This window comes from Gopherus evgoodei, chromosome 7 (assembly GCF_007399415.2).
Source record: "Gopherus evgoodei ecotype Sinaloan lineage chromosome 7, rGopEvg1_v1.p, whole genome shotgun sequence".
In the NCBI taxonomy this organism is placed as follows: domain Eukaryota; kingdom Metazoa; phylum Chordata; order Testudines; family Testudinidae; genus Gopherus; species Gopherus evgoodei.
The window spans coordinates 75,876,507-76,095,024 of NC_044328.1; the positions used below are offsets into that span (position 1 = coordinate 75,876,507).

Consider the following 218,518-nt stretch of genomic DNA (forward strand, 5'->3'; position numbering starts at 1 on the left):
TCAGGGAGCCACCGCGGCAGCCCGGGCGCCCCCAGGGTCAGTGCGCCGCCGCGGCAGCCCAGCAGCCCGGGGAGCCCCCAGGGTCAGGGAGTCGCTGCGGCAGCCCAGGGTGCCCCCAGGGTCAGGGAGCCGCTGTGGCAGCCCAGGGCGCCCCCGGGGTCAGGGAGCTGCTGTGGCAGCCCAGCAGCCCAGGGTGCCCCCGGGGTCAGGGTGCCGCCGAGGCAGTTGGCAGCCCAGGGCGCCCCCGGGGTCAGCGCGCCGCCGCGGCCGTCCAGAGGTTCGGGCTGACAGCGGCTGCACTGACCTAGGGGAATCCCTGAGCTGCAGGCAGAGGCTCAGAATCCCTCTCCCTCCCAGAGCAGGGGCTCCAGCCTCTGCAATTTTTCTCGTTGCCGGCGGGGGCGCCGGCGGCTGGGCAGAGCTGCACAGCTCTGCTTAGGGCACGTGACAGGGGCCCTGCGACAGCGGCGCAACACCAGGGCTTCGCTTCTGGAGGAAAGCGGCTGTTGCCCCCTGGCTCAGCCTCCACATCAGCCCCAGCGAGGGGCACGGAGAAGAAAAGAGCCTCAGCAGTGGTCTGGTGGAGCGGAGGAAGAAAGAGGACCCCAACGCTCATGCGTTGGACAAGGTAAGCAAGTGCCTCCCCAGAGGTCGGCCTCAGGTGCCTGTGCTCCTGCCCCCTTGGTCCTTGGCTAGTCCCTGCTCCTGCTCCCCTTGTGCCTGGATGGCTGGAGAGAACAGCAGCCTGCAGAGCTGAGTTGCCCCAGTGCCCCTGTGCTCCCAGGCACCCCCCTGACCCCATCCCCCCCACAGCCCTGACCCCCAGCTCCGAGCCTAGTCCTTCTGAGCTGGAAAGCCCCTCGACCTCATCCTCCCACAGCCCTTGCCCCCAGCTCCGAGCCCAGTCCCTCTGAGCTGGAAACCCCCTCGACCCCATCCCCCCCACAGCCCTGACCCCCAGGTCCGAGCCCAGTCCCTCTGAGCTGGAAACCCCCTGACCTCATACCCCCAACAACCCTGACCCCTAGGTCTGAGCCCAGCCCCTCTGAGCAGGACACCCCCCTGACCCTATCTCCCCACATCCCTGAGCCCAGCCCCTGTGAGCTGGGCACCCCTGAACCCAGAGCCCCGCTCCCCACCCAGCTGTGGGCAACAACAGCACCACCCCCAGGCAATGACAGCCCATTGGTACCAACTATCACAATCACCCAGCAACTGTCCATTATGTAATTGCAAATGTATACATACCATTACAGCTTTTAATGTTTTTAAATAATGTATTTAGTTTATTTTCAAATTATTACAAATTAATTTTTGAATGTATTTCTATTTCACTAGTTATTTTTTTACATTTCCTAATACATGTTACTATAGTATTGCAAATGTTTTATGGAAGGGGCCCCCGATTTTGCTTTGCCCAAGGACCCCTGAGACCTCTGGGCGGCCCAGTCTGAGTTTTAAGCCCTGCTGCTGTGTTTTGCCTGCAACAGGAAGGCCTAAGCCTGTGAGTGACCCCCATAGCAGCTGGCTGAAGAAGTGCTTGGGGGAATCATGCAGAAGGAGCATGATATTTGTTTGAGTTCTCTCCTCATGGAGGCTGTGCTCCAGTTGGTGCAGGACAGCAGTCTCAGCAGGACTCTAGGCCCAGCACCTTGCCTCAGTTTGTAGATTTGTAGTGCACCCATCACCGGGCTCAGTCTGGCACCGCTACCTCTCACCAGTGCCCAAGAAGCAGTCAAAAAAGTTGGATCGACTGGTTAGGTTAGTTGTCATGCTGTTGCTTGGCCAGTGTAGAGACCACTGAATGCATAGTATTCCTCTATGATAATCTGTCCTGAGCAAAATTGGCATGTTATGAGGTAGTGCCTGTGAGGGACAGGTGTCTGTTTATGTATCCAGCCATCATGTCTTAGGTCTTCTTGGGGGGGAGCTTTTCCATCCTGCTTTCATTGGTGACATCTGTGATGCTCTGGTAGACATCTATGAAGACAATACTCTGACAGGATCATCTGGCAATACATCATGAGTTGATGCAAAGGCTCTTACAAAAGCCATTTCTAGTTTCAAGTTTCTTGTTTCTCTTGTTTTATGGTATGACATATTGTTTGAGATCAACATAACTAGCAAACAACTTCAGGCAAAAGAATTTGATATATATGATGCCATTAATCAACTTGGAGAAACCAAGAAGTTTCTTGTGGGCCGCAGAAGTGACGCAGCCTTTGAGAAAACATTGGTAGATGCAGGTGAACTTGCGGAGGAGTTGGATGTACCGGCACTTTTTGAACCAGATCCAATCCGTATTAGAAAGAAGAGGAAGCAGTTCACATATGAAGCAGATGACAAACCTATTTATGATCCGAAAGAAAAATTCAAAGTGAACTTTTACTTTGCAGTCATTGACACAGCAATACATTTGGTTGAAGAAAGATTCACATTGATGCAGCAAATTAGTTCAGTATTTGGCTTCATATATGATGTTTACAGTTTGCAAAATAAAACACCAAAGCAAATTATGGAACATTGCTTGAATCTGGAGAAAGCTTTGCAACATGGTGAATCCAAAGATATTGATGTCTTTGACTTGTGCAGTGAATTGCAAGCTATTGCAAGACGAGTCCAAAGGAGTTCATCACCGCAAGATGTATTGAACTTCATATGGGAAAATAAGCTGACAGTGTCCCTAACACAGTTATTGCTCTTCGCATCCTCTTGTCTCTCCCAGTTTCTGTGGCCAGTGGTGAGCGAAGCTTCTCGAAGCTCAAGTTGATAAAAACATATGTGTGAAATCAATGTTGCAACAAAGACTTGTTGGACTACCTACCTTGTCAATAGAACATGACATTGTTCACAGCATTGACTTGGAGGAACTTGTTTCTAAATTTGCTAAACTTAAAGTGCGGAAACATAAATTCTAAATTATAACATGTTACTCTGTGACCGTGTATTGTGTATAATGTATGTGATTTTTTTGTGGGGGAGGGGGTGCAAGATGGAAGTTTCGCCTAGGGCACAAAATATCCTTGCACCGGCCCTGCCCACACTCCCTTATGGCCATGCTGTGGGAAGCTGGAGGGAGAGTTTTCCCACGCTCCCTTACGGCCATGCTGCGGGAGTAGAGGGAGGGAGAGTTTTCCCACGCTCCCTTGCGGCCACGCTGTGGAAGCAGCGGGAAGGAGAGTTTTCCCACGCTCCCATACGGCCATGCTGCGGGAACTGGAGGGAGAGTTTTCTCACGCTCCCTTACGGCCATGCTGCGGGAGCTGGAGGGAGAGTTTTCTCACGCTCCCTTACGGCCATGCTGCGGGAGCAGCGGGAAGGAGAGTTTTCCCACGCTCCCTTGCGGCCATGCTGCGGGAGTAGCGGGAGGGAGAGTTTTCCCACGCTCCCTTAGCCTCCAGTCGTGGGGTGGCGCGCGGTGCATGTCGGTCCCGAGGCGGACTGTCCCCTCGCTGTGGGGCGCTCGGAGTCTCGCCTGACGCCATGTTCCTTTGGGCCGTTGCCGCCTGGGGCCTCTAGCTGCCGCAGCCGGTAGAGCCGCAGTCGCCGGCCGGGAGCAGAGCGCGGCCGCGCCCCGTCATGTCCGTCAAGGAGGGGAGCAAGGGGCCGCCGCCCGCTCACGGCACCAGCGACCGGGCCGTTAAGGGTGAGTCCCGTCAGCGCCGCGACAGGGCTGCGGGGCGTGGGGCGGGTGTGTGCGAGGGGTGCGGGCCTGAGGGGCTGTGTGTGATGGGGGGTTGAGAGAAGGGCTGTGTATGTGGGGGCGGGGGGCCAGGCATCAGTGTGTGGGTGCACCCAGCACACCCCCGTGTGTATGGTGGGGTGTATCGATAGAGACTACTCTGCGCACTGTAACAGGCTCCTCTCTGTGTGTGTGCACCGTCTCCTCCACATGAGAGTCTTGCAATGGTCTTTCGCTGTCTAAACAGTCAGTCCCTTCTCTCCAGCGTGCACCCTGACAGAACGGAGGAGGAGGGAGCAGGGAGCAGTTGCCTCTTTTGCTATTGGTCACTGCTTTCAAGTTTCTAATTCTGATGGATTAGTGGCCAAAGTGCTGCAGGATGTGTATACCCTTTATTCAGGGTGCAACAGGTCTGTTCTTTTAGTATTTTTACCAAAAAAACCTCCTCTATAACAGCATTGTTTTAAAATAGTAGCAACACGCATAAATTGTGGATTTTCAGGAAAAGACTGAGTGACTTATTAGAACTTTTCCAACTTCAGTTTGCATGAATCATATAGAACAAGATTTTTATTTCATGTTCTTGTATGTTTGATAATTAAACTGTATTTAGCTGTGGTGAGGTTATTTATTTGAAGTGGCTAATTCTTTTGAGCTTGTACAGTTTCTATGTAATTTAAGAGTTGCTGTTGTATGCAGCAATTTGTTTTGAACACTGGCATTCTTAGAAACACATTGTCTAAAATATGCTTTGAAAGCAACTACAGCCCTGAACATTCAAATTTTACATAATGGGGACACTTGAGAAATTAAAGGGACATATTTGTTTTCAAAGCATTGGACTCCCGTAGTACATTTTGTAACTCAGAGTGTTTTCCAGAGTGTTTACTTACAATAAGGTGGTATTGATTTTCAGTTGCTTAACCTATTGATTTGTTTGAACAATTGCAAAAAATAAAAGTGTAAAATACTACAAATGAGCATTCTGCCCTGTCAGTGGCTCTCAGTGCTGTTATCACAGTGTTGTAATAATGCATAGTGTGGAGGCTTGTAATATTTTTTACACTTTGCAATTTGTTGCAAGAAATAATTAGGATAGGCCATTCAGACAGTACAGGAGAACTAACAGTGAGTGGTTATTTCAAACTGCACTGGAAAACTTGCTGATTTCCAAACTCTCTAACAGTTCATGTTAATCATAACCCATGCAGTTAGCTATTCCAAACTCCAAGACAAGACTGTTATTTTATAATACTTACAGAATTGTGTGCTGGGGGCGCAATCTGTTTTTGATCCTGTCTGTGTTGCATATAGAACCACTGTAAGTGTAACCAGGCTTTGATAGCTTCTTGATAGTAATTTGATAGCAGTTACATCTAATGTGGTTAACTGCCCACCTAGGAGCATTTTCCTGGTCCAACCATATGTTAATTCTGTTGGCTTGTCCACAGCAACAATGCTGCACAGTTATGTTGTGTCAGTGTCTTCTGGAGAAAATGTGGACAGTTAACCCATACTATCTCTGCTGCTCGTATGAGGGGCAGAGAATTGTGGGCTTTTTTTAACAAGGTGCAATGTGGTTTGGGATACTCTTATAGCAGAGAGCTGGAAGGTAAGATCATTGGCTACAGTAGATGCCAAGTGATCCCATCTATAGAACAGGACCATGTTAAAACCTAATTCGGACCTGACAGTCATGTTACAAAGCAGGGCCGAAATGTGCTACCACCTACATAAGATGTGTTGACCATGCTTTGTTTGACATGAACTGTACACAATCACTTGTACTACAAAGTGGTTACAAAACTGGTGACATTCTGTGGTGTAGATGGGTCCTCTGATGATGTATTTTCCTCCCTGCTTCCCCTACCAAGTCAACATGGCATACTGTTTTAGTGAGAATTGTTAGACTACTACTATTGAACAATTCCTAGTATTAGACATTAAGACCAGGTACATTTGAAACCAAGGTAGATCAGCAACTATGTTTAAATAGTTCTGTCTGCTGTGTAAACTTCTACCATGACTGTGAACCTCCTTACCAACCTCGCTTATTTTTTAAAGTGAACCAAAATACTTCTTTTTCTTATCAGTAATGTTTATCCAAATCATTGAAGTCACTAGTGAAAACTCTCAAAACTCTTTTGCAGGGCACAGTTTGTACATATGGTATTTCCTCCAAACAATTAAATTCACAGCAGAATAAAAGCATGCACTAGAAAAGTTTCCTTCGCTTCCTGGATGCCTCATCTGTTCCCAGATGAAATTAAGTATGGGATACCAGGTTACAGTCCCTCTCAGCTGATCCATTCTGTTTCATGCACCTTAGATCCTCAGAACAATAACAGTATTTTGAAACAGCAGAACTAAGCCATGAGGTGCTTCTAAAATCAGTGTTGGTCCATGTTCAGCTTTTCAGGTTCTGAAAGTATTGTTATTCTGGGGAGGGAAGTGTGCCCAGGACCTCACAGGTGCTTTTGGATGTTACGAAGCAGCAAGGACCTAGCACAGTTGAGCTCATACACATTTTTGCAGATAAGTTCTCATGTATATTGAAGTTTAACTGTGTAGAATATTGTGCACAGATATTTGTGCACTGAAAACAATTCAATGTATATAGTTATATAAACAACGTTTTTAAGATGATAGGCCTCAGCACATGCAAGTGTGTGTGTAGGGTTGATAATATAAATGTTAACATTGCTACAGTAAGTAACATTAAAAATAGAAAAAACAAACACCAAGAACACCCTCACCATGGAATAGCATAGAAATAGCAATGCGACTTATGTAAAGATTTGAAAATTCTTACAGTTAACGGTTCGCAAAAAATTTAGATACGAAAATTAACATAAGATTTCAACGGTAACCTTAATTCTGACTATCCCAAAACATAGCTGCCAAGAATCGGAATACTTCAATTTTTCTTGTAGGATAGTTGCTAAGAAGAAAATTTAAGCCATTTGTTTTAACACAGAATACACTAATTTATTTATAGTAACTATAAATGTCTTGCACCAGAAAACTTCAGAGTTTGGTGTGCACACATCTGATTGCAGAATACTAAATTATACAGACTTTACACACAACAGTTCACAGCCACATTTCTCAAACGGGGGTCTGCAGACCCCTATGGATCTGCGAGAATACTGCAGGGAGTTTGTTGGCCCCACTGATCAGTTTCTCCCACTTCCTCCTTCAGCTCCTCCTCCTCCCTCTCAGTGCCTCTTGCCTGCCTGAAAACAGCTATCGGGCAGTGTGCAGGAGGTTCTGGGAGGGAGAAGGAGTGGGGAGGGGGCGGAATCATGTCCAGAACCACCAGCCCTCCATATCAACTCCTTCCCCTCCCACCCAGTGCCTCCTGCATGCCGGGGGACAGCTGTTCAGCGGCGTACAGGAGGCACTGGGAGGTAGGGGAGGGAGTGGACACGGGGCACACTGGGGGTAGAGGACAGAAAGAAGAGAGGCAGGGGTGAAGCAGAGTAGGGGCAGGAAGAGGTGGGTCGGGGTTGGGACCTTGGGGGAGGGAGTGGAGTGGGGGTGGGATCTGGGGCTGAGCAGGAGGCTTGGGGTCCATGAAACATTTAAAATATAAATGGGGGTCCTCAGGTTGCTAAAGTTTGAGAACTGGTGGTTTACAGAGTACGTATGTAATTTTTGACAGTAAATCTTCAGTGTTAAGGCTATGATATCTCAGGCCAGGTCTACACTACAAACCTATATCAGTATAACTATTTGCTCAAAGGTGTGAAAAATTCATACCCCCGAGCAACATAGTTATACCTAACCCTCTGTCCGGACAGCACTGTGTCAATGGGAGAGCTTCTGCACCTGACATAATTACCGCCTCTCAGGGAGGTGGATTAACTATGCCGATGGAAGAAGCTCTCCCATAGCATAACTCTCCCATCAGCATCTTCACTAAAGACAGCCTTAAGAGTGTGTCTGCGCTACAGCAGCAGAGCTGCCACTATACCACTGTAGCATAGTCGCTGCAGCTACAGAGGGGTTTTTCTGTTGTTGTAGTAAATCCTTGAGAGGCAGTAGCAAGATTGGTGGAAGAATTCTTTCGTTGACCTTGGGGTGTTTATACCAGGGCTTAGTTCAGCCTAACTGCATCTGGCAAAGGTGTGAATTTTTCACACTCCTGAGTGATGTAGCCTGCTCAACCTCAGTTTTAGGTGTAGATCAGGCCTAAGTTAGTTATTATCATTTGTTGCTGACAGATACCCTAACTGGCATGGACACAGGTTTTTTTTCTTCAGAATGATGCTATGAGCTGTGCCTTCAGGTAGTCCATAGCATGATATTATCACGTGATTCTTTAAAAAGAAAACAAAAAAATGGTTTAAACATGGCTGTTACTAGCATAGTTTGAACTGTAGTGTGGGCACAGCCTTTGTTTTTATCGCTTGGGAAAAACTGCAAAATGAGGTAGTAAATAGGGAGCGAAGGAGATTGGAGATAATTCATTCTGCTGGTAATAGTGTGTCTTGTCAGCTGTGGACAAAAAGTGCTCTCTTAAGAAAAAGTGATTAAAATATTGTATTATCAGTTATTCAGATTTTCCAATAAGAGAGGAAAAAAATTGGGGCATGACCCACATTTTAAAAACTGTTGACTTCCATATTTAGCCATTGTGAGAACACTTTCCTGCTTAGACAGACTTCTGATATGAACATTGTACTTGAGAAATATTTTACGCCTAATTAAAACATTTATGTTTTCTTGTAATGTTGGTTGTATATGTCCAGCATATACAATCTGAATATAGTGAAGTTAAATCAAGGATTGGATTGGTCTGGCATACTATCACAAATCTGTGGCATACCATCACAGGTTGCTGAGTACTTTTATTCTAGTAGTGAGCAAACTCAATTTTTTTCCCCTTTAATGGTTTAGTTAACTTGAATGTGAGTGACTTGGTCATAGGGTATTTCCTGTGAATTAATGATCCACTGGGACATTCAAAGGCCTGAGGTGAAGTTGTGGCATTAAATACCCAAGAACTGTCCTATGTCAAGGTTTTTATTACTATATCTTATTAATAACGAGAACAACCTCGATCATAAGCCATTTCTTTTATATGCCGACCCCCCCAAGATTAATAAGTAAAAATGGAAAATTTTTATGACCCTGTTCATAAGTCAACCCTATAATTCAGGAGTCAGCAAACTTTGGCTCCCGGGCCATCAGGATAAGCTGCTGATGGGCCAAGATGGTTTGTTTATCTAGAGCGTCCGCAGGCATAGAGGTAAACCTAAGTAAACAAAGTGCCCTGGTGTGTCAGATGTTTACCCTGACGTGTCTGGAGAGCAACTGGTGGGGACATTTTTTTGGGGGGAGAAGCTGGGGGTCAGGGAAGTAACTCCTGTGACCACCTCGACATGACCCCACCCCTAGTCCAGGACCCCCACACTCTCCCCTTCCCATCCCTTCCTACCTTATCTGGGGAGGATGTCTCTGGCCTGGCTGGAGTGGCTCCTGCAGGCTGGGCGGCATGGCTGCAGCCTGCTCTGTGGGGTGGGGCTTAGCGGCATGGCTGCAGCCTGCCAGCCCTGGAGCTGCAGCTGCTTCAGAGGCTGGGGGGAGAGCAGTGTGCCCAGAAGCAGAGAGACTCTTGCCCCACCTCTTCCCTTCTGGTGCTACTGCCTCTCCTTGCTCCCTCTCTTGGCGGGAGGGGCTGTGTCCCACCTCACCCGTTCATAAGCAGAACCCCTTCTCTCGTGCTTCCCTTTTTTACTAAAAAAAAATTCGGCTTATGAACGAGTGTATACGGTAGCCGTTTTCTGCTGAATGGAGAAAAATGCAATCTTTCTGCAGTGTCCCCATTCAGCTTCAGTCAGTGACATTGAATGTCCCTGCATGGTACTGTACTGTGTGGTTCAGAAGTTGCAACATCATGTTGTGTCAAAATTATGATTAAATATAACTTGAGTTCTCTTATTTTCCTTGTTTGCCAGTAACATTTAACACTTTTCTGGTGCTTTTTACAGGTGTTTGTGATAAAAGTAATTGATTTGTACTCTTATAACAGTTCAGACAAACTTTGGGTTCACAGATCATCCACAGATTTTGAATTTGTTAGTGTATTATGTCCTATATTGAGGAGAAGCCACTGTTTAACAACTTTCTGACCATACTCATTTCACCAGCAGAAAGGGAAAAAGTGCTTGTGTGCTCAGATTACCATGATAGAATTCTGAGTCCATATGGATATGTGTTCACTGCAGTTATGATGGGCATCTGGGTCAGCCTATACTTTCACTCTCCCAACAACCCCCATCATTTCTGCACCCTTCTTCCCCCCTCCCCCCCCCCAATCTTTCCCCCTTGGCTTAGTTTTTAAATTTATATCATCTCACTCTGTTTTGGGCAATCACCTGCATACAGCAAAGCATATGCAAGTTTTCTCTTGACTCCCCCGAAAAGACTGCTTGTCCTCAGTAGTTTCCCGAATCCTGAGAAAGCACTAGTGGCACTTAGGCTTCTTTGCTGTCAGCCAAAGGAGCAAGTTGATACAGTAACTCTGCTCATTCCCTCTCCAAATTTCTTCTCCTCTTGTATGTGGAGGCAAGCGGTTCTTTCAAACTCTGCTTATATATAGACTTTTGTGTTTCCAGCTGTCCTTTAAAATATTTTTAAATAGTGCAGTGTGTTTTATTTCAGAATGAGAAGGTAAAGCAAATGCTTGTTTTATGAAAGTAATGTAACTTTTAAAATTTTGCCATGATCAAAGTCATGCTGCAGTTAAGAGTGTGCGATGTGGAAACTTGTATCCTTAAAACACATTTTGTTCTTATAAGGGGCTTTTCAAAACTTTCAATTAAAATAATAAGGTAGTAGATTGTTTGTCAATACACTTTAAAATAGATATTGAAAAATTTAGGGAAACCGTAAGGCTCCTGAAGTAGGCTACACCTGCAAGGAAGCTGCACTGCTGTGAAGGAAGCTGTTGCACAGTTCAAGAAAGTTCTGATGGGTTTAAACTAAGTGTTAAAGGTCCACAGGATCTAAACAGCTTTATTTATGCATGCACTGGAATACACAAGGTTGCCCCAAGCGACAAGTATTTACAAAAATGGCAACTTGGAAAAAGGGCAGATTCTACAGATGTTGAATTGCAGAGCCCATGAATCCTTAATTGAGATGAATAAGGTAGTTCACACCTTTTAGAACTATTGAATTAGGCTCTCTAGATCTGTGTGTGCTCAGTTCATGTTTTCAGGGTTATGTCTGAAACCATAAGGGCTAGGGCATGTCTACAGTACAAAGTTAAGTGGACGTAAGGCAGCTTACGTTAACCTAACAATGGCTTTGTCTACACTACTACTTTATTGTTGGCAAAATTTTTGTCACTCGGGGTGTGAAAAAAACAGTTTCCTGACCCACAAAAGTGCTGGTGTGGATGGCGCTATGTCGGCAGGAGACGCTCTTTCACCGACATAGCTACTGCTGCTCGTTGGGGTGGTTTAATTATGCTGGTGGGAAAGCTATCTTCTGCCAGCATAGAATGGCTACATGGGAGACCTTACAGTGGCGCAGTTGCAGTGGGTACAGCTGTAGACATAGCCAAAGTAAGTACCTGCTACTGTGTTTCTTCTGCTGCTGTACCTTAGCCGATACGCTCACCTAGTAAATCCACCTCGAAGAGAGGCTTAGGTTGATGTCGTTTGGGTGACAGTGTCTGTGTAGAAACTGCCTTATTTGAATAGCTGTTGAATGTCAGGGTGGCTGTCAGCTGGAACCATGAAATTGACAAGAACATTAATTTCACATTGGTAGGGTCCCTGTTTTGAAATTGGGGAGGCAGGGGGAGGAGGCGATCCAGTTGTGAGCAGTAGTGACAGCTGGAACCTCTCTGCCCAGAGCTGAGAGCCTGAGCTGTGGGCTCCTCGCATAAGGGTTGCACCAGTAAAACCTTTGTTGTTGTTGTTTGGTTGATGACATGCATGTGTCTTAGCATCAGAATATCACTGAGTTCGTTTGGTATTTCTCTCATTTGAGTAGCACACATCTTCATTGGTGGAGTTAAGTTAGTGCCCACTGAAACAAATACAGCTTCACAGTGAAAGAAGTTCTCCCACTGCAATTCCACACTCTACTGCTTTCTTCAGCATACATTTCTCTGGTAACCTTTTTGCCCTTCACTGGCCAGGCTTTTATAATTATATGTCCTATCCTAACAGTGGACATTCTTTTCTCTACAGGTTCTTATACTGCATGAGTGCTGTACTACATTCCCCTGATCCTCATCCAGATTGACAGGGAGCATTTTGGAAATTGCAGGAGCAAATAAAGATTGATGGGACAGACCAAAAGGAATGCTTAGTGTTTATTCCACAGTCCCACAATTTCCTTGAATGCCAACAAGTATTCTGCAATACACTGTGAAAATTACTCGTATGATAGTCAGTCTGCAGGTGATATACCTACTGACAGGGCACCATGCTTTAATCAATGCAGCATACTGCTGTAAGGGTACAAGTATTGTGACTTGCACTGGGTCAGGTGCCACATTGTGAACACACATTGCCAAAATAGATGCTTCAGTTACACTATGCTATACCAGAACAAGTTGTGAGTGTAGACAAGCCCTTGGGATATCAAGCTTTCAAGGATATGTATGAAACTATAAGAATGAGTTAGCTGAGATTCTGGAGCACAATGCTGTAGCAGGGATTGAATTCCATGGCAAGTATCATGAAATGCACAGGGTCCTGGTTATGGATATGAATAGCCAGTTTTGTTTCCCTGATTATATTGTAAGGTCTTTGGACCAGGGAATGACTTCCTGGTGTATGTACAGTGCCTAACACAATGGAATTCTGATACCTCATTGAAGCCCCTAGCCTCTACTGAAGTACAGATAAATAATAGTCCCTTATCTCTCCTGCCTGCAAGTGCATGTGCATCTGGGAAACAGTATTTATAAAAGGAGAGGAAAAAATTGTTGGTGCTCATTGGTAGCACGTTACTTGTTTGCAGGACCACAATGATTTAATTTTGAATCAACACACTTTTAATCTTTCAAACAATAGAAGAGATACCAAAACGATATTTCAGAATAAGTTTATTAGTCATTGACTCTGGTGTACATCAGTTTATTGCTTCAAAAATGCTGTCCATGCTAATTGTAAATCATGATTTGGATACTGTTTATTAATACATTAATTTCCTTAACCTTTGGACACCATCTGTGTCATTTGTATTAGTGTGTATGTGCTATTTTAGAGATTCATCTCCAAATGCCTTCTGCTGCTGCTGGAGACAGAAGAAAGGAATCCTTCAGTGACCAATACCATGTTATTTCCTCAGGGTAATTCCTCTTAAAGTCTACAAAGACTATGAAACATCCTTTAGATTTCTGAGTAATCTTATGAAATGTCTGCACCTGCGTCTGGCCCATGTCAGCTGACTAGGTCTGCAAGGCTGTAAAATTGTGGTATAGATATTTGGGCTTGGGCTGGAACCTGGACTTTGGGACACTTTCCCATCATGGTGTCCCAGAGTTTGGGCACCAACCTGAGCCTGAATTCTACACAGCAATTTTACAAGCCCCATAGCCTGAGCACTGTGAGCCCAAGTCAGCTGACATGGGCCAGTTGCTAGCGTTTAATTGCAGTGGAGACATACCTCTAGAGTAGAGGTTCTCAAACTGTGGTCCGAGAGCTCCATTCAGGTGGTCCGTGGATAGTTCCCACTAAGGTGTGCGCCTGGGTGGCTGCACACGAAAGAAGGAAGAGCCCACACACCTAATTAGTGGAGCCGCGCAGGCGTTGCTCCACTAATTAGGTGCCTGGACCCTGGAGAAGACACCCGTGTAAAGTGAGGTGGAGGCCTTGGGAGGAATAAGGGATAGATGGGAGGGGGCAGTGAGATGAGAAGAGGGGATGAGGGGAATGTGGGACATGCAGGGCTTTGGCGGCCAGAGAAAGAGGTGACATTCCCCGGGCCTGCGGTTGCCGGGAAGAGACGGCCCTACTTCCCAACCTCAGCTATGTGGCTGCTATGGTGGGGGGAGAGGGAGAGAACCCACTCCTTCCCAGACCCAGCTCAGGGGCTGCCGTGGTGCGGGAGAGAGGGCACATCCATCGCATTAGAAAGGTAAAACAACTGATATTAAAATATGAGTTGTGTGCTTTTATTTATAGAACTAAAAAAGTTAATTTTTTTTTATATATATATATCCCTTTTATCCAAAGCGCTTTACAATAGTCAGCTAATGGTACAAACAACATTTGGAAATATCATTACGTGGTCCGCCGAGACCGTCAGCAATTTTCAAGTGGTCTACGAAAAAAAAAGTTGGAGAACCACTGCTCTAGAGCACATCCTGCTGCATTCCTGTTTTCTTGGGCCATTACATGCTATTATTTTTTCATCAAAGCTTAGATTAAACCCATTAGTTTGCAGCAACTACATACGCCCTTCAAAATCATCGTCTATAGCCTATTTAATGACAATATTACTTAGTTATTTCTTTAATAATATGAACAATATTATGACTTGATTGCTAAGGCAAAATTGAAAATACACCATACAATGAACCAAGAATCTTTGTTCCATTTTTAATCTCACGTAGTGATGCATTTTAGATATTACAATCATATGTTCTTCTTTAGTCTCTGAAGTGTTAACTTTTTAAAGTAAAACAATTTATGCTCTCTAATCAATAGGAAAATGGATGTAATGATAAGCAAATATGAGAACTGAAAATCAGGTGGCCACCTTAAAAAATAAAACATAATCAAAACCCACACAAAGGCATATTCTGTCTAGAAACAGAATATAAATACAATTAAGAGTTTACTATATTGAGTGACATTAATCAACCCTGCCCAGAGCATAACAGTAAATATGACAGAGTTTGAGCATGAGAGTTAACACTTCAGTCCCAGCACATCCGTACCTCATTAAACTGTGTGGGAATTAGCAGGGACGGGTTAAGGGAGTTCCCTAGCTTGTGGTTTTCTGTCATGTTAGATTGCCGTTCCTACGAGGACAGCTGACTTACTTACCAGATTGGTAGTCGGGTCACCAATGTTGTTAGATATTCGGCTGGGTATGTATGTTCTCCCTGTGTTCTGTCCCAGCTCTGTGCAGACAGTTGGCACAGCAGATCTCGAGTGAACCGCCCAATGACCATAAGATCCGTTAAGGTATGAAGGCACCCAGCCAGGTTTATTGTCAACGAAGCACGGTGATAGTACTTGGTAGATTCTATGACGATACTAACACGTGTGTGCCTGTGACAATGGACGCAGTTCAGTCAGTGGCTGGACTTTCCATGGCCGCCTAGGCTGACCAAAGATACTTCCTCTGAGATGCATCATTATACTCTTAATACAAACAAGTTAGTACCTCCTCTGACATAGTTAGTTATTGCTCCCTGATGTGGCTTGTTATCACCTTGTACATGTTGTTTTGATCAGAACATCTGTATTACGTACTGTCATCCTGACCTTATCTTTTAGGAGGGATCAGTGTGTTCCTGTTATCATTGGGGAATGTTTTTGTACCATCCTTGATTTAGGGATGTTCTGGTACCACTTGATACGGGGATGTGTTTGCATGAGTACTCTGTTCTTAGCATTTTTTAGGAATGTATATTTCTGCAATATCAGCCCTGTTCTTGCCAGGTTGTGTGAGCAGGTCTTGCCTCATACCAGGCCTCTGATACAAGGGCTTATGTCTCAGGCTCTCTTCCTACTAGAAGAACCACTGCTCTAGAGGACCAAGTGGACAATGGACTGAGACTCAGGAGACCTGGCTTCTAATCCCAGTTCTGCTACTGGTTTGCTGGATAACTTTGGGGAAGGCACTTCACCACTCTGTTCCTCAGCTTCCCATCTGTAACATGGGAATAATAATGCCCCGATCTCTCAGTGCAGTGAAGATAAATTCATTGAAGTTTGTGAGCTACTCAGATTCTGTGGTGATGTGTGCCACAGAGAAGTGCATGAGGGAATCAGTAACGGTTTTGGAGCAGGGTTTAATACTCTGCAGTAAATAAGGCTTAGGGCCACGCACTGGACAAGGGGAATAAAACAAAATATTAAATATTCACTAAGGGAGCACTGTCCATCCTGTGTGTTGAATAAGGCGAAGGTCCTGTAGGGGGGAAGTAGGATGTGATCATGGAACCTTTTAAAGACTGTATGATGCATATGCAAAAAGAGGTATGAATCAAGTTTGCACAGACACCTTGAATTCTGGCATTTCCTAACTTTTGAGTGCTTGGCTTTGCAACCTTAATAATGTTTTTTTAAAGTAGTTTGTGTGTATGTAAAGTATATATAAAAATAACTTTTATGGTGAGAATGATGGGATTGAGCCAAAACATTTGTATTCAGATTACTTATTCTTATTTCCCTCTATAAAGGATATTCTCCTTTACTCACAAAAGTAGCGTCTGATGTTCTGTTACGGCATTTCATAAGAATTGTGGTCTTTTTGTCACTTTTAGTATAATTTTAATATGTTTTATTTAGTCATTTTACTCAACAAATGTTAATTTTGTGAAAGATGAGCAAAAAACAAATAAATGCACAGTCATATTTTCCTTTATAAAATGACAGGTAAAAATCAAGTTAATAACCCCTAATTTAGGTCATGAGCAAGATGCCTTCAAGAGAAGATCCTTGCCACACTCTTGATAAGCTAGTCAGAATTCCCACATTTAAATAGATTTTTCTAAAAAGTTTCATTTCTCATCTGAACAGTTGACTTCTATTTACAAAATCAGTTTAAACAACTATCTTGTGCTGAACTAAAAGGAAACTTTGTAAAGTGATTTTTCATTGCTAAAATATATTAACTGTATTGAATTTTGAACAGTGTGATTTTTCTTCTTGCAAAGGAAATCTAATTACCCATATTCTAAAAGAAACAGACATGAAAAGCAAAACAAAGCATTTATGGCTATGTTAGGTCATTTCACAAAAAATAGTGCTAAATTTGGTACAGCTGCTTAAAGCAAGATTTTCAGAGTCCTTCTGTTTTTGAGTCTTTAATGAAGAAAAAAATCATTGGTTTTCTAAAAGCAAAAAAAAGCAAGTTCAGCATCAAATGCAATTTCATTTCAGTTAGGAGATTCATACATTATTTCTGCATCAATTATTCCATTGATTCACCTCTTTTCTCATCACATAAAACTTACAGAAATGCAGTGATGTGCTGCTACTGATCTAAAAACTGAGTTAACGGAAACTGACTCAAGGAATGTTTTTATAGAGTTTTAAGTATTTTGTTTTGGAATAGAAATCTTAACTTTTGAGGGTAAACAAATACACAATATCTGTAATTAGGGCCCTACCAAATTCAGGGTCCATTTTGGTCAATTTTGTGGTCATGGGATTTTTAAATAATAAATTTCATGATTTGAGCTTTTTAAATCTGAAATTTCACAGTGTTGTAATTGTAGGTGTCCTGACCCAAAAAGGAGGGGGGGGGGATATGTGGGCGGGGGTCCCAAGGATATTGTAGTGGGGGTTGTGGTACTGCTACACTTACTTCTGCACTGCTGCTGGTGGAGGTGCTGCCTTCAGAGCTGGGCAGCCGGAAAGTGTCGGCTGCTGGCTGGGAGCCCAGGTCTGAAGGCAGAGTCCCTAACAGCAGCAGCAAGGATGACATGGTATCATAGAATCGTACGACTGGAAGGCTTGAGAGATCATCTAGTCCAATCCCCTGCACTCACGGCAGAACTAAGTATTATCTAGACCAGTGGTCCCCAACCTTTTCAGTGTGGCGGGCGCCTGATGACTAGCTGCCCAGGAGTGTGGCTGCCGGGCAAGCAGCTGCCGAAATGCCACCGAGAAGCGGCAACGCCAACAGGCATCACTGCCGAAATGCTGCTGAGACGTAGTGTCATCAAGAGCCATCACCACCAAAAATCAGCGGCATTTCGGCGGCAGCACTTCTTGACATTGCTGCTTCTTGGCGGCATTTTGGCAGCCGCTTTTCCTGCGGCCAGTAGGCGGGCTCACATAAATGCCACGGCAGGCGCCATGGTGCCCACGGGGACCGTATCGGGGACCCCTGATCTAGACCATTCCTGACAGGTGTTTGTCTAACCCACTCTTAAAAATCTCCAATGATGGAGATTCCACAACTTCCCTAGGCAATTTATTCCAGTGCTTAACCACCCTGACAGGAAGTTTTTCCTAATGTCCAGCCTAAACCTCCCTTGCTGCAATTTTAGTCCGTTGCTTCTTGTCCTATCCTCGGAGGTTAATAAGAACAATTCTTCTCCCTCTTCCTTGTAACAACTTTTTATGTACTTGAGAACTGTTATCATGTGCCCTCTCAGTCTTCTCTTTTCCAGACCAAACGAACTCATTTTTTTTCAATCTTTCCTCAGAGAGCATGTTTTCTAGACCTTTAATCATTTTTGTTGCTCTTCTCTGGACTTTCTCCAATTTGTTCACTTCTTTCCTGAAACATGGTGCGCACAACTGGACACAGTACTCCAATTGAGGCCTAATCAGGGCAGAGTAGAACTGAAGAATTACTTCTTGTGTCTTGCTTACAACATTCCTACTAATACATCCCTGAATGATTACTTTTTTTTGCAATAGAGTTACAGTGTTGATTCATATTTAGCTTGTGGTCCACTATGACCCCCAGGTCCCTTTCCACATTACTCCTTCCTCGGTAGTCATTTCCTATTTTGTATGTGTGCAACTGATTTTTCCTTCCTAAGTGGAGTACTTTGCATTTGTCCATATTGAATTTCATCCTATTTACTTCAGATCATTTCTCCAAATTGTCCAGATAATTTTGAGTTATTATCCTATCCTCCAAAGCACTTGCAACCCCTCCCAGCTCGGTATCGTCCACAGACTTTATAAGTGTACTCTCTGTGCCATTATCTAAATCATTGATGAAGATATTGAACAGAACCAGACCCAGAACTGATCCCTGTGGCACCCCACTCGTTATGCCCTTCCAACATGACTGTGAACCACTGATAACTGCTCTCTGGGAATGGTTTTCCAACCATTTATGCACCCACTGTATAGTAGCTCCATCTAGGTTGCATTTCCCTAGTTTGTTTATGAGAAGGTCATGTGAGACGTATCAAAAGCTTTACTAAAGTCCAGATCTACCATGTCTACTGCTTTCCCCATATTCACAAGGCTTGTTAGCTTTCTTTGACAGGTTATCAGGTTGGTTTGACGTGATTTGTTCTTTACAAATCCATGCTGACTGTTACTTATCACCTTATTATCTTCTAGATGTTTGCAAATTGATTGCTTTATTATTTTCTCCATTATCTTTCCAGGTACAGAAATTAATCGGGCTGGTCTGTATTTCCGCGGGTTGTCCTTATTTCCCCTTTTATAGATTGAAAAAGGACAAATACAGTGCCAGTCTTTGTTCCTTCCCTATTTTAGCCTCTGATCCTACCTCATTTTCACTGGCATTCACTGTTAGATATCCAATTACCACCAACCTTGAAACCAAACCAAACAAGTCATTAAGTACCTCTGCCATTTCCACATTTTCTGTTGTTGTTCCCCCCCATTGAGTAATGGGTCTGCCCTGTCCTTGGTCTGCCTCTTGCTTCTAATGTATTTGTAGAATGTTTCCTTATTACCCTTTATGTCTCTAGCTAGTTTGAGCTCGTTTTGTGCCTTGGCCTTTCAAATTTTGTGCCTATATACTTGAGTTATTTGTTTATATTCATCCTTTGTAATTTGACCTAGTTTCCACTTTTTGTAGGACTCTTTGAGTTTCAGATTATTGAAGATCTCCTGGTTAATGTCCTCTTGCTATGCTTCATATCTTTCCTACGCAGTGGGATAGTTTGCTCTTGTGCCCTTAATAATGTCTCTTTGGCCACGTCCAGACTAGGAATTAAAATCGATTTTAGATACGCAACTTCAGCTACGAGAATAACGTAGCTGAAGTCGAATTTCTAAAATCGAGGTACTCACCAGTCTGGACGGCGCTGCATCGATGTCCGCGGCTCTCCGTGTCGATTCCGGAACTCCGTTCGGATTGATGGAGTTCCGGAATCGATGTAAGCGCGCTCGGGGATCGATACACCGCGTCCAGACTAGACGCGACATATCGATCCCCGAGCAATCGATTTTAACCCGCCGATGCCGCGGGTTAGTCTGGACGAGGGCTTTGAAAAACTGCAAACTGTCTTTAATTGTTTTTCTCCTTAGACTTGCTTCCCATGGGATCTTACCTGCCAACTCCCTGAGTTTGCTAAAGTCTGCCTTCCTGAAATACATTGTCTTTATTTTGCTGTTCTCTCTCCTACCATTCCTTAAAATCATGAACTCTACCATTTCATGATCACTTTCACCCAAACTGCCTTCCACTTTCAGAATCTCATCCAGTTCCTCCCTATTTGTCAAAATTAAATCTAGAACAGCCCCAGTAGCTTTCTCCACCTTCTGAAATTAAAAATTGTCTCCAGTATATTACAAGAACTTGTTAGATAATCTGTGCCTTGCTGTGTTATTTTCCCAACATGTCTGGCTAGTTGAAGTCCCCCATTACCATCAAGTCCTGTGCTATGGATGATTTTGTTAGTTGCTTAAAAAAAGCATCATCCACCTCTTCTTCCTGGTTAGGTGGTCTGTAGTAGACCCTTAGCATGACATCATCCTTGTTTTTTACTCCTTTTAGCCTTACTCAGAGACTTTCAACAAATCTGTCTCCTATTTCCAGCTTGACTTCAGTCCAAGTGTATACATTTTTAATGCATAAGGCAACACCTCCCTTTCCCCCCGACTGTTCTTCCTGAGCAAGCTGTACCCTTCTGTACCAATATTCCAATCATGTGTATTATCCCACCAGGTCAATTTATGTTGTAGCTGTATTTATTTTCTGGCATTTCGAGTTCTTCCTGCTTATTCCCACACTTCTCACATTAGTATACAGACATCTTAAGATACTGATTTGATTCTTTCCCTCCACCCCTATTCTGTCTTATCTCTCCTTTATCCCTGCTATAACAGCCCATGCTCGTCCAAATTCCTACCCTTCTCTCAGGTCTCCATGTTTTTAACTTACCTGTGTGGGCTTTGGTTACCTGCCCCCTTCAAACCTAGTTTTAAAGCCCTCCTCACAAGATTAGCCAGCCTAGATCCAAATATGCTCTTCCCCTTCCTCGATAGGTGGACCCCATCTCTGCTTAGCAGTCCTTCCTGGAACAGCATCCTGTGGTCAAGGAAGCCAAAGCCCTCATGGTGACACCATCCTCGCAGCCAAGCATGCGCCTCCAGGATCCATCTGGGCCCCTACCCTTGACCGGAAGGATTGAAGAGAACACCACCTGTGTTCCAGACTCCGTCACGCTTACTTCCAGAGCCCTGTAGTCACTTGTGATCTACTGAGAGTCATACCTCACAGTATCATTAGTGCCCACATGGATGAGTAAAGTGGGGTAGTAGTAAGAGGGCCAGATGATCCTTGACAATCCCTCCATAACATCTCGGATATGGGCCTCTGGCAGGCAGCATGCCGCCTGGGATGCCATGTCAGGGTGACAGATGGGTGCCTCCATCCCATTCAGAAGAGAGTCACCAACCACCACTTCCCTACGTTTTCTCCTGGGAGAGGTGGCTGCAGTCTTCCCAGTCTTGGGGTTACATGGCTTCTCCTCCTCTACTTTCGGGGGTGATTCCTCATCGCTTGTTGCCAGGGCAGCATAGCAGTTTTCTATCACCATGGTGGGTGGGTTGGAAGTAGGGGTGAAGCACTGCCTGATGCCAGAAGTAACCAGCAGGCAGTGTCTTCCCTGTGACAGAACCATACCCTCTTCCCCCAGTGATGTGACAGCAGTCCTCTGTAGCTGGATAGCTTCCTCAGCCTTGCATGTGTCCATATGAATGCTCTCAAGGAATTCCTCATGGGCCTGGATGCTCCTCAGCCTAGCAACCTCCTCCTGTAGCTCTCCCATTTGCTTCCTGAGAGATTCCACCAGCAGGCATCTTTCACACTGGATGGTCCCCCGAACCTGGCTTTCTGTGAGTGGGAAATGTAGCCCACAATCTTTGCAAATCCAAACCAGGACCTAGGTAGAGGCATCCATGGTTAGGTTGTCTGTCTGGATACAGGCACAGGTGGAAGAGACAGGAGCAGCGTTGGCACTGGCGATGCAGCCCTTCCTCACCATAGCTGTTATATTATGACTCCCTCCCACAAATTCCCTCTCAAACTCCCCTGGTTGCTAGTATGGTATTGCCACCCTTACTTCTGCACTGCGGAAGCTGGGCACTCAGTAAGCAGCCACACTGTTACCAATAAAACAACAAGGTTTGGCCCATTAGTTCCATCAAAGTCCATCTAGCAGTTATTTTGGCCTTTCACCGTCCAACTGATGATTGTTCTTGTTTTTCCAGTTCTGTGTCAATATGTTTTTCGAAGGGTCTGGAAAGGTTGTGCCCTCAGGTAGATGATCCTTCTCTTGGGACTTGAACCTTGTTTTGACAAGACTAATGGGTCCTCCCTTTGAGCCCTTAGCTACCCTGTTCCTTGTTGCATCTCTCAATGAAGGTGGCCTTCATAGTGGCAATCACTCATCCAGGAGAGTAGGTGAATTACACGCTGTAATGTATGGACTTCCATACGTTGTCTTCTACAAGGACACGGTTTATCTATTCCCCCATCCAAAGTTTCTTACAAAAATGGTATGTCTCTTTTCCATTTGAGTCGGGCAACATATCTATTTTATTTATTTACAGATCCTCAAGCCCATAAGGACAAGGAGAGATTACGCACTTTCGGTGTCAGGAGGATGTTTGGTTCTGTCCAAATAGAATTCTAACAGTGTAGATTGTCCTCCAAATTATTTGTTGCAGTTGCAGACAGGATGAAGGGATTCTGTCTCTTCTCAGAAGATCTCATGTTGGATATTCTCCTGTATATGCTTGCGTTACAACTTGGCCAATGTAGCTATACCAAGCAGAGTAATAGCACATTCAAGAAGATCTCGTGTGGTCTTGGTGGTCTTCCTAGCTCAAGTGCCTATCCTGATCATTTGTAAAGCTGCAACATGGTCTTCAGAGCATACGTTTGTCCCATATCACACCATCTCTCAGCAATCTTGAGATGATGCCAGGTTCGGATGTGTGATTCTCCAATCCTTATTAAGGTTCCGATCCAACCTCCAGATAGAATTACCTGTGAGTCACCTGCAGAGGAATGAACATTTGCAATTATTTGAAGAAACGGTTATTGTTTCCGTACATGTTCAAGATGTGTAGCATGTGTGCATTCCATGATACGCACCCTTGTTCTCCTCTATATTGGAGTCTTTCTGGTAAGAAGATGATGTGGGGTGGGGTTTGAGTTGGGGGTGGCTCTGCCTTTTACCATTGCACAACAGTGTGAGGCAGTAGCGGGCATATGCACTGCCCCCATGTGTACTACTGAGAGAAAATCTCCTACAACAGTACACTGGATGCACACACACCTGAAGTGGAATGGACGTGTGCAACACATTTCGAGCAACAACAGTTACAGAACAGGTTAATAGCCATTTCTTATTTTTTAGTCCCCATTCTGCCTGTTTGTCTGTATTTACTTGATTTGTCCTTTGTCTGCTTGTTCATTTTGGAATCACTTTCTAAAAATGCATATAGAAAATCATGTTGACTAAAAATTTCAATACTGATATATTTTAGGGATCAAATTAGTTATTCTTTCTGATCACTAGTTCAGATCCAGTGCTTGGAAGAGTTTACTGATCCTGAAAGTAGTTTTTGTCTTCGTGCCAAAGTTATTCTAGCTCAGGCAAGCCATAAGGTGATGGTCCTGTACAATCCTATTTTTCTGACTATTTTGTTTTTTTCTATTTTTTGAGATATTTTTGTATTGACTTATTATATGAGAACATAAAAAATTGAAAAAGTTAAATAATGTACTGCTGGGATATGTTTCCAAATACCACATGCTTTGTAGGGTCTCCAGTAGAATTATGCAGTTTTACAACTCATCAGAGCTGCACAACCAGATAATACAAAACCAAACAACACTACATAGACGTAACACATTAGGATTGGAGTTACAGTAGAAAAATAGGAAAAAACATAAATAGGAAAAGGAGGGTAGGAAGGGACTTGGGAGGGGAGGGAAAGAAGGAGTTATAGCAGCTTATATCTAAGAGTTTAGAGTGGAAAGTTTCTGTTGTGTGGGCTTGGCAAAAAAATACATTCTCTGTTTGATCCAGCTGGCTGAGAGAATTGTAGCTGCTGGCTGGGAGCTCAGCTCTGAAGGCAGTGCCACTGCTAGCAGCAGCGCAGAAGTAGGGATGACATGGTATGGTATTTCCACTGTTACTTCTCTGTTGTGGCCTTCAGAACTGGGTCCTCAGCCAGCAGCTGCCACTATCTCTAAAGGCCGCAGTGCAGAAGTAAGGGTGGCATGGTATGGCACCCTTTGCACGGCTGCTGGCGGGGTACTGCCTTCAGAGCTGGGCACCCAGCCAGCAGCCACCGCTCTCCAGCCACCCAGTTCTGAAGGCAGTGCCGCTGCCAACAGTAGGTGCAGAAGTAATTGGGGCAATACGATGACCTCCCTACAATAATCTTAGGATTCCCCCCACCCCGTGACCCGCTTTTGTGTTGGGACCCCCAGTTTGAGAAATGCTGGTCTTCCCCCGGGGAATCTGTATAATATAGGGTAAAAGTACACAAAAGACCAGATTTCACGGGGGAGACCCTGTTTTCACGGCCGTGAATTTGGTAGAGCCCTAACTTGGAATGTAGGATGCCTTCGTACAGCTGCCCTAAATTAAATTAAATTGCCCTAGACCTTGAAATGGTTGTTTGAACCCCTCTGAGCTGCTTGAGTCGCTTGCATGTGCGCCCTCTGGGTTCCACCTAGATTGTAAGTATTCTGGATTTCTAGTTTAACCCCTTCAGGGACTACATGGCAGGGAAAGCAAGGAACACAGGCATAACAAAGGATTTTCTTAACCATGTCGATTTTACTTTTAAATCACTCAGAGTTACAGATCTTTGAAAATAACACAAGTCCTGAAATATACTATTCCTTAGTCTGAGCTCACTTTTTCTGTGAGCCTGAGGTTCCGCAGCATTTCAAGCTGGGCAGAGTCCGTCCTGTCCTCTCTTCCTTGCAAGTCATAAGAATATAAGAACGACCATACCAAAGGTCCATCTGGCCCAGTATGCTGTCTTCCAACAGTGGTCAATGCCAGGTGCTTCATAGGGAATGAACAGAACAGATAATCATCAAGTGATCCATCCCCTGTTGCCCATTCCCAGCTTCTGGCAAATAGAGGCTAGGGACATGTTCCCTGTCCATCCTGGCTAATAGCCATTGATGGACCTATCCTCCATGAATTTATCTAGTACTTTTTTGAACCCTGTTATAGTCTTGGCCTTCACAACATCCTCTGGCAAAGAATTCCACAGGTTGACTGTGTATTGTGCAAAGAAATATTTCCTTTTTGTTTACTTTCAATCTGTTGCCTATTAATTTCATTGGGTGACTCCTAGTTCTTGTGTTATGAGAAGGAGTAAATAACGTCCTTATTTCTTTCTCACACCTGTCATGATTTTTTAGGCCTCTAGCATATCCCCCCTTAGCTGTCTTTTTTCCAAGCTGAAAAGTCCCAGTCTTATTAATTGCTCCTCATACAGAAGCTATTTCATATCCCATATAATTTTTCTTGCCCCTTTCTGTACATTTTCCAACTCCAATGTATCTTTGAGATGGGATGACCACATCTGTACACAGTGTTCAAGATGTGGGCGTGGCATGGATTTATATAGAGGCAAGATGATATTTTCTGTCTTCTTATCTGTCCCTTTCTTAATGATTCCCAACATTGTTTGCTTTTTTCATTGTTGCTGCACATTGAGTGGATGTTTTCAGAGAACTATCCACAATGACTCCAAGATCTTTCTTGAGTGTTAACAGCTAATTTACCTGTATAGTTTTATATTTATATTTCACTTTATATGTATAGTTGGGGTTATGTTTTCCAATGTGCATTACTTTGCATTTATCAACGTTGAATTTCACCTGCCATTTAGTTATCCAGTCACCCAGTTTTGTGAGATCCCTTTGTAACTCCTTGCAGTCTGCTTTGGACTTAATTATCTTGAGTAGTTTTATATAATCTGCAAATTTTGCCACCCAACTGTTTACCTCTTTTTCCAGATCATTTATGAATATGTTGAACAGTACTGGTCCCAGTACAGACCTTTGGGGAACACTACTATTTACCTCTCTCCATTCTGAAAATTGACCATTTATTTCTACCCTTTGTTTCATATCTTTTTAACCAGTTACTAATGCATGAGAGCACCTTCCCCCTTATCCCCTGACCGTTTACTTTGCTTAAGAGCCTTTGGTGAGGGATCTTGTCAAAATCTGAAAATCTAGGTAAAAGATTCCCCTTGTCCACATGCTTGTTGACTCCCTCAAAGAATTCTAGTAAATTGGTGAGGCGTGATTTCCATTTACAAAAACCATGTTGGCTCTTCCCCAACAAATCATGTTCATCTATGTGTCTGGTAATTTTGTTCTTTATTATCGTTTCAGCCAATTTGCCTGGTACTGAAGTTAGGCTTACTGGCTTATAATTGCTGGCATCACCTCTGGATCCTTTTTAAAAAAAATTGGTGTCACATAAGATACTCTTCAGTCATCTAGTACAGAAGCTGATTTAAACTATAGATTACATGCCACAGTTAGTAGTTCTATAATTTTACATTTGAGTTCCTTCAGAACTCTTGGATGACTACTGTGTGATCCTGGTGACTTATTACTGATTAGTTCATCAATTTGTTCCACAACCTCCTCTAATGACACCTCAGTCTAAGACAGTTCCTCAGATTTGTCACCTAAAAAGAATGGCTCAGGTTTGGGAATCTCCCTCACATCCTCAGTCTTGAAGACCAATGCAAAGAATTCATTTCATTTTTCTGCAATGGCCTTATCGTCCTTGAGTGCTTCTTGATCAGACAGTTGCCCCACTGGTTTTGAAGCAGGCTTCCTGCTTCTGATATACTTAAAAATTTTTTTTGCTATTACTTTTTGAATCTTTGGCTAGCTGTTCTTCAAATTCTTTTTTGCCCTTCCTAAGGTGTGCTCCTTACGTCCTTGTGTGGAGGTGGTCAGGACCCTGCCCCTACATTAGTCCTCCATCTCTTTGACGTGCTGTCATGTTGAGAAGCTTCAGCCTCACCAGTCATGCTTGTCTGTTTTTGTGGGCCCCTCTAGAGAGACCATTGCTCCATGGGGGTGCGCCAGTAATTGACACAATCTAAATTGATGTCCTCACATTGCTGTTTGGTGGTTTAGGGATAGTCCTTCAGTGAAGTGTCAAACACCTTTCTCAGGCACTGCTGCTGTCTGGGCATGTCCAGACTTGTGCAGTTACAGTGTCCAGTATTTCCATAGATAGTACATGACTGAATTAATAATTTGATGTAGACATATCCCACTGTGTCACAGTGATATCAAAATGTGTAAATGTAAAAAACACATTTGGTAAATGTTATCCCACTTTGCATGGAAGCTATAGTTCAGTTCTGCTCTGTTTACATCCAGTGTATTTTTAAAGAAACTAATTGTTACTAATATTGATATTCCTCGCCTCTTTAAATTTTAGCTGTCCCTTTTCCACCAACACATCGCTTGACATCTGAAGAAGTGTTTGATATAGATGGAAAACCTCGGGTTGACATTTTGAAGAACCACTTAGTAAAAGAAGGTCGGGTAGATGAAGAAATTGCACTTAGAATCATCAATGAGGGTGCTGCAATTCTACGAAGAGAGAAAACAATGATAGAAGTTGAAGCTCCAATTACAGGTAATACCTTTAATTTATTTCTTTGATGCTTAAAGTAAAAATTTCACATCATTTTAATTAGAAGGCCTTTTCTTGGAGGGAAAATAAATGTAAAGAAATCTTTATCATAACAATCATATTGAACTTTCCCTCAGAACTGCTTTTGTATCGTTCTCCTTGAGTTCTCAACATAATGTTGAATCAAAAAATGATGTGGAAGAAAGGAAGGAATAAAACATGTTTGGGAAAAGCAGTAGGACTGTTAATACAATGTCAACAGGCAAAGCAGTTTTTGTAATCATTATAACAATAATAAATGTTACTAAAAGATGTAATAATCCAGAAGAGAAAAATGAGCTTCAAAGAGAAGATTGGAATTGCAGTCTAAAATTTGTGGAATGATGCTAGAGCATCCATTTGCTGAAACAAATATTTTGAACAGGAGTTGTGAATGAGGAATATTCATGATTGTTTTGCCCTAAGAATCCAAGTTTTCATGTAAAATGTGGTGATCTCTCGGTAGTCTTAACTCAAACAGGTTGAGACCAACCTGATAAAACTGTTGTGTATAATTTAGTACAATAGATAGGACCTGATCCAGTTGGAAAGTTTGAAATGACTTTTGTTTTTGAAAAGATACTGTAATGCTTTCAGGCTCTGACCCAGTCACAGACCATATTTGGCTTGGATAAAGATACTTTAATCTTTTAAACTTTTTTATTTTTAAAGCACAAGTAACCAGATAGAAAATATACTATTTACATTATATAGCTGCCATTCAGAGTGAATACAAATTGATTATTTATGGGATTTTTTTCAGACATTTTTAACGTTTAAATTAAATACATTTTTCTTTTAAAAATAAACCTGTTGATGATTTCAAATTCAATTTAACCTATGTTTAGGTCAAACTTATTATACTCTTATTAAACCATTACAATTAAATTAAAAAAATAATTTAGTAGTACATGTTTGCTGCCAATCTATTGAACTAGTGGAAGTCATTGACTAATTACTTGGAACCAGAGTTTGTTGAATTGTTAAACCAGCTTTTAATAGCAGTCACCTCTTCTGCAGGTATAGAGAGAATACTGTCTTCATTTCAGTTTATTCAACTGGTTCACTTCAATGAATAGCTCATTCAGAGTTGAGAAACCAATTGGGAATTGAAAAAAAAAGCAGGAGAGCTTGTCTTCCTCTCCCAATCTATCAATAAAAATGAAGTAGGAGGAGATTGACAAACTTGGTGACCAGAAATAATCAGTTCAATTCACTAATTGCTGGTAAAACTTCCTTTGTTTAAAAAATCAGTTAGTTTTACATGTAAAATATGTTTTGATAAGCTTTTTTGAACTATAAAAATAATAAATGGGATTTTTTTTTGTTTTTTGCTGACAAGTAGGAAATACCAAATTTAGTGTAAAGGCTATGTTTAGTGTTTACCAGCCAAGAAGAATTAACCTTTCTTTAGGAAAATATGTTGTATCTCTGTAGTTAGTTTATAAATTTGTCATATTTTCCATAAATAAGAGACTTCTTGTTCATTTAAACAGTATTTTTGTTTCAGTGTGTGGTGATATTCATGGCCAGTTCTTCGATCTAATGAAGCTGTTTGAAGTTGGAGGATCACCAGCTAATACAAGATACCTCTTCCTTGGTGACTATGTAGACAGAGGCTATTTTAGTATAGAGGTAACTGTATACATTAATTTGTTCTGTCCTAAACGTTACTGTAAGAAAACATTTTTTATCTTCTTGTAAAATACACAGTTCTTCTGACCTCTGAATGTGAATTCTTCCTTGCCATGCTTCATCCCATCCCAAAGACCTGTTGACCAAGAGATACTGACTAGTGCCTCAGCCTGCCCTTTTGGAACTTTTGACTATAACAGCGTTTAAAAGAGAACTGGATAAATTTATGGAGTTTAAGTCCATTAATGGCAATTAGCCAGGATGGGTAAGGAATGGTTTCCCGAGACTGTGTTTGTCAGAGGGTGGAGATGGATGGCAGGAGAGAGATCACTTGATCATTACCTGTTAGATTCACTCCCTCTGGGGCACTTGGCATTGGCCACTGTCGGTAGACAGGATACTGGGCTAGATGGACTTTTGGTCTGACCCAGTACGGCTGTTCTTATGTAACCAGGAGCTCTACTGATTTTCCTGCCTTCCCATAGCCATCTTTGCAGAGGATGGACTGTAGGGCATCTGTAGCGTTCACAATCTATGCTGCTCTATTAACATGTAGCCAGGGGCACTAAGTATGTTGTATGTATCCTGTTGATTCTGAAATTAGAACATAAGAACATAATTCTTTCAAGTTTCATTGGTCCAGGAGTTTGGAAGTTTTGGAGAATTGGTCCAGAAAGAGTTGGATGGTAGATTAAATTTAGAATTTAACTTGACAGTGTCTTTAAATTTTAAAGTTAATTTAAAAAAAAAATTGACATACATTAAGTTGTGAATATATTTGTGAGCATTGCTTTTTAAGTAGTCCTGTGCTAGGGCATGATGCATGCTATTTTGTAGTGTTTTAAAATTGTAATGTTTCAGAAGCAGTACGCATATGTGTACCATTCAGGTGTGTGCACAGAGCTGTTTTGCTTTGTTAGGTATAATAAGCAAAAGATAATACAGTGATGCCTCAGAAATCAACATATAAAGAAAAGCTAAAATGAAAGACGCTCCCCACAGCATTCCTTGAATCTTCATGACCTGTTTTGGTTGATTACAGAAATACTTCTGCGTATAATGTAAACATTGTTCTTGACAGATGTGAAGGCTGTATTTGCATCCTTGCAGAACATCTGGAAACAATGTATCTTAAAACATTGGACCTTATTCAAGCTTTACAACTACAAGAGCTATGAAATGCTTTGGAGATGGGACTATATTCAGTATTTAATAAAAGCAGACTCATTTTATCCCCATAGGCATTGGGGACTATTTTTCTTATTAATATGCTTGTGATATTAGCTAGTATAATCTTTAAAAAAACACTCAGTAGTTCATAAAAAGACTTTCCTTTTTCCCATAGAATGACTTGCCTGATTCATTGCTGTACAGAGTGGCTGCTAATGGATCAGCACAGTTCATAGTTGGGTATTTGACTGGAGCAGGATTGCTGCAAGAGCATGGGAGGGCTATGCTTTGTGGACCTATGCAAAGGATGGAAAAATATATTAAAATCACCTCCACCTCTGAAATTCCTGTGGTAGTCTGTTGGTTATCCAACAGCTTATATCCAGTTTGATCTGGGTCTTTTAAAAAATGTTATGTTTTTGATCACTTTTAAATCTCTTAGCTTGTTGTGTCTGTAATCTTTGGTAAATAAAATGTTCAGTCCCTGATAGAAAAATGCTTGGTCTTTATTTTAATTTTGTGCTCAGAGACCTATTCTCAAAGACTTCATTTTGAAGCATGTGTATTTCAGTAACTCATAGACTTAAGGTCAGAAGAACTCTTTCGAGTGTGAAAATAAAACCTTAGCCTAGAGCAGGAATACATAGTCCTTAGAATCATAGAAGAGTAGGGTTGGAAGAGACCTCAGGAGGTCATCTAGTCCAACCTCCTGCTCAAAGCAGGACCAATACCAATTAAATCATCCCAGCCAAGGTTTTGTCAAGCCGGGCCTTAAAAACCTCTAAGGATGGAGATTCCACCACCTCGCTAGGTAACCCATTCCAGTGCTTCATCACTCTCCTAGTGAAATAATGTTTCCTAATATCCAACCTAGACCTCCCCCACTGAAACTTGAGACCATTGCTTCTTGTTCTGTCATGTGCTACCACCGAGAACAGCCTAGCTCCATCCTTTTGGAACCCTCCCTTCAGGTAGTTGAAGGCTGCTATCAAATCCCCCCCCCCCTTCACTTCTGCAGACGAAACAAGCCCAGTTCCCTCAGCCTCTCCTCATAAGTCATGTGCCCTAGCCCCCTAATAATTTTTGTTGCCCTCCGCTGGACTCTCTTGAGTTTGTCCACATCCCTTCTGTAGTAGGGGACCAAAAACTGGGCACAATACTCCAGGTGTGGCCTCATCAGTGTCTAATAGAGGGGAGTAATCACTTCCCTCAATCTGTTGGCAGTTGCTCCTACTAATACAGTCCAATATGCCGTTGGCCTTCTTGGCAACAAGGGCACACTGCTGATTCGTAACCAGCTTCTTGTCCACTGTAATGCCCAGGTCTTTTTTTGCAGAACTGTCGCTTAGCCAGTCAATCCCCAGCCTGTAGCGGTGCATGGGATTCTTCCTTCCTAAGTGCAAGACTCTGCACTTGTCCTTGTTGAACCTCATCAGATCTCTTTTGGCCCAATCCTCCAATTTGTCTAGATCACTCTGGACCCTATCCCTACCCTCCAGGATATCTACCTCTCCCCCCCAGCTTAGTGTCATCTGCGAACTTGCTGAAGGTGCAATTAATCCCATCATCCAGATCATTAATAAAGATGTTGAACAAAACCGGCCCAAGGGCTGACCCTTGGGGCACTCCGCTTGACACCAGCTGCCAACTAGAGATCGAGCCATTGATCACTACCTGTTGAGCCTGACAATCTAGGTGTCTTTCTATCCACCTAACCCATTTGAGTGCTGCAATAGCACTGTCATAAACAGATAGTTAAGGGTTAATGCCTCTTTTACCTGTAAAGGGTTAAGAAGTTCACCTAGCCTAGCTGACACCTGACCAGAGGAACCAATGAGGGAACAAGATGTTTCAAAAGGAAGGAGGGAAGTTTTCTTTTGTTTAGAGTTTCAGTTTCAGCCGGAGTGAAAAAGATCAAGGAACCAGCCTCTTATCAGAGTAGTAAGTTTTAGAAAGGGATAAATAGGTTTGTTTATTTTCTTTGTAACTTATCTTGGTACCATTAAGGGTATTATCAAATTTGGGTATTCTTGTGTGTATTAAAGTTTTTGCCCAGGGGAACATCCTCTGTGTTTTTGAATCTGTTGTCTGTGAGAGTAGCTGGTATGCTAATCTCTCCCAGAGGGTTTTCTTTTACCTTTCTTTTCTTTAATAAAAGCCTTTTTTTCTTAATTCTTGATTGATTTTTCCTTGTTTTTTAAATCCAAGGGGGTTAGATCTGAATCCTCCAGGAGTTGGTGGGAGAAAGGAAGGGAGATGGTTAATTTCTCTTTGTAAGATCCAAGGGGTTTGGATCTGTGTTCACCAGGAAATTGGGGAAGTTTCTCGAGGCTACCCAAGGAAGGGAGTGCTTGTGAATGGTGGCAGTGATACCAGATCTAAGCTGGTAATTAAGCTTAGAAGTGTCCATGCAGGTCCCCACATATGTACCCTAAAGTTCAGAGTAGGGAAGGAACCTTGACAAGCACTCAGACAGGAGCCTGAAGGCAGAACCCACTTTATACAGTATAGACAGATGGCCCTAACTTTTAATATCGAAGGGCGAGTCCTGTGAAAGCTAATGGTTCAAGCATAAAGGTAATCCAAGCTATTGGATCAAGATGAAGTTGACCTGTAAATTATCTCTACTGCACTTCCATATTAAAAATAAGGTGGCATTAAGAGTTTTGTGAGTCATACTGGGCCACCCCGCACTTATTTTAAAACAAAAAAAGGTAGAAAAGCAGAAAAGGTACTACTACAACAATTGTGTGTTATTGAAAGGGACTTTTTTGGTTTTGTACATACTGTCTGCTGTATAGGGAAATGTATTTTTACTACTGCATGAATTGACATTAAAGTGCAAATTTCCAATGGCTTGGTTAAATAACTCCTAAATGCATATAAATGACTAAAGAATCAAAAGGAAGCTACCGTTTTGCCAGTCTCTTCTCTTACTAATATTTATTTGCTCATTTAATGTACAAATTTACTTAGTGAATAATATTTACTTTTTAAATTTGTAAAAGTCTTTAGCCTCTAAGCTTATCTGTTGATTAGTACGTCCTTTGTTACAAACTGTCAGTATTTCCTTTTGTTAGTACTTCCTTTGTTGCAAACTGGACTGCTGGCTGGGAAGCATTAATAAAGTGTTAATATTCTTTGAAATACAGTAGAACAACTTATAGCTATGGAAATATTGAAAGACTGGCAGGTAGTTTTGTTTAATATACATCTTTCTTTCTGTTAAGGGTTGTTCTGCTGTCAGATATTTGAATTAATCTTTGGGTTCTTTCTTTAGGTTAAAGTATTTTGGAATATATTTTACAGTAAATGTATCTTTTAAAAAAATTTGAAGTATCCTTTTTATGTGTGAATACACGCTTGCTTTTCCCCAAAAAACTGTTTTTGTTTTTGTTTTTAAATAGGAGATTAGAGCGAATGATAGATTTAGACTTGTTCTTAGTCTTTAAAAGAAAAAAATCAAATAAAAATAGCCTCTACATCAGGTTGGTGTAGTTTGAAATTTATTTTTTCCTCTATGCTCGGTCTAAAAAGTGCATTAGAATAATAAACAAACTGTAAGCCCCAGATTGTCAGCGTTCTTGTTTTAGGTAGTAATGGATCTTAAATTAAAGGAGTTTTTCCCCCAATGGTCTTCTGAAAATAGAGGGAGTACCGTATATACTCATTCATAAGCTGAACATTTTTGGTAAAAAAAGTGACACATCAAAGAGCGGGGGTCGGCTTATAAAAGGATCTACAGCAAAATTTGATGATTTTAAACTCTCTGACAGAGGTCGGCAATCTATGGCACACGAGCTGATTTACCGTGGCATGCCGCTGCCAGCCAGGGTACCGGCCGCCTGCCGCGCTCAGCCTGCTGTCAGCCTGGATGGACAGAACCCCAGACCGGTAGCGGGCTGAGCCGTTCAGCCTGCTACTGGCCTGGGGTCCCAGCCGCCACTTTGTTCAGCCTGCTGCCAGTCTGGGGTTCCATCCGCCATCCCCTGTAAATGTAAAATGTATTATTGGCATGTGAAACCCTAAAATACTGTGAATAAATGAAGACTTGGCACACCACTTCTGAAAGGTTCCTGACCCTGCTCTATGGAATCATTGAATTGAATATCTAATACATTGTCGTTTTGTTTACCTGGAGCATCTGCAGGCATGGATCCCCTCAGCTCCCTGTGGCCGCGGTTCGCCGCTCCCATTGGCTGGAAACAGCGAACGACGACCACAGGGAGCTGAGGGGCTCCATGCCTGCAGACGCTCCAAGTAAACAAAATGTCCTGACCTGCCAGCGGCTTACCCTGATGGGCTGGGAGCCAAAATTTTCCAACCCCTGAAGTATAGGGTCGGCTTATGAAAGGGTCGTACAGTTTTTGCTATTTTTACCTATCCATTTTGGGGGATCGGCTTATAAACGAACGGGCTAATGAACGAGTATATACGGTATGTTTCTTCCTGTAATTGCATGGTAAAATAAAAGCTCATTACTGTGATGTCACTGTATACTAAGTCTGATAATTGAATAAGAATTAATTCCAACTTTGCTAAATCACTAATGTTTATTAACAAATTGTTTTTAAAAATAAAAAGAGCAGAATAATCTCTAGGTGTTCTAGATATAGCTGTTTTAAATGTAAGCTTTTTTCTGTCATTGCTTCAGTTTTTACCAAAAAACCGCAACAAAACTCTGTTACTCTGCCAAATAATCTCTAGAATCTTTACTTTGAGGTCAGATTATATGAACAATAGATGTCTCCACAGATAAACTAAATGTCAGTATCTTTTTATTAGTGAACATCCAATGAAGTACGTATTTTTCCTGAGGCCTGTTTTTAACTGTTTTTTGAGGAAAGTAAAAACTTGCTTGCTGAATTTGTCATCTGAATCAGGAGAGCAATGTTATGAAATTATCCTCACTGTCAATATTTGAAATAGTACCTTGAGTGGCACATGTTTGAAGCCATTATTAATGTTCTTTTACTTTGTAAGGGAACAGTGTTTTTGTTGTTAGCAACTTTTCTATAAAAATTATTGTAATTAATTTGTTTTATCATTGGATACCTTTGTTTTTGAACAGTGTGTGTTATACTTATGGGTCTTGAAGATTCTGTATCCAAATACATTATTTCTTTTGAGAGGCAACCATGAATGTAGACACCTCACGGAATATTTTACCTTTAAGCAAGAATGTAAGTACCGTACAGGAATATAGTATTGGGTTACTACCAAACTAGTATTTTCCATTCTGTGTTACAATTATCTCTTGAGAAAAATATCTGAAAATGCTGTTAAGGGACTGCTCCTGCAAACATTCTCCTGCATAGTTATGTTGACTTAAATGGAACTACGAGCAAATATAAGCGTGGAGGGAGCAAGTGTGTGCAGAACTGGACTCTGTAAAAGTACATCTTATAGTCTATTTGTATATTCTATCCAGGCAGCTTTTAAAATCTTTTGAGGTTTAATTTTTATGGAAATATATGTGGAAAATCAGCACAAAAATCTTTGGCCTTGTCACTAAAAGATCTGAAACTCACCATTTATACCTTATTATTTTACATAGTAGACTGTACTGCATGATTTTAAATTATTTTCACTTTTCAGGATTATTTAACACTTTTAAAAATAGTTATAACCAGGGTGAATTTGATTTAGATCAAATTAATTTAAGTCATGATTTAGATCAAATTGATTTAAATCACTAGTTAGGAAGACTCGATTTAATCATGGATTTCTACATAAAAGTGCATTCTTGTTGGTTGTTATAACCTTAATACATATTCTTCATAGCTCAGAAATAGATGTAGGTTTCATTTTTAGAAGATACACACTATACATTTTTTAAATGATTTATTTTGAAAACTTTTCAGATTAGTTTTACAGCTATATCAGAAAATGAATGATTGTTTGGTTATTTCATTTATCAAAGGTGATTGAAGCAGTTCACCTCCCAATGACTTCATAAATATCTATCTCCAATTCAGCTGGTTAATCATCAGTATCTGGAGGATCTTCATGCCATGCTGTATTAGGAGGAGAATACCACCAGATAGACATTTAAATTGTTTTATTTAACTAAAACAGCAATGTTATATATTCTGGATTTTTTCTTCAACAAACATAATATTTTAACAAAATAAGCATATTCATTTTTGAATTTAAATATTCAAGTTTTTTTAAAATCAGGTTTGTTTTTGTTAAAATTGTTTTAAACTAAAATAGTTAAATGAAATATTTAAAAAAAAATAAATCAACTAGGTTAGTCACATCAACATGAGAAACTTAAAATATTGGCTTCTGCAGCTCAGTCATCTTCACCTTCATTTTCCTTTTTGTTCATAATCTGGAAAAGAAAAACAAGCTTTCCTGCTTTTTCAGGTCCCAAACGATTTCTCAATTTGGAACTGAAGTCTTTGACTAGGAAGTGCATCAAATGAGCACTGCAACCATATGTTAGTAGCTTAGCACTCTCTTCTAAATAATTTCTTGTCATCTTGGATACATTTGCAGCATTGTCTGTGACCAAGCTGCATACTAGACATTTTAATTTTTCCCCACAGTTTGTTATAGCTTTTACTGCTACTTGTAAATATTCTGTTGTGTGTGCATTTCCTGATGTATCAGTTGTTTCTGTAAGGAAGACATTCCCTTCTTCTATAGTCACACAAGCACATACAGGATCATCGTGGACATTGCTTCACCCATCAAGACTCAAGTTAACAATTTTACGCTCTAGACCTTTTGCACACCACTCGATTTCTCTTTCATACACTTTATCCAGCAATTTGCCTGCGACATCTGCGCTGTTGGGTGAACTGTAGCCTGGTCTTAATGACTGAACCATATAAATGAAATGTGGGTTCGCAATCATACGGAAAGGAGAGTTTGTTTCATAAACAGACGGGGCAGTTTTTTCATCAATTACCTCTTTTTTTTGTAATCTGCTGGTTCTTCTTTGAGTGATTGTTCATTCATTCCAATTAGGTGTGCGTGCACTGCGAGCATGGATGTCGGAAACTTCTTCCCTTAGTAACTCCTGTCGAGATGCAGGGGAGCCCCCTAGAGAGGTGCCCTTATGACGGTGTATATAGCACCCTCCTGGCCTGACCCCCCTTTGGTTCCTTCTTACCATCCGTGGTGGCGTTGGAACGTTCTCTCTCGCTCGAGAGTGATCCCTTAGCCTTTTAGTCTTCTAGTTAGAGTTGTTTTTAGATAGTTATCAGTTAGTTAAATACCAATTTATTCAGGTGTCTGGAAGCTAGTTCCAGCACCAGTCTTGGTCTGGGGAGGATGCTGCAAGCCCAGGGTTTCAAAGCTTGTGCCACGTGCTGCAAGTCTGTGCTCAATAGCGACCCCCATGACTCCTGTGTCTGGTGTCTAGGAGAGGCTCATCAGGCAGAGTGCTGCAAAATCTGCAAGGTCTTCAAACTGCACACTAAGAAAGAAAGACTTTCACCTTAAGCAGTTGCTCATGGAGGCTGCGTTACAACCACCAGCCTCAGACCGACCGGCACCAGGCCTGGCTTGCTTGGTGCAAAGTGCCCTGGCAACGCAAATCGCCAACACCGAGACGAGATGACCAACCTCGGCACTGGCTGACCTCTCCAGCACCAACTAAGCGTCACAAGAAAGGAGAAAGAGGGTGCTCTCCCCAAAGAGCTGCCAAGGCACTCAGAGAGGCTCCCGGCACACAAAGACAGGTTGCGGGCCCGAGCCAAGAACTGGCACTGTCAACTCCTGCGCCACAGGCCCTGTTGAGTCCAGTACCCAGCGAGTTCAGTGCCGATGAATGTCTGGAGGAGGTCCTGAAGCACCCCTCCACGCCTGACACTTTCGAGGCAGCGCAAGACCTCATTGAGCTATTGGCGCCACATCACCTCCCGTGCAGGGAGAAGCCTCCGGCACCGCCTAAGAGGGTGTAGTCCAGAGGGAAGCTGGCAGTGGTGCGCTGCTCAAAGTCACCGTCTCAGCACTGCTCACTCCCATTCGAGTTTGGCGTCCCGCTACTCCCCAGTACCTGGAACCCAATGCAAGATTATGGCACTGGAGGCAAATGTACCCGCGGGCGACTACATGCCAGTCCACGACACCATCAGTCACCCGGCACTGGAGCGCAGTACTAGCAATCTCACCGGCACTGAGTGAGAGGCACTGATCCCAGTCCCAAGACTCCCCAGTACCTTTCGTGGTCCCGGTCAGCCAGGCACCGCTCCCCGGCTCGCACCTCGTGGCACCATACAGCCACTCAACATTCGGCACCACCCTGGTCCTCTCCGTTTGGCATCCTCCAGCTCCAAGGCCAACTCCGGTCGCTCCAGCTATAGCAGACATCAACCTGCGGCCAGCAGAGTGTCCCACTCAGCATGGCAACCACAGTGGCCTCCTCTGGGTCAGTGGCCTTTCTGGACCCCATGGGCCTACTATCAGCAACAGGGCATCATCTCCAGAACCTCCAGGTCTGGGCACTCCATGCGATGCCATTCCAAGTTGCTACACAGGCGATCCTTAATAGACGTAACTTCAACTCTTCGACAACCGTGTCCAAGTTTAAGGATTGCTTGCCTCAGGACTTGCACTCAGAGTTGCTGTGTTAATCGAGAAAGGAAAAGTGGTGGTTAAGACTTTGCTACAAGCCTCCCTCGATTCAGCTGCCACTGCGGCAAGAACCATTGCTTCGGGGGCAATTATGTGACGCTCAGCGTGGCTCCAGGTGTCAGGCCTCCCTCCAGAGGTCCAGAACACCTTCCAGAGGCTTGGGCCTTTTCTCGGAGCAAACAGACTCCAGGCTGCATGGCCTTAAGGACTCTAAGGCCACCCTGAAGTCACTAGGGATGCATACGCCTTCAACCCAGAGAAAGCCCTTCAGGCCTCAGCCTCCGCAGCAGAGGCAGTATCAACGCCGCTCCAGGCAGGAGCCATATTGAAGATGTGGCAGAAACAACAGGTGTAGACAGCAGAATAACATGCCTAACAAAGGCCAGAATAAACCCCAGCCCGGAAACAAGGTTTTTGAAGACGCGCTCAAGGACAGTATACCAACCCAGTATCCGGATCCATCCCCTCTGCTTTTAAACTGGCTATCCCACTTTTACCATGCGTGGTCCCGTATAATATCGTACGGCTGGGTCCTACACATGGTACAGGTGGGATACTCCCTTCAGTTCTCCTCCCTCCCACCCACTTTCCCCATCCCTCTTCAGGGACCCTCTCATGAGCAACTCCTTATGCAGGAGGTCTGTTTGCTCCTTGAGATAGGGGCAGTGGAGGAGGTTCTACAGGAGCTAAGGGGAAAGTGGTTTTATTCCCGTTACTTCCAATCCCCAAGGCAAAGGTGGTTCTCTGACCCATTTTAGACCTTCGCGGACTTCGCAAATTTATGGTTAAACTCCAGTTCCGCATAGTCTCCCTAAGCACTGTAATCCCATCACTGGATCCGGAAGATTGGTATGCTGCCCTTGACATGAAGAATGCCTATTTCCACGTAACCATCCATCCGGCGCACTGCCGCTTTCTCCGCTTTGTCATAAATCAACATCACTACCAGTTCATGGTTCTCCCGTTCGGCCTGTCCACAGCTCCCTGAGTGTTCACGAAATGCATGGTGGTCTCAGCAGGTCATATCACGTGCACTAGTGGTCAGTCAGATTGAACATCATACAGTCAGTCTTCCAAAGGTGGGGTTATCCCCAAGTTGACCTCTTTGTCACCAAGAGCAACACACAGTGCCCTCAGTTCTGCTCATTCCAAAACCACAGTCCAGGCTCGATTGCCGACGTGTTCCTAATATCGTGGGGCAAGGGGCTGAAGTATGCCTTCCCTCCTATCCCGCTGGTGCACCAGGTCCTTCTCAGAATTCGCAGGGACAGGGCAACGGTAATCATGATTGCCCTATCCTGGCTGTGGCAGCATTGGTACATGACCCCTCCTAAAGCTGTCCTAGAAACCCCGATAGCCCTGCCCCTCTACCCGGATCTGATCACGCAGGATCACGGATGCCTTCTCCACCCGAACCTTCAGTCTCTGCATCTCATGGCTTGGAAACTCCGTGGCTAAATCCCATGGAGAGCCAGTGCTCTCAATCAGTGAGACAGATTCTCCTCGGCAGTAGGAAACTTTCCACTAGAACTATCTATCTGGCAAAGAGGAAAAGGTTTTCCTGCTGGTGTGAACCCAAGTGCCTTCAACCACTCCAGGTTCCTATCCCAGTTATTTTGGACTACCTCCTACACCTTAAGCAACAGGGTCTGTCCCTTTCATCCATCCGAGTGCACCTGGTGGCCATGTCAGCTTTCCATCCAGGGGAGTCTGGGCGCTTTTTGTTTTCAAATCCCATGTTCAGGTAATTCCTCAAAGGGCCAGAGAGGGTCTTCCCATATTCTCGCCCACCAGTTCCAACCTGGAATCTGAACCTGGTCCTCTCCAAACTCATTAGACCTCCGTTTGAGCCCCTGGCCACTTCTTCCGTCCTCTACTTTTCTTGGAAGGTGGCATTCCTGGTGGCCATTAGATTGGCAAGGAGGATGTCCAAGATGAGAGCTCTCACTTCCAAACCTTACATGGTGTTTCATAAGGACAAGGTGCAGCTTATACTGCACACCAAATTCCTTCCGAAGGTAGTCTCCCAATTCCAAATGGGACAGGACATTTGCCTGCTGGTGTTCTTTCCAAAACCCCATATAAGCCTGAGACACCGCAGCCTACACACTCTGGATGTCCGAAAAGCCTTAGCGTTCTACATAAAGAGCACAAAACCTTTCCACAAATCAACCCAATTGTTCGTTGCCACAGCCGATAGAATGCATGGCCTTCCAGTCTCTGCACAACGCATATCTTCCTGCTTCACAGACCGCATTAGCACATGCTATGAGATGGCCAAGGTCTCATCCCTAGCGATTGCGGCCCATTTGACCAGAGCACAGGCATCTTCGACTGCCTTTCTGGCTCAGGTCCCTATCCAGGAGATCTGCAAGGCAACCACCTGGTCCTCAGTGCACACGTTTACAGCTCACTGTGCTGTCAACCAACTGGCCAGAGATGATGCGGCGGTCGGCAGAGCTGTTCTTCAGTCAATCATTCCATGACTCCTACCCTCCTCCAGTGATAAGCATGCAAGTCACCTTATTGGAATGGACGTGAACAATCAGTCGAAGAAGAAAAGACAGTTACTTACCTCTCGTAACTATTCTTCAAGATGTGTTGTTCACGTCCATTGCAATACCCACGCCCCTTCCCCTCTGTCTGAACCAATGGCAAGAAGGAACTGAGGTAGGTCGGGCTGGCAGAGTACTACATACACCGCCATAGGGGGCTCCCCTGCTGTCCTGACAGGAGCTGCTAAGGGGTAAAGTTTCCGACGTCCATGCACATGGTGCGCACACACCTAATTGTAATGGACGTGTACAACACAGCTCGAAGAACAATAGTTACGAGAGGTAAGTAACCATCTTTTCTTATCAGAAACTTATCTATGGTTGTTTCTGGATGATGCAGATTATATTTTCTTTTTGCTACAGGTGATACTATAGCTATGTGATGTAAATGATGTGACTGAAATACTGTTATTTTCAGATAACTCTGAAACTATATAAAATAATGGTGATCTTGAAGGTGGATAGTCTTCAGAATCCTGTATGTTGAGGATGGACTCTCCTAAACAAAATAAATCAGTGCAGTTATTTAATTATTACCATACTGCTCATTTAGTATTGCTCATTGCATTCACTGACACTCAGTACTACTTTAAAGGTGAAGTTGTAAAAGGAAGATCTGTCTATTTGAGCTATTTATTTTTTATCACAACTGCATCTAAAATGATATTTTTTTTCACATCTCTAGTACCATAGAGTAACAATTATATTTTTTGCTCAAACATGAGAATTCAAGAATAGTCCAGAAGGAAGATAGGTAGTCCTTAAGAAAGAAGTATGAAATAAAAAAGGATACCAACCTGAAGATTCTGCATGTCAGACATGTTCCTTTCATCATCTTCAATGCAGCTTCCTCCTGAGAAGGAAAACTTCTCATAATGTTGTTTCATTTGGGCAACCTTGCATTTCTTTATTGCGCTGTTTGCATTTTGCACGCATGCCTGTCTTACCCACAGGTAGAGGAACTTCATTAAAATATTCCCTAACTGGTCTCTTACGGCCTGCGTACACAAATTTGCAGAGGGACAATAGGGTTGAGGTCTGTTACTTCTCACCTCTCTATATTTATTTATCTAAAACCATTTTTGCTGTTAACAAGCATGTTATCTCTGGAGACACAAATCCACAGTTTACGAACTGCAAAACTAAGCATCTCTGATGCTATCTTCTAGACTGAGCACTGAGTCTCATGGGTAGATATAAATTATTTAGGTTAATCTTTCTACAGAAGTCCCTGGAACCCCATAAGATTCGGTCCCTGATCCATGAACTATTGGAATTCATTTACAAAACTTCTTAAAACTTACATGAATATATTGTCTCATACTATAGAATTAGACTTTATAATCCCTATTCCATGAAGAGAGATCTTTGAGCAATAATGTATCTTAATTAAAACTATCTTTAGATAGGTTTTTCCCTCAAAAAGCATTTTATCAAAAAAAATCCGATTTAAATAAAAACAGTGCAATTTTTAATTTTTTTAAAAATATCATTGATTTTTATCCACCCTGGTTATAAAACTTTGTCCATATTTTATATTTGAGGAGGAAGAAGGAAGTATAAGTTTAAAGTTTTGGAAAGGAATTTTTCTCGAATCAGCTCTGCCTATATCTTGATTTTTAAGCTTATTAAAATGTGCCATTTTTCTATTTTTAGTATTTGCCATATAAAAATGTTTTTAAATTTGAAAGCACCAATAAAGCAGTTTCTTCATGTTGTGTAAGTCTTAATGATTTGTTTTTTCTTCTCCACAGGTAAAATTAAGTATTCAGAGAGAGTCTATGATGCTTGTATGGAAGCTTTTGATTGCCTCCCTCTTGCTGCACTTTTAAACCAACAGTTTCTTTGTGTTCATGGTGGACTTTCACCAGAAATAAACACACTAGATGACATTAAGAGAGTGAGTATGTTTGCGTATTTCTTAAAAAGTGGGGATGAGGGATTTGTGAGACTCCTTTCAAATGTCACTCTTTGAAAATGTCAGTGTATTAGTTTCTAGTTTTTACTCTTTTAAGCACAAAACAGGATCCAGACACTTGGATTGAGGGGCAGCGTTTTTATTATTAATTTTTTTTGTTGCAAAGAAGATAGAGAGGCTGAGGGAACTGGGCTTGTATAGTCTTCAGAAGAGAAGAATGAGGGGAGATTTGATAGGAGCCTTCAGCTACCTGAAACGGGGTTCCAAAGAGGATGGAGCTAGGCTGTTCTCGGTGGCAGATGACAGAATAAGAAGCAATGGTCTCAAGTTACACTGAAGTAGGTCTAAACTGTATATTAGGAAAAACTGTTTCACTGGGGGAGGAGGTGAAGCACTGGAATGGGTTACTTAGGGAGGTGGTGGAATCTCCATCCTTAAAGATTTTTAAGGCCCAGTTTGACAAAGCCCTGGCTGGGATAATTTAGTTGGGGTTGGTCCTGTTTTGAGCAGGGGGTTGGACTAGATGACCTCTTGAGGTCTCTTCCAACCCTAATCTTCTATGATTCTATGAGTAATCATGGATTTTATTATATCAAACACAGACATAATTGCAGTTAAACAACTTAGTTTCTAGAGTAATGTAATAGCACCAAGAAATTTAGAGTTTTGTCTTTAATTTATGCACACGCTTTAAGTTCTTTACTGGAGAAGGGCTAGAATTCTTAGCACTTTGCATGATTGAGCACCTAAAAGCTAAGAGTTGCCTTAAAAATCAATTGCTGTATTAAAGATCAAGTTTAATTTATCTCTCTAAACTTAAAGATGAAAAGTCTTTTGGTTCTCGTTAGCTATTATTTATATCGAAGAAAACAAGTTTGTTGTGTTAGTTTGACATCTTGATGTAGAATTATATTTTAAATACTTTTAATTTTTTTATAAAGTTATATCATTTGGCATTTGTTTACTGTCATTATCTAACATATTGCCTCTAGCTTTTGGCAAAACTTTAATAATGGGTTTATGTATGAAAGAAATTTTAGAAATCCACTTGACCATTTTGATCTAACTGTCTTGAGTTTATTCAGAAAAGCAAAATTCATATTGAGAACCAGAAATACTTGGTAAAAGCAGAGTTCAGTTTTAAAGTAAGATAGCTCTCGCTAAATATAGCTATACCATGTGAAGAATGTACAAATGAATCACTCTGTAGTTTGTGTTTTCTTGTCATAAGAGACTTCTTTTGAAATGTCAGTGTCATTTTAATTTGAAAACTTGTGTGTTGCTATCTTGATAGTGTGGATATGTGTTTTTTTTTCTCAAAAACACCCTTGGACTTTTAAAGTATGATGTAGTAGTACAACAGTATGATGTAGTAGTACAACAATCTGAGTTACTCTGATGGAAAATTGGTAAAGTATTTGTTTGCCTACCAACTTCTTGAAGTGGTCCTATTCATGTGGAAAGTGCTGTAGTTATATCAGTAAGTAAGGAGGATGAAAATATGTTTTTAAAGAATTATGTGCTATTAAATATTTAGTGTATTCCATTAAAATGAAATAACTGATACAAGTGTTAACGGTATCAAGCCTTCTGTCTGATAACCCCTACTGGTTTGTCAATGGTTTTACCTCGCATGGAATGTTGATGTCAGGTGGTGGTGATCCTATCATACATAAATTTTTAATCTTCTATTGCTTTCTCTTTGAATATTTCTCTTCAGTTTGCAGTTAACTGACCTTTTTTTCATCTGATATCTTGACTGTAGCATTTGGTTTCTCCTTCACAAGAGTGGTATTGATTATTTCAAGTTTTTGCAATATTATCATAAAGTCTGAGGTCAGAAGCATTTTATGCTTGGACTTAAACTTTCTAATTTCAAACTAGTCAACTTGGAATAAAAAAAAATCAGTTTCTGAGGAACCAGTAAGATGCCATTATCTGGTGGAAAATCCATCACTGCTTCTACCAGGTCATCTGCAAGTAATAAAGGGCCTAAAAGGAGATCTTCCTTTACTCCGTGCTGGCAGGTCTTCTTTTAAAAGGGGAGGGAAGGAAGAATCATGTGACTGGAGACAAGCCAAGTGCATGAAAAATGAAAAACCAAGTCAATCATGGTTCCTAAAAAATTCCTAGGTCTACTTTTTTGTCACTTATGAGTTGTGTGATACCTTAGGATAAATTGATAACATTTTGTTGATCCTGTTGGGAAAACTGGACTTTGGAGGTCACAGACAAAAGAAAAACTTAAGGATGATGGCCTGTACCAAAGCTTATGTCTTGTTGTACAAAGGTGATGGTAGCTATAATGGACAACACTCATTCAGATACCTTAGGAAATACTGAAAGTGAGGCAGGTTCTGTCTCTAGAAGTTTGAGATGATTTTCAAAAAGAGAGCCCATCAATTTATTTTTAAAAATAAAATTCTTGTTGGAGAAACTGCTTGTCTGTCCTGTCACCAAATGGCGCAGAAGCCCTTCCACCGCTGGAGCAGAGATAAGTGCGAATGACTCGGAACTAGGAGAAAATGAGTTCTAAACTCACTTTTTTGCTAATTGATGTTTACAATATTGTACTCTTTACAACTGTTGTTGTTAAGCACTTCCTCATACCCCCTCTAAGATGTTACACAAGGTGAGACTAGAACCCAGCTCTCTAATACAGCAGAGATAAGTACCATCCACTTAGCCCCACTGCCTCTGAGAACCTGCCACATCTTTGTCCTTTTCTATGCTGTCTACTATGGGGCTACTTGTGTATACATAACTAAGGCTGCAAATCTGTCACAGAAGTCAGCGATTCCGTGACTTTCGAGGACCTCAGTGACTTCTGCAGCTGGCAGTTGCAACTGACTCCAGGGCTGCCCAAGCAGCTCAGGCGGCCCGGGGACCAGCTGCAACCCCCCTCCAAAGCAGCGGTTCCCGGCTGCCCCCCGCCAGCAGTGGAGGGAGTCTCTGGCTGCCCCTCCCTCCAGTCGCAGGCCAGGGCTGCCTGCTGCAGTCCCGCCTCCCGCCAGCTGCAACTGCTGCAGTCCTGGGCCGATGGGGCTGCCTCCCACCAGCTGCGGCTGCCATGGTCCTGGGCTGGCGGGGCTGTCTCCACCCATCAGCTGTCCTCGGCTGGCCCCCCAGCACCAGCGGGTGCCCCAGAGGCCGTCTTCCAGAGCAGCCAGCTACATTCCCTGGAACCTCCCAGAACACCAAAGATTTAGTCAGGAGTATATAGTACAAGTCATGGACAACTCACAGGGCTGTGAATTTTTGTTTATTGCCTGTGAGCTATCCATGACTTTTACTAAAAATGCCCATGACTAAATCTTAGTCTTACACATAACCATTGTTTCATTGTGTTGTGCATCCATCCTCCTTTAGTGTCTGGTTCACAGGGGATAATAGGCTTCTCTTCCTGATAGCTAATACAGTTAGTCCTGTAACTTTTCACTGTGGTCACTGGAAATGTAACAGAGCCACTAAATTAAGTGTTTCCAAATGGGTCAGAAAGGACATCTCTGAAGCGTCTTAAAGAAAAGGTAAGAAGCCTTCTCCAAAAATGGTCACGGCCCATTCCATGAGGTCCACAGCAATGTTATGGCAGAGCAATAAAGCTTTGTATGAAAAAAAAAAATCTGCAGAGACCCTAGGTGGTCATCTCTTCTTTCCTTTATTAAACTGTCCAATGTGGATATTTTTCTTCAGATGCTGTATTTGGTTGTCTGGTCATGGCTGGTAGTTCTTCTTAATTCCCTTTTATTCCACTCTTTCTGTGCTGCTACTGCTTACTAATTCCCAGTGGTGTCTTCAAATTGGTAGATGTAGTGTGCCTGAGAAAAGGACAATTTTGTTCCTTCTTTTTAAATTTACGTACTCATAACATACACATCCGTCAGTCTGGAGGATCCCTCACCTCTTCTGACAGTTATCTTCATTGTTCTCAATTGTATGTTCAAATCTTCCTCTTGTTTTTTTGGCATGCATCTGCCTTATAGAGAAGAGGAAACATGCTTCTATAGAGCTTACCCCTCTCATGTGGTGGGTAGCATTTACTTTGTAATGCTTTGGCATTGGATGATGTGTATACTGTACAGGTGACAAGCAAAACTGACCAATATAATATTTAAATCAACTTTGTGTTTGTTTTTTAAACAGCTAGATAGATTCAAAGAGCCTCCTGCATTTGGACCAATGTGTGACTTATTATGGTCAGATCCCTCAGAAGATTTTGGAAATGAAAAATCACAAGAACACTTCAGTCATAATACAGTCAGAGGATGCTCTTATTTTTATAGGTAAAAAGAAATCTAGGATTTAATTGACATTTTAGTACTAAGAGTTACACTTTACTAAAAAAATAAATATTTTACTCATAGTAGTTTTCATTTCACAGTTATCCAGCAGTTTGTGAATTTTTGCAAAATAATAATTTGTTGTCGATAATTAGAGCTCATGAAGCACAAGATGCAGGGTAAGTGTTTTATGTCCTTACAGAAATTATTCAACAATACAAAATAATCATTTATTACTTTCTGATGCAAATTAAGCTGTTTGTTTTACAGCTATAGAATGTACAGAAAAAGCCAAACTACAGGGTTCCCATCATTAATAACAATTTTTTCGGCACCTAATTACTTGGATGTCTACAATAATAAAGGTAAGAATTTAGTGCTAGGTAAGAATTTAGTGCTATATTAAATTAAAACTTCTTTCCAAAAAAAAAAAAAAAGTCTAACAGTAACACCATAGAAAATCACCATGCAAAGTCAGTTTTGTGTGGTGTTACTGGTAGAGTGAAAAAAATCCAAGCCTTTTAAGTCAAACTAATACAATATGTAAAACACATATGGGCATAATTACTTGAATGTGTAAAATGAACTGATGATCTCTCATATTGATGACATCCAGAAATGATAAAACAAAGTGTGCTTTTCATTTTTAGAAATACCCTCTGTGACATTACCCAGGGTGCAATCTGCACTGACTGATAGCTCCATCCCCTCAATTCTCCAACCTGGGGTGCCTTTTATACTGCTTTGCTATGAGAGCAACCACTCCTGCTTTGCCTACACCCAACCTCCAGCATGTAAATCACTCGCAGCTATATTATATGAGTGCTATAGCCAGCCAGCCATGAATTATGCAGCAGGGCAACACCAGCAAACTCCCAGTCCCAGATTTTCCCCCAGAGGGGTGCGTCTTGTAACGCTCAGCCCCTCCTGGACAATACAAGATCATATAAAGTCCGTCATTTCATTAATAGAAAATGATCTGCACAAATGTTACCTCAAATGAAGTTTCCCAAACCCTTCAATCCAAACACACACTGGTTTAGATAAAACAATAAAACAAGTTCATTAACTACAGAAAGAGAGGTTTTAAGTGACTGCAAATAATGAGGCATAAAAGTCATAACTGGTTACAAGTAAATAAAAGGTAAAATGTAACTGATACCTAATTTAACAAGCCAAGTGAATTCAAAGCATAAAGTTCTCTCTCATCGTATGTTCTAGCAGTTTTACTGGTTGAATCTTTCAGCCAGGATCCTTCCCCAGTCCAATGATGCTGATTTTATTCTTAAACTGTTGTCGATGCCATGAATAGAAATGGAGAGATGATTTGGGGCATCTATTCCCCATTTTTATCTTTTCTTCCTCTTTGAGAATTATCTCCAGCTGGGATTCAGGAGACAGTCTGTGGGATGGGAACTTCCAACTGTTTCTTTGCCAAGTTGTAAATTTCTCACTCTCATGCTTTTTCCTGCTAAAGAATGGCCACTTAACCAGGTGATAGTCCATTTGATTCTTTTGACATCTGGCTGAGGCATCAGTTTGTCTTTTGTTTTTGAGAAGCCAGTTTGTGCCAGATTTCTAAACGTGGAATATGTTGGAATATATGGAATAGCAGGTTTATAACTTTATATACAGTGTTGCCGCACACATTTTACCAGGACAATAATGATCAGCAAATTGAGTTTTCAAATGATACCTCATAATGCATACTTCGTATAAAATCCATTATAGTTTTGTAAAAATATTGAACATAAGGTTCTTCTTTGAGCAATGTCTTTGTGGCTGCTACACTTCAGGTGTTGGTGTGTCCTGGAGCCATCAGTCAGAGATTTATGGTAGCAGTGTCCACACTTACTCAGTAGATGTCTTGCAGTGCTGTTGGCATCTCATTTAGCGTGCACACGACCCGATCCCTCCAGTTCTTTCCCAACCGTCCTCGACCTGAGACGGAGCTCTGTGGCAGTGTTCACAGTTCTTCACAAAAAAAATTAGAAATAGTATAATTCAGATAGACAGCAAGTTTTTTATAATAATTAGTTTTGCTTAGATAGCTAGTAGTTTTTTAAAAAAAAAAAGAAAAAGGTTTTCTCCTGGTTTCCCCTTCCCCATAGTTTCTTCACAGCAGGGAACATTCAACTGTTGAATGCTGCCTGGCTCCCCAGGGTTCAAAAGATGCTGCTTATGTCATGAAGCGATGCCAGTTTCTGATGGACACTCATTATGTGTCCAATGTCTCGGTGAGGCGCACATCCCACAAAAGTGCAGCACCATAATAATTTAAAAGTGAGAGTCAGGCGCAACCGGGATCACCGCTTGAAACTGATCTTAATGGGGAAATCTCTCCAAACGGAGACAGAAGAACAGACCTCCTCCTTTCCAGGCACCCCAACTTCAGCAAAAGAGGACTTGCCATCCTCTAAAAGATTGAGGAAGAGAACACCAACTTCGCTGCAGAGAGTACCATAGGAAAAAAAGGCAGTCTCCTGCCAGGTCGCTACTCCGATGCCAACAACCACAATGCTGAACACCTTTGATGTTCTGGGTACCTCTAGCACTGCCCGTATTGGGACCTCTGCCAAGCCCCACCGCAAGAAGACAGAGTTGAGGCATAAAAATAGACATGTCTCCTCCATGGCACCGACCTCACTGGCGAGGGACACTGTGCTGAGACTCTTCCCAGGAACCGTGCCTCCACTTCCTGCACCAATGGTGCAGTCAGCACCAATGGGAAAATCCAAAATGGCACCACCCATGCTAGTCAAACAATCACAAAAATTATCAGCTCCAACTGCTATATACCATTCCCTTTTACTTCCTGCCCTCTTCAGGGACTCTTCTCAGGAGCACCTGCTATGACAAGAAATAGATAATCTTCTACAGTTGGGTGCCATAGAACAGGTCCCTCACAACACAGAGGAAGGAATTTTACTCCCATTACTTTCTTGACTCAGAAGAACAGGTGATGGAGGTCCATCTTAGACCTCGCAAAACTCAACAAGTTTGTACGAACCCAAAAATTCAAGATGATCACATTGGGCACAATACTACCAGTGCAGCAAAAGGGGGACAGGTTTTCTTCAGCCCTTGACCTTCAAGATGATTATTTTCATATTGCCATACAACCCATTCACAGAAGATTCCTGCAATTCACAGTGGAAAACTATCACTTCCAATACAGAGCACTACCGTTCAACCTCTCCACCACACAAAGAGATGTGTTTTTTTGAAAACCCTTGTGGTAGTAGCAGCACATTTACACAAATGAGGGAAAATGATTTTCCTATACTTAGATAATTGTCTCCTCAAGAGCTCGACTCCAACAATAAGCAATATAAATCATCCAGAAGACAGCTCCACTCTTCAGGAATCTAGGGTTGCAGATAAATGAACACAAATCAACCCTCATTCTTGTACAACAACTGGAATTCATTGGAGGCACACCTCGACGCCATAGAGGCCAAAGCATCGTTGCCTCTTAGGAGATTCACAACAATGACCAACCTTATATCGATAATCAGCAGCAGCCCCCCCAAAACTCGCACATATGGGACTGCAAATATTAGGTCACATAGCAGCCATAACATTTGTGGTAGGACACTCAAGACTGTATATGCGCTACCTATAGAGCTGATTGAACTCAATATACATACCCAGCAAGCACAGCCTGCATAAACGACCAACAGTACCGCCAAAAGTCTTGGATTCTCCACACTGGTGGACAAGACTAGAAACTGTATGCGTGGGCATCCCCTTTCAGTAGGACCCTCCCCCAATGATAATTATCACAGATACATCACTGATAGGCTGGGTCTCCCACATGAACCAACACACAGTTCAAGGCAAATGGTCTGCCGAGAAGACCTGCTTACACATCAGTCTACTCGAGCTATGCGTGGTACACAATACCTGCAGACATTTCCTGTCACTGATAAAGAACAAATCAATTTGCATAATGACTGACAACATTGCTTGCATGTTTTGCATCAATTGCCAAGGAAGAGCCCGATCACACTCACTAAGTGCCGAAGCCATGAAACTGTGGGAACTGGTGCATTCACCACAAATAAACATCTGAACCTCCTACCTTTCAGAGTTCGACAACAGACACATTAAGCAGACATTTCTCATGGGAGCACAAATGGAAAATGAACAATGTAGTCCTGCAATCTGTTTTCCAGTGATTCCCCCCATCAACTTGTTTGCATCCCCAACAAACCACAAATGCCCATTATTTTGCTCGAGAGCAGAAATGGGATCCCGATCACTGGGCGATGCCTTCCTCATCCCATGGGATGCAACACTCATGTATGTATTCCCACCGATCCCTTTGATCACACAAGTAATACACAAGATACGAATACAAAAGGCTACAGTCACCCGGATAGTCCTGACATGGGCCAGACAGGCCATGTTCTTATCCTTACCCAATGCACATGGTGATATCGCCCCATGAGTGCTCCTTCTTCGGATAGACCTTCTGTCACAGAACAACAGTTTCACTGTTCACTCAAATCTGGCGAAACTCCACCTGAAAGCATGGTTCCATTATGGTGAGTTAGCTTGTTTGAAACAGGTCAAACACATATTACTAAACAGCGGGAGATCAACTATGCCGTAAAACTTACCCTTAAAAATTGAAAAGATTCTCCTCATGATGTCAAGAAAAACAGTTGACTGCCACTACAGCACCACTACTGCTAGTGCTGGACTACATGTTGGAGTTGAAACGCTTGGGTCTTGCAACAAACTCGGTCAAAGTGCATCTCATGGCCATTACAGCATTCAACCAATTATTAAATGCTTTCTCACTGGTCTACAGAACATTTACCCAGAGATTCACCAACCCACTCCAGCATTGGATCTAAACTTGGTATTGAAGTGCATCACCAGGCCACCATTTGAACCTTTAGCCACCTGTTCCTTACAGCATCTGTCCATGAAAGTGGCATATTTTGGTTGCTATCACTTATGCCAGATGAGTAAGTGAGATGGGGCCCTTTTGGCCGATCCTCCCTACACAATATTCTTCAAGGACAAGATCACGTTATGACCCCACCCAAAGTTCCTACCAAAAATATCATCACCCTTTCATATAAACCAACCAATTCACCTTCCCATGGTTTACCATAAACCACACAGGAATCCAAACGAAACCATTGTGCATATATTAGATGTTAGACACACCTTAGCATTCTAGTTAGATAGAACAAAGCCTTTCCGAAAGTCCCCTAGACTTTGTGTCCATGACCGAACATTCAAAAATAAGTGTTATATCCACTTAGGGTATGGCTACACTTGAAATTTCAAAGCGCTGCTGCGGCAGCGCTTTGAAGTGTGTGTGTGGTCGGAGCACGAGCGCTGGGAGAGAGCTCTCCCAGTGCTGCACATAAACCACATCCTCTATGGGTGTAGCTTGCAGTGCTGGGAGCCGCGCTCCCAGTACTGCGGCACTGATTACACTGAGGCTTTACAGCGCTGTATCTTGCAGCGCACAGGGGGGTGTTTTTTCACACCCCTGAGCGCGAAAGTTGCAGCGCTGTAAAGTGCCAGTGTAGCCAAGGCCTTAGACACTATCTAAATGGATCTCCACCTGTATTCAACAGTGTTACCCAAACACACAATACAGAACCTCCAAAGGACATCAGATCCCATTCCACACACTCTATATCGACCTCAATAGCATTTCTAAACAATGTGCCTATAATAGACATATATAGAGCAGCTACCTGGGCCTCTGCCCATACATTTACCGATCATTATGCAATCATTCAAGGCCTGATGCCATAAATGGTCTAACTGTACTCGCCTCTACAATACAAGCGAACCCAAAGTCCCTCCTAACCTCTGAGGGGCACTGCTCTACAGTCACCTGAAGTGGAGCACCCACAGGAACATCACTCAAAGAAGAGAAGGGTACACACTTTGTGCAGTAACTGAGGTTCTTCAAGATATGTTCCCCTGTGCGTGCTCCACTACCCATCCTCTTCCCCTCTACTTTGGAGTTGGCAGTAAGGATTTTACAGTAGAGAAGGAACTGGAGGGATTGGGCTGTGCGCACACTAGATAAAGCACCAGCAGCACTATGAGACATCTACTGCGCATGTATGACCTGCACGGACACTGCTGCTGTAAATCTCTGATACCTGAAATGGAGCACCCACAGGAGAACACATCTTGAAGAACTTCATTTACTGTATAAAGTGAGTAACCCTCTCATACAGACTCTTACGCTCATTGAGTGATTTCTAAACAGGCTGGGATGCTCTGTGCTCTGAGCAGTTCACAATGTAAATACAAGCTGAGAAATAGAGGTTAGGGGCCGAGGAACAGTAGTAGGCAATTTTTATACAAGTCAGCTCAATTTGCGGCAAGCCACAGAAGTAAGCTTTTAAATGTGGACAGGGAAGAGACCATGCAGATGAGCTGTGGGATGTAGTACCATATATAGGGGGCTGTGTGGAAGGAGGCATGGAAATTATTGTGGGAGAAGCTAAAACAGCGGGACAAAGTTGGAGGCAGGTGGAGAGCAGCCTGAGACTTGACAAGGCATTGTAAGTAATGAGGGGACAGAGTTAGGCAAACAGGGTTGGCTTTAGGCATCGCGGGGCCCGATTGGAAGAAGCTGCCACCGAAGTCCCACTGCTGTCTGCAGCGGCAGCTCTGTCACTACTGCGGAGGAAGGTGCCGCCGCTGAAGACAGCAGCAACGATTGAGCTGCCGACTATGACAGTGCCGGGACTTTGGTGGCAGCTCAATTGGCTGCTGATGCCTTTGGCGGCATTTCAGTGGAGGGACCCTCCTCCGCGGTAGCAATTGAGCTGCTGCTGAAGACAGTGGCAGGACTTCGGCGGCAGCTCCATCGGGATGTTGCAGGGCCCTCCTAGGGGCGCGGGGCCTGATTCCGGAGAATCGGCTGAATCGGCCTAAAGCCGGCCCTGTAGGCAAAGCTTTGAAGGTGATGAAAAGAAACTGAAATTTGATTGTGAATGTGTAGCCAGTAGTCTGTTGATTAAAATGTGGGATAATAAAAAATCTGGAGCCAGTTATACTGTTGTTTTGAGTTGGATGTTTGTGACAATACCTGCAATGGCACTTTTAGTAGTTTTTCCTCTCTGTGTCCATTGTTAAGTTAAGTGTCAGTGCAATGTTGTATTCTCCTTAAAACGTACCTCTTTTAAATTGCAACATAAAGTGATTTCTCATATAACAAAGCTCTCTGTTCGAAATATGTTCCACTGTAATCATGAGTAAAGGATCATAGAGTGTCTCTTGCATGTATTTTTACATAAGGTGTAATATAACTGTAAATGTGGGAAAAGATAATTGAATCTCCCTGATGATTTTGTTTTTATTATACTTAGTGTTAAGGATAAAAATTCTTGCCTTAATTTCTAAATGTTGTTTTGCAGCTGCTGTGTTAAAATATGAAAATAATGTGATGAATATTCGACAGTTCAATTGTTCTCCGCATCCTTATTGGTTACCAAATTTTATGGATGTCTTTACGTGGTCATTGCCATTTGTTGGAGAAAAAGGTAGAAACTATGCTGTACAAGCAAACTGCATAAAGTCTTTGTGTTTTGTGTGGGTGTTGCAGGTTTATATTTACATGAGAGAAATTAAGTGTATGATTTCTCTTAAGGAACTATGTTAATCATTGCCACCTACTCCTTTGGTTGTCTCAGTAGGGTACAGACTTGTGAACACTTGCCCCAAAAGATCTTTTGCAAGGTTTTGTAACTCCCCATGTGAAAGTGCTGTAACATGTCCATAAAGGATGGTGATCTGGGACATGAGGTAGTCTACAGCTGTGGGTTCTCTGTTCCCCCTGCTTTTGGATGAGGTAGCTTGATTTTTGTCTGATGGAGCAGAGGAGGGAATGGAGAGGTTTAGAAGAGATGATGGCATTTGTCTGCATAGTCTAATGAAAATCCCCTTCCTTCTAAAGTATCTCTCTGAATCAACACACAGTTTCAATAAAACTGTTTCCACTCTACAGAATAATTTGTTACACTTTCCTAATCTTAATGATGTAGCATTCTTAAATATTGTCTAATTCTGATGGATGTTCTTTTAACATTCTACAATGCCCAGAAGATTTACCTTTGATGAAGGGCAATTTATATATAATTGTTCTCCTAAAATACAATTTAATAGATATCCCCATTCTACCTCCCTCCCTCCAGAGATGGTAATTTTAAATTTAGGACAATTGGGCTCCAGGTAGGTTTAAGTAAAAAGCAAAGCAGTCATGGTTGAACATTAGGTTGTCCTATTTAAAATCCTACCAATATATGCTGTCGGAGAAAAACTCAGTTCTCACTTTTTGGTTGGGTGCAGCAAAGTCAGATACTTTATTTCTCAAGCAATTGCATAGTGGGAGAGAGTGCGCTAGGACACAGGGTTTCCCCCTCCTAGGTAGGTATCTCTACAGGTAAACAATTACAGCAAGCATTTATACTTTTTATTACATACAATAATAAGCAACAGCTGCATTTTGTTTATACATAGGTCATCTTTATCTTATTTTTCTCACTTCTATTTAGACTATAGTCTACATTCCATATTTAACACAAGGTCACAAGAACTTCTCACGCAGTTCTTTCCCATTCGCCTCACACAATCCTTGCTTCTACAAATCTCGCGTTATTAGGGTTAGCCTGACTCTTGCTAACAGAGACTGTCATGCATTGAAATCCCCTTCAAATCCCTGTCAATTCTTGCTCTACTTCCACAATGCTATAGTATCTTGGTGAAAGGATTGTAGAAAGCTCTTCAAACGTATCTGAAAAGTACTCTTGAGACCAATTGCATAAACGCAGGACTCTAGATTTGGGTTAATATTACCTTCTGAGAGAAATTACAGTCAGATAGTTTAGGCTTGTTTTAAAATATGCTCAGTGTATGTAGCAAATTACTTTATGGATTTCAAATAAAAGAAAGAATAAGTGTTGGAAAGAGTTTTCTGTTCATATGTAATTACGTGATGAAATCTAAATGTCAAGACTCATTAGTTTATATAGTGATCTTTTGGACAATTGATTATTAAGTACAATAAATGTATAATTCTTATTTATACAGTTTGTAGGACACGTAAGTGGTGACAGCTGCTCATGAAGATGTAGATTATTTTTAACTTTTCAGTGTTTATTTGGGATATTACTTGATTTTGCTTACTTGGGCTGGTAATTAGAGAAGCTTGCTGTTAAGCGAGAATTTTTTTGTTCAGCCAGCATATGCTTACTGCTGCAACCACAGTGCAAGTTAGTAAAGGCCCTTGTATTTTCTTTCTGTTGGCTTTCAGAAATGCACAAACTTTGACATTTTAACCAAAGGTTAAATCTGGCTTTGCCAGTTGGAAGACATTTACGGCAAAATCCATTTTAAATTATCATAGTGTTTGTGAAAAAACAAAGGCAGTATGGTCCATTGCCTTTCTATTCAGGTAGATAAATTTTATGTACTTGTAAAATTGAGTTTCATTTCGGACCATAATTAAAGTTGAGAAAATTCCAAAATATAAATTATCTCCATTGTACTGTTGACTGATCATTCTGAATTCTTGATATAGAAAAAACACTGTTTAAAGCAGCATTTTTAATTTAAAATCTTTTTAAATATTACATTTGAAAAGCCATATACTTGGTTTTGGCTGGCTGATTTTGCTTTTGGGGCTGTCCGTTCTTCAGTCAGGAGACCCAGAACAGGATCACTTCTGGGGTTCTTACTCACAGGCTTTGTTACCCAGGGTTTTCAAAACCCAGAGGAGTGAGAACTTAACTGTTTCTGTCCAGGCAGTGTCAGGAATAAATCAGTGGGGACACAGCTCCTCCATCTGATAAATGTTTGATACAAACAAATACTTTTATCTATAACTACTCTTTATTAGGTCTCAAGCGCATGCGCACACACACACGCTATAGCAGTTCGTTCAGAGCATACTAAACTTTTATATTCATCAAAATCTGAGGTGGTTTTGAGGAATCAACAGGCTTCTGAGGGCCCGCCTTCCCTCCAGCTGCTGAGGAGTTTTGGTGTCCTCAGACTACTTCCAAATGAATTCTTTTGCCTTATCTTTTATAGCTAACTTAAAAAAAGCACATAACTCATAGTGACTCCTAATGGATCACCGTAGTAAGCCCTGATGGATAACCAATTCTCCTAGTTTCAGCAAACTACTCATTTCTTATCAAAGCATTTCTAGTCATAACAACAATAAAATTTGTCTCAGGCACCTAAAACCAAGGTTGGCTGTCCTGACATTCCTTCTATTTTGATTACCAGAACTGCAGACATGGAGCTGCCTGGCCTTGCTCCTGGGCCTAAAATTATTCTTAGCTACGTGATGTTTGATTTTCAGCTAGCTGTGACTGACCACACAAAATAGCTGACAGCTCCAGTACTGTCACATTCGGGAGTAACATGCAGGAATGTCAAATTCTGGGTTACAGCTTTGTAGAGAAGGATCCTGTAATAGTTGTGCAATACTTGAGCCCTGCTGCTTGTCCATCTGTTTTAATGTAACCAATGGCATTTTTAAAAAAAAGCTAAACTCTCCCCAATCCGGATATTTCAAAGTGTTCGTGTGCTTCTAAATAATGCATAGAAAATGTCTCTCTCCCCATACATGCACTCACTTATGCATACCTCATCATTGATGTGTAAGGATATACAGAGAAGGGTATGAGAATTTAATGAGGTTTATGATAACTTTAAAAAAATTACATGAGGAGTGGTAGCACATCTTTGTGTTGAATTGTAGAGGATTTTTGGGTGAGGCAATGTCTTTTTATAAAATGTGTAAACATTGGGCTCTCTGAATATTTTAAAAATGTAATAATGGGAAACCTTGATGCAGAAAATCAAACTTTCTTTATCAGTTTTTAACTCTGACTCTTGCCTTAAATTATTAGCTGAGGATTTTGCATATTTATTAAGTGTAATGTTGTTTAAATTTACTTTTAAAATCTGTCAGAGGAGTTCACGTCTGTTGTCTCACAAGAACAGAATATGGAAGTTATGGACTATGAGGCCTTGTCATTTCAAGGACTTCTGTTGTATGAGAGTATAATATATCTTATGTTACACAGTGCCAATACATTGTAGGCACTTCGCAAATAACAGTAAATAATGCTGTATTCTTCTTCGAGTGATTGTTCATGTCCATTCCAAGCAGGTGTGTGCGCGCCGCATGCACGACAGCTGGAAGATTTTCCCGTAGCAGCGTTCATAGAGTCAGCCCTGGCACCCCCTGGAGTGGCGCCTCCATGGTGCCCTATATAGGGGCCCGCTGACCTCCTTTATTTTACAATTTATAATTTTATAATTGTAATTACAGCCCCTCAGTTCCTTCTTACTGCAGGTGACGGCTAGCTGTAACTTTGCTCGCTCTTGCAGCAAGCCTAGTAGTGTCCCTATTGAAAGTTGATAGTTTTTGCGTAAGTTCATTAGTGTTAGTTGTAGATAGTTAATAGTTGTTGGGGAGCTTGCCCCCAACGTGATCATCGTCCTGTCCTGGGGCATGCCCAGGTCCCCAGGGTTTAAACTCTGCACAGACTGCAGGAAGTTTATGCTAAAGGATGTCCTGCACTCTTCCTGCTTGAGGTGCCTCGGAGAAGGTCACCAAGGAGACCGCTGCACTATCTGCAAGTCCATCCCAGGACTCTTAAGGACAGAGAGCAAAGACTTAGAGTGCTCCTGATGAAAGAGGCCTTGCAGCCGCACCCGGCACCCAGTGCCTCTTCCATGGTGCGCAGTGCTCTGGCACCGTTAGCAAGAGAGGAGGCTCAGTCTGAGAACTCTTAAGTCCCAGCACTGGAGAGAATCAGGACGTAGAAAACCAGCCTCCATGCAGCACCAATCACCATCTCCGATGCCCGCGAAAAAGAAGAGGCAGGTGAGAGGCCAATCCCCCCACCAAGACCTTAAAAGGCCGGCAGCATCCACAAGTGTGGGACAAGCCGTGCCACAACCACACCCTCCAACAGTCCCGTTGGCTCCTGCCCCCGTGCGGGAGCAATCGAGTCCAGACTGGTCTAGGTCCCCAGACCTCAGCAAGGATGTGCACCTCCCTTCTACACCAGAGGCGTTTGAGCCAGCCTTAGACTTATTAAGCCTCCTGGCACCCACTTCCCCGCTCCGGAGGGAAGAGCTGCCAGGACGGCCTGACCCTCGATCCAATCAAGGGGCAAGCCGGTCATGATGATGCCACAGGCCCCGCCCTGCCCCGCTCCGGCGGTACCGGTGCAAAGGGAGCGTTCCCCGGCCTCATGGCACCACTCACCAGTGACAGTGGGTACTTCCTCTCCTCAGTCTTCATATTCAGAGACCTCGGAGACAGAGGTGGAATCCCATCACTCCAGTAGATCAAGGAGCAGGAGATCGGCTTTGCAGACAAGCCAACAACCTTATCTGCTGCCGTCGCAGCCACCCTCCCAGTGGCCGTTATGGACTCCCTGGGCTTACCATCAGACTCTGGGATAGGTGCATGGTCCGCGCTCCAGGTCTGCATCGGTTTCTTCAATGTCAGTGGCTCCAACGCAGATGCCTCCACCACCGACACCTCCGTCTGACAGGAGTGTGCCACAACAGACTCCTGCACCGCCTAGTCAGACACCGGCACCGATGGGGGCCATGTCTTCAATGCCACAGGCGCCGCTCAGCACACCTCATCGTTCAGTGTCGACCCTGGTACCAGTCGTGGTGCCGCATCTTACATCCGCACCAACTACGCTACCTGAATACCGTGTGCCGCAGACCCCTGCAGAGGCCGATGGTAGTGAGGGCTGTCCTCTGCAAGCGATCTCCTCTTCCTCGCCCAACGAGGCGCTCGTGGGAACTTCAGCGGCACCGGCCCTAGAGGACAACTGAGTGCTTCTACAGCTACTTAAAAGGGCTGCACAAAGCCTATTGATCCAGGTGAAGGAGGTCGAGGTGGATGTAGACACAATAGTGGACATCCTGGCTCACTCGAGCCCATCTCCAGTTGCCCTACCATTGATCAAAAGGATAGCTGACATGTCCTGCACCCTTTGGCAGTCACCAACTTCTTTGGCCCCTACAGCCAAAAAGACAGAGAGGCGCTACTTTGTACCCTCTAAAACTCCAGGAGCAAAGAGCTGCCAGAGATTTTCCCTGCTACAGAGAAATATTCCAGCAGAGGGGAAAGGCTCTGGTAGAGGGGAGGCAGTGGGGAAAGGCTCCAGCAACTCCCCGCTGCTAAGCGTTTCCCTGTTGCTAGGGCAGAAGGAAGGCACCTTTCACTAACGTGTAGCTATACACTGCAGTGTGGGTGCAGCCTGATTTTTGCTGCTGAATGTACGCACTGCTTCTAGCATTGTACAGTGTAGACGTAGCCTTTGTTTGCTAAGTAGTCAGCAAAGCATCGTGAAATTGTTTGATTTAGCTTGGCCCCATACGATAGTACAGTAATAAGTGCTAGAGAGATCCCTAAGATGATTTGTCATTTTATTAATATATAGGGTATTCCAAATTCATGTGAAATGTTCCCCATTTACTTTAAAGATTATTGGAAAATCTGGCTTAAACTTTTTTTCTCCTCTGTGTGCCTTCACTAAATACTTTGAAAGATTCACAGTTTTTTCTTGTCATCTATACACTTGTATGGAATTACAAGGTACCTTCCTAAAAGAGTAACCTAATTGGAGCAGATTCACAGCTTTTTGCATTAAGGACACTCTTTTTGAGCACATGAAAGGTGTGGGGTGGGCCATCATGCTTTTTAATAGGGCAAGGCGTTTTTGCATGTAGTGTTTGTTTATTTTTTAGTTGATATAAATATTATGTTGGCATTTATCCATGTCACAAATGTAAATAATATTTTTAAATGTTGGGTTCCATTTCACCCACTGGTTTTCTCTCTCATTCCTTCCCTGTTGCACCATGTTATGGTTAATCGGGGAGACTGGAAATCTCATCCTCCAAAGGCTGCATTTAGAGCCACTTTTTTTTTTTTTAATGACACTAGCTAACTGTTCAAAATTTAGTCTGAATTGATCAGCTTTTGTACAAATGCAGCTTAGAGTTTATTGGTTTTTCATCAGATTCAAGACTGCTTGAATGTAGAAATATCATTACTTTTGAAAGGAGATCCTTTCTAAAAAGACCTAATTCTGGACCATGGGTGTGGGAAAAGAGGGAAATCTGTGATGCTATTCCAGCACTCTGTCTTTGGACAGTGCTGTTACTTTAGGATCATATTTTGTGTTTCATCCCATGAATATACACATTATGAAAAGTGTCTGGGAGAGTAGATTGCTGAGCAGCTGAAAAAATACATATTAGGGGGTGAAATTCTGTCAGCCATACATACATAAGTGCAGACAATTTGTTACACCTCACATATGAATTAATATATGTAGCAGTGTATAGTCAGTTAATTCATTATCATTCTTTTCAACACAGTAACAGAAATGTTGGTGAATGTTCTGAGCATTTGCTCTGATGATGAATTAATGACAGAGGGAGAAGATCAATTTGACGGTAAGGTCACCTTTGTATCTGAAGTATTATATTGTCATGGAAACGTTTCTATAGTAGTGGTTGAGACTTTGACCAGTTGTATTATATGTTGGAAAAATTTTTATTGTCTTTAGAATTTTTTCTTTTCTTTAGATAGTATTTTTATATTTGTAATATAATATCTTGTTAAATAATATTATTTAGTGTACTGTTCAACAGAATATCTTCAAAAATTCCTAGAACTTACTTTACCGGAAGAATAGAGTTGATTTGATACTATACTTGGATAAATACCCTTCTTGATGCTGTCTCTGTTTTGGGGGCTTCAGAATTTAATCTTCATTTATTATATTAAAAACAGTAACAAAGAAATTGTACTGTAGTAAAAAGCTGTATTTTCAGGTCTTGAGGGTTTTGATTATCTGTATGAGCTACCTGAACTTTTCTGGCATTTATGTTGTTGCCAGAAATGTGAAAATTAAAAATACAACCTTAGGTCCTGAGCATTTATTGAGTATGCTCCCTCTTTAGTACAGTAGTTGAACTATTTCCTAATTTTGATTGTTTTTATATTTTTATCTCTCCTCCTTTATAAGTTTCTTTGCTTGGTCTATTCTATCTTCTCTTCATAAATTTTCCAAATACTTGACAAATTTTGCTTGCTTATCAGAATTGTAAAATGTATCCAACATTTTCCACTTTTTATTCAACTAATTTAAGTGTAGCAATTTTTCATTTCTTTCACTTTTCTTTTCCAAATTCATTCTTTATTAGTACTGCCAGATAAAATATCTTGGGTTTTTTTAATTTATCTCACTCACTTTTTTTCTCCATCGTTCACTTCTTTTTTTCCTGCACTCTCTGTCTGAAGTACAACTCTCGTATGTCAATAAAAAAGGTACAGACCAGACAGAATAGTAATGTCTTGAAATATGACTTCATAGATTCATAGTATGAATGTTAATAGTACAGAATACGTTTATATACTGGTGTGTGTGTGTGTGTGTGTAGAATTTTTGTTTCACTATCAGTCTGTTAAAAATATTTATAAAGATTTGTATTTGTGTAATCAGAAGTCCTATTCCAAGATATTTGTCTTTCTGTGCATGAAAATATTTCTCCTTTCTTCCATTCCTCTTTTTAAAAGAATGAAATTCTATAATCTCTTTCTAATATTTTATCTTTGGACCTGCATGTGTAGGGAGCATTCACTTTGTCTTGTTCTTTATAATGATTTTTAGTGTGAACATTCTACTTCAAAATTGTGCATGAAATATGTTTAGAAAATGTGCCAAAACCTTGTTTGTATGGTATGTTTAGCATCTTCTAATTAGTTTTAGATGGAAAAAAGTAATATGTACGCTGTGCAGTTTTACAGAGGTGTTGATATCATAGTTGAAAATGGATCTATTAACTTAAATCTAGAGTAGTGTAGACACTTTTTGTTCAGAAAAAATTTTCTGATTGTGTGATCATTTGGTCAACAAAATATTTGAAGTCCGTACAGATTCTGTCATTCGAAGGAAATATTTTTAATAATAATGAACACATCAGTTTCATGTGATATTTATAATGGTTATGTGAATCTCTTGGAGAATAATAATAATTGCTGAATGTGTTTCAGATTAATAATTGTATTGCACTTGGCTTGTGGAAGGTGTGGAGTATATAATTTGGCATTCGAAGTTCACCCTCTGCCTTTTGGCTTGCTTTGCTGGAACGCAACATATAGCTATATCTCCATGTACGCAGTGTGGATGATTTCTTCCCCAGATGACTGAATATTCAGAGGAGACTTTTGAAGTGTCCAGGCTTTAAGGGTGTTGATTGGTCTCTGGCTGATCTCTCCATCTGAGCGTCAGCAGGAGAGAGAAAAATTATCTGTGGGGCCTTCCTTCTGTCTACAGTAAACTAAACCAAAATAAATGGTAGGGATGAGGAGAGAGCTCCTGCGCTGTAGCAGATCAAAAGGAGGCAGCGATGGTCCTCCTTTTCTACTACAAAGCCTCCTTCCTAATTTTTGTTTACATTTATATCTTTCCCCACCAGTGTGTCTCCCTCTTTTGTGGAACATGCAGCATTTATTCCAGTCCTTTGGTAATGGTAATTCCTGCAAGTGGTGCAAATTTACAAGCGAGAATAGATAGTCCCTAGAATTGGGAAGTAAAGGAGTCCTCACATATTCCAGCTGACTCTGCAACTGTCTGACACTGAACTCTTTGGTTTTGTTTTGAATTTTTGTGTGTATGTCTCTGTCTGTCTCTTTGTGTGTGTGTTGTTTTGGAAGCCTATGCAGAAAGGCTGTCTACCCTTGGTTAGTAGAGTCTGCCAAAGAATCAGTACCAGAACAGTAACCTTTTGTGTCTTGTACATATCAGCTGCTGCTATGTTGTGCTGGTAGGGCTTAATTGATTCAGGTGTCAGTGAAGAATTTAGTAATAGAAAAGCCATGAGAATGAAATGTGATAGTTGTGAAAGCTACAATTTCAGTAGTTTTGATGATAACAAGATTAACTTGAGGTTTTTTTCTTTTTGTGGATGAGGCATTGGTTTTACTGGCCCCTTTAGATGAGCAAGGCCAGTTTTATAATCAGCACACACTTAAATGTTTTGAGTGTTGGACTTCTCTTAGGAGAGTTGTTGAATTTACAGAGTTGTACTGAATTAATGCATTTTTATAGAATTGTGGCCCTCTCTTCATGAGCTTGAGACTTTTTTTTATTCCATTGAAAGTAGGTACAGCTGCAGCACGAAAAGAAATAATCAGAAACAAAATACGTGCAATTGGCAAGATGGCAAGAGTCTTCTCTGTTCTGAGGTAATTACACATTCTTTCTCTCCTCAGTAACCCTGTTATATTGGAGGAGAAAAATCTAATCCAGGCCACTGGATGTGAAGTGTTCTTCATGTAGATCCATTAGGAATAGCTTAGTTAAAATTCTGGCTTCACAAGTTGTTCTAAAAGCTTGCTAATGCTGGGGTATTTGGAGAGAAAATATTTTTATTTTGAAGGTTACCTTTGAGACCTAGAAAAAGTAGAGCATGTCTCTTTTTAATCAAACAGCTAATCACTGTGTCCTAATTACAGATGTCTGTCTGTCTGTCTGTACCTTATGAACAGATATTGAAATGATAGTTGTATAACAAAGGGGATTGGGGCTGGTTAGGAAAATGTCAAGAAGCTCAGGATTATTCTGTTACAGATTTTAACACTGTACACTTCTGTAGCTGCCTAGGGTTCAGGCATAATCAATTTTACTCCAAAATGTGTTTTTGCCCAAAAAACAACATAGATCAAATAGGTATTATTTTTCAAACTTGACTCCCTACCTCCCTCTCTCTCTCCCTCGCCGCCCCCCCTCCCCATTTACAGAATCTTTGGGCCAGACTTTGAGCCACTTGATCCCACTGATGAGCAGTTACTCTTAAGGGTAGTTTAATTAAAGCCAATAAGACCACTCATGTAAAAAAAGGGAAAGCAGTCTGACCCATAATTATTTTGCATATGTGTTAAGTTCTAGACAGAGGAAAAGACTAGTATCTAGCGGATAATTTCTTCCCTAGGTTGGAAAGTTTGCCCATAGTTAATCCTTTGAAGTTTGAGCTGTGTTAAATCTTGACATGGATAAAATATAGCAAAAATGTTTCCTTATTTTATTTCAATTCTTATTTAAGTGGCTTTATAGTTTAAAAAAAAAAAAGTCATTGCTTTTCTTCCACCATAGGGAGGAGAGTGAAAGTGTGCTGACACTCAAGGGTTTGACTCCCACTGGAATGTTACCTAGTGGAGTGTTGGCCGGAGGACGACAGACTCTGCAAAGTGGTAATGATGTTATGCAACTTGCTGTGCCTCAGATGGACTGGGCCACATCTCACTCTTTTGCTAACACTACACATAATGCATGCAGGGAATTTCTAATGCTTTTCAGTTCTTGTCTTAGTGGCTGAGATAAGCATAGTGTTATATGTTAATCAGGCAATGTGAAATGGATACCTAACCAGGGTATAAAACTAAAAGCAAATATTTAGTAGTGTTAGATCAATATTGTCAGTCTGAGCTTCCTTAATTTAAAAATTTTCAGGTGGCACAAATGTCTCAGATGTGGGGTGACGTATAGAGCTGATAATGGAATTTAGAGTTATCTGGTAATTACATTACAGAAGTGCAATGTAATTCTTCATTTTTACTTGTCCACTTTTCATTTAAACAGTTTTTTTACAGATATGTTACTAGTTTTAATTGGTAAATGTCAAATACTTTTTTAATGCTAGTATTAACAAACAGATGCAGGCTGCTGAGCTTCATTTTTCATTTCATTGACAGATTGAAATGTGCTGCGTTTTGTACCTGGTAATTAATGCCAAAGTTGTTCTCTATGTTGTTTGTCAAATGTTCTATGTATAATTGACTTCCCTGAATTGTCCTTGTAACATACTGTTTCCTTCCTCTGCAGATGTAGCTGCTTTCTTAGATCTGTCTGTCTCTCTCTAGGTATAGCTGTATGTCTGTATAAGTGTTAAAATTAAACCTCTTTCCCAGATACTTGTCTGTCTCTTGATGTAGAAGCAATGGTGTAGCACCTTGTTTTTGAGGCTTGCTGCATTTGCTGCTGCACATTGTCTGTGCATTTTGAAGATTAATGTAATTGAAAATATTCAGTAATTGTTATAAAATCAGTTGAGAATAAAGGGATTGAATATAAATCTTGTAAATAAGTCAAAATCAAAGGGTGTTTATTAAGTGTGCATATATTTTTGCATGAAAATAAAAAGAACTCTACACAAAATATACCTGTAATCTGGTTCATTGAATATTTTTGTAAAAGTTGATTTTTGTTTGTTTGTTTGTTTAAACATGGAATCAACTTTTCAGAAGACCATAACAGATTAACTAGGCATAGGAGAAATGTTATGAAACTCTTACAAAATGTGTCAAAAGGATGAAGTCCAAATTTATGTTAATTGTGGTAGATAATTAAAATATCAGGTTGGAAACCGGACTTCACACGTGCAGCACTCTTAAGCATAAATTACTTGAATGCATTCCAACTTTCTGTCTTGGGCATTTGTATAGTACCAAACACTATCCGAGCACTGATTTCTAGCAGTATTGAAATATTTTAATATATGAACAGAAACACATTTTTACACAATCTGTTTTCCTAGAGTAGCTGCTTTTTGTCATTTTGAAATTTAAATACTTATAAAGAAAAATTTAGAAATTTCAAATCAGATGTTTTAAAACCATTTACTGAACTTTCAATTAATTTAACAGAGCTCTTCTTTAATAGTTTTGAAATATGAAAGTCACATTTTTAAAAACTTTTTGATGGGTTCATGATGTCTACAAGTTAAGTTTCTATGTTCTATTTATGTATGTGATTGTTTTGTGAATGTTGTCAATAACTAATGGTGTCTGTTCCTCAGTCCATCCAAAGCATTCCAGAAGAATACATTGTAGTTTCAGTTTGTATTTTTGTTGTTTAGTGAGATACTTCGTTGGTTTGGTTTTTTTATTGTCTGTGCTCTAATTTCCTCTCCCTCATTTCCCAGTTTTTCTTCATATTGCATTATAAACACCAGAGAGAGGATCAAACTGACTAGAAAAACATGTTTTGTTAACATAACACATGCAGCATATTACCACTAGAGGAGACAGCTGGACATTTGTAAAGTATGAAACGGTGGGGGGAGATTGGGGGGAGGGGGTGTTTTTTCCACTGACTCCAGAATGCTTTATTGCGGTATTCCTTGATACACTGAATCAATACATTAGCTATTTCATTCTTGTTTCACTGTTTCAAAATAATCCAATTGTTAACTTTTCTTAAAATATAATTTAGTTCTTACTGATCAACATGCACCAATTTATTTAGATTTTTCTCTTGTACTATGTATTCATCTTTTAAACAGAACCTATTAAAGATTTTAAATATAAATACAACACAGTTTCCAAGCTAAAAAAGGAAAAGTTCTGAAGTAATGCAACTATAATACAACCTCACTAATTTACACTTTGTTAAATCATCGCACAATTGGTGAACTCTGCACTTCTTGGCAAATATTTAGTAGCCAATGCTATAGTGAGGTTCACGTTGAAAAGATTTCATTATTTTTAAAAAATACTGTATATTTACCAGTATAGAATAAAATGTCATAAATAATTACAGCTAAACTACATTTTAGAAAATAAATTATCAGAGCCTGTTTTGTGATGTATAATCCTTGCTTTTCTATTGTTTTTGTTCCCTTGCTAGTTCACAAAATTCAGTAATGATCAGTGGGTTTCCCAGTCGCTAATGCTAATTAGCGAAGCTCTCTTATGTAGATAATTGGAAAAATCATCTGTTTGCATCTGTATGCGTTGTCAAGGCTCAATCTGCTTCCACTGTGTAGTTTTTATTTTAGTGGGGTTGTATGTGGTTGAAGTGTGTCATAAACAGATAGCTAAGGGTTAATGTCTCTTTCACCTGAAACACCTGACCAGAGAACCAATCAGGAAACCGGATTTTTTCAACTTTGGGTGGAGGGAATTGTGTGTCTGAGTCTTTTGTCTGCCTGCCTGCTGTCTCTGAGCTTTGGAGAAGTAGTTCTATTTTCTAATCTTCTGTTTCTAAGTGTAAGGACAAAGAGATCAGATAGTAAGTTATATGGTTTCTTTTCTTTGGTATTTGCATGAATATAAGTGCTGGAGTGCTTTGATTTGTATTCTTTTTGAATAAGGCTGTTTATTCAATATTCTTTTAAGCAATTAGCCCTGTGTTGTATCATCTTATACAGAGAGAACATTTGTATGTATTTTTCTTTCTTTTTTATATAAAGCTTTCTTTTAAGACCTGTTGGAGTTTTCTTTACTTCAGGGAAATTAAGTCTGTATTCACCAGGGAATTGGTGGGAGGAAGAAATCAGGGGGTAGAGCTGTGTGTGGGTTGTATTGGCTAGCCTGATTTTGCATTCCCTCTGGGGAAATAGGGAAGTACTTTTTGTTTCCAGGATTGGAAACGGAGAGGGCAAGTTACTCTGTTTGGATTCACAGAGCTTGTGTCTGTGTATCTCTCCAGGAGCATCTGGAGGGGGGAAGGGAAAAAGGATTATTTCCCTTTGTTGTGAGACTCAAGGGATTTGGGTCTTGGGGTCCCCAGGGAAGGTTTTTCAGGGGGACCAGAGTGCCCCAAAACACTCTAATTTTTTGGGTGGTGGCAGCAAGTACCAGGTCCAAGCTGGTAACTAAGCTTGGAGGTTTTCATGCTAACCCCCATATTTTGGACGCTAAGGTCCAAATCTGGGACTAAGGTTATGACATGAAAACCTCCAAGCTTAGTTACCAGCTTGGACCTGGTACTTGCTGCCACCACCCAAAAAATTAGAGTGTTTTGGACTGCTTTCCTCTGGGCGTCTTTTTTGGGAAAGGGCCCAGAATATCCACAGCTACTCGCTGAAATGGGACCTCAATTATGGGGAGTGGTTGGAGAGGGGCCTTGACCTGGTCTTGAGGCTTACCCACTCTTTGGCATACCTCACAAGACCGGACATACTTGGCAACATCCTTGCCCATCCCCTCCCAGTGGAAAGACTTCCCCAACCGGTCCTTGGTTCGGTTTACCCCAGCATGGCCACTGGGATGATCATGGGCTAAGCTTAAGAGCTTCCCCCGGTACTTAGTTGGAACCACCAACTGTTTTTGCGGCTGCCATTCTTCCCGGTGTCCGCCAGAAAGAATTTCCTTGTATAAAAGTCCTTGGTCTATAACAAACCGGGATCGATTAGAAGAGCTGAGAGGCGGTGGGGTGCTCCGTGCCGCCGCCCACGCTTTCTGAAGGCTGTCATCTGCTTCCTGCTCAGTCTGGAACTGTTCCCTTGAGGCTGGGGTCACCAGTTCTTCCTCAGACTGTGGACTTGGGCTTGGTCCCTCTGGAAGCGATGTAGGTGATGGGGTTGTTTCCGTTGCTGGTGAACCGCTCTCCGCTGGTGCACCTGAGGGTATTTCAGGCTCTGGCTGAGCCTTTTGGGTATGGCTGTCTTGTGCTTCTGCCAGTTTTGGCTCGCTGGCGCCCTCTGGCGTTGAGTTTGAAGATGTGGTTGCACTTGCTGGTTGCTGTTCCAGTTCCGGGCCTGGGACTGGAGATGCTGTGGCTGTTTCAGTGGTAAGCATGGAATCCGGGTTCACTACCTCTGTTTGGGTCTTTGGTAACACAGACGGGGCCTCTGTGGACGGCTCAGGAACAGGAATGGGTCTGGAAGCTTGCCTGGTTTGGCTACGGGTAACCATTCCCACTCTCTTGGCCCGCCTCACCTGGTTGGCCAAGTCTTCCCCCAGTAGCATGGGGATAGGATAATTGTCATAGACTGCAAAAGTCCACATTCCTGACCAGCCTTTGTACTGGACAGGCAGTTGAGCTGTAGGCAAGTCTACAGCTTGTGACATGAAGGGGTAAATTGTCACTTGGGCCTTTGGGTTGATGAATTTGGGGTCAACGAAGGATTGGTGGATAGCTGACACTTGTGCCCCCGTGTCTCTCCACGCAGTAACCTTCTTTCCGCCCACTCTCAAATTTTCCCTTCGCTCCACGGGTATTTGAGAGGCATCTGGGCCTGGGGATCTTTGGTGTGATGGAGGTGTAATGAATTGCACTCGCATGGTGTTCTTGGGACAGTTGGCCTTGATATGTCCCAGTTCATTACACTTAAAGCATCTTCCATCTGATGGGTCACTGGGCCGAGGTGAGTTACTGGAGACTGGTGAGGTTGAAGGGTAGGGTATGTGTGGCTTTACTTGGGTGGAATGTGGGGTCTTTGGCTGTCCTCGGTTGTAGGGTTTATGATCTGTGTGCCCCCTGTGGTAATCGTTCCCCTTGACAGTAGCTTTCTTGCTTTCTGCCAGTTCCATCCATTTGGCTCCAATCTCCCCCGCCTCAGCGATATCTTTGGGATTTTTATCTTGTATGTACCGTGTGATGTCTTCAGGAACACCATCCAAGAACTGCTCCATTTGTATGAGGAGGTTCAGTTCTTCCAAGGTTTGAATGTTGTTTCCTGTTAGCCAGGCCTCATAGTTTTTTGCAATGTAGTAGGCGTGTTTGGGAAATGACACCTCTGGTTTCCACTTTTGGGTTCTGAAACGCCGACGGGCATGATCTGGCGTTATCCCCATCCTGTATCTGGCCTTGGTTTGAAAAAGTTTATAGTCATTCATTTGCCGCTTAGGCATTTCAGCTGCCACCTCTGCTAAAGGACCACTGAGGTGTGGCCTTAATTCTACCATGTACTGGTCTTCGGGGATGCTGTACCCAAGACAGGCTCTTTCAAAATTTTCCAAGAAGGCCTCGGTGTCATCACCTGCCTTGTAGGTGGGAAATTTTCTGTGCTGTGGAGCAATAATTGGCGCCGGGTTGTTAGGGTTGGCTGGCACATGCTGCCCAGCTTTTGCCAACTCCAGTTCATGTTTTCTCTGTTTTTCCTTCTCTTCATTTTCTTTTTCCATTTGTTTTTGTTGTTTTTCCATTTCTTTTTGGTGTTTTTCCATGTCTCGGCGGTGGGCCGCCTCATCTTCTGCTTGTTTCCTTCGGTAGGCCACCTCTTCTTCTTCTAGTTTTCTTTTGTGTGCTGCCTCTTGGGCTGCCTGTTCTCTTTGGAAGGCTGCCAGTTTCATGTTTTCTTCCTTTCTTTTATCTCCATCTCTTTTTGTTTTATTTCTAGTTCCTGTTTGTGTTTTTCCATCTCTCGCCTGTGTTCAGCTTCTTTGAATTGGTCTTCGGCCTCCATTTTTGTCCTGGTAGACATGGTTCCTGTTTTCTTGTGTTGGGGTGCCCTCCGGTGTTTCTCTTTTGAACTGCAGGCTCTGTTGCCTCCTGAAGTCTGCCTAGCAACAGTGCCTTTAGCTAATCTTCAATGTTAAGTAAACCTGAAAAACCACTTTATTTGCATGCATATAAGTGCTGGTACTTGCCTCCTAATGGGAGGGCTATTGCATGACAAAAGACCCTCAACAGTCTCTTAATGGCTTCTCGCTTAACATGCAAACCACAAACTGCTAGAGAGAGCAGAAAAAAAAATTCTCTCTGGTTCCCTTTTAAAACCAAACTGTTTCTCTCTGCTAAAAAGCCCTTAGCAGAGAAAAGAAAAATATAATATTCTTACTGGCTTCTGGATTCTGTCTAGATCCCACCGCTGCTACACCATGTCATAACCTTAGTCCCAGATTTGGACCTTAGCGTCCAAAATATGGGGGTTAGCATGAAAACCTCCAAGCTTAGTTACCAGCTTGGACCTGGTACTTGCTGCCACCACCCAAAAAATTAGAGTGTTTTGGGGCACTCTGGTCCCCCTGAAAAACCTTCCCTGGGGACCCCAAGACCCAAATCCCTTGAGTCTCACAACAAAGGGAAATAATCCTTTTTCCCTTCCCCCCTCCAGATGCTCCTGGAGAGATACACAGACACAAGCTCTGTGAATCCAAACAGAGTAACTTGCCCTCTCCGTTTCCAATCCTGGAAACAAAAAGTACTTCCCTATTTCCCCAGAGGGAATGCAAAATCAGGCTAGCCAATACAACCCACACACAGCTCTACCCCCTGATTTCTTCCTCCCACCAATTCCCTGGTGAATACAGACTTAATTTCCCTGAAGTAAAGAAAACTCCAACAGGTCTTAAAAGAAAGCTTTATATAAAAAAGAAAGAAAAATACATACAAATGTTCTCTCTGTATAAGATGATACAACACAGGGCTAATTGCTTAAAAGAATATTGAATAAACAGCCTTATTCAAAAAGAATACAAATCAAAGCACTCCAGCACTTATATTCATGCAAATACCAAAGAAAAGAAACCATATAACTTACTATCTGATCTCTTTGTCCTTACACTTAGAAACAGAAGATTAGAAAATAGAACTACTTCTCCAAAGCTCAGAGACAGCAGGCAGGCAGACAAAAGACTCAGACACACAATTCCCTCCACCCAAAGTTGAAAAAATCCGGTTTCCTGATTGGTTCTCTGGTCAGGTGTTTCAGGTGAAAGAGACATTAACCCTTAGCTATCTGTTTATGACAAAGTGATTTTGGCCGAAACTTTTTTTAGGAGAATAGATAGTCTATCCAGATATATTTGTAAAATTAATATTTACTTTAAGTACAAACACAGATATAAATAAACGAAATTAAACGTTTTTAATTGGAGCTTCAGAAATGTAATTTGGACCCAACTTCAGATTTTTGGCAAGAAATACCTACAGTCAGAACTGTTTCGTTTTGAGATCAAACAAAAAATGGGCACAACAGTCCTTAAAGGGACAATAAACTCTGTACTAAGTTATTAGAAGAGACTATGATGTTAAAAAACAAAAACAAACAGATGATATTAGTACCCTGTCAGTGTACAGCCATACCTGAAATAATTTGTTCAGGGTTGGCCACTGGGGGAAGAGCCGATTGTCTGGGATAGAATGCAGCATAGGGCACCTAAAATGATACCCAGTCTAAAGTATCTAATTTGTGAGGAAGGGTTAAATAAACTGATTCCCTTTGCAAAATAAGAGATCACAGTGTAACAACATAAATTCTAAGCATCACGTAAAGGGGTATAGTCAATAGACATATATTTATTGCTGATAAGAGCAGAGGAGACAACCTGAAAATTAGAGTAAATGGGGAATACCAGCATAACTGTATTACACAAAAGGAAGTGAGCATATTAACCACTTGAGAAACACCTGCATTCATTTCTGGAGGAGGGATTGAAAGAAATTCAAGGTTGTTGGTACTGAGATACATTTTTAAAAGGGAAGGTATATTGGGCAATATTGCCTTTGTTCGTAACAATTTTTATTTGATGTGGAGTTAAGCATTTAATAGTATAATGCTTACATGAGCAAATTCAGGCAACTTTATTTCACTTGTGCTTCATTACTTTAATTATGCTGTAAGATATAACTTTTCTAGTGCCGTTGATTCAGCGCAGTGAAATTGTCACCATTTATTTGAATTAGGGCTGTCAATTAACTGCTGTTAACATCTGTGATTAACACACAGTGCAATTAAGACGTTCATATTTTTAACACACGTTAATCGCAAACCCTCTGGGCGGGAGGGCAGCATGAGCTGCTCTGAGACACCTGTTTGGTCAGGCGCAGTAACACAAGCCACCACCAGAGGGTGGGAAGAGAAGAGGCCACAGAAAGTAAGGTAGTTCTCATCCCTGTGTTTTTAAAGTAAAAACAGGATGGTCAGGGGCTCACTGGAGTGCTCCCACACACACCCACAGGGCTCACTGGAACCACTCTCCTCATGCCTCCCAGGGTTGGGGCTAACTCCCCCCATCCACTCTGTGCCACCCACAGCTGGGGCTGACATCCCCCCCCACCCCCATGCTGCCCAAGGCTGGGACTGATCCCCACCCTGAGCTCAGGGGCAGACCCCCCAACCCAGTGCCGTCCACAGCTGAGGCTGACTCCTCCTGTGAGTCACATGCTATCTGTGGCTTGGGCTGACCCTCCCACGCCAAAGTCCCGTTCCACTCAGGGCTGAGGCTGACCCTACCAACCCAAGCCCCATGCCTCCCCCAGTGGAGGCTGATTTTCCCTGTCCCACCCTGAGCTCTGCATCTCCCCTGCCTGAGATTAATCTCCCTCCTGAGCTCTGCACCTCCCCCGGCTGAGGCTGACACCCCCTCACCCCTAGCTCCGTGCCTCCATCAGTTGAGGCTGATTTTCCCCTCCTACCCAGCCCCCCGAGCTCTGCATCACCCAGGGGTCAGCTCTGAAGCCAACACTGCCTGCCAGCAGCAAATTTCTCCCAATTTCCTGCTGGGGGGCTTTGCTGCCTTCAGCTGATCCCTAGGCAGCAGCCACCTCTCTCTACTCTGCCTTGCAGCTGGGACAAATACCCGTTTTGGTGAAGAAGTAGGGACAACCAGGACAGAGCATAAAAAAGAGGATTCTCCTGGCCAAAACAGGACATAACGTCACCCTAGCCAGCCCGACCCCTGTTGTTCCCAGCTGGCCCCTCACTCCAGGGACCAACCTCCCTCCGTCGTGCCCATTTGCCGCAAGCCAGCTGCTCATTCCAAGGGTACCCCCCTGGGGAGCTCAGCCTCCCTGCACCAGCTTCTCCTCCCCTGCCGTATGAGTCCCTGAGGTAAAATCCATCTTCCCTGAAGGGAGCCCACCTAGCTCAGTAAAAGAAGGCGAGCCCAGTACCAGAAACCAACTTTCCAGAAGCAGCAGCAAAACACCTCCCTCATTCTCCTCCTGCACAAGTTATTGCTCACTTCCCCCTGCCCGTGTCCTCCCCCAACACTGAATGCTTGTTTGTCTGAGTAATTGGCTGAACAAGAAGTAGGCCTGAGTGGACTTGTAGGCTCTCAAGTTTTATTCTATTGTTAAGTGCAGTTATTCTTTTTTACATAATTCTACATTTGTAAGTTCAACTTTCATGATAAAGAGATTGCACTGCAATACTTCAATGAGGTGAATTGAAATTTCTTTCTTTACAGTGCAGATGTTTGTAATAAATATAAAGTGAGCAGTGTACACTTTGTATTCGGTGTTGTAATTGAAATCATTATACACCTCTACCCCAATATAACACAAATTTGGATATAAGCAGTGCTCCAGGGCGGGGCAGACCTGTGCACTCTGGCAGATCAAAGCAAGTTCAATATAACGTGGTAAGATTTTTGGCTCCCGAGGACAGCGTTATATCGGGTAGAGGTGTATTTGAAAATGTAGAAAACATCCAAAAATATTTAAATAAATGGTATTCTATTATTGTTTAATAGCACGATCAATCGTGATTAATTTAATTGCTTGACAGCACAAATTTGAATGGGAGTTAGCATTCTGATTAACTGAGGTCCTAATTCAGCAAGAAACTTAAGCACATGGCCAACTTTTAGCTTGTGAGTCGTCCCAGTGAAATCAATTGGACTGATCAAGTACTTTGGTGATCTTAGCCCTTAGATACCACTCTGATCATTACTTAGAGGAATGGGAAGATACTTTTTTATTGGCCTAGAGGTTGCATCAACACTGACTTTTTATCAAGAGGAGAATCTTAGAACTGCAAAAGATATAAAATATAATGCCGCCTGTCCTTGAATGTTCCCACTTAGAATCCCCAGTGAAGCTAACTGAGAATTTTGCTTCAGTAAGGATTTCAGAGTTGGACCTATTAATATGCCGTGGGTCTTTTGCTAGGTGTGTCAGGGTTTATTAAGGATTTCACTTGTAACTTAGCCCTGGTCTACACTTGGCAGGGGAAATTGATCTAAGTTATGCAACTTCAGCTATGTGAGTAATGTAGCTGAGGTCAACGTACTTAGATCTACTCAATGCAGTATCTTCACTGCGGTGAGTCGACTGCTGACACGCCCTTGTCAACTCCGCCTGCGTTTCTCAGCTTGGTGGAGTACAGGAGTGATGGGACAGTGCCCGGGGGTCGCTTTATGGCGTCTAAACGCTATAAATCGACACCCGCTGGATCGATTGCTGCCCGCTGATCCGGCGGGTAGTATAGATATACCCTTAGACTCTGAGTAAAAATTTTATAATTTGTTTTTATTGTGTTTGTGTTTTAAAAGCAATTATATTTTTTCTGTCAGTTTGTTCCTTTATGCTCAGTGTAACAAACTGCCTTTCTTATTTCAAGTCAATTATATATATCCTGAGATCTTTCTGGAATAACGGGGAAGTAGAATCTGTACATTTGACAAAACTACATAATTTACAGAGGCGAAGCAGTATCCATGATCTTTTAAGAAAAAGATTGAAAACAAAGGCCCCATGGGTAACAAGAATGATGAAGAGAGGTTTAGTGGTGTATTGATGTAGCAAACTGGCAGAATAAAAAAATAAGAAGGAATTTTATGTTTGGTTAGCTTTTGAGATATTCCTGAAAGTAATTTAATTTTTGCTGTTTGGGAACATATTTTTTTATCATAAACATGGAAGATAACCATTCACACAAGTGGGGATTTGACCTAATTCTGAAATATCTTCTCTTTCCATTTGAGGACAGGAAGCTTTTTGTAACTCTGAATATAAAGGTTGTAAAAGTACTGTATTATGCATACAGATATTAATACAGATGACTGTTTTATAAGACACATTTTCCAAAGCAACACTGTAGAAATTGTAATTATTTGTACAACACTGTGATTTTAAATCATAATGTAGGTAATTAGGGATGGTCTAGACAGTATTTGGTCCTGCCATGAGGGCAGGGGACTGAACTCGATGACCTCTCGAGGTCCCTTCCAGTCCTAGAGTCTATGAGTAATGTATATATTTATTTTCTATTTGCTTTCTTATTCAAATTATACTTCACTAATTTAAAGAATTCTGAAAATCTGTTCTGATCGAATCACAAATTAATCATTTCTGTCTTGCTTCCCCAAGATTTACTTTAATACCTATTCCATTCCAATTCCTTTTTTGTTAAGAATCAGTTTAGCAAACAAGTTGTTAGCACTGTGTAAACCATCTGTTGAATGGAGAAACGTCTTAAACTTCTGGGTGCCGCATTTCAGGAAAAATGTAGACAAATTGGAGAAAGTCCAGAGAAGAGCAATAAAAATGATTAAAGGTCTAGAAAATATGACCTCTGAGGAAAGATTGAAAAAAGTGGGTTTGTTTAGTCTGGAGAAGAGAAGACTGAGACGGGACATAAGAGTTCTCAAGTACATAAAAGGTTGTTACAAAGAGGAGGGAGCAAAAATGTTTTTCTTAACCTCTGAGGAAAGGACTAGAAGTAATGACCTTAAATTGCAGCCAGGGTGATTTAGGTTGGACATTAGGAATAACTTCCTAACTGTCAGGGTGGTTAAGACTAGAATAAATTGGCTAGGGAGATTGTGGGGTCTCTATCACTGGGGATTTTTAAGAGCAGAGTGGACGAACACTTGTCAGGGATGGTCTAGATAATACTTAGTCCTGCCTTGAGTGCAGGGGACTGGACTAGATGACCTCATGAGGTCCTTTCCAGCTCTATGATTCTAAATGACTGTTTTGGAGGTAAGATTGATGGAAGGGAGATGCACAGAATTACTTACGATCATTAGTGAAATTTACTCAGTTTTTCACTAAAGATTTAGTAATAAGTGGTTTATACAGCAAGGCTGTACTAAAAAAAGATGGCTATGGTCTTGGTAGTCTTATTAGACCTAATAATTTTGCATTAGGGCAGACAACTTTGTAGGTTGTACAGTCATATTTTGTGTAAAATATGAACTTGGAGAATCCTTAAATATAAAAAGTTACAGCTGTTTACACAGCTACTTAACTTTAGAAACACTAACGAGTCAATCAGGGCTATGTCTACACTACGGACCTAGCTGTGCGGCTGTATGGTCTCCTATGTAGTTGCTCTGTGCTGATGGGAGAGAGCATAATTAATGCCATGATAAGTGGCGGTAGCTGTGTTGGCAAGAGAGCGTCTCCTGCCAACATAGCACTGTCCACACCAGCACTTCTGTTGGTGAAACTCATGTCGATCAGGGAGGTAGTTTTTTCATACCCTTTACCGACAAAAGTGCTAGTGTAAACATAGCATAGATCTTTGAAATGTTGACATTGTAAATTCATCCATTCATCAAAGTATTTGAATGTTTGTGTCCAAAGCTCCTCCAACTATAAAGATCTTGGTTTACTTCCCTAAACGTGAGCTGCTGTTTGGCAGTTTGTAAATGTGACCTCTTAGATTTTGTTCGTATGCTCTAATATCTGAATTTCGTTTCATGAATTCAATTTGAATCACAATATCGCTTTTTTGCTCAGAATTCAATGCTAAAATTCAAGTACTGAGTTCAGCTTCTGAGTGCAAAAGGTGTGTGCAAGGACCATTGTGTCAGACATCAAATAAAAAGATAAAATGTGCTTGTACTAAATTGGCATTTTGTCTTACTAATAAAACAGATAGTCTTAACTTTTCTCCTTTATAACATCTTTCTTGGTACCATAAAGTCCAATAAAGTGCTATGGACCTTCAAAGAGTTTGTAGAACCTAGTTGAAACCAAAATATGCCCCTAACCTTTACAGTATTTAGGGTTATATGTTAATTTTACATAAAGAAATAATCAACCAGTTATATACGATTAGGTAGATTAATTTGCATTATATGACTGTTGCATTTGATAAACTGTCACTTGAGATAGGAGTCACTTCACTTCAGTTTAAAAAAAAAGTCTTAACCTGCACTGTAAAATATTTGCAATCAGATCTGGGCTAGGGTGATATATTAAATTGATCATTGTCTTTTCTGCTATGCGATATTACACTCTTCATCTTTCTCATTCATTTTGCATGCATCTGCTCACTTCTGTACAGCCACAGTAGAGGCAATTGAGGCTGAAAAAGGTATGATCAGAGTCTTTGTCAGTGGCAGAGATGTGTGGTGTCTGGGCGGGAATTCAAAAGTATTCTGTGTGCATGTGTCTTACATTCAATTTGCACAACCAGAGATGTATTGATTCATGCTTTTTACATGTAACATTCATTTCTTGCCTTAGGATAATAACTTCCTTTAATAATGTTTCAGAGAAATCATTTTGTTTTTCCCCAGTTTCTTTACAAAATGTGCAATAGTTTTTTGCTTTTTATTTGTGTAAAGCATGTTGTGATATGTGGTTTGTGTCTTGATGACTTTAAAAAGTGGTAGTGTTGAATTTTGTTTTTTCTGAATTAAACTGCAAATATGTTTTGAGTGGGGGGGGTTATTTGTGCATGTTTCTTTTGATAAAGCTTATTTTTAGTGGCTTGAAACCTAATCTTTTCATCACTTTCCATAATACATCTGGTAGTGCAAGACCTATCATTACAGTGTTCCTATTTTTACTATGTGATTTTGAGGGTAGTTTGCTGACCAAATTTGTTTACACACCTGACAATGAAAGGCATAGCAAAATACAGGGGTTGCCAGTGCTGCTGTACCAAATATGTTGCTGTACAGGGACCCTTTGTTAATGTTACAACTCCATACAATTTGAGTGTATGTAAATAAAAGCCTTTTACATATACATTTTGATTTCCTAGATCACAATGTTAAATGAAGTGAATGACAGCAGCATAGCACTTGGGAGACCCTCCTTAGTATGTTTTTTAAATTTGGTCGCAAAACACCATTTAATGATTATTTTGTTTATATTATGGAAATCAGATATCCGAAAATGTTACCAAGAGCCAACTTCTGTTCCATTATAATCAGTGGATACTGCGCGCACACATAAGAGAAAATTTTGTTCCTAAGACTTCAAGCTTTTCATATGGTCAGCCATTTTTACATCTAAATGCAGCTGAGTAAGAGGGCATTTCCAGTTTTATTTAAAATAATGTGTAGAAGAGTAATATCTAGTTTCCTGTTTAAAGCAATGCCCAACTGATGACTTCTAAGACTGTGGTCGTTGTCCATTTCAACCATCCACATGATTAGAACAGAGTTAGAGCCATGTTCTGCAGTTTTGTCTGCATGAAAACTGCAGGATCAGGACGTTGATTTGTATGCAAAATCTGAAGGCTTTTTTTTTTTTTTTTTTTTTTTTTAACACTTGTGCTGCTTTGCCTACACTGCACTTGCTGATCTGCTTATTGACATTCCATTGAAGTGATCGGGATGTTAAGATGAGCCTGATACACACAGCAGCAAAGCAGTTGTTAGCACTGATCACACAAGGAGTGCTCAGCAGCAAAGTAGGTTTAAGCCACCTTGATTCTTACCTGAAAAATGTTTGCCATATACTATTTTGATTGTCGGTTGAAATCATGATTGCCATTGAACATTTCAGGAAAGCACATTAGATAAGCTTTTACTAATTCAGTTGTAGAGCCATGAAAGTTCCTTTGGCTAATTTCTTAGCTGTCTTTTAAAATCATTTTATTAGAAAAAGTATATACTTTCAACTTATTTTTCTGTTACTGACCTATGAAATTTGCATTTTGTTAAGCAATACGAGGATTTTCTCCGCAACATAAAATCTGCAGTTTTGAAGAAGCAAAAGGTTTGGATAGGATCAATGAGAGAATGCCACCAAGAAAAGATGCTCTTCAGCAAGATGGTATTAATTCTGTAAACACAACAAATGCCAATGGAAACAATGGAACTGGCAACAACAATGTACAGTGACCATACCAACTTCTGGTTTACTCATATGTCTTGCCTGAGAATTCTAGAGTACTGCTTTTTGACATGACAACAGATGAAATAGCCGGGGATCAGTCAAACTGGCTTCTTAATATGATGTGGAAAACATAACTTGATCCCACTGAAGACAAACCATCATGCTTTTGAGGCAACAGCCCCTCTCTATAAGTGATGACGGAACATCTGTGAGCATGCTTCATATATTTACAGAAATTCCAACATTGCTGGCTGAATACTGAGGAGAGCTATGGGGAAATGGTTGGGCTGTTATCAGTAAAGCATATCTAGACTAGCATTTTATGCTTATCGTAGTCAACACTTTAAGTTTACAAAATGGGATTTTCTTTTCAGCAGAGCTAATTTTTGTTTATTTTTTTTTCAATCAGACTTTCAAATACAACCCTAAGAGCTACTATTTATTAATGGACATTGGTTTCATGAAGTGTCTTTAAAAACATAGATTAGAATAGTCTTAAAAAAATCTGAGGCTGCAAAAACTGTGTGTTAAATAAATGGAAAAAATGCCAAAAATCTCAGTTTGTCATTCTGTAAAATGCTGACCTCAGGTGTACTCCTTAGATGTTGCTAATTCTGTATTATATTCACTCTATTTTTTAGTTAAAGCTTATCAGAAGATTTCTGTGTAGGAATGTTTATTACTTGAACACAGATTTTAAAATATTTAATGTAGAAACTTTTATGCCCAGCTTTTGAGACTCTCCCCATATCTTGAATTTAAAATATATATAATATATATATATATATATATATATATATATATATATATATATATATATATATATATATATAAATTTTAGAAGTCTGAAAAACAATGCAATTGTTAATTTTAAGGTACTTTTAATTGAACTTTGTACATTATGTTAAAGTACATTTTGATTCATATCAAGTCTGTAAAGCTTGGCATTGTATTTTGTGTATGCATGTTTTCATTTTGCAGATATTTAATATATAGACCTCTGATGTACAGGAACAACATCTATAGGTTATATAGATGTTATGGGTACTTTTATTTTATTGTGAGTATTAAAGTTGCTTAAATAGCTAATAATCACTGGGCAGGCTGAATAGCTGCAAACTTATTATTATTTTTCTTAATTCTGTAAAGGAAACCGAAAATGTTATTGAAATATTTATTCAGCACATAAGCAATTGTTCTGTTCAGTTGTTAAAGCATTAGTGAAAGTGTAAAATCGAGACTGCATGTTTTTTTAGCTACAGGACTGCTTGGTTAAACTAAAAATTGAAACCATATGCTGATTTGTTCACACATAATGAACTGTACTGTTTGCCACTGTACTTTGTTATATATTTTGACATTTGCTACCTACCTTTCTTATCCCCTGGAACACAACTTGAAACTTAAGTCACTAGAGTTCATCTCCCTTTCTGTTTGCCATAAAGTACAATCTGTAGAAACCCCTGTCTAAGTTGAACATTTTATGCATGTTCTGAACTATTCAAGTATTTTATAAACAGTAGCACACAATAAATTTTGTGCATGGGGTGCTGCTTCTAACATCGTGTTTTTGTTTTATTATTTTGAACAGTATTTTTCTAAATCATTTTAAATTGGCAGAAAAATGGGTATAGTGTAAATGGTCACTTAGTTTGGCTTTAAAGCAATATAATTGAAGCCTAAATTGTCATCTTGAATTTCGGCTTCCATTTATTTTGCTAATTTTCATTTAGTGAGTTCTTGCAAATAAAAGACTTCAGAATTTTTCTCGACATTATATTTGACATCCAATGATGATTTGTACAAACCTACAAGGAAGGTCAATATTAGGGTTCACTCAAGTTTTTTTTTTTAAAAAGCTGTTCATTATTGATGCCTTTTTGTATTTGCTCAATGGTTGTGAATGACCATTTGTGATGTCAAGTAAGGTGGCTTATCTGAGAGTCAATAGCTGATAATATGATATGGTTGAATCTTGTTTGGGTTGAAGGTTAAATGAGAAAATCTACTAAAAAAGACTATGTAGTATATTCTGAACTGTAAACCTATTTTTGTTTTACTTTATTTTAGATGCAGAGTAACTGGAAATAGTGATGAACAATCTGAACACAGAAGACCAAGTGACAAACAAAGGTAAGTGTTATCAGACATAATTCATGGGCTATATAGTCTCTGATATGTGACACTGGGACAGAGCAAAATTTGCACCAGTATCATAAATGTGTAAATAGGGACCTGTCAATTTCACGGAGTCATCCTTACCAGGAACACTTTCACTGACCTAAGAGAGGCAGTGTGGGGAGCTGAGAGCCTGGGCTTCTCATGCCTGTTCCCCAAGCTATTAAATTGTCAAGGCTACCCAGTTCCTGGCAAGTACGAGGTCCCTCAGGCTTCTCACCCCAACCTTGGAGGTGGGGGAGGGGGTGAAGCGTTCTTGACAATTGCATGGCAGGAAACATGAAATTGACAAGACAGCAGATGTAAGGAACAGTGTCTACACAAATACTGCCTTGTCCCCAACTACACCACCACGGGAGACGTACAGCTTATATCAGTGGGAGGATGGCTGTAGTATAGACCAACTCTAGGTTTCCCAAAAAGTGACACATGCGAATGCTTTTTCACTAGTTGGTGTCTGCACACTTTAAAGGGGAACAGTCAAGTTAAATCACTTAACATGTTACTAAGAACTTAAGATTTTCTTCTTACCATTTTGCTAATGCTTCTACTTTGAGCATTCCATGGTTCTGGCCATGGAAAAGGAAATATAGTTTGCCTTTTAATACACAGCTTTGGGTTTAAACATTCTCTTGCAGTATTTTACATTTGTTTAAGGCTACCCAATAATGGCTTATTAAATAGCCTGTCTAGTAATTTACCACATGAATATTCATTCATCTGAATAACATTTGGGAAGATCCCATCAGTAAGTCAAGTCCCTTTATCTGTTTGTTTTTCATTTGGCACCATAAAATTAGGTTACAGAGTGCACTTATCATTCCAGGCCAAACAATATCAAGTCATGACTCATTCAAGCAGGCCAGCAATATTAGTTCATTTCTGATTACTTCCACTCTACAATATTTGCTGTGCACACACTTAAACCATTAATACTTGGACTCAATTAGGTTATATCATCATGGAAACTGGTTCTGTAACAGAAATAAACTGAAGTAGTCCACCTTTCTTAGCCTTGTTTTAATTTGTATAGACGTAGGTGAGGTTATGATGCACTGTGCCTTGTCACCCTAAAATGTAACACCACCACTAGCTGTCACCTTCAGCTCCCAACTAAAACCTCTCCAGCACATCATCAGAGATCTACAACCTATCTTGAAGGGCAATCCCTCACTCACAGATCTTGGGAGGCCCACAACCTGAAGCAAATACTCCCCAACAAAAACACTAATCCAGGAACCTATCCTTGCAACAAAGCCTGTTGCCAACTCTGTCCACATATCTATTGAGGGGACACCATCATAGGGTGGCTGATATGATTAGGTCCTATCAGAGGCTCATTCACCTGCATATCTGCCAAGGTGATATATGCCATCATGGGCCAGCAATGCCTCTCTGCCATGTACATTGGCCAAACTGGACAGTCTCTATGCGAAAGGATAAATGGACACAAATCAGACGTCAAGAATTATAAGATTCAAAAACCAGTCAGCAAATACTTCAACCTCCCTCGTCACTTGATTACAGACCTCAGAGTTCCAATACTCCAACAAAAACCTGCAGAATTGGAATTAATTTGCAAACTGTACACCATTAAATTAGGCTTGAATGTATATGACCCATCAACTCAGTCTTTAAAGTAAAACCTATTTCCCCATGCAAATTTTCCCCCTACTGTTACTCACACCTTCTTGTCAACTGTTTAATCAGGATGGCCCACTTCCAACAGTTTTTTTTTTCTCCTGCTAATAGCTCACCTTAACAGATTACTCTTGTTATAGTTAGTATGGCAACACCCATTTTTTTCATGGCCTCTGTGTATATATATTTTCCACTGCATGCATCTGATGAAGGGAGTTTTAGTCCATGAAAGCTTATCCTCAGATAAATTTTAGTCTCTCAGGTGCCACAAGTACTCCTCCTCCTTTTTGCTGATACAGACCAACACAGCTACCACTCTAAAATGTCAAAGTGGTGTTGAGATCTGCTATGTTGCTGTTTTGAATAATTGGCTAAGCAATTTAGTACTAAAGATTCTGTTGAGACAAGTGTCCCAGGACTATTTTAGTGAAAGGGTTTCATTCCTACAGACCTTTCAAGAAGTGCCATTGAAGTCAGTGGAACTACTCAGCTGAGCAAGGGCTGCAGAATCTTTGCAGAGAAATGATTTGTACTATAATGGTTGTTTGAAGGAAGTAATTTAACATGGCATCTCAGCTGTATTTTCAATGGGTCAAAAATGACATTGACACTTCAGGTAAATGACAGTAGATACATCTTATTTTTATATAGTAAAGTATAAATGTGCTCTAAATTAAGGCAACCATATGTGCAAAATAAAAACTCTTAAATCATTCATAATTAAGAAGGCATATTTGGTTATGCAATATTGAAAATCATTCTTTGTTACATGCAAGGCTAGTTATTTGTCTCCCTAATTACATGTCCTTCACTTTGTTAAAATGTAAATCTTTTCTATTGACCAACGATTGCCAGCAGCAACTTCCTGTAGTCACCACTTGTGTCACTTGATATCATTGTAGCCAAAGTCTTCTGGTACATCTGCGTGAACAGCTGCTTGATCTGTACAAGATCAATCTGTGTCAAAAGAAAGAGATAAGCATAAAACACTCAACAAGCAATCTGTGTCCAGTATGGGATAATTCAGTAGTGGAGTAAGAGTCCACTTGCAATGAACCCAGACAAAACATCCATTCATTCCCTGTACCCCATAGCAGCCCAGACAATGCATGGAGAAAGGAAAAAGATGCACACACTCAAGATCTGTCAAAGCTGCACCCAGCCTCCTGGCCCTCTCTGAGGTTAGATGACACTTTGGAGTCTTGCTATTGCCAACACTTCTGTAAATTGGTGAAGGCGGCTGCTTCGGCCTCTGGGAGCAAACAGACTGAAAGGCCCTCAAGTTCTCCAGTCCACTTCAACAGGAAAAGCACACCAGGGTCCCTTCCCACTGCTTCTAGATTGGTAAGTCACTTTAAAAAGCAAGAAGCAGCAGAGTCTTACAGTGAAATACTCCTACTTTTCCCCTCTAATTGCATATCAGTGGATGAGACATGCAGGGTTAAGCCACCACATCTCAACAGCCAGCCTGGGGTTCCTGATAGAGAGAATCCTCTCTAAAAGACAAAAATAACAGGAATCAAAAAGCATCTCATCCCACATGAGTGCTAGCTCCACCCCCACAAGTGGGGAAACCTCTGCTTCCGCACGTAAAATTCAGAAACAGTGAGATAAGCTCCTTAACAACAGTCTGTATTTGAAACCATTAGGAGGAAGGAGGCAGCCACCACCAAATGAGCAAGCTCAATCATTTCCTCCAACCAAACTTCGAAGAACTTACATAGAAGTGGTAAATTGATGATAAATGGAAAAGTACTAGGAGATGCAGAATTTTGCAGAAGTGAACATTGTGTGCACAGAATTTCTTTTCCCTCACAGAAATAGGCTGCAGTGCTGCTGGCCGCCAGTAGTGGTCACTGGACCCAGCAGAGCGCAGCTCACAAATAGAAGACAAGGTGAGGGAGAGGGAACTGGAGGGTTTCCAGCATGCCCTGAAGTAAGGAGGCAACGGAGTGTAAGAATATCCCAGCATCAGGTTGTTTCTCCCTCTGGATCCCATGCACTCTGTGGTATTGGGAGGAGGGGTTGTGAGTGTCTGGCCTCCCGGCTGGGCAGTATAGATGGAGCAGAGAAACAGGAACTGGATTGTCATAGGGGTTTCTTTAAATTTTCTACTCCTGGGGGAATTTTTATATTGTATTGTCTGTATTGTTACTGACAGACAGGTATTTTGAAATAAGTTACCAAAATTTTTAAACTGCTTCCTCCTCATTTTTTGGAAAGGAGGAGGAAGATTCTTACCTCACTGCGAGTGACTATAATTCTGACAAGTGTAGAATCATCTGTGCCAGCTCCTTTCATGGAATAGTAAAGTCTCTCAGCAAAAAAGGCCGGGCGATTTAGAGCACATTGCACTACAAGAAAGTGTAGTTACTGGGTTATTTCAAATAATGCATACTGCAGTCACTATTCACATGGTTGTATTTGGCAGAATTAAATAGTTGATATAGGAGATGGCAGGGCCAGCTTTAGGCCAATTCCACCAATTCCCCCGAATTGGGCCCCACACCCAGTGAGATTCTCTTCCCTGGCGAGAGGCGCCTTTTTAAATTTTTACTCACCTGGCAGCGCTCCGGGTCTTCAGCGGTGGGTCCTTCACTTGCTCTGGGTCTTCGGCAGCACCCTGGCAGCGGGTCCTTCAGTGCCACCAAAGATCTGCAGCAAGTGGAGGACCCGCTGCCGAAGACCCGGAGCGCCATCCGGTGAGTACAAGCCCCATGTGGTTTTTTTTTCCCACTTTTTTTTTTTTTTTTTTTTTTTTTAATATAGTCATCTCTGCCGGGGCCCCGTCTAAACTGTTCGAATTGGGCCCTGCACTTTCTAAAGCTGGCCCTGGGAGATGGTATACATGGTATTTGGAAACAGTTCCTCTTATTACTTTGTAATTCTTCCTCAAGCCAGACCCATGCTGGTCACAGTTCAGCAATTATTTGTGTGTTGGTTAAATTCTTTTATGTGCATCATCACATTTCTTTGAGGTTTGGAAACCTGACTGTTGTGTTACTGAATCTTTCAGCTTAGGCCTTACTGTCCACTGGTAAAATAATTTCATAACCACAAGACGTGTTTAAGCTTCACTAAGCGTGGATACTTTTTTACACAGCTTCGAACACAGGTTAGTAGCCCAACCATAGCTAGTTGGCCACATCATGGCTGAAATGTTACACAATGAAGACAGCCCTTTTTGACAATTAGAGAAGCCTTAATTCAATAACAAAAATCATTTAAGGAGACACTTCATTTTAAAAAACAAACTATGGGGAGTGGCTGGAGAGGGGCCTTGACCTGGTCTTGGGGTTTTCCCACTCTTTTGGCACACCTCACAAGACTGGACATACTTGGCAACGTCCTTGCCCATCCCCTCCCAGTGGAAGGACTTCCCCAACCAGTCCTTGGTTCTGTTCACCCCAGCATGGCCACTGGGATGACCATGGGCTAAGCTTAAGAGCTTTTCCCTGTGCTTAGTTAGAACCACCAACTGTTTTTGCGGATGCCAGTCTTCCTGGCGTCCACCAGAGTCTGCTTGCATAAAAGTCCTTGTTCTACAACAAACCGGGATCGATTAGAAGAGCTGAGAGGCGGTGGGGTGCTCCGTGCTGCCGCCCAAGCTTTCTGAAGGCTGTCATCTGCTTCCTGCTCAGTCTGGAACTGTTCCCTTGAGGCTGGGGACTTGGGCTTGGTCCCTCTGGAAGCGATGTAGGTGATGGGGTTGTTTCCGTTGCTGGTGAACCGCTCTCCGCTGGTGCACCAGGGGGTATTTTAGGCTCTGGCTGAGCCTCTTGGGTGTGGTTGTCTGCTGCTTCTGCCAGTTCAGGCTCGCTGGCGCCCTCTGGCGTTGGGGTTGAAGATGGATTTGCAAGCACTGTCGTCAGTGCTGGCAACAGTTCTGGTGCTGGCTGTTTTTCCAGTTCCTGGTCTGGGACTGGAGTCACTGTGGCTGTTTCAGTTGTTGGCATGGGATCCGGGTCCACTACCTCTGTCTGGGTCTCTGGTAACACAGACGGGGCCCCTGTGGACAGCTCAGGAACAGGAATGGGTCTGGAAGCTTGCCTGGTTTGGCTACGTGTAACCGTTCCCACTCTCTTGGCCCGCTTCACCTGGTTGGCCAAATCTTCCCCCAGTAGCATGGGGATGGAATAATTGTCATAGACTGCAAAAGTCCACATTCCTGACCAGCCTTTGTACTGGACAGGCAGTTCAGCTGTAGGCAAGTCTACAGCTCGTTACATGAAGGGGTAAATTGTTACTTGGGCCTTTGGGTTGATGAATTTGGGGTCAACGAAGGATTGGTGGATAGCTGACGCTTGTGCCCCCATGTCTCTTCACGCAGTAACCTTCTTTCCGCCCACTCTCAAAATTTCCCTTTGCTCCAAGGGTATTTGAGAGGCATCTGGGCCTGGGGATCTTTGGTGTGATGGTGGTGTAATGAACTGCACTCGGTTGGGGTTCTTTGGGCAGCTGGCCTTTATATGTCCCAGTTCATTACACTTGAAGCATCTTCCAGCTGACTGGTCACTGGGTCGAGGTGGGTTACTGGAGACTGGTGAGGTGGAAGAATAGGGCGTCTGTGGCTTTCCTTGGGTTGTAGGTGGGGTCTTTGGCTGCCCTCAGTTGTAGGGTTTATTGTCGGTGGTGCCCCCTGGGGTATTCACTCCCCTTGACAGTAGGTTTTTTCTTTTCTGCCACTTCCATCCATTTGTCTCCAATCTCCAACGCCTCGATTACCGTTTTGGGCTTCCCATCTAGGATGTACCTTTCTATTTCCTCAGGAACACCATCTAAGAACTGCTCCATTTGTATCAGGTGGTGCAGCTCGTCCAGATTGTTAACCTTTGTTCCTGATATCCAGGCTTCATAATTCTTTGCAATGTGGTAGGCGTGTCGGGGGAATGACACATCTGGTTTCCATTTTAGGGCTCTGAACCGCTGACCGGCATGTTCAGGTGTTATCCCCATTCTGTATCTGGCCTTGGTTTGAAAAAGTTTATGATCATTCATCTTCTCCTTAGGCATTTCAGCCGCCACCTCTGCTAAGGGTCCACTGAGCAGTGGCCTCAGTTCTACCGTGTACTGGTCTTCAGAGATGCTGTACCCAAGGCAGGCTCTTTCAAAATTTTCTAAGAAGGCCTCAGTGTCATCACCTGCCTTGTAGGTGGGAAATTTCTTGTGCTGTGGAATCATTATTGGCGAAGGGTTGTTAGGATTGGCTGGGTTCTGTTGCTTAGCCTTTTCTAATTCCAGGGCCTGCCGGTTGGTTTCCCTCAGGCATTCCAACTCTCTCCTGTGGGTAGCCTCTTTTTCTCTTTCCCTTAGCTCCATCTCTTTTTGTTTTATTTCTAGTTCTTGTAATTTTTTTTCCATATCTCGCTTGTGCTCTGCGTCTTTGATTTGTGCCTCTGCCTCCATTTTTGCCTTAGAAGTCATGGTTCCTGTTTTCTTGTGTTGGGGTGCCCTCTGCTGGTTTACTGTCGGAATTACTGTTCCTCTGATGCCTGCTCTGTTGCTAAGCAACAGAGTCTTTCTAACAAGCCTTCCCGAATAAAACTAGAACAAAAGGAAAACCTTCATTTGCATGTGTGTTCTGCTGGTGTAGTTGACTCACAGCTGGAATTCTATTGTCTAACAAAAGACCCCTGTTAAACTTAATGGCCCTTGCCTGAGGCCATTTCTATGCACAGCCAGACAGAGCAAGGGAAAAAAAATTCTCTGGCTGTAGGTTTCAAAAAACAAACCCTTCTCTCTGCTTACAAGCAGCTAACAGAGAAAAGAAAATGAATAATTTTACTGGCTTTTGGATTCTACTCTTTCCCACATGCTGCACACCATGTCAAGTATATAATTCCGAATTCTGGACCTTAGCATCCAAAATATGGGTACTAGCATGAATTCCTCTAAGCTTAATTACCAGCTTAGGGCTGATATGCTGCCACCAATCAGGAATTTTTAGGGCCTGATACCCTCTGGTCCCCCCAAAACCTTCCCAGGGGACCCCAAGACCCAGATTCCTTGAGTCTCACAACAAAGGGAAATAAGCCATTCTTCCTCCCAGCTCCTTCCCGCCCTGGGAACACTAGGAGATCGCCTGATTCAACTTTTTGAATCACCACACGGAGAGGAGTGTTACCTTCCCCCTCACCCAGAGGCAATACAAGTTGCGTGAATATAACACAAAGAGAAAATTTATCCTTCCCTTCTCCCCACCAATTCCATTGAACCTTAACTAGGAGAAAAAAAATTAAACCTTTTACTTTTTCTTTCTTATTAAAAGTTTTGCTTTTAAGACCTGTTTATCTCTGCACTTTAGATGGTAAAAAGTTACAGGGTCTTTCAGCTTATAAACAATAGAAAGAAACTTTCTCCAGCAGAAACACAATTTAAGCTGCTTCCAGCAAGTACACATATGTAAACGAAAAAAAAAATTAAAAGACTATGACCGCCTTTTCTTACTCACAATTCTGAATAGATAAGAGACTGTAGCAGGGAGATTGGCAGAAACCTGGTTGCATCTCTAGTCCCGTCCAGGACCCAGAGAGAACAAAGGCAAACCCAAAACCCACAAACAAAGGCTTCCCTCCACAAGATTTGAAAGTATCTTGTCTCCTGATTGGTCCTCTGGTCAGGTGTTTGCAGGTCACTGTTTGTTAACCCTTTATAGGTGAAAGAGACATTAACCCTTAGCTATCTGTTTATGACAAGCTACCACTTTAAAACCTATTTAAAAGTGACACCTGCTCTTGAAAACACTTTAGTCTTCTGTTAAGAAGAATTGTTTAGAGTAGATCTGAGCATTGTGATACAAATTAACATTAAGTACAATGTTCAGTAAACCTGTTCGATGAAGATACAAAGTTAATTCAGAATGAGGGGAACTGAAAAGAGTTAAATATGCCTTAATTGGATTTAGTTTGGAGAAAGCCAGCTTGTTTCAAGTTGAGCTCACTGTACTTGAATTATAATCAAAATAAAAGTTCAACTTCTAGTCAGGACTTCGAATACTTCTATTTTGGCAAGTTCTGGGGGTAATAATATAGAAAGCGAATACCTCAAGTCATTTCAAAACACTTATGACAAGTCACAGATTGCCAAGTTCCATTGTCTCTTATCTAGCTCTTAGGGCTGTCAAACGATTAAAAACATAATTGTGATTAGTTGCTGTTTTAATCCCAGTGTTAAATAATAGAATACCAATTTAAATGTATTATAAAAAATTTTTTATGTTTTTTTACATTTTCAAATATTGATTTCAATTACAACACAGAATACTAAATGTACACTGCTCACTTTATGTTGTCTACTAATAATAATTGCACAATAGTATTTTTAAAAGCAGCAAAAAATCCTGTGGCACCTTATAGACTGACAGACGTTTTGGAGCATGAGCTTTCGTGGCTGAATACCCACTTCGTCAGATGCATGTGATGAAGTGGGTATTCACCCACGAAAGCTCATGCTCCAAAACGTCTGTCAGTCTATAAGGTGTCACAGGATTCTTTGCTGCTTTTACAGATCCAGACTAACACGGCTACCCCTCTGATATTATTGTGTGATTAATCATGACTTTTTAAATCTACTTGATTTGTTTTGCATTAATTGCATGTATTAACTGTGATTGACAGCCCTACTAGCTTTACCTCTCCAATTAGTCATAAATACCCTCTTTAAAAGAAAGAAAAGTCTCTTACCGATGGTCTTCAAGCCATTTTCTACATTTCCAGAAAACTCCCGGCCAATGCTGCTTAACAGATCACGATTGGCAATCTGCACATAAAAGTTAAAGGGATTAGGAGGGTTTGTTTTTTTAAAACGTGAGAATGGAGCCAAATTCAGTTCTGGCATATGCAGACCAAACTCATTTGAAGTTAATGACATTTCACCTGTTCTTACCTCAGGGCTGAACTTAGTTCATAATCTTTAATAGACAAATGTCTACCTTAGAATATGTTTCAACTGTAGCTTTTAGCTGGGGGAAACTTCTAGTTGCCAGAATCATGTTAAAGCAAGACTCATCCGTTCCAAGTTTCCCTTCACCAGCTTGGTAGAGGCGCTGAGCATCTTCCTGAGCTTTTTGGTAGTTCACTGATTGATTCTCATCCCGATTGCCCTGCAAGTGAAGACATTAGGTGCTCCATCAGTAACACAACATTTTCTGTTCCTTACCACATCTTACAGCCTTGCCAAATGGTTGTCATCTTCAAACAGTAAACTAGAATTGGTAAAGGACTCTTATGACAGCTGTTTCCCAATAAGCCTCACTTGTTTTTGGAGGCAGGACTGGATTGTCCACCAGTTAAATGAGGGGACCAGGAGTCAACTCCAAGCCTATCACCCAGCTCTGTCACAGACAAGCTGTGTGACCCCTGAATCTTTTTTGTACTCCTTTGTAAAAGGAGAACAATTCTTACCTTTATTCACCTTTGCTGCAGAGGTGAGAGCCTCAATTATTTGTAAAGTGCTTTGAGATCCTCAGATGAAAAGTCCTATAGAAGTACCAAGTACTATGCATATTGTAATGCATGGACAGTGCTACAAATCTGTCCGCTCAGACAGTGAGCTCATGACTGTTCTACAATAGTTCTTTGAAAAGGAGCAAGGCTACGGCATATTGGAATTCTGAATTCAAGAGTACTTCAGGCTCTTCAGTTATTAGAAATGGAAGACAAAGTATACTCACTGTATCCTGAAAGGAAGTAGGTATTAAATGCCTTCTAGTTGCCTCTGATGGACAGACAGACACAGTCTGTTGTCAGTTTCCTGCCACATCAACTTAACAGCTGTGCTTTTAAGTAGCAGTTTGAAAATATGCCTTTCCATTTACAGTGATTTCTTGTAAGCTGAACATAGTAAGATAGCCTGACACTCTTACTCTGCAGAGTACAACTTAAAAACCTTAAATCATCTGGGTCAACAGCTCTGTAAGTTGAAATTATCTCATGTTTTTAGCCCCTGTGGCTTCCTGATACTTAAATTAAACAGAAAACAAGGGCTAAGTTTTCACTTAATTTTTTTGTTTCTAGCTCTGCTGGTTGCAAAGAGCCTTCTGAACGTGAACGAATGCATTGTTTTACTGAGTATGCACGCAGCCTGAAATAATAGCAATAAAAGGCACGATCCGATTCCATTCTTCACAGGATGGTGTTGACTCTTGAAGCATAATGACTGACTGAGAAAAGATCTGAGGTAGATTTTTAGCACCAACAGAACACACATTAATATCTAATTTTAGGCAGTGTGGTGGGGGTACCAGCAAAAGGTAATTTCTGAAGATGCGATTTCCAAACTACTTTTTTATGCCTTAAATGAACTAACATCTATATAAGTTATATAATGTGCAGATGACCACTAGCTATCAGAATGTGTTGGATATATCAAAATAATAAAAACTCACCATTACAAGCTTCTCTGGAATTTGCCTTTTTGACTTTACAGAGGCAGGCAATAAAAATCCCCAGAAAATATTTGTGGTAATTAATGCCACAGCTCTCACACAGGTTGATACACTCAAGAGAACCTCAAAGTAGAAATGTCATGGAAGTTTAAGTAACTGTAAAATGGTGAGGCTCAAAAAGAAAGGCATTTACAGTCAGAAGAGGTGGGGAGAGATGTCACAGTATTTAAGACTTTATGGAACTACAAATGAAACAAGGGAAACACCACTTCCATCAACTAAATGAGAGAATGCATTCCCCACATTTTCATGTCCCACAAAATGCAGCTCTGCTCAGAATACAGGCTACCACAGAACATGGCTCCTGGTTTACAGCCAATTGGGGGGTCAGATATATGCCAGATTTTATAACTTGTAGTGCTTCACCATGTTTAAAATCTATTTTAAAAGGATATGGAGGCTAACAACACTGAAAAACTGGACAGTATAACAGTCCCATACATAGATGACATACTATAGGCAGGCTCCATGATCCAGCTGAGTTCAAGGGTAGCTGCACTATCTGCATAGAACAGTTCGATCTGAGAAGGGGAAGACGAGTGGGGAACTAAAGGAGGGGAAGTGAATTTTGAGCTGAATGTCCTGCTTAGCATATGCCCATGGATTCTCGCAAGTCTTCTATATATTAAGACATCTATTGTGTTAGGAGACAGGTTTCTGAAACTCAGGTTTCAGCACTTGATTCCCACTATGTGTTAAACCATGGTTTGGTCTTACACGGTAAGAGGGACTGCACCCTCCTGGAACCACGTTCTTGAATGATGGTAAAAGTCCCCGGGCTCCAGCATAGTTCTGGAGTACTGTTACACCATGGTGTGTTCCCATCTAGACTGCAAGGCCAAACTGATTTAAATGTGTTTTTTGGGATGGCTACAGTGCTGTAGCTGGATCACTCAACTCAGTAGGGATTCCTGGGTAGACAGGATGAGACCATATGTTGTCATTCTCCTATAAAGACATAGACCAGTGCCACATAACTTCTTACAGAAGCAGGCTCTGATTAGGTATACACATTTTGATGATCTCTCAGTCATACTCTTCAAGCTATAAAAACAGGTGATTTTTTTAAAAAACAATGTTTGTTTACTGTAAGCATCTGATACGGAGCTATAACTCCACTCACCAGTATGTTCTGTAATAAATGCATGAAATGTATGCAGCAAGAGGTCCTTAACCTTTGGTTTACCAAAAAATTCACCAGTCAAAAAAATGCCCTACGGCTCACCTGGCACATAGATATAAGTAATCGTTCAAAGTGTCCTGAGGTATCTGCTCTGATATCCTGTTCAATGTCTCTTCCAAATTCTGTTTTGTAAGTCCTGACTATGTCTCGAATTTCCTGGTTCGTCCTTGTACAAAGAATCTCAATCAACACTCTCTCCTGAGTGCCAGCTCCCTATAGGCAGAGAAGGAGAAAATATTGCTGCAACAAAGCACACTTACCCTTCTTTACAATTTTCTGTGACACTCTAAAACCAACTGTTACAATCAGTCATTTATTACATTTTGAAACTGTTTTAGTATTATCTAAATTGTAAAAGCAGCATTTGTCCCTCCTTTCTGAAAATTCTAAATCCTCTCTGATCTCATTACTTAAAATGTAAGGTATGGGGTTGGTTTTATTTTGTTTTTTAAACAACTGGAGTGTTGAGAAACTACTAACAGAGGGCATGAACAATGAGCTGAGGCATAGCCAGTTAGAGAAAAGGAAAATTTTAGAAAGGAAATAAAGATACTTAAACATAAAAATGTAGGGCTGCAAGGGACCTTGAGATGTAATCTAGTCCCATCCCCCTCTGCTGAGGCAGAACCAAGTAAACCTATACCACCCTGACAATTGTTTGTCTAATCTATTCTTAAAACTCTCCAGTGATGGGATTCCACATCCTTCCTTAGAAGCCTATTCTAGTGCTTAACTAGCCTTAAAAGTTGGAAGGTTTTTCTTAATATCTACCTAAATTTCCCTTGCTGCAGATTAAGCCTGTTACTTTTGTCCTAAAATTTGACTACCTTATTTTATATTGTGAACTAACAACTCCCTTCTAATAGCAGTTTGAAACAAAGTAATGATTTATCAAAGCACTATTAGAAAAATAATGTATCTGGATCCTATTCTGCTCAGTTTACAAGTAGTTCTTCATTCCAAATTTAGCCTCTCCTCCTATATCTGGCATAAGCGAGAGCTTCATTAATACACCCCTTTTTAATATATACCAAAAAAAATCATACAGCAAATTGTGCTGCGCCAGGCCTTCCTGTCACGGTTACCCTTATAATCCTTCTGCCTTTTAAAAAAAATAAATAAAGACTGTAATCACTTCAAGGCAGGGGCCATCTCCTGTTGTTTTTAGGGAGCTTATCACAATGGGGGGGGGGGGGGATGGGGTCTGATCTAACTGGAATATGTAGGCCCTGCTGTAGTATAAATAAGAGTAAGTCAAGGATGTCTTACACCTGCTCTAAAGGAGGTCTTAGTGAATCGTACCCCATATTCTGTAGAAATTTGTAGCTTTTGAAACCTCATCAGTATAAAAACATTTTATATGTACACACAATTGACATTTTTACCATTCATTCATAGACATGATGTACTTAATTATTTCTGCCAACCCACTGTTCACTCATGGGCTATGTGGGTTCTGATACTAGTTTCCAGTAGAGCCCACAATGTGCTAGCCATGGGGTCGGCAACCTTTGGGAAATGGTGTGCCAAGTCTTCATTAATTTAAAGTTTTACATGCCAGTAAAAGGTTTCGCATGCCAGATTTGTCAGGAATTACTAAAACTGCAAAACTGTCATGTCCCGTAACATAGGAGGTGTCTAATTTAGTGTTTTATTCATGATAAAATTATACCTTCATTGCATGACGTAAACTCCAGGCATCATAATAGGTAGGTGGCATGAACAAGGCTAATATCAGTTCTTCCATGTTTCCACTTAGTTCAGACTTCAGATCTTTAATTAAATCCTGTCCAGTTACAAATATAAGTATGAGGTTAGAGTACAAATATGTAGTACATGAACAGTGTGGTAATTAGGAAGGGGCTGAAGAGGCAGTATCCAGATCTTCAGATTTGCTAGAGGTTATAGGCTTGGGTTAGGGTTCAGATGATCACTCTAGGCATTAATACTGTTTATTAGACTGCTGTAAACTACTAAGCAATCTTTGCAAGATTTCAGACCAAAAAAGCAGAAGTCTCACAATATTAGTTGATTTTTCAAGATTTCCATTATTTTAGCTAATGAAAAGGTTGTGGCATCCACTGTTTCTGAGAGAACCAGAAAATAGGCCCATTTGAATTTTAGATCCAGAATTCAAACATAAGCCCTCCTCCCACAAAATTCAAAAGAGGTTTGGATTAAAGGTTCTGCTTTGGCCAATCTCTAACTGTTGTGACAAAGTTCCTCCTCTACCTTGGTGGGTCCTGTGCTTATTTGGCAGATTTGCTCACCTCAGTGATCTTCCCCACAGTCTGGGTCAACTCCTGTGTCTGATCAGGAGTTGGGAAGCTTTGGGGGGGACCCGGGCCTGCCCTCTACTCCAGGTTCCACCCCAGGGCCCTGTGGATTGCAGCTGTCTATAGTGCCTCTTGTAACAGCTGCATGACAGTTACAACTCCCTGGGCTACTTCCCCATGGCCTCCTCCAAACACCTTCTTTATCCTCACCACAGGACCTTCCTCCTGGTGTCTGATAACGCTTGTACTCCTTAGTCCTCCAGCAGCACAGCCTCTCAGTCTCAGCTGCTTGTGCCTCTTGCTCCCAGCTCCTCACACGCACTTCCTCTCCTCTGGCTTCCCCCTCCCTGACTGCAGTGAGCTCCTTTTTAAACCCAGGTGTCCTGATTACTCTAGTGCAGCCCCTGCTCTGGTGACTCAGGGAACAGAAAACTACTCATCCAGTGACCAGTATATTTGCCCTCTACCAGACTCCTGTACCCCAGTGGCCTGGGTCTGTTACACTGTATATTTTGATTATGTACTAAAAATACGCAAGTCAAGGTATATCACATCCACCACTTTCCCCATATCCACAGAGCACAAAGTTTTAAAACATACTGACTACAACTACTTTCCCCTCCTGAATTAATTAGTATCAGAGGGGTAGCCATGTTAGTCTGTATTCACAAAAACAAGGATACCGGTGGCACCTTAAAGACTAATAGATGCATCTGAAAAAGTGGGTTTTTTACCCATGAAAGCTTATGCCTAAATAAATCTGTTAGTCTTTATGGAGCCAGCAGACTTCTCATTGAATTAACTAGGTTTCATTCATTGATAGCTGTGGGGTCATAATTGTTCTAATTCTCCAACTGCCCACAGAATCTTTTAGGAAAAACAGGGTAGGTAAAATCTTAATCTCAACCATAAGACATGTAGAAAACATGTATTTTATTTTAAGGAAAAAACACACATTTGGGCCTTCTTTATGTATCAAAAGACAAAAAAGGGCACTGATCCAATTTTCTTTTCCTGGGCATGTCATCTTTTAAAGTTTTCTACACACGGAGGCCTAGCTGTTTCAGACTATGCTGCTGCAACACCTGCCTCCAAATTGTGATCAACAGGGATGCTGTTGCTGACAAAGCATGATACCTAGCAGTCATGTGACAGACTCATACCTAGGGACCTCCCCACCACCAGACTTGAGGGCACATAACAAAAATGAAGATAGATCTCCTTTCTTTCTCTCAGAATGGCATAGCAACATGACCCAGGAGAGCTAATCTTTTCGAAGTCCTGTCCATACTGCTAGCTTCTCCCACACTCTTTAGTCTCAGTTGGGGGGGGGGGGAGGCGGGGCAAGTTTCTCACTTAGTGTAGCTACAGCACCTAGGCACAACAGGGTTTCAGTCTTGGTTGTGGCTTCTAGGCACTGCCAGAGCACAGAAAAGACGGTTACTCACCTTTGTAACTGTTGTTCTTCGAGATGTGTTGCTCACATCCATTCCAGTTAGGTGTGCGCGCCGCGCGTGCACGTTCGTCGGAAACTTTTTACCCTAGCAACTCCAGTGGGCCGGCAGGTCGCCCCCTGGAGTGGCGCCGCCATGGCGCTCCATATATACCCCTGCCGGCCCACCCGCTCCTCAGTTCCTTCTTGCCGGCTACTCCGACAGTGGGGAAGGAGGGCGGGTGTGGAATGGATGTGAGCAACACATCTCGAAGAACAACAGTTACAAAGGTGAGTAACCGTCTTTTCTTCTTCGAGTGATTGCTCACATCCATTCCAGTTAGGTGAATCCCAAGCCATACCTAGGCGGTGGGGTCGGAGTGAGAAGTTGCGGCATGGAGCACTGCAGATCCGAAGGCCGCGTCCTCTCTTGACTGCTGGACCAGGGCGTAGTGGGAAGCAAAGGTGTGGACCGATGACCAGGTCGCTGCCCGCCAGATTTCCTGGATGGGCACACGGGCGAGGAAAGCCAGCGACGACGCCTGCGCCCTGGTAGAGTGCGCAGTCACACGGCCCGTAGGAACATGGGCCAGCTCATAGCAGGTCCTGATACAGGAAGTAACCCATGAGGATAACCTCTGTGAGGAGATAGGAAGCCCCTTCATGCGGTCCGCTACTGCCACGAAAAGTTGGGGGGATTTGCGGAACGGTTTGGTCCTCTCCACATAGAACGCGAGAGCCCTACGGACATCAAGCGAGTGGAGCTGCTGCTCCCTGCCTGAAGAGTGAGGTTTCAGGAAAAAAACCGGGAGGAATATCTCTTGGTTGATGTGGAAGGTCGAGACTACCTTGGGGAGAAAGGCAGGGTGTGGTCTCAGCTGTACCTTATCTTTGTGGAAGACTGTATACGGGGGGTCTACCACAAGAGCCCGGAGTTCCGACACCCGCCTAGCTGAGGTGATAGCAACTAAAAAGGCAGTCTTCCAAGAGAGATAAAGTAGGGAGCAAGTAGCTAACGGCTCGAAGGGGGGCCCCATGAGCCGAGACAACACCAGGTTAAGATCCCATGTTGGAGCAGGGAGTCGGACGTTAGGGTATAAACGTTCCAGCCCCTTAAGGAATCTAGACACCGTCGGGTGAGAAAAAACGGAGCGGCCATCCCCACCCGGGTGAAAGGTGGAGATATCGTCGTTGCGGGTCCACCTGGAAGCTATCGCCAGACCCTTTTGTTTGAGGGACCAAACATAGTCTAAGATATTGGCCACCGAAACTTCCATAGGGCGGAGACCTTTCTCCACGCACCAACAGGAGAACCGCTTCCACTTGGCCGAGTATGTCGCTCTCGTGGAAGGCTTCCTGCTGCCCAAAAGCACCTCCCGTACCGGTGTGGAGTAGCGCAGTTCAGAACCGGTCAGCCACGCAGGAACCACGCCGCTAGGTGCAGCGACTGCAGGTCCGGGTGACAGAGAGACCCGTTCTCCTGGGTAATCAGGTCCGGGTGAAGGGGCAGGGGAATTGGGTTGGCTATGGCCAGGTCCAGCAGCATGGGGTACCAATGTTGCCTGGGCCACGCCGGGGCTACCATGATCACGCGAGCCCTGTCCCTGCGCACCTTCAGAAGGACCCTGTGGACCAGAGGGAAAGGGGGAAACGCGTAGTACAAGTGGGTCGTCCATGGAATAAGGAAGGCATCCGCTATAGACCCAGGCTCCCTGCCCTGAAAGGAGCAAAACGCCTGGCACTTCTTGTTCCCCCCGGACGCGAAGAGGTCCACACGGGGATAACCCCACCTCTGGAAGATGGAGAGGGCGACGTCCGGGCGAAGGGACCACTCGTGCGATAGGAAGGATCTGCTCAGGCGATCCGCCAGCGTGTTCCGTACTCCGGGGAGGAAGGAAGCCGTGAGGTGAATGGAGTGGGCTACACAAAAGTCCCAGAGTTGCATCGCCTCGTGACATAGGGGAGAGGATCTGGTGCCGCCCTGCTTGTTGATATAGTACATGGTCGTCGTGTTGTCGGTAAACACCGCGACACAACGACCTTGAAGCTGGTGACAGAATGTTTGACAAGCAAGGCGGACCGCTCTCAACTCCCACATGTTGATGTGCAACCTCACCTCCTGCAGGGACCACAGGCCCTGTGTTCTCAGGGTTCCCAGGTGGGCCCCCCAGCCAAGATCTGAGGCATCCGTTGTCAGGGACACCGAGGGCTGAGGCGGGTGGAAGGGGAGCCCCGCACATACTACCGACTGGTTCAGCCACCAGTCGAGAGAATCTAACACCCCCTGGGGGATTGTGATCAGCATGTCCAGCAGCTGCCTTGCCGGCCGGTAATGTTTGATGAGCCACAACTGGAGGGGCCTCATGCGGAGCCGAGCATAACCGGTCACAAACGTGCATGCTGCCATATGGCCTAACAGGGTTAGACATGTCCGTATGGATGTTAAGGGGGCTGCCCGCAATCAATGAACGATCGCCGACAATGCCTGGAACCTCGGCAACGGCAGAAGAGCCCTGGCGACGGTGGCGTCCAGGACGGCCCCGATGAACTCCACCCTCTGCGTGGGGATCAGGGTGGACTTGTCCATGTTGATCATGAGGCCCAAGGTAGCAAACAGGCCGGTGATCACACGGACGTGGCTGCAAACCTGCAGTTCCGACGTGCCCCGAATTAACCAATCGTCTAGGTAAGGGAACACGTGGATACGACTGCGCCGAAGATGTGCCACAACGACTGCCATGCATTTTGTAAAGACCCTCGGGGCCGTGGAAAGGCCAAATGGGAGGACTGCAAATTGGTAGTGAAGGGGGCCCACCACAAAACAAAGGAACTGTCTGTGGTGTGGCCAAATGGCAATGTGAAAATAAGCGTCCTGCATGTCGAGGGCGGCGTACCAGTCTCCCGGATCCAGGGATGGGATAATGGTCCCCAGGGATACCATGCGGAACTTCAACTTCACCAGGTATTTGTTGAGCTCTCGCAGGTCGAGGATAGGCCTGAGGCCTCCCTTGGCCTTAGGGATCAGAAAGTAGCGGGAATAAAACCCCTTGCCTCTCTCGTTTTCCGGAACCACCTCTATAGCTCCTTTGTCGAGGAGCGTCCGTACCTGTCGAAGGAATTGCTCGTGAGAGGGGTCCCTGAAGAGGGACGAGGAAGGGGGGCGGGAAGGAGGAAACGATGTAAATTGCAGGCGGTATCCCGTCTGCACCGTACGCAAGACCCAGCGGTCTGATGTCATTTGGGTCCACGCCGGAAGGAAAAACGAAAGGCGGTTGGAAAACGGGGGAGAAGGATCTGTGGGGGAAACTGTTACTGCACCCTCGGGCGCACCTTCAAAATGAAGGCTTGGGTCCAGGCGGGGGCTTAGAGGAGCTTTGATTCTGCCCCCCTTGGTTCCCCGAATACCTACGCCTTCCATTCCTGCCACGGCGCCTATTGAGGTCCTGCCGTTGGCGGAACTGGGGGTATGGCCTGCGCTGCTGTTGCTGCTGTGGCCGGAAGGGTCTGCGTTGCGTTCCCGGCATGTGCATCCCTAGGGAGCGCATAATGACCCGATTGTCCTTGAGACTCTTAAGTCTTGGGTCTGTCTTTTCCGAAAACAGGCCCTGGCCTTCAAAGGGGAGGTCCTGGATGGTATGTTGGAGCTCCGGTGGAAGGCCAGAGACCTGCAGCCAGGAGATACGGCGCATCGTTACCCCCGAGGCGAGGGTGCGGGCAGCCGAGTCTGCAGCGTCCAACGAAGCTTGCAACGATGTTTGTGCAACCTTCTTGCCCTCGTCTAGAATGGCCGCAAATTCCTGGCGGGCGTCTTGTGGCAGCAGCTCTTTAAATTTGTCCGCTGCCACCCATGAGTTGAACGCGTACCTACTGCGCAGGGCTTGTTGGTTCGAACCCCTGAGCTGCAGGGCCCCAGCCGAGTAGACTTTGCGTCCAAGGAGGTCTATACGCCTGGCCTCCCTGGATTTGGGGGCTGGAGCTTCCTGTCCATGACGCTCCCTGTCATTCACCGATTGCACCACCAGGGAACCCGGTGTCGGGTGGACATGGAGGTACTCGTAGCCTTTGGAGGGGGCCATGTACTTCCTCTCGACACCTCTCGCCGTAGGGGGGATGGAGGCCGGTGACTGCCAGATTGTGTTGGCGTTGGCCTGGATCGTCCTAATGAAGGGTAGGGCGACCCTGGTGGGAGCATCCGACGAGAGGATGGTGACAATCGGATCCTCGATCTCAGAGACCTCCTCGGCTTGTAGGCTCAGATTCTGAGCTACTCGCCTAAGGTGGTCTTGGTGCGCCCTGAGATCCAGCGGTGGGGGGCTACTGGAGGAGGTGCCAGCCACCGCTTCATCAGGGGAGGAGGATGAGGAGACCCCCGGCAAGAGAGTGTCCAATGGGGGGTCCCCCTCGGTCCTCGCCTCTGTCTCAGGAGCCAGAGCGGAGTCTTGCTGCTTGGACCCTTCCTCTCCATCCGGGGAGGGAGGGGGGCGAGACAACGAGGCTTCCGGCACCCTGTGCTCCGCTGTCGCAGGCCTAACAGGAAGCTGTTGGGGGCCCTGGGCTTGATGGTATGCCCATGGGGTCCAAAACCCCCACTGCTGCGGGCCCTGGTCCTGTTGCGGCGGGTCTTGGAAAAGCGCCGCCTGCCAGTCGGTGCCCAACGCGTACCCGCTGTCTGTCTGCGAAGACACCGCCGGCTGCCTAGAAGGCCACGGCGGGGCCGACCCTGACTGGTAAGGGTCTGCTCGAGTCGGCACCGAAGGTCTTCTCGGTGCCGGGGATCGGTACCGGGAGTCATAGCGGTGCCGGGATCGGGACCGGGTTCTGTCTCGGTGCCGGGATCTGGACCGGTACCGGCCGCCGCTTCGGTGCCGGGATCGGGACCGGGACCTGCCACCGACGCGGTGCCGGGAGGTCGACCGGGACCGGGACCTGCTACCAGCTCGGTGCCGGGAGGTCGACCGGTGCGGAGAGTGACGGCGAGACTGGCTCCTGGAGTCACGGTGCCGGTATCGGCGGCTGGAGTCCGACCGCGACCGTCTGGAGGTCGATCGGTGCCGCGAGTGCGACCGGTACCACCGAGGGGAGTGGTGCCGGGACTGCGAGCGGCGGTGAGATCTTGATCTGCCGTGGCGTTGGGACCGGGATCGCGAGCGCGAGTCCCGAGACGGTGCCGACATCATGGGCTTGCCTCTAGATGCGACCCGCACCGGAGGTACCAGGGGTGGCGGCTGAGTAGGCTCCGTTAGGGCAATAAGGTCCCGTGCCGAGGCGAAGGTCTCCGGCGTGGATGGGACCAATAGCTCAACCCCAGATCTTATGGGGGAGCTCGGCGGCACCGGACTCGACGGACCTGTTGGGCCCGGAGTCGACGGTGCCGGCAGCGCCGCGGCCGATGCCGAGGCCGGGCGCTCCAGTCGGGTCTGCCTGGCTGGAGTAGCAGACGCTGTCTCGGCTCTGCACCCGGTGCCGGAGAAGGTCGGTGCCGGGGAGTCTTCCCGGTGCCGGTGCGATCCAGTGCCGGCGCCGAGATCACGGCCTGCGAAGCCGCCGGGTCAAGTGCCGCCTCCATAAGGAGAGTCCTGAGTCTTTGGTCTCTCTCCTTTTTTGTCCTGGGCTTGAAAGCCTTGCAGATGCGGCACTTGTCCGATCTATGCGATTCCCCCAGGCACTTCAGGCACTCGTCGTGGGGGTCGCTGGTAGGCATAGGCTTCCTACAGGCCGCACACTGCTTGAAGCCCGGCGAACCAGGCATGAGCCCGGTGCCGGAAAGGGCTACAGCCCCCGGCGAATAACTATCTACAACACTATTTACACCTAATTACTTACTAACTACACTTAACGATCTAACTAACAACTATAACAATAACGAGAGTTAACAAGGAGAGCTAGGGACGTGGAGGACAGCTATGCCGCGCTCCACAGTTCCAACGACCGACACAGCGGTAAGAAGGAACTGAGGAGCGGGTGGGCCGGCAGGGGTATATATGGAGCGCCATGGCGGCGCCACTCCAGGGGGCGACCTGCCGGCCCACTGGAGTTGCTAGGGTAAAAAGTTTCCGACGAACGTGCACGTGCGGCGCGCACACCTAACTGGAATGGATGTGAGCAATCACTCGTCTTAAAAGAACATTTTTATAGATATAACATGGATATTCCTATTTTTAAATTACAAATATTTCAAGCAATAATATTTCTGGCTAGATTTTCCTGAGAGACATTGGCATGAAGGTAATATTTTAGCAGTTACAATACTTGCCCATTTTTAGGATCTAAACTCTCTTCAAAAGTTCCAGTGTGGTTTCTTTTTCCCCACCATCCCCCAAAGCTTTTGTTCTCATCTTTCCCCGGAGACACTATCACTAAAATAATATTATGGAGTTAGGTGTCATGTGATGCAGCACAGTAGCTAAATGAGTTCTCAGCAGACTCCTGAAGAATTCCACATTTCAAGTTCCACGCTTCCTTTTTTGAGTGCAAAAATCAGAGCAAGTGGCAAGAATGTCTAAACTTCTTTGATCACCAGAAAAGGCCAACTCCACCAAAGCAGATATGGAAACTTTGCACCCTGTTTCCTGGAACTGAAAGAAGATGGGTCATGACGAACAAATTAGCTGCCAGGAGTGTGCAAAATGGAGAGAGCAGAGTTTAATTAATAGATAGATAGATAGATAGATAGATACGTATTTACCACTTGTTCAGTGACAAGGTGCACTACCACAACTGTATCAGACTGGTCTTATAATCAGGACACAGTGCAAAGGTTAGTCACAAACTAAATGTTTTATTATTTTATTTCATTTCATCTCCTGTCCTCAGAGCTGAAATTTTCTTTTAAAATGTTATCTAAATCTAACCATAGTTCTCCAATGAAGCTTAGAGTGTAGACTATGTTAATTACTTCACTTGGTTTACTCATATTAAAGTTGAAATGAATATAGTCTTAACACTTGTTTGAATGTAACAGTTTTACAGAGTTTGCTTATACCATAAATTACTGTGTATAACTCAGATCCTGTTCCACCTATAGTAGGTTATATTCCATGGTCAATTCCTGAAGTCTTTATATGTGGCAAAACTCTATGTACTTCAATAGCAGTTTTGCCTGAGTAAGGAGTTTAGACCCCAGTCTCTCTAACTGCATGTAAATAGTTTGTCTTCCATAGAACACTCTACATTGATTCTTGTTGAATGTTGCACCATTGGTTTCCGAGTGTCTTTCCAATTAATCAAGATCCCATCCCATATGTTAATATTACCTGTCAAAGTATTTCTGATGTCTTCCACCTAGGTATAGTTTGAATTTCATTATGTTCTGCCCTTCAAATAATTAACAAAAATAAAGGAAACTTAATGTTTGGTCCTGGAAAGACACTGCTTGAAAAAATTCCACCAATTGTCAGGGCTGTACTGAAGTTCTAGGAGCTACTGGTAGAACAAGGAATGTAGCTAAGTGTACACAGAAATTTTAAAAACAAAAATCAGGCGCACTGTACCTGGGACTAAAATACCATTACACACAACCAGGTTTGCTAGTGTTATTGTATCACTGCCAATTTCTTTATTGGTTAGAAGAGTAACCAATGAACATACCTTGCCATACATAGTCTTGAAAGCTGCCTTGATTTTTTGCCTTTGATCATTGGAGCGATTGGACACAACATTAATGATAGCCTGCTCATCCGTTCCTAGGAAATAAAAAGGCAATTTCTTACAAGAAAGTATAAACATAATCCTCCAAAACTGTTCATTTTACAATTTTAGAGTTTTAACAAATACAGTGCATATTTTTATACATACATATACAAAAAATAAAAAATGTTGGCCAATATATATGCTTAACATGTACAGTTTTCAAAAACACCAACTGAGAATTAGGAGTCTGAAAACTTTTAACCCAAGATCTATACAAGAAAAGAAAAGAAAAATGCCTTTAACTTTTTGGCTAATAAACATGAACCCTGTAGTAATCACTAAATAAAGATCTTGTCTTACCAAATCCCTTCATAGCCTTGCGCAGTATTTCTGCATCCCTCCCAGCATCAAAGTTAGGCGCAGCTCGAATTGTGCCCTGAGTACTTTGAGTCATTGCTGCAGGCTAAGAATGAACAAATTATGCATTACCAGCCAATTTACACAATGCAAAGTACTAATTTAATGTAGTGTTAAACTTTACAGTTAATATTTCAGAGAGAGATGCAAGGAACTTGTCTTAAGTTTTACCACACACTCCCTGAGAGAGGAACAACCTCTTAACAGAGTTAGGAAGGCATTTTATCGCAATGAACAGTCTTGATCCACTAATGCCAAATTAACACTGTTTTGCACAGTTGCATTGCTGAGGATGTATTCTGGATGCAAACTCAGTGACTATTTAGAACAGAACTGATCTTTCCAGCACATATTGCTGATCTCTAGGGAGCATTCTGGATGTAGCACTTTCACTGAAATCACTGGGCTTTCCAAACAGACCATATGCAGAATACTGAAGAAAGCTGCTGTGTAGGTAAAAGAAGACTGTAACTCTCCTTTTTGCATAGACAGAGTTTCCAAAAGCAAGCTATTAGAGGGCAGATCCTTTCACAAGTACAGAGTCTAAGTAGCTGGCCTGTGCACTGGGGATTCTGCAGGGGCTTAATGGAAAGGAATCCTCCTCTCAAAGCACATTGCATCTGTGCTACTGATTCCCTTCTCTGGCCACGTTAACCACCATTCAATCCACAGAATGGTGGATCCACTACCCCTGTTCCAGTCCTTCCCTGGCCCACTCCAATTTGTCCCAAAGCACACTGGTAGTCTAAACAGAGCTGTGCGCCATGCTGTGCAGTCCCCACACATGCTTCCGCTGCACAAGACAAATGATTGCACCAATTCCACTGCATCTTTGCACCACTATGCTCACATGGGTGGGAAATACACAAGGTATCTGCCGCTATCAAAGGAAAATCATGGCTTCTTGCAGACACCACCACTCCCTCTGTGGAGAAAAGTGGTTCAGGACTATTTAGAAAAGCTGGGTGAGCACAAGTCCATGGGGCCAGATGCACTACATCCAAGGGTGCTAAAGGAGTTGGCACATGTGATTGCAGAGCCATTGGCCATTATCTTTGAAAACTCATGGCGATCGGGGGAGGTCCCGGATGACTGGAAAAAGGCCAATGTAGAGCCCATCTTTAAAAAAGGGAAGAAAGAGGATCCGGGGAACTACAGGCCAGGCAGCCTCACCTCAGTCCCTGGAAAAATCATGGAGCAGATTCTCAAGGAATCAATTCTGAAGCACTTAGAGGAGAGGAAAGTGATCAGGAACAGTCAGCATGGATTCACCAAGGGCAAGTCATGCCTGACTAACCTAATTGCCTTCTAACTGACTCTGTGGATATGGGGAAAGCAGTGGATGTGTTATTCCTTGACTTTAGCAAAGCTTTTAATATGGTCTCCCACAGTATTCTTGCTGGCAAGTTAAAGAAATATGGGCTGGATGAATGGACTATAAGGTGGATAGAAAGCTGGCTAGATCGTTGGGCTCAACAGGTAGTGATCAATGGCTTCAGGTCTAGTTGGCAGCCGGTATCAAGTGGAATGCCCCAAGGGTTGGCCTTGGAGCCGGTTTTGTTCAATATCTTCATTAATGATCTGGAGGATGGCGTGGACTGCACCCTCAGCAAGTTTGCAGATTACATTAAATTGGGAGGAGTGGTACATATGCTGGAGGGTAGGGATAGGATACAGAGGGACCTAGACAAATTAGAGGATTGGGCCAAAAGAAATCTGATGAGGTTCAACAAGGACAAGTGCAGGGTCCTGCACTTAGGACAGAAGAATCCCATGCACTGCTACAGACTAGGGACCGAATGGCTAGGCAGCAGTTCTGCAGAAAATGACCTAGGAATTACAGTGGACGAGAAGCTGGATATAAGTCAACAGTGTGCCCTTGTTGCCAAGAAGGCTAACGGCATTTTGGGCTGTATAAGTAGGGATCTACTGGCAATGCCAAGAGACGTGATCATTCCCCTCTATTGGACATTGGTGAGGCCTCATCTGGAGTACTGTGTCCAGTTTTGGGCCCCACACTACAAGAAGGATGTGGAATAATTGGACAGAGTCCAGCAGAGGGCAGCAAAAATTATTAGGGGGCTGGAGCACATGACATGAGGAGAAGCTGAGGGAACTGGGATTGTTTAGTCTGCAGAAGAGAAGAATGAGGGGGGATTTGATAGCTGCTTTCAACTACCTGAAAGGGGGTTCCAAAAAGGATGGATCTAGACTGTTCTCAGTGATACCAGATGACAGAACAAGGAGTAATGGTCTCAAGTTGCAGTGGAGGTGGTTTAGGTTGGATATTAAGAAAAACTTTTTCACTAGGAGAGTGGTGAAGCACTGGAATGGGTTACCTAGGGAGGTGGTGGAATCTCCTTCCTTAGAGGTTTTTAAGGTCAGGATGGACAAAGCCCTGACTGGGATGATTTAGTTGGGGATTGGTCGTGCTTTGAGCAAGGGGTAGGACTAGATGATCTCCTGAGGTCCCTTCCAACCCTGATATTCTATGATTCTATTATTACAATTTACTGTAAAAGTGTGAAGCTTCCTGACAAAATATCCAACTTCTTTCAAAAATACTGACTATAAAATATGCTAACTTTGCATTCTTTGAAAGAGTGGCTAATTATGATAAATGGTGCCGGGTATGATCAGACACCTAGTGATCCATGCTAGTAAAGAACCCAAGTCCGCCTATAGGATTGGTTTGTTCTTTACGTTTTACATGCAGTACTAAGGAAACTTCAAGGGTTTCTGTGGTGTTACAGTCAGTGTACCTTAATTGTTATGAAGGAATAATCTCAGCATGTAGAGCCCTGCATGCATGCTACCTGAAAATATACACGGGCATCTGTTTCGGTTGCATGGAACTGTGCCCTACTAAGTATCTATCTGTGGGATTTACTAAGCAATATGTTTATATGGCACTTGTAATAAAAACAATCCAAAGGAAACCAGCTTAATTGTTACTATCTCTGGTGCACAACTAACATACACAGGTCTCTTAAATAAGCAGGCAGTTTTTAATGTATACAGTAGTCAACTGAGCATCCTTAGAAACTTATGTAATCAAGCAGCTAAAACAAAATGGGTGAACGTCACAAAGGCGCTCTGCCCCCATAATAGCTCTAAATAGGGATTCAAGTGTGGAAAAACACACGTGACATGACTGCATAGTGGAGGGGGAAAGAGAGATGGAGTCTCCATATCCTATGCATGTCAAGAGAGAACACTCCACACCTGCTTTGATTTTGGTGATAAGGATAGTGTCCACTGGATCTATACTTACATGGATCCAGTGACTGGGAACCTCTGCATAGGGTGCAGTGATCCTTCCTACAGGCTATAGGCCTGAGTATTGGCCCCCAAGAGAGCAGAGCTACAGCCCTGCAGCTAGCCTCTGGCTTGGGGTGAGTAACTTTCATACTTTCACACCCCCATCCCAGACTTTATGCAAGATAATGTCTTTACAGAGGAATCAGGAATTGCATTATCGGTGCTTGCTTTGATGTACTTCTGGCCTTAATCTTTCTTAATATTTTTTAATCTGCAGTTAGAATAGTATGTTGCCGATGGTGACCAGATGACAAGAACAAAATATCGGGATACATGCGGGAGAGGGAGGCCACAGCTGAAGCAAAAAAAACAAAAAAAAAAACGGAGTGCAAACTATCGGGACAAATGGCCTCCCGACCATACATCGGTCAGGACACAGAACAAAAACTAATTATCGGGACAGCCCCAATTTTATCAGGACGTCCAGACACCTTAATGTTGCCAGTTTGCATTGTAAGCAATATGTCATCTAAACAAACATCTCTGGCCTTAAAAATAAAGTCAGAGAGCCTATAACCCTCAAACACATATATAAAATGATTGACACATCTGGTTGAGTCTAATATTAAAGTGTGGGTGCATCCAAAGTAAACCATCATTTTGCAGCATCTTAAAAAAAGCTTCCAAACTAAAAGAAAGTTATATGGTAAGTGAAAAATCAAAGGGAAACGATTGTGAAGTAATACCTATATTATAACTATATTCCACTGTCCTCCCTATTCTAGTCTGGGTGTATTTTCAATTAGTGTGTTTCATGTTATTTTCCATAGTCCTTTGGGGCACAGATTAATGAAGAAATTTGTCATATATTATTCTCATGCTGCTAGAAAGATGTTTTGAGACTCCATGCTGCTTACATCATTTACTTTGCATTATGCTCCAAACCACCTTTAACAAAATGATGGTCCAGATGTTTCAGTACAAAAGCATACAGACTTGGGACTAAACACTTATTGTGTCAAAAGGCAGCTACTAGTCTTATTGTGTTTTTTCATGCACACAGGTTCAATTAATCAGATTTTTAAAGAATGTTGTTTTCCAAATAATTCTTTAAAATTCTGTTCTTATCAGTAGGATTTGATAGTTCATTCTAAATTCTCAGGGAAAGAGGAAAGCCTCACATGCAGTTAAAAATTCATTATGATGTAACTCCTAAACTTTTCCTTGATTTATTTTCAAAGGCTGTTGGAAAACCTGAAAAGGATTCAGAAAAGAGTGACTAAAATTAGAGGTCTGGATAATGTGGCTTACATAAAAGACTTATGAAGCTCTATCTATTTAGCTGCTCAAAGAGAAAATTATGAGGTGACTCAATCACCGTCTATAAGTACCTATATGGGGAAAAGATTCTGATAGAAGAGGACTCTACTCTAGTAAAGGCATAACAAGAACAAATGATGGGAAACTGAAACTAGATAAATTAAAGTGAAACGAAAGTGCAGATTTCTAAATTAAGGTACTTAATCACTGGAACAGCTTACCAAGAGATGTAGTGGTTTCCATCACTTGAAGTCTTTAAATCTATATTGGATGTCTTTCTAATTATGTTCTAGCTCTACCACAAACTATGGGCTTGATGAAGGAATTAATGGACAAAACTCTGTATCCTGTGTTACACAGGTCAAACGAGATGTCCATAAGGGTTTCTTCTTCTGGCCTTAAAATCTGTGAACATTTATAATCTTATTGTTCAGAGCTTCATTAAATATTAGCATGGTACAGAATTTACAGTCAGATTATAAATCTGGTCATTAAATTGCCAATGCTTTGTTTTTCTGTTCTAAATATTACCATATAACCTAAGAGTCAGTTGTCTGAATAATGTTATGTATGTAACCATGTCCAACCACATGGACATGGTTATATACATAACATTCCCCTCATTCTCATTTGTTGTGTCATGTTTATAATCTAGTTTGTAAATTCTTCAGGGCAGGTACTTTATCTAACAATCTGTTCTGCGAGACACCACGTACACCTTTGGTCTTGGTACAAATAAGCTAGAAAAGAGGTTTTTAAAATTGCATTAAAGCATGGGTTTGATTGTAGTCACTTGCTAAAGGCATAAAGCCACTTCTAGTTTCAAAGTCATCCATCCCTCCAGGATGGCAGATATGGCCTGCTCACTAATCGATGACACTTAGTACCACTGCAAAAAGACAGCTACTGTCAAAACCTGGCTTAAAGATTATTTGGGTACCTATTTCATATTACATATACATATACATATTCATATACATACACACACACCCTCTACCCCGACATAATGTGGTCCTCGGGAGCCAAAAAATCTGACCGTGTTATAGGTGAGGCTGTGTTATATCAGGGTGGGGAGAGGAACCGCTCCCCGCCCCAGCTCACCTCCGCTCTGCCTCCACCTCCTCCCTGAGCATGCCACTGCCACTCTGCTTCTCCCTCCCAGGCTTGCTGCGCCAATCAGCTGTTTGCCCAGCAAGTCTGGAAGGGGGAGGAGAGAAGCAGAGCGGCAGTGGCACGCTCAAGGGAGGAGGCAGAGATGAGCTGGAGCGGTTCTTCTGTGCCACCCTGTTACTTGCTGAGGCCCTCCCTGGGGCTCCCCCACCCCAGCTCACCTCCGTTCTGCCTCCTCCCATGAGTGTGCCGCAGCTCTGCTTCTCTCCCTTCCCTCCCAGGCTTGCTGTACCAATCAGCTGTTTGGCCCAGCAAGCCTGGAAGGGGGGGAGAGAAGCTGAGCTGAGCAGCGTGCTCGTGGGAGGAGGCGGTGGAGTGGAGATGAGCAGTTCCTCTGCACACACACCCCTTACTTGCTGCTGCTGCTGCCGCCCCCCTGCCCCAGCTCACCTCCACTTCCCACGAGTGTGCCGCAGCTCCGCTTCTCCTCCCTCTCAGGCTTGCCGTGCCAACAGCTGATTGGCGCAGCAAGCCTGGGAGGGAGAAGAAGCGGATCTGTGGCACACTTGTGGGAGGAGGTGAAGCGGAGGTGAGCTGGGGTGAGGGGGCCCCGGGGAGGGCCACAGCAAATAACGGGCAGGCGCAGAGGAACCACTTGTGGTAAAAGGAATTTGGATATAATGAAGTAAAGCAGCCCCGTCCCCTGGAGTGCTGCTTTACTGTGTTATATCCGAATTCACGTTATATCGGACCGCATTATATTGAGGTAGAGGTATAGTATTTTGTATATGGCTTAGACAAGCTTTGTTTAACTCCTGTTATAATAGACATCAAATCTCTTTTCTATCCCTCTCTTCAATTTAAGTATTAAAATCTTTATTAAAAAAATAAGCACCTGCTTTATATTGCTGAAATTCTATTTATGACAAACTGCTGTTGTGCATATCACGTGGAACATCAAAGCAAATTGCACCACAGGTTTACCTTAAAAAGGTGTAGATTTTTTAAATTATTATAAGTAGTAAGTTAAAAAACACTTCTTAAGTACTGTTTTTAGAATTTTGAAACATACCATTCCAATTATTTTTATGTTAGGATTATTATTGCTTTTTGAAAACACTTAATGGAAAAAACTGTTTACTGCACTAGGTTTCTGATAGAAATAAATTTTAAAAAAAGAGGCTCAAACTAAGTGATCGATAATAAGGTCAACTTAAACAGCAGGTGTAGCTAAATTTGCATTTTGTTTTCCCACAAATTACCACAATCTGTCTGTTTTTTGTTTTTGTTTTTTGCCCACCCAATTCTGCCTGCTATTATGACAGTGGATCCTGCAGGACTCTATCGCAGACTATCTTTTGTACAAGTTTTTTTCCTTCCCCTGCATTGCGTATAACAACAACACTATAAATTATTTCAATTGCCCAGCTGTGCTATATTGTATTATTGGCAGTGCAAATGGTAAACCCATGAACAAAAAGGTGTTTTTCCATTGAAGGAAAGTTAGCTATTTTCAAGACTGTTTGACAAAGTAGAACAAATTTATACCTCTCATACCAGCCAAACTTTCCCCAAAAGGTGTATTAGTTAAACTGATTACAAGTAACTGATGTGATAGCGGATTTTGACACATTCTGTAACTGGAAATAAGAAGCCATTCATTTTGAAAACTTTCAGTCAAATTCTCATCACAGTGAAGTCAGTGGCAACACTGACCAAGATTGGACCTTTATACCCAAAAAAAGGGAAGGTCAAGCATGTGCTATTCAAAAATAGAATTAGACACATACTGCAGTATTTGGTAACATAATAATACTCAGGATTGCAAAGCGAATCTGCTTTACATGTTTCCGACACACTCAATGCGTTTGAGTATACAGGACTGTATCCTCTCATAACAGTTCTTCTGATATCATATTGCACATAACACAAAGGGTTATTACTGAACAGACTGTAACATTGCCTGCAGAATTACTGCCAACATCTCCCCTTCTCTGCCCACCACCCACCCATCCAGAACTATTGTAAAGAGACAGTCATTTTCCCCATTAAAACTGCAATGTAGTGCTCAGTTTTATTATGAAAGTAGTATAATTCATACCTGACTAGGCATTGAGGAAGGTACTTGTCCACCAGGGTATCCCACTTAAAAGGAAAATTTTAAAACAAAGCAAAAGAAAAAGGTACAGAGTTAATATTGTACAATGTATCATCTTATTTCATAATGCATCATATTACACATCACCTTTGCATACATAATCTCTGTTTTCACGCACGAAGTTGCCTATGATACTCAGCAAACTGCAGGTCTTGTGGAAACCATGGGAATGACTAGCAATAGCCAATAAGCCACAGGAGTGGCTCAAGTACACACACTGGTAAGAAAGCATTAAGAGTGCTAAGTAATTTTACTAGTGCTGTAGGAGCTAGTGAAATCTCTCCCTTCTAACCCCTGCTCCCTATGATAAAAGCCAGGAAACCCAGAGCTAAGGAACAACCTGTGTCCTAAAGGAGCTCAGCAGTTCAGTATTAAAGATATTCTAATTACTACAGCTGACTAGAGTGAAGAGTAAAGGGGTTGGACTATATGACCTCCTGAGGTCCCTTTCGACCCTGATATTCTATGATAGTTGCTTAGCTGGCAACTGAAAATCCTTAAAATGTCCTTGATACACATCATTTGCATTCACTGGGTTGCCTTTAAGCACCTGCCTACCCTCCTTTAAAACTTCCCCCTACTCCTAAGTGCTTAGTTCAGTGTGGGCATAGAGATTTACTCTTACTGTTGAGCACTGTACATATTTCTCAGGGCTATGCAGAAGCCTCTCCATACAGGCACTGATCACTAGTGCACTCTGGTTTTCCCAATTCATCAATGGCCTTCAGGATCAAGCAGCAACAGCATCCCAAACACTATATGAAAATAAACAGCAACAGGAAGTGTGCCTTTTCTGATATATGTAGTATTTATTTAGATTTGAGTTCTCCTGTCAATCCGTCATTGGTCTTAGAAATCATCAGGAGTTGTCTGTCCTTCATAAGAACATACATAGCATCCAACTGCAATAGCTAGGAACAACAGAGGGAGCTGAGGGCATAATTTCAGTTTCTTAACCTGAAATTCCTTGGTGCAACTCTTAAGTATATGACTTTTTTGGTATCTGACTAGGATGGCACACACAGGCACACGCACACTTCAATTACCTACCTGGTATTTGTGCTGGTCCACCTCCCACATAGCTTTGAGATGAAGGTTGAGGATAACCACCAAAGCTAGATCCATTAGTGGGGACACCAAATCCAGGACCTGTAGGAGCTAGAGGGGAAAAAAGGAGTAAAAAAAATAGAGGTTTTTTTGGTAATTTAAATTTTAGTTGATTTATAATAAAAACAGAGTAGGATGTTGTGTAATGCAACTGTAACTAAAAATCTTTGGACACAGACAACAATATCCTAGTAATTTATACAAAGATTTGAAAAGCTACCACCATGCCTCATGAGTTCAGACACCAGATTGGAATAAAAGTGGTAACATTTCTGATTTACCTTCATCTCCTTCAGAAATAAGTCTGTGTAGCTTTCGGGTTGGATTTATTTAGGTGAAGTGTATTGAGAAACACATTTGGTTTTTTCCTTTGGAATAATATTAGACTTGGGAAAACAAATGTATGTTTACTTCATAAAGCTTGCGGTTTGACCTTTGGGAATTGTCAGACAAAAGCAATAACACTAGTTTGTGGGTGCAGGGGAAAAGGGCTTTCCTGAGAATTCTGTTTGGTTATTCAAAAACTGATGTGTCAGAGTTTGGCTCTGGAGAGAAGCAGAGCAGGAAACAAGAAATAATAAATGTACACCTAGCACATGTGGTCTAGGTAAACAATGCAAATTGACAGCTAGTGCAGATGAGAATTATTATTTTTTAAATGGGAATGAGGTAGAAAAGGAGCATGAACAACAACATACATTCAGTGCTTAGAGCCTTACCATCAAATATAACAAAACTTCTGAATCCACAGCAATAATCCTAAAGCCCTTTCCCTAATGAAATGTATAATATTAGAATACATTTTTTTCACACATCTATATAGTCTCTTTGATTAGAGCTGTGACAAAGTTCCTCCTCTACTTTGGTGGGTCCTGCGCTTATTAGCAGATTTGCTCACCTCAGTGATCTTCCCCACAGTCTGAATCAGCTACTTCTGTGTCTGATCAGGAGTTGGGAGGCTAGGGGGGAACCTGGGCCCGCCCTCTACTCCGGTTTCCAGCCCAGGGCCCTGTGGATTGCAGCTGTCTATAGTGCCTCTTGTAATAGCTACAACTTCCTAGGCTACTTCCCCATGGCCTCCTCCAAACACCTTCTTTATCCTCACCACAGAACCTTCCTCCTGGTGTCTGATAATGCTTGTACTCCTTAGTCCTCCAGCAGCACACTCTCTCCCTCTCAGCTCCTTGCGCCTCTTGCTCCCAGCTCCTCACATGCACTTCCTCTCCTCTGGCTCCTTCCCACCTGACTGCAGTGAGCTCCTTTTTAAACCCAGGTGCCCTGATTAGCCTGCCTTGATTGGCTGCAGGTGTTCTAATCAGCCTGTCTGTCTTAACTGATTCTAGCAGGTTCCTGATTACTCTAGTGCAGCCCCTGCTCTGGTCACTCAGGGAACAGAAAACTACTCATCCAGTGACCAGTATATTTGCCCTTTACCAGACTCCTGTATCCCACTGGTCTGGGTCTGTCACAGAGCATAAAGCATTTGATAGCTATTAATTAAATGAGACTCAATAGCATAATTACTTACCCATTATCTGAAATGGAGGCACAAAAAGATTAAGCAATTTGACCATGGTCACACAGCATGTCAATGGCATAACTGGAAATATGCCTCCTGCCTCTTCACCAAATGCTGGAGCCACCATATAGGCTGCATTTCAGAGTCGGGAGCCAATTCCAAGGACAGACCACCAGAACCGACAGCTGAAAGACCTTCATGTGCTTTCAGAATTTTGGTTTTCTATCATACCTGGTTTCTATCAGGAACTCGTTTAAATTAATTTTCTGATTTTTCCCCTTCCAATGTTCTCACCTCACCATGCTCTCTAATAGCTGCTCTTTGGCTCCTTCCACAGCTCTCCTCTGCCTTTTCTCTTTGAGCACAAACACTCACTCTCTCCCTCTCCCCCTCCTCCCACCTACCCTCCCTATTCTCCTGTTCCCACCAAGTTCCACCTCTGCCCTGCTGCCAACAAAACCCAGCTTGCTGATCGTGACTGGACTGGTGACAAACTCTGCCTATTCCTCTTCTTCATCCCTTCCTCTAACCTCAATTAAAAACAAAACAAACCTACTCATTTGTTTGTATTCCTATCCCCTACCCTTTTGGATCATTAGATTGTAAACCCTTCAGGACACTGGTTGCTTCTTTCCACATCTGTATAATGCCCAGCACCTTGGTGCTATTGTAATATTAATATTGCGTACTCCACAGAACCGAGCCGAGTGCCAGTCTCCTGCAATAACCACTAGACAAAGCTTCTTTTATTTTTTGTATTTTCTGAACCAAATACAGGGACTGATTATGATGGAAATAACCTGTGAACAGGGTTCTTGAATATTACCTCCGGGATAAGATGGCATCCCCCCAGGTTGGGGAGCTCCAGGGTAGCCCCCCCCAGGTTGGGGAGCTCCAGGGTAGCCCCCCCCAGGTTGGGGAGCTCCAGGGTAGCTTCCAGGTGCAGGGTATCCTGCAGCTCCTGGGAACCCACCACTCGGTGGCGCTGCAGGATATGCACCACCTCCCACAGGAGGGAAGCCTCCAGGAACAGATGGATAGGGATATTGACCAGCAGGTGGATAAACAGACTCTTGTCCTGTAGGCTGAAAACAGAAAATGGAGAAAATACTTGTGTATCTGCTAGAGACAGACAAGGGAATAAACACTCTCTCTCTCTCTCTAGCTACCAAAGTATGCACAACTTAATTAACAATAAAGTCTGACTTAACAAAGAAGAGAAATTCAAAAATCTGCATTGATGAACTTGCTTTAACTCTTGTTACTGGGTTAAAAAAAAAAAAGAAACAGTACTGTTCTGGACACATCAAAATGTATTTGCCTTGTCAAGTGTGAGCCTGATCTTTAACACACTAACAGCAAGACCAGCAGTAAATGAAATACAGGTCTTGAAACAAGCACATTCAAAATTGAGTAGGGTCTCTCAGGGAAGTTCCTATGGGTTAATAGCCATGCATGAGATCTCAGAAATATGCAATCCAAGAGTTACTGAAACTATATAAACCAAACTGGTTCATTGTAAATCAGTTCTGGACAGGTGCCACTCCCAAACACAGCCCACACATTATGCACAGTTCATACTCACCACTTCCTGGGATTCGGTTTTATTAACAGAAATTAACAATACAACAAAATTCTATTCAAACCTTCTCAGGCTTGGCTGCTCCCAAGATTCCTACCTCTGGACGGCTCAGCTCACACATTAGATTCTTCCTGCCCAGAAAGCCACTCCCACCTCCCTTATATTTACTTCAGAGAGTCAGCAAAATACACTTAAGCCTTTCCCAGCAGAAGCAAAACCTGCTAGCAAAGTGGGGTATTTAGGAAAACACTGTCAGTATGACTTCATGACTTCAAGGCCTGTTGGAACAACACAGAGGCCACACACCTCACCTTGAAGTAATTGTAATGTAAATTTCTAGCTGACAAACCTAACACTAACAGTGCAACTAATTTTAGGCAAAATAGCAATCATTTCACATTTTAAAATATTTTAATCCTAGCAAAGCAATAAATCCACAATGAATAAGCTGCAATATTTCAGTACAAACTCAAATTAAGATCTTCCAATCAAGAAGATCTTATTCCAATAAGATCTTCCAATCAAGTGTGTTTCTGGGATTGAACTTTAGCATTTCAGAATCCAGTGCAGCACTTTTGCTCATGAAAATAGAGGTTTGTAACAGACAAGGCTGATAAAGCCCTTAACTATAGCTGCACAAAGGGTGCCACTAGAATTGTTAGGACACATTCTGAAGATATTAGCAGATCACTGTACATAAACGATAAATGCAGCTGTGTTGTATGCACAGTATTTGAGTTTGCTGCATATGAATTATTTTTATCACGTCACAGTTCTCAAACTAGCTTAAATTTTCCAGTGCAGCTCATCCACCCACAGGCTTCTAGATTTGTTTTTGATCCTCTTCTGCTGGATTTAAGTTTGTTTTGAAGCTTTTCAGAAATGAAGACCATATAACATTCAAGGCTGCACTGTTAATCTCTATTTCCTAGGCTGTCATGAGCTATGTTTTGAAGAACGGTGACAAGACTTTTGAAATCAGTGGAATGATTAATGATACCTGAATTCAAAATTTATCTGAAAATCTTTATTGATCAAAATACATGTTACAAATGAAGTGTTTTCACAATCTAAATTTGACATACAGTATGCACTTGTAGAGTACATGTGATGGGTCTAGCAATAATGCTAGGTAAAAAGTCTTCAGTAAAGTTGGGAATGCTACTGCAAAAATTCTCTTACTCTCTTCCTTTTTTGTTACTGATGCCCAACTCCTTATATGCCATATATAAGTCATCAGGAATTTCCAATTTAATATTATTTTAAAGGGACAAATCCACTTTAAAAAAAAATCACACTTCTGTCTGAAAACTTTTTGCATTATAATATAATAAACTGTTATAGTAAATGCCTAACATTACTATAACTGAAAGAGTAGAGAAAAGGTATTTGCTTCTTTCAGATGTGTTTTATTTGTCCATCTTGACAGCACTTTGGATATAGTCAGTTTCATGGTTTCCCCTGTTTGTATTAATCTTTCACACAGAAAGTGGGTAAAGAAAACACATTTAAAAAAAATAATATATGTGATTGACAAGACAAGGCAGAAAGCTTAATGACAGGTGTAGTATCTGAAAATACTTTCAACTCATTTTTTGAATTTGACCAGATTTCAAGCTGTGTACTTTTAAAGTACCAACATAACTTTTCATACTATGAATGTTTACCAACAATAAACCCTCAGTTAGAGATTTTTCCTTAAAAAAAGCAGGGTCTGGTTTTCAGATGTCCTGCACAATTTCAACTTCAGTTGGAATTGCTGGTGCTCAGCACCTCTGGGAAAAAAAGTTTGGTTCTGTTTGTTAAATGGAGATTTGATCTAACAGCATTCAGCTACTCTTCCACTTCTTAACTCGAGACAGAGGCTGCTGGTAGTATTAATGGCTGGGCTCAGAGGGAGAGGATGCGGGTATCTGAGCTGGGGGGCCCCACAGCTGGGCTCAGCGGGGAGAAAGTGTGGGTATCTGGGCTGCAGCTAAGCTGTGGGAGCGAAGGGGGTTGGGTGTGTTGGCTGGGGGGGGAGCAGTTTTAGGTGTCTGGCCCCCTAGCTGGGCTCTGGGGAGGGGAGAATGGTGCGGAGAAACAGGAACTGGGTTGTCACTGGGGTTTCTTTAACTCTCTACTCCTGGGGGAGTTTGTGGGTGTGTGTCTGTATTGCTGATAGATATTCTGAAATAAATTACCTAAATAATTGAAACTGGTGTGATTATGTAGTATTATTTTGACAAATAAAATTTGCAGAATTTTAAAATATTGTGGGCAGAATTTTTAATTTTTTGGTGCAGAATGCCCCCAAGAGTATTCAGTGGAATCTTAGATCATCCACTCATGAGTTGCAAAGGGAATGAAGTCCCACAGCCAAACGGCCAAAGGACAAGACAAATTAGCCAAACTGCTCCGTATCCTCAGCAAAAGACAAGTCCTCATGGTGTATGAGCAAGAAGCTAGATTTTCAAATATGTTCATTACCCACAGCTCTCACTGAAATTAATGAGAGCTGCAGTTTGCTCAGCACCTCTGAAAAATCAGGCCACAGACCTACAGGGTATTACAGCTGAACCTGAACCACGACCAGATGTGTGAACTCCAGCAAAGACTGATCTAGATTCAAATATCATCTGTATAATAGGCTGAAGCAAAACCCCAGATCAGAAGATCCTTGAACTCTATATACATGGGGAGTGAGTAACAAAGTTTGGATTCAAATGTAGAGCCAAACTACTGAATAAATACTGCTCTCATGACAAGAGGCACAAGACTATCCAGGAAAACAAAGAAAAATCAAGAGAACTGACAAGAACAAAACAAAAAGAATCACCAAAACTGAGCCAAGCTTCTCTCAGCCTAGCATATAACAAAAGAACTGTCTCTTTGGAGACCAGGAAATGCCCTCAATGCACATTACAGGAACATGCTTTGTTACCTCAATGGACAGGAAAGAATTCTTTACTGCATTAGATTATCTGCACTCGAGCTCATGAACATCTTGAGGGATGATGCTAGAGACTGTAAATCTAAAAATAATATCCTGCATGAAAGTAATGACTATGGGCATGGCTACACTTGCAGATGTAAAGCACAGAGTTAAACCAGCCTTTGGAAACCACAGCAGGGAAAACGCTGCTGTATGTTTACACTGTCAGCTGCAAGTGGACTAGCGTGGCCACATTAGCAGCTCTTGCAACGCCACAAAGAGCAGTGCATTGTGGTAGCTATCCCGGTGTGCAAGTGGCTGCAACATGCTTTTCAAATGGGGGGGTGGAGTGTGACAGGGAGTGTACTGGGTGTATGTGGGGGGAGAAACTGTGTTTTGGGGGGCAGTGTGTCAGCATGCTGCCTTGTAAGTTCAGACAGCAGCAGACCCCCCCTTCCTCCCGCCTCTCTCTCTCACGCACACTCACAACAACAGCATTCCACAGTAACGGCTTGCTTTGTCCTGGAGCAGATAAGAATGCTGGCTGTCAGAAACGGAGCTTTGAAAGGAATATCTGCACGCCCGCAGCTGAGTTCACAACAATAACAAGAGTGGCCACTTGACTTCAAGGGATTATGGGACATTTCCGGAGGCCAGTCACAGCGCAGTAATGCAACACGCTGTCCCACACTGACGCCTGGGTGTTTCAGCCAGGGTGCAGCAAGCTTTATGCTTCTCGTGGAAGTGGATTATCAGTAGCGCTCCAGCTGCAGAGTCCAGGCACTCTAAGTGCCTTGCCAGTGTGGACACCTCAGGAGTTAGAGCACATTAAAACAGCCCCAGGGGCCCTAACTTGCAAGTGTAGCCAAGCCCTAATATTCCCTCAGCACATGGCATGACAGAGGAGAAAGTCACAAGAGTGTGGCCTATACTGCAAGTACAAGGCATTTAAAAAACAGGACATACTTACAGGGTATCCAGGGAAAGCAGGATAGCCTGAAGGAGGATAGCCTGGGTATGACATTCTGAAAAAAAAGAAAAAAACAACAACATTTTCAGTGACAAGCTTTTGGATTTAAAGTACAGTGGCGTGAATTAGTTGTTTGTGTGCTGAGTACCCATTATCTTGCTTAGGTGCGGAGGTCCGCACACAGCATACTGACATGTATGAATTTTACTTGTCAGCTACTTTTATTTTTTTTTAAACTTTTCATTTCAGAACTTTTCAGACATGTGAAACTAATGAGGCAGTTACAAAGGGAAAACCACATATCAATCATGCCACTCAGTGCCAGTTTTGTTTCATTCTGTAAGGGTCTGGTCCGGTGAGAGGCTGAGTACCCCCATTTCTCATTGCACTTAACTCCTATTGAAGTTAAGGGCATTCCGCACCTTCCAAGATCAGGAGCATCCTATTTTATTTATGGAAATTAAAAATGGTTTATGAGGCTATCATTTTCATAACTAACTAAATAAAAACAAGTTTCAATATAATCTTCTAGCACAGAAATAAGCATCTATTTCACACACTGCACTCAGCGAGCAAAAATAACAGAGATCACGAGCAGGATTCCATTTTTTAAACCCCACAGCATCACTATTTTGCATTGTTTCTCACAAATGATAAATCTTTACTACTGCAACTGAAAGGGCAACAGAGACGGCTCCATATCAAAACAGAAGAGATTGATTCCTTAAACCCAAGACGATAAAATATGTTTTTTGTTTAAAAAAATAGTCAGGATAGTTACCTAAACCTGCCAGCAAATCAGAGTTATTAACTGTACATTTATTCAGATCTCCTGTGTGGTATTATTTCAATGTTCATTAACCGCCTCTCAGCTAGCTGCAATCTGTAAAAAATTTGCAAAACCTTATCCTCACCAGATTTCCACTGAAGTAAACATGGCCATTTGTAAGAAATATCATGGCCTTTAAAACTTCTAGTATGATGAACATCACAAAATTACATTGCTGTCTTGAGCCATTAACAAACCAACCAAAACAGGTAAGTGCTGCATGAAAAAGGTTTTCAAAAATCTAAGTTTCAACCTGAAAGCAAATATTTACTAATGAGTAGAAAATACTGAAAATGGAGGTTTATAGCAAATGTTTCCAGACTCATTATTACAATGCAAATAACTACCCAGAAGTCAGGCAAAAACTGAATACGTAGGTTTTATGAAGGTGGGGTGAATTTCACCCCTACATTCTCAATATAGAATATTCTACAGTCTACAGAATTCTCTAATAGAATATTAAGAAAATAAGAACATATGAACGGCCATACTGGGTCAGACCAAAGGTCCATCTAGCCCAGTGTCCTATCTTCCAACAGTGGCCAATGCCAGGTGTCCCAGAGGGAATGAACAGAACAGTTAAACATCAAGTGATCCACCCCGTCGCCCATTCTTAGCTTCTGGCAAACTGAGGCTAGGGACATCATCCCTATTCATCCTGGCTAATAGCCATTGATGGACCTATCCTTCATGAACTTATCTAGTTCTTTTTTGAACACTGTTATAGTCTTAGCCTTCACAATATCATCTGGCAAGGAGTTCCACAGGTTGACTGTGCATTGTGTGAAAAAATATTTCCTTTTGTTTGTTTTAAACCTGCTGCCTATTAATTTCATTTGGTGACCCCTAGTTCTTGCGTTATGAGTAGTAAATAACACTTTATTTACTCTCTCCATACCAGTCATGATTTTATAGACCTCTATCATATCCCCTTTAGTCATCTCCTTTCCAAGCTGAAGCACCCAATCTTAATACTTTCTCTTCATACGGAAGCCATTCCATATCCCTAATCATTTTTGTTGCCTTTTTCTGAACATTTTCCTAGTCCAATATATCTTTTTTACATCTGCACACAACATTCAAGATGCGAGTGTACCATGGATTTCTACAGAAGCAGTATATTATTTCTGTCTTATTATCCATCCCTTTCCTAATGGTTCCCAACAGTCTGTTCACTTTTTTGACTGCTGCTGCACATTGAGTTGATGTTTTCAAAGAACTAGCCACAATGACTCCAAGATCTCTTTCTTGAGTGGTAATGGCTAATTTAGATCCCATCATTTTATATATATAGTTGGGATTATGTTTTCCAATGTGCATTTCTTTGCATTTATCAACATTGAATTTCATTTGCCATTTTGTTGCCCAGTCACCTCAGAAAGCCCCATCCATATGCCACATTGGCTGTCATCTTTTGATTCTCTTCCCACTCAGCACTCATCTCCTCCACTATTTTCTCCTTAGTTCCCTTCCAAAAAAATAATTCCCTTCTTTAATTATAAATGGTATCCGCACTAGGGAATAAGATTGATAGGAGTGGGAAACAATCAGCCAACCTGTTTCGGGGCAGTTAAATACGGAGTTCTAAGGATAGCTCCAATCAAAGTAGAGGGATATTCATAAACGCAAGTTACTGAAAGACCATCCGAGCACTCCAACTGTACAGTTTTTAGCAAAATGGTATTCTCATTCGCTCACGCACAGTGGAGGAAATTGCATAAGTTAGAAAAAAGTGCTGTTATGGTCAATAACTGCCCAGCATTCCTAATTATTCACTGGCCAAGACAACTTACTTCTGGGGAAATTCTGCACCACTGCACACATGCAGAATTCATATCTAGCACACAATTTTTTTCCCCCACAGAAAATACATTCTGCCCAAGAAGTGCTGCAATCCCACCTTTCACCCACCAGAGACCACTGTGGTGCTAGAATAGCCAGCAGCTGGCTGCATTCACAGTACCCTGATTGTGGAGCCAGGTTAGGACAGACAGAATTGGGCACACGGGGCTGCTGAGGCGTCATAGACTGGGGTTCAGAAGTGCTAGTAAGGGGGACAGACTGGGGCATGAGATCAGGAGCTAGTGGGGTGACAGCACTGAGTCGGGTTGAATATGAGTGGGGATGTAGGGCCACTTGGGATTGGGGGAGGTGGGCTTCAGGGACACATGGGAACAGGGCAGATGGGCCAACTGAATGGGAGAGCCTTGGGGTCAGCCAGGGCCTGCATAGGGGATGCTCTCCAACTCCCTAATAATCCCTCCATCCCCCCCAAAAAAATACTTCTCCCACTCATATCCAACAACCCTCCAAGTTCACTCCCAGGATCCTTCCCTCTCCCTCAGCTCCTCCATTACCCTGACTCCCTCCAGTCTTTGCACTGCTTCTGAAGGCTGTGCGAAATACATTTCTGTATCGTAGTTTAAATGAATTACTTGAAGTTCTGTATTAATATGCCTAGTAAGGAATCTATTTGCCAAAACCAAAAATTCCTGAAACTCTTTTTTTGTCTGTATTGTTACAGACTTACTTGCTGACAGGTATTTTGAAATAAATTACCAAAATAATTGAAACTAGCATGATTATATTGTGTTACTTTGACAAATAAAATATGCAGAATTTTTATCTAAGAACAGCCATACTGGGTCTGACAGTGGTCAATGCCAGGTGTTTCAGAGGGAATGAGCAGAACGGGTAATCATCAAGTGATCCAGCCTCTGTCACCCATTTCCAGCTTCTGACAAACAACGGCTAGGGACACTTCAGAGCATGGTTTTGCATCCCTGCCCATCTTGGCTAATAGCCATTGGTGGACCTAGCCTTCATGAACTTGTCTATTTCTTATTTTACCAAAATTTTAAAATATTGTGCACAGAATTTTTAAATGTTTTGGCACAGAATTCCCCCAAGAGTAAAAACTCAATTTTAGCATAACATACCAGATAGTAAAACTTAATGTTTAACAGGAATCTTTCATTTTTACTGACCATCAACTACACAGAAAGTAGCAAGCATTTACAAAGTTAACTTTCTGATTTTTTGGTTTCTGCTTTAAATTCAAGTGCTAAAACAAGAACAGTATAGGATTACACATACTCAGGGCTTGTCTACATCAGAAAGTTGCAGCGCTGGTGAGGGAGTTACAGCGCTGCAACTTTGAAGGTGTACACATCTGCAGGGCATCACCAGCGCTGCAACTCCCTGTTTGCAGCGCTGGCCGTACTCCCGTTTTGTCTCGGGTGTAGAGGATCCAGCGCTGGTGATCCAGCGCTGGTAATCCAATGTAGACACTTACCAGCGCTTTTCTTGACCTCCGTGGAAGGAGGAAGCCTCTGGTAATCAAGCTGGTCTCCTTTCCCGGTTTGCTCTCTCGTTCCCGGAACCCCGAGCAAGCAGGTCTCCTTCCCTGCGGTTTGCAGGGTGGTTCGGGGAACGCGAATGCAAACCGCGGCGAAGCTGGTCTCCTTTCCCGGTTTGCTCTCTCGTTCCCGGAACCCCGAGCAAGCAGGTCTCCTTCCCTGCGGTTTGCAGGGTGGCTCGGGGAACGCGAGAGCAAACCGCGGCGAAGCTGGTCTCCTTTCCCGGTTTGCTCTCTCGTTCCCGGAACCCCGAGCAAGCAGGTCTCCTTCCCTGCGGTTTGCAGGGTGGCTCGGGGAACGCGAGAGCAAACCGCGGCGAAGCTGGTCTCCTTTCCCGGTTTGCTCTCGCGTTCCCGGAACCCCGAGCAAGCAGGTCTCCTTCCCTGTGGTTTGCAGGGTTGTTCGGGGAACGCGAGAGCAAACCGCGGCGAAGCTGGTCTCCTTTCCCGGTTTGCTCTCGCGTTCCCGGAACCCCCCTTGAAGCCGCCCAACAGCGCTGCAGTGTGGCCACATCTAACACCACTTGCAGCGCTGGTTGCTGTAAGTGTGGCCACTCTGCAGCGCTGGCCCTATACAGCTGTACTAATACAGCTGTAACAACCAGCGCTGCAAAATTTTAGATGTAGACATGGCCTCAGTCTCTCACTGGTATGTCATACTGTTAGCACTATGATGTGACAACTACAGAAGTAAAGCAACCTAATTAGTGTCTGTGCCAATGAGAAGCAACAGAAGGCTTTAGGAGATGTATCAAGTTGATCAAAGTAAATATGATAAATTAAGGGGAAGCATCCCTAATGCAGCATGCATGAGGTATTTTACATTTTCAGACTTGTGCTTTAATGTTTAACCACATACATTACAAATTATTACTTATTTCTACCAAAGAAACAGTGGATTTTTTTTCTCTCTTTTTCGCTGAATATAGTAAATTTAGTCTAATTTCAATTAAAAAGGAACTTATTGTGATATTATATGATTAAAGTATGACCACACAGATCATTGTTGCTACCACTGCTATACAATTGCAACAGTCTTGTACAAATTATGTCATGTAAGGTGTCAATGGAAAAGTTATGGATTTTCTGAATAGGATTATCCTGTTTGTATGCATATATCATTTTTGTATCTGAAGATATGAATATTGACTACATACCTGATTTCAAATGCGTTTTCTCCTGGGGTAACCCCCACAAGCTAGTTTACATCTAGTCTAGCCTGCACATCTTGAATGGTCTATTCAAGTTGATGGCCCATTAACAAACACAATGGGCCACAGAAGATGATTATCCTTGCATGGTGGGCCATCCCACGGGTGCCTTAGCCAAAATATGGGTAATGGCTCTTGCTATGATTCATCAAAGCATTCAAGGGAACGTGACTGGCTCATATGATCCTGGACTCCATGTTGTACCTGTACTTTTCCACAAACTAAGACTGAGAGCATCCTCTCCACATGGGAGAAAGTATAAAAGACCCTGGAAGCATCTTTAGAAAGGCAAAGGCACAAAATGAGCTCAAACTAGCTATGGGAATAAAGGGAAACAAGAAGACTTTTTATCAATACATTAGAAGCAAGAGGAAGACCAAGGACAGGGTAGGCCCACTGCTCAGTGAGAAGGGAGAAACAGTAACAGGAAACTTGGAAATGGCAGAGATGCTTAATGATTTCTTTGTTTCAGTCTTCACTGAGAAGTCTGAAGGAATGTCTAACATAGTGAATGCTTATGGGAAGGGGGTAGGTTTAGAAGATAAATAAAAAAAGAGCAAGTTAAAAATCACTTAGAAAAGTTAGATGCCTGCAAGTCACCAGGGCCTGATGAAATGCATCCTAGAATACTCAAGGAGTTAATAGAGGAGGTATCTGAGCCTCTAGCTATTATCTTTGGAAAGTCATGGGAGACGGGAGAGATTCCAGAAGACTGGAAAAGGGCAAATATAGTGCCCATCTATAAAAAGGGAAATAAAAACAACCCAGGAAACTACAGACCAGTTAGTTTAACTTCTGTGCCAGGGAAGATAATGGAGCAAGTAATTAAATCATCTGCAAACCCTTGGAAGGTGGTAAGGTGATAAGGACTAGCCAGCATGGATTTGTAAAGAACAAATCGTGTCAAACCAATCTGATAGCTTTCTTTGATAGGATAACGAGCCTTGTGGATAAGGGAGGAGCGGTGGATGTGGTATACCTAGACTTTAGTAAGGCATTTGATACGGTCTCGCATGATATCCTTATCGATAAACTATGCAAATACAATTTAGATGGGGCTACTATAAAGTGGGTGCATAATTGGCTGGATAACCGTACTCAGAGAGTAGTTATTAATGGCTCCCAATCCTGCTGGAAAGGTATAACAAGTGGGGTTCCGCAGGGGTCTGTTTTGGGACTGGCTCTGTTCAATATCTTCATCAACGACTTAGATGTTGGCACAGAAAGTACGCTTATTAACTTTGCAGACGATACCAAACTGGGAGGGATTGCAACTGCTTTGGAGGACAGGGTCAAAATTCAAAATGATCTGGACAAATTGGAGAAATGGTCTGAGGTAAACCGGATGAAGTTCAATAAAGACAAATGCAAAGTGTTCCACTTAGGAACAAACAATCAGTTTCACACATACAAAATGGGAAGAGATTGTCTAGGAAGGAGTATGGCAGAAAGAGATCTAGGGGTCATAGTGGACCACAAGCTAAAGATGAGTCAACAGTGTGATACTGTTGCAAAAAAAAGCAAACGTGATTCTGGGATGCATTAACAGGTGTGCTGTAAACAAGACACGAGAAGTCATTCTTCCGCTCTACTCTGCGCTGGTTAGGCCTCAACTGGAGTATTGTGTCCAGTTCTGGGCACCGCATTTCAAGAAAGATGTGGAGAAATTGGAGAGGGTCCAGAGAAGAGCAACAAGAATGATTAAAGGTCTTGAGAACATGACCTATGAAGGAAGGCTGAAAGAATTGGGTTTATTTAGTTTGGAAAAGAGAAGACAGAGGGGACATGATAGCAGTTTTCAGGTATCTAAAAGGGTGTCATCAGGAGGAGGGAGAAAACTTGTTCACCTTAGCCTCTAATGATAGAACAAGAAGCAATGGGCTTAAACTGCAGCAAGGGAGATTTAGGTTGGACATTAGGAAAAAGTTCTTAACTGTTTACTGGAATAAATTGCCTAGGGAGGTTGTGGAATCTCCATCTCTGGAGATATTTAAGAGTAGGTTAGATAAATGTTTATCAGGGATGGTCTAGACAGTATTTGGTCCTGCCATGAGGGCAGGGGACTGGACTCGATGATCTCTCGAGGTCCCTTCCAGTCCTAGAGTCTATGAATCTATGAATCTCCTTTTTGCTTCTTTCCTGCTCTGACCTCTGGACTATGGACTTACCCTAAAAGGAGCATTACAATCAATGGATTCAAGACCTTCCAAATCTTTTGTAAATTACCAGAGACAATACAAGCCATCAGTTTATTCCATCTAGGGTTGCCAGAACCCTAGATGGAATACCAGAACACTCGGTTGAAAAGGGACCCTGGTGGCTCCAATCAGCACTGCTGACCAGGCTGTTAAAAGTCTGGTTGGCGGCGCAACGGGGCTGGCAGGCTCCCTGCCTGGCTCCACGCAGCTCCCAGGAAGCAGTCAGCATGTCTGGCTCTTAGGCAGAGGGGCGGCCAGGGAGGAGTCTGCTGTAGACCACCAGACTAGGGGGATGAGGTGGATGAGGCTTTCTGCCAGCAACTAAAAGAAGTTACTAGACTGCAAGCCCTGATTCTCACTGGGGACGTCAATCACCCCGATATCTGCTGGGAGAGCAATACAGCAGTGCACAGACAATCCAGGAAGCTTTTGGAAAGCACAGGGGACAATTTCTTGATGCAAGTGCTGGAGGAACCAACTAGGGGCAGAGCTCTTCTTGACCAGCTGCTCACAAACAGGGAAGAATTAGTAGGGGAAGCAAAAGTGGATGGGAACCTGGGAGGCAGTGACCATAAGATGGTTGAGTTCAGGATCCTGACACAAGGAAGAAAGGAGAGCAACAGAATACGGACCCTGGACTTCAGAAAAGCAAACTCTGAGTCCCTCAGGGAACTGATGGGCAGGATCCCCTCAGAGAATAACATGAGGGGGAAAGGAGTCCATGAGAGCTGGCTGTATTTTAAAGAATCCTTATTGAGGTTGCAGGAACAAACCATCCCAATGGGTAAAAAGAATAGTAAACATGGCAGGTGACCAGCTTGGCTTAACAGTGAAATCCTTGCTGATCTTAAACACAAAAAGGAAGCTTACAAGAAGTGGAAGATTGGACAAATGACATGGGAGGAATATAAAAATATTGCTCAGGCATGCAGGAGTGAAATCAGGAAGGTCAAAATCACACTTGGAGTTGCAGCTAGCAAGGGATGTTAAGAGTAACAAGAAGGGTTTCTTCAGGTATACTAGCCACAAGAAGAAAGTCAAGGAAAATGTGGGCCCCTTACTGAATGAGGGAGGCAACCTAGTGACAAAGGATATGGAAAAAGCTAATGTACTCAATGCTTTTTTTGCCTCTATCTTCACGAACAAGGTCAGCTCCAAGACTACTGCACTGGGCAGCACAGTATGAGGAGGTGGTGAGCAGCTCTCTGCGGAGAAAGAAGTGGTTCAGGACTATTTAGAAAAGCTGGATGAACACAAATCCATGGGGCCGGATGCACTGCCGGATCTGGAGTACTTTGTCTGGTTTTGGGCCCCATGCTACAAGAAGGATGTGGAAAGATTGGAAAGTCCAGCAGAGGCCAACAAAAAATGATTAGGGGGCTGGAGCACATGACTTATGAGGAGAGGCTGAGGGAACTGGGATTGTTTAGTCTGCAGAAGAGAAGAATGAGGAGGGATTTGATAGCTGCTTTCAACTACCTGAAAGGGGGTTCCAAACAATATGGCTCTAGACTATTCTCAGTGGTACCAGATGACAGAACAAGGAGTAATGGTCTCAAGTTGCAGTGGGGGAGGTTTAGGTTGGAAATTAGGAAAAACTTTTTCACTAAGAGGGTGATGAAGCACTGGAATGGGTTACCTAGAGAGGTGACGGAATCTCCTTCCTTAGAGCTTTTTAAGGTCAGGCTTGACGAAGCCCTTGCTGGGATGATTTAGCTGGGGATTGGTCATACTTTGAGCAGGGGGTTGGACTAGATGACCTCTTGAGGTCCCTTCCAACTCTGATATTCTATGATCCGCGGAACACTCTATCCACGTCTCCGCCTAGGAGCTGGAGGAACATGTTGCCGCTTCCCGGGAGCTGCCTGAGGTCAGCATTGCCCAGACCCCACACCCCGAACCCGCTCCTGCAGCCTCACCACCTGCCCCAGCTCGGAACCCCCTCCTACACCCCAAACTCCTCATCCCCAGCCCCGCACTCCCAGCCAGAGCCCTCACTTCCTCCTGCACCCCTACTCCCTGCCCTATCCCCGTGAAAATGAGCAAGTGAGTAAAAGTGAGGGAGAGCAAGCAATGGAGGGAGGGGGGATGGAATGAGCAGGGGCGGGGCCTTGAAGAAGAGGGAGGGCAGGGCAAGGCAAGGCAAGGGTGTTCGGTTTTCTGCACTTAGAAAGTTGGCAACTCTAATTCCAGCACTGCTACAAACCTATTCCAAGAACTTTGCAATTAGTGTACGTATTTGATTCCTTTGACCATTTTAACTCTCTCCTCTTTCTTTTCTCTTATAAATAAACCTTTAGATATTAGACACTAAAGGATTGGTAACAGCATGATTATTGGGTAAGATCTGAGTTATATATTGGCCTGGCTACATGTCTCATCTCTTCGGATTAGAAGAACCTTTTGTTTGATTAAATTGGTTTTAAATAGCCACTCATCATTAAGTCTAGTGTCTGGGTGGTGAAACAAGGGCTGGCAAACTGCATTTTTGACTTCTTGCTAACCAGAGTGGCGAGACAGAAGTTTACTTTTTTTACTGGAGTGGTACATCTTATGGAAGAATAATGATCAGTTGGGGGTTGAGTCGGCCTTCTTTTCTCAGTCGTTTGTCCTGAATCTGGCATGCTCAGCTGTGACCCATTGAGGCACGGTGACACTTGTCAAACTCAAAAATTTCCTCTATTAAGTACAATTTAATTTTAATTTTAAAATTTTGGGTTTGAATCATTGTCTTCAGATATTTATGCCATTTACACTTTGCATATAACTCCATTTGACAGTAATAAGACCAGTCAGTTTCACAATGGTTGCTTAAAGGGGCCCCTAGTGTCTGAAAGTGATTTACCTATCATTACTCAACAAAAATTACTAAAACTGAATGAAAAAAATATTTTCAGCTTGTCTACTTTGTTTAATTTCATTAGTAAATTACAGCCCTAAGTAGGAAGCTTGCCACTCTAAGGGGACTGGAACAGGTTTATAAAACCAAGGATCCTGTTGGTATAGTTTCCATAACATAATTTTAAAAATATCAGATTTAAAATGTATGATAGAATTTGAGCCATACCACAGTCCTGCCTGGACTGCAAAATCAACTGTTGGAGGATCTGGTTGCAACACAGTTGTTTCCCCAACAGTTAAAACAGTTTAATTTTTTAGAGCAAATGAGATCCAACAATCCTTTAACTAGGTCTTGAAACATGCTAAAAACATTGACATAAAATTTCATTTTTCATAATTTAAGATTTTAGTACCAGACAAGAAAACTAAACAAATGTTTTAACCTACATGTTTCCCTTTGATTTGTTAGTGAAAGCAGAGGAGTGAAAATAGATACCTTCACATGAGGGAGGGCAGGAACAGGAAGAAATTTCAAACTTCTAATATTCAAATAAAACAGGCCAGTTGCTCAAATTGTATAAGTCTTTGATTAGCAAGTTAACTGCCATCTTATGCTTGTGGACTACCTGTGACACTGCTTAACATATGCAATAGAGCTGTCTCTATTGTTACCTTTTTTAAACTTTCCTCCCTTGCCTTTGTCTATTTATTTGCCTGTTTTGTATTGTCTAAATTGTAGACTATGCGCTCTCTGGTGCAGGGATTGTATTTGTAGCATGGACTGTATTTGTGTTGTAGAAATTTTCATGAGGCTCTAATCCCTATTTGGGGTCCTTGGGCACCATCGCCAGAGAAAATTTTTTTTGTATTTTCTTCATCTGTTAAAATTTTAAAAAAAAAATCATTTTCTTCAATTTGAAAATAAAGAATGTATGATTTAAAAATTATGTAAATAGCTTGCACAGAGGCCATAGTTTCAATAGTAACGCCCATATTACAACTAGAACTGGATTGAAGACTAATCCTCAGCTATGGTTCAAACACTGTAGTAACCAGTTTTCAAAAGTTAATGTAACCTGGCAGGAACATTTATTGAAATAGTTTTGAGCATGTGCAGATGCTTTCCAGGAGAGAAATTAAATCACTTGCATAATATGGGACTAAATACTTGTTAAACATTAGCCAGATACATGTCCACAGCACATAAACTCACTTATCTCTGAATGCCTTAGAGCAGCTTGCTGCCTTCCTAAACTGTGTCAGGAAGATCTCACAGACCAGTCCTTGAGAAACACTGCCTACTAGAGTATCCCAAAGCAAAACTGAGACTTCGCCCTTTCTTAAGGAAGTTTCACATCACAAAACTGAAAACAGATTTGATCAACAGAAACCTCTCTTTTTTTTTTAAATGTAGTTTTAGTTCCATGATTTTTCTTAAAAGCAGTTTGTGATGCATGAAATGGATGCCCTCTGAAGCGCTTTCACTGAAACATTATTCAGATATACTTGTAATCCATCCCTGTGCCCCCAGTGACTCAGCAAATAATGCTCATGAGTTTCAAAACTCTTGAATTATGGATCCTCTTTTCTGTTCAAAAGTGAAACTGCCTTTATTTTTCACTCCATGCATCTGATGAAGCGGGTTTTAGCTCACAAAAGCTTATGCCCAAGTAAATTTGTTAGTCTCTAAGGTGCCATAAAGACTCCTCGTTGGGTTTTGTTTTTTTTTAAAGAAACCTACAGTTATTCTATAATTATACAATATGAATGAATCGGCTGGAGGAGAGACACAAACAAGAGCCTGAAAAATATATTTGCACTAGAGAATGACTAGGAAGGTGTTCCTGGTAAAAGAAGGTGTCTAAATCATCTTTCATTTTAAAAAAAGTTTCTATCCTCACAATTACAAGGACAGTCTTTCAAATGCAGAGCTGTCTTCTCTAGTCTGCAGACCACTCTAGAGTCAGCCTCCCTTTTTGGTTATAGCTTCCCCAAAGAGCAGTAGAACACGACTGATAAGATGTGGTAAGTTTCATTATCGTTATTCAGAACACTGTGGACAACTGTGAAATAAGAATTCTGTCAGTTTCACTTATCAGAGGGGTAGCCATGTTAGTCTGGATCTGTAAAAGCAGCAAAGAGTCCTGTGGCACCTTATAGACTAACAGACGTTTTGGAGCATGAGCTTTCGTGGGTGAATACCCACTTCGTCAGATGCATGTAGTGGAAATTTCCAGAGGCAGGTATATATATGCAGGCAAGCTAGAGATAATGAGGTAGTTCAATCAGGGAGGATGAGGCCCTGTTCTACTCTCTACTCAGACCCTATGCCACCAGCACTCCCAGCTATCTCCGTGACACCACTGATTTCCTGAGGAAACGACAATGCATTGGTGACCTTCCAGAAAACACCATCCTAGCCACCATGGATGTAGAGGCTCTCTACACGAACATCCCACACACAGATGGAATACAAGCTGTCAGGAACAGTATCCCTGATGATGCTACAGCACAACTGGCTGCTGAGCTCTGTGCCTTTATCCTCACACACAACTATTTCAAATTTGATGACAATATATATCTCCAGATCAGCGGCACAGCTATGGGCACCCGCATAGCCCCACAATATGCCAATATTTTTATGGCCGACCTGGAACAACGCTTCCTCAGCTCTCGTCCACTCACGCCCCTTCTCTACCTATGCTACATTGATGACATCTTCATTATCTGGACCCATGGGAAGGAGTCTCTGGAAAAATTCCACCATGATTTCAACAGCTTCCACCCCACCATCAACCTCATCCTGGACCAATCTACACGGGAGGTCCACTTCCTAGACACCACAGTGCAAATAAGTGATGGTCACATTACTACCACCCTATACCGAAAACCTACTGACCGCTATGTCTACCTTCATGCCTCCAGCTTCCATCCCGGGCACATCACACGATCCATTGTCTACAGCCAAGCACTGAGGTACAACCGCATCTGCTCTAACCCCTCAGAAAGAGACTAACACCTACAAAATCTCCACCAAGCATTCTCAAAACTGCAATACTCACATGAGGAAATAAGGAAACAGATCAACAGAGCCAGACGTGTACCCAGAAGCCTCCTACTGCAAGAGAAACCCAAGAAAGAAACCAACAGGACTCCACTGGCCATCACATACAGTCCCCAGCTAAAACATCTCCAACACATCATCAGGGACCTACAACCTTCAGTGAGAGTGCCAATGCCCAAGATGATGGGGTGTCCAGGATTTCCGGGTTTGTGGATCTACTACCCAAGTCGCTACGGAAAAGGATAAACGGACACAAATCAGATATTAGGAATGGCAATATACAAAAACCTGTAGGAGAACACTTCAACCTCTCTGGCCACACTATAGCAGACCTTAAGGTGGCCATCCTGCAGCAAAAAAAACTTCAGGACCAGACTTCAAAGAGAAACTGCTGAGCTTCAGTTCATCTGCAAATTTGACACCATCAGCTCAGGATTAAACAAAGACTGTGAATGGCTTGCCAATTACAGATCCAGTTTCTCCTCCCTTGGTTTTCACACCTCAGGTGCTAGAACAGGGCCTCATCCTCCCTGATTGAACTACCTCATTATCTCTAGCTTGCCTGCATATATATACCTGCCCCTGGAAATTTCCACTACATGCATCTGACGAAGTGGGTATTCACCCATGAAAGCTCATGCTCCAAAACATCTGTTAGTTTATAAGGTGCCACAGGACTCTTTGTCAGTTTCACTATGTCCCTGTTTGGAAAAATAAGAGCAATAGGGGAAGCACTGAAGTTGTTGGCACTGGACTTCAACAGTGGCCCTCTCTCAGGACTTGTCTTTCATAAGGGCCTAGGACTAGTAAAAAATATTGTAAATCAGAGGCACCACTGCAGAGCTCTTGTCATAAACAGATAGTAGGAGTTAACAGAACAGAAGTACTTTATATTTCTTTTGCCTGTAAAGGGTTAACAAGATCAGTGCACCTGGCTGTCACCTGACCAGAGGACCAATCAGGGGACAGGATACTTTCAAATCTTGAGGGAGGGAAGTTTTTGTGTGTGCTGTTAGATTTTAGTGGTTGTTCTCTCTGGGGGCTCAGAGGGACCAGACGTGCAACCAGGTTTCTCTCCAATCTCTCCAATACAGGCTCTTATAAGTTCAGAATAGTGAGTACTAGGTAGATAAAGCGAGTTAGGCTTATGTTTGTTTTCTTTATTTGCAAATGTGTATTTGGCAGGAAGGAGTTCAAATTTGTATTTTGCTGAAAGGATTTTAATTTGTACTTGTATACTTAGGCTGGGAAGGTATTCCCAGTGTCTATAGCTGAAAGACCCTGTAACATATTCCATCTTAAATTTACAAAGATAATTTTTACTGTTTTTTCTTTCTTTAATTCAAAGCTTTTCTTGTTTAAAAACCTGATGTTTTTTTATTCTGGTGAGACCCCAGGGGACAGGGTCTGGATCCACCAGGGAATCTGTGGGGAGAAAGGAGGGAAGAGGGAGAGAGAGGTTAATTTTTCTCTGTGTAAGGATTACTTTCTCTCTCAGGGAGAGTCTGGGAGGGGAAGAGAGAAGGAGGGAGGAAGGTGAATTTTCCTCTCTGTTTTAAGATTCAAGGAGTTTGAATCACAGTGATCTTCCAGGGTAACCCAGGGAGGGGAAGCCTGGGAGAGGCAACAGTGAGAGAAAGGATTTACTTTCCTTGTGTTAAGATCCAGAGGGTCTGGGTCTTGGGGGTTCCCGGGCAAGGTTTTGGGGGGACCAGAGTGTACCAGGCACTGGAATTCCTGGTTGGCGGCAGCGCTACAAGTACTAAGCTGGTAACTGAGCTTAGAGGAATTCAGGCTGGTACCCCATCTTTTGGACACTAAGGTTCAGAGTGGGGAATTATACCATGACAGCTCTCAACTGCCACTTTCCTAGAAAGTGTAACTCAAAAAGCTACCCACAAACTTTAGTTTTCTACTTATGTATTAACAGCCCTTTGTCTGCACTTCCTACAACCTCCAAAGGTCTCCTCCTTAGCAAAAGTGGCAGGAAAGGGGTGTGGACAGCAAAGCAAAAACATATTAAAAATCTAACAGAGCATGTACAAAGTTGTAGGTGATTCCTTTTACTGGGTTAAATAATTTCAGGAAAGGGAAAAGCATTTACACATTTTTGATTTCTCATCCCTCTCCAAGGGTCACTACAAGGAGAGCCAACAAAGGGAGCGAATGTGGCTCAAGCGTAGAGAGCACCTGTAATCACCTCATTACATTGTCCTTCCCACATTTTAATTACACTTTTCAGTATTTTTTTTAAAAATGGAGAGACCTCATTTTCTAGATAGGTATTAGAAAAAGGATCTGAGAAGCTGAGGAAAATCAGAACCAGCCTTTCACATACAGGATCCCCATACAGTGTCTACACTGCAAGTAGGCATCCATGGCATGATGATGGGCCCATGCCATCGGACTCCAATTTGTGTGGGGATCAGGTTGTTTCCTTGCTGTGTAGGCTTCTGGCTCGGAGCCCAACCTCTGGCACTCTCCCATCTCGCAGGGTCCTAGAGCCTGCCTACCAGACTCAGCAAATGTCTACACAGCCATTAAAAAGCCAGAGGACATGGCATGGGTCAGCTGCAGTTGCCAAGGTGCAGTGTAGACATACTCAAACAAGACTTTGTCTCCATTAGAAAGTTGTACCACTTTAACTATATTGGCATACAAGTGGTACAAGCTCCTAGCCTGGACTAAATCAGTATAAAGGTGCTATGGGAAGGGAAATAAACTATACCAATGCAACTGCATCCACAGTAGGGGGTGTCGTTGGTATAACTAGGCTTGGAAGGATTACATTTTTACTGGTAAATAGCAATAACTGTGAATGTCACTGTACACACAGCAAGCCAAAGGAAAACATTTCCATCAATAATCGTTTTACAAATAGGCAACATAAGAAAAATGCTGCTTTAGAAACTGATTTAAGGATATTCACGTTATACATTTTCACACGTGATGCTGACAAATTGTGATTTAACAGTTATAAAGCTTTCACTTTGGAAATCAACATCAACCGTCAGTCAATGTGTCAGCCCCGCTTTGCCCGTAATTCCCCACCACGCAGAAAACGTAAGTCAATAAAAATGTTTATAAAAAGCTTAAAAATAAACATCCCCCAGAATTATTCCCGAGCTCCCCGACGGACTCCAGCCCGAGCCCAGGCGCGATTCTAGCCGAGTGCGGACCCCGGGGCCGCCAGGCTCAGGGCAGGTGGGCGAGGGAGCCGCGCCCCTGTCCCTTCCGGAGGGCAGGCAGGAGCTGGGCGGGACTGAGCTGCCCGCCCCCCGTGTTGGGAGGCAAAGGGGCCCGCGCTGGCGCCCCGCCGAGCTGGCCTGGCGCCAAACCCCTCACGTTTCCAGGGGGCTGCCCAGAGCGCGGGCGGCCTAGAACACCGCGGTTACACGCCCGGGCCTGCCCGGCGCTGGGGCGGCCCTGCCCGGGGAACGCAAAGCCCCGAAGCGCTACTGGGAAGGGAGGAGCCGCACCCGCGCCCCCCACTCACCTGAGCCGTCAATTTGCTGCCTCCGCACTCGCAAAATGGAGCCTGTAGGGCCGGGCCGCCCCCCCCCCCCCCGCCCGTTCCCCGGGACCCGCCCCGAGGCAGCGCAAACTCCTGGCCGCGCCGCGGAGGGAGGAGGCGGGCGAGCCGCGTCCCCTGCTCGGGTTCTGCCTATTGACGCGTAGAGCCGCGGGACAGGGCGATGGGGCTTAGCGGGGCTCGCCTCGCAGCGCGCTCAGTTCCCGGCCCCGCGCGGCTGGTGTCGCTGTGGCCTGGGCACATCGCCCAGCCCCCTCGGCCCGGGTAGCTGCGGCCCTAGAGACCCCCCCGTATAGCAGTATGGGGGCCTGCCGGGGGGGCTATTGCAGCTGGTACCCAGCAGGAGAGGCCTCCCAGTTCTAACTAATCCAGCTCCCCCCACCCCCATTCCAGGACAGGTAGGGAGACAGTCAAGGAAAGAAGCGGTGGGCACCTTTGGTGCATGGGAGCGACTCTCGCCTTGGCACGGCTATGTGCGTGGGGGCTTGTAACATGTAGGGTGACCAGACAGCGAGTGCGAAAAATCGGGTAGGGGGTAATAAGAGCTTATATAAAAAACTCAAAATCGGGACATCTGGTCACCAAGCATTTGGCAGCCTTCCCCTAGGAAATACAGAGAGAACCGCCCCCAAAGCAGCAGCCGGTGTGAGCCGGATACAAGCTAGCTGGAGCCTGGGGAACAGGGAGCACAGCACTAGCTTGCAGTCACAGCTGCAGAGGCACTTCTTAGAGGATGAGTTAGCTGACTAGGGGCTTGTCTACATCAGAAAGTTGCAGCACTGGTGAGGGAGTTACAGCGCTGCAACTTAGGAGGTGTACACATCTGCAGGGCACCACCAGCGCTGCAACTCCCTGTTTGCAGCGCTGGCCGTACTCCCGTTTTGCCTCGGGTGTAGAGGATCCAGCGCTGGTGATCCAGCGCTGGTAATCAAGTATAGACACTTACCAGCGCTTTTCTTGACCTCCGTGGAATAAGCAGGTATCCCAGCATACCTGAGGAAGCCTCTGGTAATCAAACTGGTCTCCTTCCCCAGCTTGCTCTCGCGTTCCCCGAACCCCGAGCAAGCAGGTCTCCTTCCCTGAGGTTTGCTGGGTCGTTCCGGGAACGCGAGAGCAAACCGCGGCGAAGCTGGTCTCCTTCCCCAGTTTGCTCTCGCGTTCCCCGAACAAGCAGGTCTCCTTCCCTACGGTTTGCAGGGTGGTTCGGGGAACGCGAGAGCAAACCGCGGTGAAGCTGGTCTCCTTCCCCAGCTTGCTCTCTCGTTCCCCGAACCCCCGAGCAAGCAGGTCTCCTTCCCTACAGTTTGCAGGGTGGTTCGGGGAACGCGAGAGCAAACCGCGGCGAAGTTGGTCTCCTTGCCCGGTTTGCTCTCGCGTTCCCCGAACAAGCAGGTCTCCTTCCCTGCGGTTTGCAGGGTGGTTCGCGGAACGCGAGAGCAAACCGCGGCGAAGTTGGTCTCCTTTCCCGGTTTGCTCTCTCGTTCCCCGAACCCCCGAGCAAGCAGGTCTCCTTCCCTGCGGTTTGCAGGGTGGTTCGGGGAACGCGAGAGCAAACCGCGGCGAAGCTGGTCTCCTTTCCCGGTTTGCTCTCGCGTTCCCCGAATCCCCCTTGAAGCCGCCCAACAGCGCTGCAGTGTGGCCACATCTAACACCACTTGCAGCGCTGGTTGCTGTAAGTGTGGCCACTCTGCAGCGCTGGCCCTATACAGCTGTACTAATAAAGCTGTAACAACCAGCGCTGCAAAATTTTAGATGTAGACATGGCCTAGGTTTCATTAGCAACTCAGCAAGCAGAGTGTGCTCCAGCTCAGGGGGAGCACTAGGACTGTCTACCGGAAAGAAGGGGGGAGTCTCATTTTCCAGGAATGTCCCATGACTCGATGGAAGCTTATCCCAAAGCGTAAGGCACCAAGCAACCCTGCTTAGGAGGGTGCTCATGTCCCAACAAGTAGTGTAGCTGAACCAACACAGCTTGCGACGTTTAGTTACATCAGCGTAAATCAAGGGAAATTCCATTGTACCTCAGGGAGTTACTCCAAATTTATATCTGTGTAATCAAAATCAAAATCTGGCCAACAATGTGGTTAAACATCAAATTTATTCAGATTAGTAATCCAAAAGAAAACATTCCTACGATCAGTTATTGACGAGCTATTTTTCATAATCTACAAGTGCTTGCCTTCTGTACAAAGTGTACATAGTGGTTTTTTACTCCTTCTTTTGGAGTGTTTACTGAACCCCTAGCATAGATTTCAAGGCTAGAAGAGACCACTGTGATCATTTGGTTTGACCTCCTGTATAACACAGACCAGAAATTTTACACAAACTAATTCCTTTTGAACTAGGGCATCTCTGGAGAAAAAAAAATCTAATCCTGATTTTAAGAATTGCCAGTGATAATCTACCCAGTCCTCAGTAAATTTTTCCAGTGCTAATTAACCTCACTTTTAAAGTCATGCTAGGAACAGTTTGACTACTATATTTTTATTCTACCCCATTTACCTTGTGACCCATTATACATAGTTAAAGGGCAGTAACCAGCGAAGTTTAGTTTAATAGGGATCCACCCTTGATAACATAATAGCTACTCTATTACATTAAATAAAGAAGAATCAAGGAGAAACTGATATAATAATTATACAAACAAGCTAGCTGTTTGGCAGCCATGTAAATTCATTTAAGTCACCTGTTGAGAAAAACAAACACTACAATCCATCTCAGGCTACGTCCAGACTACCCGCCTTATCGGTGGGTTAAAATCGATTGCTCGGGGATTGATATATCGCGTCTCATCTAGACGTGATATATCGATCCCCGAGCGCGCTTATATCGATTCCGGAACTCCATCAATCCCAACAGAGTTCCGGAATCGACAGGGAGAGCCGCGAACATCGATCCCGCGCGGTGAGGACGGGTGAGTAATCCGATCTTAGATATTCTACTTCAGCTACGTTATTCATGTAGCTGAAGTTGCGTATCTAAGATCGATTTCCCCCCTGTAGTATGGACCAGCCCTCAGTGGGAAGCCAGATGCAACCGCAGCCACTAAGCTATTTCTCTTTTAGCACTACTTAGTACAGGCAGCTGAAAGCCTTTCCCCTACCTATTTTCAGCTCACAGATATGGTAAATTACCAAAGCAAGTGTCTGGTAGCAGGTAAAGAATCAAAACTGATTCAAGCCTTCCCTGGTCGTAGGTGACCATCCCCTCTCTCACCAATGACCTGCACAGGCTTATGAATGACTACATATTATACATATGTAGCACATTTACCTCTGTCTCTCCTTCCTGTGAATCCATATGCCTGGAAACCCCTCCTTGAATAGGTCTGTACCTACTTCCACAGTCTTCAAACTCACTTCTTCCAAGAGGATTATCAACTCCAAATCATGCTCCTAAAATAGTATGAAGGAAACAAACATCTTAAAAAGTTTCAACATAAAAATAAATCAATGCTACCTCAAGCTTAACAGATCACTTTGTTGTTTTGTTGCATTCTATCCTTCATCTCTGTGTTGTCTGTTTAGACTGCAAACTCCACAGGGCAGAGACCTTGTGCTTTACAGACATCTGAAAAGGATAAAAAGGAAATATTTTTTCCACACCACATAACTAGACTACCTGCACATCATCACAGGATATCTTTGAGTGCAGATTCAAAAAAGGATTGACACTTATATGGGTAACAATATCTAGAATTGTGGGTTTTAAGACGGAACCATTGTGATCTAGTCTGTCCTCCCGCGTAAACACAGGTCATAAGACTTCCATGAAATATAGTAGTTAATGCTAACAACAATCTGGAAAGGATATTAAGCCTCATGCTCCCAGGCTTCAAGTCAGTCTCTAGCTCTTAGAGATTAGGAGAAGACAATGAAGGCAAAAATATCCCACATCTACCTATGGCAGGGTTCTTACACCTTCCTCTGGATCACATGATAGTGGACATCATTGGAGACAGGATACTGGACTGGATAGGAGTTTCATCAAGATGAGTTTACCTAGCAGACTGTGAGTGCTTTGAGAAAGCAATAGCCAGAGCAAGATGGTAAGTGGCATGGGTACATATTGTATAAAGAAAACAAGATTTGGCAGGAAGATTTGCTAACAAGACTGTAGTAGAACAAGTTCACCTTCATTGGAAGGTATATTTACTCACCGTACCTTGTTGACTTCCTCCTTCTGAGAGATAACCCTTCTTCCAACATTACTATCAACAGCACACTGGAAGCAAAATTATATTGTTTCAATAGCATAGCATCACTCTCTCGCTCTCCCTCCCCTACCCCCTTGAGTAGTGGAATTTCCCCTGATGTCAACAAGAGTTGTAACAGGATTGAGGGCTGTATATATGGACCTAAATAACTCGTGCTATTTGTAGTGCTCTTCACCTGAAGTTCTGAAAGTATTTTACAAAAGATAATTATCCAAATTTATCAGAGGGGGGAAAACCAAAAACACAGAGCTTATGTGAAGGCCACCCAGCAAGTCAATAGCAAAGCTAGGCACAGATGCTAGGACTCCTGGCTGCCAGTCCTGTGCACTAGCCCTTACACCTCATTGTCTTCCCTTGTGTAATACAAAGTATAATACAAAACGTCTTCCCAAAGTGTAATACAAAATGTAAGTGACGAGGCAGCAATCCTGCTTGGTTTTAACATGTTACATTTCAGTCAGTGTACAACTGCTGTCAACCACTCTTCCCTACTTTGTGACAGCAATAATTCTGGTCATCTTTGAACTCTCAGATCAAAGTACAAAAAGCCAGCAGCTATATCACTGAACTAAGTCTAAAATATCTAGTATAAAAAACTCCTTGCTGCACCACCTTGTGACCAGAGTAATTAAAATGCAGGTAGTCAAGCTTGGCTAAATCTAGTTAACCGTCCATGCATGTAAGGAGAAGCCAGTTCAGTTCAGCTGATAAGTAGAAAGGACACAGTGTGTTTGTTTAGCGGCAGAGTGAGAGCCACTACCCACTGAGTCATGTTCTTAGGAATCCTCCCACACAATGCTAGTGAATAGCAAACTACAGCTAGAGGATTTGTAGGTGGATTGCATCCATTATTTCTCTGACTCTGCTGGGTGGAGCCACACTAAAAATAAAAGCCTCACCTTTTCTGTGAACAACACAATACATGGAGCAGGTCTGGTTCTGCTGTGCTATTTAGACAGGAGCATGTCAAGACACAGCTCAAGCTTACATTAAGTACAACTGTTCATATTTTTACTGGGTTTTTTTCAGTTGTCCATTTGTTTTCACACACATGACGTCCAGCACTAACAATGATTATCTAATCACAAGCACACCAGTTTTTTTCAGACAGCTCATTGAGATATGTGGCTTTTTGCACATGGCCCATTGCACATTTATAGGTCAAAGTTATTTCACATCTCACCTGCTTTATAGCTGAAACATGACTGCTCTGCGCAGCAGCTAGCTGCAGGGAGCAGAAGAAAGCCAGACATGAGGGTACTTTGCTTTAAACTAACAAAAAATCCAGCAACAAAACACTCTTCCCTTCCTTTAAAAAGATCTCTATTGACCTGATTTTCAGAGGTGACAAGCAACCTCAATGGCAAATATTTAGAAACTGGGGCTGTCAATTAATCGCAGTTAACTCACGTGATTAATTCAAAAATTAATTATGATTTAAAAAATTAATCACGATTAATCACAGTTTGAATTTCACTGTTAATAATAGAATATCAATTTAAATGTATTAAATATTTTGGGGTGTTTTTCTACATTTTCAAATATATTGACTTCAATTACAATACAAAGTGTACAGTGTTTACTTTATATCATTCTTTTTTATTACAAATATTTGCACTATAAAAATGATAGATGAAAGTATTTTTCAATTCACTTCATACAAGTACTGTAGTGCAATCTCTTTATAGTGCAAGTGCAATTTACAAATGTAGATTTTTTTTTGTTACATAACTGTCCTCTGAAATGGTGTCCAAAGCACAAGGGGCATACAAATGTTTGGCATATCTGGCACATAAATACCTTGCAATGCCGGTTAGAAAAGTGCCTTGCAAACACCTGTTCTCACTTTCAGGTGACATTGTAAACAAGAAGCGGGCAGCATATATGTATATGTAAATAAACTTGTTTGTTTTCGCAATTGTCTGAACAAGAAGTAGGACTGAGTGGACTTGTAGGCTCTAAAGTTTTACACTGTTATATTTTTGAGTAGCTTTTTTGTACATAATTCTACATTTGTAAGTTCAACTTTCATGATAAAGAGATTGCACTACAGTACTTGTATTAGGTGAACTGAAATACTATTTTGGTTTTTATTACAGTGCAAATATTTGTAATTAAAAATTAATATAAAGTAAGCACTGTACACTTTGTTATATTGATTTCAATTACAATACAGTGTATGTAGAAAACATCCAAAATATTTAAATAAATGGCATTCTATTGTTTAACTGCGCAATTAATCTTTTTAATTGTGTGATTAATCATGATTATTTTTTAATCATTTGCCAGCCTTATTAGAAACTGAAGAATTTGATCAGACCCAGATTAATCAAAAGGGTTTCTGAAGGAGCCCTATTGGGACTAGTGTTTAATGTGTTAATGATTGAAAAAAGAAATAAAAGGTAGCAAGATCAGACAGGATTTAGGGGAATTGTGAAAGAAGTGTATGAGGAAAACTGTACTAGGCCTCTAAGGCACAGGCCAGAGCCTACAGGGTGGGGATAATCAAGGAAGTCCATTCCCACCTAGGGGCTGAGCCATGTAAATAGAAACAGGCCAGGGTCCATAGAGCAAGACAGCAGAGTAGAAGCCAGGTAGGCAGGCTGCTGAGGTGGAGTTTTCTCTCTTAAGCATCAGGAGACAAGCCAAACCTGAATCTCAGACTTGGGTTTGTGGACATTGTTTAGGAACTCTGGCCTGATAAACTATTTTATTGTAATGATTCCTATCCTGACATTTTATTAATTTGGCTAATATGGGTTGGTGTCTCCTTGGCCTGGTCAGTTAAAGTGAATTTATGGTTCAGTTGGGGAAATTAAGGTGGAGCACACCTGCAGTGCCATACTGGGCTGCAGTGGGGCACACAGGGGCTGCCCCCACCTTTACATGAATCAATACTAGAAAAAAAAAGTGAAACTCTGAAGAAACCTAACATCACAACGGCAGTTTAAGTTACGCGTTGATGAATACAATGTAAAGTATGTTGATAGGAATAAGATGACTTGCTCAGATATATTGCTAGAATTTGAACTCTGACATTTAGCTGCAGTTTTTTTTATAGATACCAAATACAGATTTAGTTCATAAAACTTTCTCTCACTTCAGATTTTGAGGAAAATATTTACTTTATTTTTAATTCAAACCTACATTAGCTTATGCTCAATATGTGAGAAACATTTTATAATTTGTAAAAGTTTCAATAGAAATAATGCTTGTCTTAATAGTGCCAGCAGATTAGGCACCTCTGGTAAGCAAGTTAGATGGCAGCTAAGAATGTGACAAGTCATTGCAACTGTTTGCCTGATTTTATAATTGGTCTCACCATTTGAAGTACAGCCATATAGACAGGCAAGTTTTAACATGAGCCTCTATTTTTACTTTGTTTAAGCACACACATCTAGAAGTAGCATAGTCTTCAAATTTTTCCTCAATTTTTTATTCTAATCTCACATGAGCAGTCATCAGCACTACAGTTGCTTTGAGCGATGTAGCAAAAGGCCACTCCACAGTGGTCATGCAAAAATCTGATAAGCAATATATTAAGCAAATAGTCAGGGAGCACCTTCTGATTAGAATAACCAACTCTGCCAAGCATCACTCAAAGAACTACAGTCAGTGGTGGATTTAGAGTTAGTGGGGCCCTGTGCTCAGCTTCATTTTGGGGGCCCCTTTTTGGGACCCACCAAGAAAAAGAACATTGTCTTCTTTCTCCCCAACCTGTTTTTCATTTTTTTTTCCTTCATCCTCCTCCTATAAGTAATAGGAAGTAAATGAAAGTAAAGTGAGGTACCTTGATTGTTTTTGTACTCTTATTTTTCCACAGACCACTTGAAAAATTGCTGAGGGTCTCGGCGGACCACTTAATGATCTTTCCAAATATTGTTTGTACCATTAACTATTGTAAAGCACTTTGGATAAGAGCACTTCATAAAAACATGTAAAAAAATGTTGAGGTGCAGGGTCTGGCCAGGACTTAGGGTGTGGGAGGGGGCTCAGGACTGGGGGTGAAGGGGCTGGGAGGAAGTTAGGGTGCAGGAGCAGGCTGGGGGTTGGGATGCAGGGTCTGGCTAGGAGTTAGGGTGCAGGAGGAGGCTCAGGGTTGGGGTATGGAGTGCTTACCTGGGCCATCTCCCATTTGGTGTGAGGGGTACAGGTGGGAATGTGGGGGCTAGGGGTGCAGGAGCTCCCATTTGGTGCTCAGAGTGGGGGTGAGGATGTGTGGGGATGCAGGAGTCAGGGAGGGCAGGGGGCTGGGCGTATGTGAGGGGGGATGCAGGAGTCAGTGCAGGGGGCTGGGGCTGCTCCCAGCCCTGTGCCCCACCCCAGTCCCCTGCCATGAGTGGCTCCCACCAAGGGGCTGGGGGGGGGTATGTGAAGGGGGAGTGCAAGGCCCCACCTTTACTCTGCCCTGCCCCAATTCCACCCTGTTTCCCAAGGCCCCATCCCCGCTTCTTCTCCACCTCCTCCCCCTGAGCGTACTGCATCCCCACCCCTAAAGCCACCTGAGCACAGGCAAACAGCTGTTTGGTGGTGGGGGAAGCACTGGGAGGGAGGGGAAGGGGCAGGGGCAGGGGCGGGAATGTGGCATGCTCAGGGAAGGAGGGGGGGAGCATGGCTGCTGGTGGGGGTGGAGCCTGCAGCAGGAGCCCTAGGAGCTGTCAGGACCAAGCTTTTGCCCCAGCCTCTGCCAAGCCCTGGGGTCCCCTGTTGTTGAGGGGCCCTGTGCCAGGGTTCCCTGTGTTTTACTGTAAATCCGCCTCTGACAACAGTAGAACAGAGTACAGAAAAGTAATCAACATCAGTTCTCTTGAGACAGAATTTGCATGGCCCTATGCACACCGCAGCACATTTCTGCTGTAGAAGCTTTGAGCTGCTAGAAAGTGCTGGAGTTTCATTACTAACCCCCAGCCTGCAATTAAAGAAAACACACATTATCCTTGTTATATACTAAAGATCCACAGCAATTGCTAATTCTGATAAATCAGTACAGACCATGTTTGGTGTGAACACAAAGCAATGCCAGTCTTTTTTCAGTTTCCCAGTGCACTGGCTCTAAAAGAGGTTCACAAGCAGTCTTGAACTTCAAGGATTTAAAAACAGCAGACACAGTAGCACCTGCACCCTTGCTGAATAGCAGATTGCCAAGAGTTATCATGCACGGACTCTGCAGAGACAATAGGGCTAACAAATGCTTTTAATATTGATTTGTACTAGAAGGGGCTGCTTCAATCACAAGCTGTTGCTTTAGCAAAGATTGACTCATTGGAATATATGCCTGGGAGGAACCTGGTCACAGGCAGCCAGAAGGTGAAATATTTTACACACACCTTCAGCTCTCTGCCAAGCACACAGTATACCCGGGGGGGAATAGATTGTTACATACAGTTGATACTAGATATGACAATGAGTTCTCATTTCAACATGGTTAAATACCTGCAGGAGAACAGGTGCTCAACTGTCATGTGTTCAGAGAGTCTTCATGGCAACACAGTAGCCAGAAAGATCAGCTCTGACCAAGACAGAATTTATGAGAATAGCAGTTCAAGTATTGACAGCCCATCTCTGGGTACATCTAGACTACAAAAAAAATAATATGGCAGCATGTCTTAGGGTATGTCTACACTGCAATTACAAACAGGAAGCTGGTTTGTGCCTGCTGTCTTGGGCTAAGCGGCTGTTAAATTGCAGTGTAGATGTTTGGGCTTGGGCTGTAGCCTGAGCTCTGGCACCCTCCCACTATGCAGGGTCTTAGACTCTGGGCTCCAGCCTAAACCCAAATGTCTACACCCTTAAACAGCCACCTTTGTCTGAATCAGCTGGAATGGACCAGTCCCAGCTGTTTAACTGCAGTGTAGACATTCCCTCAGAGCCCAGGTCAATTGACTGGACTCATGGTGCTCACACTACAGGGCTAAAAATAACAATGTAGACTTTCCTGCTCAGGATCTGAGACCCACTCTGCTCACTGGGATTCAGAATCCAGGCGCCAGCCCAAACCCTACTATTTTTAGGCCCATAGCATGACCTCATTTCAGCTAACCTGGACTCCGACTAACTTCCTGCTCAGGTGAAAGTGGATGTGCGCGTGTATGTGAAAAGTCTACAGTTCCCTGTGAAATGAATTATCTTAAAGTCCGTTACAACATGTTTAGAGAACTTTCTGGGTACCCAAGTGAAGCAGTCAGTTACAGCTGTCCATGCACCCTTAATAGGGCCTTCAAAGGAGAAAAAGGGCTCAATTTTTTTTTTTTTTTTTTAAAAACACACATTAGACATACACATCTCATCTATTGTGAAAGATTCTGAGGGGATGGGAGAACTAGAGTTATGGCATTACAAGAGAATAGAAGTTGAGCATTTAAAGAAGGGCTTAGCTTGGACAATTTAAAAGCTGTTTCTTGTTAATCCTTATCTATCATTGAATATCAGGGTTGGAAGGGATCTTAAAAGCTATCCCTCCCCTATTTAGGGACTATTGTATTTGCATTTGGATCAAAAGATTTCTTTGTTAAAGGAAAATACTTACCTGAGCTACTTGCACAGCCAGGGAAGTCCAAGACCCTACATGCCTCATGTTTCCAAGGTTTGCAGGTAGGGAGGTTGTTTGTTTTAAAACAAGCAGAATTTTTTTTTAAAGGGAGAGAGCGTGACCCGTTGTACCTTAAAGTAGCACCCTGGAACCCCCATATTCACCACTATCATATAATTGTGTTTTGTACAAAGTATGCCATGTAAGGTATCATTTTAAAAGTCTTGATTTGTTGAACATTAATATCCTCTTTGATTGTATGTGCTATCATTGTATGTGGAGTTATGAAGCATTGCTATATGTGTTACTGAAATACATTGTGAGGCTGGGAAACACCCATGGTCAACCTTTCAATTGCAGCAAAGGACCAGCCAGTTATGTGCTGATGGCCCATTAAAGGGAATCCACTCTCCCAACAGCCATCCCAAAAACTTCTCAGAGTGCACAGGCATAGGCAACGGAGACTGCTTGACTAATGCGGACTGCCCCTAACCCCCATGTTACAGGAAGGATCTTCACAGCTGGAAGAAAATATAAGAGAAGGGCAGTGATGTCATCACTTGGCCTCTTTCCCCCTCCCTCCTCCAACTCAGCACCTGGAGGACAAAGACTTTGAAGTAGGGAAGGGCAGTCCCAGGCTGGAAATGGAGTCCAGTTTGTGTATTGAGAATCTGTAACCTGCTTATACCATCTGTCAGGGTGAGACATTGTTTGATTCAAATCCTGCTTAGTTTGTAGAACTTAGCAAATTTATTTTTGTTTCTTAAATTACCAACTCTGATCTCTATGGCTGCTATTTATAATTACAGAAAAATAAATTTGAAGTGAATAAACCTATTTTATGTTTTACCTAAAACGGTGTCTTTTGGCTGATGTGCTTGGGAAATCTCAGCTCAGTTTACAAAGGCTAGGACGTGTCCATTCCACACAGAGAATGGTGAATTACTTAATGACGTAAACTGGCCAGGCTTCTGACCAGTGTAAGACAGTACAGTTCTGACAAGCTAGGGGAAATTGGCTGGAGCCTCCCTCTTGATGGTTCACGAATGGCTGGGAGATAATTCATGTAATACAGTTGCAGGCAGAACTACAAGGTCTCAATGCATGGATGAGATGATGGTGTAGGGAGGAGGGGGTTAGGTTTTTAGGAACTGAGGAAACTTTTGGGAAAGGGTGAAGTCTGTCTAAACCAAAATGGAACCAGATTGCTGGCACTTAAAATTACAAAAATTGTAGAGCTGAGGGAAAGCTGACAGGTGTGGAGGAACACATGCTTCAGCCAGAGACATTCCTTAGGGGAGGATCTATTAATGGAGATTCTCTGTGTCCTAGTAAGGAGGAGAGGATGGACAATGATAAAATACAGATAGGGATCTGATGAGAAACAGTCAACTGAAAAAAAAAAAAAAAAAAAAAGAGTCCTATCATTTAATTGCAGACAGCTAAGAAGTGACAACTTTTTAAAGTGCTTATATACAAAACCTAAAATTCTAAATAATAAGATGGATATTGATATAATAGACATTACAGAAACTTGGTGGAATGAGGATAATAAATGGGAAGCAGTAATATCAGGCTACAAAATATTTCAGAAGGAACAAAACAGGTCGTGCTGGTGAGGGAGTGGCACTATATGTGAAAAAGCATAAAATCAAATGAAGTAAAAATCTTAAATGAACCAAACTGTACCACAGAATCTCTAAGGATAGTAATTCCATACTCTGATAAGAATATAGTAGTAGGGATATATTACCAACCACTTGACGGGGATGGTGATAAGTGACTATGAAATGCTCAGGGAGATTAGAGGCTATAAAAATAAAAAAAAACCTCAATAATAATGCAGGATTTCAACTATCCTCATATTGACTGGGAACATGTCACTTCAGGACAGGATGCAGAGAAAGTTTCTGACACCTTAAATGACTGCTTCTTTGAGCAGCTAGTCCTGGAACCCAGAAGAGGAGAGGCAATTCTTGATTTAGTCCTAAGTGGAGCACAGGATCTGTTCAAAGAGGTGAATATAGCTAGTAATAGTGACCATAATATAATTAAGATTAACGTTCTCGTGGCAGGGAAAACACCATAGCAGCCCAACATAGTAGCATTTAATTTCAGAAAGGGGGATTACACAAAAATAAAGAAGTTAATGAAACAGAAATTTAAAAAAAGATACAGTACCAAAAGAGAAATACCTGCAAGCTATATGGAAACTTTTTAAAGACACCTTACTAGATGCTCAACTTAAATTTATACCCCAATTTAAAAAAAACATAGTAAGAGAACCCAAAAAGTGCCACTGTGGCTAAACAAAGTAAAAGAAGCAGCTAGAGGAAAGAAGGCATCTTTTAAAATGTAGAAGTTAAATCCTAGTGAGGAAAATAGAAAGGAGCACAAACTCTGGCAAGTAAAGTGTAAAAATATAATTAGGAAGGGCAAAAAAGAATCTGAAGAACAGCTAGCCAAAGACTCAGAAAGTAATTGCAAGAAAATGTTTTAAGTACATCAGAAATGGTAAGCCTAACAACCACCCACTGGACGATCGAGATGCTCAAGGAGCACTCAAGGACAATAAGGCCATTGCAGAGAAATTAGATGAATTCTTTGCATTGGTTTTCACAGCTAAAGGATGTGAAGGAGATTCCCAAACCTGAGCCATTCTTTTTAGATGACAAATCTGAGGAACTGTCCCAGATTGAGGTGTCATTAGAGGTGGTTTTGGAACAAATTGATAAATTAAACAGTAATACATCACCAGGACCACATGGTATTCACCCAAGAGTTCTGAAGAACTCAAATGTGAAATTGCAGAACTATGGTTTGTAACCTATCATTTAAATCAGCTTCTGTACTGGATGACTGGAGGATAGCTATTGTGATACCAATTTTTTAAAAAGGCTCCAGAAGTGATCCCAGCAATTACAGAGGTTGGTAAGCCTGACTTCAGTACTGGGCAAATTGGCTGAAACTACAGAAAACAGAATTAGACACCTAGATGAACACAATTTGTTGGGGAAGAGTGAAGATGGTTTTTGTAAAGGGAAAATCATGCGTCACCAATCTACTATAATTCTTTGAGAGGGTCAACAAGCATGTGGGCAAGGGGGATCTAGAGGATATAGTGTATTTATATTTTCAGAAAGCCTTTGACAAGGTACCTCACCAAAGACTCTTAAGAAAATAAGCTGTCGTGGGATAAGAGCGAAGGTCCTCTCATGGATTGATAACTGGTTAAAGACATAAAACAAAAGCTAGTTGTGACAGGTTGCCCTCCTTCCGGGGTGCTACTTGATGTACTGGAGTACTGCTAAGCCTGTTTGTTCCCCCTTACACAGTCCTTCTGAGCTAGGCCCTCAAGTCTCCTCCAGCACACACACAGGTAGGGACACACCCAGCTGCAGAAAGACAGACACTGAAATCAGTTCTGCATGGGAAGACTCAGCTCAGGGATTGCCCAGCACTTAAGTGCACACCCCCTCTGGAATGCAAACCCAAAACTCTTATTGTCTTGCACTGCAGAGAATGGAACAAAGTAAGCTCATAGCATTCGCTCCCTCAATATGGAAGAAGATATGCACAGCTTTCCCCATCCTCCCAGTTATGAGTTCCAGAAACTGGTTTCAGAGAGGAGAAAAACATGTTTATTAACTACAAAAGATTGATTTTAAGTGATTATAAGAGATGGCAAACAGATCAAAGCAGATTACCTAGCAAATGAAGCACACACCAAGCTAAGCTTAATATACTAAATAAACTGGTTACAAGTAATAATTTCCCACCCTAAATGTTGTTTTAGGCAGATTGCAGTTTCTTGAAGGCAAGCCACTCTTGCTTGCAGCTTAAATCTTCAGATATTTATTTCACAGGCCAGATACCTTCTCAGCCTGGGCTCAGCTCTTCTCTGCTCCTTAAAGTATGTCTTCACTAGCTACGTTAAAGCACTGCCAGGAGAGTGCTTTAACGTTGCTGTGCAGTCACAGAATAGCACTGGGAGAGCTCTATCCCAGCGCTATCAAAAAAACAAAAAAACCCACCACACACACACACACACACACACACCACTTTCATGAGGGGTCTAGCTACCAGTGCTGGGAGCAAGGCTCCCAGCCTTGGCGCACTGTCTACATTGGCACTTTACAGAGCTCTGATGGGCCTCCAGAAGTGTCCCACAATGCCTATTCTAGCCACTCTGGTCATCACTTTGAACTCTACTGCCCTGCCCTCAGGTGACCAAGCATCAGACCCACCCTTTAAATTCTCTGGGAATTTTTAAAATCCCCTGGGAATTTTTAAAATCCCCTTCCTGTTTGCTCAGCAAAGCGTGGAGTGCTCTCAGCAAATCCTTCCAGGTGACCATGCCTCCATGTGCCAGGCAATCCCCAGTATGGAACAATGGCAAGGTGCTGGAGCTCACGAGTGTTTGGGGGGGGGGAAGGAAGCTGTCCAGTCCCAACTGTTCTCCAGCTGTAGGAATTACAACACCTTCAGGCAGATATCAAGGGACATGATGGAGAGGGGCCATGACCGGGACGCACTGCAGTGCAGTGTTAAAGTGAAGGAGCTGTGGAACACCTACTTCAAAGCCTGCAAGGCAAACCGCTGCTCTGGTGCTGCCCTCGCGACCTGCCGTTTCTACAGAGAGCTGGACGCAATACTTAGGGGTGACCCCACCTCCACTCTGAAGACCACCATGGACACTTCTCCTGCCTTGTTGAACTGGGCTGTGGAGTAAAGCGGGAGCAAAGGTGTTGAGGAGGAGGAGGAGGGAGACAGCCCAACATCCCTAGATGCATGCAGCCAGGAGCTGTTTTCAAGCCAGAAAGAAGGTAGCCAGTTGCAGCAGATGGTGCTTGGGGAAGAACAAACACCAGAGGAGGTGCCTGGTAAGCTGCTTTTCTTTGGGAAGGAAGTTAGTCAGTGCAGGCTCTTCGGGCGAGGAGTGTTAGGGCTGCATGCATGCCTAGATGCAGAATGGGGCATCGACGTGCTCTCTCACATCATGGTAAACAGCCTCAGTGATCTCTTCAAAGGTTTCAGCCAGAACTTGGGCAATGTGCTTGCACAGGCTTCCTGGAGCCCACTGTGGTCCTTGTCCCAGTTAGGCTAACTTGTCCATGCCAGTGTGCAGTGATGGGCATGGGAGACCATTGCTGCACACAGGCAAGCTGCATATGGGCCAGAGTGGAAGCTGCATTGTAGAAGATAACCCTCCCTTGCTTCACAGGTCACCGTCAACAGCAAGATATCTGCCAGGCCAAAAACTCATGCTGTGGAAAATGTGGGGACAGTGTTCAGTACGGGGGCCCCCTGCAGCTGTTGGCTCTCCCCAGGGCACAGAACCTCAGAGGACAGTATGGATGTAAAACAGTCAGTCCCCCTTGCCCCTTTGTTTACTCACCATTTTGGGGCTCCTGTGGGTTATGCGCACTCGCTTTGGGACAGGTTTTTTCCTGCTATTGTGTAGACTGTGCTTGCCTTTAAGTACAGCCAAATCATTGCTCTGTCTGGTGTCAACAATGCTGCCTCTTAAGTGTTGCAGTTTGGTTTTACAGATGCAAGCTTAGGATCCCAGCCATCTTTGTTATCAATGGCTGAAAGACTCCAAAGAATCAGGAAGTGGCCACGTAGAAGCCAAGACAACATGCTGCATGAAGTAATGCAGCAGTCCCTTAATGAAAATCAGAAAGTGCAGGAGTGGCAGGCGAGTGAAAGGAGGGTCCACTAGCAGAATGTGGATCACCAGCACCAAAGCACAGAGCAGTCATTCTGCACCAACTCAGGCTGTTGCTGAACCACTCCTTGCTGCCGTAAAGGCTCCCTGTGTAGGGTTTCATGAGCCACGGTATTAAAGGATAAGCAGGGTCTCCAAGGATCACAATGGGCATTTTGACTTCCCCTATGGTGATCTTCCAGTCTGGGAAGAAAGGCCTGGCTTGCAGCTTCCTCAACAGGCCAGTGTTCCAAAAGATGTGTGCATCATGCACCTTTCTGGGCCAGCCTGCGTTAATGTCAATGAAACACCCACAGTGATCCACAAGCGCCGGGAGAACCATAGAGGAATACCCCTTCCAATTTATGTACTCTGAGGCTAGGTGGGCTGGTGCCAAAAATTGGAAGATGGGATGCATATATCGCCCCTCTGCAGTTAGGGAAATCCATTTGTGCAAAGCCAGCCACAATGTCATGCACATTACCCAGAGCCATGGTTCTTCTGAGCAGGATGCAATTAATGGCCCTGCAAACTTGCATCAACACTATTCCAATGTTCGACTTTCCCACTCCAAACTGGTTAGCAACCGATCAGTAGCTGTCTGGAGTTGCCAGCTTCCAGACTGCAATAGCCACCTGCAGGCAGCTCTCAACTTGTGTCCTTGAGCCACAGTGTGGGGGCAAGCTCAGCACACAGTCCCATGAAAACTGCTCTTCTCATGCAAAAGTTCTGCAGCCATTGCTCATCATCCCAGACTTTCATGACGATGTGATCCCACCACCCAGCGCTTGTTGCGAGAGCCTAAAAGCAGTGTTCCACTGTAGTGAGCATGTCCGTGAATGCCACAAACAATCTCGTGTTGTAAGCATTATGCGAGTCAACATCATCGTCGGACTCCTCACTGTCAGTTTGAAGCTCAAGGAGTAATTCGATTGCCATTCATGACGTGCTGGCAAGACCCATCAGCATATTCCTCAGCAGTTCAGGATCCATTCCCACAGACCGAAAGGGAAGACAGCACAGTACAAAAAATGCTGAAAGATGGCACCAAATGTGCCCAGAATCACAGGGATTGCTGGAATGCGAAGCCATGCATCACAAGGCAATGGGACAGGACCCAGAATGCCCCCCCGCCGCCCTCTTCCTACAAGCCACAGCGCCAGAATTGGAAGAGGTGCTGCACTGCTCCCATTGCCACTGCAAGTGCCACAAATGTGGCCACGCCAGTGTGCTTGCAGCTGGCAGTGTAAACACACTGCAGCGCTTTCCCTACTGTGCTCTCCGAGGGCTGGTTTAACTCATCGCGCGCTACATCTGAAAGCGTATCCATGCCTCAAGTTTTGTTTGAAGAAATTTCAACTGTCCAGACATCTAAGCATGCGTTCTGCACATTTTACAAGTTCTGCAAGTATCACTACCTCTCCTCTGCTTCCTAGGAGTTGTGTAAATTTTCTTTCTAGATGCACAGTGAAGGAGGCAAAAGTCTAACTAATTATCACTACATTTGTGGTAATGCATGGCTTTATTTGAACAGAAGATCAACAGCCACACAAAAAGTGCCATTCTGAAATTGGTTAGAAAATATGGACAGAAAATCCATCACTAGAAAAACCAAGGAGTAGAGTTTAGGAAAAAGTTACCGAGTAACCTACAAAAAAAGCCGAGTATAAGCATGAATGGAACTGCTGGATAATTAATTTTCCATCTCCACTTAATGATATGGCATTAAGTTCTATGGCCAGCTGTCCCCATACATTATTTGGGCTCTCTTCTCTAGGAACTCCACTCAGCAATACAGCCTCTCACTGGTAAGGGTCTCCTCTCACCCCCTGCACCACATGAATACAGCCCACAAAGGCAGTTGCTTTTAATATGTAATTAGCCAATCCTACATCCAGTTTTAAGGTGTCTATTACCATTCTAAAATTTTGAAGTGCATGTATACTGTAGTTATCTCAAAGTGTTACTACTTTCTTACCTTTTCATTTTGAGAATGCTGCATTTTAATTGTGTTGTGTATAGTGCTCCATTTATGAAAAACTGTTGGTTTTAGTTATTTCAACCTGTAAAGCACTATCGGAGAAATCAAGCTTATTTCAGCATTGTTATATATCACAGTGAAGTGCAAAAAGGAAAAAAAAAGGATCCTTTTTTTGCTTCATGATGATTAAAAAAAGGTTTAAAAGGTTCCCCCCCTCCCCACCAGCTTGTTTTCTTACATTAGAAATTCAGGTTATCTTGGGAGATTATGGTGATTGGAGAACTAGTAAAACTGTAACATCACAAGAGCTAAAAGTGTGCACCTTGAGCAAACAAGAGGGAAAATGGATTTTTGTTCAGATTTGTAAAAAACTTGGCTTTGGTTTTAAAATTTAACTTCAGTAACTAACACACTTTGGAATAAGGAAGCCTTTGTTACAGATTCAACATTCATCCATCTTATGTTTTTAATTAAGATGTCAGAGCACAACAAAAATCCTGGAGACCATTCAGCAATCCTCTACCAAAACAATGACCTTCTACAGGCCTTTGTCAAGTATACAGAAGCAGAGAGGACAAGACCAGTTTAAAAATTCTTTACAGGCCGCCTTTAAAAGCCAGATTTGTAATTTGCATCCCATTTCAGAATTTGTATCTGACAAATCTAACACAGATGGAGTCAATGCAACACTAGCTTCAATGTTCCTCTTGAACTACATTTACATTCTAATGCAATAAAATGACAAATGTATTTTTTGGCAGAAGTCTCATTAGACAAGCCGTTCCCAGCACACCTAAACAGCCCTGCAGAGGAAACATTATTGGTTGACCCTAGAGAAAAGTCAGGTTTGCAATCAGATGCAAATCAGACAGCATTACAGTTCCTCCAACTGAAAGTCTGTTGGGCATTGAAATAGAATTTCTAGGGAACATGAGAAGTTTCCAATTTACAGAATCTAGTCAGCATTATAATCTTAGGACTAACAAAAGGAAGAAGCCCATGCAATGCTCCTCTTGCTCATTTTAACTTCAAAAATTCATACTGGAGTCTTCTTTGAATCACATGCGGTGTGCTAATTTTTAGCAATGACCAGGCAAGTAAGGCATTTGCTCAATGACAGGTCTGACTTCAGAACTTTTCAGCTGTCAGTTCAGTTACCAGCATCACTTCTCACCTCATTTCAATTCCTAATGCCTACTTTGTTTCTGAACACCTGTTTCCATCACCCTGAATTCTTCCCCAAATGCACAGTAGCAGTGTGATTCAACAGACAGCTGACTTGCAGCTGATTGTACCACTCCTGCTCACATTCTGGTGCCAGAGAAAAGCTACTGTATGGAAACAGTCAACAGCATCTAGCACAATGGGGTCTTGGTCCATGACGAGGGCTCCCAGATACCCCAGTAACAAAACAATAGACATATAGGCTGATCATTCTGAAGACCTGTACGAAGAGTGTTTTCCCTGACCAACTGCCCTCTGGTAACCATGAAGGCACAAATGCAGAACTGAAGGAAGGTAGAGTGATTGACCACATAGGAATCTATAGAACTTGGTGCACTCCTATGTGCTCTACAGTTCTCTCCTGAGATCTATTATTGTTTTTAAAAGATACCACAACCATATATTGAGGAAGACGACTCACCTAGGATGCAAAGTCACTCTTATTAGTGGAATGGAACTTTTATTTAGAATCAATAATCCTCACAATACAATGGAGTTGTGTTTGTTATATAAATGGGTAACCTGGGACAGCAGCTCATGAGCCCTAAAGAGTAGCCTCAATTCCATTTTCAATAATGGGCTCACACCCAGTTTTGATTCAATATCTGAACCACAGTGGAAGGGTTTTTTGGGGCAGAGGTGGGAATCAGAGGGATATTGGGGAATATTGAATCATTTAGGCAATTACATTAATGTCCAACTAAATTCAGTAGCAGAACAGACTGTAGTGAGAGTAGCTCTGCTGTATTTTCAGGCTCTCAAGTGAGAGAAGGCAGTGAGTCCATCATAAGCTCAGAAGTTTTTCATTGAGAGCAATCTGTGACTGAGTGAGATTTGCCAAGTAGGTCACCATCAGCAGGTCCTGAGAAAGAGAAATGGACAGCAGTTAGACTGATTAGGAGAATCAAAGAGAAGAGAGAAAGTGATGTCGTCAGATAGATGCGAATTTGTGTCATTAAAGCAATTTACAAACAGTGCAGTTGCCAAACACCATTCTTCAGAGTGACACTATTGGTTTTACAACTTAATTTCCACCTCACTCACCAATGTGGAATACCTTGCATTCATGTAATACTCAGAATTTACAGTGCTTTTTATCTATAGTCCTCAGAGCACTGCAAGCATTATCCTCATTTCACAGATAGAGAGGAGAAGGCATATAGTGATTAAGTGACTTGGACAAAGTCACACAAGTCACTGAAAATCAGGAATATAAATTGATAAATCCTGATTCCTAATCCAAGTGAGAAGTAGCAACTTTCATCTTAAGAATCCCAAACCACCTTACACAGAAGTGATTCTCTTTATCCAGCAATGAACTGAAGTAGTTGTTTAAACGACACACACCACCACTACACAAGGCATTAGGACAGAAAGTGAATGCTCCACTCAATCAAAACTGCAGGGGGAAATGAAGGGAAACCATGTAACTACCAATATTTGATTTTAGCCAGAACACGGGGGTCGACAACCCTATCCTTAGGGAAAGTGATTGGGGCCTTTGTTGGTATAGCACCTTCAGCAGCCCCTGCACCCCTTCAAGGCAATGCCTGGGGGAATACTGGGTCAAAACCAACTCTGAGGAAATGCTCCTACTGAATCAACACCACCACCTTCTGCAGCAACTAGCTGATCCCTGGATGTCTCCCATCCAACTGCTGAACTAGCCTGATCCTGCTTATAACGCTTGCCACTTTTACAGAGGGTCTCAAAGTGCCTTACAGACATTACACTTGAGAGCTGGGTGTTCTAATTTATAGGTGGGCAGACTGAGGAATAGAAATCGTGACTCTCTCCACTTATCACAAGATGATGAACTGGGAACAGAATCTGGGCTCAGTCCCGTGCTCTAAGCAATGGATCCACTCAGCTTAGCTTGTTAGAGCTGACGGGCTCACAACAAAGTGGTACTGATGTAGGTTTATCATGGGCAACGTAGACATCACAGAAATAGTCTCTTAAAAAAATCTGAAGCCTAAGGTTACCAGACAAAAATATTAGGAATCTCACCTTTTATCCCAGTTGCCAGTTATCTTTGAAGTCCAGACTGCAGTAAGTTCTGGCTATTTACACAGTTATCTTAAATATTTCATGTCTCAAAACAATCTAATAGCTTTCAGGTTATTCACATAATTCCTAGCAAGTTTAAGAAGGATTCCCTTGCCTTTAATTATTGAAAAGGCTGCCTTGAGAAGTTCCCTCATCTCCTCCCAGGTAGCTTTGCCCTCCTATTTCCAATTTTTGGTTGCTAGTTAACAGTTTCTCTAGTCACCAGCCTGATTTTGCCTTTTTTGGCCCTCTCTCTTTACGAGGCTCATTCCCTCAGCCTAACCTGACAAGTTACTAAGAATCCTTATTTACATCATATACTCAGCCATGAAGAACGTGATTGTTGGAGACTGTGAAAGGACATCTTCCACGATGTAGACCGAAATTCCCTTCTCTCTTGATGGATAGAAATTCCATGCTTGAATAATAAAGAGTACAGCAACAGGAATATACTACCGACCACCTGAGTAGAATGGTGTAGGTGATGGAAACACTTGGCAATTAGAAACACTATGAAGACAGAAAACCCAATAATAATGGGGATTTCAACTCTCCCCGTATTGACTGGATGTGTCATCTCAGGATGGGATGCAAAGATGAAATCTCTAGACACCATTAGTTACTGCTTCTTGGAGCAGCTAGTCCTGGAACCCACAAGAGAGGCAATTGCTGATTTAGTCCTAAGGGGAGAACAGGGTCTGGTCCAGGTGGTGAACACAACTGAACCTTTCAGCAATAACGACCATAATGCAATTAAATTTAACATCCCTGTAGGGAGAAAAAATTCCAAAGAAACCCACTGCGATAGCATTTAACTTCAAAAAGAGGAACTAAACAAAAATGTGAAAGCTATTTAAATAGAAGTCAAAATGAACAGTCACAAGACTGACATGCCTGCAAGTTGTATAGGAACTATTTAAGAATATAAATAGATGCTCAAACTAAATGTATACCCCAAATAAAAAAAAACACAGTAAGAGGACCAAAAAATGCCACAATGGCTTAATAAGAGTGCAAAAGAGGCTGTTAGAGACAAAAAGACATACTTTAAAAAATAAAAGTCAAATCCTACTGAGAAAATAGGAAGGGGCATAAACTCTAGCAAGTCAGGTGTAAAAGGATAACATGGCAGACTAAAAAAGAATTTGAAAAGCAACTAGCGAAAGAAACAGAAAAATAAATTGCAAGTACATCAGAAACATGAAGCCTGCCAAACCACCAGTGGGGCTACTGGACAATTGAGGGGCTAAAGGATCAATCAAGGAAGACAAAGTCCATCGCGGAGAAGCTAAATGAATTCTTTGCATCAGTCTTTACTGCAGAAGATGTAAGGGAGATTCCCACGAGCCATTCTTTTTAGGAGACAAATCTGATGTACTGTCCCAGATGGATGTGTCAATAAAGGTGGTTTTTGGAACAAAGTAATACATTAAACAGTGATATGTCACCAGGACCAGATGGGATTCACCCACGAACTCTGAAGAAACTCAAATATGAAATTACTGAATTACTAACTGTGGTATGTAACCTACTGCATCAATCAGCCTCTGTACCAGATGAGTGGAGGACAACTAACGTAAAGCTGATTTTTAGGAAAGGCCCCACAGGTGATCCTGACAGTCACAGGCCAGTAAGTCTAACTTTAGTACCAGGCAAATTGGTTGAAATTATAGTAAAAACAGAATTCTAAGACACACAGATGAACACAATATGTTGGAGAAAAGAGTCAACACTGCTTTTGTAAAGGGAAACCATGCCTCACCAATCTATTAGAATTCATTGAGGGTGTCAACAAACACGTGTGATCCAGTTGATATAGTGTACTTGTACTATCAGAAAGTCTTTGACACAGTTCCGCACCAAAGGCTGTTAAGTAAGGAGTTATAGGATAAAAATGAACATTCTTTTGGAACAGTAACTCATTAAAAGACAGGAAACAAAGGGTAGGAATAAATGGTCAGTTTTCACTATGAATACAGATGACTAACAGGGTCCCTGAAGGTTCTGTACTGGGACAAGAACTATTCAATGTAGTTATAAGTGTTCTGGAAAAGGGGGAGTGGGGGGACGGACAGTGAGGTGGCAAACTTTGCTGACAATACAAAATTACTCCATATAGTGAAGTCCAAAGCTGACTGTGAAGAGTTACAAAAGGATCTCACAAAACTGGGTGACTGGGTGTAGCGAGGCGGTGTGGCTCCCCCCCCCCAGCCCCGTCAATCACCCCCCAGGGCGGAACCGCTGGGAGGAAGTCCCGCCCCTCAAAGGGTCAGGCGGCGACCCGGAAGGATAAAAGCCAGGCCCTACCCCTCAGTCAGGGCTCGGCCGCCGGCAGGAGCAGACGTGCCTGCTGACCCTCATCACCGGGAAACCGCTGAAGGCCGAGGCCAGTACGACGAGGAGCTGCCGGAGCTGCCCCGCAGTCGCTACAACGAGGAGCTGCCGGAGCTGCCCCGCAGTCGCTACAACGAGGAGCTGCCGGAGCTGCCCCGCAGTCGCTACAACGAGGAGCTGCCGGAGCTGCCCCATCCCTACTATGGCCCCGAGGAGCCACCAGACCAGACCTGGTCCTCCGTCCCGGAGGTATTCCCGGACCTGCCGCCCTGCCCTAACTGGGAGGAACCCATGGTGCCGGACGACCCTGCGGACCAGGTAGGAACCAGGGGGGAGGCTGGAAGTAGCCCGGGGACAGCTGACTATAGTCAGGCTGCAGAAGGCCCTGCGCCTATGTCAGTGTGTTTCAGTCAGGACCCCCCCCACTGACCGCCACTAGCGACGTCAGCCGCCACTAGGGCCCCGGGCTGGAACGCAGAGGAGTGGGTGGGCCTGCGTTCCCCCTGCCACCCGTAATCGGGTGGCAGACTCCCCCCGCCCCTATTGACTTTGCCACTGCTCTGCCCTGCCCTAAGGGGCCTGAACCGATAAACCGCTACTGTGTTTGTTGGTGCCCCGCCCGACCCAAGGGCTGGACCCCTATTATTTAACTGTGTCGCTGTTCGGTCCCACACACAGGGCCCGAACCGCCAGAGCAGACTGCGGTCCCGAGGGCAGAGGCCCTCTGATGACGAGACGAGGCCGGTGTGGCTCCCCTCCTCCCCAGGGAGGGTTGAGCCCTGGCACCCCCTCGTCCACACTGGGCAACAAAATGGTAGATGAAATTCAACGCTGAAAAGTGCAAAGTAATGCACATTGGAAAACAATCCCAACTGTACATACTAAATGATGGGTCTAAATGGGTAATTCTCTGAAAATGTCCACTCAATGTGCAGCGGCAGTCAAAAAAGCAAACAATGTTGGGAATCATTAAGAAATGGATAGATAAGATGACAGAAAATATCATATTGCCTCTATATAAATCCATGATATGCCCACATCTTGAATACTGCATGCAAGTCTGGTTACCCCATCTCAAAAAAAGAATTGGGCAACAAAAATTAGGGTTATGGAACGGCTGCCATACGAGGAGAGATTAATAAAACGGGGACTCTTCACCTTGGAAAAGATGACTAAGGGGGGATATGACAGAGGTCTATAAAATCATGACTGGTATGGAGAAAGTAAATAAGGAAGTGTTATTTACTCCTCATAACACAAGAACTAGGGGTCACCAAAGGAAATTAATAAGCAGCAGGTTTAAAACAAACAAAAGGGAGTATTTTTTCACACAACACTCAGTCAACCTGTGGAACCCCTTGCCAGAGGATATTGTGAAGGCCAAGACTATAACAGGGTTAAAAAAAACTAGATAAGTTCATGGAGGATAGGTCCATCAATGGCTTTAGCTGGGATGGTGTCCCTAGCCTCTGTCTGCCAGAAGCTGGGAATGGGAGAAAGGGGATGGATCACTTGATTACCTGTTCATTCCTTCTGGGTTACCTGGCATTGGCCAGTATGGGAAGACAGGATACTGGGCTAGATGGACCTTTGGTCTGATCCAGTACGCCCGGTCTTATGAAAGCTTGGTTAATGCTTCCTACTGTTATTCTGTGCGCGGGGGGCGACGCGCAGGGTAGTGGTGTACTGGCAGATCTCAGTCTCTCTCTATTTAATTGTGAAACCAGGCTGACAGATGAGAGAGGGGTCTGTCCTTTTTTCCCCCCATCTCCCATAACCCAGACAGGTAAGCAATAGATCTGCTGTGGATCCCCAGTGGATCCCAGAGAGATTCCTCATGAGGAGAGAAATTTCCAGTATTCATGAAACACTCAGAAGAACTGAGTAACAGGACTCACGTTAATATTGCTGTTCAGCATTGTCTCAAAGTCCTCCGGTGAAATCTTTGGCACTTGGTTAATAAGATCCATCAGGAAGCGCCCAACAGTGTTGTCAGCAGCCACTTTACCAGACTAACCATAAAAATAAAGACATTTTACAATGAGCAAGATACAAGAAACTTACTGCACAGAACAGGGAGAGATGAGACATACAAATGCAGGGACGGCTCTCATCCTCTCCTGTATGAGCTGGATTAGATTAATAGATTCTTTGGGATCATCTGGTTTTATCTCTTGTGTAACACAGGCCATAGAATTTCCCCCAAATAATTCCTAGAGCATATCATTTATACAAACATCCAATCTTGATTTAAAAATTGTTAGTGATGGAGAATCCATCATGACCCGTGGTAAACTGTTCCAATGGTTACTCACTGTTAAAAATGTGTGCCTTATTTCTGGTCTGAATTTGTCTAGCTTCAACTTCCAGCTGTTGGAGTGTGTTACAGCTCTCTTGGCTAAATGGAAGAGCCTATTATTAAATGTTTGTTCCAATGTAGGTATTTATAGATTAATCAAATCATCCCCCAGGACTTAAGCAGCTCAGTTTATGTAGCTTAACAAAGGGAAGGTTATCACTACAAGACATGTTTTCTAATCCTTTATTCACGGCTCTTCTCTAAAGATTCTCCAATTTATCAACATCTTTCTTGAATTGTAGGCACCAGAACTGGACACAGTATTCCAACAGTGCCAAATACAGAGGTAAAATAACCCTCTACTCCTACTTAAGATTCCCCTGCTAATGCATCCCAGAATCATATTTGCTCCTTTAGCCACAGCATATCACAGACATTAGCCTTACCAGCACATCCTCTGCATACTGAAGCACTGTGCTCAGGGTATCCTGGATCCGGGCTGATGCTGCCCCCACCTGCTGCAAGTCACTGGACAAGCCAATCACTCGATTGGGACTCAAACAGGTTTTCATGATAAGATCAACTGTGAGGAGAGAGATGCTGAGAAACTGGCTGGCACAAGGTCAGCTTTAACCACCAACCACTTCCCAGAGATTTCTAGGATGATAGCTGCTTCAGCAAAACAGGAAATGCTTTTCCAGTGCTGCCTTTACTACTAATGTAATGCTGGCATTTACACAGGGATATGTATTACTTCTATGCCACTGTGCAATGCAGAAATTAGTGCTTTTTGTGCAGAATTTCCTTCCCCCCCAGAGATGGACTGCAGTGCTGCTGGCTGCGACTAGGGGCTGCTGGACGTGGCAGAGCACAGCTTGCACATAGAAGATATTGTCAGAGGGATGGGGAGAGAGCTACTGGGATCCAGGCAACTGCAGTTCCAAGCATGCTCTGAGGGAAGGAGGCAGTGATCCGCAGGAAACTCCACACAAACCTGGCACTGAGCATCAAGCTCTTTCCCCCTCTGGATCCCTGGGCTCTGAGGGGTAGGGGGGTTGATGTCTGGGCCTAGGAGGTGGGAAGGAGGAAGAGAGAGACGGGTGACATGGCTGGTTTATGGTGGCAGGGGGATTCAGGTGTATTGGCTTGTGGTGGGCACATGGCTGGGTTCTGGGAGGGAAAGGCTGTGGCTGTCCATACCCCCAGCTGGGCTGTGGGGAGGAGGGGGCAGAGAAACAGGAACTCGGTTGTATAGTAGTTGGGTTTTTTTTTAAACTCTCTACTCCTAACAGAATTTGTGTCTCTGTATTGTCAGAGACATACTTGCTGACAGGTATTTTTAAATAAATCACCAAAATAATTAACTGGTGTGATTATGTAGTGTTCTTTTTGACAAATAAGACTTGCAGAATTTTTATTTTTTGGCGCAGAATTCCTCCAGTAGTAATTTATTAGCTACACGGGGGAGCAACGGAGGACCCAGGCACATGTTCCATTGACCTTAATGGAGAATGCGGGTGCTCAGAACATCTAAGAATCAGAGCACTTAATGCCTAAACATGAAACTGTAGGCACCCAAGTTTGAAAGTTTTGGACTCCATCCTGAGAAGCATCAGATTACTATGTGGTCTGAAAAAGAATGAGGGGTTCCAGACATTTTGCTCAGCCTTCTTTTCCCAGGTCCAAGCAATAACAATGCACCCTCCTGGCACCTAGTACAGTTACAGCCTCATTGTGCAACTCATACACTCCAAGAAGTCCCAATGACATCTTCAGCATGTCCCTTACTCATTTTCACATCCAGTAATCAGAAATTTGTTAAGTTGGCCTCATGATACATGCAGTCTCACTTTAGTAGGGGCAGCTTAAGGGACACTAATACTTTGAAATTGAGTTCCCAAGAGTTAATAGCAAAGCCCTTTTTTGGTGGTTTTACAGTCACATTTTCCAGTTCTGTATGTTTCTCTCTCGCAGGTTGCTGGGAGAGACTCTCACAAATTGGAAACTGACTACATCAGCGGTCCCCAAACTTTTTACGTTGCACGCCCCCTTACCTCTGTCCATGCCCCGGATCCTCAATGCTGGGCTAAGGGGGCTGGCAGCTGGGCTAAGGGGGCTGGCAATAGAGCTGGGTGATGCTCCGTCCTCACCCACCAGGGGAGCTTGCCTGGGCCCCAGGTGGGCCCCCCCCAAATGTTCCTCTGCACCCCACAGTTTGGGGACCTCTGGACTACACAGAGTGCTGTCAAATAGATTGACTTTTTGAAATAATTCTCCAAACTCTGATATACAATCTCAGGAATTCCCTGTTGTCTCATGTCAATTCTGATTGAAACAGAAGTCACATAAAACATGCGAAGTACTAGGCATGTATGTAATCAAGGCTGACTGCCTGATGAAAAAAGACCACTGCTGACCCATGGATGAGAGCCCCTCTCCCCCCGCCCATGTGTCTTTAATGTCAGGAACAGACATCTTTGCCTTTGTCTCTCCCATTTTGTCTATAATCTCTTTGCATCTTTACAGTGGTTTTGTGGCCTGACCTTTTGGTACTTGGTTGTTTCTCTTCTCCACCCTCCCAGATCCTATTTTCTAATCCATTCACAATCCTCCATCGTACCCCACAGCTCACTGCTCTGCATTTACTCCACAACTCCTACATCTGTGCCACTCTGCCCCCAAAATGCTGGGCCACTTCGACTTTCACCAATCCCCAGAACCCTGTCTGACCACCATTTCATCAGCACTGAACAGCAACAAGAAATCCTCTAATATGGGGAGCACGGAAACAAAGAGGATGAGGTACTGAGCACTAAGGGAAAGACTTCTGTAAGCAGCACTCAGGTATGCAAGCTAGGGATGCAGATCCCCGCGATCCCCAGATACACAAATCAAGCACCCAAATATCTGGTTAGGACCAACAAGAAGAACAAGCCAGCTTACCTCCTATCCGCTCAGTGTCATAGTAAACATACTTCACTGTCAGAGGTGTGAACATCACCCCCATGGTCTTACCAGGGACCCCCATCGGAGCACTAGAAAAAGACAAGATTTACATAACATAGTATAAGTAATAGCCAACACAGATGTGTCAACAAATAATGCCAAACCAATTTCACATCCTTCTTTGACAGGGTTACTGGCCTACTGGGTATGGGGGCAGCAGTAGACATGGTATGACATTCCCATAAAGAATATAGGGAAATGTGGTCTAGATGAAATGACTATCAACTGGCTGCACAACTGGTTGAAAAACCCTATTCAAAGAGTAATTATCAATGATTCACTCTCAAACTGGAAGTGCATGTCTAGTGGGGTCCCGCAGGGGTCAGTCCTGGCCTAGTACTGCATAGTATTTTCATTCATGACTTGGATACGTATAAAATTTTCAAATGACATCAAACCAGGAGGGACTGCAAGCACTTTGGAAGACAGAATTAGAATTCAAGAAGATCTAGATAAATTGGACCATAATGAATATGATGAAAATCAATAAAGACAAGTGCAAAGTACTTCACTTAGGAAGGAAAAATCAAACACATACAAAATGGGAAACAACTGGCTAGACTGTACTGCAGAAAAGGATAGTGAAGCACAAACTGAATATGAGCCACCAACGTGATACAGTTGTGAAAAAGGATAATATTCTGGGGTGTATTAACAGGAGTGTCGTATGCAAGACATGGGAGATAACTGTTCTGCCACACCCTGCAATGGTGAGGCTGCAGCAGGAGTACTGCAGCCAGTTTTGGGTTCCACACTAAGAAAGAGATGGATAAATTGGAAAATCCAGAGAAGAGCAACAAAAATGATCAAAGGTTTGAAATCTTTACTTATGAGGAAAGGTTAAAAAACTGGGTATGATTAGTCCTGAGAAAAGACAACTGGAGGGAGAACCTGATAAGTCTTCAGGTACGTTAAGGGCTGTGATCATTCTCCATGTCTATTGAAGGTAGGACAAGTAGTAATGTGCTTAATCTGCAGCAAGGGAGAGTTAGATTAGGAGAAAATTTCTAACTATTGGGATAGTTAAGTATTGGAATAGGCTTCCAAGGGAAGCTCTGGAATCCTCATAATTGGATGATCTACATCAAGGATTCTCAAACTTCAATGCACTCCGACCCCTTCCAACAACAAAAAACCCCATGACTTCAGGAAGCGAGACTGAAGCCTTAGCCTGCCGGAGCCCCATCACCCCGACCGAGGAACGGGCAAAGTCCAAGTCCCACTGTCCTGGGCTGGACTGAGGAAAGAACAGGAAAGAGTGAAGAGTCTAAAAGCCCAAGGGCTTCAGCCCCAGGCAGGGGCCTGTAACCTGAGCCCTACTGCTCAGGTATTTGGGCTTCAGCCCTGAGGGAGTGTGGTGGCTTGGGCTTTAGCTTCGGCCCCAGGTGACAGGGCTTCAGCTTTGGCCCTGAGTCTGAGCAAGTCTAAACACCAACTCTGGCAACCCAATTAAAATGGGGTCACAACCCACTTTGGGGCCCTGACCCACAGTTTGAGAACAGCTGATCTAGGTATACGTGCTCCTGCCACAGTGCAAGGGGATGGACTAGGACGACATCTCAAGGTCCTTCCAGTCCTACATTTCTTTGCTCTGCAGACAAACCTATTCAAAAGAAGGGGACAGTAACCCTTTATCTGGTTTGCCTCCCCTTCACTGAAGCAGAAGAGACTGAGCAGGTTACTCATTCTCACCAAGAACTGCATTCACACTTCTGGGGAGCTGTAATAGTAGTTACACAGTTGTTGGTCCAGAGAAATTCTAGCGATTCCCATGGGTTCTCTTTAGCACTCAAAACTTATTACATTTGTCACCTTTATATATATATATAAAGTTTTCAATGGGGAAAGTCAAGCATTCAGATAATCAAAAGGAAATTACAGAAGTGCCATTCATACTAACTGTTCATCTGTGGAGGTCAAGCCATTCTCAAAACTTATTAAGTCTCAACACACCTGTTAATTGTGACAAGTACTAATACAATTGTATAGATGGGAAAACCAGAATCTCAGAGATTAAATCACTTGAGCACAGTCAAAAGACACAGCTGGGAACAGAATCAAAAGACCTGGTTCACTGCCTCTGTTCTAGCCAGTAGACAACATTGCCCCTAATTAGGACAATCAAGTAATTAAATCCCTCCCTACCCTAGTCTGTCCCTTTTTGATAATCCCACTGGAGATCCTCCTTTCCAAAGCATGATCCATCTCCCCAAAGTACCTGACATAGGCTTTAATGCTCATGCGCCCATTCTGGAGACTGGTGTCCACAGTGAGGTGGATTGGATTGTGTGCTTCCCGGCTATAATACTCATGGATCAGGACAGAGTGCTCTGTAATGTCATGGCCCGTAGCATACCTTAGAAAACACAACATAAGAACATGAGACCTGGGAATCCAACACTTCACATCTCAGAAATACTGGGATACTTGCCATTGAGCAGTGATATGCCCACAACTCTGCTCTGAACACATGATCAATTTGTAGCAGGATGTGAAGGGGAAAAGTTTGAGTACCATCTGCTCAGGACATCATTGCACTTTGCTATCAGATACATGAATTTAGATGTGCTTATCATTAGGCTTTGAACTGCTCTCTGATTAGAAGTAATTCAAAGCACACTATAGGAAAATAAGCTCTTAGGTAAAGAGCTACAACCCAATTCCTCCATAAACTGGATCAGAACTAAAAATACAGAACTACTTTAATCCAGCTGCTTTAACTGTCCTGCAGTTATTATTTCTGAAACATAATTAACTTAAATTCATTGCAGCTTGGCCCTCACTGAGGTATATAAACCGTTGGCCTCCACAACAGCCTTCAGAAGAGAAGAGGAGTCAGGGTTTGCATTAATTTCTTCAGGAATAAAATAAAGCTGGTTCACAGAACCTCAGAAGAGACGTAATGAGGTTCTCCACACTCCATCCCTGAGAGGTCTATGAAGTGCAGTTTCCTACATCACTTAACCTGATTTTCCAACAATCACTTGAGAGAAGACTCGAGTATCAGAAAATATTGCCCCACTACATACGCTTTATTCCCTTTCCATGATATCTAATCTCAGCTTAAACAATATATCCCATTTCCTGAGGTTTATATTCTATATCCCCAGCTGTCAATTCAGCAAACTATGTTGTTTATTCAAGTCTATAATGCAGTGTACCGTATTTCAAGGTGCATAATGGTGCCACATAACTGCTAAGCACAGGTTGCATGTTGCAGTAGTGAAGATGACTTACCACCCCAAAATGATTTCACTAGGGGAAACCTTCTTGTGCAGTTCATACATATTCTTGGCAAATTCCATATCGACAGCCACCTGAAAACCACAACAAAGCAGCATGAGGCAATCAGTTGCAAGAGTGCTTAAATTCTAGCAGCAGGCAGTGAAATGAAAGGTACTTGTTGTCAATTAGACTTCAGAGAAGAATTCTCCCTTAGTAGTTACCAGCCCACTGCAAGCAGAATGAGTGCTTCTTTGCCCTCCTTACACTTGGACAATGTGGGAGGATTTCACCAAAACACCCTGCCAACATACATCATGTCTAGACTCTTCTAATCTTACACCTCACTCAAAGGGTAGTGAATTCTAGAGCCACATGTGTTAGACTCAGACGGATCCAGGACTTCTAGAATACCAAAGGCAAAAGGTGAAACATGCAGGAAAGGAGTGCAAACATCAGCATGATGAGATTGTTCTCACTCATGCAACTATCCTAATAGCCAAGTAAGCTAGCCCACTAATGCTCAGCATCTTCCACCGGAGGACTGCAGAGTGCTTCACTGTCATGCCATTTAGTCTCCCAGCTCTCCTCTGTGCTAGGATGGACACGCTCAGGGAGCAGAGGCCGAGGGCATCACCCACCTCATCTTCAGACTCATTGTGTGGGACCGAGAAACAATTGGTGACTTCCACTGAGAGCTTGTCCACAGTGCCTGCAGAGAAGAGAGCGAGACTGAGGGGAGGTGCTGGGCGGACTTAAGCACCCCAGGCCCTTCCCTGAGATACCACCCATGTGTGAAGCGCAGGCTCCCCTTACAGCGAGGGCCAAGGTGGAACCCAGGCGAGCGAGGGCCTGGATCAGTCAAGGGAAGCCTGGAAACCGACACTGAGCCCTGACACCGAGCCGGGGGGGGGGGGGGGGGAGCCAGGCCCCGCTGACCCCGGGGGAGTGGAGGCGGTGGAGGACAGCCGGGGACTCTTACCTAGCAGGGTCCCGATAACCCGAGCCGCGCCCTCGTTGCGCCGCTCGAAGCTGTCCACGATGGAGGCCAGTATGACCGGGTGCAGCCGGACCACGCGGCCGCCGGGGAAGGGGCCAGGCAGCGCCGCGGAGACCAGCGGGCCCGGGGCTGCCCCAGGGGGAGGCACAGGCGGCGCTGGGGTCGCCGCCACTGGCGGTGCGGCTGCTGGGCTTGGGGCTGCCGGGACGGGAGATGGGGACGGTGATAGGACCTGAACTACCGCCGCCATTTTGCAAAGAGAAGAGCGAGACCACCCACGCCAGCAATAATAGGGTGAGCCGTGCACCTGTTACAAATCCTGCCTTCTCATTGGATGGAATATGAGTACAGCCCTCCTCCTTCGCCTATTAACCAACCCGGAGAGGGCAGGGGAAGACCGAGCTCGCGGAGTGGGTGATGTCGTATCTAGGTCACCTCATCATTGGCTGATATTAATCATAGTTCCCGCCCCCTGAGTCTCCACAAGACTTCCCATTGGCTAGAGGTGACCCACCACTTCAGCATCCACAAGCTCATCTATTGGCTTGGCAATGGCTGTATCTGATGCTGGGCCGGAGGGGTTAGGGCAAAGGGTCTCTCCAGTTTGGGGGGAGGGTGTAGCCTCCTTTGCTGCCCCTACCCCGCTGCTGTCACTGGCATGATACAGTGATCATCACCGTGGTAACAAGTGCCTGACCCTCTTGTTGACTGTATCTCCCCTGTGAGGTGGGGATGGCCGCCTGGCTGTCCGCCCCATGTGGCCATCCTGCAGCAGGGGGCAGAGAGAGGGAGGCCCAGATACTTGACAGTTGCTCATGTCAATGGGCATTTGGAGCCTAAAGGCCTGTGAGGAGAGGTGCCTAAGTGACTTGCCCCAGCTCACCTGAAGTCTGTTGTAGAACAGGAAATTGGACTCAGGTCACTCTGTATCACAGGCTTGTGCCCTAGCCATTAGACTTCTCTTTTTTGCTGTCTGGCCAGATGGAAATACAGAACAGCTAATGATCAGTGTTGTACCACAGGGCTTTCTAGTATCATCACTTTCGGTGCTTGCTCTGGAATTGGCAGTGAAGCCCATTCACCCTTCTAGCCTTGTTTCATGTTATTTTTCTTTATAATCCCCTTTCATGACTGAGTCCTTACGCCCATGTCATGTAAACTTGAGTTCTGCAATGATGGGGTATTTTCCCAATTTGCAGAGTGATCTTCTCCCCCTTCTTCTTACTGGGAGTAGTGTCTGTAGTTGCCCCATGGCCTATGGTAAAAATGTACCCATCTATGGCAAGTAAAATAAAATATTACATTTTTTTATTTATCCTGTCTGGCAGTAATTTTTATCTGGTTAATTCTATGGGCCTGTGACTGAATATTAGAATATTATTATTATTATTATTTTATTATATTAATTGACTGTTGCCCCTTGTGACCTGAATGCTTAGTAAATATTTGGGGCCTTGCAGGTGGTTTCCATTAGGGAGAGAAATTGATGAAAGGGTCAGATATTTCTTTGATGCAGAGAATGTACACAAAGTCCTGTTTCCCTAAACCACAGAGATAATTTCCTTGCTCACAGTTTCAAGCCTGCCTTCCCAGCATGCCCTCTTCCCAGAAAGGTTTCTCTTGGCTTTCTCTCAGGGCTATTCTACTAGTGTTTCTTGTGCCGTCACACACACAAAATCAAATCAGGCCCCAGCCCTTGTGTTTGTTATTAGTCAGAGAAACCTCCTGGCCTGCATGGCCCAATTTCTGCCCAGACCTTGTATGTGGTCTAGTCCTTCCACTGTTTCAGTTATCACTAAAGAATGGGTCATTTAATTGTTCCTTCATTTAGCCCCAGTGGGAGGTGGCTAACGTCCATCAGCTTCAATTAAGTTTGCAATTGCCCCTAAGAGCCTCCTGACCCCCGAGGACACCATCCAGGAAATCCTGCAGGACGCCGCCAGGATCGACGTTTCCCTGCTGGCTCCGTGGCAGAAAATCGATGCCCTCAACACGTTCCTGATCCCCCGCATCGCCTTCGTCCTGAGAGGATCCGCCGTGGCAAAGGTGCCCCTCAACAAGGCGGACAACGTCATCCGGCAACTGGTGAAGAAGTGGCTGTCCCTGCCCGAGAGAGCAAGCAACGAGCTGGTCTATATCGCTCACCGGCACGGTGGCGCCAACGTCCCCCGCATGGGAGACCTCTGCGATATCGCGGTCGTCACACACGCCTTTCGCCTCCTGACGTGCCCAGACGCCGTGGTAAAGAACGTCGCGATGACCGCCCTGCGCTCCGCCACCGCAAAGCGAATCGACAGAGCTGCCTCTGGCCAAGATATGGCCACCTTCCTGAGCGGCTCCATGGACGGTGACTTCGCCCGAGACAGAGGCGACATAGCCTCACTGTGGACCCGTGCCCGCAATGCCACGCGCCGACTGGGGAAATGACTAGGCTGCCGCTGGGTATGGAGCGAGGACCGACGGGAGCTGGGAGTCCTGATACCGCGGACCGAGACGGAGGACACCGTCATCAGCCCTGGAGCCAGAGGCACGCTGGAGAGGTCACTGAAGGCCGCCGTACGCGCGCTGTACTTGGGCACGCTGAAGAAAAAACCAGACCAGGGCAAGGTTTTCGAGGTCACCAGCAAGTGGGACTCCAGCAACCACTTCCTCCACTCAGGCAGCTTCATCCGCTTCGCTGACTGGCGCTTCATACACCGCGCCAGACTAAACTGCGTCCCGCTCAACGGAGCCGTCCGCCACGGGAACCGAGACAAGCGCTGCAGGAAGTGCGGCTACGCCATGGAGACCCTGCCCCACGTCCTGTGCAGCTGCAAGCCCCACGCCAGAGCCTGGCAGCTGCGTCACAACGCCATCCAGGACCATCTGGTAAAGGCCATCGCTCCGCACCTGGGAGAAAAAGTCACCAACCGCACCGTCCCTGGCACCGACAGCCCACTGCGCCCAGACATCGTCGTCACGGACGAGGCTCAAAAAAAGATCATCCTCGTTGATGTGACGGTTACTTTCGCGAACAGGACCCTGGCCTTCCGCGAGGCCCGAGCCCGAAAGCTCGAAAAATACACCCCCTTGGCGGACACTCTGCGGTCAAAGGGCTACGAGGTCTATACCGATGCCCTGATTGTTGGGGCCCTGGGCGCCTGGGACCCTTGTAATGAACGCGTGCTTCGGGCCTGTGGGGTAGGCCGTCGCTACGCGCAGCTCATGAGACGCCTGATGGTCTCGGACACTATCAGATGGTCCAGAGACATCTACACGGAGCACGTCACCGGTCACCGCCAATACCAGGAGTAAGCGGGCGTGACTCCGTGCTCCCGAAGGGGGGAGGAGATTTTCACACTCCCCCGTTGGACTCTATCCCCTGAGCCCTGAACCCACCAAACCAAACTCCACTATGTGAGGGTCGCCCTATCCTCATCACCCAGCTCGCTCCTTTATTCCCACGACTGTCTGTAACCTATTTGTATGAGCGATGTACCCTCACTGCCTCCCGACTGTATCTTGATCTCACCCACCGTTCACCCCGCATTGGGGACATGACAGACTGTATATGGTATATGCTGCCCAATACCAAAATACTGACCCCTCCCCCATAGTCTGTATGATATCCCCAATGAAACAATAACTGATGCTTTAAACTCTCTGTATCGTTTATTTTCAAATATTCACTAATAACATGCTCAATGACTCACCCCAATGTAAAAAGAATCAAGCACTTCCCTGCTTTTGCATCACATTAAAGTGACTCTCTTTAATTACCAGAGTAACATAGCATTAACACTCCCTCTGGGAAAGCATAGGTAATGCTGCAGTGAAAATCCAGATGCTGTCTAAAAAGTTAATGACTTAATTCTATGCCAAATTGATATCAAAATATATCTTCCCTAATGTTAGAGTAGTGATGAATCTCATTATCAGGTAATCAAAAACAAAAACAAACAAACCAGAACCACACAGGAGAACATATGGTCTCTAGTCACTATGTAGAAATATATAAACCCAAGCTAAAACGAGTGACTTCAGAGATGAACTTTTAGTGGGGAAAAACAAAGAAACGTCCATATGCTATCTCGCATTTTCACAGAGAGAACAGGCTGAATTTTCACACTCAGAAATGGTTGAAGTGAGGAAAGGATTGGAGAAAACAGAATGGATTTTGAACATTAAAAAACAGAAAGAAAACAAGGTAGTAATTAGCTCCCAGCTCACTAAGTGAGTTAATAGCCAAGTGTTGTGGTACTGCTACCCTTACTTCTGTGCTGCTGCTTGCGGTGGCACTGCCTTCAGAGCTGAGCAGCTGAAAAGTGGCCAGGAGCCCAGCCCTGAAGGCAGAGCTGCCACCCCCAGCAGCACAGAAGTAAGGATAGCATAGCCACCTTTACTTCTGTGCTGCTGCCTGCAAAGCTGGGACCTCAGTTAGCAACTGCCACAGTCTGGCCGCTCAGCCCTGAAGGCATCAGCGCAGAAGTAAGAGTGGCATAGTATGATTTTGCTACCCTTATTTCTGTGCTGCTGGTAGCAGGGAGCTGCCTTCAGAGCTGGGTGCTCAGCAAACAGTCACTGCTCTCCGGCTGCTCAGCTCTGAAGTCAGCACAGAAGTAAGGGTGGCAATACCATGACAGCCCTAAAATAACCTTGTGACCCCCCCTGCAACTCCCTTTTGGGTCAGGACCCCCAATTTGAGAAACTCTGGTCTCCCCTATGAAATCTGTTTAGGGTAAAAGCACACAAAAGACCAGATTTCATAGTCCATAATGCATTTTTCATGGCCATGAATTTGTTAGCATCCTAATCATTGCCATCAAGTGTGGTATATCCTACAGGGTAGAAGAATAATCAAATAGGTGAGAGGTGTTTGCAGCCTGGCTCCCTACTAACTCTTCAGGCTGAAGAAACAAGAGAGATGCAGGGTCATAAAATAACAAAATAGGATTCAACTTGGAAAAATGAAAGTATCTGGGGGCAAGTAATCTGAATCAATGATATTCAGCACAAGGGAGAAGAGTGGGAAGTCTGAAAGAGATTGAAGCAACCTTCAAGAATGGAAGAGAAAGCTTCAGTTTAGAATGGGAAGAGCAGAAGTGGTGGCCGATCAGGGATAATTGCTTGAGCCTCAGGAAGCTTCAGCTGTTAGAATATTTTAGTAAGGCATCAAGTTTTAGTGCACTGAGTATTTTTTGATATATGAAGTACAGGAGTAGGTTAGTATTTTGACTTTGGTGATAAAGCTCATTAAACAATTTAAATAGTCTCCATGAGACAGGGTGCACTTGCCCTGCACTGGACAACGAAGGGTTAACTCCATACTCTGGACAGAGGAAACCTTGGCCCTGCTGAGCATGTGCCTACTGGAGCGCCGTATAAAAGGGAGTAAGCCAGCTCAGTCAGAATGGATTACTGAGAAGAGAGGATGCAGATTGCAGGTGCCTGTCTGAGAACTGCTAGAGCCATAGACTATAGTAGCCTGGGCAGATACCTGGCCACCTGCAGACATCCAGGAGGCACTGGAACTGTTGGGAGCTCTGGAGACCCAGGAGACTTGTGGACCATGCCACTTGAAGACAGGGTAGAAAGTAGCCCAGGGGGATTAGCCATTGATCCAGTTGTAGGAACAGGAACTAACTCAGCATGTTTTGGTTGTCTCCCTGCAGACCCAGTGAAGAGTACATTTACCCCTAGCAGGGCCCTGGGATAGGACCTGGTGGAGTAGGAGGGCCTGGGTTCCCCTACCCTTGCCACCTTCCATCCTCTGCAGCCCTGTGAGGCAGAGAGACATATTGACTCAGCCATGGGGCTATAATGCTCTCCTCCTGTCCCAAAGGTGAGCTGGAGTGTACTTGCCACATGATACTCTATGATGAAGTGGAGATTTTCCCTTATGTTGTATGTAAGGTTTACTATTTTGCATGAATACTGTGTGCCTCAGTTTCCCTGTATGCTGCACCCATATCTTGGTGGTGGGAATTTGTGTGTGTGACTTTAGCTGAGACCCTCTTGGGCAGGTGAAGCAGCTCCAGCTGCCTGCATGTATGCTATGGCCAGTGCCCTTCATAACCTGGGACCCAGTAGGGGGATGCGACCAGGTGACTCTTTGTCCAGGAAGTGAGACCAAGATAAGGGGGAGAAGCAATGGGGATGTCTGAGGTCAGGTTGCTGGAAGCCTGCTTGAGAGGACTAGAAGAGGGGGAGTCCCGGTCATCTGGCCTGGGACTCCCCAGTAGGGACTTGACTGAGAGTCACTGATTTCTGTGCTAACAAGTTCTGTTCTATTGTGTTCCTGTTGCCTTATAAACTATGACCCCCCTGCCATTTTGCCAGCTCAGAATCACTGCTGACTGCAGAATTGGGGTGCACAGCCCTTTGGCTTCCCCAGGAGCCTTGCCTGGGTGGACTTGCTGCAGGAAGTGCACAGTGAGAAAAGGGATCCTGAATGCTCCAAGGTCAGACCCAGGAAAGTTGAAGCTGTGTAGTCTTCTTGCCCTGCTGATAGTATGCTTAGAGATAGGAGGCATGCTCCCCAGGAGTCCTGACTGGCTTCATATGGAGTAGTTCTAGAGCATTGCCTGGTGACTCCATGACAACTGGTGGCAGTGGTGGGATAAACTGGACAGAGCATTCTGCAGTAAGTGACTGGGGAGCAGTAAAACAAAGGGGGGGATTAGTGAGAGACAGGCATGCTGAAGGCTCAGAGAGATGCAGTTCCAGGAGGTGGAAGAGCCTTGACTGAACCCTGAGAAAGAGTAGCCCCCCAAGAAGGGCTGTTGCACTTAAGAGGTTTCTCCCAGGGACCACAGGGAGCTGAGAGAGCACCAGCCTGTGAGTCCATGACTACTTTGGAACAGCGAAGTGATGGCCTATAATCATCTCCATAAGAAAGACATTGTAGCATTTTGCAGTGAGAGAGAGGGCTGTGCATTGAAAAGCTCACCAAGGCAGAGCTGATTGCTCAGTTGGAAGTGGATGATCACTCTAAGGAGTTGATTTCTGACCCAGCTGGGAGCCCCTGGAGTCCTCAAGACCCCTGTCCCTGACCAGCAGGGGGTCTTCACTGGGTTCCCTGTTAGTAGATCTGAGAAGGATGGAATTGGAGCTGAGATTGAAGGAGTCAGAGGAGCATGAAAGACAGGGAGGGCATGAAGCACAACAGCAGGAGAGACCGCAGCAGCATGAACTGGCAATGCCTGAGCTGAGAGGCAGAAGGACCTGTCTGGGGTGCATGGGGATGGACCTTGGGGTGCCAGTTCCACAGGGAACCTCAACACTAAATTGCTGCCCCAGGTTAAGGATGGGCGGAAGATATGGATGTCTGTCTCATGGCCTTTGGAAAAGCTTGCAGTTGGAACCAGGCAGACCCTGTGGAAGGCTCTAGTGTCTAGCCCATAGAGCTTGTAGATGAGCAAAGTCAACCCTGTGGCACCTCCTGCTGGCTACTTTGGGGAATTAGCTCATTCCAGCTCCAGAGCACCCTCTGCAGGCCAGTGATCCACCTGTCCCGTGGCCACCCCCCACCCATGTCCCTGCCTGGACCCAGTGCCCTTTTACATGGGGCACTGCCATCTGGCAGTAACCCCTTTCTCTCAAGGTCTCCCATCCCAGGGAACCCCCACCCTTTATCCCCACCTTGCCTCAATATATGGGTACTGCCAGTCATTGTCTAGCCCAACGCCCTGGGGCAGACTGTAGTATCGGCCTACTCATCACTGGCAAGGAGGATTTGGACCTGCTGCCTTGGCCTACCCCTGGGCTGCCCTCTGCAACCCCTAGTATCCCTTGGCCTCCTGCTAGGCCACAGCCTGAGGCTTTCCAGGCTGGAGCTCACCAGCCTTCCCCAGCCCTACTTCACTCTAGGTACCTTGTCTCCAGCTCCCTACAGCCAGGCCCATCTCTCTATAGCTAGAGAGAGACCATTTGGGTTTCTGACTCCCAGCCTCTTATAGGGGCCAGCTGTGGCCTGACTGGGGTGTGGCCCAGCTGCAGCCACTTCCCAATCAGCTCAGCTTAGTAGCTCCCTGTCATAAACAAATAAGTAAGAGTTAATAGAACAGAAGTACTTCATATCTCTTTTGCCTGTAAAGGGTTAACAAGATCAGTGAGCCAGGCTGTCACCTGACCAGAGGACCAATCAGGGGACAGGATACATTCAAATCTTGAAGGAGGGGAGTTTGTGTGTGCGCTGTTAGAATTGGGTTGTTGTTCACTCTGGGGACTCAGAGGGGCCAGACGTGCAACCAGGTTTCTCTCCAATCTCTCCGATACAGGCTCTTATAAGTTCAGAATAGTGAGTACTAGGTAGATAATGCGAGTTAGGCTTATATTTGTTTTCTTAATTTGCTAATGTGTATTTGGCTGGGAGGAGTTCAAACTTATATTTTGCTGAAAGGATTTTAATTTGTACTTGAATACTTAGGCTGGGAGGGTATTCCCAGTGTCTATAGCAGAAAGACCATGTACCTATTCCATTTTTAATTTACAAAGATAATTTTTACTGTTTTTTCTCTCTTTAATTAAAAGTTTCTTGTTTAAGAACCTGATTTATTTTTTTTTTTTTAATTCTGGTGTGAGACCCCAGGGGACGGGGTCTGGATTCACCAGGGAACTGGTGGGGAGAAAGAAGGGAAGGGGGAGAGAGAGGCTAATTTCTCTGTGTTAGGATTACTTTCTCTCTCAGGGAGAGTCTGGGAGGGGGAGAGAGAAGGAGAGGGGAAGGTGGATTTTCCTCTCGGTTTTAAGATTCAAGGAGTTTGAATCACAGTGATCTTCCAGGGTAACCCAGGGAGGGGAAGCCTGGGAGAGGCAACGGTGAGAGAAAGGGTTTACTTTCCTTGTGTTAAGATCCAGAGGGTCTGGGTCTTGGGGTTCCCTGGGCAAGGTCTTGGGGGGACCAGAGTGTACCAGGCACTGGAATTCCTGGTTGGTGGCAGCGGTACATGTTCTAAGCTGGTAATTGAGCTTAGAGGAATTCATGCTGGTACCCCATCCTTTGGATGCTAAGGTTCAGGAGGGGGAATTATACCATGACATCCCAACCACAACCTTCCCCCAGGGCTGTTTTAAGCCCTTCAGGACAAGATCTATTGGGTGTCTGGGACCCTTCAGGGCAAGACCTTTTTGTATGAAACATATTCCAGTCACATTATATTCACTCATTAGCATATTTTTATAAAATCATGTAGACTGCAACATCACACAAGCAGGAGGGTTGGATCCCTGACCCCCAAGTTATTTATCCTGGCTCCGGGAGCAGAGTGGGGGCTGTTACCGGCTCCTGCAAACCCGGCAGTTTATCCTTGAATTTTTTTTTCTCCACTCCCCTAGGTCCAAGCCCTAGCACCTGTCTCTTAAGGAGGCCTCTTAACTGCTTTTGACTCCAAACCCTGTTGTACCAAATTCTCCTTAACTTCTCCTGAGAGCAGGGTAAGCACCCTGCTACAGAGCTGCTTATCCCCCGCTGTGCGCCAGAGGCTGGTCCTGGCGGAAGCCACCAGGGTCGGAGACCTCCTGGACTACGACCGGGGAGGCTGGCTGGATCCCCTGACGCTCGCTCACCGCATGAGGCTCTCCAGACCTTGCACTCCCCGGCGCGTACTCCAGGAGGTGGAGGCCGCTTTGCCGCCCGCTGCTCGGGCCTATCTCGACCGGGTCCTGTGGGAGGGCACGCCCCGCCCACCCCCCACCCCAAGCCCTCCGGACCTTTTCATCGGGCCCCTGCCCCGTAGGCCCGACCTGCCCCCCCGTCCCTTCTCCGCAAGCTGGCTGCACGACCTGCAGCCGGTCCATTTCCAAACCGCGCCAAGGAAACAGCTCTACATGCTCGTGCTCCACACCCTTCACTTCCTCACCCTCGTGTCCCGCCCTGATACGAAGTGGCGGGACCTCCTGCCACCTCTGGAGGGTGAGGAGCCCCGGTGGGCCAGCCTCTACTCCACCCTGGTCCCACAGCCCACTGGGGATATCAGTTGGCGGCTCCTCCATGGGGCCGTGAGCACGGGCGTGTACTTGGCGCGGTTTACCCCTGTCCCGGACACCTGCCCCTTCTGCGGCGTGAGGGAGACCCTGGCGCACGTGTACTTAGAGTGCGCCAGGTTGCAGCCCCTACACCGGCTCCTCACAGCCATCCTCTTACGTTTTTGGTTACACTTTTCCCCTCACCTCCTTTTGTATGCACTCCCTATCCGTGGCCCCACGAAGTCCCGGGACCTCCTGGTCAACCTCCTCCTCGCCCTAGCGAAAAAGGCCATCCACGCGACCAGGGAGGGGAGGTTGGCCGATGGAGACTCCGGTGACTGTGGGGCTTGCTTCCGCTCCATGGTCCGATCACGCACCCGGGCGGAGTTCCTCTGGGCGGCGTCCACTGGCTCCCTTGACGCCTTCGAGGAGCAGTGGGCGCTGTCCGGGGTTCTCTGCTCGGTGTCCCCGTTAGGTTCCCTCCTTCTGACCCTTTGACCTCACTCCTGTCCCTGTTCTTTTATTAGTTGTCCCCCGCACTCAGTGGGTTCTGTGGTCCTGTGGTTCCTCCCCTTAGGCTGGGGGAGGATCCTTTAGCAGTACTTCCCAGACACCCAATAGGTACAGAGCTGTTTATCCCCCGCTGTGCGCCAGAGGCTGGTCCTGGCGGAAGCCACCAGGGTCGGAGACCTCCTGGACTACGACCGGGGAGGCTGGCTGGATCCCCTGACGCTCGCTCACCGCATGGGGCTCTCCAGACCTTGCACTCCCCGGCGCGTACTCCAGGAGGTGGAGGCCGCTTTGCCGCCCGCTGCTCGGGCCTATCTCGACCGGGTCCTGTGGGAGGGCACGCCCCGCCCACCCCCCACCCCAAGCCCTCCGGACCTTTTCATCGGGCCCCTGCCCCGTAGGCCCGACCTGCCCCCCCGTCCCTTCTCCGCAAGCCGGCTGCACGACCTGCAGCCGGTCCGTTTCCAAACCGCGCCGAGGACACAGCTCTACACGCTCGTGCTCCACACCCTTCACTTCCTCACCCTCGTGTCCCGCCCTGATACGAAGTGGCGGGACCTCCTGCCACCTCTGGAGGGTGAGGAGCCCCGGTGGGCCAGCCTCTACTCCACCCTGGTCCCACGGCCCACTGGGGATATCAGTTGGCGGCTCCTCCATGGGGCCGTGAGCACGGGCGTGTACTTGGCGCGGTTTACCCCTGTCCCGGACACCTGCCCCTTCTGCGGCGTGAGGGAGACCCTGGCGCACGTGTACTTAGAGTGCGCCAGGTTGCAGCCCCTACACCGGCTCCTCACAGCCATCCTCTTACGTTTTTGGTTACACTTTTCCCCTCACCTCCTTTTGTATGCACTCCCTATCCGTGGCCCCACGAAGTCCCGGGACCTCCTGGTCAACCTCCTCCTCGCCCTAGCGAAAAAGGCCATCCACGCGACCAGGGAGGGGAGGTTGGCCGATGGAGACTCCGGTGACTGTGGGGCTTGCTTCCGCTCCATGGTCCGATCACGCACCCGGGCGGAGTTCCTCTGGGCGGCGTCCACTGGCTCCCTTGACGCCTTCGAGGAGCAGTGGGCGCTGTCCGGGGTTCTCTGCTCGGTGTCCCCGTTAGGTTCCCTCCTTCTGACCCTTTGACCTCACTCCTGTCCCTGTTCTTTTATTAGTTGTCCCCCGCACTCAGTGGGTTCTGTGGTCCTGTGGTTCCTCCCCTTAGGCTGGGGGAGGATCCTTTAGCAGTACTTCCCAGACACCCAATAGGTACAGAGCTGTTTATCCCCCGCTGTGCGCCAGAGGCTGGTCCTGGCGGAAGCCACCAGGGTCGGAGACCTCCTGGACTACGACCGGGGAGGCTGGCTGGATCCCCTGACGCTCGCTCACCGCATGGGGCTCTCCAGACCTTGCACTCCCCGGCGCGTACTCCAGGAGGTGGAGGCCGCTTTGCCGCCCGCTGCTCGGGCCTACCTCGACCGGGTCCTGCAGGAGGGCATGCCCCGCCCACCCCCCACCCCAAGCCCTCTAGACCTTTTCATCGGGCCTCTGCCCCGTAGGCCTGACCGGCCCCCCCCGTCCCTTCTCCGCAAGCCGGCTGCACGACCTGCAGCCGGTCCGTTTCCAAACCGCGCCGAGGAAACAGCTCTACACGCTCGTGCTCCACACCCTTCCCTTCCTCACCCTCGTGTCCCGCCCTGATACGAAGTGGCGGGACCTCCTGCCACCTCTGGAGGGTGAGGAGCCCCGGTGGGCCAGCCTCTACTCCACCCTGGTCCCACGGCCCACTGGGGATATCAGTTGGCGGCTCCTCCATGGGGCCGTGAGCACGGGCGTGTACTTGGCGCGGTTTACCCCTGTCCCGGACACCTGCCCCTTCTGCGGTGTGAGGGAGACCCTGGCGCATGTTTACTTAGAGTGCGCCAGGTTGCAGCCCCTACACCGGCTCCTCACAGCCATCCTCTTACGTTTCTGGTTACACTTTTCCCCTCACCTCCTTTTGTATGCACTCCCTGTCCGTGGCCCCATGAAGTCCCGGGACCTCCTGGTTAACCTCCTCCTCGCTCCGGCGAAAAAGGCCATCCACGTGACCAGGGAGGGGAGGTTGGCCGATGGAGACTCCGGTGACTGTGGGGCTTGCTTCCGCTCCATGGTCCGATCATGCATCCGGGCGGAGTTCCTCTGGGCGGCGTCCACTGGCTCCCTTGATGCCTTCGAGGAGCAGTGGGCGCTGTCCGGGGTTCTCTGCTCGGTGTCCCCGTTAGGTTCCCTCCTTCTGACCCTTTGACCTCACTCCTGTCCCTGTTCTTTTATTAGTTGTCCCCAGCACTCAGTGGGTTCTGTGGCCCTGTGGTTCCTCCCCTTAGGCTGGGGGAGGCTCCTTTAGCAGTGGGCGGGCTTCGCCCGCCCGCTTCCCAGACACCCAATAGGTACAGAGCTGTTTAGCCAGATGGGCGGTGTGGCAGATTGGCTCTCACTCCTGGCTCCAGCATATATGTCTGCATGTACTCTCCTAGGCTCAGGCTCCTTGGCTCCCAGTGGGAGCGGAAGGTGGCAGTCAATGGGGAGATGTTCCTGGGGTGGTGAGATCCTGGGACCAAGAACTGTTGTGGGACCCAGGTGGTGCAGGGGTCGTGTGACCTGGGTGAAGGTCCCAGGGATGAAGCCAGTTTCCCTGCCTATGTGTCAGATCCCTGTGCAGACACCAGAGGGGTCATGCTGGCAGGTAGTTGGGGTTCTCCAAGATATTGGCTGTGACCTTCTGTTGTGGGATGACTGTGTTTCTTTGGGACAGGATCTAGGCCCTAATCCTGTAATGGCCAAGGATTTGAATTCGGGGAACCAATTGGCCAATACTGAAGTAGTCAGTGAAAATGCAAATGACCTGGCTGGCAGGGAGGAGGAGTTGCTAAGCTCAGATGCCCTGCCTGTCTGTAACCAGACCCCTGGAGCTGAGTGGGACAGAGATACTCCCCTGCACACAGGAGAGGTGGCTCACACTAGCTCTGATGCTGTGAGCAAAGCAGTGGGCTCGCTGCCTGCCCTCAATGAGCCCAGGTGGATCACACACCCCCAGCTGAGTGTGGGGAACCACAGCCAGGGTGGGACAGCTGCCAACCAGGGCTGCCTTGTCCAAAGGTGCAAAAGGCCCAGGAAAAGCTCACTGAGTTTATGGGTCTGGACAGGGAAAACCTAGCCAGGGCCCAGGGGAGGCAGCAGGTCTGGCACAACTGCTCAGCCTATGGCACTGGGGACCAGGTGAGGGCTCTCATCCCGGTGAGGAAGAATAAGCTGCCTGGGATGGGCCCCTCAAGGTCATCAAGCAGCTGAATGAGGAGAACAATGTGGTGGAATTGCCCAACCAGGCTCACAACCACCAAGGGGGCCATGTCAACATGGTACTAGCCAGCCTGGTGCCTGCTTCATGCCTGGGCCTGACAAGATCCTAGACAAGTTGGGGGAGAGGTGGGGACTTGGTATGCCATGACCAGGGATCTCACCGAAGGCTTCTGGCAGATGCCTTTGGATCCAGATATCAGGTTGAAACCTGCTTTTTTCACCCCTTGGGGCTGTAAAAATCTCTGGTTCTACCTTTTGGCCTCAAGGAGGCACTGGTCATCTGGCAGCACCAGGTGGATCAGTTACTGAGGGGGATGGAGAATTTTACTCCAGTGTACATTGATATTTGTGTAGTTAGCCAGACCTAGGAGGACCATGTGTCCCAAGTGAAGAGGGGGCTGGGTTGCCTCCAGGATGCAGGGCTGACTGTAAAAGCTGGCAAGTGCAAAGTGGGAATGTCAGGTGTTGTACCTGGGCCCAAGGTAGCAAGTGGCTGCCTAAAGCCAGAGCTGACCAAGGTGGAGGTGATCAGAGACTGGCCTGCTCCCCAGACTAAGGCCGTGGCTACACTCAAAACTTCAAAGTGCTCCTGCGGCAGCATTTTGAAGTGTGAGTGTGGTCGCGGTGCCAGTGCTGGGAGAGAGCTCTCCCAGCGCTGCAGGTACTCCACCCCCATTAGGGAATTAGTTTACAGTGCTGGGAGCACAGCTCTCAGTGCTGGGGCACTGTTTACACTGGCGCTTTACAGCGCTGTAACTTGCTGCGCTCAGGGGGGTGTTTTTTCACATCCCTGAGCGAGAAAGTTGCAGCACTGTAAAGCACCAGTGTAGCCATAGCCTGAAAAACAAGCCTGTTGTAGGAGCAGCAGTGATCTGTATGCTATGTATAACCTGTATGCTCAAAAGATCTGTTGCACCTTCCCCCCTCCCCTCCCTTGTCTTCTTTCCTGTGAAGTGGCTTTCTCCTCCCACTTCCTCCTGGAATGCTTGTGGGATGAATTGGCTGCTTGAGCAGCTGGAAAATCTGAAGAGCTCCCAGGTAGACAAGGTGTCTGGCACTCTGATTAGGCAGCGATCACACGCCCAATGCATGGATACTGTGCGAGGTGGAGTGTGACCAACCAGACTCGGGCAAGTCTCTCTAGTCGCAGCCCATGAGGAGCAGACCCTTAAAAGGGGAAGGGGCCATGAGCTCAGCAGTGCACTCACAAGATTGTATCTTCCATGAAGGCCCTTTGCCCGGACCATCTGGCCAGTGGTTCTCCGTGTTGCATTCCATCATGCCTCAGGAAGACTTACCTTCATCGCATTGTCCACCACTGCGCTGTGGGATGCTTACCTTGAAAGATCCTGACATCTCCAGTGCCATGCCTGTCCTGGGAGCGTGAGTATGTGAGTGTGAACCCCCTCCTTTCCCCTTTCTTTTGAGCTTAGTTTTCAGTATAATAAACATGCTGCTTTCTGTCAAACTCTGGTGGGTCATTAGTCCTCCCTAAGCTTACTAGCTGGCCCAATTTCAGGTAACAAAGCCCAGGCCTTTATTGGGCTGGTGGGGCACTAACAGAAGTTTGTGCCCCACTTTAGCTCTGTGTCAGCTCCCATCACAGAGCTATGCAAGAAGGGTGAGCCAGACAAGCTGGTCTGGACGAGGGCAGTACCAGAGGGCTCTCTGAATGCTGAAGGAGGATCTGGTCAAGGGCCCAGTACTAAGAAACCCAGACTTTGACAAGCCCTTTATGGTGTTCATTGATTTACTCCTTCCCCTCCCACCAGGGCTGGGCGTGGTGCTGATGTACACTGATCAAAGGGGGAGAAAAACCCCATCATGTATCTGAGCAGGAAGCTGCTGCCCCAGGAACAGAGCAATACAGCTGTAGAGAAGGAATGCCTGGCCTGGTCTTGGGGTGGTCTCTTACAAAGCTGGAGCCAGATCTATTTGGGTGCCACTTCACTGTGTACACTGATCACTTGCCCTGCTGTAGCACTTTGCCCCTGCCCTGAGTGCCAGCTCCACAGCTCCCATTGGCTGGTAGCTGCAGGAGTGATGCCTGTGTGTGTGCACAGCCCCCTGGCCCCTCCACCTAGGAGCCAGGCATGCTGGCTGCTCCTGGGAGCTGCATGAGGTAAGTGCTGCCTAGCTGAAGCCTGCACCCCAAACCCCATCCTGCACCCCAAGCCCCTGCCCCAGCCCAGTGAAAGTGAGTGAGGGTGAGGGAGAGCAAGCGACTGAGGGGGGATGGCGTGGGGCAGGGATGAGGCAAGGATGTTCGTGTTTGGTGTGACTAGAAAGTTGGCTACCCTAGTTCTGAAAGAGTTGCTGTCTGGAACCATCACAGCCAGCTTGAACTCTTGTTGTTGAGCAGAATGGAGAGTTTCAGCCTTGCTGTCTAGGCAACACACACTCAGGTCCTGAAAGTAGGATCAGCTGCATGGGCTTCTTTATAAAGTTTACTTCTCTAAAGACCAGGGGCGGCTCCAGGCCCCAGCACGCCAAGCTTGCCTGCGGAGGGTCTGCTGGCCCCGCGGCTTTGGCGGACCCTCCACAGGCAAGCTGCCGAAGGCAGCCTGCCTGCCGTGATTGGGGCGGCAAAATGCCTAGAGCCGCTCCTGTTAAAGACCATTTCTTCCCCCTTAGTGACCTTCTCCTGTGTCCCTCTGGTATTTTGAGGGGCAAACCTGGAATGAGGCAATTGTGACCCAGGAAACTTTACCCACTGCACCCCTTTGTAGGGCCTTGTTAATGCTATCAATTTAATCATGGTGGATCAGGCTACAACATGATAGTGGCCTGAGTATACCATAACAGGGCCCTGGTATCTGATTGCATTATAGTTCTGTAACCTTGCACTCCATATTTTTCATAGTGATATTATGATTATAGCATAATTATCTTGAATAAAATAGAGTAAGTCATGTGAGATGTCATTAGAAAAGTTATGATTTGCTGAATATGATTATCTTATTTGTATGCATTTGTCACTTTTGTATGAATATTAACTTTGCAGTTGAAATACAGATCCCTAGTCATCTGACTAGGCCACATGATTCTAGACTCCATCTTGGAATGTCAGTATTTTTCCACAAACTGGTCTGGGAACCAAATTTTGAAACAAAGGTTCCCACTGTATACTAAGGCTACATAAGGCAGGGTGTGACATCATCAGGGGTTCTTCACTCCTCACCCAAAAGACTCCTGGAAACAGCTGAAGAACAAAGAATGAACTGGGGGAAGTGCTAGACCAGGCTAAAAGGATTTCTAGCCTGTGTATGAAAGACCTAGGGATTCCAAGCTTTAAAGCAAGTGCAGCTTGCCGCTTAATCTGCAGCCTGCTTGCTCTGGGTGAGAGAGAGCTCATTTCTCTGGGTGAGAAACTGCTAATTCATATCCAGTCTAGGTAGTATATTAAGTTTAGTTTGCATTTTTATTTGCTAAGTAATCTGCTTTTATCTGTTGGCTATCACTTATCACTTTAGTAGTTAATAAACTTGTTTTTTTAATCTAAACCAGAGCACTTTGACTGAAATGCTTAGGGGAAACCTTTGCTTGGTTACCACAAGTGTGCATTACTCGCTTCACATTGAGGGGGACTGGGTATTAAACCATGTACTAGCCAGATTTGACCAAGGCGGGATGGTACTGCTCTGGGGTCCTAGGTTGGGAAGCTGGTGGCTAGACAGCCTGCATGTAACTGTAGCTGAGTGTGTCCCTACCTGTGTGAATGCTGGTGAAAGTGCAGGTTGGATGGCTTTGAAGCTTGTCACAGCAGTACAGTGAGAGGGAGCCTAGGCTGGTGGGTCAGAGGGTTTAATGATACCCCAGTTCCAGATGGCACCCTGGGGGGAACCTGTCACAAGTTCCATTCCAAATTCCTGTTTTTATTAGATTCACCTTAGGGGCTGAAACTTTACAGGCAGGAGCTCTGGAAGTTGGTTAATTTTTTTTTGGGGGGTTGGGGGAGTATTTTTTTAACACAAATAATTTCAGGTGTGTTTGAGTAAGATCAAAGTAGAAAACAATATACACATTCCCACTGTGAAAAAAATGGCAACCTTTCTCCAAAGAGCTCTACCCCCAAAATTGCCAAGGATCAAGAGTTTAGCCATGTCAAGGAAATAGCTGTCAGCGAGTAGAGTGCCTTTGGGTATGGCTACACTTGAAATTGGCAGCGCTTTGAAGTGTGAGTGTAGTCGGAGTGCCAGCGGTGCACGTAAACCACATCCCTTACGGGTATAGCTTGCAGCACTGATTACACTGAGGCTTTACAGCGCTGTATCTTGCAGCGCTCAGGGGGGTGTTTTTTCACACCCCTGAGCGCGAAAGTTGCAGCGCTGTAAAGTGCCAGTGTAGCCATGGCCTTTGAGTATTCCAGTGAAACTCATTTCAACTGGACTGAGTTATGAGTGGTTTAAAAAATATTCCATAGGCCCTGACTCAGGACAGCACTTAAGCATGTATTTAAGCTCCCTTCCTGAACGGGATGATTTCCTGAATCAATGCCATGATGGACAGGCAGGGCTGCCCAGAGGATTCAGGGGGTCTGGGGCAAAGCAGGGAAGCTGCAGAGCTTGTACTCACCCAGCAGCAGTTCAGCTCTTTGGCAGCATTTCGGCAGTGGGGGGCCCTTCAGTCGCTCCACGTCTTTGGCAGCACTGAAGGGCCCCCCGCCGTCGAAATGCCACTTAAGACCCGGACTGCCGCCAAGCCAGGGCTGGCTCGCAGGGCCCCTGTGGGGCTAGGACAAATTGCTGCACTTGCCACCCCCCGGGTGGCCCTGTGGACAAACACAGTAAATTTTGCATGTCTTGTCATTTACCTCAAAGCCTGCAGCATGCATGCATAGCTCAGTTAGCAGTACCCTAAACCCCACAGTAATCTTCTAATACTCTGCTTAAAGGGGCAGGGCTTCCTCTTGTTACATCATCATACAAACCACATCCACACTATCTACCTACTTAGGTTAGTAGAATGCAGCCAGAGCTTAAAGCTAGGCAGTTATCAGCTCTGGGTGTATTTCTTTCACTAGCTGCTGCTCATATCATTGCGGATGATACAAAACTACTCAAGATAGTTAAGTTCCAGGCAGACTGCGAAGAGCTATAACAGGATCTCTCAAAACTGGGTGACTGGGCAACAAAATGGCAGATGAAATTCAGTGTTGATAAATGCAAAATAATGCACATTGGAAAACATAATCCCAACTACACATATAAAATGATGGGGTCTAAATTAGCTATTACTATCTCTCTTGGCATCATTGTGGATAGTTCTCTAAAAACATGCACTCAGTGTGCATCAGCAGTCAAAAAAGCAAACAATGTTGGGAATCATTAGGAAAGGGATAGCTAAGAAGACAGAAAATATCATAAATCCATGTTATGTCCATATCTTGAATACTGTGTGCGGATGTGGTAGCCCCATCTCAATGATATACTGGAATTGGAAAAGGTTTAGAAAAGGGCAACAAAAATGATTAGAGATCTGGTACCGCTTCCATATGAGAAGAGATTAATAAGACTGGGACTCTTCAGCTTTAAAAAGAGATGACTTTGGTGTATGATAGAGGTCTATAAAATCATGACTGGTGTGGAGAAAGTAAATAAGGAAGTGTTATTTACTCCTTCTCATAACAAAAGAATTGTATTTCTTCCTATTTACTTCAGAGCATTTCTCCACTTTGTCAAGATAATTTTGGATTTTAATCCTATCCTCCAAAGCATTTGCAACCCCTCCCATCTTGGTATTGTCTGCAATCTTTAAGTGTACTCTCTATACCATTATCTAAATAGTTGACAAAGATAATGAACAGAACTGCACCCAGAACTGATCCCTGCTGCACTCTACTCGTTATGCTCTTCCAGCATAACTAAGAACCACTGATTACTACTCTCTGGGAACGGTTTTCCTACCAGTTTTGCATCCACTTTATAGTAGCTCCACCTTGGTTGCATTTTCCTAGTTTGTTTATGAGAAGGTTATGCAAGACTGTATCAAAAGCTTTATGAAAGTCAAGATATACTATATCTATCACTTCCCCCTATCCACAAGGCTTGTTACCCTGTCAAAGAAAGTGATCAGGTTGGTTTGACACTATTCATTCTTGACAAATCCATGCTGACTGTTACTTATTATCTTATTATCTTCTAGATGTTTGCAAATTGATTGCTTTAGAATTTGCTCCATCATCTTTCCAGGTACTGAAGTTAATCTGACTAGTCTGTAATTCCCCAGGTTGTCTTTATTTCCATTTTTATAGATTGGCACTATATTTGCCCTTTTCCAGTCATCTGGAATCTTTCCCATCTTCCATGACTTTTCAAAGAGAATCACTAACGGCTCAGATATCTCCTGAGTCAGCTCCTTGAGTATTTTAGGATGCATTTCATCAGGCCCTGGTGACTTGAAGACATCTAACTTGTCTAAGTAATTTTTAACTTGTTCTTTTTCTATTTGATCCTACCTCATTTTCACTGATATTCACTATGTTAGACATCCAGTTGCCACCAACCCTCTTGGTGAAAACCGAAACAAAGAAGTCATTAAGCATCTCTGCCATTTCCACATTTTCTGTTATTTTTCCCCCCTCATTGAGTAAGGGGCCTAGCGTGTCCTTGGTCGTCTTCTTGCCTCTAATGTATTTGTAGAATGTTTTCTTGTTACTCTTTGTCTCTAGCTAGTTTGATCACGTTTTGTGCCTTGGCCTTTCTAATTTTCTCCCTATATACTTGTTACTTTTTAATTAATTAATGGAGATACCCTATCTCCTAGAACTGGAAGGGACCTTGAAAGGTCATCGAGTCCAGCCCCTTGCCTCCACTAGCAGGACCAAGTACTGATTTTTGCCTCAGATCCCTAGGTGGCCCCCTCAAGGATTGAACTCACAACCCTTGGTTTAGCAGGCCAATGCTCAAACCACACTTGTTTATATTCATCCTTTGTAATTTGACCTAGTTTCCATGCACCTGTCCCAAACTTCCTATGCTGATGTCAGTGAAACAGCCCTTGTGATCCACCAGTACTTGCAACACTATTGAGAAGTATCCCTTTCGGTTTATGTACTCTTTGGCAACGTGGTCTGGTGCCAGGACAGGGATATGCATTCTGTCTATAGCTCCACTGAAGTTAGGGAACCCCATAATGGCAAAATCATCCTTTATGTCAGGGGTCCCCAACGTGGTGCATCTAAATGCGCCCGTGTCCTGGCCAGTGGTGGAGCATCCGCCAAAATGCTGCCGAATTTTGGCGGCGATACCTCTCGATGATGCCGTTTGCCGACGACAAGTGACGTCATCGAGAGGCATCGCCACCGAAATGCCGCAGAAATTCGGCGGGTGTTCCTCCGCCGCCACGGTCCTTTGTCTGGCGCCTGCTGGACGAAATGGTTGGAGACCACTGCTTTATGTCCTGCACATTGCTCAGAGTCACTACCCTTCTTAGCAGAAGTATGTTGATTACCCTGTAAACTTGGATCACAACAGATCCCCTGGTAGATTTACCCACTCCAAATTGGTTCCCCACTGACCGGTAGCAGTTCGGCGTTGAAAGCTTCCACAGAGCTATCCCCACTTGCTTCTCCACTGTCAGAGCAGATCTCATTTTAGTATTGCCGCACTTCAGGGCTGGGGAAAGGTCTTCACACAGTTCCTGTGGCCTTACACATTTGAAAGTTCTGCAGCCACTGTTGGTCATCTCATAGCTGCATAATGATGCTGTCCCACCAGTCAGTGCTTGTTTCCTAGGCCCACAAGCAGTGCTCAGCCATGTCAAAGTGATGCGTGACTGTTGCCAGCAACTGAGAATTGCTCTGCTCTATGGCTTCCAGCAGGGCTGCTTTCTTGGCATCACATTGTTCTGTGCAGCAGCTCCTGTATCAGCTGTGTAAATACTGCAGGATAAGGTGTGAGGTGTTTGTAATGCTCACAACAGTGTACAGCTGAACAGGGTCCATGCTTATCATGCTATGGCATCTGCACAGGTAACCCAGGCTTGCAAAAAAGGCGCAAAAAAGACTTGGTTTGCTTTTGTTTGCTGTTGATTTCAGGGAGTGAGGGAGGTAAGTTAAGTGCATCATGGGAGGCTAATGCCATGTTCACATAACCACCTGTGCAAAATGTTTTGGTCCCATAAGGCATTGCGAGGCCAACCAAAAATTCCACTCGGCTGCATGCACTGTGGGATAGCTACCTTCAGTGCAGCGCTCCATGCATCAATGCAAGCCCTGCTAGTGAGGATGCACTCCGCTGACACAATGAGCATAGTGTGGACATGCAAGATCAACTTGCTTGATGTCAACTTACATAAAGTCAACTTAACATTGTAGTGTAGACATAGCCTCAGGCAGCTAGCTCAAGCTGCTGCATTTCCTGATGCAGCTCCACTGTTATTCTAGTGTGCTAGTTCAAGCAGAGTTAACATGGGTATGTTTACATCTCCCCACTGCAGATTGGATGTACTTTGTGTTAACAAGTATCAGAGGGGTAGCCGTGTTAGTCTGGATCTGTAAAAAGCAACAGAGTCCTGTGGCACCTTATAGACTAACAGACGTATTGGAGCATAAGCTTTCGTGGGTGAATACCCACTTCGTCAGATGCATGTGGTGGAAAGCATTAGCACTATCAGGTGGGTTATTCCAATCTGAAGTATGAGTAGTTAGAACAAAGGAGAGAAGAATAAAAGAAAGAAGGGAGGTATAGAAAACAAATAGTATATCTAGGGAGAGAGGAAATATAGGTGCCCCTTGGTAAGTGAAAGTTATGAGCTAAGATATGAGATCTTGTGGAAGCTCCGGGGAGAACAACCATTTATGGTGTTTACTGAGCTGTAAATCTTCTCCATGATGAATGGTGAGGATGTTTTCTGCTTCTCTTCACTTACAGACGGCCTGGTTCTGTAACCATTTCTCACAATGTTGGCAGCCCCATTTGAACTTAGTGGGGCTACTTGTGGGAGTGCTCAAGGCGAGTAAGATTGGAGTGAAAATTCAGGAGTTCTGCAGTTGTATTGAGGGAGGCATCAATGGGATAGACAACAAGTAGCATGGGAGACATGTTGTCCTAATTCTAGCCCAGTGTTTGCACCTGTGGTTGCAGAATCACTGCAACCTCCTGCTGAGGTTTTCTAAAATACAGTAACTCCTCACTTAAAGTCATCCCGGTTAATGTTGTTTCGTTGTTTCATTGCTGATCAATTAGGGAACGTGCTCGTTTAAAGTTGTGTAATGCTCCCTTTTAACGTGGTTTGGCAGCTGCTTGCTTTGTCCACTGCTTGCAGGAAGAGCAGCCCGTTGCAGCTAGCTGGTGGGTGGTTGGAACCAGGGTGGACCAACAGCCCCCCTATCAGCTCTCCCTATCAGCTCCCCGCTCCTCTAAGTTCCCTGTGCAGCAGCTGCCCAGCAGGCTAGCAATTCATTTATAGATTCATAGACTCTAGGACTGGAAGGGACCTCGAGAGGTCATCGAGTCCAGTCCCCTGCCCTCATGGCAGGACTAAATACTGTCTAGACCGTCCCTGATAGACATTTATCTAACCTACTCTTAAATATCTCCAGAGATGGAGATTCCACAACCTCCCTAGGCAATTCAGGGTAGTTAAACACTGACAGTTAGGAACTTTTTCCTAATGTCCAACCTAAATCTCCCTTGCTGCAGTTTAAGCCCATTGCTTTTTGTTCTATCATTAGAGGCTAAGGTGAACAAGTTTTGTCCCTCCTCCTGATGACACCCTTTTAGATACCTGAAAACTGCTATCATGTCCCCTCTCAGTCTTCTCTTTTCCAAACTAAACAAACCCAATTCTTATAGCCTTCCTTCATAGGTCATGTTCTCAAGACCTTTAATCATTCTTGTTGCTCTTCTCTGGACCCTCTCCAATTTCTCCACATCTTTCTTGAAATGCAGTGCCCAGAACTGGACACAATACTCCAGTTGAGGCCTAACCAGCGCAGAGTAGAGCGGAAGAATGACTTCTCGTGTCTTGTTTACAACACACCTGTTAATGCATCCCAGAATCACGTTTGCTTTTTTTGCAACAGTATCACACTGTTGACTCATCTTTAGCTTGTGGTCCACTATGACCCCTAGATCTCTTTCTGCCATACTCCTTTCTAGACAGTCTCTTCCCATTCTGTATGTGTGAAACTGATTGTTCCTTCCTAAGTGGAGCACTTTGCATTTGTCTTTATTGAACTTCATCCGGTTTACCTCAGACCATTTCTCCAATTTGTCCAGATCATTTTGAATTTTGACCCTGTCCTCCAAAGCAGTTGCAATCCCTCCCAGTTTGGTATTGTCTGCAAACTTAATAAGCGTACTTTCTATGCCAACATCTAAGTCGCTGATGAAGATATTGAACAGAGCTGGTCCCAAAACAGACCCCTGTGGAACCCCACTTGTTATACCTTTCCAGCAGGATTGGGAGCCATTAATAACTACTCTCTGAGTACAGTTATCCAGCCAGTTATGCACCCACCTTATAGTAGCCCCATCTAAATTGTATTTGCCTAGTTTACTGATAAGGATATCATGCGAGACCATATCAAATGCCTTACTAAAGTCTAGGTATACCACATCCACCGCTTCTCCCTTATCCACAAGACTCGTTATCCTATCAAAGAAAGCTATCAGGTTGGTTTGACACGATTTGTTCTTTACAAATCCATGCTGGCTATTCCCTATCACCTTACCACCTTCCAAGTGTTTGCAGATGATTTCTTTAATTACTTGCTCCATTATCTTCCCTGGCACAGAAGTTAAACTAACTGGTCTGTAGTTTCCTGGGTTGTTTTTATTTCCCTTTTTATAGATGGGCACTATATTTGCCCTTTCCAAGTCTTCTGGAATTTCTCCCGTCTCCCATGACTTTCCAAAGATAATAGCTAGAGGCTCAGATACCTCCTCTATTAACTCCTTGAGTATTCTAGGATGCATTTCATCAGGCCCTGGTGACTTGCAGGCATCTAACTTTTCTAAGTGATTTTTAACTTGCTCTTTTTTTATTTATCTTCTAAACTTACCCCCTTCCCATAAGCATTCACTATGTTAGACATTCCTTCAGACTTCTCAGTGAAGACCGAAACAAAGAAGTCATTAAGCTTGGTTGAGGTGGAGGAGTCAGAGGGTGGGATATTTTCAGGGAATGCCTTTCTGCTAAATGATGAACTAACAATTGGCTGAATCCTCAAGGGTTAACTCTCACACTCTAGTGTACAAGGCACCAGGAAAGGAGGGAGGGCAGAGACACACACCCTATGTGTGTGTGAGAGAGATGCACATTTCCCCTTTAAGTATGAAGAGTGGGGTCAGAAGTACACTGCCTTGTTAATTAGATCAGCAAGCTGCGACCGGACCATAGCTGCAGCTGCTGCTGCCTGGAAGCTCCCTCTGTTGTGTGTCCCCCCTGCTCTATGGAAGATGGGGTAAGTGGGGTGCAGGAGCAGGGGGGAGGAGGCCACCCTGCCATTTTTTCAGGAACATAACTACAACATTAAGTGAGGAGTTACTGTATATTAGAATGGGCTGTCATCCACTCAATAGGCAGTAGGGAATTGTAGAGATGGAGAAGTAATGTTACATACACAATGACCCAGACCCTCAAAGGACATCGCATTGATTCTCATTGAGATTGGTGGGAGCTAGGCACTTCAATATCTGGATCTTTGTAACAGATTTGACACTTGATTCTTGATTATTGAAGTCTCCACAAGATGGCAGTGTGTATATACATGCACTCATGAGACTGTTACACAATCTCAGGCAGAGTTCATTGTCTACAGCCCACTTTTTCCATGGTCCTAAATCATATGAGTTACATGCATAATTGGATTTACTGGTTACTGCTGTGAGATGCAATTTTATTTTCCTCTGATATTAAAACAATTAGCTTGCAACAAATGCAAACTTCATTCTGTATTATCTATTAATGCTAATTAATTAGTAATTTAACTACCTTCTCTGAAACAAGAGATGTGGGTAGGAGGCACATGCACAATACTGTGGTTACCTTGATTCTTATTGTTTGTGTTGCCATAGCACCTAGGAGCCCTAGCTAGGGAGAAGGACTCAATTGCACTAGGCCAGGGGTGGGCAAACTTTTTGGCCCGAGGGCCACATTGGGGTTGCACAACTGTTTGGAGGGCTGGGTAGCGAAGGCTGTGTCTCCCCAAACAGCCTGCCCCCTATCTGCGCCCTCCCACTTTCCACCCTCTGACTGCCCTCCTTAGAACCCCCAACCCATCCAACCCCCTCTGCTCCTTGTCCCCTGACTGCCCTGACCCTTATCCACACCTCCACCACCCAACATTCCCCCTGGGACTCTCATCCCCTTATCCAACTGCTCTCTGCTTCTCGTCCCCTGACCACTCCCTCCCGGGATCCTCTGCCTCTAACTGCCCCCCAGGATCCCACTCCCTTCTCCAACCCCCCCTTCTCCCTGTCCCCGACTGCTCTCACATCCCCTATCCACATCCCCGCCCCCTGACAGTCCCTCTCGAGACTCCCACTCCCAACCCTCCCTGTTACCCACCCCCTATCAACCGCCCCCTCCTCCCTGACTGCCCCCCAGGACTCCCTGACCAGCAGCAGGAGCTTGCAGCCGTGACACCTGGCCAGAGCCAGCTGTGCTTCCCACGCTGCCCAGTGGGAGTAGCGGGCCAGAGTTTGGCCCGCGTGGCTGCGGGAGAGTGGGGACAGCGGGGGAGGGGCCGGGGACTAAGCTCCCCAGCCGGGAGCTCAGGGGCTGGGCAGGACAGTCCTGCGGCAGAGCTGTAACTAGGTATTTTTGCACCTGAGGCAAGAATATAAAATTGTTCCCTCCCCAGGGCTGACTCTTCAGCAGCAATTCAGCGGCGGGTCCCTCAGTCCCTCTCACAAGGAAAGGCCTGCCGCCGAATTGCTGCCAAAGAATGAATGAAGGGGTGGTGGTAGAGCCTGTGATTTGGAGGGGGGGGTGTCAACTCATGATTTTTGACTGCTTGGGCTAGTAATGTTGCTTCCAAGATGGTCTTTGGTTCTAGTCCAGTTCCAATCCAGAGAGGGGCTCACAGGTTAAGGGAGGAGGGAGGTGCTGGATATCAGCAGTGGCCACTAGGGATCAGCATGTGTCCTGAGAATGCTGAGAGTTCAGGTCTGCAGGGTAGGATCACGGGTGGCCGGTTTGTAAAAATTTCGGTGGTGCCGAGAACCCGCCTCCACCTCCCCCACCTGCCCAAGGCTCTGGGAGGGAGTTTGGGTGAGTGAGGAGGTCTGGGGTGCAGGCCCTAGGCTTGAGCAGGGGATTGGGGTGCAGGCTTTGGGAGGGAGTTTGGGGATGGGAGGGGTGCAGAGGGATGGGGTGCAGGGGTGAGGACTGTGGGTTGTGGCTGCAGATGAGGGGTTTGGAGTGTGGTAGGGGCTCAGGGCGAGAGTAGGGGTGAGGGCTCTGTCTCGGGCTGGGAATAGGAGGTTTGGGGTGTGGGAGATGGGGGCTCTGGCTTGAACTGGGGATAAGGTGTTAGGGGTGCTGGAGGGGCTCAAGACTCAGGCAGAGGGTTGAGGGTGCAGCGGGAAGGTGAAAGCTCTGACTGGGGATGTGGGCTCTGGGGTGAGGCAGGTCTGGGGATGAGTTTGAGGTGCAGGCAGGCTGCTCCAGGACAGGGACCAGAGAGGAGGACTCCCCCCAGCCCTTTCCCTGCCGGCAGCAGCAAACTCTGGGGGAGGAGCCCCTCTTTGCTGCCCCCCCCCCAGCAGCACAGTCACCCCCACCACTATCACTTCAGGTGCTCCTAGGGCCCCTCTCAGGTCCAGGAATCTCCCTCGCCTCCCCCATGGTGGGTGCTGGGGGATGCTGCGTACGCCTCCTCCCCTGCTGTTGCCCCTGACTGTAGCCTCACTGGGGGTAAGGGATGGGGCTGCCTCCTTGCCCAGCATGGGGCAGGAGTGGTGACTGTGTGCAGGGCCCACCCCCTGGGCTGCTGGAGGTTCCCACTGGAAAATGAAAGGGTCTGAGGGGGAAGGGCAGGCTCAGAGTCAGTCTGCCCTGGCAGTGAGATGGGGGGCACTAGGACTCTGTAGCAGCAGTTGCTGCAGGGAGGCAACATGAAGTTGCTCGGCTCTGGGTCCAGGAAAGAGCTGGGGGAAGCAAGTCAGGGGAGGTGGGGGGGGGGGGGCGACAGGTGGGGAGATAATCTGGGTTATAAATATCTCTGTGCCAGCGGCTTTTTTTTTTCTCCACCCCTTTTTGCGCCCCTCGGCTTTGTGCACCTGAGGCAAGTGCCTCACTCGCCTCGCCCTTGTAGGGCACTGTCCCGCGGGTTGGATGTGGCCCGTGGGCTGTAGTTTGCCCATGTCTGCATTATGCACTATGCAGATGCCTTCTGGCTCATAAAATTAGGATAGCTGGGATATTGTTGCATTCTCTTAGTGATCTCACTTAGGGCTGGATCCTAAGAGGCACAGAGTAACCCCAACTCCTGCTGAAGTCAATGGGAGTTAAGGACACTTTGCATGTTGCAGCATCAGACCCTTCAGCTCTTTTGGGGCATTCTCATGAGTTTGGTTATTTGACTGTGATCTCTTTACCCACCCAACTCAAATAACATTCATTGAGTGAGTCAGGTGAGGTGCTGGTCATTGTCAGTAGTACCCATGGGCACAATAAAGTTGAAGGGTATTTTGCATTATCACCTGCCCCAGGTGCTGTTTTCCATGAAGGAAATCATGGGCTTGTCCCTGTAAAGTAGTAAATATTCTGGCCCAGTCCATACATTGACTTCTTGGGACTACTCATGCATTTAAAGTTAAGTGTGTACTTCTGTGATTTGCTGGGTAAGGGCCAGAGTGCTTAGCAACTTCCAGGATCATATTCTATGTCACCCTCAGGACACTTTTCTTGTCTGCACCACTGGTAGGTAGTGAAAGAAACTTGGATTTGATTCCTGGGTTCTCTGCCCCCATCAGCATGGGACAGGAGTGCTGTAATTTCTGTGCCATCAATGTCCGTAAGGAATCTTTAGCAGGCAACCTTTAACATAGTGTCCATTTGTTTGGTTGCTTGCTGATAGTGTGCTGGATCTACATGGGTTGTAACAGAGTGGTAGCATGTCCTTGAAAATGAAGGCATCCAGAAAGAATGAAGAATGTCCCCATTGCAGATTATTTTGAAAGTCCTTTATGCGGCTCAGTAGCCAGATTTCAAATATTACTGATTTGAAACTCTTAAAACTGCTAATGTATCAACTCTCTATCTATGAGAAATGAGTCCCTCACCAGCTCTTATAAATTAGTTCCGAGCCAGGCTGAAATTTTGCCTGTACTGTGGGTAAGTATGACCTTTTCTTGGGTGAAAAATCTAGTTTGTGAAAAGCAGTGACTTTATCCACATTTGGGCCCAAGTAAAAATGCACCTGACAACAGAACTCCAGTTCAAATGTTTACCTAGCTGCTTAAACTGTGAACTAACACATGCAGCTAGTTTTGCATTTCTACTTTGAGGTGGCTTGATTTTAAAATTTTGTTTCATTTGATGACAAACTGCACTTTTATGGAAATCAGGGACATTTCCCCTCTTTTTGTGGGACTGGAAAATAACATGACTTTTTCCCAGAAGATTCACATGTGGTGTGAATATCCCCTCACTGCTCTAATCTCTTTGGCTCTGGTATGAAATTAGGTCAGTGGCTGGAAAGAAGTGTGCTGGGTAGGGGGGAAATGATGGCAATGTAATCAGGAAGGAGAGTTGGCAAAGAAAAGGAGGAAGTATATCCTAGTGCAGTGGTTTTCAAATTTTTCTGGGGACCCAGTTGAAGAAAATTGTCGATGCCCATGACCCAACAGAGCTGGGCATGAGGGGTTTGGGGTGTGGGAGGGGCTGAGAGCTGGGGCAAGGGGGTGAGGTGCAAGGGTGAGGGCTGCAGGGTAGGGCCAGGAATAAGGGGTTCTGGGTGTGGGGGGGGCTCAGGGCTGGAGAAGGGAGTTGGGGTGTGCGAGGGGATCAGGGCTCTCGGCTGGGGGTGCAGGCTCTGGGCTGGGGGTGGGGATGAGGGGTTTGGGGTGCAGGAAGGGGTTCCAGGTTTGGGGGGCTCAGGGCTGGGGATTAGAGTGTGGGGTTGGAGCATCTCCTGGTCAGCAGTGCAGCTGGAGTGCAGAGACAGGCTTCCCGCCTGTCCTGGCACTGCGGACTGCGCTGCGCTCTGGAAGCAGCTAGCAACAGATCCGGCTCCTAGGCGGAAGCACACAAGCGGCTTCATGCAACTCTCACCCGCAGGCACCATCTCTCCCACAGCTCCCATTGGCCAGTTTCTGGGTGCAGCACGGTATTTGAGCAGGTGTGCACTAGCCTGCCTTAGCTGGTCAGCATGGCTGACGGGACTTTTAACGTGCTGACCAGAGCAAGGTGATCCAGTGCCATACATACCTCGACCCAGTACTGGATCACAACCCATGGTTTGAAAAACACTGTCCTAGTGGACAGATCACTAAATTAGAACTCCAGAGACCTGGGTTCAGTTCTGCCACTGGCCTGGGAAAGTTACTTCCCTCCCTATGCCTCGGCTTCCCCTTATCTAAAATGTGGATAATGATACTGACCTCCTTTGTAAAGCACTTTGAGATCTGCTGATGAAAAACATTGTAAAAGAGTGAAGTATTATTCAATTTCCAACTTTGGCACTGACTTTGGACAAGTCACTTAACTTTTGCTTACCCAAATGTGGATAGTAATACTGCGGCTGTTACTGTGGCTCCTGACAGACGGTCTTCGGAAGTAGCTTGGTCTGAAAGGAGATTGAAGATCATACATTTCCTGACTACTTATACCAGCAGCAGATGGGGAGGTGCCTCTGTACCCTCTTCATGTAGTAAATCAATGTTCTGTTACTAAACTGAGTTTGTACTAATGTCTTCATGGCCATATTAACTCACCATTGCCAGCAACTGTGAGGACACATACTACTTAGGGGGCCTGTGAGCCTCACTGCATTCCAATTTATAAAGCACTCTGAGACCATACATGGAAGCCTCTGTGTAACTGCAAAGTATCATTTCATGTCAAAGGTATTTATCAGTGGAGTCTGGACCACACTAGCACTCACCAGTTCTACTTTTGTCCAGCCAATCTGTTTATACCCAAGCACTGACAAGGAACTTCATCATAAACTTTGAGGCCAGAAGGGATCATCATCATCATCAGGGACTACTGACCTCCTGAACATCATAGACCACAGAACCTCACCCACCCAATCCTGAAATAGACCCCTAACCTCTGGCTGAATTACTGAAGTTCTCAAATCATGGTTTAAAGACTTCAAGTTACAGAGAATCCACCATTTACAATAGTTTAAACCTGCAAGTGATCCATGCTCCATGCTGCAGAGGAAGGTGGAAAACCCCCATGGTGTCATTCAATTAGACCTCAGGGAAAATTCCTTCCTGACCCCAAATATGGCAGTCAGTTAGACCCTGAGCATGTGGGCAAGACCCACCAGCCAGACACCTGGGAAAGAATTCACTGTAGTAACTCCAAGCCCTCCCCATCTAGTGTCCCATCACCATCTGTTGGAGATATTTGCTACTAGCAGTTGCAGATGGGCCAAATGCCATTCTAGGCAATCTCATCAAACCATCCCTTCCATAAACATATCAAGCTCAGTCTTGGAACCATTTAGGTTTTTTCTCTCCACTGCTTCCCTTGGAAGGCTGTTTCAGAACTTCACTACTCTGAGAGTTAGAAACCTTTGTCTAATTTTGAGCCTAAACTTGTTGATGGCCAATTTTTATCCATTTGTTCTTGTGTCAGCATTGGTGCTTAACTTAATTAACTCCTCCTCATCCCTGGTGTTTATCCCTCTGATGCATTTAGAGAGCAATCCTATCTCCCCTAAGCTTCATTTGGTTAGGCTAAACAAGCCAAGCTCCTTAAGTCTGGTCTTGTAAGATAGGTTCTCCATCTATCTGATCATCCTAGTAGCCCTTCTTTGCACCTGTTCCAGTCTGAATTATTCTTCCTTAAACACAGACTATCAGAATTGCACACAGTATTCCAGATGAGGTTTCATCAGAGCCTTATATAATGGTGATAACACTTCCCTATCTCTACTGGAAATCTCGCCTGATACACCCTAGGAATGCATTAGCCTTTTTCCTGACTGCATCACATTGATGGCTCATGGGCATCCTGTGACTGACCCAGGTCTTTCTCCTCCTCTGTTGCTTCCAATTGATAAGTCCCCAGTTTAACAAAACATTCTTGTTGTTAGTCCCTAAGTGCATGACTTTTCACTATTAAACTTCATCTCATTTCTATACTCCAGTTATCAAAGTCACACACATCTTTTTGTTTGATATTCCAGTCCTCCTCTGTACTGGCAATACCTCCCATCTTTGTCATCTGCAAACTTTATTAGCACACTCCCGCTTTTTGTGCCAAGGTCAGTAATGAAAATGTTAAATAAGATTGGTCCCAAGACCAGCCCCTGAGGAACTCTATTAATAACCTCCCTCCAGCCTGACAGATCACCTTTCAGTATGAGCTGTTGTTGTCTCCCCTTTAACCAGTTCCTTACCCACCTTTCAATTTTCGTATTAATCCCCATCTTCTCCAACAACTAATAATTTCCTGTGTGGAATTGTATCAAATGCTTTATGGAAATCCAGGTAGATTAGATCTACTGCATTTCCTTTGTGTAGAAAATCTTCTCTCTTCTCAGGGAAAGAGATCAGTTTGGTCTGGCATGATCTATCTTTTGTAAAGCCATGTTGCATTTTATCCCAATTGCCATATCTCTGTCCTTAACTTCTCTCTCTTTCAAAATTTGTTCTAAGACCTTGCATACAACCGAGGTCAAACTAATGAGCCTGAAGTTTCCCAGATCATTTTTCTCTTTCTTAAAAATAGGAACTATGTTAGTAATTCTCCAGTCATAGTGTGACCTCCATGAAGTAGCTTTCCTTGCTGATCCATCCTTTCTACTTTCTCTTAATGACCTCTTTGAAATGCTTGTTCATGCTTTGGTTTGCCATTCTAACTTTCTGCACAGAGGCATAACACAAAGCTGTCTGATTTGTAATAGGGATGGGTGAACCAGTTCAGATAAAGAACTGATCCGAACCTCTGCCCAAACCCTAAGAACCTGAAGTCCTCTGGAGGTCTGTACAGCTCCACTAACTTTGAAAGAGTTATTTTTCACTTTCACACATGCTGCATTCCTGGTTCTGGCTGTGCTGGGACACAGAAGTGCCCAAAACACAATGAAATAGGCTTTTCTGGTGATATTTCCAGACCAATTTTGTAGGCTCAAAAGCCCAATGACTTCAGTGAAGTTAAATGTGCTCTCACCATGCCTGATTTGGCCCAAGAGGCTCTGATATTTCAAGAACTTTTAAATCTTATGATTCTTTGCACTGAGTTTCCAAAGTATTCACAGTTCACCCCTTATGCATCTGGAAAAGATTATTCCACTTGACTCCCTGCAACAGAATGAATCTCTAGAGCTGGACTGACCTTTGCTGTAGTCCTGTCCCAAATCCCATCCAGCTCACTTTTATCCATGACCACTCCACCAGCCTCTGGCCTTACTCCACTGGCTGTTGGTTCATGTACAGGGGAGATCTTGTACCATGCTCCATCACCTTTTCTTATCCAGGGTGCTCTTCTTTCATGCTCACCCTCTATCTTCTCAACTATACAGTGTACCTTTTGGGATATATATATTTTGACAAAGTTCCTCCTCTACCTTGGTGGGTCCTGCACTTATTGGCAGATTTACTCACCTCACAGATTCACCCTGTGGTCAGGAAACAGCCCAGAGACCTTCCTCTCTGGTAGAAGCCACAGTCCAGGTCAATTCCTCTTGTGTTTGATCAGGAGTTGGGAGGTTTAGGGGGAACCTAGGCCTGCCCTCTACTCCAGGTTCCAGCCCAGGGCCCTGTGGACTGCAGCTGTCTAGAGTGCTTCCTGGTACAGTTGTGCAACAGCTACAACTCCCTGGGCTACTTCCCCATGGCCTCCTTTCAAAACCTTTGTCCTCACCACCAGACCTTCCTCCTGATGTCTGATGACACTTGTACTTCTTAGTCCTCCAGCACTGTGCCCACTCCCACTCAGCTTCTTGCATGCATCTTGCTCCCAGTTCCTCTCACACACACTTCCTCTCCTCTGGCCTGACTGGAGTGAGCCCTTTTATAGCATCAGAGGGGCCTTAATTAGAGTCAGGTGCTTGACAGTCTCACCTGACTCTTAGCAGGTTAATTGGAGTCAAGTGTTCTCATTAGCCTGGAGCAGCCTCTGCTCTGGTCACTCAGGGAACAGAAACCTGCTTCTCCTGTGGCCAGTAGATCTCCCTTCTATTCCTCTGCTGTAGAGGGAAGGAGGCAGAGGGCAGCTGCTGCTGTTCCTGCTGAGCACTGGGCTCTCGCTGCTGCTGCTGCTGCTGCTGCTCTTCCTACTGCTCCTTTGGCTGGGCCGGATACCACCACTTCCGTCCCCCCCTTTCCCCCCTTCTCTGCTACCTTCTAGTTGGCTGGCTGCTGATCCCCTCACCCCCCCGCCCTCAACTGCTACGGTTGCTCTACCTACAGCCCTGGAGCGGAGGGGAGGAAGGCTGCTGGTCTGCTTCCCAGAGAAGAAGGGGAGTGAGGGCCCTAGCTCTGGTTGCTGAGGATACCATCTGAGCGGGGTCCCTCCTGCCTGGACACCAGACCACCACCACCTGGAGCTGCTGGGACTACTGTGGCTGTTGCTGGGGAGCTGTTGGAGCCCCAAGGAGGAGGAGAAGAGGACCACCTGCTGCTGGAAGACCACGTGAGGACCACTGTGGAGGGGGCTTTACTGGACTGAGTCTTTTTCAAACTGTGCTCTTGTGGTGGGGAGTTGGACTGTGTCTGTTGGGACACCGGGGGTGTGGTGTGGATCCTGCCCCCGGTCCATCTGTGTTCCCCTTCACCCCCACCACCATTGTTGCCCCCTCCACCACGCCTGCTGGCTGTTTTCCTTCTGCTTCAGACTCCTTCCTCTGGGACTGAGTTGCTCGCCTGGCTCACCATGCCCGCTTCCATCATTTGGGCCGGCAGCAGCAGCAGCCAAGCATTGACTTTTGCACAAGTGCCCATGGGTGCGCCACCTCCCTCTGCCCCCTGGACTGACCCCCTTTCCTTTGCCACATTTGTCCGCCCCACCTGTTTCCCTCTGTGGCCTGCCCCAGGTCTGCAGCTAGCCCCGTGGTCCCTTCATCCAATTCCCAGCTCACTCTTCCCCCGCTACCCTGTGATTCCCCCAGCCCTGATTGGTCCCTTCCCCTATTTAAGTTTGCCCTTGTTCACTGCACTCCCCTGTGCCGTTGGTCCCCCATATCCCCTAGTGCAACTGGAGGAGCCGGAATCCCCTCTCAATCGGTGACCTGACATCCTCCCGCCCCTAGGTCCTTGGTTGCTCCCCATGCCCCTTTAGCCTTCCCTTTTTGGCACCCTCCTTCCCTGCCTGCAGCCTAGCGGGAAGGGGTGATTGCCTCCTCTCCCTCCCTTCCCCTCAGTGTTTGTCCCCCTCCCCGCTCTAGTTATGGCGGGGGACATGGCGGGGGGGAACCCTCGCGATGGTCCCACTGCCCCTGCTCCACCTACCCCCGTGTCCGTTCCCCAGGCCTCTACCTCGACCACTGCTGCCGGTCCGCCTACCACCGCCCCTGCTGAAGCACCGGCAGTGGCGAGTACCAGGGAGAACTCCGCTGCTGCCGTGTCCCTTGCCTTTTCCAATTCGGGGGGAGCCCTCCCAGTCGGTGGGAAAGGTCAGGGTGGGACAAAGGGTAAGGGCCCCACTAAAAAGGCCAGGCCCTCTATGGCAGAGACTGCCCCCGCTGCCGCAGCATCCCTCCCTGCTGCTCCCTCCACCAGCTCTGCGGGTGTCCCTCCCCCGGCCCCCAAGGCGTACGCCCAGGTGGCGGTGGCCCCCCAGCCTGCCGCTGCTCCTCCGACTGCCGCTTCCGCTACTATCTATAGTGGCCGGGGCCCCTTCCCCACCTTGACCAGGAAGCACGGCATCTGTTGCCTCCTGGTGCCCACCTTGCCCCACGTGGAGACCTACGTGCGGGCATTGGCAAGGGTGGTGGGGCCCACGACCATCATGGCAGCCTCCAAAATGTATGGGAGAGTGGTCTTCTTCCTGGCATCGAAGGCTGCCACCCAGGAGGCGGTAGAGAGGGGCCTGGCTGTGGGGAGTGTGTTTGTCCCCCTGGAGCCGTTGGAAGACCTGGGGGTCTGCTTGGTCCTAACCTCCGTCACTCCCTTCCTGCCCAATGCCGCCCTGTTGCCCACCCTTTCTGCCCTGGGGCGCCCTATCTCCGTCATCAGCCCTCTCCCGTTGGGATGCAAGGACCCTGCCCTCCGTCACATCCTCTCGTTCCGCTGGCAAGTGCAGCTTCAACTGCCTCCAGCGGCGTGTGGCGGAGAGGCGCTCGAGGGGTCCTTTCTGGTCCCCTACCAGGGAGCCCACTACCGGGTGCATTATTTGATGGGGGAGGCCCGGTGCTACTTCTGCCGGGCGATGGGGCATGTCTGGAGGGACTGCCCCTTGGCCTGGCATGGAGGAACGTCCAGGACCCCCGAACCCCGGCAAGGCACCGGCCCTGTCATCACCGATGACCCAGGCCGCCTAGCACCCGAAGCTGCCCCTCCTCCTTCTTGGTCCGCCGCTGTGGAGGAGGATGCGGCGGAGATATCGCTGGGCGTGGGAGAGGGCTCACCTCAGGGAGACTCCTCCCTTGTTCCTGCTACCCCACCATTGCCTCCCCGAGTTCCTGAGCCATCGCCCTTGCCCCCCACCCGACCCCTGTTAGCCAGCCCCCAGATGATGCCATGGAGGGCTGGTCCTTAGTGCAGGGGAAGCAGGGCAAGCAAAAGGCTAGAGCCCTGTTACATCCTTCAGATTCGGAGACCCCCTGGAAGAGCAGGAAGGGGGGCACCGATGACGAGCCTTCCGCCTTGCCCCCTGATGACTCCCGTTGTGTGGTACTGGCTGGGGATGCCATGGCAGCACTGGAAGGAGACACCACCCCTCCTCTGGGGTCACTTCCTATGGTAGCCCCCGAGGGAGCCCCTCTCGCCCCCTTCCATCTGAGGCCCCTGCGAGCACCAAGGTGGGCGTCACCTCGGGTGCTGGCAAGGAGGGCCTCGGGGTGACGGATGGTGATCTCCTTTCCATCTACGAGGAGATCGAGGCCCTGGGTCTGACCCCGGTCACGCAGGGGGAGGACAACCCTCTGCCAGCAGACCTCGCTCTGGGCGACCTCACCCCGGTCCCCCTGTCTCCGTGTTCCCTTCCCCTGACCGCTGCTTCTGCTCCCGCCTCTGAGGGTCCCCTGGAATCTTCCATCAGCCCGGCTGCAGGTGGCACCCTGCTGACGGCCGGTGAACCCATTGAGGCGATGGCCGCTGCCCCGCTGCCGGGACCCAGTTCCCAGAGGGTGTCACTCTTGGGTGTGGAGCACTCAACCTCCTTCCCGGGCAGGGACCCTGTTGATGACCATCCATCTCCTGATGCCGGGGCTACCGCCCAAACCATAGTGGCTGAGCCCGGCATCGTTGGGGGTCTCCTTCCCAATCCCCAGATCTCTGAGCCTAACCAGGAGGGGCCACCTTCCAGCGGCCCGACTATTGAGGCTCAGGATCCTACTTCTGCCTCCCTCCCCGGTTCTCTTCCTGATCCCCGCCCTACTTCTGTCCCCTGCCCTATTCCTGATGCCAGCCCTGTCCTTGTCCCCTCCACTGCCCGTGCTGCCAGTGCCGCCCCCGGGGACAGCTTCCAGGGAATGGCTTTAGTTGTTTTTCCCCGTTCTGACCCATTGGGGGCTGCTGTTTTCCTTACGCTGCCCCTGTTGAACCAGGGAGTGGGGCAGGTTGCGTGGCGTCAGCCCATCAGGCGCCACGTCGGGGGTCTGCCCCCTGCCTGCCCACCTCAGTGGGCCACGGGGCTGTGACAGGGGTCCCACTAGGGGACAGTCGTAGATCAGTGACCCCGTCCCCCCATGCGCTGAAGGAAGAGCTGTGGGAGTTCCTTGAGGACGTCCATGGCGCCCGTAACAAAGTCCAGCTTGTGCTCCAGCGGTGGAGGGATTTCCATCAGGTCCTCCGGGCCACAAGGGCCCTCATGGGGGAGGGTAAGAGGACCGGGAAGCAGGCCGCCGTGGCCTACCGGCGGGTCCGCATCTTCCGTGACTCTTCACTCACCTACAGGGTAGGTCACGGATTGTTGCGCGGCCTGCCGGAGGCCGTGGGCATGTCTGCTGTTGAGGATCCCCCCCAGCACTCCTCATGGCACCAATCAGCTTTGCCACTTTAAACACCCAGGTCTGTAGGATGGGTCTCCGCAGGAGCCAGGTGCTTTCCTTCCTCCGGGAGGGGAGGTACTCTGTGGTTTTCCTGCAGGAGACCCGTACGGATCCGGCTGCTGAAGCTAGCTGGCAGCTAGAGTAGGGGGGACTGGGCCTACTTTAGCCACTTCTCGGTTTGCGCAGCTGGAGTGGCGACCCTGTTCTCCCCCAACCTACGGCCCGAGGTGCTGGGGGTCTCCGAGGCTGTGCCGGGCTGCCTGCTGCACCTCCGGGTCTGCATGGAGAGGCTTGTGGTTAATCTCGTCAACATTTACGCCCCGACATCGGGCCCGGAGAGGTTGCATTTTTATCAGCAGGTGTCCGCCTTCCTTGGCTCCCTGGATCCTCGTGAGTGCCTGGTCCTGGGAGGGGACTTTAAACACCACCCTCGAGGAACGGGACTGCTCGGGGACCGAGCAGTGCGCGGCCGCCACGGATGTCCTCCGGGAGATCGTCGAACGCCACTCCCTGGTGGACGTCTGGCGCGACCACCACCCGGACGACTTCTCGACATTCACCTTCGTCCGGGTGGAGGCCCATCGGTTGCGTCACTCCCGGCTGGACCGTATTTACCTGTCGTGTTACCACCTTTGACGGGCCCACTCCTCCAGCGTTTGGCCGGCCCACTTTTCGGATCACCACCTTGCCACCGTGACGGCCTCTCTCTGCGCAGAGAGGCCGGGGCCGGCCTATTGGCACTTTAATAATAGTTTGCTGGAGGATGCTGGCTTCGTGGCATCCTTCCGGGAGTTCTGGCTGGCCTGGCGAGGGCAGAGGCGTGCCTTTTCCTCGGCGCGGTGGTGGTAGGATCTGGGGAAGGTGCGCGCCCGGCTCTTCTGTTGTGACTACACCCGGGGCGCCAGCCGACGGAGGTATGCGGCGATAGGGCAGTTGGAGCGGGAGGTCTTGGAGCTGGAGAGGCATCTGGCCGTCAGCCCCAAGGATCCATCCCTCTGTGGAGCGTGCCGGGAGAAGCGGGAGGAGCTCCAGGCCCTTGAAGACCATCGGGCCCAGGGTGCTTTTGTTCGATCCCGCATCCACCTGCTTCGGGAGATGGATCGCGGCTCCCGCTTCTTCTATGCCCTGGAGAAAAGGAAGGGGGCCAAGAAGCATGTCACCTGCCTCCTGGTGGAGGACGGCAACCCCCTCACGGATCCGGCGGAGATGTGCGAGAGGGCCAGGGCCTTCTACACGACTCTTTTCTCCCCGGATCCGACCGATCCTAACGCTTGCAGAGTGCTCTGGGACGGACTCCTGACGGTCAGCACGGGCGAATGGGACCGGCTAGAGCTGCCTCTCACTCTGGCTGAGTTCTCGGAAGCCCTCCGTCGCATGCCCACCAATAAATCTCTGGGCATGGACGGGCTGACCTTGGAGTTCTACCGCATGTTCTGGGACATTCTCGGCCCAGACCTGGTCACCATCTGGGCCGAGTCTTTGCAGAGCAGGGTCCTCCCTCTCTCGTGCAGGCGAGCTGTGTTTACCTTATTGCCGAAGAGGGGGACCTCCGCGACTTACGGAATTGGTGTCCCATCTTGCTCCTCAGCATGGACTACAAAATCATTGAGAAGGCCATCTTAATGTAGCTAGGGTCCGTGCGGGCAGACGTGGTCCATCCAGACCAGACCTACACCTTCCCGGGCTGCACCATCTTTGATAACTTGTATCTGGTCCGGGACCTTTTGGAATTAGGGTGTAGGGATGGTCTGTCGTTCGCCCTCTTGTCCCTGGATCAGGAGAAGGCGTTCGACAGGGTGGATCACGGGTATCTCCTGAGCACTCTGCGAGCGTTCGGCTTCAGACTCAGTTTGTGGGTTTTCTCCGGGTGCTGTACGCTTCTGCGGAGTGTCTGGTCAGGCTCAACTGGACCCTGATCGAGCCGGTCAGCTTTGGGCGAGGAGTGTGGAAGGGGTGCCCCCTCTCAGGCCAGCTGTACGCTCTGGCGATCGAGCTTTTCCTCTGTCTCCTCCGTTGGAGGCTGACGGGGTTCGTGCTTTGGGAGCCAGAGCTGCAGCTGGTCCTGTCGGTGTATGCCAATGATGTGCTTCTCGTGGTCCAGGACCTGGGCGACTTGGTGCAGGTGGAGGCTTGCCAGGCCATCTACTCGGCGGCCTCCTCCGCCCGGATCAACTGGGTCAAGAGCTCTGGCCTAGTGGTCGGGGACGGGTGGCAGGCGAGCTCCCTCCCACTCGCGCTTCACGTTATCCAGTGGAGCACGGGTCCGCTGCTCTATCTCGGCATTTACCTTTCTGCCACGCATCCGTCTTCGCCGGAGAACTGGCATGGTTTAGAGGGCAGGGTGACGGAGCGGCTTCGGAAATGGATGGGACTACTCCGGTGCCTCTCCCTTCAAGGGAGGGCGCTGGTGCTCAATCAGCTAGTCCTGTCCATGCTCTGGTACCAGCTCAACGCCCTGGTCCCAGCCCCGGGTTTCCTGGCCAACCTCCGGAAGACGATTCTGGAGTTCTTTTGGCCAGGGATGCACTGGGTCTCTGCAGGGGTCCTCCACCTGCCCCTGGAGGAGGGAGGGCAGGCCCTGAAGTGCCTACACACTCAGGTCCATGTCTTCCTCCTCCAGGTCCTGCAGAGGCTCCTGTATGGTGCAGGTGGTCTGGCGTGGAGCATATTGGCGCACACCTTCCTCCGCCGCTTCCGAGGGCTCTGATATGACCGGCAGCTCTTTTACCTCCATCCGAGAGGTCTTCCGCGAGACATCTCCGGGCTGCCGGTCTTCTACCAAGACCTCCTCCAGACCTGGAAGCTCTTTTCAACGACCAGGTCCGTGACGGCTGATCTCCTCGCGGAGCCCCTGCTACACGACCCCCAGCTTCATGTTCAGGTGGCGAAGTCCCCCACAGTATTCCAAAGGCTGGTCTTGGTGAGAGTCACCAGGGTCGGAGACCTCCTGGACTACGACCGGGGAGACTGGCTGGATCCCCTGATGCTCGCTCAGTGCATGGGGCTCTCCAGACCTCGTACTCCCCAGCGCGTACTTCAGGAGGTGAAGGCCGCTTTACTGCCCGCTGCTTGGGCTTACTTCGACCAGGTCCTGCGAGAGGGCACGCCCCGCCCACCCTCCACCCTAGGCCCCGTGGACCTTTTTATTGGGCCCCTGCCCCGTGGATCCAATCAGCCCCCTCACCCTTTCACTGTGAGCCAGCTGCACGATCTGCAGCCAGTTCTGTTCCAGGCTGCACCAAGGAAACATCTGTACATGCTCGTGCTCCACACTCTCCACTACCTCACCCTCGTGTCCCGCCCCGATACCAAATGGCGGGACCTCCTGCCACCTCTCGAGGGTGAAAGGACGCGGTGGGCCAGCTTATACTCTGCCCTGGTCCTGAGGTCCGCTGGGGATGTCAGTTGGCAGCTCCTTCATGGGGCCGTGAGCACAGGCGTGTACTTGGCGCGGTTTACCCCTGTCCCCAACACCTGCCCTTTTTGTGGCATGAAAGAGACCCTGGCACACATTTATTTAGCATGCACCAGATTGCTGCCCCTGTTCTGGCTCCTCTTGAATCTTATGTTGTGCTTTTGGTTGCACTTTTCCCCTCACCTGTTTATCTATGCACTCCCCGTCTGTGGCCCCACCAAGTCGCGGGATCTCCTTGTCAGCCTCCTCTTGGCCCTAGCCAAACTAGCCATCTACAAAACCAGGGAAAGGAGGTTGGCCGACAGGATTTCCTGCGACTGTGGGGCCTATTTCTGCTCCTCCATCCGTTCACGCATCCAGGCAGAGTTCCTCTGGGCGGCGTCCACTGGCTTCCTTGATTCCTTCGAGGAGCAGTGGGTGTTGTCCGGGGTTCTCTGCTCGGTGTCCCCATCAGGCTCCTTTCATTTAGCCCTGTGACCTCACTCCCGATCCTGTTTTTTCATTAGTTGTCCCACGGAATTAGTTGGTGTCACAGACCTGTGGATCCTCCCCTTAGGCTGGAGGGAGGTCCTATAGATGTGGGCGGGCTTTGCCCACCCACCTCCTGGATACCAATAGGACTACTCTGCTGTTCCCAACTGGTCTGGGTCTATCACAAAATATATGCTTATATATATACACATGCAACCAAAGCAAGGACTTAAGGTCAAGGACTATTAGAACTCTTTGTGCAAGAACAATCTGATGTTTCGAAAAAAAATACGGAAAATCATCAGAAAAGAAAATAACACCAGCTGGACTGATATAAAATTGTATTAAAAATTGGAGGAAATGTCACACCTTGAATCATGGTGGCCTGCCCAGGATTGTCTCTTTAGAATTGTGTGTGTAGAAGGCCTAGTAAACAAAGGCAAAGAACCAATGATGCGACGGAATGGGCTATAAATGGGTGCCTATAATTTCTGCAAACTGGAATCGTTTATTGATCCAGAGTCCAGTGTGAATATAGATGTGGTTTTTGCTGACTCCCTGCATCTTATAATCTTATCCTGATGGAAGGAACCTTGACTGGTCATTGGCCAGCTAAACCCAGGGTTCTGAGTTCAGTTCTTGAGGGGGCCACTTAGGGATCTGGGGCAAAATCAGTACTTGGTCCTGCTAGTGAAGGCAGGGGGCTGGACTCAATGACTTTTCAGGGTCCCTTCCAGTTCTATGAGATAGGTATACCTCCATATTACATTATATTAATGTGGAGTGAGTAAGGTTTGTTTTGTAATCAATAGAGAGCATTTAAAGTATTATATACCAACACTATGTCCAGTATTTGCTTGCTCCCCATTCTGTAGGGAGACTTCTGTTGTGAATCTAACATGTCTCCTGTTACTCCAGCAACCCAGTAGCTTTTTCTCTGGAAGATAAGAACTCTCTCTCTCAGATCCTTCTGTTATCTTACCAGAAATATTCCCTGCTTTCCAAATGTGAGTAAGCTCTCCTATCTCTGTAAATGAGTGCAACTATTCTTTTTCAAAATATCTCTCTGTATATCAGACTTAGGGATTTCTGAAGTGCCCATCGCCACAGTATCTAATTTATATTAGTGGTGGTACAACAGTTAGCATTGTAAGCCCTATGCAGAACCATTCCCATTCAGCAAGTGTGGAACCACTTCCATATAACACCAGGTTTTGTTGAGCAGTAGCAGACTCTACCACAGAAGGAAATTGTTTGGACTTCTTAGCAAGAGCTCTCCTACTGCCTCTAAAGGGAATGAATGTATCGGCTCCATGACCTTTAATGGTGATATCCTGCCCTCAGTTCTCCAGTGCCTGGCCTGGTTAGCTTTATAAAGTAGACAAGTTCTTAAGTATGTCACCCTGAGCACTCCCAGGTGGTGCAATGACTGACTAAGTGGGAATTCTGTTGCACTTGATCTTGCAAAAGGCTAGGGCATTAAGTTACAAAAGCTAGGGCATTAAGTTTTTAGTCAGGCCAACTTCCACTGACTTTAATGGAAATGTTCACTGAGTGAGGGTTGAGCAAGAACGTCAGCTTTTGGCTGTGTTTTTCTGGGAGGGACATGCATCTCTGGTGCACCCATTCCTATAAATGCTGTCATTTAGATTTGCTGTGGTTGGAACTCTGTATTGATGTAAAACACACAAAAAATACCTGGCACAAGTTCCTTGACTTTTTCTATGATTTTTGTAATTAAAACATAATTAAACTCATCTCTGTAACTTACCAGTCCACGTTTTCCCTTCTCTTACCTGTAAGACTACTGGTTTCTTGTGTGCATCTCTTCTCCATAACCTGGTATCAATGGCCTCTCCTCCTACACTCTCATACCCAGTAACATCTAAAGCAAACATTAATGCACATCTCCTGGCACCCCCTTCTATACTATTGTAAATGATATTTTATGTACTGTCTCCTGAGTTTTGCTCTTCTTCTCACCGTTCATAAGTAACGGCATTTTTTCTTTCCTGTCTCTGACTTCCCCCATTTTTTCTCCATTCTCCTTCATCCTTCCCTCATTTTTTCCATTTCTCTTCCACCCTTCCCTACGCACTGCCATGTTCTCCCCTTTGCATCTCATAAATCACTTCTCTGCCAGAAGAGACAATAGTTGCAGTTTGCAAGGGTTGACATAAGATTTTCTTCCAAGTTTACTTCATGGGGAGGGGAGTGAAGAAGGTTTCTCTCCTTAAGTAAGGGAGTGCACAGCTCATCCTCCACTGCTAAAGGAAAGGAAGAGTCTCTCCATTTTTGCAATAAGGATCATTTGGAGTGTTATGCCAAGATACTGATCTCCATTTCCACTCCCAGTCACGTGACATGAGTCAGGGTTATAAAAGGTGACATCTGTGTCTCATGAAGTGAGTCAATAACCACTGATCCTTCTATTACTACCTTCCTCTCCCACCTGAGAATCAAATCTAAAGAAAACATATCACCCCAAACCAGCTCCACAAGCTAATACAGCCGCATAATCAGAGACACAAATAGCCACTGAATGTGACAGAACTGATGAGCTTTGC

At 44.8% G+C, this 218,518-nt stretch overlaps 3 protein-coding genes across 18 annotated transcripts; 1 reads left to right on the forward strand and 2 right to left on the reverse strand.

The window, feature by feature from the left end:
- The first annotated feature begins 3,401 nt into the window (after positions 1–3,401).
- PPP3CB (protein phosphatase 3 catalytic subunit beta) lies at positions 3,402–111,040 on the forward strand. Of its 14 annotated transcripts, XR_004001251.1 has the most exons (17): positions 3,403–3,646; positions 27,291–27,491; positions 29,038–29,162; positions 35,404–35,515; positions 43,231–43,376; positions 47,538–47,677; positions 47,776–47,853; positions 47,945–48,039; positions 55,084–55,209; positions 62,099–62,176; positions 64,889–64,973; positions 65,881–65,978; positions 79,475–79,504; positions 81,088–81,469; positions 83,332–83,394; positions 86,175–86,424; positions 94,095–94,473. XR_004001251.1 is itself a non-coding variant. In XM_030569466.1 (14 exons), exons 1-14 carry the CDS (start codon positions 3,580–3,582, stop codon positions 81,264–81,266), a joined length of 1,560 nt encoding a protein of 519 aa, XP_030425326.1. In that variant the 5' UTR covers positions 3,403–3,579; the 3' UTR covers positions 81,267–82,024. The 14 variants fall into 14 exon arrangements, 5 of the variants coding, with proteins under 5 accessions (XP_030425326.1, XP_030425330.1, XP_030425328.1 ...); XR_004001253.1 differs by lacking the exons at positions 86,175–86,424; positions 94,095–94,473 and adding an exon at positions 111,001–111,040; XR_004001250.1 differs by lacking the exon at positions 86,175–86,424.
- ANXA7 (annexin A7) lies at positions 85,701–140,497 on the reverse strand. The gene is made up of 13 exons (XM_030569471.1): positions 140,401–140,497; positions 123,404–123,458; positions 118,764–119,022; positions 116,362–116,469; positions 115,255–115,298; positions 107,406–107,508; positions 107,004–107,098; positions 97,381–97,494; positions 95,751–95,921; positions 93,011–93,181; positions 92,763–92,838; positions 87,322–87,434; positions 85,701–86,037 (listed from the first exon to the last, which is right to left on the reverse strand). Exons 2-13 carry the CDS (start codon positions 123,455–123,457, stop codon positions 85,915–85,917), a joined length of 1,431 nt encoding a protein of 476 aa, XP_030425331.1. The 5' UTR covers position 123,458; positions 140,401–140,497; the 3' UTR covers positions 85,701–85,914.
- A 20,026-nt stretch (positions 140,498–160,523) lies between these two features.
- Positions 160,524–174,271, reverse strand: EIF3F (eukaryotic translation initiation factor 3 subunit F). Of its 3 annotated transcripts, none has more exons than XM_030569357.1 (8): positions 173,989–174,271; positions 173,648–173,718; positions 173,022–173,101; positions 172,003–172,140; positions 169,722–169,813; positions 167,225–167,361; positions 166,378–166,491; positions 160,524–160,958 (listed from the first exon to the last, which is right to left on the reverse strand). In XM_030569357.1, exons 1-8 carry the CDS (start codon positions 174,254–174,256, stop codon positions 160,881–160,883), a joined length of 978 nt encoding a protein of 325 aa, XP_030425217.1. In that variant the 5' UTR covers positions 174,257–174,271; the 3' UTR covers positions 160,524–160,880. The 3 variants fall into 3 exon arrangements, 2 of the variants coding, with proteins under 2 accessions (XP_030425217.1, XP_030425218.1); XR_004001237.1 differs by lacking the exon at positions 160,524–160,958 and adding an exon at positions 166,795–166,877 and having other exon boundaries at positions 166,400–166,491; XM_030569358.1 differs by lacking the exons at positions 160,524–160,958; positions 166,378–166,491 and adding an exon at positions 166,789–166,877.
- Between the last annotated feature and the right edge of the window lie 44,247 nt (positions 174,272–218,518).

Bases quoted from the DNA above. Each gene is read 5' to 3' on its own strand.
- PPP3CB (XM_030569466.1), top strand. From the start codon at position 3,580: ATGTCCGTCAAGGAGGGGAGCAAGGGGCCGCCGCCCGCTCACGGCACC. The intron at 43,377-47,537 runs GTGAGTATGTTT...TTTTTTAAACAG, and splicing joins CACTAGATGACATTAAGAGA to CTAGATAGATTCAAAGAGCC. The intron at 55,210-62,098 runs GTAGAAACTATG...TTTTCAACACAG, and splicing joins GCCATTTGTTGGAGAAAAAG to TAACAGAAATGTTGGTGAAT.
- ANXA7 (XM_030569471.1), bottom strand. From the start codon at position 123,457: ATGTCATACCCAGGCTATCCTCCTTCAGGCTATCCTGCTTTCCCTGGA. The intron at 119,023-123,403 runs GTAAGTATGTCC...TTCTGTTTTCAG, and splicing joins CTGCTTTCCCTGGATACCCT to CCTACAGGACAAGAGTCTGT. The intron at 107,099-107,405 runs GTAAGACAAGAT...TTTATTTCCTAG, and splicing joins CAAGGCTATGAAGGGATTTG to GAACGGATGAGCAGGCTATC.
- EIF3F (XM_030569357.1), bottom strand. From the start codon at position 174,256: ATGGCGGCGGTAGTTCAGGTCCTATCACCGTCCCCATCTCCCGTCCCG. The intron at 172,141-173,021 runs GTAAGTCATCTT...GTGTTTTCTAAG, and splicing joins AGTGAAATCATTTTGGGGTG to GTATGCTACGGGCCATGACA. The intron at 169,814-172,002 runs GTACTTTGGGGA...GTCTTTTTCTAG, and splicing joins AGCATTAAAGCCTATGTCAG to TGCTCCGATGGGGGTCCCTG.